Source organism: Passer domesticus, chromosome 7 (assembly GCF_036417665.1).
Source record: "Passer domesticus isolate bPasDom1 chromosome 7, bPasDom1.hap1, whole genome shotgun sequence".
NCBI classification, from domain to species: Eukaryota; Metazoa; Chordata; class Aves; order Passeriformes; family Passeridae; genus Passer; species Passer domesticus.
In genome coordinates, this window is record NC_087480.1 from 31975107 (window position 1) to 32256970 (window position 281864).

At 45.2% G+C, this 281864-nt stretch overlaps 10 protein-coding genes and 3 long non-coding RNA genes across 28 annotated transcripts; 5 read left to right on the plus strand and 8 right to left on the minus strand.

The window, feature by feature from the left end:
• Positions 1-9919: 9919 nt before the first annotated feature.
• On the plus strand, positions 9920-128956 carry LOC135304723 (uncharacterized). 4 transcript variants are annotated; one of them, XR_010365993.1, is made up of 8 exons: positions 9920-9949; positions 10045-10136; positions 11612-11658; positions 17309-17516; positions 77178-77220; positions 111724-111868; positions 116614-117355; positions 120346-122863. It is a non-coding gene; the product is annotated as an uncharacterized LOC135304723 (long non-coding RNA). The 4 variants fall into 4 exon arrangements; XR_010365995.1 differs by lacking the exons at positions 116614-117355; positions 120346-122863 and adding an exon at positions 128599-128956; XR_010365996.1 differs by lacking the exons at positions 17309-17516; positions 77178-77220; positions 111724-111868; positions 116614-117355; positions 120346-122863 and adding an exon at positions 14727-15414.
• Positions 29501-32023, minus strand: LOC135304193 (uncharacterized). The gene is made up of 3 exons (XR_010365621.1): positions 31919-32023; positions 30337-30515; positions 29501-29656 (listed from the first exon to the last, which is right to left on the minus strand). It is a non-coding gene; the product is annotated as an uncharacterized LOC135304193 (long non-coding RNA).
• Positions 35839-49544, minus strand: RGS13 (regulator of G protein signaling 13). The gene is given in 6 exon segments (XM_064426377.1): positions 35839-36009; positions 37995-38161; positions 39345-39406; positions 41892-41960; positions 42325-42363; positions 49438-49544. Coding segments are annotated over 6 exon segments (615 nt in total).
• On the minus strand, positions 52943-56540 carry RGS1 (regulator of G protein signaling 1). The gene is made up of 5 exons (XM_064426360.1): positions 56305-56540; positions 55849-55932; positions 55147-55208; positions 54429-54592; positions 52943-53773 (listed from the first exon to the last, which is right to left on the minus strand). The coding sequence occupies exons 1-5, from the start codon at positions 56406-56408 to the stop codon at positions 53588-53590; spliced, it is 600 nt and encodes a 199-aa protein (XP_064282430.1). The 5' UTR covers positions 56409-56540; the 3' UTR covers positions 52943-53587.
• On the minus strand, positions 88009-98007 carry RGS21 (regulator of G protein signaling 21). Of its 2 annotated transcripts, none has more exons than XM_064427441.1 (7): positions 95808-98007; positions 94957-95064; positions 93316-93564; positions 92373-92455; positions 90885-90946; positions 89520-89686; positions 88009-88577 (listed from the first exon to the last, which is right to left on the minus strand). In XM_064427441.1, exons 4-7 carry the CDS (start codon positions 92381-92383, stop codon positions 88374-88376), a joined length of 444 nt encoding a protein of 147 aa, XP_064283511.1. In that variant the 5' UTR covers positions 92384-92455; positions 93316-93564; positions 94957-95064; positions 95808-98007; the 3' UTR covers positions 88009-88373. The 2 variants fall into 2 exon arrangements, with proteins under 2 accessions (XP_064283511.1, XP_064283510.1); XM_064427440.1 differs by having other exon boundaries at positions 90885-90961; positions 95808-98004.
• RGS18 (regulator of G protein signaling 18) lies at positions 99229-109099 on the minus strand. 4 transcript variants are annotated; one of them, XM_064427429.1, is made up of 5 exons: positions 108766-109099; positions 107979-108080; positions 104920-104981; positions 103752-103918; positions 99229-101431 (listed from the first exon to the last, which is right to left on the minus strand). In XM_064427429.1, exons 1-5 carry the CDS (start codon positions 108882-108884, stop codon positions 101177-101179), a joined length of 705 nt encoding a protein of 234 aa, XP_064283499.1. In that variant the 5' UTR covers positions 108885-109099; the 3' UTR covers positions 99229-101176. The 4 variants fall into 4 exon arrangements, with proteins under 4 accessions (XP_064283499.1, XP_064283498.1, XP_064283501.1 ...); XM_064427428.1 differs by having other exon boundaries at positions 104920-104984; XM_064427431.1 differs by lacking the exon at positions 107979-108080.
• Positions 128957-134877: 5921 nt separating the features above from the next.
• LOC135304725 (uncharacterized) lies at positions 134878-135857 on the plus strand. Its single transcript, XR_010366000.1, has 2 exons — positions 134878-135347; positions 135633-135857. It is a non-coding gene; the product is annotated as an uncharacterized LOC135304725 (long non-coding RNA).
• Positions 135858-143216: 7359 nt separating this feature from the next.
• On the plus strand, positions 143217-151172 carry RGS4 (regulator of G protein signaling 4). 6 transcript variants are annotated; one of them, XM_064427435.1, is made up of 6 exons: positions 143217-143320; positions 143816-144040; positions 146764-146868; positions 147858-147919; positions 148645-148811; positions 149330-151172. In XM_064427435.1, exons 3-6 carry the CDS (start codon positions 146774-146776, stop codon positions 149579-149581), a joined length of 576 nt encoding a protein of 191 aa, XP_064283505.1. In that variant the 5' UTR covers positions 143217-143320; positions 143816-144040; positions 146764-146773; the 3' UTR covers positions 149582-151172. The 6 variants fall into 6 exon arrangements, with proteins under 6 accessions (XP_064283505.1, XP_064283503.1, XP_064283506.1 ...); XM_064427433.1 differs by lacking the exon at positions 143217-143320 and adding an exon at positions 143584-143714; XM_064427436.1 differs by lacking the exon at positions 143217-143320 and adding an exon at positions 143668-143703.
• A 723-nt stretch (positions 151173-151895) lies between these two features.
• On the minus strand, positions 151896-164004 carry LOC135304719 (regulator of G-protein signaling 5). Its single transcript, XM_064427439.1, has 5 exons — positions 163848-164004; positions 158749-158859; positions 156470-156531; positions 156173-156339; positions 151896-155712 (listed from the first exon to the last, which is right to left on the minus strand). Exons 1-5 carry the CDS (start codon positions 163889-163891, stop codon positions 155551-155553), a joined length of 546 nt encoding a protein of 181 aa, XP_064283509.1. The 5' UTR covers positions 163892-164004; the 3' UTR covers positions 151896-155550.
• Positions 164005-168107: 4103 nt separating this feature from the next.
• HTATIP2 (HIV-1 Tat interactive protein 2) lies at positions 168108-170812 on the minus strand. Its single transcript, XM_064427432.1, has 5 exons — positions 170588-170812; positions 170245-170352; positions 170012-170149; positions 169185-169246; positions 168108-168606 (listed from the first exon to the last, which is right to left on the minus strand). Exons 1-5 carry the CDS (start codon positions 170750-170752, stop codon positions 168381-168383), a joined length of 699 nt encoding a protein of 232 aa, XP_064283502.1. The 5' UTR covers positions 170753-170812; the 3' UTR covers positions 168108-168380.
• Positions 170813-177724: 6912 nt separating this feature from the next.
• On the plus strand, positions 177725-186754 carry LOC135304714 (P-selectin-like). The gene is made up of 14 exons (XM_064427424.1): positions 177725-177818; positions 178280-178367; positions 180607-180996; positions 181094-181201; positions 181309-181491; positions 183467-183652; positions 183785-183970; positions 184107-184292; positions 184428-184613; positions 184741-184926; positions 185097-185282; positions 185429-185548; positions 185936-185966; positions 186166-186754. Exons 1-14 carry the CDS (start codon positions 177726-177728, stop codon positions 186218-186220), a joined length of 2184 nt encoding a protein of 727 aa, XP_064283494.1. The 5' UTR covers position 177725; the 3' UTR covers positions 186221-186754.
• Positions 186755-187308: 554 nt separating this feature from the next.
• On the plus strand, positions 187309-262210 carry ATF6 (activating transcription factor 6). Of its 3 annotated transcripts, none has more exons than XM_064427426.1 (16): positions 187311-187453; positions 187583-187647; positions 189300-189387; positions 189707-189801; positions 190279-190408; positions 190653-190859; positions 193342-193562; positions 198879-199064; positions 199459-199550; positions 210770-210913; positions 212664-212783; positions 214113-214215; positions 215612-215676; positions 219670-219781; positions 244277-244361; positions 260065-262210. In XM_064427426.1, exons 1-16 carry the CDS (start codon positions 187384-187386, stop codon positions 260271-260273), a joined length of 1992 nt encoding a protein of 663 aa, XP_064283496.1. In that variant the 5' UTR covers positions 187311-187383; the 3' UTR covers positions 260274-262210. The 3 variants fall into 3 exon arrangements, with proteins under 3 accessions (XP_064283497.1, XP_064283496.1, XP_064283495.1); XM_064427425.1 differs by having other exon boundaries at positions 187312-187453; positions 219667-219781; XM_064427427.1 differs by lacking the exons at positions 244277-244361; positions 260065-262210 and adding an exon at positions 221547-224414 and having other exon boundaries at positions 187309-187453; positions 219670-219874.
• Positions 262211-262578: 368 nt separating this feature from the next.
• Positions 262579-276354, minus strand: OLFML2B (olfactomedin like 2B). Of its 2 annotated transcripts, none has more exons than XM_064427423.1 (8): positions 276113-276354; positions 274795-275058; positions 271360-271467; positions 268269-268439; positions 266412-266640; positions 265020-265505; positions 264398-264574; positions 262579-264111 (listed from the first exon to the last, which is right to left on the minus strand). In XM_064427423.1, the coding sequence occupies exons 1-8, from the start codon at positions 276254-276256 to the stop codon at positions 263510-263512; spliced, it is 2181 nt and encodes a 726-aa protein (XP_064283493.1). In that variant the 5' UTR covers positions 276257-276354; the 3' UTR covers positions 262579-263509. The 2 variants fall into 2 exon arrangements, with proteins under 2 accessions (XP_064283493.1, XP_064283492.1); XM_064427422.1 differs by having other exon boundaries at positions 266403-266640.
• Positions 276355-281864: the final 5510 nt, after the last annotated feature.

Consider the following 281864-nt stretch of genomic DNA (forward strand, 5'->3'; position numbering starts at 1 on the left):
TGGGGATGCTCTAAAACCCCTATTGTAATAGGTGTGAATGCAGAACCACTGTGAGGGGAACAGAGCAAGAAAACAGTTGGATTTTTGCTTTCCCTACCTGCTGACTTCACCACCACTGGAGACTGAGTGCAGGGCTAGAGAAGACAGTTCTCTGCCCCACTGTGGCATTTTCTGTGCCCTTATAAATTTTATTTATTGCTCAGACCACCATAAAATTAGGGCTTAAAAAAGCATTTACCCTTGAAAACTATACAAGTAAGGAACTTGAATGTGTGCAAGATTTTGCTAGACTCAGACCCTATACTTTATTTGGTTAAATAGGACCATGAACATTAACACAGCTGTGTAAATAATCACGTCCAGTTAGTCCTGTCAGCTGAGCCAAAAAGAGAGATTTTAAGTGCCAAGGACTTTGAGCCAGGGTAAAATTAGAAAGAGATGTTCTAAGTATGTTTAGAAGATGAGGCATAGATAAAATCAGATAAGCAAAATTATTTAGTATCCTGTCACTTGTAAAATGTTTATCAGTTAAAAATAAAGGAGGTGAGAAAAATAAGTTAATCTTTTACAAGAAACAAAACCACATCTAATGGATGGCTTAGGAGCCTGTGTTTAATAAGCAGCAGGGGATGATTACAAACAGTCCACAGTGGCTGCTGACAGACATCCTGTTTTTTGGCAGTCTGTGTACAGCCCACCCAGAGATGCTACCTGCAGAGGTAGAAAATCTCAGTGTGTTGTCTTAGCTGGAGGTAATTAGCTGGAAGATGGGTAGAAAAACATGAATGACTCAGATGGATACTGGAGCTGTTTGCAGGTGTTCCAGCTGATTGATTTTCTGGTAGAAAAGGCTGATTCTTTCAAAGGATAACATCTCACTAGGATATGTAATCTTAATGTATTTTGTGCTGTGCCCAGACTGTTCCTCCACTTTGGCAGGCTCTCTGGCAGTCACCAGGCAGGGGGTACAGAGGTGAGCTCTTCCCAACTTCCTCTGCTGGATTTTCAGTGGCTCCTGGCTGGTCTTGCAGCCAGTGACCATATCTGTCCTTCCAGCCACATCAGCTGACTCTGTTGGCTGTCCAAGTCTACCATTGCAGATAATATTTTTTCATATGTTTGAAATATTTTGCAGGCTGCATAGAAAATATTCCAGGCAGCTGTATTAATATACAAAGAGCCTGGAGGCAAGAGAAGCCCTTAGAGAAAATACAGCAGATTTTTTTTTTTCTCCTGCAAGAAAAATGTCACTAGGTTCTTGTTTATTGATTTGGACATCAAGAGTGATTTTCAGTGTTTTTCTGAAATATTGCCATCTGACCTTGGATTATTGCTGCCCTTAGCAGTGCACTAATATCTAATGGCATATGCTAAGCTTCACCCTTACTTTGTTTATGAAACAGGACTTGTGGCACAAAGGATGCTGAGGAAGGTGCCTATGCAAAAAATCTATTAGTGAGTTTCATAGCTTATGGCATATCAAATCCAATGATTCTTGCTACTTGTGGGGAGACAGGGGCAGAAAAGAGAAAAGAAAAAGCATCAGCAACTGTCTGAGAAGGGGAAAAAGCACTGCCATGCCACCTCAGGTGGGAAGGAGCTGACAGCAGGGCAAACAGGGACTTGCCAGCAAGGCACCTTGCAATACCAGGCTGCTGCATTTCCTCTTTGCCAAATCTGCTCTTCTCTTTCAATACCTCATTTTTTATCAAACGCTCCTCTTAAAAAACCATGGGAAAGTGCCTAAAGGCACATCATAAGTTTGGATGATTTTGAGTATTTTCTGAACCTAAAATGTCACTTTAGCTGAGTGTTTTACTGCTTTTGCAACCATGAGTATCACTGGAATGACAGGACAGGAACAAATAACCGTGTGTTCTTCACTGGGAAACGGTTCCTTATTTCAGTTATAACATTTGTAACTTTTTTGGCTCTGAGGTATACAGGTTCTCCATCAGAGAGATTTATTTTGTGCTTGGTAATTTATATATTTGTGACATGGATGTCAAAATTTTGCAACGTATGAGGCAATGAAAATGTCGAGCTCAGCAAGTCATATTCCGGGAAAAAGATTGGAAGAAAAGTTGGCCGTGGACTTGCCATTCCTGGAAGGCAAGATTTTACCTCAAGGAGAAACAAAGAAGTCACTTATGTTTGTTTATCACAGTGTAAGGACTAATTTACTTTGAGGGTGTAAAGTTTGGATTCATCTTTGTCTTTTCCATATGAAAACTACTGTCCTAATAAGGAAGGAAGAAGAAAAATGGGGCAATTGCTTGACAATTAAATGTTGCAAAAGAGAAAAAAAATATGTTTACAGAACCATGTTTCTATTATGGGATGGAACAACCATTCGTGACTTCAAACATGAGCCATTTCATCCTCTATAACTCCCAGATGTTCCTGCTGGAAGAGGCCAGCTCAGTCTTACTCCCTGTGCATCTGAAAAAGAGATGTGGAGTGCCGGGGTTACACCAGACAGCTAAACACACCAAATGGTGATTTGTTTCTGCAGGGGGTGGTCTTGCTTCTCTGGGTCTGACCTTCATGTAGCCTCTGGGTGATCCAGCTGGCTACTCCAGTGCCAAACTAGTGCTCTTGTCCCTTTCCCAGTCACTGCATCTGACCTGAGAGGAATAATGAGAAGAAGGTTCAAGGTAAAGCTGCTGTCAGTGCATCTTTATGTCCTGCACTGCCTTTGCTGGATGAAAATATACCCTAAGAAATGTAGAGATTGCTCCTGTGCAAATTCCTTGCCTGGAGTTTGGGACACCTACAAATTATATTCTGAGGGGCAGAATATAATTTAGAAGGAAAAATAGGTATTTTGTTGATCAAGTAACTTCTCCTTTTTGGTGATAATCCTTGCAATAAGAATGAAGCCAGTTTTCAGAAGCATGTTTTGTAACAATGAAAAAAAGAATTGGGTTGAAAGATTGGAAGTGGTCCCATGGCACAATGTTTCATCTGCATCTGGAATCATGACTTTTCCCTTTGTTTTCCTTGGGACTCTGTAATTATTAAAAGATAAAAGAACAACATTGCATCTGGATTAAGGAAAGCATTTAAAAAAAACTTCTCTGCCCTGTGAAACACTTCCTTTGCAGCCTGAACTGATGGACACTGGAGAAGCTGGTTATTATTTCTTTCCTTTGCAAGCAGAAAACATCAGTCTTTCCATATTTCTGATCAGCAAATTTCACCATGGATACAGATGACATAAAATACTCTTTTTTCTTTTCATTATGTGCACCATTAAAATATACTTGGCACAGTTCGGAGTACTTGCGAGATGGCCAGGTTTTAACCTTCAAATAAAAATATGCCTGTGTTTCTGATTTATTTGTCCTATTTATTGACTTTTTTTTTTCCAAGATAACAAACTAGCTCTTGGGAATATAGCATGTCAGAAGTGCTGTGGCAGGAATCCCAGTGCAGTGCAGCCTATAGAGATGTTCCAAGAGCAGCTGTCAGCCTCAACAGCTGCTGTCAGCAGCTGAGCAGAGGGCTCAGCACAGGCAGGGGACAGCACTGCTTAGATGGGTCCTGGCTGGCCAGCAAAGCTGCCAGAGCAGGTGGTAGTGGTGACCTCAGCAGCATTTTGTTAACAGATGGAGCTGGGGATGGGGGCGGTAAATATTATTGAAGGACTTGGCATGGCCCAAAGTCTCGGCTAACAGGGTCCAATATTAAAGGAATGTTTTTGTATGCGTGTTATATGGGCTGAGCACTACAGATGGGATTGCAGGTACATTTCAGAAAGCAGGACCTTCAACAGCACATCCCATCTCTGGTGCAGGGTTTGAGCTTGTCGTGGGTCCTGGTGTGGTCAGGCTGCAGTGGCAGTGGCTTTCTATTTAGTGCTGATTTATTATAATGTCTATCATATACAGGGCACAGCAAGTTTTATGGGGGGGGGGGGGGGCGCTTGTTAAAAATAAAAACAATCCACTTGTGCAGTGAAGATTTCAGTTCTGAAGCTCTCACACTCCTGCAGTTTCTGGGAAGGAACAAGAGAGGCACAAGCTCCAGGAGGCATGTACATGTTACATTTTTAGAAGATACTTTGGAGAACATTAGTATTATTTTGATCGCATGTTCTTGCCATCTTATTGCAAAAACTCCATACGTTCTTGGTGATTTCTTATGGGTAGCTCCTCACAGTACTGACTCCTTCCTCACAGCACAGCCAAAAAAATCCGTCTGACTTCCTAAACAGCAAACCTACTCTTTTACAATACCCACCCTTATTGGATCTTGCTGTAGCCTATTAAGGGCAGGCCTGTTCCTAATTCTGTAACTCCTTAGGGGTGAAATTACCTTTATCTCTATTCTCCTACATTCCATCCATCCACAGTATGAATTCCAAAATCAGAAAGAGATAAGGAGTCTCACTGCAGGAAGATGATAAAATAATCCAATCTCATAATTAAAAAGAAAACAAACTTCCCAGTATGATATTTAAAGGCTCTTAGGGCTGCTTGAATTAAATGTTCCTGTCTCTTGCCATGCAGTATCAAAAGGATCAACTACAGGTAGATTTAAAATAGCAGAAAAAGGAAGGCAGTCAGAGCTCCTTTTCAAGCAAAGTTTCTTCTTGCAAGTTTGATGGGAAAGAAGCAAGAAATAATAACAAGGGTGTTGTTTTAACTCCTTTTCTCCAAATTTATTCTAAGAATGACCTGAAAGATATTCCTTCTCTAACCAGGCAATGAGGGTGCTCTTATGTATCTCCAGGCTCACTCTAACAATGTGAGAATTGCTACAACTGGTATAAGATCAACTCCTTGTCTGGGGTTTGTTTTTGTTTTTAATTAGAAATTCCTCATTAGAAGAACAACTTGACACCAAATTCGATACCAAATATTTTGTGGAAGTGCCAGCTTTGTTGTAAGAATATGATTGGTCCTCTAGAATCATTGCTCCCTAATGTTAATAGGGCAGCAAGTGCCTCAGAAGGTATCAACAGGTATCTGCAGATATTCATGCAGGAAAGTTTTCAGTGCCTGCAAGAGTGTAAAGAGCACTGTATAATCTGGTTTCTACTAACTATGTATTTTAGCTTGGCTTTGGTGGTATAAATGGAGTTTTGGTTGGTTTGCTGTAAATGGATGTCATAGGGATGCTGAAAATTCAAAAATGCACTGTTTCTGTCATGTGTCATTTTCTTCTCATTGTGTAGGATCGCTAACCGTCAAACCTATTATGCTGTACAGCTTTGCTGCTTAGAGTTATTACATATTAGTGGCAAAGTTGCTTAAGGAATCCAGGAGGGCCTTCTCCTAACAGGAGGCAACCTCAAGGACCAGATTTCCAGTTCTTAGGACAATATAACTGTTGTTTTATTTCCAAAACATTTGTCTTCCATTTCACCTATGATTGTGTGGTACTTCTAGCAGACATTCTGTCCTGAATCTCAGCTCTTCTTGTAACCAGGCAGAAGAGGCTTTATAAAACTCTCTTCCCATGAGATGTTTTTTGAATAACAGCCCTCTGATACTGGAGTAAAGTTGAAGAATAAAAACATTTTATTTAGTTTATTTTTGGATAGTCATTTAAGATGGGAAGGTAATACACTTTTGTGCAAAATCATGGCATTGACCAGAAGATTTAAAATGCTCCCACTTTACATCTGTATAGTTTGTCTGTAAAAAGGGGAAGCAAAAGAAAAATTATGCGGAGTCATTGGCTTGTTTTCTTCATGTGACTCTAGGCTCGGTGTCAGAGACATTTTCCTTTCTGAAACCCAAGGAAGGCTTTTTGGACATGAAGAGCATCATGGTGACTGTTTGGAGAGAAGAAAATTATTTTGTATAAGTTCAGAAAATTAAGAAGTGCCAGGCAGGCAAGAGAAGAGGACACACTTGGACTGCAAAAAATCCAAAAAGCCAAACACCACCCCAGCCAGCAATAAGCCAGATTTGAAGAACTGACCCTCAAGGAAAGAAATTTTTAAAAAGCCAAACAAAAAACCCTAACAAGACTTCCAAAAACCTACACAAATATAAACCCCCCCCCCCAAAAAAAAGCCAAACAAACAAACAAACAAAAAAAACCCCAACAAACAAACAAACAAAAACCAACAACAAGAAAAAAACAAACTAAACCCAAAACCCCCAAAAACAACAAAGGAAAGGACAGGATGGTTTGCAGGCAGGAGTTGCTCTTCTGTTCTGGAGGAGGGTGGAAAGGGTGGGTGTGATAGAAGTTATTCTTCTGTCTTCATGAGAGTAAACATTCACAATTTAGCATTGTCTAGGGGGAGAACTGCTTGTACACCTAGTGACAAATAAAAGCATATTTAAAGATAATAATAAGCAAGATGGGCCTTGTTATTTTGCAAGAACAGCCTCTTAGGCATGACCCCACCACACTGGCTGGGGATTTAAAGCTGTTTCAAAACTTCTACTGTCCAGAGGCCCAGAGGCAGCAGCTCCCAACCTGGAGGAGCAATTCCCCTGCTGGAGTGTCTTCAGGGAGGTTGTCTTATCTGCCAATATTTATAAAAATTTCCTTACTCCCTCTGGATTGAATATAGAGCCCTCATTAATAATCATTGCCATAGAGATACTGAGCTACAAAATGCAACCTGTTCACAGATATTGTTGATGACTGTAAGGAACTAATTCCAGGAAGACCATATTGTTACAGCCCTCTCCTTGTTGTCTAATTGCAGTCCCATTACCCTGTAGCCAGAAAAGCAATTTGCTTAGTCTTTTAACTCTCAGAGAATGAGTCAGAGGACTTGTTTAACCCATAAAATATAACAACTTTTTCCTGTTTGTGATTTCCTGGCTTTATCTTGGTAATAATGGTGTAAACATTGGCCATTATTTCCAGGTAAACTTCTCTGATAAATGTTATATTGCATAAAAGTAATATTTTTCATTATTAACCAAAATGTTTATTTAATCCTCAGTTCATATGGATAAGACTAGAAATCTTACACAGAAGGATGCATTCGAGGTCTGAGTGACATCCTCTAGCATGTGTGACTAGCTGTACTAGCAAACTCATGACAAAAACATGGAACTGTTGCAGTCCTGTCAAAGTCTGTGAAAAAAAGTCCTTAAAATGCAGCTGAAGAGCAGAGACCTCATTGTCTGGATGAATACAGCTCCTGCTTTCAGCTGTCTGCAGAGATGAGAACTCATCTGCCAGCACCTGAGACCCTACCAAGATGTGCACCATATCAGGTCAAGATAAACTAAAATTGCTGGCTTAGGCTGTGAGGTTTTAGCAGTTGTTTCATCACCAGCTACATAATCCCTGCAGCAGGAAAGAAAAGCTGTAAGAATAAGTTAGGTAGCAGGACACAAAATGGTCCTTCTTCTAATAGGGGAAAGATAAAATTTGGAGGTAATTTATTTTGAGAACATAACTGCAAGACATCAGAATGGTAGCAGCAAAATGTAAGTGATAGAAAAAGGAAGAGAGACATTGAAGAGATCGGGAAGGATGCTGATTAAAATGTGGGTTGCAGAGTGCCATAACTTCTTGTTTTCAAGTGTGTGCATGTTTCGAGTGGAATAGGAAATGGGAGGCTGGTTTTGGAGTAGTGAAATTGGGAAGCAGATCCTTTGAGGATGAATTGGTTAGTTTTATAATTCCCGTGCTTACAGCCAGGGTTTGCTGCAGGGTTTTGAGCTGTACATATAAAAGGAGGGCTGCAGGGCTTATGTAGCAATGTATCTGAACAACTTAGACCACAGGGTGCACAAGCCATTTCGCTTGTAAATGTTCTTATCAGAATTTTCTCAGGGCTCTCTGGAATTCAGCAAAGTTACTAAGACATAAACTGTGCTAAAGTGAGAAAGAAGAAGCTAAGAAACTGAAATCCAAGATCACCAGAAGGAGATAACAGAGCTGTGAGCCACCTGGACTGTAACCAATCACATATTCTGAGAAGTGCATACAGAATGAGTAGACAAGCAAAGACACTAATAAGACCTGTGTGATCAGTGTGTGCAGAGAGTTAGAATGCATAAATAAGTCCATAATGTAGACAATAAACAGCTTCTGCTTAATCATATTGGTTAGTCCTGATTTCCCACAGACTTAGTGTGTTCTTGCAAAAGAATTTCTTTTTTCTCCACGGAAACATTTTCCATTCTTTTTGTGAGATAAAAGGGAACTTAAGGAGTAGGGGCAGTATTTGTGGATTGCACAATATACTATAAATGCTACAAATACAGAAGACTGGACTAAATGAAAGATAAACACAAGAAAGTATACGAAATTCTGTTTGTCCATCTCCATTGAGTTCAGACTGTAGGTGAGAGAGTTCCTTTGTCTAGGACACTCTTGAGCTGAGCAGAAATTGCAATAAATCTGAAAAAGCTGCAGTACAAACTGAATGTACTGAACTACAAAATTTATTAAAGTTAGTGTTATCTCGTGTTCTCTTGTAAGTTCAGACTGTTTCTTAGCCTGATGCCAGAATTTAGTCAACAAGGCGTATTTTAGAGACAAATTTGATTTGGAAAGAAAATATTTTCATGGGCATCAGATGCACTTTTTGTTCCATCCCCTTTCTTAAACTGATACTGGGGATGTCCTACTATTACTGGAAATTAATACACCATTTTTAGACAAAACTATATTACTATTTGGCAAGACATACTGTAGCAGTCACGTGTGATGTGAAAATCTCAGCATCTCCTTAAAATCACTTTATTACCAGCCAGTATTGACTCAACCATGTGCACACTTGTCAGTTAACTGCTAAACTCCAGTTTTTTGGCAAAGGACTGCTCCCACTGAAATGATTTCTTATGCTTCCTTAGGAGTTTAGTTATCTGTTGTTAGCTTGGCAAAATTTATATTTCACTCTGCCTCCCTAAAAGCTTCCAACTTTGTGTATGAGTATGCAAGGAAATGGCTGGAATTCAGGAAAGAGCAGGGTGACCAAATATCTAATTAAAACCTCGTGCAGTTGAGATTCCTGCCTCTAAACCAAAACTCGTTGGAGCTAATCAAATATGGGTCATACAACTATAAACACAGACAAGAATCTAGCTTTTGGCAGCCAGTTTTTGGAGAAGTTTGGCACAGTTTTCTTGAAGTGAAGTGTATAAGCCATTGCTATTTGATGGATTCTCTAGGCAGGAATGGTAATGGCTGTCATGTGATGAAATTTGTATAAAGAAAATAAGGACAGGCTCAGATCATCACATTTTAATCTCCTGCCCTGTATTGTCTCTGAACTGAGAAGGAATTTGGCCAGGGCTTTCCACCAGTCCATCTTTGCTGAAAAATTGTGCTGAATTAAATGGCGGGCTCTGTAACAGTTTTCTACTTTCGCTGATAGTGATTACAAATCAGTAGAGAAGTGACTACAAGTCATTGGAATAGCAACCTACAGGTTACTTCAAATTGCTCAGCTGCTTTACAAGAAGAGCAGAAAGCTGTTTTCCTGGAGAGAGAGACTGCAAGCAGCAAGTTCTCCTTTAGTTAGTGGTCCCTACTGGAAGGGCTGGTTCAGCTTTCTCTAGTATTCCAAGTACATTGTTATGTCAAAGGGTCTTGCAAACCCAAGTCTAACACCGTGTTTTCTTGACACACCAAGGATATGTACTTGTAAACGAAATGCAGTTCTTCAAACTAGACAAAAATCTGTATTGGAGAACACCATAGACAGAAAATACTAAGAAAAATATGCCATAATTTTTTGGGCATGTACTGACATTCAAAAGTAGCTGTAGAGGTAGTTTGAGTAAGGGTAATTTGGAACACGTAGCAGTTCCTGCCCCACAGCAAGTGGGGTTAGACGGCTCATTTAGCAGCTACTGCTTCTCACAGTCTTCAGTCCCCATTGGTTTTGGGCTGTCCTAAACAGCAAACAGGTGGTTTGATAGCTGCTAATTGAGAAATTAACTGCTGTAATATAAAGATGCTGAAATTACAGGAGGCTTTGTGTGGTGGATGTATTTGGAAAAGAAGAAAATTTGTAAGTTTTAAGGTTTATTCAAGCCATTGGTATAAAATCAGCAGAGTGTTTTAAAATTTGAAAGCTATGCTGAATTACTTTTCTAATTCACTAAGAGGACATTTGATCAAATCATCTGAGCAGCTGAGCCTAGAGCATTCCTACAGGAAGCTCCTCCAGTACAGAAGGTTGGGTATAAAACCTGCAGGTGAGTTCCATGGAATTCTAGTGCCATGGCTTTAAGTAAATATGTTGAGTAGTAAAATACAATTCAAGTAAATAGCTAAAGTAGGTGATCAATTAAATAATCATTCAGAAATTCCCTACAGTGTGGCCTTGAACCTCTTCAGGGAGAAGAAAAAACAGAACCTGATTTTTGTTTCCTACATCCCAGGTGGATGTCAGATCCCTCAACCCTGAGGGAAGCTGTACTTACAACATAGCTTGTGAACCCAGTTCAGCCCATTGGAGGTTCAGAGCAAAGTCTAGGGAGCACTGAGGTGACATTGGTGTGGGTGTTTCCATGCCTGGAAAAGTAGCACTGGTGGTAGGCAGAAACCACCTGGCTCTGCCAATATGCTGAGCTACTGGCAAAGGGCCTTTCACAAACCCCTTGGGTTCAGCGGGTCTGGGCCTGCTGCAGGGCCATGAGTCTGTCTTTAATTGTTGCTTTAGAACTTGTACATCTTCTAGCACAGACAAGAACTCGTGCCTGCTTTGGTAATGAGCTAGTCAAGCTTATTTCTGCTTGCAAAGTACTCTAAGGTTCAATACTTAAGGCTCAGTACAATCTGTAGGCTCAATAGAAGGCTAAAGGTATTCCAGCCAGAGCATGCAAAAGATATCTCTTATCAGTTCTGTTTCCTTTCTGCATCTTTATTCTCTTTTAGTAAAGCTTTAATTGTAATGCTTCCCGTAACCACTGAGAAATTAACTTGGTGGGCAGGGGTATGGATTTGAGCTACTACCAGGGAGACAGGAGGCACTCACTGCTCAGTAACTTAAAGACATTTAATAAGTTAATTAATTAGCTAATTGAGCTCTGGTGGGTTTACAAAGCTGATGTTTTGAGTCTGGTTAGCAGCATCTTCCAGCACTACACAGACCTGTTTTAAACTTGACTTTGTGCTGTTTCTGGGGAAACAGCTTTTAGCCAAGTTGTACATGTGTTGTCTTCTGCTGTGTGCCCTGCACCCAAGGATGTTCAGCAGATCTGAGCCCAGACCTGCTCTGGAAGCTCCCAGAAGTGCCCCTTTGCTCCTTGGCTCCTAGTGAGCTGCAATGCCTGCTTACCTGTGGAAGGCCTTATGTTCCGAAGCTGTTTACCTGAACCCTGTCAAAACCAGAAATAACAGAAAACAAAGCCAGGGGAAATGTTGGTTCTTCACTTTCATCATCTAATATGCTTTCAAAATCCAATCCAGAATCTCTAAGGGTCTCACTTAAGAGCTGCAGCGTTTTGGTTGCATCATAGTCTACATGCAATGATGCCTAACATAAAATGCAACACCTGCTTTAGACTGAATTAGGGATGGTTTTGCTACAAATACCACTAAATTAATCACAAGGCATTGGGAATGTTATGTCACTGTGTGAGCTGTTATTTCTGCAACTACTTTGCATAGTAGGAGCATCTGCCTTTGGGAAGAATGCCTTTAATATTCTTGTTTCTTATATTTTCAGCTCTGCTTTCCAGGCTTGATTGTCTTCAAATTTACGCATCACAACAGGTAAGTCAGGTTTTCCACTGAAATAAGTCACATTTATCCAAAAAGTGCACCACCTGACAATGTGAGCAAGCCATGTTATGTGTTCTTTATTTCTGTCTTCCTTTGTGTTTAGTGTTTGCATTTTGTAGCCATAAAGAAGGAGAGGGGAGAAGGAAAAGAGAGCAGGTTACACCCCATATTTTCTTACATAAAAATTGGGGTTTGAATGACTTTAAAAATCCTTCTACAGATTATATGGCTAAAAAAAAATTGGGATATGCTATTTAGAAGTATGAGGGCCTTTAGTTGTGAAAAATCACCAATGAAAGTGCTGAAATTTTTTTTCACTACATTTTTTCTTGAAGAAAATTAATGTTGGAACACATTTCTGTACTTTAATCTGAAACATTATATTGCAAGGAATTATCAAAAAGGGATGTAGACTAAATGTTTTTTGATACTGGAAATGTACACAGAAGGAGTTTGTGGTTTTATGTCACAGAAACCTAGCTGGGCTTAATCAATTACCCCTTCTCATTAACCTTCCTTGAGGGAATTTGGCGCTTGTTTCATTAGTTAAGGTTGTGCATAGTTCTTGTTTTTGGTATATTGCTGCTATGTTGCAGAACATATCTGTAAAGAAAAACAGGGCAAAAAAGTAAGTGCCACAGAGGATTAATGTCATGGTCATAAATCTGCAAGCAAATTAGAATTTGTTCTGAACTGTTTTGCACTTCTGGCATTGGCAGAAAAGCAATGTTGGTAAGCTGGAGCAGGTTTTGTGTTTGTGAGATTTTTTTGTGTTACATCTGGCAAGATCTCTGTGGCCTGCAGTTGGTAAGCTTAGCTTGTCAGGACCAGATTACTGAGAAGCCAATTGCTGGATTTACTCTCCTTCTGGAGACTAGGCTTGGTATTCCCATCCTGTTCTCTATGTGTGCATTTGTGTGAAAGTTCTCTCATAAACTGCCTTTAATTTCTTTGTTTACACCATAAAACCAAAGTATCCTTAATCTGCCAGGAGTCTGGAAGGATTTAGATCAGTAGTGGCTGTTAGTACCCTCTCCTGGGTCAAGGTGGCTAAAACCTATTTATCTCTTAATTATGTCTTTCTGAATGGCGTGTCACCCTTTCAAACAAATATTCCTTTTCTAAAATATCTTCAAATATATTTTTTAAGTTTTTCTTTTCAGAAGCTAGAAGGAAAACATGGTTTTAAATGTAACAAAATCAACTGATTGTAGGGGAAAACCCCAACTCTCATCTTACTTCAATTTTACTGTGGTTTTGGTGTCTTAATCCAACACACATTGTAGTTTGGGCAGAAGTAGCCAAGGCCCATTCTTTCCCAGCTCCTGCTCCTCCTGGGCTATTTCTCAGCAGGAAGGTGAGGTGGATGCCTCTGATTCAGGGGGCTTTGGCTGCCTTATGGCCATGAGCTGCAGCTGGGCTGCTGGGATCTTTCACAGGGGAAAATAAGCAAAAATTTACACAGCAGAGTTTTTCCTGAGGATGCAATGCTGGTGCGGAGTGGGGTGTAATTTTTACATAATTACTCCTGCATTATTTTGCATCTTATTGCAGAAGCCATCAGCCTCTTGTTCCTTTCCCTAGTAAGAGGTTTTCTGTATGTCCAAGCATGCTGGGTTTCACCAGGTAGCAAGTGCTCTTTCTCCTGCAGTCCAGGCTTCAGGGGAGGCAAAAAAAAAAAGCCAAACGGAAAACCTGAGAGGGATCACATGGATGGTGTTCTGAAGAAACCACTGAATAAATGTTTATGACAGAGTTCTCTAAATGTGCAGTGCTTTTCCAAGTACCCCAGGAGGAAGCATGCCTCATTGACTGGGGACATTCATGGCTCTATTGAAATATGGGAGAATGAATAAACAATACTTTATTTAAACAAACAAAACAAGAAAAACGCAAAACCCACCTCCTGGGAACTAGGAAGCAATGGTGTTTGCTTTGATCCTTTATTTGCACAGTGGGTAGACATTTTAATCTCTCTTATTCCAATTACAGTGGCAAGTACATGTTGCCCATTTCACTTTTGTTGTTGGGTTTTCTGTTCCAAGTATTGTAATTCATGTAGGATTGCCTGGAAATGCAAAGTTTGTTATTGATTTAACTCACTTTGCTCTCAGTTGCTTTTGGGTAAGGGCTTTGGCCCATATCTGGTAGAAGGGACGCAACAGGCTTGTGGTGTTCTGTGCATGATGAGGAGATAACTGACGTAATCTTTACATCTCATCTAAAGCCTCTGAGGATTCTTGTGGTTCAGTATCCCTGATATTAAACTTGTGAGGATGGATTTATTTCAATTACACCTGTAATTTGTGCTTCTAAATGAGCGTGATGATTCCATGTAGTAATGGTGCTCTTTTTTCCCCCCACTTTGGGGAGACTCAATGATCTAAGGATTTGAAGCTTGACATAAAGGAGTTGAAGCTTAGCATGAGACTGTTCACCAGATCCACATGATAAGTAATGGAACAACTTACTCATATAAAATGGCAAATATCACTTGGAGATATGTGGCAGTTAAAGATGTACCTGATGAACCTCAGCTTTCTTGCCTTTCCTTCCCTCCTAACCCTGCTAATAAGCAATATCAGTAAGTTTGGTTTCCTGTGTTGTTCTGATTTTCTGGCATAAACATATCCACAAACCATATCCACGGCAACATTCCTATGGCTGTCTTCATTACTTTCTTGCATTCTCATCCGAAATGAAAGTCTTTGCTTAGCTGAGGCCTTCAGTTGCCCTGGCTACAGGCATTTTGTATATTAATGCTTTCTCCTTATCAGAAGCTGTTGGTAACTTTCTTTTGAAAGAAGAAAATGGCAATTTCACTAGTCTTGGTTTTGATAAAAATCAGTGGTATCTGAGCTGCTGCTGGTGTAGATTTCTTAGCTCTTGTGGTGAAATTTGTTTTTCAGAATTGAAAGCAAAATACTTTTAAAGCTTGTTGCCTGGACACTGAGGTGACTTGAATCTCCAAAGTCCTCCATTTGTTTTTCAGAGGTCTGTCTAAAACAACAAATTCCTGGCTGTCTCAGCTCCCTTCTGTTCATAACCAAATTTAACAGGGGCTTTTTCTTCCACACAACAGCTGAGTGTGAAACCGTAATTTCACCAAGGTTTTGTTGGGATCTGGAAGCTCCCAACAAAGCTGTGTATTGTGAGGATTTAAGACATCAACCTCTGGCTTTGAATGAGCACAGGATGGACTGGTGGCTTGTTATTTCAAATGACTGGCTCCTGGAAACACAAGTGGGCATCCAAAACTGATGGATGTCATTCCCAGTTTGTACTCAACCTCAATTAATACTGTTTCAGTATTTTTAAATGCTTTCTTAATGAAATTTGGCTGTTAGTGATTGCACCTGGAGATCACCTGGAGAGCTCGTGCTTGCAGGAGAAAATTTTCTGCCACTGACTAAGGAGGGGCTTGACAGCTGGCCTGCAAGCAAAGCTGAGTTAATAGAAGAAATAAAAATTGATGATTTTCGAGTGTATCCATAGCAAGGAAGATGACAAGGCTGCCAGCATGGAAACAGATTAAAAAGATACATGAATATTTTTATAAGCTAGGCTACGTGCATAAGTAGATGTGTATACATGCCTTATTAAATTTCTGTAAAACTTTTGCCAATTGTATTGATGTAAATTGCTTTGCACCAATGAATATAATATGTTATTGTAATGTAGTTAATTATTTAAGATCATGCTTTGTTGAAAACATATAAGCTGGAGAACACACAGAATAAAAACCTTTTCTTCTTAGACTCTGATCATGTGTGTATGTATCATGTCTGACCCAACGGTGACACTGACAAGGGGCTCACCATGGATGAAAGGGGGGGTGTTTCCATCAGTCTGGAGGTTGGGAGGGGCTGGAGGAAACTGCTGGGGAATTTTTGAGGGCCTTCCACAGGTGAGACCTGGAAGCTATGCACCTGAAATTAAGCACAGCCACTGCCAGCATCCTGAGCAACATGCATTTTATCTGATTTTTAAAAAGCTGATTATTTTTGAGGGGGCTACAGAAAAACTCTGCTTTGTAAATGCTAACTCGTTTGTCTGCTGCTAATAATCCTGGATCTGCCTTGGATTACTGCGTAACAGACCATAACTTTGGAGCCAGTGTATCATAACAAATTAATCAAGGCATCTGCTTTGTAATAGTCACACTTTCTTTCTTGGATTGATGAGCCAGCACTATACAATTTCAATTTGCTTGAGGATATGTTGCCATTTAGTACTTTGATAACTTGCTAAGAGTTAGGTGACTGAGTTTTCCAGCATCATTAACATGTGAAACTCTGAATTCCTTGGTTTTGTTCCTTTGAACTGTTACTCCATGTCACCGGCACACTGAGTCAGCCGATACACTGCAGCTATTTGGTAATATTCCTGGAATATGGTATAAAACAGTTTATTCTGAGAAGTTACTAACATGACATATTCTCACTCTGCAGTCCTACTTCTCTTACTTATTACAGCTTGTTCCAGCTGGCACCAGAGGCCACATGCTTTTTGCTCTTTTTTTTCCCTGGGAAGTTTTGGTGAAATGTGTCAATTCTCCAATCTGTGGTACCAGCACATCTGTCAAGAGGTGCTGTCAAGAGCCCCTGCACAGTTTCATGAGGAGAACCTGCTCTGTTCAGACATCTGCATGAGGAAAGGGATCTTTGATGACAAATGGAGCAAAGGCTTCTCAAAAATGGCATGCACTAGAACCAGGGATGAAATTGAGATTTACAAGACTGTGGGCACATTAGAAGAAAAGTGAAACATTTCAAATACAGAAAAGGAGACATCAATAGGGAATGCTTTTTGTTTTACATACCATATTTTGGCTCAGTTTTTTATCCTGTTCCTGCTTCCTGTGAGCAATGCAAGAGTAATTGACTATGTGAAAAGTTATGGAATGGGAATTCCTTGGATGAAAATTGTTATGTGGCAACAACTCTTGCCAAATTAGACCCCTGAGTTTTATATAACCTCTAAAGGGATGTTTAAATGCCTCTCTTTAAATAATAACCAGCATGTTGTGGCAGTGAAAGGCATTATTTTAGGATCAGCTAGTTCTAAGCCTGTGTGCTTTCTGGAAGACATGGAACCTCTAGGAAGGAAAGGATTACTTCTGAAAATACCTCCACGGCTGCTATCAGGACAGAAAAGTGCTTCCAGGCTCCTCGCCAAGCCCTGGGGCTGCATCTCTCCTTTTAGAGTATGTTTTGTTAACGCTAGGGAGACGGTGTGCTGTTGTATGTGTTGTCTCTTCTAACTGGAATAAGAGAAGTGACCTTTCAAAGGATAATTAATTGCATTTTCCTTCCTATTTTGTTTGTTAGTTTCCTACTGAACCTAAGCTGTAAGTGCAGATATCTGCTAGCTCTGTAAAACTGTACCTTCATCTACTCAAGGCAGCAAATTACAAATTTAAAAGCTATATCTATTGATAATAAATGAAGGGCTGAGTGGAAAGTTACTTTTCTGAAATACCTAGGTATCATGCACTTGTGGAGAAATTCTGAGTAATAAACAAACTTATAATTGCAGAATTTCTGTACCCAGTATATCATCAGGCAATAGCAAAATCTGAGGGCTCATTTTCAGGTCATTTTGATATGGATATTTTTTTCTTTCTTGTTTATTCTGGCAGCAATTGATGGAACTGGGGAGAGACCAGGAATTCAGGTTCCATTCCAGGAACTAAAATACGCTTTCCCACATGACGATGGAGCAAGCTGGTTTTTGTAGCGGGTAATTGGAGCACTTAGAAGAGCAGGCAGCCAGTGGTGTGAGTGCTCAGAGGAGCTGGGAATTCTCAGAGGAGCTCTGGTGCTACTGTTTGCAGGAGCAGTGACCAGGTGAGAAGGGCTGGAATAAGTGGGTAAGAAACACTTACCCAGTTATTGTAAGTGTGGAGCTTCATGGGGGAGGAAATGGGCACAATTGCCATGCAAGAAATAACTGGAAGAAAAATCCACAGAATATTCAGCTGACAAGTGATCCAAATGGAAATTATAATGGTCATGGAAAGAAGGGCCTAAACATTTAGGGAACTTGCATGGGAATTTTGAAAAGTTTGCTTCCAAGTTTCTCCCTTCAGATATGGGCCCTAAATTGTGTTAATATGCTCATCAACTGCTCATATGCAGTTTGGGGTGTTATTTCTTTTTGGTGCTGCCATTTTCTGTATGATGAAATAAATGGGCAGGAGATCTTTCTCCTTTTTAATGCCTTTATTAAGAAGAATCAGCTCAGGTGGGGAGAAATCGACGGGTTGCGCCCTCGCCGCCGCTGCTCCCAGGCGTGGCACGAAGGAGGAGGATGATGCAGTTTTGTCCGCTGGTCTGCAGGCAGAGCTGGGGACTCTGTCCTCACGGGAGAGTCATTGAGTCCTTGGTTTGTTTGTTTAAAAACCCGGGGGGTCTATTTAATCAGTTTCTTTTCAGGTTAGGGTGAGAAAATAAAAAGGTCCAAGCAGGTACGGGACTATGCTCCCATCCTTAGACGTCACTTAAGTCACTTGTTGGCTCGTGATTTTAGGGGTTTTTCTTGTAAAAACTGTAAAACTGTAAAAACCAGGGTGTACTGCATTTCTTATTTGCATACTGGCTCCGATGTCACTCCTATTTTCTTTACCTCGGAGGGGTCTGTCCTGGTGTCTTTTTTTTTTGGTAAGTGGCCAGCATCAGGGAAACAATCAGTTAATCACCAGCCATTAACAGGTATTCGAAGAGCTTTTCTTTGGCAGCACACCTAAAGAAGTCTGACCGGTTTGACTTGCTTTTTTTTAACTCTGAAACTAAGAAAAAAATACAATTTTCTATTCATAACATATGACTTCTCAATTTCTTCAGAGTCAAGGATATGTATCAATACTTCATGGAGGAGTAGAATTTCAGTCTGTGCCGTGTAGACACAACACTACTCCGACTCTTACAGAGTTTCCTCCATGTTTGAACTGAAAAGTTTTTCCCTTTTGCACATATATATCTGTATTAACACATTTATTTATGAGTAATAGCTGGCAAGTTTCCAGCATGTAGAAGTGTCTGAAGAAACCTTTTACAGAGCTACATTTCCTACAGTGGTGGGAAGGCAGAGATAAGCTGCACTTCTGATAACAGCAGCTTTTCAAGGAATTACTAAAAGAATTCAAGTGACATCTTTGCATTTATTTGTCTTAGAACTGAGGGAGGTCTTTGATTGGCTGCTAAGCATTCTGCAATTTGTACCCATTAGGGCTTTGGCAATGTCAGCTGTGAGCTATGTCACCTTCCTCTTGCTGAACAAACTCACTACTATCTTCTCAAAGGGAAAGTAAACACAACTTACATTCCAAACAGGTTAGTCTGGCTGCCTTATATGGATTAAACTGTGACAAAACCAAGGACAAGCTGAGCTTTTGGCAGCATTACAGTCTAAGTGGGAATGAGGAAAAAAAAGAAATTGGCTTATAAGAGTTTTAGGAGTCCAATATCAATTAGTGGAAATAATTCCTCTAAGGAAGTTGTAGAGGTTTAACAGATTTTAGGTCTTCAATGAGAGTCTATGATCAAGTCTAAGAATAAGACTTGGATGATTGCTTGGAGAGTATTTCCAAACATTATTGGCTTGGTTCATTAACTGAGCCCTGCACAGTCCACCAACTTCAATTAAAAGCAGAGACATCAAACATACCTATAATATTTGAAGACATCTGCCATGCAGAATGAAATAAATGGGCAGGAGATCTTTCTCCTTTTTAATGCCTTTATTAAGAAGAATCAGCTCAGGTGGGAAGAAATCGACGGGTTGCGCCCTCGCCGCCGCTGCTCCCAGGCGTGGCACGAAGCAGGAGGACGATGCAGTTTTGTCCGCTGGTCTGCAGACAGAACTGGGGACTCTGTCCTCACGGGAGAGTCGTTGAGTCCTTGGTTTGTTGGTTTAGAAACCCGGGGGGTCTCTTTAATCAGTTTCTTTTCAAGTTAGAGTGAGAAATAAAAAGGTTTAAGCAGGTACGGGACAATGCTCCCATCCTTAGACGTCACTTTAAGTCACTTATGGCTCGTGATTTTAGGGGTTTTTCTTATAAAAACTGTAAAACTGTAACAATCCAGGGTGTACTGCGTTTCTCATTTGCATGTTGTTTCTGGTGTCACTGTTCATCTCTTTACCCTGGAGGGTTTCCCTTGGTATCTTCTTGGCATGCAGCCAGCATCAGGGAAACAATCAGTTAATCACCCACCATCAACGAGTAATTAAGGGCTTTTCTTCGCAGGGAACCTAAAGAAGTCTGACTCGGTCTGGCTTGGTTTTTTTAACTCTGAAACTTAAAAAAAATTACAACTTTCTATTCATAACAGTTCCCCCCTATTTTTCTTTGATCAAGCTTAAGCTTGCATCAACTTATAATTTTTGGCTCATTAACATAGAATTTCCTATATTTTTTTGTATTGATCATACATTTCTTCAGCACTTGGGTGATCATATTTACTAAGCTTCATTACCTTTTTTGGTTTTTTCAGGTTAATTCTTTTAGAGATCCTTAGGTTATTCTGTACAGCAGATGTCACTATTTTTGTTAAACATGGAAATAAGAACAGACTAACAAGTGTACTCACAGTGAAGGTTATAGTTTTCCAACTTTTTTTGAAAATCCATAGATTATCCCACCAACTGGAATCAAGTGTAGGAGTCTTTTGATTTTGTAAATATGCTAGTTCTTTTATTTCGTTTAAAGTATTTCTAATGACTGCCACAATTAATTTGATTTGATAAACTACTGTTTTGGTTTGGTTGAGTTGGTCACTAATATGATTAAGAGCCAATGCGGTCTGATTAGATATTACTTCCAATTCTGATTGTAGTTTCAAAATTTTGTTTAACATATATTGTTCCTTCAGTTTTGTTTTTCTCAAATCTTCATATATAGGAACTCTTAAACTTGATCCAGATTCTTTGTGTATTATAAAGACAGTTTGTTTTATAATTCTAATGATGCCACCACTAGACCAGCCTCTTGGCAATTCAGTGGATGTTGTGGTACCATTGACCCAAAACAGGTGTTTAGGGGTTTCCTGAAAGAGATTAATTTTTGTCGTGCCCTCCCAATATTTAGAAATACTTTTTCCTTTTACCAGATTTTCCAGGTTTGCTTCAGTAGCATCACGTTCAAAGCACCACCAGGTTTCTCCTACAGGGTGCTCTCCCAGGAGTGGCTGCCTAAAGGTGGCAGTGTTCCGGGTCATCCAATATATTTTCTTATTCTCTTGATAAAAGATCAATTGGGAGAGGTTAACACAATTGTTGTGGACTCTCAGCAAGGAGCTTACTTCTTTCTCATAGAAAGGTTGGTAGTACTCATTGCACAGCTCTCCTGGGCTCTCCAGAGCACCACCAGCAATCAGAGCCAGCACTACTACCCTTCCCAAGAGTCCGGTATGGGTCATCTTGCACAGCCTGCCCACCCGGCCTTGCCTCTTGAGGATTTTACTGAAAAGAAGTCTCCAAGTTCTTTAGAGTCTCTTGCTCCTCTGGTTAAACCTCTCTTGATCTGTCCCTGCTAATTTGGTCCCTCCTAGGGGAGCACTCTGGAGAAGATTAACCTGGGGTCTTTGGTACCAAGTTGGGACGACTTAACCAGAATTACTTATTAACAATTTTTAACTTTTACAAATTTCTTAAAACACTTCAAGACATGTTATGATTCTAAACCTTTTTCTTATGCAGTTTATCAGTCTTTTTGAATGTCAATTTTAAGTCATTTGGTCCTTTTATAATAGTATACTCAGCTGAATTAACTCCTGATGCAGTTGAATTTTGTCCTGAGTTAGAGTGTGAGGGTGGTGTAGAATCTGGTCCAATACCAGAAGGAGACACTGACGAATCTTGTCCAATGCCCGGGGGTGAGAGTGGTGTGGAATCTGGTCCAATACCAGACACTGAAGAATTTTGTCCAATGCTCGGGGGTGGGACTGGTCCTTTAATTCTCGTAATGTGAGTCCAACCTTTTTTTCTCTGGTTCGCACGGCCGAATTAGTGATGAGGAGTACCTGAAAGGGGCCTTCAAATTTCTCCTTCCAGGTAGTCTCCTGTGCTATAGAATTATATAGAATGACAGTCCAAAAATCATTTTATAAAGTGAAATCCTTATATCAGACCGGGGTCTTGTCCTGATGCGCAAGAGCGCTAGGGGTAAACACTTTAGCCAATTAATTTTTGAGAATTTTGTTCATTTGTTCCACTCTCCCAGAACTCTGGGGGTGCCACCGAGTATGCAATCTCCATTTTATTCCCAAAACTTCAATTATAATTTGCAATGTTTGGGCCACAAAATTTGGACCTCAGTCTGAGTCTAAGGTATTCACTATTTCATTCTGGTTCACTTTTTGGCAAGTTAAACACTTTTTTATAATTGTTTTTGCTAGACCATATACACTTATGCACAGGTTATTTCTTAGGAAATAATCACATAGTCCTTGGACTCCCCAGTGGGTTAGTTTCTGTAGTTCTGTTAGCACTATCCCAGCAAGTGCTTTGTTTAGCAACACCCGTCCGTCAGATATTAACCACTCCCCCATATCCCTTGATGTAACTTTAAATTTCACAAAATATGAGTTCTTTTTTTCTTTTTCCCTACTCGGGTGTGGTTTCTGCTTAAAAAAAACCTTTTACCAGATCCTCTGGTCTTAAAGCTGCTTCCTTTGCTATCTTGATAAGCTAGCAAAGGTTTCACAACTTTAGGCTAAACAGTCTTGGGGGGGGGGGTCCAGTTGCTCCACAGTAATAGCAGCAGCTTTCACTCAAAGGGACTCGAGGCCTCTCCATGCCTCCTGTCCCTGACAGTACTGGCCTATCCTTGCCTGCTCCTGGTGGTGGACCCCCCCACTCTTTTGTGGCCTTGTAGTGTAGGAAAGAGTTGTTTGCTCCCACACTTTCTCTGGCTATAGCAAGCATGATCTTAGCTTTGGCCTTTGCTTTTTCTTCTTCTCTATTTTCTCGGGCCGTCAGATAGTTACTCAGCTGCTGACACATCCACTTGTCTTTCGTCCCACACCATGGCCATCCTCCTTGCACTTCTAATTCTGGCCACACTTCTGAACAGTAATGTATCATCTTAACTTTATCTAATCTTTCTGTGCCTTCTATAAAGTCCCATTTCTCTAATAGCTCACCTAGGGGACTGTGGGGAGGTATATTCTTCAATCTTTGGCCACTTTTCTTACTACCACACCCTCCCATTATTTTCTGCCTCTAAACAAATCACAAGGTGTCTTTTTCTCTAAAGGAAATATATCTTATTTAAGAAGTCTCGACCTCCTGCCAAAACTCCAATTTCACTGACCCTTTTCGTCAGGACTTTGTTAAGACCTTGGCTTTCTTGCCAAGACTCAACAAACAACCAAAATACAAAAAAACATCCTCGAGGTCTTGACCTCTGAGGTTCGCCTGACCTCCTTCGTCAGGACTTAGAGAGACCTTGGCCTTCCCTTGCCAAGGCTCAAACAGTCAAACCTCGAAACCCTGGCTTCTGAGGCGCCCTTTGTCTGGGCCAAACTGCCTGATACCCTAACTTCTTTCGTTAGGACCTGTATCGGGGCCTTTGGGGTGCGTGCCACTCACACAGCTATTTCCTCCGCACGCCCGGAGGGGTGCGTGCCACTCACACAGCTATTTCCTCCGCACGCCCGGAGGGGGGTCCTGTGGGGTGCGTGCCACTCACACAGTTATTTCCTCCGCACGCCCGGAGGGGGGTCCTCTTTACCCCTTTGGAGGCGCCTCAATCACCAGTTCCACTCGCTTCCCCCTGTTCCCGGCCGGCCCCCTCGCGGGGGTGCGGAACCGCGGTACTGAGGGGTCCTCACTCGCTTCGAGGGGCCGAGCTGCCGGCTCTCGTCTCACTCACACACACTCGCTCGCCTCCCTCTCCCGCCGCCGGATATTCTCACCTATCCGACGCTGCTCCGTGTCACTGTCCCAAGCCGATCTTCTCTGGTCCTGATAGCCAGCTGTCCTGCAGGTCCAGGGTGGGCGGCCGTCCCAGTCCTGGTGTCCTCTTCAGGCGTGGCTATCCCGGATGAGTCCCCCAAGCTGAAATAAATGGGCAGGAGATCTTTCTCCTTTTTAATGCCTTTATTAAGAAGAATCAGCTCAGGTGGGAAGAAATCGACGGGTTGCGCCCTCGCCGCCGCTGCTCCCAGGCGTGGCACGAAGCAGGAGGACGATGCAGTTTTGTCCGCTGGTCTGCAGACAGAACTGGGGACTCTGTCCTCACGGGAGAGTCGTTGAGTCCTTGGTTTGTTGGTTTAGAAACCCGGGGGGTCTCTTTAATCAGTTTCTTTTCAAGTTAGAGTGAGAAATAAAAAGGTTTAAGCAGGTACGGGACAATGCTCCCATCCTTAGACGTCACTTTAAGTCACTTATGGCTCGTGATTTTAGGGGTTTTTCTTATAAAAACTGTAAAACTGTAACAATCCAGGGTGCACTGCGTTTCTCATTTGCATGTTGTTTCTGGTGTCACTGTTCATCTCTTTACCCTGGAGGGTTTCCCTTGGTATCTTCTTGGCATGCAGCCAGCATCAGGGAAACAATCAGTTAATCACCCACCATCAACGAGTAATTAAGGGCTTTTCTTCGCAGGGAACCTAAAGAAGTCTGACTCGGTCTGGCTTGGTTTTTTTAACTCTGAAACTTAAAAAAAATTACAACTTTCTATTCATAACACAGAATATTATGTAGTTGTAACAAAATGCAAACCATTCCCTATGCTTTTCTTGCTTAACATAAATATTTGTGTGGTTGCTGTATAAGACATGTGTAAATATTAAGCATATTAAAAGTCAATCTAACAATGCCTAACAGCTCTTATTCATGCTTTGAAGACTGACAGTTAATTGTCAATTATTTAGGCAGCAGTTGTACCATCTTAGCATGCTGAGGCCTTCTTATGTGCTACATACTTGAAATAACACATAAAGCTGCACTGATCTTCATGAAATTTGAACATTGTCTAAAATATCAGATTTTTCTCCAGGCAGGTAAAAGTAGCTTTGAAAAAGAAAAAAAAAAAAAAAAAAGGGCAAAATATTGACTACTTGTGTTGAGAATCTAGAGAGGCATGCAGAGCAACAAAACAGTGTAAATCAGCTTGAATTAGCCGGACTATTCAGGACTTTTTTTTCCTGAAGACGGATGATTCTAATGGTGGGGAGCAGAAAAACCAAACCAAAAGACAAAAACCTTCCCCTAAGTCCTTGAGAATGTACTGGTGGATGGAGAAGTTGATGCAGTAAGAATTTGAAAGGTAAAGGAAGTGTGTGGGCTTGCTGGTTTTCTTTTTGGTTTTGCTTTGATTTTTTTTTGGTCTGAAATAAATGGGCAGGAGATCTTTCTCCTTTTTAATGCCTTTATTAAGAAGAATCAGCTCAGGTGGGAAGAAATCGACGGGTTGCGCCCTCGCCGCCGCTGCTCCCAGGCGTGGCACGAAGCAGGAGGATGATGCAGTTTTGTCCGCTGGTCTGCAGACAGAACTGGGGACTCTGTCCTCACGGGAGAGTCGTTGAGTCCTTGGTTTGTTGGTTTAGAAACCCGGGGGGTCTCTTTAATCAGTTTCTTTTCAGGTTAGGGTGAGAAATAAAAAGATTCAAGCAGGTACGGGACAATGCTCCCATCCTTAGACGTCACTTTAAGTCACTTATTGGCTCGTGATTTTAGGGGTTTTTCTTATAAAAACTGTAAAACTGTAACAATCCAGGGTGTACTGCGTTTCTTATTTGCATGTTGTTTCTGGTGTCACTGCCCATCTCTTTACCCTGGAGGGTTTCCCTTGGTATCTTCTTGGCATGCAGCCAGCATCAGGGAAACAATCAGTTAATCACCTGCCATTAACAGGTATTTGAAAAGCTTTCCTTCGGCAGCGAAACTAAAGGAGGCTGACTCGGTCTGGCTTGGTTTTTTTAACTCTGAAACTTAAAAAAAATACAACTTTCTATTCATAACAGGTCCACGGACAGTACCTATTATACATTCCCACTCCAGACACAGTTCTGGGAATGCTTTGACATCGTCTTCATTAGATGGAATTGTTTTCTTGCTTTATTATGTTTATATTACTCACAGGAGGAGGCAAAATGGTTACAGCAGCTGGTTGTGCAGGTGTGGTCTGCTTGTAAAGATACAGCTATACTTGAAGTAGAACTTCTCCTATGGAAGATGCTGGATTTGAGGACTAAATTGGGAGTTGTAATTAAGCAAAGAATGTTACATATCTTTAAATGTGGTCTTCAACAAGGAATGAGAGGAGAAACAAGAAAATTGAGTTGAAACAAGTACAGAAGCAGATAATGGTTTAAGAAACAAATAAGTGTTTATCTAAGCTAACTACACCAAAAAGGCTGTGATTTTTGTCAATGCTCTTGTTGAAGTTACTCGATTCGGGAGTCCAGTTGGGATTTTTGTGTGTGTGAAATTAGCCACATGTTCCCTGGGAACTGCTGTGACAACTGTAGTCCTGCTTTAAGCTGGGTAATGACTTTCTTTCTGGGAGCTGGTGAGGCCTTCCAAGTGCCTTTGGAGTGTTTGGGGGTGTTCAAACAGATCTCTGACAGTAGTGTTACTTTTAAAATCATGAATTAGAAAGGGAGGGAAGGGAAGCACAAGACCCACAACTCTGTGACAGAAATAATGAGCTATGTCCATTTGTTGGCTTTCCCTTCTCTCTGGGCAGTTAGGGCTCAACAGCAATGATTACAATGGCTTCTAACTGGATTTAATATTAAAGCAATTGAGAGACATAATTGGTCCTTTTGCAGGTTGCAATCCATGCAGCTTTGCAGAGGCTGGAAAAAAAAGTGTGGAAGGAAATAACTTGCCTGTTTCCTGACCTCTTCCCTAAATGCTGTTCTCTTTGTGAAGCTACCTTTGAAATCTCGCTTCTGTATCACAGGGAAATTCTTCTTTTGCTCCACCACTCCGTGTCCAGGCACAACTTCTTGTCCATGCCCTTCCCTGATCTGTATGGATCAGCACCAGTGCAGGACTGATACAAGAATAAGATATAGATGTGCATGAATCATAAAATTGCTACAATATATGAAAACACCTAAGACAAGGCTCTGCTCTGCCTGTGCAGGCAGGTTTGCTTTGTACATCCATCAACAGAGGTGTTCGGCCAAGAAAAAGAAACAAGAATTGTGCTTCAAACACATAAAAATAGCAACAGTGGAAAACAGACCAAAAGCAATTTTACTTCATTGAAAACCAAAGGAATGCTGAGTTTCTACAATGGTATTTTCCATTGGATTAAAATTGCCCCCTTTACAGCATTGGTTGTAAATACTGTTTTCATTGCTTCTGTGATATTATGGAACATCTGGACTAAAGGTGATCATTCTTGGATATTACTAGTGCAGTGTGTGCTGGTGCATTTGCAGGAATGGACTGTGCGCAAGCTGGGAGGGAGAAGCAAACTTATATCCTCCACCCGCATGTGGTAGTTTCTAAATTGTTTGAGAAAGTTTTGTGTTAGGCTAAATGGGAAGCCAGGTATTTTTATAGTTTTGTTTCTCTGCTTTCTTATTTTTGGTCTTGCAGGAGTGGTGTCCTAATTAAAACATTCTGCCTTCTGAAGCCTGTTGAACATATGTCAATTGCGTTTTTAAATGAAAAAAAGGTCAAATAAAATGGAATGAGGAAAGTCTGTTGGAAACTTTAAAGTTCTGCTTTATGTTAAGATGTTTGGTACAGTTTGCATCTCTAAATGCCTCTATATAATTAAATGCTTAACTGTTTTGTGGGTTTTTAAGCTGTACATATTAAAAATAATTTTCTAGTATAAAAATACAGAATTATGCACTCTTACTGAAATAGAATTTGTAATTTAAGATGGCTTGATGTGGTAATGTAGATGTTCTGTCTTTAGATGGAAATCTTAGAACAATCTGTCATAATAAAGAGCTGAAGTTTATTTATGTGTCCTAATTGTTAACCTTGTTTCTTTGAACATTAACAATTACCATTAATGTCATGTGAGTAACCTCTCAAGCTTTCCTGTAGCTGATGGATTCACTAAGTACCAGACTTTGGTTGCCCTTTCTTGTGGGTGCAGTGTTTGTCTGGTTGGTTGTAGCAGGTAAAGAGCCCCAGACTGCTGGGGTAGCTTTTCCATTTCCACTGCCTTGTGAGTGCTGATGGCAACTCATCCAGGTGTCCTGAATCTCCTGGGATATCTGGAGGGGCTCAAGTGTTTATTGTGCCTTGGGGTGTCTAAAGGTGTGGCCCTGGCCAAAAAGGAAGGCGGAGGGGAGAAGGTCAGGTTGGGGTGAGCTGGCCCTCACCCTGACTCCTTTCTCCTGTTTATCTGAGGCAATGTTCCCCTAAGAAACCTGAAATGCCCCTGTGTCTCATTGCTTCTTACCTCTTTCAACTCTTCTACGTGTTTTTGGGTGGTTTGTGGGTTTTTTTTTTTTGTTTGTCTGTTTGTTTGTTTGGGTTTTTTTGTTTTTGTGGGGGTTTTTTTTTGGGTTTTTTTTTTGTTGTTGTTGTTGTTTTTTGGTTTTTTTTAAGAAGCATGTACTAATGCCCTGAGGCTTTACATGAGGACTACCAGAATTAACATAATGTAAATACATGACAGTCAGGTCCTCTCTGTCCAGAAATCCTTTCAAGTTACATCACTGCTAAAGCCTGAGAGCCTCAGAATCCTGAGTACTTTAATCAAAGCAGCTGCTCAGCAATGGTTGTAAACTTGTGCTAGTGGGGTCAGGTAGCTCTTGGCACTGGAAATTATCTTTCTTCTACTTATACAAAGTGCAGGTGGAGTAGATTAATACCTTCCTACAAGTGTGGGTGAGCTCCAGCTGGCTAGCTTCACTTGCAAACCACTGGATGCTGGGTAGAAAAGCTCTTTTTATAGCCAAAATGGCTGGCAGACCTAGTGCAGGTAGGAAAATTGGAAGAATTCTTTCAAGATCTGTGAAAGAACTACTATCTGGATCATTTAGACAATGAGCTTCATGCACCACTGCACAATAATCAGTAATTCCAGGCTAAGCTGCTAAAGGCAAAGTTATGAGCATAATCTGTTAAACATTTACCTATTGAAACAGATAAAGTCTTTGCTAGAATTCATCTTCACTGTTTGATCTCCTAAAAAACTCCCTGAAAATTTTGCAATGCTGTACTTTGCAAGTTTCTTAGAGAAGCGGGGCTAGACAGAGCATAATTATCTTGGAAACTTTTTTTGCAACTTTCCACTTCTGTAATTGACACTACAGATAGATTTCTCCTGTAGTATTGCATTTTATTTAAATGGTATGCTCTGTCTCACCCCTCCAAAATGTATTGTATATCCCAGGCCTGTGGTCCTGCCCTGAGCCATCATTATCTGTAATCCCATTGGCACAAGTCTGATTCGGCACCCATTTTCATTCTCCCTCTCAAACCGTGCGAGCGAGACCAGTTGCCCTCTTAGCCCTTCTCCTCTCTTAGCCCTTTTTTCTCCCCTCTTGTCCCTCCCCTAGGCTCTTCCTCTCCCCCTCAGTAACCATGCTGTTCCTGGGGATGGAACCCCCAATAAACTCCCATCTAATCAACACCCTCAGAAGCCGTGTGGAGTCTCTTTGCCTGCTGGCTGCTGCCAGTGCACTCACAGCCTAGGGGACCCTCCGGGGACTCCCTGGGGTGCCCCCTCCCACCCCCCAAAATGAACTACAACATTCTCCCACTCTTCCATACTTCTCAATGTAAAATACCTGGTTTAAATGTCAGCAAACTGACATTTAAGTGTACTGCAATTGCAAAGACAATACAGGTTTATCATCCTCTGAGCAATTTTATTCTGCTGAAGGGAAGTAATTGCCATACTGAAGTAGCAGCAACAGAAGTTTCACCAGAGTTGCCCCACTGTAATTTGGTTGGAGGAGCTGTGGAAATGAGGGCTTTGCTGTGCACTGTTTTAGTGGTGCTTTGGGACACATTACCCAGCCTGATTATGAGGAGAATGTGGTGATGTTGGAAGGATCTGTAGGGATAGAATGGAGAGAGATCTTTAGAGTAGCATCAGGTTACTCCTGAGAGAGTATGAGTTCATCCAAAAGAGCTGTGATAGATGTTCATCTGAACCAATGCCATGTGCACAATATAAATCTTGAGTTATTTAAAACAAACATCAAAGCCTTTAAAATCCTGAAATATGTGACTGTTAAATATGCTTTAAAAAAGGATGTAAAAATATAGAAGACAGAAAGGGAAAGAATTTGCAGATATACTGAGATAAATATATAAAGAAAATATGTTCTAGGAAACAAGAGCAGGGTGCCTGCCAGCAGAAACTGTTGCAAAGGTACAGCTAAATTGAAAAACAGTGAGAGTGTGAAGAAGGTAATAAGGAATAAACCAGTAATGTCTGCACTGGTATGTGAACTGAAATGAGATTCCATGTATTACTTATAAAATCCTCTTTCATTATTAAAAAGATCATTTCAGCAACAGACACAATTACGAGTGAAGAAAATATGGGCAATGTTTCACAGGTTAAGTATTTTCTCCCTGACAGGGACACGATAGAAATTTGTGCCAATGGATTTTAGATATATGTATCAAACATGCTATTAAAGGGGGGACCAGGGTTTAATCCTAGAGTGACACCTCGGCTGGCTGACAAGGGTGGAACACGGCATTAACACACGAAGGAAAACTCACACAGGAGCTGCACAGGAGATGGTCGTTCATGGTGGCATCTATCCGAGGATGCCCAGTGATGATGGCCCATGGGGATACACATCTGAGATAACCAGGGCCATCACACCTTCCACCTGAACACAGGATTCTGGGAATCGGAGGAGGAACATTTGTATCTTCTCAGACGAGGTTTTGTGCAGCTTTGAGTGAAGAAAGAAACCAACATGAATATGATGAACTTTGAAAGGAGACAAAAGGACTATGCCGCGGGCAAGAAAAAGTATAAGAACTGTCCCTGCAAAGCAGCAAGTGTGGACGAAGGGGGGTTCGGTGCGATAGAGGCTGGATCTGCATCTACTGAGCCTATATCCTGGGTTCTGCGCTATCATTTTTTATTGGTGGCTGTCAGGACTGTAATACGGTCATGAATAATTTTTTTTGTTTTATTTTTATTACAATTGGGTCAATTTTTATTTTTACTTATAATATCCCTAAGAAGTTTTTTCATTGAGTATGTATAAAATTTCTTTGGCGGGTGGGGGGGTGGGGTGGGGTGGAAATCTCGTTCTTGTTTACTCACCTGTTTGTTTCTGAGGTGATTACTGGAATCAACATTTGCACGTGAGGAGTGTGGGAGGAAAAACTGTTTGCCATGGCTGGTGCTGTGTGATGGATGTTCTAGGGAAGTTTTGACGTAGCACCATGAGACTCGAGAGACAGGCAAGCCAGGACACAGGACAGGGGTAGCAAACTAATTACGTGAGGAGCTGAACGCCCCGTTCCTTCAGGAGCTAGCAGAGGCCGTTTGCACTTGACAAACACCAGGAGTGTCAGCAATCAGAAGTGCAATCTCCAGCCGGGGTTTGGTGTTGTACCTCAGGCCTGGCACCAGCCTGGCAGAGCACGATGTCACCGCTGCGGCAGAGCTGCTGCTCTTGGCAGCTGGGCAGGAAGGCAATGCTCACATCAAGCCTTTGGTACCCTCTTTTAGGGTTTGGCTCCTGTGTTGATTCCCATTGAGAAGTACAGGCTATGGATCTGTGGGGTCCTGCGAGTTACAGGGGGTGGGGTTCTGGAAGAGGAACTGCAGCCTTGTTCCTGGCCTCGTGTAAAGCCTCAGGATTTCCCCCTTATCCTCAGATCTGTGCACCTAATGCAGAAACCCAGACAGAGGACATGGCTGTGGTGAGCTGTAGTTGGGAAGGATGGCTGTAGCACATTGGTGGAGGTTTGTCATGGTTGAAACGCCCTATTTGTGTGATGTCCACAGTGTGGACCTACCCCATTTCCCAATTTTGTGAGGTGCATGTCCTTGCAGTGAGGAGTGGTCCTAATCCCTGCATAGTTGTGTCATATTTTGAGTTGAGCAAAATCTGAGGTACAGGAATGTTGAGATAATTGTCATGACAGTTCTGGAGAGAAAAAGAACTTTATAGATGAACCATTCATTGAAAGGCTGTTGTAAGATGCCAGTGGTAGGTAAAGGCTGGCAAATGTGAAACCTTCAGCTGATAGATTTAAGAAGCAGGCTTGATTCAGTTGTGTAAGCACAGGCCTCTGGTCCTGCGGAGATGCTCTAGGATCCCTTGTGGCATCCACTTACCAGCAGGGCATGGACAGGATGTCCTGTGACCTGTGGCAGATGTCCTGGTCCCAGGAGAAGCCCCACACATCCCAAGGGGCTCAGACACTATGAAGGGTTAGTGCAGCTCAGCCAGGGCGGAATGTGTGCTTGTAACGCTGAGCAGCTGCAGAACGCTTCACAGCATCCCATTCCACGTCACAGCTCTCAGAAGGACATACAGGCATATGAAAGTCAACAGAAAGGCACTGCCTGGGATCCAGAATATTACATGATTGTACTCTTAATAATTTGCATTTCTTTCTGAAGAACCCATTGCATAATTTGGCTGCCAGTGGCAGAGAGCTCATTTTGGGTGTAATGAGAGTTCACAGTTCTTAGAATCTGTGTACATATGATGTGTAGTATCTCAAAGAATGCTGGACTGTATGATTTGCTTCCTCAATACATAGTTTGCTCCTCTTGCATATTTTTAACTTTCTTTGTTTCACCCATTTCTTTTTTTCCTTTTTGATTAAAAAAAGTTAGAATATTTTGTGTATTCTAATCAGACCCTGATTTGGGTCTGCTATTTTGAATTTGAATTTTTTAAGCTTATATTTTCTAAAGCCTTTTTAAAATTTGAGATTTAAGATTTTAATAGCACAGCTTCTTAAAACTACTGACATAAATTAAATGGTTAATTCTACAGAGATGACCACCTCTGTAAGGCTGCATTGTAGGAGACTCTAGGTAAACCTGCACCAGGATGCAGGTTTTTTTTTCCCAAAACCAGCTAGCCATGGGTTCCAGCTAATCAGCAAATGCAACAGAATGTTCTTTTTGAAGGACTTCTTCCATTGCTCTGTTTAGTGAACATTAGATCAAACATTGGTTTCTGAAGGGCCCTGTGATTGCAACAGTACAGTACATTTGGTAATACTTGGAAATGCTGCAGTCATTTCCCTTTCCTGTGAAGATGTAAGTTCCCAAATATCCTCATCTGGCCTGTAATTGGTGATAAACGTCTCTGTTCACAATTTGTTTAGATTGCTTTTCTACTGTACCAAGTTCTGTGTAATGGCTCATTGCTGCACTTAGAGTGAGACTGCCTAACATTCATTTCTTGGGAGTTGAAAGATGGGATATCTAGAGTTAGTATGGAAGTACAAAAATAATGAGGAGAACTTGAGAGAAAAGCCTCTCAACAACTTATTCTCTGAAATCATTGGAATGCACAGTGGAGAGACATTTTATGTTATCATTTACTACCCATCTGTACAAAAAAAAAATAGGCTAGGTTATTTCTAAAGTTTTATTTTAGGTGACTCTAATTATAAGCAGATTTTTACTTTGTTTTATAGACCTGGTCTACAATCTGCATTTTTAATTCTACACTTAATCATCTATACACAAAAAGTTGATATAAAATTTATGGAAATAACAGTATAATGATAGTGTATAAATTTCACAGCTGTTATTAAGAAAGCAGCCAACATAGCCCATATTTACAAAGGAAACTGTCAGCTCTATTGAAAACAAAACCCAGAAAAGCCCTAGATCATCTGTCCAGTATGGGTTGGTTTTTATGATTTTGTTAAGAGAGCCTTCATAGGTCAACAGTTTCCAGGGTTGAATACATTTAATTGCTACAGTGGTTTTATTAAGCTGCATTTTAATTTTGCCAAATTTAATATTTAAAGAATCAGCCCTTTGATTTTTTATTTTTTTTTAATTCTTAAATATATGAGGGAAGAAAGAGAATTCTGCCAGTTCAGCTATTGCCAAGTTTTTTTTATCTTTTTTAACAGTACCTTTGAATGATTAATGTGAACAAATGCCTTTTAGGTTTGTCTACCAGTGGAAAAGTATACCTGAGCTCATTCAAGTGCTGTTAATGAAAATGACAAAAGCAGTGATTTGTTATTGCAGCTGCCATTAGTTACTGTTTTATAAATCATATGACCTGAAGAAATACTGTGTTATTGCCCTGCATCTGGTAACCCAAAAGAAAAGTCAAGCGAGAGAAAGATCTCTAGCAGTTAATAACAAATCTATTTTGGGAAAAGGACCCTCTTTTTTTTCCAACTGGGGAGTGTGGGATAGACATGGGTGAAAGGAAACCAAGCCCCAAACCCCAACATTTTATTTATTTCTAGAAGGAAATATAAAATTAATAAGCCCATCAAGAATAAGGGTTGGTAGACTCATGATCTGTAAAATGCCCACTAAACATTTCATGCCACAAAAACGTTGGTGTGTCCCTCTGTGATTTCCCTCCGTATTTTCCATGGGTAAGTTTTTTCCTCCTTCTGGATAATCTCCTTTCTGCAGGAAGGAAGGGTCTCTCTATCAGCCTAGGACCTGAGCAGCCCTTTGAGTGACTCCTTTGGAAGGCTGTGTGTGCTGAACCTGTTTGGCTATGTAGAGTTGTTATTCTTGGTCACCACAAGGCTCTTCCACTTAGACACACATATCAAGGTCTTCTCAATTTCTAAGTCAAACAGAAATGGGAAGACTTTCCTTAATGTGATCCTTGGTTTATTTATTGTGTGCATTTTGCTGGGGTTTTGTCAGGCTGGCTTTTGTAACCTATTTTCTTCCATGAAGAAATTGCTTTTTTTAAGAGATCCTATAATACTTTTTCTTTGCTGTGGCATCTTGCAGGCCTAATCAAACTGAAGTCCAATACTCCGTACATCCAACAGGAATTAACAGCAGCAAAAGCTATGCTATCCCTAGCTGGATTTCCTGGGGAGTCTTTTCTTGCTGAGTGGTTTTATGAGCTGTATAATCACATATTTGTATGATAATTCCTTTATATAGGGTCACTGCAAAAGGAAAGGATTATCTGTTATAGTAGCACTCCCTTTTCTTACAACACTGAATTCTTTTAAAGCTTTCTGTTCTGGTGGAGGTTATGCTCAGACCTGCTTTGTATTCCGCTATGGACATATACATGAATTCTAGCTTGAGAATTCAATAAAAAATGATGGATGAAAAGAATTTTTGAGGCCTTAGATAACTGATAAGTTAAACATGTCCACTTCCATCACACATTGTCATTGTCACGTTGTCATTAGGGCTCACATATAATTACAATTTACCAATATAACTTCCCACAAAGCCAGACATCATATTGTACATTTGATATTTATTGATCAGCATACTTCTCTGTCATCAATAAATCACCGTACCTCTCTGCAGGAGTAGCTTGTGCTGCTTAGAGTCCAATTTTAATGAGGTTTGAGATTATCAGATTGGTTATTGATGTAAACCAGGGTACTGTAATAATTGATTAACAAATCAACAAGTTGTCTTTGACAGTTTATGGATGAGAGAGACCTGTCTGTGCTGCAGGCTTGCTTGTATCTAATTGTCAGAGAGTCTGAAGGGAAAGTAATGTGTTTGTGTGTCCATACCCAGAAAAACAAGGCAAAATACCAATGCATTTTATCTCTGAAGAAAAACCCAGAAGACGTTGATAATATTTTAGTATACTGTAGATCAAGTGCCTTCATAGCACGTTTTACATGATAATCAGCATAAACTTGACCCTACACCAATTAATACACATGAATACTATACTCCATAGTTTAGACCAACAGCTTTTTACTTTGAAAGACTGTAAGACTAAAACAACAGCAAATGCAGCAATGCAGATGTTTTTTTCTCCTGTAATGCATAGTCAAATAAACATTTATTTCCCAACAGCAAAATGCTTTTAAAAAATATTTTTAGTTTTCCTTAAACCCTAGCTTTTAGGGTTTTATTGAGGGGCGAGGAAAACAAAACAAGGAGTCTTCCCTGGGGAGGGGGAAGATAATGCCTTGTGAATTCTAACATCAACAGAACAGTTTAATAATAATATTCCTCTGCTGCCTGATTTCTCCTGTCTTCTTTAAATCTTGTGTGCCAGAAGAAACCTTTTTACATTTTCAACCATTCTCTTCAATTTCCCATTAGTTTGAAGACTGTTTGAGCTCTTGGTAGAACTGTGATTCAAGAAATCATGGGTGGGAATCTCTTTCCATGTGCCTGTAGAGTATTCTCTGTGTTGCATCAAAGCAGGACTGTGTTGACTCTTGAATATTCCTCATAATTGATTTCCTTGCAGGACTGTCAATGTTCATCTGAAACAAGAATAGGAAAGCCAGTTCAGTTTTGACAACTGTGATTAGTAGAGGCTGAGAGCAGCAGTGAAGGCTGTGTGGCTGGGCCTGTATGCAGAACATGGCAAGGCTCCAAATGTGAGGGAGTTTAGCAGGATGAGTTTGGTTTGCTCACTACTTCTAGGAAGAAGAAAACAGGGACAATTCAGGCAGGAATTGTCCTGTCAACATGGTTTGGATGGAATGGCTGCAGTGGAAGGAGTAGCTGAAAATCGCTGGTATCCAACCCTGCTTTCCTCTGCTAAGAGTTGTTCCTAGAGCTACAATTAGGTTCCAGAAAAACCTGATGAGTCCAAGTGCCTGGAGGTGCACAGTACCAGTGGAAAAAAAATACTAAAAGAGTTATGGCCTGAGAAAAAATCGAGCCTATATATCAACTTTGTTTAGGAAAGGTTTTAGTTCTTGGAGTTTTCCTGCTGCAAGTCATGATTTGTAGCAGACAAACTGAAGCTCTGCAGGTGTGTAACAGCAGAAAGGTCTGGTGGTCAGCAAAAACACCAGATAAAAGGAACTCTGAAAATCCATCAGCTTATGATGAGTTCCATTGGTTGTGTTCAGCTTGACCTTGTCTGTTAGTGTGGAGAGGAGACATCTAAAGATTTGGTTGGTGCTGATGCCTTTCAGAGGTTGAGATCTTCCTCCTCCAGAGGAGTCATTTGAGTGGCCCCTTTTTAAATGCTGCTGTAATTTGAATATAAACTGTGTTTCATATCCTCATGAGCATCTCGTTTTCTAGAGTGGTGCATACTTCTTGTGTTAATAGCATATATCAAGAAAATGGGAAATTGGGCTGTGCTGAAGCTCTAGAAACCAGATGGGCGATAGAAAGATTCAAATACATACTACTTTAGAAAAAATTGCACAGCTTATTTATAACTGTCCTGATTTAAGCCCTTACGTTTGATTAATGAATTTGTGGTTGGCAATACTGACATTTCCCTAAGTGCAAAATGTGTTGCTGAGTTCCCTATAGCTGCACATAGTAAAAAAAAAAAAAAAAAAAAAAAAAATCCTGAGAAAAAAGGACAAGAATGCATTGTTTTTCCAATTGGCATTTAAAACCAACAGAGGGAACTTTAACATTTGCTCAAGATTTGGACTAGAGGGAGAGTGGTTTAGTCATTTAAACCAGCAATTGCTCTCAGCCAACGTTTGGAAATCCAGCTGATTTGGCTTCTCCTCCAGTGCCAGCAGGGAGGCTGCATTTTGAGACTCTATAATAACTTCATTGTTACATATAAACCAGAAAATAATGTAGCATGATTCTTTAGTTATGTCAACCTGCCAGAGGCAGAGGCAGTGGCAGTAAAAGCCAGTGTTGGCTGAGTTTTGCAAGGAGAGTAATAAGCAGGAGTGTTTAAAGGTCATAGAGCATGTTTGGCTGAGCAGGAATGACTTCGTTCTATAGCTATTTGTCAGGGGGAAAAACCCAGATACTTTACATACACATTTATACACATTTGCTGTTTTCCTGAGGGAAAAAAAAAAAAGAAAAAAGAAAGCAATGTGTCTTGGAATCTTTCTTTTCACCCATTTTGCAAAGGGGACAGCACTGGATAGAGGTTTTACTTTGCTCAGTTATATTTACTCTTGCAAAGAGCAGACTGATATATATATATATCAGCAGTGGGATAATCCAAAATATAGTGAAGAGATATCTATGGCGTCTGGATCTGATTTTAAAAAGAAAAAAAAGAAGAGAACAGATCCATGAATTTGGTTCTTAACTGAGTTGTGCATTTGCTTGTGGTTTTGGTGGATGTAGTTGAAAGATTTGCCTACAGATGAGATGTGGATTCAAATATTAAAATTCTGTGTGGAAAAGATTTTGCGGGGAGGATGGATAGAAGTTTTCACTCCCTTTGGTGCAAGAGGAGCTAGGCATTTGCTGTTGGTCTGCTGTGTGGCACTTCAGGCATTTCTATAAAACAGGAGCTTGTAGTCACCTCGTTGGGAGCCTGGGGTTGGATGTAACTTACAAAGAGCTTTCTGGCCATGGAAATCCTTTTCCTCTCTGATTTTGTCTTCTTATAAGATTCACAGGCAAGCCAGAATTCGATGTTTTCATCACTGTGTTCTGTCTGCAAGTAGGTCTTATAGATTATAGGCCCATCTGTAAATATTTCAGAAGCCAAATTTATATTGCCTGTGTACATGCATTACCTTTAGAGTGCTTTGGAGGTAATAGGGACACTTATAAAGTAGTGTTTCAGCCCTACACTTCAAACTTGCATTTTCCTGCACATCCAGGGCTCCCCAGTAAATCTAATCCCACGGTAAATCTAAGGTAGGCAAAGCTTTGCCTATGTTCCCTGAAGAGCTGCAAATCCACCGAGTTTAGAGTATCTGGCTTTTTATGTGAGTCCACATTTCCATTTTGGGTGTCATAAAGCTTTTAAATTAATTAAAATTTAATGAGTAGTGTTTTTAAGTGCAGTGAAGGAGGCATTTTAAGAAGGGCATCATTCTGACTACTGCTGGAAGCTTGAAGTGTTTTATTTAAAGCAAACTTTGTTGCTGTTGCAGCATTCTGGCCTTTCAAATTTCTGAAGATGTTGAGCACAGCCTGCCATCTGGCAGAGGTGGTGATCACGTGTGCCTGCTGCTTCTGCTGTCATTTTGTCTCTTTGAACAGCTTTCTGTTGAGGAGTTTCTCCTTGTGCTGTAACATACTAGGTTGCTTAAGATTTTAATGGCAAAATCTTCTGTTACAAATGCTGTTAGTCTTCTTGTTCTTTGTAATTTTTCTGTAGTTTGAAAATAATGCCAGTCCTCAGGAGTAATTTTTAGAGGTTTGTGCTGTGACTTTTTCATCTCTATTTTAAAAGATGTAATTTAGCAGTGATGTTCTGGACTGATGCCCAGATGAGAAATTTGGGAGAGCTCTGAGCCCTATATGAAGCAGAGGGGGATGGAGTGGGAAAGTTCAGAATTCCTGCTGCATCTACAGTTCTTCCCATCCCTGAATATTGGAGCTGCCTTCCATGGGATTCCCCTGAATAGATATGCCATTATATGGCTCTATGGTGTACTCTTAAGTGGGGATGTGGCAGACATCATGCCTTCATGAGGCGTCTGTAAAGAAATTACCCATGATTGCAGAAATGGCAATTTTGGGAAAGCATTTGCAGCATGCTACGTTTATTTCCAGAGTGATGTGTGCTAGGCATGTCACAAAGTTGCTTTTCATTAGCTGTGTATAAGGCAGCATATATTGTGGAGCATGAGTTTCTGATTTTGCTTTGTTGGAACTTTTCTCAGCAATCCATCTGGGAAACAAACACACAATTACTTACATTTGCTTGTTACCAGATTTTCAAAAAAATGGGACCACTATAGCACTTCCTCCAGAGACACCCTTTAGAAAAAAAGAGGTCATCATTGTAGGATTAGCTGTGGCTCAAAGTATAAAAAACCTGATTACCTTGTTGAAAATCTGTTCCCTAATTTAAATATGAGCTTTATGAATCTTACATTTTAAAAAGCTTTCTTGCATCTTCCAGATCTTGTGCTTATTATGCTGAGACAAATATTTTTCTTGTTGTAACAAGTACAGTTCCATTTCAAGGTGCTCCACGTAATTCCCCTAGAAATGGCATTCACTTATTTAAACTGTGCTTAGGAGAAACACAAGAAAAGTACTTCCTTTCTAGACAGCAACTTCTTTGGAGACAGGAATCATCATAGAATTCAGAAAATATTGATGTTTGTATTTAGTGGCAAAGTCTTTGGGGCACAAGATCTTACTGTAATATTTCAAGGCCATTAACATCAAAGTTGACTTATCACCTGAGAGCTGAATATAAGCTCCAAGAATAAGGTAAATAATGAAAGGTTAATACAATCTTAGCTGGAAGAGACTTCCACCTCTCATCAGTTGTTTACAATGCAGTGTGACACATTATTACTAATCTGCACAGCCCTCGGAAATGGCTAAAGTCAGATTTTACTTTCGTGTTTGCTATTCTTAAACAGTAAGTTCATAAGCTTGTGGGAGTTTCATGCCTGATTCTGGGAAAGAGCATGGAAGTAGTGAGGTGAGAGACTAAACAATTTAAAGAAAAACAAATGTTGGAGGGCAGTATCTCCATTTAAGTGGACGTAGCTCCATTTACACCAACATATTTTCAAGCACTGCAGTTTTAGGACACCAAGGGTGGTAACGTGGAAGAGATGCTTATGCTTATGTTAGTAAAAGAAAGGACAAGGGGATGTATTTCAGTGGGTGCTTCCATTATGCATCAGCCAAATTTGGAGCATGATCCCCTCTCACTGAGTATTTGCTTTTCATAGCAGGCATAATTTTGTCAACAACTGTTTAGTATCACAGGGCTTTTTAAAATTTAAATCAAAATTTGCTTTGATATGAGTGTTGCATGATGCTTTATAGATTTCTGCTGCAGAACAGCCATTACCTGCTCTGTAGCTTTTTTAATTGGTAATGATTTATAATTTATTTATAACTTGATACAATTCCCTCTTTCTCTGAACAAGCACATGACTAGGCAATTATTTTCTCAGTCTTGTGATCAGTCTGGTCAAAGAAATATAGAGTAACAGAAATGCTACCACTATTGAACTGTGGTGTCAGTAACTCTCTAGTAACTCTTGCCACTAAAAGCTATTTTTTTCCTTCCTGTGAGCTATTAGCCTTCTCTCTGTAAAAACTCATGAAGCATGTGGTCATGGGGAGTGAGAATCTCTAGTTCTTTGAATGATTTTTTGTTCTCCTTACAAACTACTTCTGAGTCATATTTGCTCTTCCTGATGGAGATAATTTTCCACGTGACACATAATTTTTCACCTGTCAGCAACAGCACATGTATAGAATGAGTGACAATCTTGTCTGTCTCACTGAACATCATCAGGAGAGCCATCTTATTTCTATTTCTGATTATTTGTCTTTAGCATTAATCTGTGAAGCAGAAAAACCCTGGCTGAAGGGGCAGCTGACACAGAGGAAAACCTTTTAACCTTTTTACTTTCTTTTAACAAGCAGGAAAATATGAAGAGCAGTAAGGGAATAGGTTATGATGATCTGAATTAATGCCCCTTTAGTAGCTGTTGTTCTGATAGTAAATGTCTTGCTACACTGATTTACAACATGATTGAGTTTGCTGAAACAAATATATTACACTGAAAAAAAAAAACCTTCTCCAAAAATAACTAAGGCTTTATAGCTGGGACTCAAAAATTTAAATTGTAGTGTCCTGTGGAAGCTATTTCTCACTTATCATACACCCTCCACCGTGAGTGTCTCCCCTCACCACCATGGTGCAGAAATCCTCATCCTGTAGTTGGAAACACTGTCTGGATTTCTGCTCCTGACTTCAGGGGTCGTCATGTGCTCCTTACTATTGCCATGAGGGATGTGTCTCAATAAATCAGTTCTGTGTCTGATCTGATACCAGCAGAAAACATTTTGGATGGAAGCACTTCACCGCCCCAATGGGACATGTTCCCCAAATTCCTGTCAGTGCTTGGCCCCCACGGAGCCTGGTGGCACCCGAGGACTTGCAGGAGCCACTTGGCCATGTTTCTTATGCACCGCATGAATATTCAGCCTTTGCCAACAGCCTGAATTCTTTTAAAAGATGGACCCAAAATATTTGGGTTTTTAATTCCTCCCAGGTCCAAATCTGGACTTAATCCAGAGGTGAGTTTGGGCCTATACCCGTGTAACATTAAGGGAGCTCCTGGTGGGATATGCCATCATACATCTGTGTGCTGTTGAGGAAGGGGCTTAAGCTTACAATGAAAACCTCCACTGTGAATTTTGAGGGTTTTTTTTCTCCTACTCAGCTGCATGGACTGCAGAACATAAGAATCTTATCCTTACTTACTTAGAACTGATCACATTTTCTTCTGGTCTGAATATCTTGCAAAGCCAGCAAGTATTTGAACTCATTCTCCTAAACATGGAAAATACAAGAGTTTTGAATCTGTTGTGCTGAGCTGCAGCTTTCTTTAAAAACTTACAATTTATACGTATAGCAGTGCAGTCAATTCTAACAGTATTCTTATTTTGTACATCTGATCTTTATCTATGAGTCATTTCTAAAACATTTGAATAAAAAAAAATTGTAAGATATGAGAACTTAAAAAAAAAAAAGGCAAATTACCAGGCAGTCCAGTGGATGTCTCTCAGGGAAGAATAGAAATGTTAATAATTTTCCCTCTTTGCTTCTCCAGTTATGAAAGGAGATTGAAGGTTGACCCTGACCCAAAGCAGAATAAAAATGGAAGTACTTTTTTTCCCTGAATGCTCAGGGTGACCAGGATCAAAGATCAGAGCTCAATGTAAACTGGACGATGCTGAATAAGTTGTTAAGTGTCTGAGATTAACATTTATATTTGTCCAGCAGGTATCTCAAAGTCGATAAAAGTCATATAAAAATTGCCTTTATATAGATATGATATCCATAAGAGAGGGAGTAGTTTATTAGGATGAGGCAGTTGTAAATGTTTGTCTAAAAAAGACAAAATAAAAAAATCTCTTGTGACATGGGATATGTTTAGTGCTTCTCCTTCGGCTTTCAAGCAATGCCAAATGCTGAGTTTACGTTGGACTGTAAGTTTGTGTAGGCCTGCCTGAAATCAAAATAACCTTATTTATTTAAACTTGAAGTTTCTTTCAGATTTGGGGTTGACTGGCACATATTATACCTATGACCAATTTTTTCCTTCCAAATGAAGCACACAGCAAAACACAGGACAAGGTTCTATCTCCCAGCTTTCTGAAGCTGTGAAATGCTTCCTTTGCCATTAGTGTTGTTTTCCTTATTTCCCATGGGTCTATATTCAATTTTATATAAAACAAGGGTCTCGCCCAGTACCTGCAGGGTATTGAAACAACATAACTTTGCCCAGCTGCCACACTGCAACTCCTGCTCATATTCTCTGCAGCCCTGTAGCACTGCCAGTGGCTGCTGCCCGCTTCAGAATTCTCTCAACTCTGTTCTCTGTTAGGTCTCCATGATTTTTGAATTGTTCCACTAGAATTTACTCATCTCACTCTCTGCCGAAAAGCAGCTGTTTAAAACTACACAATATTCCATATTTAAAATGAAATTATGCATTAAATTCTGGTATATGGTCATTATCTACCACCTTATTTTAGGCTATATTGCCCAATGCCCTCTATTTTGGGTGTTTTCATGTTGCAATCATTCATCTTCTATCCACTGAAATGTAAATGAAATGCAGCCGTTGTGGCTTTTTTGAAACCTGGAGAAATTAATGTAGGTTTCTTAGTATTCAGAGATTCTCAAGAAATATTAGATGAAGCAATAATAAGTAATCTAGTTCAGCTACTTCCATCTGAATTCAAAGTGCCAATTACTAATTTTTTCTTCAGGTGACAGCTGCATGAAGTGACTTTTGTGTAAGGATGTTGTGGTGTGTTTTTATTTTCTTTATTTGACATATTTTACTGCTTAATTTGTGGTTTTGAAATCCCTCTGTGTTTTTCCCTGCTCTTGGAGTGGCACAGGTTCCCCATTTTGTATCTTATGTCGCTAAATTTAGACGCATTCCCTCATTGTTACTCAGCTCGGTTAACTGTCAGTTCCTGTTTGTTGCCTGGCCACTCCCTGCCAAGTTGTCAATCCCTCCTGTTCCTACCTTTTTCCCCGAAAACCTCCCTTGCTCCTCCCCTCCTCAGATGTCAATCCTTTCCCAACCCTTCCCTTTCTTCCAGAACCTTCCCTGACAGTTTGGTATCCTTTGAAACCCCATTGGTTTACTTAAGCCTTTTCCCTCCCTTAAGGTCCTCTATTGGCTTACAGATTGTATTTCCCCGCCTCGTGTTTCACCCCCAGTTCTCCCTATTGGTTAAAAATTGTATCCTCCCCCAAGACTGCCCCTGTTTATAAGCTAGTGCCTGAGCACAATTTAGGGTCTTGGGATCTTGGAGTTGGGGCGTGTGCCATGTATTAAAGTCACCACAGCTCCTGCCTTAAGAGCTGTGCTGCTGCTTTTTGTTCATCTGTGCCGAACCTTCGCTGACAGCTGGAATTCTGCAAGGCCTGCCAAGGGGATCTGTTGTGCCCCTGTTGTCCCCATCACTGGAGTGGGGGCTTAGAGCCCCCCTGCCATGACATAAGGAAATGTTACTGTTCTGAGGAGCCATTTTAATGTGAGTTAGAAGCTTTAAACTTGTTGAGAACACACATTTTCCAAGCATGCACGTCCAGAGCTTTGTGGTTCTTCTTTTTAAGTCAGACTCATTTCCTAATACACCAAGTAACAGAGCATGCTGATTTTATCTTTACCAGTGTTGGTTTGGAACGTTTTTCCACTGAGGCATAGTCTATGTTTCATTAGTCTGACACTGTGTGTTTTTGCTGACAATGGTCTTAACCCTAGAACAAGACAGGCGCAGTACAAAAGCTACAGCGTGCCCTAGCTGCACTAGCAGGGTGCTAATTTTGGATCATCAAACTCCCGCAAGAGCAGCCTGTTACCTGTCACCATATCCTATTAGTGCCCTGTCACTTGTTGTAAATGGTACGTGGCATCTTAATTACTGCTTGCAGCTTTGCAGTGCTCACATAACTCGACTTGGATTGTGGAACTCTTCTCACCAAATATTTATGAGCCATAGTATTTTTTCGCTTTGTTTGTTCTAAGATATTATTGCAACAAGGTAACAAGCTCTTTAATGTATAGGAGCTGTGTGTTTCCTGCAGGACTGATAGTCAAACAAAAAGCCACATGGCTACGACTCTTCTGCAGAAGGAATTGCCTGACTAGTGATAAATTAATCTAAGTGCTGGAGTTATTCATGTCTGTAAAACATATAAGCAGTGCTGATCTGGAAGTGACTGTTTCACTGTTTTTGTATTTTATATTGGAGAAATATCAGGAAAACTGACTTGATACATCAAAAAAAATATTTCTTTACCTTTCAAATTACAGTATACATTTTAATTTCTGAGTACCCTTATTCTGTGCCAATGAATCTGTAAACTACCAAATGCCATAGCTTTTAGGGCACAACATAACTTGCATCAGAGAGATACTGCTATGTAAAAGTTCTGATTGCCCATGTAGTGTTCACACAGAATTCACAGAATCACTGGGTTGGAAGAGATTTTCAAGATCATAGAATCCAATCCATGCCCTAACACTTCAACTAAACCCTGGCACCCAGTGCCACATCCAGGCTTTTTTTAAACACATCCAGGAATGGTGACTCCACCACCTCCCTGGGCAGTCATTCCAGAACTTTATAACTCTTTTAGTGAAAAACTTTTTCTTAATATCCAACCTATATTTCCCTTGGTGCCGCTTGAGGCTGTGTCCTCTGGTTCTGTCAGCACTGCCTGGAGAAAGAGACCAACCCCACCTGAGCACAGGCACCTTTCAGGAAGCTGCAGAGAGTGATGAGGTCATCTCTGAGTCTCTTTTGTCCAGGCTGAACACCCCCAGCTCCCTCAGTCATTCCTCATAGGACTTGTGTTCCAAGTCTCTCACTAGCCTCATTGTCTCCTCTGGAGGTGCTCCAGCCTCTCAACATCCTTTCCAAACTGAGGGGCCAGAACTGGACACAGCACTTGAGGTGCAGCCTCACCAGTTATTCAGATCATTTTGCACTGACTATTACACAGTATATTCACTTATATAGGGCTAAAGGTGGGTGTATATCAGAAACATTTCTAACGTTAATGCCTTTGCAATGCTGAGAACTTTACATGCCAATAGAAAAAATGGGTGTTCCCCCACCTATGCTACATTTTCCTGATAATATTTCAAGGTACAAATCTCATATTTACAAAAACTTCTTTTGGATTGTTTCCTTTGATTAAAAAGCTTCATTTAGTAGTTGCATTTGCCAGGGTAGCTTTCCAAATTTCTTGACCTGCTTTTTTGTTTAGTTATTTTCTCTTAGTGTGGGTGGTCTTAGTATCCCCTGTCCATGTCTGTGCTGCTCATAATAGTGCCTGACTCCTCTTTTGTACATATCACAGGCAAACATTGGCTGTGGTTTCCATCAGAAAAAGCTCCTTTGGGCTCCAATGCTCCACTGATAGAGCCTGTTTACACTGAGATTATCTTGACACCTCTACTGATCAGTAGTGACATGAAGCTGTACTTTACTTCATGGAAATCTTGCATATATTGTCCGAGTCCTGTGACTGATGTTTTCCATTCCTTTATCAAGGTTCTTTTTATGAAATGTGCAGTCCATGTTGGAATGAGACAAAGAGCACGAGTACCCTTGCACTGAAACCAACTTTGTTCTTACAGACAGCATTATGACAGCACTCTGGAGTGCTCTGGGATAACCTTTTTCTGCTTGGACCCATCAGTGTCAGGCTTTTGTATGCTCCTATCTGCCCAACCTGCTACTACATGGCATCTGAGGAATGTTAAAACTTTATAAACTTGTATGAGGTCCTCTATAATTTTTCTTACAGCTGTTGCCCAGGTTATGGCTTATTTTTCAGTTGGGACACATCTATGTTTTGCTCGTTCTTCTCTAGCCAAGTGTTTGAAAGGAGCCGTGCAGTGCAGTAGCACTGAAGTTGCTGTTTGTCAGTGGAAGACTGATGTAACTGACAGGATTTACAGTGATGCTAGGGCTTTGAGAGTAAGCACTGGCTCAGTTGCTTGCTGCAAGTTAGTCACAGCAGGGGATCTTTCTGGAGGGCTTTCTGTCCTTCCTGGGGTGGTTGTGACTTGGGATCTCTGGGAATTTGCCGTTGCCTACAAGGCACAGAGTGACCCTGTTGGGAGGGGAAGGTTGGTCATGTCCGTGCTCCCTCTGACAGCCCAGCTCTGTGCTGTGGTATCTTTCAATCTTCTCTCTCTGCTCTAGCTCATCTTTTTTTCCTCTTACAGAGCCTCCCAGGCAGAGCATGAACTGTGTAGGATTGGAACTTAAACTGAGGTTTGAGTCTCCAACAATGCAGTACACTCATTTATTTTATTGCAGCTCACCCTACTGGTATACAGGCTTTGTGTATGAGATGTGCATCCCTTATCCCACAGCACTGGCTCTCCTGGGGAGGAAATGTGTGTGGTGTGCTCACCTCCAGCAGAACTTGTTGACAGGGCAGCATCACACGAGACCTTGGCCTGTGCTTAAGGAAGGGCAAATATCACTGTGATCTCTTTCCTATTGATTGCTATTTCATTAAATCTCATTCTATATTTGTTGCAGCTTTACACAGGATTTTGGGGTATTTTGTTCCATTTCTCTAATGGGAATGGGCACGAGCAAATTAACTTGAGTTGATTGTTCAAATAATCACGACACTGAGATGTTTCAAGTTCGTTCCGTGCCTCCTCATACTTCTAATGCTTCATAGACAGGCAATTATACACTAAAGCATCTGGGGGCCAGAACTTGACATGTTAAAATATGTCTATAAAGAATCTCATTTGTAGAACTCCTTACTCTGGAAAAAGTTACAGAATGAAAATCCCAATTACATTAATAGTCTGTCATTATTTGTACCAGTACTTCAGTATTTGATATACATATATTTGAAAAATCCTTACATGGGCTTATGCACATTGTTTTTCAAGAGCCTAATTATATCTTATTTTTTACTCTAAACTTTATTTGCATTAAAGGAAAGGTCATCTAAAATCTTATTTTAAAATGAACAATAATGATCTATTTTGGGGGTTTTTTCTATCAGCTGATGTTCAGGGGATCACATACAAGATCATATCTTTGTGAAGTTAAATTGTGCAGTGACTTAGAATCAGTAACCAATGACTTTGTGTTCAAACATTTTCTGTATTGCAGGCATTAAAAAGTGCTGTAATACTGCTTAAAATTGAAATAAACTCATCCTGGGGTTTTCTTCCTAAGCTTGTTTTTACTATTAAACTGAAGAAAATACTTCTGCAAACCTCTGGTGCCTTATACAAAGGGGGGTATTCAGGTGCAGGATTTGTTGCAAATTTCATATTTTGTTGTATCCTTGACCATGCTCTAAAGAAAAATTTGAAGCTTAATGGGTTGCAAAAATGATTTAACAATATACTTCTCTGTGTCAGCTCTTTCCACTATGATCTCTTATAGCTTGATACCAGAAAGTAACCCATCTACTTCCCTTTCCAGAATATTTGCAGCCCACAAGAGTGGGTGGTTTAGTTTTTAGCCAGGTGTGCTGCTGCACTGTAAAACTACATGATTTAACCTAAATCCCACCCTTCCTCCTATTGCATGCAAATTCCACTAGATGTCATGAAGGAGAAGGTTTGAACCACCGTGCCCATCAGCCTCCCCCTGGGGAGGGTGAGTGTGGGTGCAAGCTCTGGGTGAGGACACTGCAGTGACACCTTTACAAATGGTCCCTTCTAGCTTGAACGACTCCTGGTGAGATTCTGAGACCTGCAGGTAACTTCTGATGGGGCCTTTTCCCTTTGGATTCCTTGTGCTGCCAGGTGTAGGGCACAGAACAGCCCTAGGATCATGAAGGATGTGCTACACAGGAACCAATTATTGCTTGGTTTATTCAGTGGTTTAGCTGGATGTACTTTTCCAGAAAGAAAATAAGGGAAATGGAGAAGTATCAAAATTGAGAAAATGCTTTCTTGCTATATATTTGAAAATAACCTGATAAAAAGTTAGGCTATGTGTGCAACAAAGCATCCTTTGCTCACAAGGATGCAGGGAACACTGTTCACAGCTTCAGTCTTTACAGTAGGTCAAAACAACCAATATGTTGTCTGCAGATATAGGGATGATGAAGTGATTTTTGTTTCTGGGTTGAAGTTGGCATTGCCTGCTAATAGTCACTGCCTGAGGAATTTTAATAATTTCTATATTCATGGCTTTAGGTTTTATCAGTAAGGCTGGAAAAATCTTACATTGTGACCCATTTCTGTAAACTCTGTTAACCATTGTCCTGCTGAGTGAGAGCAGACTGGAGTCTAGATAGCCCTTCTGGAAACCTGACCTCAGTTGTACTCTGTGATCTTTCTGTTTCTTTTTTTATTCCTAAAAACTGTTGTGTCATTGTGTTAGCCTGATGGTCTGCAGCCATCTCTGTAGGAAAGGAAATCATGCCACAAGATGGACTAGTTTTTACAGGAACTTTCACCCTACCCCTTCAGTCAGGCTTATCAGAGGTGTGCTGTGGTTTGGATACAAAGCACTGTGTGCTGTGAGACACACTTCCACCAAAGCTCAGCAGTGAACAGGGCTTCTTACACCCCCTGCAGGTGTTTCCTTCTTTGGAAGATGCCAGTTCTTCATCTTGTCATAGTTCAGTGTCAAATTATTGATTATAGTGTGGGCCAAGTCAGAATGTTTGACTATGTTAGTCCAGGGCTCCCCTTTCCTCCAGATGTTTGCTCCAGTGCCTGGAGAGTTTCTGGCTGGACTTTGGGCTTTGTTTGAACACTCAGAGTGTGTTCACGCTTTACTTTAGACTGGCATAAGTGACGAGCATGTTGCCAAACTCATGGCTGGTCAAACTCTGTTCAATATTGGGTCTCTTCTCTTTATCTAAAGCGGCCTTCTTGACCTTCATGATTGACAAACCATTTACCACAGTAAATACATTACAGACTTTTTCCATAGGTAGTATGGAAATTGTGGGTTACTGAGTTATTAGTGTTATGCAGAGAGTGTTTATCTTGTTTCATTTTTGAAGTTAGCCTTCTAATAGCAGAAACCTTCTGGCCACAGTGACTTGACAAAATCCCCAAACCTGTTGCGACTCCACTGATGAAGAGTTTGTAGGCAGCTGTTGCGGACACTTCAGTATTTTGGCTGTGCCACAGATTTTGAAGAGAAGCATTGCTAATCTGCTCTGTTTCTTTTTCTCTCTGAACACAAGACTAGAATGGTCCTGAAAGGTTTACATTTCTGCATTTTATGCTGTACTCAAGATATTTTTAAGTCCATTAGTGAAAGGGACCATGTCACTTTCACAGGGCAGGTCACTGAAGTAGTTTATAGGAGTGCTTTAAAGCAGTGTGGTGCTTAGGCTGTGTTGTGCTTGAAGAAACTGAAGGAGAAGTGCTCAGCAGAATGTAAATGTTGATCATCTTTAGGGTCTTTCGAGAGGGTAATTTCTGGGGGTGTTTTGAGAAATGAGGGGGAATGAGTTTCTTTTAAAAATAGGCACATTGGTTCTTGATTTGTTTAAATCTCCTTTTAATGACTAAAACATTTGAGGCTTTATCTACCCAAGCAAAGCCAGGGGATAAACTTAAGTCCCCTCTGACTTTATTTCTGAGCATCCAAGACAATTTTTAATCATCCAATGAATATTAAGCAATAACTTGTTTTTCTGCCTCTGTTTAATGACTGAAGATTTCATTTCAAAAAGCCTCATCTGTAGACATTACACACTCTGATAAGACCAACTCATGTCTATGAAAGGAAGATGAGAGCATCTAATTTTGTCATGTTCTACTATCTATTTTTTCTTTTCACAACCATAAAGAAGGTGACATGTGAAAAGCCTGTTGCTTAGGTGTGGGCTGGGAGGAGTGGCACTGAGGAGTCTATGGTGGTGAATTTGAACTGTTCATCGTGATCTCAGCATTAATTTCCTTCGTGTTTCACTGTTCATAATAATGCAGTGTTTCCCTGAGTGGCATGTTCAATGTGTGGGAGAGATTTATACTATGCTATACCATATTTTTATTTAGGATAATATTAAAAATATCTGTTTTGGTTAATTCAGTCTTCCAAATTGGAGAGTTCAAAGCTAGTCTGCTAACTACACATTCAGGGTCTGCTGGACTCTTGAGTCCTTCCATAAAGAAAACTGAAACAGAGAGAAGTTAATTCACTTCAAAAATGTACCTGAAGATGGCACAGTGATTGATTTTTCCACTGGAACATTAACAAACAATGAAAATGTTTTCTCAGGAGTAAGGTAGAACACTTAAAGAAAAGTCTGAGTCACTACAGTCAAATCTTAAAGCTTTCCATGTACTTCATCCTGTTTTCCTGTGCTGCTGTGCAGCTGATGGCCAGCCTGATTCAACTGTTTCTTTTAGAGACAGTGAACAGAACAGTGAATTTCCATTCTCTCATGGTATATCTTTTCCAAAGAGGGGAAGTGAAATCTAGTTTAAGAAAAAGGCCCAACCCACAGCTGTGAAACCAATGTGTGATGTTGGGGCTGTTCCTGAGCATGAGTGGAGGGAGATGAGTGCACCCACCTTGCACATGAGCCAAGGGTGACAGAAATCTCTGAGTCCTTTGATCTGTGTGTTCTGAGTCATCCACATCCCTCAGACCTTGTTAAAACAACCACTTTGGACAGGCCTGCTACAGCAACAGACACATAATCCCAGGCTTCCAGCATCCCAGAGCCAGGCCTGAATTTCTGCTGTTACTTGCTTGGTGAAATGTGGTCATGTTGTCAGAGGTGCTCAAGTGGGCTGGAATATCTCTGGAGTTAACAATCTGAGCAATTGACCTTTGCTGTTGCTGTTAGGTTTGTATTGCTGATAAGGTGAGAGACTTGAAAATAGCTGAGGTTGTTGGGTTGTGAAGAGTGAAATACTTTCTTTTGAAGAAGAAAAATACCTTTCTGCTCTTTCACTCTACCAAATTATGAAGTAGGGATAGATGCTTGTGGAAGAAAGTCAAAAGTCTGTTCTTCCCTTCTCAGAAACTCTGTTCTACTCTAACTGTGTAATACAGGTTGGTGCAATTGCTATGACAGTCTCCTCTCCTAGCAACAAGCCATTCAAAAATAAATAAAAATCCTACCTATCCATGCTATTAAATATGATTTTAGTCAGAAATTTCATATAGGTATGTTTGGCTAAATCATAGCAAAACTGTGAAACAGTGGGGAGCAGTGGAAGATCGGGGCCATAATAATTTGAGGGATTTACAGTCAAAAGAATAATGTTATTTGAATGCAGTGTCTGTTTAGAGGGTAGCTGATACTTCAGAGTTCTCTTTTATCTTCTGTGAGCTTGAAGTTCTGCAAACAGAGACATTTGGTCCATATAAACTGTGTTAGAGCAAACATGGTGATGTACCTTGTGTGGGAGGCCTTGTTGTTATTCCTACTTCACAGCAATTAGATTTATTCCTAGTGATCCTGAAAAATTAATTCGTGTAAGAGTGGCAACTGGAGACTGGTTTAGTTAATACAGGAGCATCCAAGTTTTGCAGTCAGACTCTCAGGAGCCTGTAATTTAAAAATGATACTGCAAGACTGGGGTCTTTTCTTCTGCATTTATTAGCTTAGAAAGGAAGATGGCATTTCCAATGGCTTCCAGCTATTACAGTAGGTGATGGTGGAGGTTGGCACTTTTCTATGTTCCTTCTAGCTGTTTTGCATATGACACAGATTTTGATTCTCCCTTGGAGGTCCAAAGTCCCCAAGGGTTGGCAATAAGAATATGGTCTGTTCTGGCCAAGAGGTGACGTCTCTGAATTTATAGCTTCTCCCTTTGGTACAGAACAGAGTGGAGCTCACAAAGCTCATGTTATTCTGGAAAAATGCGGAATTTGCATGGGTGAGATAAAATCTTGTGTTGCCAACCATGTGATACCAGTGTCTCATGATGGGAACTCATAAAACCAAGGCATTCTTTGACTTATTTTCATTACAAGCTGTAATGTCACAAGGTCCCCAACACTGGAGTTTTGGGAGTGCTCTTGTTCTTAGGTACATATTTCAACCATAATCACAACTTTTCTTTTTTGGGGGTTGTGAGGACGGGTTTGTGTAAGTCAGTATCACCTGCTGCAGATATCTCAGATTATGATTGTAGAAAATGGGCAAAAAGAAGGAGAAGTGGTGAAGGTAAAATTAGTATTTGAATATAGAGATGAGAAATAGTAGCACAGTGAGACTGAAAGAATTGCGTGTTTCAATATTTCAGTAATCAAAATGGAAAAATCACTTCAAATAAGATGTAAAACCACTATAAATCTTTATTTTTAACCGTATTTTAATGACAAGTTACTTATTATTTTTCAATAAATTAAACAGCAAAGATGCTACATACCTGTCTGTTGAATATCAACTTAATAAAAATACAGCTTATACAAATCTTACATAATTTAAACCATAGAGATTTTAAGACATACCAATTTAGAATATATTTACATAGCACAACAGCATTGTGGAACTCACACCTATTAACACTTCACATATTTTTAAAAGAGATGTCATTGTCTTGGCATTTTCTTGTTATGCCAAAAATTGTCAGTCATCCTCGTTCTTCTTCTGCACTTGATAATCTTTTCCCAATGCTCAGCTCATAAGTCTTGCGCTTCCTAACAATCAGCAGTACTCTGGGATCTAAGACATGGTTCAGTGTTCATAGTGCAGATCAAGCCTTGGTTTCCATGTCCTGCCTTGACTCCGTGGCGTGCGGGAAGAAGGCGTTTTCTCCCTGTGCTGCTCTCACCCTTATGACAGCATCACCAGCTTTTATCCTGCATCCTGTTTCCTGTGAAGCTGTTTGTATCTCTCTCATACCCCTCCTCCCAAGACAGGGATTTTCCTTGGCAAGATCCAACCACTGTGGAGGATCTCTTCACAGGATATTTGATAGAGTCTCCTTGGCTCTTCACGCCTCAGACACTTTATTTTGAAGTGTTGGTTTGCAGCTGGTTCAAAAGGTTCAGGTAGGATTTGGATTTTAAAAATCTTGGATATGAATCTCTTTCCATAAGGATGTACACTGTTTTCTGGGCTTCATCAAAACTTGTGTGAGTTGGGTCTTGAGCCTTTTTGGCTGTTGCTTCCCTCATCTGATAGTCAATATTGATCTGGAATATAAAAAAAATAAATGCGGTTTAAAACTTAACTTTGAATGTAGTCTCTTTTGTATATTTCTTTGTCAATACATGCATTTGCAGCCTTAGAACTCTGACAGCTCAGTGTCAGAACTGTAAGTTCGGGGAAATCAAATACCTGTATCCCAGTTAGGCACAAAATTTGTTGTTCACTATAGAAATGTAGTTTGTTCTGGAGTCAGAATTAATATAGCTCAAATTTGAGGAACAACCTCCAGTTACTAAAAGAAATCCTGTGTTGAATGTCTCCAGTTTAGATATGATCAATATACAGAACTTTAACTTTTCCAGAAGGTCAGCATATTTTAAAAGACAAGAAATGTTCTGTGGTGCTTCCACTCACAAACACAAAGATTCTTCAAAGACTATCAGCAATTCAAACTGGGCTGGCTCAAAGAAGAGCTTCATGTGCTGAGTCCTGCTGAGCTCTGCCGGGGGCTCTCCCAGCACTGGCCTGCTGCCTGTGACTGTTTCTGAGATTTCATAATGTTACTCTGCAGGTAGCTGTGATTCAAGAAGGGACCTGAAAGTGAGTCTGTGTCTTCTTACGCCACTGAGTGAGTGTGTGAGCATCTCAGTGGAGCCATATTCTCCCTTCTAACTCTGCACAGGCTGGCTTTATACGTACCTGCTTGATGGCATCTGACTGAACAAACTCCTCGTAAATCCTCTCTGCTTTGTCATGTAAGTGATCAGACTTGGTTTTCTTGTAATCCTCACAAGCCAGCCAGAACTCAATGTTTTCCTCACTGAACTCTGACTTCAGGAACTCCCGAAAGACACCTTGACCACCTAAAGCCAACACAAATAATTAATCTTTTACGGTATGATGCTTGTGACCAGGGAGGAGAAAATAAATAGCAGGATTTGTATTGAAATCTGATGTAAAATCTTGCCAAAATACACTCTTCTTCCCCTCTTCAATGTGCTACAGATATTCTAATATTAAGGCTGATGGGAGTCTTCCAAATTATGTTCAGTGTTTTTAGATCTAGACTCTGGGTCCTCATCCTATAACAATGGATTCTATTCCTTCCTAAATGGATTGTCTTGGGGTATAAGTGTAGAGAAAATTCCAGATTAAACTGATAATCCAAGGATTGAAGACTGTTTAAAATGAGCTATTTGGGGGTTAATAGCTATACTGAAAATGGAAAAAGACCTCAAAACCCAGTTTGGAAGCCAAGCTGTAGCAGTGTCCAAGTTACACTAGAGCTGCAAAAAACTGAAGTGTACCTGCCCATTGTCTGACTGTATACAATTCTACAGCTTTGCCTGTTTGGTGAGATTAGATAAAACTTTGTTCTCAGAGTAAGAACTAAGTCATATTGAGGTAACAGACTTACTTTGGCTGGCCAAGAGCTTTTCCAAAGATTGTGACCACTGAATGACTTCCTCTGCAGAAAGCCTAAGGTGACAAGAAAAAGAAAAGGCTTTAGGGAAGAAACTATGGGGTTTTGTTTGCATGTCTGAAGGAGACAAAGTTTATAATTTATCATTATATTCCAGGAATATATGCCAGGTATTTTACTAAATTGACAGCTTTGTTATAATCTGAGATCCTGGAGACAGCCCACATCAAGAAAAATAATCAGAGATGGAAAAAATAGGGAACTATGATGTTATCTTGAATTCCATTCCCAGGAAAATAGTCTTTTACTGTAACTATAATAAAATTATTTTGTACCTGTACTTCTGTTTCCATGTTTTTGTAATAAGAATGGTAATACCCTACTCCTCATTTAAGTGAGAAGCATTTTTTCTTGTAAAACTTGAGAGAACAGTTACAATGTCCCTCTGATAAAAATGGATTTAAGAGAAGTGTCTTCTCCCTCACTGTTTGATGCAAACATATCAAATCACTAATTGAAAATCCGTAACTCCATGAGTAGCTTCTAATTACTAATGTTCACCTCTCTCGTATTTTGGAAATTCTACATGATTTTACAATATTTGTTGTTCTAGAAGTAGTTTAGAAATTAAGTAATTTACTATACAGTAATCTAGCTATGATTGTATTTTATGACTTGGAGGGTTTCTGTACTTACATGACATTTCTAGAGCTGGAAGTCTTGATCCCAGATTCAATATGTGGCACCATGCACTTCAAATAACTTTTGAAATCTGCACCACTGAAACAAAGAACAGACATTTTTTAATCCATTAGAATTGCAGTAGCACTTAACTTCTTTTTAAATTTTCTTCAAACTTTCAGAGACAGCCCCATTCTATGACTGAAGTCTGGGAAGTTGCATATCCAAGTAATTTTTTAAAAAAGTCTGAGGGCCCCCCTGTATCCAAATTCTGTTTTGGATTATTTAAAGTAATCAATTCATTGATATGCCTCAGCTCAAGGTTTTTTAAATGATGTTGCAGTCCTGGGCTTTGAACATGTTTTGTGCATTTAGCCTGAACCGCAGCACTAATTCTTAATCTCCAAGATTGGTAGAGTGTTATTTTCACTTCTAATACATTAAGTTTTATACTAAGCTGTATATACTTACAAAGCCTTTTGCTTCTTTTTATGGACTTTGCCTTTTGCAAGCTTGCAATCTTCTTTCCCATTTAATTCAGTCATGTTGTTGTGGGAGAAAAAGAATCCAGGCATTTTCCTTGGCTTAAAGTGAAGCGCCCCTGGCCATGATCATCCTCCAGCCGCGAGTGACAGCTCCCTGCCTCTGCTGCCGCCTTTTATTGACGCAGGCAGCCCTGCGAGCTGGTGTGAGCAGAGCTGTTTATCATACATCTTCATCACAAACTCTGGAAGTTCCCCTTTCAGTGTTCAGTGACGTGAGTCTTTTTCAAGAAAGAAAACAGCAGTGTCTCGTGGTTGAGGTTATACCAGATGGGGCTGAATTGCTTTGGGGTTGTTATGTGTCACTCTGTATGTCTGTTAAAAAAAAAAAAAAAAAAAAAAAAACCACCACCATACCAACAAAACTCTTTAGAACTTTGAATTCTTGTCTCTTTCTGATGGGTGCTTGCAAGTCAGAAGTATTTTTTTGTTTGATCAATACAGCAGCAAATACTGCAGGTTTTTTCTTGACAAAATTCACTTGTTGCATGTCTGTGTCCTGCAATTTCATTCTTGTCAGTTGGTTAGGTGGGCTCAGCTGAAGACAAGGGGAAGGTACTTTAACATACCCCAGTAATAAAGTTCTATATGCAGCAAACTATTTGCAAGTCCCCTGTTGCTCTTCAGACTAGAGCATTACCTTAGACAGGTTTGTTTGGACAAGCTGTGTGAAAATATTAACTTGGTTAAATATTTGCAAGTCAGGTTGTTAGGAAGCACAATGCCATATTTCAGGAATACCTCCCTAATTTTTAGTGACTTGGCATGTATACATATTAATTAGGCTAGAGCTGTTGTTGTAAACAGTGTGAAAATTACAAGCTGTTTGAGGGAGGTGTGAGTTGTTTGTACATACTTAAGCTCCACTGCATAAAAGCAGCCATGGATATAAAGCAAGATAAAGAATTAAGCGTAACTCTCTTATCTGTCCAGGATGGTGATTTAGATGTTGAAATACTTAATCTGGCCCCTGAGCATCCCAATTTCTGCTAGTTTGCTTGAGTTCTTTTTGAATGTGATGTTTCAAAATTGTTGAGCTTTTGGGTTTTTTTTTTTTTTTGTTTTGTTTTTTTTTTTACTAAATAGCGTGATTACTTATGAATAGCTTGTGAAAGATTCATGCAGGGCTGCATATGACGGTGATAACTGCTGACACATCCCCAGCTGGGAGCCTGAGAGCCACCTGCAGACAGATGTGTGAGGACAGACAGTCAGCCTGGGGCTGGTTTTAACCACAGTGGGCTGCCGGTCCACTGAGTGCTGGCAGTGACACAAATGTGTCTGCAGGAAATATTTATCTCCAGGCTACCAGGCAAACACTGCCCTTTGTGCAGGGGCAGAGGTGTTTACTGACTGCTCTTACCCCTCTGAACAGGGCGCAAAAGAAAGGAAGGAAGAGATGTTATCAGTGCTGGATTTGTTTTCATATCTAACCTGCTCGTTTTGACGTTCTGCTCCCCTCAGCGTCTCATCCCGCTCCCTCAGTTAGGAGCTGTCCTCAGTGGGAGGTTCCATTGCTGGCAAGGTCAGAGGGATGATGCATCCAAACCATTCTTAGAGGAGGGCAACTAAAGGGTAAAAAACATCAGGGAAAATAATTTCCCATCTGATCTCCCAGAGCTCTGTAGCCTCCGGCTAAAAGTAGGGCAATGTCATGAACTTACAGCAGCTGGTAATTATAAGTAATCCACCAGTGAATTTCTCTGAGAGTGAGGGTACAGGATGACTTGCTTTTTTGTACCTGTTATCAATGACGGGCTGTTGACAGTTCATTTACAAGATGAGGAATGTCTTTTCTCCATTTAAAATTAAATTACTGTCTTTAACTTTGGGATTTGCTAAACATATCAATGCACGCAACTGGTGTTGAGTCAGACCTTGCTGTCGAAACGAATTCTCATTCTACTGAGTCTCATTGCACTTCACCTTCTTCCAATAAATATTGTCTAATAAAGAAAAAACAGCATCCTTGTCATTTACATCAGGGTAATGCTGCTCTTCCACAGCATTTGAATTGCTTTCTGGGTCATACAATACTTGAATTGCTTTCCAGGTACTTTATTTGGTGGAGGAGGCCAGTGGTAGTATGGGATAACTCTTAGGTGACTTGTTGCTTGCAGAGATACCATACCACTGGACCCCAGGGGAGGTGGTAAGATTTGCTTTGCAGTCTTGATGCTACTGGACTCAAATGCAGTCAAAAGTGAAGTAGGAATAGGTTGAATACTATGAGGAAGTTGTGCCTGCCAAGCAGACAACCTGGAATTAGCTGATGTCCTTATGTTCTGCTGTTCTCATATCCCAAATTCATAGTGCTCTTAACACACTGGGGAGACCTTTCCAATATTCCACATCACTAAACCCCAATCTCTTCATTGCTACTTGGGCTCATTATCCCTGGTCAAATTTGTTTAAAAAAAAAAACAATTAGTGCTGCATGCCTGGTTCACCCTAATCCAGATCTATTTGTAAACTTGTGTAATAATTCATGCAAGAGGGTACATGTAGAAATGTACAAATGTAGAAAGAAGACTTGGAGTTTTGTCTGCTTTGGAGAAAGGATGAACATTTGGCGCATAGAGTCCTAGATTAGGGTCCTAGAAAGTGTAAAGACAATGTAAAGCCCCAATATCCTCCTGTCTTCCAGTAAATGCTGCTCAAACTCTGCATCCATTATCAGACATATCAGTCTGATATAATCATATGATTATCAGTCACTTTTTTCCTATATTGTGGACAAATCCTTTCTTCCTCTGAGTAACTTTGATCTTCTGGCATCCTTTTTTTTCTCAATGGAATATTTCACTGACTCTGGTTCACTCTTTCTATGCAAGCCTACTCATCTTTAAGGTTTTACTTGTAAAGCCCAGTGCAAATTTCCCAATCTCAACAATGGGAAAAACTGTGTACAAGACTTAGGTACGTGTACAACTGAAGTGAGAGGGAAAAGAGGAACTGTAAGATTCATAGGGCTGGCAAGAATATTTTTTTAACTGCTGGAGCAACATTCTACTTCTACAGACCACAGAAAAGCCAGGAAGAGACCTGCATGGAGTTTCCTAAGTGAAAAATTCTTTGCTAACTCTGACTTCGGTTATTGTAAGCGGTTCTGCTTTATGAAAGAGTTGGACTAGGTCCCACAGGTGGATTAGATGTTGACTCCCTACAGTTTTCATGATTCTATTGTCCTGAATACTCAGCCTTTACATTTCTAGTGATGAAAGTGATGCTTATTTGAACTTTAAACTTTAAAAATACGATGCTTCAAACCCATATGCATTCATCTATATTGAATATTGGGTCACTATCCTTCTTTCCTGTAGACAAAAATGTCTGGTGGGATTTAACATGATACCATAAGGAATAGTCATGTTCTGACACAGCAGAAAGCTCTTCACATAACTTCTTCACTCCTAATTTTCTGGATTTCTTTCAGTTTTATCCTGGGATGCTTGGTAACAGACCTGCCTTTTTCATCTCCCACAAACTTAATCTGCAAATATACTTTTCTCTATTTCATGCATGATAGCCAATTGCTGCTTGAAATACTTCCTCACTTAAAAACTCTTCTCTTTTCCTATTATTACAGGAAATTGCAAAAATATTTTAAGCCTTACAGTTTTAGGGTTTATCAGAATAATCCCATTATTTGATACAAAACCTTCTTTGTCTTAAGGTTGGCATTGTCTTAGTTGATTCTGTGCAGTAAAAGGACAGAGGAAAACTTCTTCCAGGAACAGCACCATAACTGGCTGTCACCAGCTGGTGTCTACTCTTTTCCAGATTTCTTCTAGGTTTGTGATGAGTAATTACTCCAATTTTATGTGCTCAGAAGATGCTTAAAAATATTTGCTAATATTCAGCCTCTTTCCATGCATCATTTTCTATTCTTTCTGGAGACCACTTGGTAGAGTTCAAGTGAAAGAATTCTGAGAAAATTTCCAAGGTTACAACACTGGGCAGGTTCGGTTAAAGCAAAGAGGACAAAAAGTTCCATAAACTCCAAGTCCCATTTGCTGGTCAAAATTATTTCTAGCTTCTGCTTCTGACTTCTTCTTTTCTGTTTCTTTTTGGTCACTCTTGTCTGGCCTTACCCTCACTCATTCTCCACTTCAGCCCCACTTTGTTTCTGAGTGTTCTGTTTTGGCTTAGGCAAGTTGTCTTCCATGGGTGGCCAATTTTCAGTTTTGCTGCACTCTTGTTGTTGAGCATAAACTTCCTTGGAGTTAATATGACCACATCTGTGCTGAGCTCGAGTGCCCAGTCAGGCAGTGCTGCCCCACTGCAGAACTCCCCTTGCCCGTCACATAGCTGAGCGTTAGCTTAGCTGTGAAAACAAGTGATTTCTCTGAAATGCGTCTGTCTCTTATGTGACCTAAAGAAATCAACTACTGATAATCCATCTCTCTAGCACTTAAGGGAAATAGAAACTACTTTCTGTGGGAGAGGAAATAGTCTGCATTAGAAAACAAAAGGGTGGTGGGTGCTTTTGAGCTGCAATGATATTATTTTGAAATGTTAACATTTTCTCTCACATTATGTAATCAGTCCATAACAGAGTAATGGTAGCCATCATGAATTATTTTTAGAATTAATTTCTGCTACAAGCAGAAGTTTTCTGGAAAGAAATCCTGAAGCCACCAAGATCAAAATCTTGCTGCTGTTTTTAGTGGACTCATTTTTGATGTTGGACTGATTTGATTGAGAATTGGGTCTTTTTGAAGGCTGTTTGTTTGGGGTTTTTTTGAAGTTAAGAGGTTCCCCATGTTAGCTTTTGTTCCTGATTAATTCAGTGAGTTCTAATCTTGCAGCCAATAAGGCATGAGTGGGGCTGAATGGTATCCAGCTCCTCAAAATACAGAAGTAGTTCTGGATTTGAAAAATAAGTGGACCCTAATGCTAACCTGCATTAAGGAATACCACAAGCTAAACTTTGATTAATGATCCACCACTTGAGAGAGTCTTGTGGCATTGGATCTATGAGAGACCTGACTCTGAAGGACAAGGGACCAGAGCTTTCCTGAAATCTGTTTTTAGCTCCTTCAGTTCCTCACTATATAATGGCAATGCAGGAATGTTCCTGCAAAATTCCAGTTCAGCTCAAAATTACCCCGTCTGTCTCTGAAGTATCTGCAGAATGTTTTTAGGGGACTTCTTTTTGTAGGGTTTCCCCTAGCTTCTGAGAGAACCTTGTGGAGTGTTGGCTTTTTTTTCTGTACCGAGACAGTGAAGAAGAAACCTGGCAGGAGCCAAGTCACTGTGGAGAGCACACAGTTGTGTTTTCCCTGGCTTTTTTATGAATCACATGGGGATTAAAATACAGTCCAGTCCCTCCATCTGTTCTTGTAGGCCTACTGGCCCTGTAAGGAGATGACAACGGGTCTTTGCATTGTCTGTCTCAACCTCTAAATGTCTCCATGGGTGCTGTGTTCTCAGCATTTGTAACTTTAGTTGTGTCCCTGACCTCTCTGACTGCTTCACATGACTGTTGTCACAATTACCTACTGAAAGGCTTTGATTTGAAACTTTGTTGAACAAAATTGTCCTTGTGGTTATTATTTTCTCTATGGCATCTTTGCAAACTTTCATGAATGGACTTTACAGAAAAATATTATCAATATTTTGTGATAAATATTGTTGGCATTAAGGGTTGTGTTGCTGTGTTTATATGACAGTCAGTGCAAGGAGTTAGATGTGTATTTCCTCACCATACTAAAGCACATTTCACTGACATGCATATCCAGTAATTCCCTCTTTTTTATGACCATTTCTTAATTAGACTGTAGCAAGCTTACACAGTTTATCAGAAACCTGATCATTTTCTTTCTGGGGTTTTCTATCTGAAATAAATTAACTGTTGAATTTCTGTGAAATCAGGGGATTTTTGGTTCTCAGCCATACTGGCTAACACCTGGGTGAAGAAAGAAAAAAAAAAGAGAAAAATCTGCAGTACAGTGACTTCTGGGTGCCGAGGGCAATGCTTCCTGTATCTGCTGTTGAGTAGGGCAGGAAGCGTTCGTCGCTCATCATCTGGGAAACGCACACGTTTCTCATTTTCTCCTCATGTTTTCATGAGTCCCACACTGCACTGAACCAGCACTTGTTTCTCATCTGTTATTAAGCAAAACAGCCTGAGAGCAGGGCCTGTGGCACTGGGGTGTGAAGCAGTTTGCTGAGTTTCCACTGTCAGCATGGAAATGTGATATGTGAGCAAAATACAAGCTTAGCTTTCAAAGCTTGATAGTTTCAGTTTCATCTGAGTCTTAATGGAGGAAAATCAGATGCTTTTTCTCTGTGAGATGGTAAAATTCTGTGTCATTCAGTGTTATAGTAACAAACAATTTGATTGAACACAGCAAGCTGAAACTCAAGGTATCAATTTTAAAAATGTTTTTAAGAACTTTTAAATAGTAAAATATTACTTGAAGCTTTTAGTGGAGTTATGCTGATAAAGAATTCTCTGAAGAATTGCACTTTTAAGTGTCTGTTTCATACTTGGTGTTATGAATTTCCTGGTTGAATTTTCACTTCAGTGCCAGCCCAGATATGGCCCTCTCTAACAAAAAAAATACCATCACAAGGCTGCATTCATACAAAGATTGCCTTTTTACTGGAAACCATTCAAGACACAAGGAGGATCTGTCCTGACACTCAGGAGAACAAGCAGATGTATCAGGAGACAATCTTGGCTGAGTAAGGAACTCATGATGGTCTCAGATGTAAAAATAAAAACAAAAAACCAAAAACCAAACAACAACAAAAAAACCCAAAAAACAAAACCCTCAAGCAAACAGACAAACAAAAAAAAGTACAAAAAAACCCCACACAACAAAAATACTCCACCCAACAACAACACCAAAAGCCCCCAAAACAAAAAACACGCCGAACAAAAAAAATCTTATTCAAACACCAACCAAAACACCCAACAGCATACAGGGAGTGTAAGAATGGATATGCTAAATAGAAGGGAATTAGAAGCATTGTCCAGATCATGAATATACAGAAAATCATCTTCCCCTTCAGGGCAGTGGAGCAGGCAGCCTGCAGTGCTGGGCTGTCTCCATGCTTGAAGATTTTCCAGACCAGACTGGTTAAAGCTGTGAGCAATATGATCTAAGCTCATAGCAGATCCTGCTTAAAGCAGGGGTGGGTTGGACTAGATACCTCTTCATTTTGTTCCCAACATGATTTATCCTGAGATTCTATGTATAACTAGTGAATAATGGCTACAATATAGAAGTATAATTCAGTTAGAAGAGAACTACTTGGGAAAGAATGGTAATTGTAGAATTTAATGCAGGTTTCCAGCTTGACTTTTTTGGATGAGAACTGCACACTGGAAGTGTAACATTCAAATCACCATTTCTTCTCTCTCCCTCTGAAAATACTTGCTGGGTATATAGGTGAAATATCAGAAAGTTGCTTCAAGAAATGGGAAAACTGAGGATAGGTATGAGGTCTCAATTTAAACCTATAAAGATTTAAAAGCTACATGTTTTCCATTATGATCTCTGAGAACTAGCTCTTCTTGTGAGGAACCACAAAAGGAAGAGAGTTTAGCTGTATTTCCTGTCATTTACTTTGAATCTCACCTGCTTAATTTCAGTTCTATGGAACTGGAATGTTTGCAACAGAAAGACTTGAATTTCCTTACATTTATTGTATTTGCAGTTTTCTGCTATGTCACAGGGACAGACCCCATCCATCCTACTGGTGAACCTCCCTCCCTTCCACACATGACTTGCACCTGACACTCCCTGAAACACTGGGACATCTGCAAGTGCTCAAGCTCAGGCTGGGCAGAGCTCTGAGGTACCTGGTCCAGTTGAGCTGGACCAGGTGGCCTTTCAAGGCCCCTTCCACTCCAAACCACTTTAGGATTTTATGCAATGCCTGCGCTGGACTGGTGAGCTGCTGGCACCTCCATGCATTTGGGGACATTGCAGCAGCTAGCTTACAGTTCCTGGGAAGAATGGGGACAAAGGATTGTTATTAAAATGCAAGTCTACTGTAGCTCTTTGAAAACAGAACTCCTCCTGGATCATACACCATTTAGTTAAAGACAGTTATTAGTAAGAAACAAATGTTTGTTTGTGTTTGTCAAACAAACATGTGGCAAGACAAATGTTCCTGAATGTATTTACCCATGTCACTAGTGCCTGTGCTTGACACCTGTGTTCAAGAATGAGTGAATGCTTAACTATTAAAAGCCTTTAGTGTCTGAGTTTTATTGAGAACAGCCTGATCCTTCACACACCTTCTCCTGGCAGGGTTTTACTCTGCTCTAATTTACATCTAAATTGCAGGACATGGGCCCTTGTAATTTAGAACTACTGCTCAGTTCCTTGTTAAATATCTATCTGGAAGCCCACAGACCTTGGCTGACAAGAGTACTTGTCATATACTCAGAATGGATTTTCCTAATATGTGTCATTCTGAAAAACCAAACTCCCATGTTCCACCAGTTCCTCACCTGTGGTGAAAACTCCTTATTTCAGCCTTGTTTCTCTGACCTTCACAGACAATTAAAACTGCCATTCCTGCAGTGTGGGCTGCCTGGTTTGGAATTCCCCGCCAACTGTATTCATGTATACATGTCAGTAAACCAGGTAAGCTTTGATAGATGCGACCACTTCCCTTTAATTTTGAAATGAATTTGAAGACTAACACAAAAAAATTCAGTGTTCAAAGCAAGATAATCAAATTGGGAGGGAAGGTTTCATATGAGCAGCAGGAAACAGAACCCACTGAGTTTCATGACAATAATAGTTCTGAGTTACTCTGAAAGAGTCATCAGACACTGATGTACGTGTTCTAACCTCAAGCTGTGGGGCCTGGAAACCACAGGCTAACAAACCTTTAGAGAGATACCTGTTCTGCTGGCTGGCACTGCACAGGCAAGTGCTGAGAGGAAGCAAAAAAAAAAAAAAAAGACTTCTAAAAATGCTTTTCTTTTTTTAAGAATGTAGATACTTGTAAAAACATGTGTGGAGATTGATACATTTATATAGAACTTAACATTATCTTCACTACCCCTTTAAACGTAATATTGGTTTTTCTCTTTCCACATGTGATATATAACTCCAGAACTCTTGCACCAGATCTGATGAATAAATACCTGTTAGGAAGTATCTGTAGATATTTACATGTGTTTTATCAATATTAAAAGCCACTTTGTAACATCCAAGTCACAAAGTTTCCTCTCAAACACAGTTTATTCTTGGTTTTCATTTAAACCATGTCATGTTTTACACTCAAGCCCTGCATTGGAGCACCTTGTGTTCAGTGACAGACAGAAGACCAAAACCTGTTGGTGTTAGAAAATAAAACACAATAAAATTATTATTGTTCTGTGTAGAAACACAGGTGTAATTTTCTTGGAATTGTTTGGAGTTTGATTGCACCCTTCAGTTTACCATGAACTTACATAATGTAGAAATAGCCACAGCAAGTGAAGGAAAGGGAAGGTAACTTAGGTCTTCTGGTGTCACGTTCTCATTTTCACATGCGTGTTAATGCTTTTGGAGTCCTAATGCTCGCTGTGTTTGCTTGGGATTTTTTTAAACTGCTATTTACTTGTAATGAAAAATCAAGTTGGGTAATGATGCAGTTTGAATTAAAGTCAGGGAGCTGGACTGATTACTGCCAAATTTCCTCCTTAACTGTGATGGTAAGAGACACTTCCCTCAGCTTGGAAGCTCTTTCTAGTTGTTACTTCTTTCCTCTTGCTGCTGTTATTCAAACAGAGGAAACTCAAATTTACATTGTGGTGTTTTTTTGTTCCGTTGAACTTTGTGTGGGAAAGATGTGTTCTAGACTTTTTTTAATATACAGGTTGGGATCTATGACCAAAATAAGTAAAGACAATGGTAAGAAATAAGAAAGCTCCATTCTGAGCTGAATAATACTGCACTTGCCCTAGGACACAGATAAATAGAGGAAAATTAATTATGACTTTTATATTTCTTCTATCCATACAAAATGGGCTTTGCCTTCTTTGTTTGTGTTCTTCTAGTGAATTGGCATGCCCTGCCACTTATTTCTCATGTAATAATCAGTTATGAATTATTAGCTTATTTCCAATGGGAAAAATTTTCCTATGGTAATGTTTTTGTTTGGTTACATTTTGCTTAGAATCTTGCGTGTGGCAGCTTCCCCCTCACATAAACAAATATTGCTGCTTGGAAAATGACAAAATAAGGCTGTTTTATGACTACTGGGCAGGGGTGAAATGTATAAATGACACGGGGCCGCTCTAACTTTGGCCCTCTACGAGAGTATGAGCAGAATACACTAAACAGAAAGCTATAATGAACCTTGATGAGCATTTAAAACATCATTTCTGTGTTCTTATGGCTTATGCAAATAACCCTGTAAAGTCAGGTCCTAATAAAAGAGAGACCTGACAACACTAACTTGCGTCATTTGAAACTCAGAATACTGTTTGCATATTGTTCTCTTTTTATAACTTGCTTTGTCTGCTATTATAGTAAGATTTGTATTTTATAAGCCAACCTCTTTTTGACTCCTCTTACATTCATTGAATAACCAGGACCACTTTCACTTGTCATCTGGTTTAGTCTCTCTGTGGGTTGCTATGGAGCATTCCAAATATTAGGGAACTGCGGAACTGCATAGCCCAAGGCTCCATGTGGTTTCCAGTCACAGAGCAAAACAACTGGAAAGTTATGATCCCTGAACCCAAGAGCCTAAAACTGGCCCAAGGCCTCAGAGCACTACAACACATGGATTACGTATTTTATGAAGCTTATGCTTTACGATGGAATGAGGATGCTGTACCTGACCTGCCTGTTGACAGGCTCAGGTCTAGACCAAACATGTTTTCAGACCATTCTGCTATTTCTGCAAATGTAATTTCTGTGAATTTTGATTTCTTGCTTTCAGTGGCTCGTACTGACACGTGTTTCCTTTTTGCTTAACTTGTGCTATGCCTTGGACTCACAAAGAAGTAGGGATTTCTTGCCTGATTTCCCAGTACTGTATATGATGCTTGCATTTTCAAGGAAAAAAGTGAGGGCTGAAGCATAATTGCCTAAAACCTCTATGTTTTTATGTATCTCCTTGGACTTGTAGTTTATCTGGATTCTTGTCCCCTTAGACCATCAACTTTTGCTTTTCATTCTCTTCTTTCTATGAAACATCTCTTCAGTGCCTGAAACTATTCAGATCAGCCTCTCTCTCTGGCATCTAAATGTCAAGATGATGACAGTGGTCAGAAAGGCAGTGGGGGAGGTAGGGCTGAGAGGGACTGAAACAATGGAGATGATGAAAAAGAAAAAAAGCAAAGGATTGAAAGACTGAGAGGGCACTTTTCCCATACAATCTGCTACTGTGCTGTGGAATGACTCCCAGCCCTCTACTTTCACAGGGCAGTAATGAAAAAAAGCTCTCACATTGATTTTTCTCCCTAAATTTGATAGTAGAGTTCAGCTTGAAGCTTCATGTTCTGTGAAAATAGCAATGAAAGCTCAGTGCTGTCCCAAATGCAAAACTTTCCAAGGATGTGTGAAGTGAGGTTTTAGAATATATAAAAAACCTCTCAGTTTTAAACTCCTCAGTCTCCTGAGCAGGGCAGTGGGATCTCATTCCCATGCCCTGACTCCAGGAGTGGTGCAGAAACCCCAGCCTGCAGAAAGCTGTTTGTTCCAGAATTCATGCCAGAGCTTTAAGGCACTCCTCTTGTGCAGAAACATCTGGAGCAGCTGTGGCCACCAGAGCATCCGAGTTGCTCTCCCCAGGGCTTGGCAAAAGGAAACCACTTCAGAATGAGTGGTTTTCCTCTGTCTGGGCAATGTTTATCAGCCTTTTTCAAAGGTAGCTGATTTCGTTGCTACAATGGCTGACAAGGTGTTGTAGGGAGGGCATACCTGAGGTTTAGGACAAACCCAGTGCCAGGATTCTTTGGAATAAACTTGAAAATCTGTCACATACACACAGCACCTGTCTAGCAGTGTCACATCCCCCTTCTTTGCTTCCTTCCACATAAATGAGTCTGCCTGCCTCTGGTAGGGTCTCTGCTGAGTATTCACTTATTGCAGAATATATTGCAGAGGCAGATGAGGAAGATTTTTGCAGCATTCACAGAACTGTAGGATGCTCTGTAAGTTCAAACAAGTGACTGTTGTGAGCTTACCCTGACAGTGAAAAGAACTGATCTTATTTCAAAGGCAGATAAAAGGATCTGTAAGAAATCTGTGATACTGCTGGAGTGGCATTAGGAAGTTTATTTATCATTCTTAGTAGACAGACCTGGACTTTTTTGGTGTATTTAATTAAAAACAATACTTGAGTTGTACCTGTATTAATGAGAAAACTTTCTCAACTTAATTTGAGATAAATTTTCTGGTTCATTATCAAATCTCCAGCTCAGTAATTCCATAATCACTGTTAAACCTGGCTAATGGTGTTTTTTCTCTTAAACACGAACAATTTGGAATAATACCATGCAAGCATTCTTATTTTAACATCCTGTCCAGCCTGTTTGCCAAGGGTGTAATTTATCTACACAGAGTTCTTGTTAGTTGTTGGCTATTTATATAGAGTTATATTCTCCATATTAGAGATTTTTATTTATTTTAATTTTGCTGAAGTTTTACTCAAAAAAATTTTAAAATCCCAACACTAACAAAATTACAGCCAACAAGTTTGGACACTCTGTTCTGGGGTATATTGATCCTAAGTCCCAACTTGTATACCACTCTACATTTGCAATGTAAAATGTGCTTTGTATATTCTTGGCACAACTGTTGACTGTAACACAGGACACGCCAGGTGCTACTGATACAGGTTTTTAAAAAAAAAAAAGCAAACAAACTAAAAATGGTAGATGATGCTATATTCTTTGGGCCTTGGGCCTGCAAAAGTTGAACCCATGCGTTTTTTGATTGTAATCTCTTCAAAGTTTTGTGAAGAGCAAGTGTCCAAAAGTGGAGCTTCTTACGCAACCTGCCTTGTGAACCTGCCTGAATATCAAAGCACATTAAAGACATTTGTAGTTGGTGGCAAAGCAGCCTTGTGCAGACATGAGGGAAGAAAGCAGGCCAGCTTGCTCCCTCAAAATAATTAAAGGATTGGAAAATTGTGTATTTTGAATTCAAATCCATTTTGTCTGGTTTTATTTGTAAGCTAGGGTTTCCTGCTATCTGCTGGCCCCAGTTTCCCTGCCAGAGAACAGACTGCATGTGTGACGCTGCAGAATGACATTGGCAGATATGAAACCTAGAGCTCCAGAGGGGCTGAATCAGTAAACTGGTCACACATCAGCATTATTTACTGATACAGCAGTGAGAACAGGACATGACACAGAAGAGAACAGGATGGAATAGATCAACTGTTGGGTACAAAAATAGCTGAGAAGTGGTGTTGAAGTGATTAGAAGATAGAGTGTGGGGGTTTCGGTGTTAGAGCATATGTGTAAAACAAATGCAGTTTCTCACCACCAGAAAGGGGTGATCTGCTTAAACAAGTTTCATTGCAGCAGTACCAGAGGTCACATAGTTCTGGGCTGAAACTTGAGTAAGCTGGGTCTAATTCCTGTGCCTGTCATGGATTTCCTGTATGAGTTAGAGCAAAAGTTGCCCTTGCTGGGTTCTCATCAGTCACTGGGGCAGGGTGTCTGGAAAGTCTGGGCAGCACTGGCAAGTGTGACCCAGCACCTGGGGCAGCCCTGTGCTCTCCTGAAGTGCTGAGTGAAGATCCTGTGCTGCATGAGGGGTGTCAGGTGTCAATACACCACTGTGTGGGCCACAGAATGGAGTTTTTGATCTTTCTTTGACACCTGTAAAATCAGGGAAGGAGTGGTTGCTTCTTGTTCCATTTAATTTCTGTCCTCCCTAATGAGTTTATAAAATAAGTTTTCCAGGGGCTATAGAAGATATAAAGGGACTGTGTGAACTGAATATTCCAGTAGTCTTTTTCTGAGAATTCACAAAAATAATTCAGTCTCTCAAGTAATAGCAGAGAGGAAAAAAAACCCAAACAACAACCAGCCAATGCTGTCATTGTTAGTAGAGGTTTAAAAAATAGAATAGCGATGTTATATTGAGGAAAAATTAAATTTAGTGTAGCAGGGTGTAAGCATGGATTGCCACTTTATTCACCTACAGGGGAGGAGGTTTTAATCTCTTCAACAATTATCAATTTTTATTGGTGGCATAAAAAGGAACCAATTTTTTCTCTAACTTAGTGGGTAACAATTTGCCATCCTTGGCCAATACAGAGAGAGGTTTGGTCCTGTTTCCATACACCTTAGACACTGGAGAACTCCTTTTACAAGCACGGAATGTTTCTCCTGTGAGCCATGAAGGAACTTGTCTTCTCACCTTGTGTCTGGGAACAGAGGCACAGCCCTAGATCCTGTACACACTGTAAGGAAGGCAAAACCTGGCATCATTTGCATACAGGAATGAAAAGCTAGAAAGTGCTTACACCTGTACCAGCTATCCATAAGCTAAGGGGCAAGAATAGAAGTTCGAGGGAAAGGATTTGTGTGGGATTTAGCAGCTGTGCTACAGGTAGTAGAACAATACAGATCCAACAAAAAAACTTGTTAAGGAGAAAATTTAAATGAACCTTGGCATAGTTTAATGTAAGCGAAGACCAGTTTTGAGTTTTACTATCAGCATATTTGGATGTCTGCATTTCACACAACCCCCAGGCTCTGATCTAGTTTTGTTTGGGATATAGATGTCTAGCTAGAACAGGAATGCTGAGCTTAAAAGGCTGTTGATTCAACTTAATGTGGATCTGAAGTGAATGAATAAGTTTTGTGAGGTTGCCAAAGGTACTTGGCCTGGGTTTGATTGGATTTTTTGAAGACTTTTAGGCAGCCTTAGACAGACAGACCCTGCATCACTGCTCACTATTCACTCCTGTACCTTGATTTTTGGGAATACCTTTTAAAGTATGTTTTCTGTCTTTGCTTTATTGCTCCTTAGATAATTAAAAACACAAAAGTACTATTTTTCATTTCCTCCTTTCTAACTTACAACATGGCTTTAGCTGTTGCTTTCCTTAATTTACACCCTCTCCTGCCTTATTCAAGAGGTGAATGTGGGGGCCTGTGCTTCCTCCATGCTGTTGCCGTGTCCCATCAGTAAAGCAGAACATCAGAGAGCTCCTGGAGCTCTTCTTCCTGCAGAGCTTTTTTTATAAATCTTACCACGAGGTTACAAGGATTGAGCGCAATGAGTAAGAGCAGTCCCAGGCTGATTAGTCAGCCTTTTAAAATGAAAGCAGACAGCTTCCACCCAGCCCCATTTCAGGGGACAGGAAAAAGGAAACTGGGGACCAGAAGTCTGAGGCAGTGCGTTGGAGGCACCGTCCCACAGAAGCACACACTGCTGCCAGACGGAGCCCAGCCCGCTCTTACGCACCGTCGTCCCCTCATATGGCCAAACCAGGGTTTACTCATCCAAACCATTTATTTATCTAACTGAATGCATCAAATAAATTCATTTGTTTATTAAAACAATATTTATAAACCACTCCCCTTTACATGAATAAAGTGACAGCACATGTCCACACCAATAGACCTTCACAAGACCAAAAGGTGCAATCTTTTCTTCAATTACACTGTAAGTCATTTTCCAAAGGGGAAAAAAAATTATTAGATTTATTAATAGTGTGGTGGACTGTAGTTCATGCTAGATACTAAACCAATAAGACTGTATATTTTCAGTATGTGTAATTCATTTTTTAATGACTGACTTTAACAAATATTACAGCAGTTAATCCTGAGAAAAAAGGGTTCTAAGCTGTCTTAAAGGCCTGGTCAAATGAATTTCTACCTCACTTATTCTAGTGTTTGGATCTGAGGATGAAGTAGATGTTAAGCCTGACACTGAAGGAAAGATCTGTAATATATTTAAATGACATTTCTTTAAAATGCATCAATTATGGTATTATGACTGTGAGCCCAAGCTCAATCATGTAATTGTGATTCATGAACACAAAAGACAATTTATCAAAGAAAGAAGGACTGATCAATTTTTGATTTAAACTTCTGTGATTCCAATGTATGTGACATTTAGTTGTGCTGTGTGATGTGACTTGTGTCTGTTTGGACTGTTGAGAGGGTGAGGAGGATTGGGTTTATTTGGTTTGGTTATTTTTACCTGACTGATATTTGCCAAAAAAAAATCATTAAGTCCCCCTAATACCACTCAATGTGGGAAAAAAAAAGTTTTGGAAAGTGAAGCATTTTAATAAAAATAGTTAATGAAAAGCCAAAGAAAATCTGTAGATTTTCTTTGTAGGATTAAGTGGATTTTACACCTATCACAAAATGAAGCAAGTATTTGCCACTGCCCCATAAGAGCTTCCATCTAAAGAGACCCATCTAATTCCACCTACACTTTTTTTCTGGGAAAAGTAGCATCTTTTGGAGAATACTATAAAAGGAAATATTTTAGACTGATCAATACTTTTTGAGTGTTCACACAAATCAGTAATTTCAAGAAAAAGATAATTCGACCAAAACACTGCAGTATCAGTTCTTGGACTTTGCAAGCTAATGCCTCCCTCCTAAGTTTCTTATGTCTCCCTCCCTAAAGAAGTATGGAAAGGTTTAAAAAATACATATTCACCATGTCACAGAGGCCTTGGAATTTCTCTTCACTGTCTGTAATGTTTGCCATGCACCAAACCCCAGGGAAGGGAATAAAGCATTTCCTGTGGGCAGACTTGCAGAAGTACCTGTGAAACATCTACCTCTAGTAATACCAATGGCTGAGAAAAGAGAAAAGGTGCTCAGCACACTAAACTGATGCAGGTTTTAGTCTTGTAAATATGTGTAGACACAATCAGGTTTATTACATTTTGCCTCGGACAAGATTACATAAAAGTTTAAAGGAAATGTTAGTCATTACTGCTATTTGTGGCTTGGGGTTTTTAAATTAGACACTACGGGGACAAGACTGTCCTGGTTCAGAGAACTATGACTCCAATTGCAAGTGAACTTGTAAAATTTACATGCATTTATAGGCATTCCCTTCCATTTTAAATGCACCATAACCTGGTCATCTTTCTGGACTTTTATATTAATGCTGTAGTTTAATTTCACACTTCTGATAATAAGGGCAAGATAAAATGAAGTCTCTAAGAAATAAAACCCCCTGGTTCGGTGTCTGTAGTTGTTCAGCCCTCAGACCTTCAACTGACTTCACTGGGATCTGCAAAAATGCTCCTGAGGAGTGCTCCCTAACCAAGGCCATTAATCACTGGATGATTTTCATGTTCTTACAAATCCTGCTGACAATGAAACAATACAGCTGCCAGAAGCTTAAGACTGTTTCTGGCTGTTAATAGCAACCATTGCATATCATAGAATGAATGTCCAACAGCCAGGGTGTTCTGTGTTCTCTCTTTCTGAGCATTATTTGTTTAATTTTGGTACATTCAACTTTCATGAAGAAAGAGTTACTGAGAAGAAAACAGAGGACAGGCATAATGCTGCAATTTAATGTACCTTGTGAATAGCAATGAACCAGCAACTGATCCTGCTGGTGCTGAAGTCCATGTGAGGAGCTCTGAGGTTCATGAGATTTATAGTAGACTCTACAGTGAGACTAGATGTCAGATCACAGAAGTGTTGAGAAGATTAAAGGGCTAAAAAATACCTACAAAATAAATTCATATAGTAGATTCAAAGGTTTTTAGAACCCTAAAAGACCTAGATGACCTAGTTTGACATGCTGCAAAATAAAAGATGTACAACTCTGTTCAGTAAAACATTCTTTAGAATGCTGTCTAGTTTGGACTTAAAGATTAGTACCAGTCTACTGTATCTTAACATGGTCTTGTCATTAAACAGTATCTCATTCTAGTTTGAACTGGTCTTGTTTTTGTATTTCTATTATAGGCTATGATCATGTTGTTTGTTGATCTGTTCCATGACAAATTAAATTGATTTAATTGCTTTGTTTCTTTATTGGTAAGGAGATTACTGGGCCCCAAATCTGGTTCTTTTTGTAAGCCTCTTAAATTTGGAAGTGATGGTTTTAACACATGGAGATCAAAACTAGGGATGGGATGGTATTTATGTCCCACTATATATATATATATATATATATATATATGCAAGGGTGTTAATGCCTCACTGTATGAATAATCAAAGTACAAAAATGAACTCCATAATTACATTTGGAGTGCATATGTATATGCTGTATTGCATTTGGGAATGGTCTCATTCATTTTTCCATATTTTTACAGAGTAGTTCATGTTTTTGGGAAATATTTTTAACAAAGTTAAAATGTCGTATTGAGAGTGTTTCAGAAAGGATAGTCCTTATTTTCCAGGGTTGAAAAGAAGAGCCCTTGATTTCCCTTAGTCTTTTAAAGAAGAAATCTCTTGTCCTGATTTTTAAAGATACAATAGTAGAGGTTTTTGTTAATTTGTGATGGGACACTACATAAATGTTATCATTCCTTAGTGATGTGTCATTCCTGAAGTGTCATTAAGTCTTGTAGAATATGAAGTCATGAAAAAGGAGAGCTATGATCAAAAATTACTGCATAAATTTCAAAATTTCTTCCTCATCCCAAGAGCCAGAGAATGTGAGGCAGCTGCCTAAATATAGGTACATACTGTCACTGCAGGTGCCCTAAAATTTTGAAGGTATGGGGTTGTCAGCTGTGACATTGAACTTGCAGTTTCTGCCCTTCTGAAATAGCAACTAAGGGCAAGTAGGAACTCATTCAGAATGTAAAATAGCACTAAATAGCTTTAGTAAATAAAAAATAATTCTCCTCCTGGGTACTTTTGGTGAATTAAAATAGGATGTTGTGTTTCTAATCCAAGATTGAGCCTTGTGATCTGTACTCCAGGTGTTTACTGTTGTTATCCCACAGTTCTGGCTGAATTTGAGCCTGGCACTGAAGGCAAACAGGATTAAGAACTGAGGCTTTCAGTATCCAGATGATGTAATAGCTGTGCTAAGTGGATGGCTCAGTCATTTCTCAAGAAGTTTTTGATCCTGAAGCACATTATGTACACTCTTGACTTGTTCTCTTTGGAAGCCTTTGCCTAAGGATATCTAACCACTGACCAGTCTCTTCTTCCAGAGCAGAGAAGCAAATCAGTCTTTCTGCATGTATAAAGCCTTGCTGTCCTCTGCTGGTAACTAATACAAACCTTTAAGTTTTTGAAAAAAACCTTTAGGCTTGTCTGAGTCCACTTTTCAGCAAACTACTGTTTGTTGTGTCCCTTTAAACCTTGGTACATTTGGTGTTTGTTTTATTTTTGTGCCTGTGCTGGAGTGACTTGGGTCAATGAGGCCCCAGTGTGTCTCTGACTCCCCTGCTACTCTTGCCTTGCCAGAGGTCTGCAGGCAGCAGGGAGAGAAGGTGTGAAAGAGAAGTGTTGTGGGTGCAAGGAACGGAATCTTATGTAAGGGTGAGGTGGTGGGTGGAAGCAGGGTGAGACTTTGTTGTGCTAAGAATAGAAGACACCAATTTCCATAGAGAAAAGAGGTTGCTCTGGCCTCTGGGTTCTCACATCAGCTTGTTAAAAAGGGTGTTGCAAATGCTGTAATTAGGTATTTACTCCTAGACTGGGAAGGAGATGTTTTTGAGCAGCAAAGGGGATTGTGCCCCTGCCTGGGCCAGGATGGGCAGGTGAGGAGTGGCAAGGAGGAGAACACTCCAGGATGACTCAGGCCTGCAGAACAGCTGGGCACGTTGGCAGAAACTTTCCATGCAAGTCACCACCTTCTTTCTGGTTTTTTGAGATGGCTCTTAAACCCTACAGTTGTGGAAATATCACAAGTATACATCTATAGATAGATGGAGAGGCTCAAGTGTGGGCCAGAGTGCTATCTCCATCACCCTCCCCCAAGGCAGACAAACCAAAAAAAGCACATGAGGCCACAAGTCCACCCCCAGGCTGAGTAACATTCAGCCCCTGTGGGCAGAGACAGGCGTGGGATCACATCACCAGGAGGACCTCAAAAACCAAAGTGCTCCACATCAAGGAAAGACGCAAGAGGGGGCAATGGGAAGTTGGGGGACAAAGAGTTTGGTGTAAAAAAAACCCAAGCCGGAAATGAAAGTGTGTTCACAGAGGAACCCACACCAGTCAGACAGGCACCCGTTAGTCACAAGATAAGCAGTAGCTGGAGAGAGGGAGACTTGAGATAGCTGTCCTGGGCTCTGTTGCACCTCCACACACCCCAGCTTAACTTGTTATCACTGGTTATTTCAAAAAGAGGGAGGAAATATTGCAGTCATGAAGAAAATAATTTTTATTCTTGTTCTTTCCTCTCCAACCTTATCCTGAAAAAATCTCATGACAGCTGTTTTGTAACATATATTTTTAAATTTTTTTTAAGAAGTCTGGGGGCTCACTCATTTTTCCATCAAAAGGCTTTTGTTGAAAAATCCTGGCCTTGACATACAGGAACAAAAATTTTTTCAGACTGTTCATTTGTATTCCAGGGTCTGAACTTATCAGGGTCTTGCTGACGAATGAGCTACAAATAAGTTCAGACCAAAAAATATTCTCTATACAGCAATATCTGATGGAAACCTTCTCCAGCCCTGCATCCCTGTCACCTTTCTATGCCCCACTTTGCAGATGGTTTGTGCATAGTGTTTTACAGCTTCCTTATGCAACCTACTGAGACAGTATTCAGCCCAGTCTGTAGCATGGAAAAAAAAAACCACAAAAAACAAAAAAAAAAAAACAAAAACAAAAACAAAAACAAAAAAAACAAAAAAAAAAAAAAAAAAAAAAAACAACCCAAAAATGCTGTGTTTTCTCAAAATGTTCTCTCTCTTCCTCAGGCTTTTTCAGTGAGGACTTGACTTTCTGCTCAGCAGCTGGGAGGTGAGCACATGTTTAAACACTTTCTGAATTGGCCTTCTTTCCTGAGGAAAGGACATGTGACGTGGTCTGTTGCAAGCACAGAGTGATAAATGTGTGTAGAGGTTAAAGAAACTGTTTAAGAAACCTTCCTTTAATTAGCTCCATATATCTTCTCTTTCTGCTGCCTCTCTTGCCATGAGTTATGAGTTATTTAATGTAGCATCAGGGCACAGTCTTATAGCTCCCATAAATGATGGATATTTGGGGAGATTATTTGACAGATCACAATCAACATTGCCTTATAGAGTAGGCAGGAGAGTTTGGAAAAGACGAGTCCCAGGTACATGAGTGCCTGCTTAGTGGAAAAGAGTTTTACTGTTGTAACAGGCTGGGACACTGGTAACATGGTGGTGTGAGCCTTCAAAGGGCAGCTTTTAAAAGTGAGAGAAATAGTCAAAAAGTACACATCTGATGGTTCTGGCAGGAGCCAGTATCCATCTGGGTGCTTCAGGAGAAAGGAGGTTTACTCCTCTAACAGCCACCTCGGCACTCTTTTGTGATCTCTTTAAATCTAAGGCAGAGAGGTAACACAGGCATAGGGTTGGAGAGATTAGAAAGTGTGACAGGAAGGTACCTACACAGAGAATGTTCTTGAAAGGATGTAAGAGCTTTTGTTCACTTCTTCTCTTGCTTTGTATTTTATGCTGTACCCAAACCCATAACCATTTTGTATTTTCATATTTCATTGCTAACCTTAATCAATAGCTGCAATGCACAATCCCAGTGCTTCTCCCTTGGGAGTTCAGCTGGGAATGGAAAAGCAGGATGCTGGAGAACCAGCCCTAGCAGAGACAAAAGCTTTTGCTTCAAATTTGGTCATTCATGCCTGATTTCTGTGCCAGTTTTAGGGGGTTTTTTACACTAAACTTGTGCTTACTGTTGCGAATGAAACAGAAGCACACCTGAGTTTAAGCTGGGATGTGGCAAGCTGCTTCATATTTGGAACATTAATTTGAAAAGACACAGAGCTTCCTTGTACACATAATAAACAACTTGTGAACTCCTGTTTTCAAACACAAGAAGTTCTCCTTCCTGCTCTGTGTTTTCAAATCCGTCAAAGCTGTAAGAGATTAATTTGTCCCTAAGCTTCAATACCCTGACACAGCCTTCAACCAAAGCACAAAGTGTAAACAGATGGTTCATCTTGTTTAAGGGAAGAAATCTCATTTCCTGCAGTGATGTGTAAAAGAAGGCTGAAGATGGCTGTGGTAGGGGCAACCCAAAAGGTCCTGGAAACAGTATTGTTTGATACACTTTGGAGTCTCTAAAAAGATGCAAAAGCAGGAGGGTACAGATCAGCTAATTAGCTGCTGGCTTAGCCAGGCCAGCTAAAATAAATGCTTTTTCAGTCTGGTGCCTCCAGTTCGCTTAGCAGTATCTGGATTTCTGTGTTTTGCTTTCCAAAAATCATATTTACCATGGAAGCTCAGTTACACATCTGTTCACCTCCCATAGCTTTCCATGCCCTCCTCTAATCTTCATCATGAGAGCAGAAGCTGCTGCCTTGCTTGTGTCCTCCCTTTGTACCTCGTACTGGCTTCTTTCTCCTTGCAAATCTGTGAGACTATGGGGGCAACATGGGCTACTCTGTTGATTGCCTCTTGTGTTGCTGATATCTGCAGGCTCTCAGCATCTTCCTGAGTTGTCAGTCCTACCTGACAGACAAGCCTGGTGTCTTCTCCCACCGTGGTGCCTCAGAAAGAGGTTCTATGTCTATATAAATGATTTTAAGTCGTGTTGGAACATTGATAGCCAGCATTCACTGGAATATATTTAAAATTTGCTTCAAATGTCAGGTGTTCTAATTAATAGGAGGATACAGATGGTTCAGAACATAGCTCAAAACTCTAATGAGACCAAATGCTAGCTGTTCTAATTTAATTTTAAAATGTCATTCAGTCTTGATACCAACAGAGCTATCTGTAAAACTGCCACAAGGTGGTACCACAGTATTTTATAATATTTTGACATTTTTGTATTAAAACAACTATTTTCTTAGTAGAGGTGCAATGTAGAAGAAATGAGGATGCAAAAAGATGCTTTTTTCCTTTTAAGATAATGCCCCTTTAGTGCTGCAGAGGGGCTCTCTGCAGAACTTGCCACTGCAGCAGCACCAGCAGTTGGGTCTGTCTGTCAGCACCAATTTGACCAGGCACCAATGTTTGTAATGTGCTCTCCTGGCATAATTATGCAAGATGGATTGTTTAGGTGTTGAAATTTAAGCAGATTAATGTTTTCCTGACAATGATATCTGTCTAAATAAGTAAATTAAATTTAATGTCTGTCCTGATTTTTCCCCTTCCTTCTCCCACATGTTAGCCACTCTGAGGTTCTCCAGTTTTTCAGTTAAGGACAGCTGTGCCTGGATTGAGCAAAGACATTCCCCTGAAAATGCCAGGATGTTTAAGTGCCAAGGGAGCAAGAAACCTGAATAATTCTGCTGTCTGGGAATTAAGCACCAGCTTGGTGTCCATGTCAGGTGGGGTCAGTGTCCACCTGGAGTACAGGCAAAATGGAATTGTTTAGTGGTGGAAGTCCAGCAGCTGTGCCAGTGAGGATTACTCCTCTGGTCCATATCGGAGTATCGAGTCTCATGGGAATTCTTTCCCTTGGAACCAACACTAACAATCTTTCCAAAGCTTCAGAATGTATTGTGTAGCTGTGAGCCCATTCCTCCAGTCCCTTGAATCACCTTCCATGGTGCAAGACACACCCTGTCCTTTGGTTTTAAGCTACTTTAAATTTCATGCTTCACATCTCCTTGACTGAGACACTGTATTTATGCACCTGTCTTTAATGTTTCTTCATAAATCAAACCTCTATAGCCCTACTTACCCAGTCACTGACTTCCTACATCTCTCAGATAACTGAGGTGCCTCTGATTTAAAAATGCCAATGTATGAAAATTTTAGATAGCAATAGTTCTCTGCCTGTTGCATGCTGATAGGATTTTGAAAAATAAATGAGCCCTAAATAGTTCCAGACTGCAGCCTTTTAACATGTATTGAATTCTGAGACTCTGTGTGGGTCTGTATGTGCAGATCCAACTGAACTGCTTTTGATCCTTGAAGAGAAGCTCAGTGGGTTGTTCTTAATGCAAGGCCATGTCCCTCTAATTAGATTTTTGGACTCTGTGGTCTCATTGAAACCTAAAGGGGCATTGCATAGACATTATCTATGGCCTCAGATTGATGGCTTTGGTGGGAGTTACAAACACGTGAATAAAAAGCACAAGCAAGGCACACAATGTTTTTCAAGAACATTGCTATGAGCTATCACCTGCCCAAGGGGCTGCATTCCAACTCTGTGAGCTATCACTCTGCCCAAGGGGCTGCATTCCAAGCTCTTTCCTCAGTTATATTGGCTTAACATTTATAATGCATTATAAAGCATTTATATTTCTCTGTCATTATCCTGCTGCTGCTGTGCAGCTTCTCTGCAATTACATTGTACCCACCTCCCTTTTTAATGCCAGTGGATTCAATTTGCATATGAATTTCCCTCGCTTTTATATAACTGAAGAATTTATGATATCTCTAGTGGGCTGTAATTCCTTTTGTCATTTCTCTTTTGTTTGTATGGTCTGCCAACAAAAGATCAATCCCTCATTTAGTTTTAAATACACAATTTTTAAAAAATGGGTAATAATACAAAATAATATTGAAATGCATTACAAAAATAAGACATGAGATACAATTTTCTTGTACAATAAAAACAGACAATTTTGTAGCACAGACTGCAATGTTTTGTAACACTTTGTGAACACTTTTCCTCTGTAAACACTTTGGTGAGAAACAGCCCTTTGGAAATTAAAGATCATCAGACAATTCCTATGCATAAAACCCTGCTTATACAGAGGATAGCAAAGTGTGAATTAATTCATATTTTCACCCATTCTAAAAGGAAACAAACCAAACTTCTCCCTTTAAGAAAGAAGCAAAAGGGTTTATTTTTGTAATTATTAAATCCATAGATACCATTGCCCTGTAAAATTAATTTTTAGGTTATAAAGTAATAATGGTGGTAGGCATGGTTTTTTATTAATTTGCTTCACAGAAACCTGGGGAGATTTTTATGAGCTTTTTTTAGAACCAGAATCTTCCATTTGTGCCCTCCTTTACCATTCATCTAATTCTAATTTCAGTCCAATATACAGACTTATTCCCTCACCATGCATGGCAAACAAATCCCGGTGTTAGTCCTGACAAAAATGGGAGAACAATCTTGGAGGATTACCATTAACAGGCGACTGCAACCAGCAAGGATATTTTTAAAACATCAAATTGTTTGCTATTTAAAATTTATGCCAAAATGCAATATTTCTATGAAAACCAATGTCTTTGTGACGAACAGCATTGTCACTGCAGAGGGATCCACATAAAGTGTGAGAAAATCTGGAAAAAAGGATAAATATCAGGAAGTGTAAAGTATGATCCAAGTACAGTTTGTTCTGGTAATTCCTGTCTCAGAAGATATCATTTCCACTACTGAGTCACTATCAACAGTGAAAAACATTTGGGGCTGTAAAAGGTGTCAGCATTAATGAGTCTGTCTAGTTTGGAATATGTTGTACTTGCCATTTGACATGAAAAGATATCATTTCACAAAAACCCCATTTTATGTCATTTATCAAGCCACAATTTTCATTTTATTCCCCTAAAAAGCTCAGCTGTGGCAAGAAATTCAATAAGTACAAGAGCTTTTTGCTAGTGCCATTTTATCCCATGACAACAGGCAAAATGACTGCACGGAGATCAAAATCCAGTCCATTTGTTCTGGAAATTAAATTCTAATCAATTTGAAGCTATTCCCATCATGCAGTTGCTGATGACACTTCAAGACAAAGTAGCACTGTGCAAATTCAAAATGGGCTTGAAGAGAGATCAGTCCCTTCATGAGAATCCTGGGTAAGAGACCAGGAAAAAAAGTGCAGCACTTAGGAAAATGCTGGCATTATGAGCAGCAGTGTCCTAATTCCAGGTAAAATACCATGGGCTGACACCTCCTCATTCATGTGATGTCACTTTACAGTGTCAAGAGCATTTCTCAGGTTCTCTGTTGTCCGCCCATTCAGCCTGCATTTGCCTATGCATCTTTTCTCTTGAATATAATGTTTTACATAACAAACGAGTTCAGCCTTTCAAAGGAGCTTCCCCTGTTCCGTGAAGTGAAGAATGAGCTTTCTTGAGTTTGTGATATTTACACTTCTTCGTGTTCTTTCTATTTTATATAATCAATTTAGAAGTAAATGCCCCTGCAACCCTGGGTATTTCCCAAGGTTGATGGTGGAAATATCCATAAGCAGATGAGAATAACTATTAATAACATTGTTTATGAGTAGTGGGGGCTTAAAGACCAAGGCTTCTGTAGCCTGTAGTTAATGTAGTACAGGTATTCTATATTTTAGAGGGATAGAACATAATGTGTTTTAAGAAAAGTCTTTTTGCTGCTGGAATTTGGTTAAGAATTGAAAGGTAAATCCACTGTAGCTCAGCCTTGGGGTGATTAACCAGTGTGGGAGACTGGGCTGGGAATTCTCCCTGTATCCTGTCTTGCTGTATTCCCCATGCAGTTGGAGTCATGGAGGGGTTTCTACAACACATTTTTTCGTCCAAAATACCAAATAATTTAACTTCATTATTTCTTCTACTCTCTCCATGAAAACATGACATTTAGAAGCACAGCATATTTGAAATTATTGAAGAAACAATTTATTTATGGATTGCCTTCCTCCTCTTCTTCCCTGGTTTATGAGCCCGTAAGTTGTAACCACTGTATTAGGAAAAAAAATGTTTTCCCTACAGTTTTTACTGAGTACTTGCTTTTGTTTGTCTTTCCAGGACTGTTATGCATAGTAGGGAAACTATTCATAGAAGTAAAAATAACCTCCATGCAAACCTAAATGGAAACAGATACGGATTGAGAGACAAATCCAGCTCTACTCATTTTATATGCAAATAACCTAACCCATGCAATACAGGAGAAAAAATTAAAAGGCAATGTCTCTTTTAGTACAGAGAAATTATGACATTGCAGCTAGAAACCATAGCAACAATATTAAAAAAAGTAAAGTAGGGAAGCATTTGATCTAGTATTGACTCATGTTTCTTACTAAAGATCAAAGCATCCAGAGCCTTCTTTGAAATATGTAATAATACATTGAGTCTAATTCCCAGGGCCTAATATTATAGAAGTTGAAAATCTGGGGAAAAAGAGAAAAGAAACTTTGCTGGGAGGTGGTTTTTTCTCAAAATGAACAGCTTAAGAATACCTAAAGTAGAGCTTTTAGTGATAATTTTAGTGTCACTTATCAGTTTGCCAAAACACTTTCTGTTACTAAATAAGTATTTCAAATAAAATTCAAAATTACCATATCAAACAATTACTGTTCCTAGGCAGCACACTATTTACTGAATGAAGGTGAATATGCATGAGAATCTCTTTTTCATGACTCAATTTCATTTTGTCTTAATGAGCACAGGCTGCTTCTTGAGTTGCATGAGACCTTTAATTGATGTCAACAACTGTGACAACACCTCATGGTTTTCTCCCCACTTCACTTTTCAGTAAACCAAAAGGCAGAAAACATGCTTCAATTTCAGATCCATAATGTGCTTTAAAATTCCACCAGCACTGCAGAGTGTAATTATCCTCCAGAAATAAAGATATTACAGTGATTTCATTAATTTAATTCCCCTGCCTTACCTTTTCAGGAGTCAAATTACAAATGGTAGGTTTCCTTTTCTAAGACATAGCAGTAAAGTCTAGATGTAGCACCTGCTCTCCCCAAAATCCAGGGAGTTTTTTAATCAAAAATGGTTAATTTTGGCACGCAGTCTTCAGAATTCCTGGAACTTTTATATACCTAGTTCAGGCTGGATTTTATTGTCTTGTGTCGGATCTAACCTCCACAAAGGTGAGGAGGAGCTCTTCCCCTGGCTCATGGGCATCATTCACAAGATTTCTCACAAGATTCCCACAAGCCATGATGCCCCTGGCTCATGGGCATCATTCACAAGATTTCTCACAAGCATCTCTAAAGGTGTGTGGTGTAGACAGAAGATAAAAAACAGGAAGTCACTCGCCAACTTTGACATGCACATGTAGGGAAGTTGTCAAATGGAACGTTTTGTAACTGCTGCTCACTGGACTGGTTTGGCCACACCGGTGTCATTAGTGTTTGGATAAATTGCAGCAGTTGCTGAAGCTGTTTCTGCCTCTTTCTGTGTCTGGGGCTCATTTCAAAAGATGTATCCTTCAGAAGAGCTGGACCGGGTTGAGAATCAGCTGCAGACATGTCACCCAGAGAGAGCTTTATATACAGAAATTAAGGGCAGTGCGAGAAGGGCACTGTTTTCCTGGTGGAGAGCTCAGGGAGGAAGAGGATGAGCAGGATGTGGGTGAGCGGTGGGGGCAGGGCCCTGGGCTCTGACATCAATCCAAACTCCTCAGGAGAGCCTTGCACTGAAAATGGCTCACTGAAAATCCTTCTCACAGGTTAGGTGCATTCTTAGGGTGATGATTGTCCTGCTTAGCAGCAGACCACTGCTCCAGGAATTCCACCTCCTGATCTTTTTCGTTTGGATCAAGATCCAAACAAAAGCCTAAGAGGCTCTTGTGCAAAGCCCGTAATTTTGTGTGTCTGTTCAAATACGCTTTTGCGTTACAGTGTTTGTAGAGAATTTTCTGGCAAAAAAGGAAATACTGAGTTTTCATCTCCAACATTTACAGAAATGTGCTGAATTTAACAAACCTTTGACAAGACATACCAAAGAGTGTTACATAATCCTGTCTGCAGCTGAAAATATACCTGCCTGCCTTTACTTTGTAGTCCTGAGCTTCAGAACAATCCTGATATCCATCCTGTGTTGAGGACTAATTTGCATTTATTGTCTTGATGCACATGCCTATTATTTTTCTATGCATATTTTATAAATATAAAATATATTATTAGAATGAAAACATAGACTATATGCCTTTAAAATTAAACCTGGAATGGTCCTGTCATGATGTAAGCATGATGGATGTGGTGGGATCACTGAGTCTACATAGTGTTGGAGCTTTAGGATTGGTACTGCATGAAGAAATTGGGATTTTTTTGATTTTTTTTTTAATATGTGGTATTCACTTTGCATTTTTTACTCTCGTGTATATTTGGTAGGATTTTTTGGTAAATCCTCCTTTTTGTGCTGACCAAGATTGAGTCTTTTTGACAAAGTTCAATCTAAATCCTCTAAATCACACTTCTGTTCTTGGCCTTTCTTAAGTCAAATTATCAGAGCTTGTATGCTAAGCTGTGACCTTTTTTTGGTGATGTAGGAGTGTGAAGCAGCAGTTTTAAACCTAGGAAATAAAGAGAAATAAAGACTACTGCCTCCCATCTTTCACAGCTGGGTGTTTTCAAACACTTTCTGAAATAGATCTTTTATAATGCTTAAATGATAAGTTGCATTACAAAAGTTTTCAGAAATTTTTTGCTAAAATCCAAACCATTTCAATATGCTGTTGATGCTTCTGAGAAATTGCGTATGATATAGGCAGATAGTGCTCTGAGTTTGAAAAATTACTTGTGAATGGAAATCAAATTGCCTTTAGATATATATGAATTTATAGTGATAATTTTTTTTAATTCTCCAAGTTTCATCTCATGTTTAGCATCTGAAATAGATTAATAAAAATGTTGTGAGGCTTGATCAACAGCAAAAGTTTAATTAACTTTGTGAATTACAAATACCAAAGTTTCCATTAAGAAGTTGTGAAAGAATTAGTACTGTTAATTCACCCGTGAGTCAGGGATATACCCCCTAGAAGTGCCATTCCTGTACATTTCTTGTAAAAACCAAATTCTAAATTAATTATAAAACTAATTCTAAATTAATTGAAAATTTGTTAAAATCATTCATGGTTCCTCACAGTGTAATTATTAAAATTAATATCATATGTGAAAATGTCAAGAACTATCACCTCTTTTGACAATAATGCTGCTGTTGATAACAGAGGATCAGCCAGACATTGTGTGGACATCATGCTTTGTGATACTGTTTTCATGCAGTTATCAGAATAATAGCACACGTTATTTTTATCATGTTTTACTATTTTATATATGCTTGTAACTTCTCCTTAAGCTGTGTTTTCAAACGGCCAGGAGCTGGAGCCCACTGGCAGCCATCATTCTGACACATCCTATCTCGTGCTGGGGTAGAGCCAGAAGGGGCACAGAGAGAATTGTGAGATTTCATTACCACCCATTTGTTTTCAAGCACTTTTTTATCCTCATGTCCCAAAAGATTGGTAGCACAGAAGTGTTGGGTTTCTACTGGCTTGACCTTGACCTACTATGGAAAGTGCTGTGATCTCAGCTCTTCCTTTCTGTGGGAATTTTCTGTTCTGAAAACCTGGATGAGGTTTGTAGGAAGGGAAGATGACTTGCTACACTTTTGAGTAAATGCCATAATTTGGGCCCTCCTGGCTGTGACTCCAGGCAGCAGAAACGGCCCCGAGACTGCAGCGCAGGCAGGAGGGGCGATTGTCCCCAGAAATGTCACTGCGAGACCAGAGGCAGCGGTGGCACGGCCAGAGGAGCCCACATCCTCCTCGCAGCTTAACCTCAGCCTTCCTATTCATTTCTCCACTAACCACTGGTGCTGGGGAAGAAAGAAAAGAGAAAAAGAAATGCAGACAGCAAAAATTAACTAGGTGATAGACTAGAAGTTGGGTATCAAAGAATAGATATTTTTCACCCCTGCCTGCTTAAGATGTGGCAGGATTTTAACCTCAGTTCATAACCTGAGGAGTGGATTCAGGCTTTCAGGCTACTTAATATCCTTTATGGTCTAAATTACTTGGTTCCTTAATGTAGTTTGATAAAGTGGGATATTTTACATAGAGGATGTGGTAGTGTGTAGAAGGTATGAGCAGAGCTCCAAACAGGACAGAATTCCTGGAGATTTATAGCACCTCAAAAGCATCTAAGTAAAATTAAAGATATTTTTCTTCTTGAAAACTCCTATTGCTGTCTCTTGTATTTAGAATTTTTTCCATAGCAAAGATTATTTCTTTATTCTTTCTTCAATACCATGACACAACTCCTCCTTTCTTCTAAATATGTGCAATAAATCCTCCAAGAGCAGTGAATTTGATCAGTGTGTGCATCTGTAAACACCTGAAGATTGCAGGTTCCAATCATATCGTGCTGGTTTGAAAGATAACACCATGACTAAATCCTGATTTACATGTTTACTTTACAGCCTAAAACTCTTTCTTATGCCTACTTTTCTGCTTTTCTGTATTTTATTGAAATGAAATTACTAAGTGAATTTCATTGGTAGCAATTAATGAAATTATTGCTTTGTGAGTATGTGGGGGGACAGTACCACCAATATATTTGGAAAAGCAAAGAAAATTAATTAATTGAAAATATACAAAGTAAGATTAATCAGTTGTGGTTTTCTTCCCAAATGCCCGTGCAATTAATAAAAGAGACTTTTCAACTAAAAATTAAATTAACACAAAAAAACTTGAAGACCTTCTTATTGAAGACAGCTGTATTATGAAACATTAATTTGCTCTGAATGCCAAGAACATTTATTATAAAGCAGCTGCCTATTTATTAAATATTATCATAGTGTGTTATCGACCATATTTCTAGGTCTCATGTTTTGAATTAGCATAAAACAAGTTTAAAAGAGGATTTAAAATTTTTTGCAAGCTACAGATAAGGTGACAAATGGAGGAGTAAATGTATTTAAGTCTCCTGAAAGGGATTTATTTAGGAGGTTGTACTTCTAAAGAGGAATCAACAGCAAACAAGAAAACCAAAGCATTACGCTTTAAAATCTCACATCTCTTTGAAAAATGAAGCAAACACTGGGAAAAAAACAACAATGGCAAACTTTTTTATTAGGAAGGTAGCTCAAGTGTCTAGCATATTCCATCCTGCTTCTTGACTATTTTTCTACTGTTATTAGAAAGCATCACGTGCAATTTTTACTTAAAAACAAGCTGGCACAGGTGATTCTTGAAAGTGGCTTCTGCAATCACTTTAATAATGAATATTATCTGTACAGAATTGCAATGGGAGGCATTATCAATTCCTAAAGCCTCAGTGTTTTTCCTCACAGAAACGGGAGCCATCTCTTCTGATTTCTGTCCTGGTGCTTCTTCACCAGTTCCTTGTACACTTCTGACCTCAGAAACCTGGGAAAAGAGTCCTTTGCCATGAGACAGTAGACTGAGCTCTGAGCAGCATCAAAGCAGCTGAGGGTGGGCTCAGAGATGTTCTGGGAGATGTCATTTTTGGTATGGAAGTCAATATTAATCTGTAGAAAGAAAGGAGCATGAAAGTGGTGTCAGTTTGCTTGGAAAGCTGAGGTCTGTTTGTGTCCAGGACACAAGCTGCATTTGAATTTTCTCCCAAATAACCCAATTGATGCAAATAAACAGGGACTTCATCCCTTCCTTTTCCAGCAGACTGAATTGTTAATTTTATTTGGCTCTTAAAAAGATGGCATTGCTGAAAAAAAGAAGATAAAAACTTGCTTTTCCTTCTCATCTTTCTGCCAAACCAAATCCTGTGAAGTACTGATTACCAAAGGTAAATTAAAAGTAAAGGTGCTCAGCATCATTTTAGACTTTGTCCCTATGTGTTTTCTAAGGATTTTTGGTTTTAACAGTAACAAGATGTATTTTAATCATATGTAACACATGGGAACATCTTGCTAGCAAAGGCAAAAACTTCAGTGTAAATGTTTAAAGTGCAGAAAGTGAATAATGATTATTAAGCAATTTGTTCTTTCGCAGTAAGCCTTTTTGAAATAATTATAAAATTTAATTCTGTGATGGAAATTTTTGCATTCTCATCATGTCAAAAATACCTACACAAAAGAACAAATGCAATCATAAACCTACTAATGTTCTGGTACATTGAATACAGAAGAGATGGTGCTTAATGCATTACAAAAAATTATTAGAGAAAACAAATTATATTGAGCATAAAGTTCCTTAAAATTTCTGGCAGAAATTTCAGAAGATGATGTAAACTTATTCCCAGTGTGAAGAATGTAAAGAATGTGAAGTGTAAACCATAACATCTTTGCTTCACAGAGTTGCACAAGGTGCTTACCTGGTAAATAATGGACATTTAAATGGGAGTTACAGCCAGTCTGAATTGTATTTTCGGTCATTCTTTGAAGTCTGGGTCTGAACTTTCCACTTCATCCCTATCCTCAGTACCCAAAGCACACACAGAACAGACTCTTTACCTCCTTTGGAGCATCAGCTTGTATGAAGTCAGAATAAATCTTCTGGGCTTTCAAGGCAATCTTGGTGGAGGATTTGGTTTTCTTGAAGTCCTCGCAGGCCAGCCAGAACTCCACATTCTCCTCACTGAACTCGGATTTCAAAAATGTCCGAAAAGCTGCCAGGCCCTCTGGGGAAAATGCATCAGATAGTGGGTGGAGGAAAATTGAAAGGCCAGTGCTATTTGTGTGTGTGTGTATTTATATATTTACAGTATGTGTGTAGTGTAACCTATGTATCTGTCACTCTTTTACATGTCAGCTAGCAGTCAGGTTTGAGAAGCTGCTGCAGGGGAAATAAATAGGAGATTAAATTATGGTGCTGATAAGGGGACTACTAAAAGAGTTTTTCAGTGAGTTGCCAGCCAAAGATTGCTCTCAACAGCTGCCATCTGTGGTTTGGTCTCTTTAGCACTGGTACATTTGTTAAAAGGGGATCCTAGAGGTTTTGGTCTTCAAAAGGATTTGTAGTGACTGGGAAATCAGATTTGAGGCTGACTCCTGGGCTGAGAAGCAAATAGAAATGTAGGTCACACTGTGCTAGTGTGCTTCCCCCACAGCTGAGGTTCCCTGCCCAAATGGGGCTTCTATGTCCTTGCAAGGAAAGATGAATACCTGGATAAAAGAGGGACTCCTTGTTACTTTTTTGTTCCTCTTTCTTTTTCTTTTTCACTTTGAAGGGGAAAAAATGAAACAAATAAAGGTTTGTTTGGAATAAATTATTTTAAAATTAATCCAAATCACAAGCTCTGAGTAAAGAAAGCTGGCAGTACCCAAATTTAGTTGTGTTAGTCAAGTTAATGCTCTCCAGGAACAGTGTGGAGGCATCCCAGGGTCCAGGCAATGATATTACTGCTGGGAAATGGGGGAGGGGCAAGGACATTTCCAAGTTGCTTGTGGTTTGTGGTGTCAGGTCTGTAGAAATGGCACTTCTAGGAGAAATTACTTTAGATATGTCATTTTTTGTTTGACTGGAAGTCACTGCACAACACGCATATTTCTCAGGAATACCTCAGAAAACCTTTGTGGTTTTTGTGTAAAAAATTATGAAAAATGAAACCACTGCAAGGGGAATTTAGCAATTACTTTAATAAAAACTATTTTATAGGATTTCTGCCTGCCCTTGAGCACTGGACAGAAGGTATATTGTGTTTGCAGCTTGGACAAACCTCTCAGGACAGCAGCTCCCCCACCTCCAGCCGCAGCTCTGGTCAGTTCAGTGCATGTGGGGAGCTGAACTGGAGAGCAGTGTGAAAACCTGGCAAAAATGTTTGGTAATTGGGATGACAACTGTTTTAAAAACACGAATGTTTTCCCATCGCTTCTTACCTTTATTGGATAGTACTGTATCCACAGACTCAGACCAGGCCATGCTTTCCCCAGCATTTGACCTGTGGAAACAACATCTACCCTTGAAAATAGCATTGTGGTCTCTGCCCTGTGCAGCCCGGGGTGGCTGAGAGCCTACGGTGTGGCTGGCTGCTTGGGAGAGGGGCTCAGCCACTCCTCCTACCCTACACACAGCAAAACAGGGATATTGGAACTGCTGACTTGATTATTCATCCTGGAAATACTTGTAATGCTTGCAGCTGCTGAAGCTCTAATAAAGCACAGGAGAGGTAGGAATGTTCTAGAGAGTATACTGAATTTCTTCTCAAGTTCAAAAGGAGTAGGCATTAATTTATACAGCACTTTTTGTTTGTAATGACAGGAATTATCTAAATGTTAGCAAGCTAACACTAATAGGAAATATGGGCCTTATATGAGCTTCTCAGTGGCATAAATAATTCATAGTAAATTCATAGTTCTGGCTCTTCCCCTACAACTTGCTGTAGGCTTCTGCTAGGCATGAGGGCAAACACTTTGTTCTGTATAAAATATTGCCAGCTTTCTTAAAGCAAAGAAACAAATAAACCCCACCAAAACAAACAAACAAAAAAAACCAACTCCGCATTAAAAAAAAAAAAATCACAAGTACTCTCAAGTTCTGTAAAAAACATTTGATGTTCCTAAGGGGGCTCTGAGAGCTCAGCTATCAAAACCCTGCTCTCTGAATTACAGAGGCTGGTTTGAGAGCTGTGTTCCACAGCCATTTCTCAGCATCACCACTAATGATATTTTCTAATTGCAAATTTATAAAGAGATCATATAACAGTGTCACGATATTATGTGGCTGTAGTTATAATTATTACAAGGGATGGTGGCAGTGACACCTTAAACAATCAAACTTTTTTGTAGCTCTCCATTTACTTGTATCCAGAGTGCTTAAAAAATTGTATTTAAGCAAGAAAAAAATTGTGCATATTTGTAAGTATATATAAAGACATACATGAGGGAAGCTGGAGTGCAAATATAGTAAGTCTGTGAAAATACAAATGAAAACTAAACATAGCATTATGTTGTACTTTGTGAGACATCATGTGATGATGGCATTAATCAGCAGAGAATTTGTTTTACCAACAATAAGAAACTTTTATCAAATATATGACAAATTTTCAGGATCTTTATTAAATGTTTACTAGCCTTCTTGTCAAGCAAAAAAGCAAAACGAAAGACCAGGATAAACCAGACAGTTTTGCTTCTTGTTCCTATAGGTAATATTCGTTGTTTTAATATTTACTCACCACTCAGAATGATCTCACTAACCATGTGGAATTTACTTGAATGGGAATGGAAAGCAGAATTGACAACAAGGAATCAGAATAGTCATATCCCCTTCAAAGGGGGAAGGAAAATAAAGCTGTACAGATTATTCAAACTTGGTCATCCCATCATGTAAATCTTCTACCATTAAAATAGCCATAAACAGCAACTCACTTCACTGGCATTTTTTGTTCCACTGTTTGTCTGTCTGACTGTCTCAGGGAAGGCAGAGTTTCTTTTTCTGACTGATCTTCAAGCTGAAGGTACAGCAGGAACAATACAGTTAGCATGTGAATAATCAAACAGGACAATACACACTGACAAAAATGTTCTCAACATTTTCTTTTAAATTATTTCTTCCAGAAACGTGGCCTATTTTTAAGCAGTGCCACTCTCACCTAATAGTTGCCATAATACAAAAGGACTGGGGGCAATGGCAACACATTCCTGCCCAGGGTCATGGGTGGTGGAGCAAGTCCAGAGAAGGGCAGCAGGTGGTGAAGGGGCTGGAGCACAGGTCTGATAAGGAGCACTGAGGGAGCTGGGGTGTTTAGCCTGGAGAAAAGCCCCAGAGAGGACCTTATTGCTCCCTAAAACTGGCTGAGAAGGGATTGTAGCCAGCTGCTGGTCTGTGTAATTTGTCTCTTGCTCTTGATAATTATTCATTCATCCCCAGCTCTTTGCTTCCCCTGTACAACCCTTGCTGTCCCTCACTCTCCTTGAACAAGCAGGCTTACTGATTGATCTCTTGCCTCCCTCCAAATCTTGTCCTGAGGCCAAATCCTTTACTCAGATTACTCAGACTCCTGGTTCTCAATGTCCCCACCTGGCATAAACTTTCAGTGGTTCAGAAACTGGGATCCCAGCTGTCCCAACTTGCAGGTTTAGGGATTTTTGTCTTCTCAGTTAAAATATTTTACACCTGGTAGAGCAGTCTTAGGAGTTTCAGTCCCATTTGATTTTCCTCTGTGGTACGGTCATGAGCAAAGCTGCCTCCTGCCTGCCTGAGAATATCTTTCTTATTTTAGCCATGTCCATCTTCCAAGAAAGAAAAACCCAAGCACCACATGCCATGTTTCGCCCTTAGCAATGTTAGGATGTTATTCCTTATCCTTACCTTTTGTAGATCTGTAAAAGAAGTTTCGGGCCAATCTATTTGATGAACTTCACACGGGACAAAAAACCAGTGAATCTGGTCAATTGTGCTCCAGAAAGATGAAATCAGATGGAAACAGATATGGAGAGGTGCATTACTGGGACGAGCAGGAGAATTGAACTGTCGTGCAGGAGAAGAATGAAAGACCAGTTTGTCTCTAAGACGAAAGCAGAGAGGAGCTATGATTGCCCTCTGAATACAGAAAGATAACTGGGTGAGAAAAAAAAAAAAATTAGCATAATGGTTATATTGACAAAATAATAAATGTATAGAAGCAGCCAGTGAACAAATTCAGACTGAAAACCAGAATAAGGCTTCACAAACTGTTGCTCTTTGCAGTTTTCCAGCAGAATTTTTTGCCCTCTCTATTCTTCTGTACTTTGAAGATAGAGCTTCATGTATTTATGAGATTATTTGAAATTGTTGTCTTCATTAATAGAACACTAGAAATTATGACCTAAGATGCCCTTTTAGTCCCACATATTACTAAAAAATATTCTTGGCAGCAAAATTCTAATACTTTCTGTAATTCCTTAGCTTTGCATCTGCTTGCTTCTAAACATTGTAGCAGAAGAACAGAAATACTAATTATCATCCTGGTTTTCTGACATAATTTTTATTTTGCTTAATTGGTCATTTTTTCTTATTTAGAGAACAACTTGTGTGCCAGAGAGGACCAAAAGCCTTTTAGTGCATTGTGCTCATGAGACTAACTTCAGCATCTTACAGCTGGGAAGAAAACTTTCAGCATCTGCATTGACATCAAATTCTTTGTGCCGGATTCAGTCCCAGGTTTGAGCTTTGGCAAAAAGAAATAAACATCATACAAAATGCAACCGATATTTATTTGTGGAGCTTCTGGTTGGGCAGAAGTAAACAGCTACAATTTGAATTTTTTTAACAGCGGCATGACAGAAAAGTCAGTCCAGTTGTGAGGACAGAGGTGACACTAAATTAAGCAACTCATAATTTATGGCTGGCTCTGTTAATTTCTCAGTGTTTATCCTGTGTCTAATCCCAGTAGTTCTTCTATTTATCCACCTTAGAACTGTGACCATAAATTGATTTATTTTGCTTTTCTAAAAGAGGTTTATAATTGTTATATCATAGTTCCATTAATTCCTGTGAAACTATGAGAGGGAAGGTTGAGGAGCTGTGCCTATTTTTTCTTAAAATCATCAAATGATATACATTAATTTCAAAACGAAATTCCACATAGTGCCACACACATATTTCTAAAATTTCTACCTGATAGCCTGTTATCTGAATGAAGCAGACATGAACATCTCTTCAAGATTTTTCAGGACTGATGGATATTTTTTAAGTCAGTCTTACCAGCCACAGAACTATGCCAAAACCCAGGAATATTCTAGCACACAAAATAAATGGATGGATGCAGTCAAATTGCTTTTGCATTTTATGGAGTACTGCTCACAATCCACAAAACCACAAAGAAGCTGGGAGGGACTCTTATCACTGTACAACATTCTGAGCCGTCAGTGACTGCTCAGCCTATGCAAGCTGAAAATATTTCAGGTATGCAGCAGGTTAATAGAATTGTTGTGATATTTGTACTGGGGCAATGAAAAGAAGTTCACTAACCAAAGTTAGGCACAGCCACTTCTTCCCATAGAAACTAGCTGGTTGTATTTCTCTGTACTTCCTCTGCTTGGAACTTAATTGTTTCTGGAAGGAAACTCTGATATTTCACTGAAATGTCATAGAAGAAAAAGTGATCTTAGTATTAAAACAAATGTATCAGCTGCTTGTGCAAGTGTGTTGGCTATCATAATAACAGCATCAAGTAAACAAAATGAAATAAGAACATGTAGTAGAGATGGGCTGGAAATTGCACATAGAATTCGTGCTAAACTTTTTGTGAATCTGGACCCAGCTGAAACACACAGTTATAGCTTCAGTTCAGTCCTAGCTGGGACTGGACTTCCAGAATCGCTCAGGCCCTTATTTGCTCAGCTAATTGCAGGGTATTTTTCTCTTTATCTGTCAGGCCTGTGGCTTAACCTTCCAGTAACTCTGAGGACTGGCCTATGGATTTGTGAATCCTCTGCCTTTGATGACATGGGAGCTGAAACTTAGAAAAGGGAATGTGGATCTGACTGAACGTTCCCAACTTTGCCACTACTACTTGCCAAGAAACCCATATTTATTAAATATTTAAATCTCCAGAACTTTTAGGCTCACAGCTTGACTTTTACTGATGCTCACCTTTTGTTCTTTAACTGTCTTTAGGCATTAGTTTCACTGAATTACCTTCTTTCATGAAAAGCTATTGGCTGTTGGGCCATAAGACCTGTCATTTTTTGTTCATCTGACCTGGATACTAATCACAATAAACAGTCTAAAGCAATGCTACATATTCAAACCATTGCTTTATCAACATAAGTAATCATTTCCATTTACACATGTTCCTTAAAGAGCTGCCTTGTACTCACCTGAGCACAAAGTGAGAAAAGCTCACACTCTCCAATGGATGTGCTGGTGTTTCCCAGCAGGTCAGTGTGTTAATGCTCCTCAGCGCTTGGCCTCTGTTAATTCTATTCCATTCCATGCAGAGATTTGCTTGGGTATTGCTGGTTTGTACAAAGTAATCTCAGCAGAAAAAAAATATTAATGTTCTGCTGCCCCAAGCAGTCGAAGCCCACGGGGACTTGGGTGCATCCCTTATGTTGGGAGAAGCCACCTTGATCCAAGCACTGCTGACATCCTAAGAACATGGAAATGCCTGTCCCACGGGGATGCAAATACACCTTAATCACAACACTATGTAAATGCCCACCTTCCCACAGCCCTGCACAGCATAGGCAATTCACAAAATAATTTATATTTTTCCATGTGAATAACTCTGTGTGCCTTCAGTATGCTACAGAATTGTTTTGCATAAGAAAATGAGCTGTTATTTTCCACCCAAGCAAACTATGCCCTTCAGGTGAAATGTTTTGATTTCAAGAACAAGCTGTCAAAATATTTTACAGTGCTCTGGGCTCCTCATATTCAGGATTTTTAAGTGCTATACAATCACAAACCTCCATTGGAAAAGAATTGGAAACAATTCTCAAAAAATGTGCAACCAGGAAAAACTGGAATAGCATTAGCTGCAGAAATTTAAAATGAGGCCACTCAGCTGTGAAGAAACAAGAGTGTCTTCCTTATGAGCAAATTTTATGGTGAAGAAATGAGAGTTCAGAGTTGTCCTTTTTTTAGGCTTCAGCCTTATGTTCTGTCCTGCTTGAAAGCTCTCAAATGGCTGTGGTAGGATTCTGTTTCTTGCTAGTTAATTTTAGTTACCCTTCATGGAGAAGGCAATGGTAGAGGCTAGACTGTAAATCTGGGAATCCAAATAATTTCCTGTAAAGTAGAAGGGAGAATTAGGAGGAGGTTACACAAACAGATTATATTTAGGAAATGAGAGAGAAAAGCTTTGGTATGAACCAGAGGGAGCTTTTATGAGACCAGCCCTAAGTGATAAGAGCCCAACAAATGGAAGATAGCAACACATTAACAAGGAGAAAAGTAAAATTGGAAGCAAGCTTCGGTGTTGGATAGAGGAAATACATTTTTATCTTTGGCACAGAGCCACACAGGAGCTTAAAGGGCATTTGATTGAGGCATTTGACTAAAATGCAAAGAACAGAGTGGGATCTGGGATAGGCAGCTGAGCAAGGAGTAAGTTCATGAGCATATGAATCACTGATGAGAGGAAGATGATTTTCTGCTTTTTTTTTCTCGGCTGAGGTCTTTGGCAGCATGTGTGGAAAGAGAGGGAGCTGCATTCAAAGCAGTGCCTGTTTAAGGCAAGCTGAGCAGCTGGGGACAAAAGGAGAGGAAGATGATCTGCTGTTTGTGAGTAACTTAAAAGTTGTAACATGTAAAAGCATGTAAGAGCCGTGTTACTGATTGCCTGCTTCACTGGAAGATGGAAATCAACATTCTTCTGTGAGATTATTTATCTTAGATTTCATTCTTGTTTCCTGTCAATTGAAAAATCAGTTAAGTTGTCTTTTGTTAAATAAAAAATCCACAACTGGAAGAAAATATTTGGTCCCATGTATTTCCACCTCCCTCAAATTAAACAACAGCACCTTCAGCCAATTTAAAGCATCTAATTAGACTGAAGTGTTGAAACAGGAGGAAAACCTTGGTGCCACACAAGCCAGCAGATTGTTTCCCTCATGCTTTGTGTCTTGAGACTTCATCTATGTAAGGAGTAAAGTGCAGTGTTTGGGTAGAGTAAATTATTGTGTTGACAGGAAGAATATTTTGGGAACTCTTGCTGAATCCAGAATGTCATATATAAATATAAAAAGCTGCTACATAAAACAATAATAGTACTTGCTCAACAGGCTTTGTATATGTATTATTTGCATTACGGTGGCTCAGTGAGAAGATTTACATAACTGTGGCACGGATTCTGCCAAAACTAGAGAAGCCTGACTGTGTTCTCTGCTACTACCCTAAGATTTGTGCTGTAAATCCATCTGGGCAGGGTCAGCCCTGAGTCGGATCAATCCTGGAACAGCATTACAGACTTATGCTAAATCCATGCCTACTTCATCTTCGACTGCAGCACAGCACTAAATAGTAGATGCTCATTTTCCCTCACTAAAAGGACCCTCTTCTAGAAAAAAAAAACCATTGCAGGATAATTATGTCATTTTGGTTTATCTTTGTGTACTTTGCCTTCCTTTCTCTGAGTTTATCTTGACTTTCTTTTTACAGTAGTTCCCATGGCACTAGTTTGCTGTAAATTCAGCTAGGGTTCATAATTATCTCTGGAAAACACACACACATAAATAGCTACCAGGAATATCTTATTTGTTTGTTTTCATTATGAAACTCATAAGAGGCACTAGCACTGTCAGTACCACAGAGTGATGGGTTTGAGGAAGGCCTCCCTGGACATAAGCAAAATTTTCCATGTGTCTGTGAAATGAAATAAAGGGCACCTGCTGACTTTTATTTATTATTGCGACCCTTCTGAATAGCAGCTGGGATTTTGCTAACAAGAAAAAGTCTTACTCGGGGTACTTTATTTGTAATTTGGTTGGATTTTGGAACAGTATTAAATATATGTATTTTTTTCAGTTCTTTCCTTCATGGCAATCCATCCAAGATATGTATTCTCTGCTGATATGAAGGCACATAATCACACCAGGGCAGAATTTAGCACAGAATTTATGTCTGTGTGGCAACAAACCCAGTGCCAACATTTGGGTGGGGCTGTTCTCAAATCTGCTCCCTTCCTCCAACACAGATCCTCGTACACGGCACAGGAACATGCATATTTTAAATATCTGAGAACTGGCATTCAGACATGGTTGGTGATACTGGAGACTCCCTCATCACAGAATCCCCAAGGCTGGAAGAGATCTTCAAGATCTAATCCAACCATTGAGCTTCCCCAACCACAGCCACCCCTAAGCCGTAGCCCCAAGCACCACAGCCAGAGGCCTCTTGAATTCTTCCAGAGACTGTGACCCCACTGCCTCCCTGGGCAGCTCATTCCAATGCCTGACCATTCTTTCAGTGGAAAAAACCCTTTGCCCAAGTCCTGGCTGCTTTCGCTGTCAGAAAGAGCCTGTGCCTGCTGTTTTGAGATCAGGGGAGGGTGATGAATAAACCATCACAGATCATCATCACAAATGTGTTTCCTCTCTGTTCCCCAGGTAAAGGTAAGAGCTTGGAGATGGCTCCTGGGTCACTGTGTCTCAGCAGCATTTCCACAGGAGTTTGGATCTCTGTGCACAGTAACAATTTGATTAATGTGGCAGTGATTACAGCTAGAGTTGAACCCTAGGTGAAGTCTTCCCATCTTCCTCATCCATGTACTGATGATAAATCGAATCCTGACAACTCTTTAAGCAGATCATATTTATTGGAAGTTAATAAAGCAGACAGGGAAACCTGCAGATCCAGCAGTTCATATACACTCCAAATTAACAATGAACACAAAGTCCCATCCTCAGGAACTGCACCTCTTCTCCTTCACCTCTTACAGAAAGGGGAGGGAAAGGGAGAAAGCTTCAATTCCACAATAAACAACGCCAATATATATACAAGTCGTAGTCACAGATAAATCCTGCAGCCCCTTCCTAAACTGAACCGATGTCTAAGATTTCAAGAACTGCCCCAAGCTTCAAGGTATGTCTGCATCAACTATGAAAGAAAAGGACAGAATGACTGTGTATTCTGACTATAAAAAATATGTCTCTCTTTGATATTAAAGAAATAAAAAAGAAGATTTTTCCTTCCTCTTCTCTAACCTACAGAGAGGATATTAATGATCAGTGGAACTGACAGTTGCCCTGCCTGAGTCCAAGAGCTGTTAATTTTCAGATACAGTTTCAAAACAAAAGGCAGAAAAAATTAGAATACAGTTTAGTAATAAAGCTGGTATTTATAAATAAAAGTAGAAATATTTTATATTTATATGCATAGACATCACCTGGTATTTAAGGATACACATTGTGTCAAAATAGCATTCTTGTCCCTTAGCTGCTGCTCATTTAGTTGCAAAAAATTAGAATACATGTATTTGATGCCAAAGCTAATATATACATCATAACTTAAAAATAGACAACAGACATGTGGAATAAGAAAAATGTACCCCCAAAAATTAAATAGGTATTTTTACGTTCCTCTTAAAATAGGCAATGGCTACATTTTAATTATGGATTTAATTATGCCATTTCTTTAGTTAAAATTCATGTAACTTTGCATTATACCTAATAATGTTCCTGTGTGTTTTACAGTATGAGAAAATACCATAAATTCTCTGTGCTTAGTGTAGGAAATACTGCAAAAACATAAATGTGTGCAAAGACTGGATACAGAGATTCTAACTGTGATGAAACTCTGGCCTAAATGGTACAGGCCCAGGATACATATTGGGTAATATCAAATGGCATTATATGGGACATTTTTAAGCAGGAAAATAAAATTTTTCTGCCAAATCTGATCACAGCCTTTGCCTGAGTTAAAAAAAAAAATCCTATATGAAAACTCCACATGCTATGACTTGCCAATACGTCACCTAGTTTTCTATGAAAGTGAGATTCTGCTCCAGAACTCTGACCTGGTGTAAGTGAATTTTCTTTTGCTTCACCACAGGGCTGAGCTGGGCTGTCACTGCACAGTGACACAGGGGCTGAGCAGGGCTGAGCGGGGCTGTCACCGCACAGTGACACCGGGGCTGAGCAGGGCTGAGCTGGGCTGTCACTGCACAGTGACACAGGGGCTGAGCAAGGCTGAGCTGGGCTGTCACCGCACAGTGACACCGGGGCTGAGCAGGGCTGAGCTGGGCTGTCACCGCACGGTGACACAGGGGCTGAGCAGCGCTGAGCTGGGCTGTCACCGCACAGTGACACAGGGGCTGAGCAGGGCTGAGCTGGGCTGTCACTGCACAGTGACACAGGGGCTGAGCAAGGCTGAGCTGGGCTGTCACCGCACAGTGACACCGGGGCTGAGCAGGGCTGAGCTGGGCTATCAGAACACAGGGTGACACAGGGGCTGAGCAGGGCTGAGCTGGGCTGTCACTGCACGGTGACACAGGGGCTGAGCAGGGCTGAGCTGGGCTGTCACCGCACAGTGACACCGGGGCTGAGCAGGGCTGAGCTGGGCTATCAGAACACAGGGTGACACAGGGGCTGAGCAGGGCTGAGCTGGGCTGTCACCGCACGGTGACACAGGGGCTGAGCAGGGCTGAGCTGGGCTGTCACTGCACGGTGACACCAGGGCTGAGCAGGGCTGAGCTGGGCTGTCACCACACGGTGACACAGGGGCTGAGCAGGGCTGAGCTGGGCTGTCACCACACGGTGAGGTCCGGCCGCACACCCTTGAAGTCGCTGACGGTGAAGGAGCGGGAGCGGCGGCGGAGCGGGGCGCGGGCCGCGGGCCGGGCCTGCAGCAGGCCCAGGTAGGGAGCGGAGCGCAGGAAGCGCGGGTAGCTGTCCTGCTCCATCAGCCGGTACACCGTGCTCTGCGCCGCGTCGAAGGTGCTGCGCAGGGGCTGCCCCATGCTCTGGCTTGTGACTTCCTTGGTGTGAAAGTCGAGATTCACCTGGAGGACGAGGAAAAGGGTATTTGTTTAACGTACATTCATGCATATCCAGTGTTATTATCTACAGCACCAATACTGTACGCTGGAAAAAGACTTTTCTGATAAGAATGAAGCCTTAAATTTGAGCTTTCATATTTTCCAGATTCTGTACTGCATTAGTTTGTAACTCTGAACTTCATATAAAGTGTTAGCAAGGTCTCTCCACAGCTCAGTCACACAAACCAATCCTTTTCCAGCCCCAGAGCCAAGGACACCGCTGCAGCTTCAGGCAAACAACAGGGAATGGAGGAGGGCAGACTGGGAGGGTGGGACTGCATCACCTGAGCTGTAACTGGACAATGAACCCCAATATGGAAATGGACCAAAACTTATAAAAGTGTGAAAACTCGTGACTCATCGTCCATCTTGGGTAGCCATGGCTCTTGTACTGCCCAAGGTGCATCCTGTGAAGGCCTTTTAATAAATCCCTACTTTATTCCTTTCTTCCTTCTCTACTTCTGCCCAGCCTCTGTTCTAGCAGGCATCAGGAGGACCTTGAATCCCCCATACAACAGGATATTAACACCACAGAATTGGTGTGTTCGCCTTCAGTGGTGGCTTTCAGAAAGTCTCCACAAATGTGTCATTGGTACCATGGAAAACTGGGGAAACAGAAGAAAAACTCTGATATTTGACTAAAAGTAACTTTCTAACAGTGATCGCTGTACAGTCACAGCTTCCCAGCTTTGCAATACTAGACTATTACAGATCTCCCCTGCTCATGTGGGATTAAAGTAGAACTTGTTCTAATGAGATGATATTAGGGAATAGTTAAAATTTCTGGTTTCTGTGTAGTTTGTGTAGTAGGAAGGTGATAAAATTCTTAAAATTCTAATTTTTTTTTTGTTTTGTTTTGTTTAAACTTAAATGGGTCTCAAGGCCTTACATTGGGAAAGCATATAAAAATGACTATTTACTCCATGTGCTGCTGCATTCACCCTGGGAAATATTTAATAGTATAAGAATTTTAATGAAGTGACAGGCACTGGTTCAAGCACGTTATTTTGAAAAATAAGGTAGAATATATAAAAAAATTGTTGACTCAATCAAAAAGTGACTTCTATAATGTTTTTCTTTTCCTCCCTGAGAGGCACCTATCATTTCCATACAACTAGTTGGAACAAATAGTCTAGATCTAAGAGCTGGAGGGCAATTAGTGATCAGAGAAGGGTCCACTCATCCAAAATTTTATGATCCCATCAAACTGTAGGCTTAGAAATTTGTGTGTAAAAGAGTTTTGGTGGACAAGAAGTCAGAGGAGATGTGCAAGCTCCAGAGCTGTGTGGTCTCAGCTGAACCCAAGGGAGGAAGTCACACCAAAGCCAAGTGTCCAAGGTGAACCACAGCACCCACCCTGCCTGCACCAAACTCAAGCATGGCAGAGAAAGAAATTGTTATGTTACTATGATTTCCTGCCCTGTCCTCTCCTCAGCCTTCTCCTGCTCAACTCTTTGCTTTAATCAGTCTCAAGCATTGACAGTGTCAGCACTTGTTACCAGTCCAGGGCTGCTTCTCCCCAAAGGCACACAGCAGGTAAAGGAATGGAAAGGGACATAAGTCCTTAAAAGTAGGTATTTCCTAGGAAAAGCAGATATTAATCTTAATGCTATCTATGAGAATTGCAGGTGGAAACTGCACTGCTTTCCAATCCTCTCACTAAAATGAGAACTACACTTTTTTCACCCTCTTTACAAGGAAGCAGAAGTTAGTGTTTAACTTCTGCTATTCTGGCAAATAAAAAAATGCAGGTATTGGCAAGTGACATATTTGATCTGCTCAAATGTGATAGAATTACAGGAAACTGTAAGTCAAAAAGACTTATTCAAGAGGCTGCTTGTGATTTCACTAAAAAGTTTATGATCTCCCAACCTGTTCATCTTCTTTTTAGGGCAGGCAAAAAATTATTTCTTTTGTTCATTTATGAACCCTTTCTAACACACTTCAGAAAAATGAAAAAGTTGGAAATATGAAAACTTTTTTCATTCTTAGGATATTAAAACAAAGCCTTAGTGTTCATGAGGACTGTCATATCAACATCATTTTGTGCTGACAGTAACACCAGGGATATACCACTGAAGGTGGAGGAGTGGAAAAGGGAGAGGGAGTCAATCAAGACAAGTCCATGCTCCTTCCAGAGTTTTGACTTTTAGGAAAGTCTTCTTATATCAGGGGACTGCAGGATTAGCTCTTGAAGCTTCTTCTGGGCATGCACTTCTTAAAAGAAAGTTTCACCAGATGCAGTTGTGTCAATCAAGCACTGTGTATAATGAGGAAGGTCTACCTCTTTTGGAGCATCTTTCTGTATGAATGTTTCAAAAATGGTCTTGGCTTTTGGCAGAAGTTCATGTGCATTTTTGCTTTTCTTGTAATCCTCGCAGGCTATCCAGAACTCGATGTTCTCCTCACTGAACTCAGTTTTCAGAAACTTTGTGAAGGCATCCAGCCCAGCTGCAAAAGGGAAAGTTGAATTGCATTAAAAAATATATCCTTATCAGACAGTTACTCTTTCAAAGAGTCTGTGCATGGTAGTAAAATATGTTTTTCTCCCTTGGAATAATACCACATTACAGATAATTATCCTAGAATACATAAATGCTTTAAAATAAGTGCAGTTTCTCCATTATGATCCTGCAACTTTCCTTACAGAATTCTCAGCATCAGTAAAAAAATGCTACCAAGATCTCATAAATTTAGAAAAAAACATTAAGCAAAACATGTGGGAGTATGTGGAAGTGGTGGAGTTTATTCCAGCTGAATATCAATACAGGTTGATCAAAAGACTATTTGAATCTTTGCTCATAAGTAAACTACTCTTCAGCAGCAATTTAAAATTCATGGCTTTCAGCATCTCTATAATTTGCTTTATCCTGCTGTTATTATGCTGAGGATATTTTCTTTGCCAAGCATGCTTCATCTGTGGAAGTAATGCAATTGTGTGGATATGAACTGTTCAAGGAACAGATTTGAAGAGCCCAGTGTCCAGCACTGTAGCTGAAACATACGTGTGGCCCTCCAAAATGAAGGCAGGAACATATGTGCATTTGATAATGATGGGAGCAGCAGGGCCTCTCAAATGATGGCCAGCTTGGATCCAATCACTGTCTTAGAAACAGACTGTCAGGACTGACAAAGTCTTTTCTTAAGTACAGGGAGCATATGCAGTCAGGAATATTTGAGCAATATAAGGGGCTCTTTTCTGTCTGCTATATTACTTTGTTCAATAAAACACCAAGTACAAAAATGATTTTAAACTATTTTCACAAATTGACACCAAGCTATAGCTGAAGAAGACAAGAGAGCAGGAAACACATGCTGCCATAAATGATCCATCATACCTAGTTTAGGTAACTGGCATGTCTATTCAAGGGCATAACTGGATTTTATAATTTTCCATCTTTTACCATCAATTTTCCATCCAACAGTCTGCATGGAGAGAAAAAACTACTGACCTTTCTCAGAAAGCAGTTTGTCAAAAGACTCTCCCCATTTCACTGCTTCTTCAGGAGACACACTGCTTAAGAAACAGAAAGAAATTTTGAAGAATTGTTCATACTGTGCATTAAAGAAGCTGTGTAACACACATTAACTGTCACCATTGTGGCTCAGGACTGTTCCACAAAGGTTTTGATTAGATCACCTCACTAAGTGAGATCATTCTCTTAGGGGCTTCAGGAACATTTGCTTTAACTCACTCTTGACATTTTTTCCTGCAGTTATACTTCTCTTTTTATAAAAACATAGAGCAGTGGCTTTTTGTTGTGGTATTTCTGTTGTCCTACTAATTTTTAAGGGAATTGAGACCATGTAGCATGGTAAAACTCATAAGGGAAGTAGGTCTTTTCAGCTGTTTAAACTAGAGACAGTCATGCAGAGAGGTAGTTTTGAATATATTCACTCTGAGGCTGTTACCACAGTCTGCTTTTAATGAAATATGCAGAATTCTGTAGCCTGAAGATAAAACTGTAGCAATATGGTTTAGGTGTCAGTCTTACAGGGCAATAGCACGTGTAGTCTGGTTTGTTTACCACAAACATTTCAAATGCCATGCTATTCTGAGACACTGTGCCTCATTTATAAAACTCCTCATGTTCTTCATCAAGTATGTCAAGTTTCACTTCAATTTTGAAAAATCTGCCCTAGAAAACAGCAAAGAAAGGCGGAAAAACCACCAGTTTTTATCAGTTGCTTTGTGGATGTGAATGTTTAGAACCATTTTCATTCCAGGACAAATCACAGGACACTGAAAGTATCAGTAAGTGACAGGTCTGGGATTGGTTGATCAGATTAACTTCTTATAGACCAAAGGTTTCTGGAATATGATCCCACTTCCTCATCAAGACTTGCTGTTCTGTTTCCTGATTTACACAGTTTGGGCTCCCTTGGCAGGGAGGAGGCACATAAAGTTTAGATGAAAGGAAATTCCAATCTCTTTGGTAAGGAATTTAAGCCTATAATGAGGCGTTTTGTTTTGTTTTTTTTAAATTTTGATAGGTGTCCCATGTTTCATAGCCGAAGTAATTTCTTGCAGGAATGAAAATTTTAACTAAGGAGAAGAAAGCAGTTTGTGAGGAGAGGTACAAAGGCTGGAGAAATGAAATTCAGGAAAGCAGGGGGATTCTGGATTCAGGTAAAATGAGACCTCACTCCCTTATAGCGTTCATTAGTTATGAGAATTACAGAAAGTACAGTGAACTCTGTCAAATGCAGGTTCCTGTACCTACAGAAATTATTTTGGTCATAGTGAAAGATAAAGTCTTATGACTTCAGACCACATACTCAGTTCGCAAAGGCATGAAGTGCTGGAGAGGGTCTTTGCTGGGTTTGGAAACTCCTACTGTGAGTTGCTTCTTTTCCTTCAGCATCTGCAACAGCCCAGGAGCCTCACAGACCCCCAAGACCTGAGTGCAGCAGTGAGCTTGTGTAATAATAGACAGAAACCAAGACTTGTTCATCTTTGCCACTTTCTAAATATGAAAAGAAAATAATTTAAACTAACGGTTAGACATTTCAACTAAAAGTGAACTATTCAATGAACAGATTAATTAACTTTTCTGCTATCACTGCAATTTCCACCTGCAGTGTTTCATTAAAATCTCTTTCTACTTATTTTAGTAACTGTGTGGAAAATGGAAATCATAAAACCTAAGTAAATCACTTAATAAATTTCAAACTATTATCTCACTTTATTATTTGAAAAAGAGTAAATTTGGTTGGTTGTTTTTTTGTATTTTTTGACAAACATAATTGTCACTTTAATCCAAATATAAGACCAACAAAAATCTACAAGTTTCTCTTCCATACAAGAACAGTCAAATCTCTGTTAGTAAGACACCAGCTGAGAGTAACGTGGTAAAAGACAGCTGGCTGAATGAGGAAATGATGTTAAAAGGGAGAAATTCTTCAGAGAATTGTTACTGCTCTGAAAGTGCTGTCTGGCAGTTTGTAAGAATGCAGTGAATGGCTGTACTTTGTATTAAATACCTGGGGTATATGAGCCACCCAGTGCTGTCTGCCTCTGCTTTCTCTTTACAGATGCACTCTTAGAATGGTTTTACATGTCTGCAACCAGGGTATCTCAAAGCATGAGCAACAAACACAGCCTGGTTACTCAGGTGCACCGCTGGGAGTGTTTAGATACCCCCTCCCCAGCCACTTTTCTATGGGTTCTAGAAGCAGAGTTTGGGTCCTTAGATGACCTCTACCATGTGCTCATTAATTAGCACATTAATGGTTTGTAGAAGCAGCTGTGGTCAAAGCAGGCAGCTTGGTTCGCAAAGTGGGGACTGCTGGAACAAGGGAAAAGGCCATGGTAAGCACTGAAGTGTTCTGGAGTGATCTGTGGTGGAAGGAAAGGGCCGATACATATTTTAGGCCACAGTGTTGTAGAATTCTACATATTCCTTCTTCTCAGTCAGGACCTACAAATGCAATTCTTAATACAGCAGTGAGATCTTGGTACTCCATTGAAGTGAGGAATTAAACTCTTGTGGAAGTCAATAAACCCAAGATTGTACCCTGCATCTTTATGGTAAATACTAGGAACAATACTACCAGAGTGTATGAATTTTGGAGACAAGAGTATTCAACCAATTACTGCAGTTACTAAGGAACTCTGCATTCACTATTTAACACAGCTATGGCATTTGTACATCACAGAAGTCTTTGGAAAACCTGCTTTGCCAGGAACTGTATGATTTTCCTGCCAGCTGCATTTCTGAGTGGATTATTGCTCTGTACAATCAGTGGACTCGTACCAAGGCTGCTGGCACAAGGTTTAAACCTCTCTCTAAGTGTATGGGCACCAAGTGGTGTGAAAACATTGCTGATTACCTTGATGCATACCAGGTAATTCTGTAGTGTTTGCATGCTTGGGTTATACTGATAAATTTTCAAAGGGTTGCTCTGCCCAGTCTGAATGCACACACATGGGTACAGGAGACGTCCTGAGTCACACAGGTGCTTCTTGTGGAGGGAATCCCCAACCAACCCAGTCTTTTACAAAGTTTACCTTGCTGCTTTTGTCAAGTTTCCAGGTTTGCCAAGGTGATCACTTTCATGGAATTCAGGTTTCTGCAGGAGCAGGCTCAGCCTATTTCTCTTCTGCTTAGCTCTATGACAGAATTGGAGTAGCTTTTCAAGAACCATTGTAGAAAGTTGGTTTTTCCCTCTCAAGCATTCTCTGCTTCTGCATTATACAGCTCCCTATTTTCACTTACAGTAATGTTGGTGTTACTTCTCCTACATATATTATTCACATTAATGTTTTTTTTTCCTTCATAGCTTAGCACATATTTTACACTGGCAAAGAAAAATATAAATCCTTTAATTTTCAGCATTCTTTTAGTTTATTTTAAAGAAGAGGGGCCAAACTTCCCATTAGAAAATGTAAACAATTGGCTCAGCGTCTTCTACTTTTAATGTTTCACAAAGAAAAAAGGAACTATTGCTTCCTGTCATTTGAAATTTTTGAAAAAAGCTTTCCCGGATGATATTCAGGCTTTAGAGAAGCATTTCTCAGAACTTCTTGCAACCTCTTTTTCTTAGTATTTTTAGATCATTAATTTGGTTTGTTTCTTGTCCTCAAATAAAACGATAGTTCTTTGAGATAACTCTTCTAAAAAGAGTTAATATTTTACACATATTTTACACCATTTCTAGGATTGCAGTTCATGAGATCTCATATATATGTCAAAAATGAAATTAGCTGTGCCCTAAATTCACCCCCACAAACTATGCTAGAAGAATCCTCCATGTAAACAGAACACGCAGAGGGTCGGCGTGACCTCAACACTTACCCAGGCTTGCTTGCTTTGTGTGGCTCTTCCTTAATTGCTGATTTTGTGACTTTGTAATAGGGTTTATCCTTTGAAGCAGAAATGTTGAGTTGGGGGAATAAAAGAAGTGGGTTCTCCATCTTCCTCTAGAGAAGCTTCCGGCAAGGTTCCCTTTGCTCATTCGCCCCCGGTGCGTGCTGGCTCGGGCTCTCACATGCTGCAGCAGCCTGGACTGCCCTGGCCAGCCCCAGCCCTGTGTCCAGAGGAGGTGGTGGCAGGAGGTGGCTCTGCACTGGCCACGGTCTGCAGCTGTGCCCACGCTGGGCTCTAAGGACAGCTCTGGTTGTGCCCTCGTCCCTTGGGGAAGTGACACTGCAGCTCCACAGGGCTCACGCTGCAAACCACAGCCCAGAGCTGCGGCTGCTCCGCGCAGCTCAGCTCCTGCTCGGGATAGGGTGGCACCAGCCCGTGCTCCCAAACATCGTACATGCCCATGGCTCCTAAAGTTAACCTTACTGACATTGATGTCACATGAAATGACATACAGCCTTCTCTTCAGCCCCCAGAGGCACTCCATCCGCCCTTAAGCTGCTCTGTGCAGCCTCAGTGCCATGTGCTGCACACAGCTTCATCCACAGCACCCTGACTTCAAACTCAGAGTTTCTCAGCATGTCCTTCGAGCTTTGGCTGATCAATCATTTTGCAAGCAGATATTTTAATTTTTGCACCATTCTTCAGAAATTACAACCACCCACTTCTAATTTCCAGTTTGTCCACTAAATGCTCTCGCTTTTACTTCTTTGTCTCTGGATTTATTTTTACTTGCAATCTCCCACACAAGATAGACAGTCTTTAGTTCAGAAAAAAAAAAAAAGTGTTTTTTTTTAAATTTTAATTGGTTACTAAATAACCCAAAACTTCTCATTTCAGTTTGCATAAGGTAAAAATTTATTAATCTTTGAGGTTTATCAGCACAGATTATCTCTTCACATACAAGTCTGATGTCAGTTAAGTTTCTTGGGTTTAAGTTCAGTTTCTGTTGGAAGTGTCATAGGAACAATACATCTAATAAAGAAACATCTTCAGTGTTAGCTGAATGAGGCACTGGAAAGGTTAAAATTACTGCAGTAATTAATTTATTAAGCATTCAATAGTTCTCATGTTTTTAATGGCAGTATCTCATTTTGATTTCTCAGGTAGGACACTGAGCTTTGAGAAGACATGACCTCATTACTTCCCATAATTTTGTTGTGTTTTACTTACACGGGTACTTCTGGTGAGAGTTCCACTGTGGCCTTTTTCTTGTGGAGCTGAGGAGGATGGGAATGGGAGATACTAATATTCAAAAGAAATTTTAAAAACCCAACTCTGCTAGGAATCCAAATTTGTGAAGCATTAAAAGAAGAATAAGATATAATCTATCATGATTTTTTTTTAAGAGTTAACTGAAAAACTCTCATATGCTACATGTGTGATACAAATTTTAAAATCAGACTGAATGGGAAACAGTGCAAACTGCCTTTTGTAACCCAAGGGACTTTAGGAAGCAGAATTACAGTTTAAACCTAATTTTCAATTTCAGAGAAGGCTTATGCATCATATCATGCATATTTTAAAATGGCTTTAACCGCAGCTGTGTTTAATAATTTATTCTGCCTTTTACAGATAAGTAAATAAATATAGACTGCATGACTTTATTTCACTTTTCTGCAATAGTGGTGGTCACATGAGCTTTTTTTACCTGTTATGTCTGTAAAATACTGTCCGTGCTCATCTGCCATAATTTTGTTACCTGCTGATTTCAGCTCCCAGAAAATATTTGTAATTTTAGCCTCCACATTCCATCTAAGCTGATTTAAGAAAGATTTGGAGCATGGAATATAATTCAGAGGTGAATTATGAGGGGCCACTGTGCCAGGCAGCTTCTAGATGGGGATGAGTGGCTGTGTCCCTCTTTCAGCACCCACCAGCCGTGGTCTGAAGGGCCTGTCCCACTCACTCTTCAATGACCCTAAATGGGTTTTACGCCTTAGATGATTGAATTATTCCTGTACTACACAGCAAGCAATTGTGTCAGTCCTGACTGCAGCAGTGTGCTGTACACCTCCTGAGAATTCACTTGGAAATCTGAAGGAGTGTGGAGAGGGGTGGAATAATCACATACAATCTTTCCCCCATTCACCCACCTTTTTCCCCCATTAATAGAAAGCTTATACTAAATCTAGGCCATGAAGTAGCCAAATTGCCTCCAAGTCAGTCTCTGTTTTGTCAGCACTGCTGCTGGTGCTAATGAGCATCCCTGTTTTGAATTGTAAGCTACAGTAATTATAGTAACAGTATTAATGACCCTGTAAATGCTTCTGGGCCATTTTGGCTGCTGCAAGATGACGATACAGGAAAATGAATAAGTTATTTTAAAACCAGATAAAGCAGACACAGAATATTATGTTGATGACATGACTAGAGATCTAGAAAGCTCCAAAAAAAATTTGTGATGAGAACTAAATGTCCTGTTTCCCAACCATTTCTCTAACCACTGAAAAATGTTGGGAAGGAGGCTACTGATTTTTAAGCCCTCAAATCAAGATTCTCTCTGAAATGTGAGAACAATATTGAGTTAATGTTCTATTACTTGCAGAAATACATTTTTCAACGGTTAGATGAATATTACATGTATTTTCATAACAAACTCCATGTGACATAAAAGTCACATGGAGTTTGTTATGAAAATTGTATAGAGAATAAAGTGCAGGATGATGAGGTGATGTCCTGATCTTTGGGCCTTCCTGTTCTTTGGCTGAAAAGTGTCTGCACTGGTTTCTGTTTGTGTTTGAGAAGGTCCTGTCACAGCTGATGATCAGGTCATGCTTGATTTGTATACACACAGTAGCTGTCCTCCATGAAAGAAATATTGACTGCCAGTGTTAGCAATAAGGCCATGGTATTGTACACTGAGAATGTCATGTTTTCTTTTTACAGGGAGTCTCTGAGAGATTCAGGCTTTCAGTCCAGCTGAAGAGAAGTGCAGCCCTGACTGAACAGTTCAGCTCAGCACAAAGGGAAATCCTCCTTTGTCAGTAATCCCACAGCATCTCTCTCCAAAGCTGTTTTCCTTACTTCCCAGGTAAATGCAAACTTTGCTTCCTCCATTTCCATTCTCATGTTCTGGCACTGCCCGGGCTTCTCCACGGCCAAGCTCCAGCACTGTTCTTATTCAAATCCAGTCTTACCAGTATGGCTTTTGTTGGGTTAGGTTTCTGCTGAAGGGAAGCAATATTTATGAGAATAAAAACAAAACACCTAAACCAATAGTATTTTTACTGTTTTTTCTTACTGGAAAGAATAAGCATGGAAAGAATCTTCACTGAAGAGCATGGGCTGAAAACATGAATTTCCATGTAAAGACATTTGAAGACTTGAAAATTAAAATTGTCTGTTTTGAACTAATTTGGTTTTAATTAATAATTCTGCTCTTCAGTCACTTCTGACCAATTTATCACTCCTCAATATTTTTGTTGTTTATTCCTATTTGGAAACAATAATTGTATGTAAAATTTAATAATAATATGATCCAAGTCATGGTTGATTTTTTATCTCTTCCCCATGAAGCAAATCCAGAAGGAAGAGAGTTCTATTGGAAATGTAGAGGATCTTGCTGTCTGCTAATTCAGGGAATTTGTTTAGTGGTGCCCTTAAAAGATGCATCCCAGGGGAGGGGGTTGTTGTGTGGGGTTCTTCAGTTACATAAGGAGAATCATTGCAACGCCTGCACACAGCTCGTGTTGAAAAACGTGGTTTTCTCCTTTGTTACTGCTGCTTAAAAGGAAGGAAACGAAATTGCATTGTTTCAGATATGAAGCACTGGCAACAGGAACATAACATTTTGCATTTGGGGTCTGCTAGCCAGGCATTGCTAAAGGATTTTTTAAGCCATCCCTGATGAAAACTCAAGAGTGGCACAGGCTTGGGAGTCTTTGTAGCTTCATCAGAACTTCTGCCGGGGAAAGTGTTTACATCCGTGCTAAACTGAATTAATTTATTTGGTCGTTTGAAAGATCAGAATAAGAAAGTGAGTCTGCAAAGTTCTCAGCTGTATTCATTTCCTGCCTGGCCCGCGGTTCCCGGCCGGCACCTCTGATTAGTGCTGTTTACAAGTGACATGCATCACTGTCACCATTAATCTTCAGGCAGTCGTTTCCTCGGCTGAGCCCTGCGGTGTTTGCAGCCAGCTCTGACATCAGTGCTCATTAGACAATGGCGTGTTAATGACCAGCTTCCGGAAAGACTCACCTTTCACACTCACAGGCCTCTTTTAAAAGTTTTTTTCGTTGTGCTATTCACTGGAAATGCTGAAGGCAGGAATGTTCTCTAAATGCTGCCCAAAATATCCTTCCTACTGCCGTTCTGCACTACTGGATTTATTTCTGTCTTACAGAAACCCAGAAGGACTCCTCACATGACAACCTGGTCTTGGGGGTTTTTTAAAGTATTTTTTTTTAAAGACAATGGAGCAAACCCATGGCAATGGAGCAAACAGTCGCAAGTATTGGGCTGAGAATTTTCTGGTCCTTCTGGGAAAGATGTGGGACTGTTGTTTGGTCATGCACAAGAGGGCTGTGACTCCTAGTCCACTGACTATTAACCGTAATATCAAACTCCCTACAGAACACAAGGGAATAAATTCTGTGTTGCATCAGGACTGAGTCTACTATCACTGAACTACTGGGTGGTTTAAGCAGAGCCAACACGTTTAATGCTGGGTATGTCCTTACTCTGCTTTTCCAGTCAGAGTATCAGGAACATCTCAGGACCCTGCAGCCTAGGCTGAGTTACCAGAGCAGGCATTGTCAAACCTCCACAGCTATTCTGCAATATCTTTTTTCAGCTTATATGTTATTCTATTTTATTGTTACTTCTTCCTGATAACACTTTGTTCTTGTGTCCTGAATTTAGCTGAGGCAAATAGTCCAATGGTTTACAAAGGGGTATGGTGGATTTCCCACCAGAGCAGTAAAAAATTGGTACCCAAAAAACTTGAAAATATATAGCTAAATTTCCATGTGAATATGTAAATATATTATCTTCAAAGTCTGTCAAAAGAAGACAGCATCTGAAGATATAAAAGCTACATGTCAGTCTGATCTTTCTGTTCAGTAATTACCCAAGGACGTTCATCATTAAAATTAGGTAAAAATAATAATGTTACATCACATTTCAGTGCAATCTTCAGAATGACTGAGGAATTTTCCAGGAAGGTTCAACTGATTTTTGAGGATTGAAAAAAAGCTGTATTCAAAAATGTAAGCTGGGACAGCTTTATTTCCTAGACTATGGAAGTTTTGCTGTTGTAGTTTTCTTTTCCTCCTCCCAAACTTAGAAATCTAATGAGGAGTTTGGCTTTGAGGCAGGGACACTCCTTGTCAGCCTTTACCAGTCAGTCATAATCTCTCTTTTTGCTAATATCAGAATTTCCAACAAAAGCCTTCTGTCACCAGGCATCAGGGTACCAGCTTTCCCAAAACTGCTATCCAATTTTTTCAGATTTGCAGGAACCCTCAAGAAAACTTGCTGGTTACCTAACACAGTGAGAGGCTGAGGGCTATGAATCCTAGAGAACCTTCAGGGAAGCTTCAGGCATAGCAGAGACAAGGTCTAGTAAAGTCCTTGTATGAATGTTTAATTCCAGTCAGTCGTGCAAGAAATCTTATCTGATTCGTTTGCAGTGTTGTGTTGGAGCCTGTGTGATCTGGCAAAGATCTGAGGCATTTTGGGACCCAGCAGATGTGAGCAGCAACAGCAGAAACAATTGAACCCATCCTTCATTCTGCTAGGCAGCAGGATGGATTTTATGAATTCCACACTGTCATCCTGTGCTGTTATTACCATGACAAAAGACCTTGCCATTTGGGCACTATCCATTCCTCAAATTTTTCAGGCTTTTAGCCTGAGTCATGGCATGCTTCATGATTATTGTGGGTTTGATGATACACTTCTTAGCTTTTGCACGAGTTGTCCTTGATGACCTCTGGTTTTCACACCAGATTTTCATCAGGCCCAATCTGCTGCTCCTGTCTTTCTCCTCTGTGTTTTTCTGCCACAGCTAGAATAACTGGAATCACAAAAATAAGTTTTGCAAAGCTTGCCAAAAATGCTTCCTCAAAACAGAGGAAGCATGATATTTGCAGTTATAGTATGCACACTAGGAAGGGAGCTATTCTAGTCTCTCTGTTGAGTGAAAACAGATGATAATTTATTAGCTTCTGCTGTCAATTTGATAAATATGAATCTTTAATAAATTTGATATTGCTGTGGTCGCCAAATCTAATATAAATGTTGCACTTCATCTGTTGCTGATCAGCCTAGATTGCCTGAGGACAGACCATTGATCTGAAATGTGTCCTTGTGGCATGTATAAAACAATTTCCATTCCAGTTTGCAGTGACCACAAGCCATTTTTTGCAATTCCTAGGGAAGGTCTGCAGATCAGGAGATCCTTTGCTTTACTTGATCCACAAGCACCTTTCAAATCCTAATTTAGAGATTTTCACTGAGGCTAAGTTTGGGGGTTTTTTCAACCCAGAATGATCTCCAAGTTTAAAACGTTTGCTTTCTGATTATCAAATTCCAGTCTCATCCTGACACTGTAGATACATGTTGCCCAGAGGATGGGTATATGGGCACCCAGCCCTTCCAGCACCAAAATAAGGCACCTCAGCTGGTGGCTAACTGTAGCCACGGCTGTCCCGGTGCTCCATCTGTTGGAAAAGTTCTGACATGTCCTTTCTCCCTCTCAAGGACGTGAACACCTCTGCCTGGGAGTCAACATCCCATCCTCCAGTCAAACCCAAAAGAGCAGAGTGCTGTGTCCCTCTGCTGCTGGTACCTTCCATCCTCCCCAGCTCAAAGGCTGGTGAGGGGGACTTGGTTCAGCAGCAATGAACAGAGCAGCCTTTATTAAGGACTAAGAAATAATCAGTGCAATAGTCTGACCTTTTGGAAATATTCTTCCCAGGTGATTCCCTGGTGAAAGGAGTCAGTTGTTTGAGGTTTTCCAGGGAACACAGAGCCTGATTTCCAGCAGAGGGCACAGGCTGAGGGACAGCCGTGGAGAGTGTGGCACTACAGCTCCTCCCGGCCCTCCTAGGCTCCTCTCTTTCATTAGCACGCTCTCTCTCTTCTCTAGATGTAGTTTAGCCACAGCTTGCCTCGGGTTTCACCCGAGGCTCAGAGCTTTCTGTGAGCAGGGTCAGACCTGCAGACAGCAGAAGGAGCAGCTTTGGTACCCCCATGTGTCCATCCCACACCTCCAGCAGATCCCTGCTGAGTCACACAGAATCACAGAATCAATTTGGTTGGAAAAGACCTCTGAGATCAGTGAGTCCAAGCTCTGGCCCAACAACACCTTGTCACCCAGACCATGGCACTGAGGGCCGTGTCCAGTCCTTAAACACCTCCAGGGGCGGTGACTCCACCACCTCCCAGGGCAGCCCCTTCCAGAGTCTAATCATCTTTCCTGTGAAGAAATTCTTCCTCCCCTGGCACAGCTTAAAACTTTGGTCCTATCACAAGTAGCCTGGGAGGAGAGGCTGGACCCCACCCGGCTCTAACCTCATTTCAGACTTCCCTTGTATCTGCAGTTTCACACCAGCTCATCCCAGACGTGTGCCATGATGTGAAGATCCTTGTCAGCTGCCAGACCTATCAATGACAAATCTTCTTTGGTGTTGATGGCACAGGCACTGTTTATTTCTGTTTCTGTTACTTTTGTGGCAGGGCTGTGCAGACGTGGCCAAAGACACAACTGTTCTCTTGATGTTTGCACCTGTAGTCATTATTGTTATGAATAGAAAGTTGTATTTTTTTTTTAAGTTTCAGAGTTAAAAAAACCAAGCCAGACCGAGTCGGACTCCTTTAGTTTCGCTGCAGAAGAAAAGCCCTTAATCACCAGTGAATGGCGGGTGATTAACTGATTGTTTCCCTGATGCTAGCTGTATGCCAAGGAGATACCAAAGGAAACCCTCCAGGGTAAAGAGATGGGCAGTGACACCAGAAACAACATGCAAATAAGAAACGCAGTGCACCCTGGATTGTTACAGTTTTACAGTTTTTATAAGAAAAACCCCTAAAATCACGAGCCATAAGTGACTTAAAGTGACGTCTAAGGATGGGAGCATTGTCCCGTACCTGCTTAAACCTTTTTATTTCTCACTCTAACCTGAAAAGAAACTGATTAAAGAGACCCCCCGGGTTTCTAAACCAACAAACCAAGGACTCAACGACTCTCCCGTGAGGACAGAGTCCCCAGTTCTGTCTGCAGACCAGCGGACAAAACTGCATCATCCTCCTGCTTCGTGCCACGCCTGGGAGCAGCGGCGGCGAGGGCGCAACCTGTCGATTTCTTCCCACCTGAGCTGATTCTTCTTAATAAAGGCATTAAAAAGGAGAAAGATCTCCTGCCCATTTATTTCAGCTTGGGGACTCATCCGGGATAGCCACGCCTGAAGAGGACACCAGGACTGGGACGGCCGCCCACCCTGGACCTGCAGGACAGCTGGCTATCAGGACCAGAGAAGATCGGCTTGGGACAGTGACACGGAGCAGCGTTGGATAGGTGAGAATATCCGGCGGCGGGAGAGGGAGGCGAGCGAGTGTGTGTGCGTGAGACGAGGGCCGGCAGCTCGGCCCCTCGAAGCGAGTGAGGACCCCTCAGTACCGCGGTTCCGCACCCCCGCGAGGGGGCCGGCCGGGAACAGGGGGAAGCGAGTGGAACTGGTGATTGAGGTGCCTCCAAAGGGGTAAACAGGACCCCCCTCCGGGCGTGCGGAGGAAATAGCTGTGTGAGTGGCACGCACCCCAAAGGCTCTGATACAGATCCTAACGAAGGAAGTTAGGATTTAGGATATCAGGCAGTTTGGCCCAGACAAAGGGCGCCTCAGAAGCCAGGGTTTCGATGGTTTGACTGTTTGAGCCTTGGCAAGGGAAGGCCAAGGTCTCTCTAAGTCCTGACGAAGGAGGTCAGGCGAACCTCAGAGGTCAAGACCTCGAGGATGTTTTTTTGTATTTTGGTTGTTTGTTGAGTCTTGGCAAGAAAGCCAAGGTCTTAACAAAGTCCTGACGAAAAGGGTCAGTGAAATTGGAGTTTTGGCAGGAGGTCGAGACTTCTTAAATAAGATATATTTCCTTTAGAGAAAAAGACATCTTGTGATTTGGCAGAAAATAATGGGAGGGTGCGGTAGTAAGAAAAGTGGCCAAAGATTAAAGAATATACCTCCCCACAGTCCCCTAGGTGAACTATTAGAGAAATGGGACTTTATAGAAAGTACAGAAGGATTAGATAAAGTTAAGATGATTCATTACTGTTCAGAAGTGTGGCCAGAATTAGAAGTGCAAGGAGGATGGCCATGGTGTGGGACGAAAGACAAGTGGATGTGTCAACAGCTGAGTAACTATCTGACGGCTAGAGAAAATACTGATGCTGAGGAATTATTATATGTAGCTTGTTGGTTGAATGCTATACAGAAAGAAGGAGTGCAAATTTGTAAAGTGCAGAGCAAGAAAGAAGGGAATGAAAGAGGAGATGCTAGAATTAAGGAAATTGGTAAAAGGTGGGACCCCCTAGACTACTTGCCTCCTGATGCCCCTCTACCTTATAACCCTCTCCTTTGAGCACCTCAAATAGCAGATCCAGTTCTTCTCCCAGCTGCCATGGGGGCCATTCCCTCACCACCCCCTTCGACTCCTTCAGCTGCTTCTGCACCACCACTAATACCTACTCCACCTGCTGCATTCTCCACCCCTTCTCCAGCTCCACCTAACATGCACCCAAGCTCTTCTCCCCCTCCTACGGCAGTCCCTCCACCTCCTCCTAACTGTGACATAAATACCTCCTTATCTAATAACCCCTTATCACCAGGTATAGCCGTTGACTTACAGCAGGTCCAAGTTAATGCTAATACCCCTCAAGTGAACAATCTTGTGTCTGAAGATGGGCCATACTGTAGTACCCGATCCAGGACCTCCAAGGCAGAGAGACTTTTTCCCCTTAGAGAAGTTCCTATGGGAGGAGTAGCAGGAGGTGTTAGTTTTGTAAATGCTCCTCTAACTGCTTCTGACGTGAGAGGATTCAAGAAGGAGTTAGGGAATTTAGTTGAAGACCCCGTGGGCATTGCTAACCAAGTGGATCAGTTTTTAGGTCCAAATTTCTACACTTGGGGAGAGATGAATTCCATTCTAAATATATTATTTTCCCCAGAAGAGTCCCGAATGATTAGGGCCGCAAGCATAAGAGTTTGGGAAAAAGATAACTGTCCAGGGCCCCAAGTGCCATCAGGAGAAGAAAAATTGCCACTAGTGGATCCCAATTGGAATCCTAACCAGGAGGAAGGGAGGAAGGCCATGATGGAGTACAGGTCTTTGATAATTCGGGGGATCAGAGAATCAATTCCCAAAGGAACTAATACAAAACTGGCATTTGAAGGTATACAGGAGAAAGATGAAACTCCTACCGCTTGGCTTAATCGCCTGAGGCGGAACTTTCAATTGTATTCTAGAACAGACCTGGACACTAGCGAAGGTGAAATGCTACTAAAAGTCCATTTTGTTACTAAATCTTGGCCTGATATACGAAGAAAATTGGAAAATATTGAGGATTGGCAAGAAAAAGATATTAATGAGTTATTGAGGGAAGCATTGAAAGTGTATTTAAGGAGGGAAGAAGAAAAAGCAATAGCCAAAGCTAAGATCATGGTTGCTATAGCCAGAGAAAGTGTGGGAGCAAACAACCCTTTCCTGCAGTCCAAGGCTACAAAAGAGTGGGGGGGTCCACCACCAGGAGCAGGCAAGGATACGGCAGTACTGTCAGGGACAGGAGGCATGGAGAGGCCTCGAGTCCCTTTGAGTGAAAGCTGCTGTTATTACTGTGGAGCAACTGGACCCCCCGCCCAAGACTGTTTAGCCTAAAGTTGTGAAACCTTTGCTAGCTTATCAAGATAGCAAAGGAAGCAGCTTTAAGACCAGAGGATCTGGTAAAAGGTTTTTTTTAAGCAGAAACCACACCCGAGTAGGGAAAAAGAAAAAAACTCATATTTTGTGAAATTTAAAGTTACATCAAGGGATATGGGGGAGTGGTTAATATCTGAGAGACGAGTGTTGCTAAACAAAGCACTTGCTGGGATAGTGCTAACAGAACTACAGAAACTAACCCACTGGGGAGTCCAAGGACTATGTGATTATTTCCTAAGAAATAACCTGTACATAAGCGGATATGATCTAACAAAAACAATTATAAAAGAGTGTTTAACTTGCCAAAAAGGTGAACCAGAATGAAATAGTGAATACCTTAGACTCAGACTGAGGTCCAAATTTGTGGCCCAAACATTGCAAATTATAATTGAAGCTTCAGGAATAAAGTGGAGATTGCATACTCTGTGGCACCCCCAGAGTTCTGGGAGGGTGGAACAAATAAACAAAATTCTCAAAAATGAATTGGCTAAAGTGTTTACCCCTAGCGCTCTTGCGCATCAGGACAAGACCCCGGTCTGATATAAGGATTTCACCTTATAAAATTATTTTCGGATTGCCATTCTTGTTAACACCCTATAGCACAGGAGACTACCTGGAACGAGAAATTTGAAGGCCCCTTTCAGGTACTCCTCATTGCTAATTCGGCCGTGCGAACCAGAGAAAAAGGTTGGACTCACATTACGAGAATTAAAGGACCAGTCCCACCCCCGAGCATTGGACAAAATTCTTCAGTGTCTGGTATTGGACCAGATTCCACACCACTCTCACCCCCGAGCATTGGACAAGATTCGTCAGTGTCTCCCTCTGGTATTGGACCAGATTCTACACCACCCTCACACTCTAACTCAGGACAAGATTCAACTGCATCAGGAGTTAATTCAGCTGAGTATACTATTATAAAAGGACCAAATGACTTAAAATTGACATTCAAAAAGACTGATAAACTGCGTAAGAAAAAAGTTTAGAATCATAACATGTCTTGAAGTGTTTTAAGAAATTTGTAAAAGTTAAAAATTGTTAATAAGTAATTCTGGTTAAGTCGTCCTAACTTAGTACCAAAGACCCCAGGTTAATCTTCTCCAGAGTGCTCCCCTAGGAGGGACCAAATTAGCAGGGACAGATCAAGAGAGGTTTAACCAGAGGAGCAAGAGACTCTAAAGAACTTGGAGACTTCTTCTCAGCAAAATCCTCAAGAGGCAAGGCCGGGTGGGCAGGCTGTGCAAGATGACCCATACCGGACTCTTGGGAAGGGTAGGAGTGCTGGCTCTGATTGCTGGTGGTGCTCTGGAGAGCCCAGGAGAGCTGTGCAATGAGTACTGCCAACCTTTCTATGAGAAAGAAGTAAGCTCCTTGCTGAGAGTCCACAACAATTGTGTTAACCTCTCCCAATTGATCTTTTATCAAGAGAATAAGAAAATATATTGGATGACCCGGAACACCGCCACCTTTAGGCAGCCACTCCTGGGAGAGCACCCTGTAGGAGAAACCTGGTGGTGCTTTGAACGTGATGCTACTGAAGCAAACCTGGTAAATCTGGTAAAAGGAAAAAGTATTTCTAAATATTGGGAGGGCACGACAAAAATTAATATCTTTCAGGAAACCCCTAAACACCTGTTTTGGGTCAATGGTACCACAACATCCACTGAATTGCCAAGAAGCTGGTCTAGTGGTGGCATCATTAGAATTATAAAACAAACTGTCTTTATAATACACAAAGAATCTGGATCAAGTTTAAGAGTTCCTATATATGAGGATTTGAGAAAAACAAAACTGAAGGAACAATATATGTTAAACAAAATTTTGAAACTACAATCAGAATTAGAAGTAATATCTAATCAGACCGCATTGGCTCTTAATCATATTAATGACCAACTCAACCAAACCAAAACAGTAGTTTATCAAATCAAATTAATTGTGGCAGTCATTAGAAATACTTTAAACGAAATAAAAGAACTAGCATATTTACAAAATCAAAAGACTCCTACACTTGATTCCAGTTGGTGGGATAATCTATGGATTTTCAAAAAAAGTTGGAAAACTATAACCTTCACTGTGGGTACACTTGTTAGTCTGTTCTTATTTCCATGTTTAACAAAAATAGTGACATCTGCTGTACAGAATAACCTCAGAATCTCTAAAGAAATTAACCTGAAAAAACCAAAAAAGGTAATGAAGCTTAGTAAATATGATCACCCAAGTGCTGAGGAAATGTATGATCAATACAAAAAATATAGGAAATTCTATGTTAATGAACCAAAAATTATAAGCTGATGCAAGCTTAAGCTTGATCAAAGAAAAATAGGGGGGAACTGTTATGAATAGAAAGTTGTATTTTTTTTTTAAGTTTCAGAGTTAAAAAAACCAAGCCAGACCGAGTCGGACTCCTTTAGTTTCGCTGCAGAAGAAAAGCCCTTAATCACCAGTGAATGGCGGGTGATTAACTGATTGTTTCCCTGATGCTAGCTGTATGCCAAGGAGATACCAAGGGAAACCCTCCAGGGTAAAGAGATGGGCAGTGACACCAGAAACAACATGCAAATAAGAAACGCAGTGCACCCTGGATTGTTACAGTTTTACAGTTTTTATAAGAAAAACCCCTAAAATCACGAGCCATAAGTGACTTAAAGTGACGTCTAAGGATGGGAGCATTGTCCCGTACCTGCTTAAACCTTTTTATTTCTCACTCTAACCTGAAAAGAAACTGATTAAAGAGACCCCCCGGGTTTCTAAACCAACAAACCAAGGACTCAACGACTCTCCCGTGAGGACAGAGTCCCCAGTTCTGTCTGCAGACCAGCGGACAAAACTGCATCATCCTCCTGCTTCGTGCCACGCCTGGGAGCAGCGGCGGCGAGGGCGCAACCCGTCGATTTCTTCCCACCTGAGCTGATTCTTCTTAATAAAGGCATTAAAAAGGAGAAAGATCTCCTGCCCATTTATTTCAATTATGACAGCTGAGTGCATGCAGGAACTCACGTCATCTCAACTGTAAAAAAACAGGTGGGCTGGGACCTGGGGTCCTTTTATGGCTTCTGAAGGATCATTTGGCACTGCTTTGCCCCAGTGCTTGCCATGCTGCACTCATTTAGCTGGTGTGATGGTTATCTAAGCAGAGCTGAAAACAAAGGACCCCAGCAAGCCCTAAGGGCAGAGCCAGAGCAGATACTTCAAAGCAAAATCCCGGGCTTGTGCCTAGGACATGTGAGGGAAAGCCTCCTGTGCACAAGTGAGCCTCTCTGAAGTCTCACTCCAGCTGCTGCAAAACGTGCTCCTCTTCAGGTGCCTTATTTATCTGCACTTTCTGCTTATCATCACTTGAGGGCAGTTAAGCTCATGACAGGTCTTGCTCTAGCCAAGTGTGATTTGATCAAATGTTAGCATTTTAGCTGTTAAAGTAAAACGCAGCAAAGCCAAGGAAAAAGTCATTGCTTTGGGGCTGACGGTGTCCAGATTGTGCCAGGGAAACTGTAGCTGTTAATCACCATCTTCCTGGGTGGGAGAGGATGCTCTCCTTTTGCTTGAATACACCCTGCTTCAGTAGATTGGCTGGTGCCCCTAAGATCAAAAATACTACTTGTGAGATTATCCTGCAGCATTTCTTGACACAGTCTGGCCTGGCAGGGCTAGAATTCTTGGACAGAATTTGCTAGCAAACCATGTTAGTCATAAGAAAAAAAAATTGTCGTCCAGTGACCAGTGTCCATCTCTCAGCGTGTAACTGCACATGAATGCCACAACAGTGACAGGAGGCTGAGTAAGTCCAGCCAAAATCAGTTTCTTGGAGAGGATAGAAATTTCCTGTCTCTCATTCTTGGTCTGAGTGACTCAGTGGCTCTGTATGGACACTGTGCAGGGTGTGTTCTGGCACATGAGAAATAATCACCACCAGAACTCCCAAAGAGAGGGGCACAGGGTCCAAGAGGGAAGGCCAAGATGTGTGTAGGGCCATGAGCCTTCAAATCCCACGAGGTGTGTGGTGAAAACCAGCTTGCACCAAAGTGATGCTCAGTGGTGTTTATCTACCCTACAGCAGGCACACAGCTGACTGCTGCCTCCTTGCTGCCCTTCTGGCAGCCCTAGTAGTCCCTGTGCCATCCCTTCACCTTCCATATGACACTATTGTAATTTTTCTCCTGAGTTTTTCCTCTCCCTGCATTAGCAGCTGTGAGCTTTGGCAACAGAGGTGTGGGTGATGGACGCACACAGCTCCTGACCCTGGCCTTAGTGATAAACACTGGGATAAAATATAAGATAAAATACAAGGTAAAATACAAGTGTGATCTGAACTGATACTGAAAGAATAAGCAATATTCCTGTGGCCCTACAAAGCTTTGAGTAGGCTAATTAGCCGGGATGATGGCATGGCTAATTGGACAAGGCTGGGTGTGGTGCTGGTACAGCTGTTTTGCTCGTATATACAGGGAGGAAGCCTTCTTGATTGAACTTGAACTGCCTGTGGATCCTTCCTAACATTCCTGATTGAAGTTTCCTTTTGGTGGGACCAGGTGGCACCTGATCTATAGAAAGGATATAGGATGTCCTATCTCTCCTTGCTCTTTGTGAGTGTTGGACCAGATGGGTTTTGACTCCCTTCCAGACCTCATTTACTCTGTCAGGAAGACTTGAGAGTCCTCCTGAAAACAAACAAGCCAACAAATTGCCCCAGCAAACCAGAAAATCATAGACCAACACAAACCCCACCTGGATGTTTGCCTCAACCTAGCACAGGAACTGAGGAGCTGTACCTTGGGCTCTCTACCAGTTTGCTCTGGGATACATGTTCCAGGGGCTGCAGCTGCCTGGTTTGGCAGGGAACGTGCATGGCTCTGGCTGAACCAGGTGCTACAGATGCTGCTGCTGTGCCTGAGTAATGGCCAGAGGCTTGTGTTCCAAGGAGCAGCTGTTAAAGAGATATCAGGGGACCATTTAGCTGAAGTTACAGCAGAATCAAACAATAAATCCTCTGCCCGATCAGCTGTGTTGCTGCAGGCAGGGCTGTGCTGTGCAGGCCAGCAGTGGGCAGTCGAAGTCCATCCCAGTGCCCACCCAGTGTTCACCCCACACCCGGGGGTGGGGGGCCTGGAGGGGTGTCCCCCACAGTCCTCAGGAGAAAGCAGGAGTTTTGTCTTGTGTCAGATTTCCCCTCGGTCTTTGCACTGCCCTTAGCACCTGAGAGGAGTCTGCTGGCCAGGCAGGAGCTGGGAAGGTTTCAGTGTGAGGAGGAAGGTAAAGCAGCTTTGCTTTGTTTTCTGAAATGAGTGAGGTGATTTCTTCCCTCCATGTCCCAGTCCCAGGCTCTTGTATTTTTCATACTTCATTAAAAGTGTTTGTAATCATATGAGTGACTTCAGAGGTCAATTAAGCCTTCATTTGGAGGCTGCTCTGGGTGCTGGAAGCCCTCCATTAGGCTGGGCTTCTGCCAGGGAAAAAACACTACATAGTCTTTAACAACTGTACCAGCTCTGATCTGCTTAATGTTGATTTTCCTATTAAGTTCAGCTAATACTTTTCTAATTGTGTGAGCTGGGCCTGAAGCCAGGCCTGGTGACTTTTGCCAGCTGCTTTCAAGGCTGAATCAGAGATGAGCAGAACCCTCCCAAACACTTCGCTGCACACGTGCTCAGCCCCGTCTGAACAGCGGCTGCTCTCCCCAAAAGTGACTCAGGCTCTGCTTTGTGCCCCAGGTGCTGTTTCCCAGGGCAAGCCCCATCGAGCCAGGAGATGCGGATGCCAGGGAGCATACTCAGCAGAGCACCAGGAGCCTGGCACTGCATGGAACTTGCCCAGGAGGTGCCAGAAGGGATGCCATGGGCTCAAAGGCCAGCCCACATCTCTGCCTGTTGATTAGCCACAAAGCAGGAATTATTGTGTGTGCTTTCTGAGGCAGGTTATACACTACAACCTGCACAAGAGGGGATATTTGCAAATAGAAGGACATTCACAGCTCTTCCACAATGTGGAAGTCAGGATGCTGGCGTGTTGGTGCGGTAGGAGACTTCAGTCAAGGAGCTCAGAGATGTCACTCACCTGCTGTGAATCTGCTGCTCATGAGAGGGTGGTATGACAAACCTTCCAACCCAAACCATTGCTTGATTCTATGAAATTTAGGCAGATGCATAAACTCATTGCTGGCCAGCAAGGAACCTAAGCACATCTGATTTTATTTAATAATTGAATTGCTTTCTTTAATTAAAAATGACAAGGCAATTAAATAATTTCATTTAAAAAATCTTATTTCATTTCAATTAGCTCTGATTAATGGCTATTCCTTCGAATCAAAATATCAATATGATAGAAAACACTAGTTTGGAATTTTTCATTTCAGGAACATTACTGTCTTTTAACTTTAAAACCCTTGCAGCTCTAATACAATTATCATGTGCCAGTCAAGTTTTAATGCCTTATTACATCTTAACACTGACAAATACAAGAGACTCTGAGCTTGTGTTTGGAGCTGATTTGCTTCTACAAAGTCCCTTGTCTGAAGCCCCTGTGGACTGCAGCCAGCCACTCCCAGGGAGCCTGGGCTGTGTGACCAGGTGCTGGCCAGGGCCCTGGGGTGACAGCAGGCCACCAGAGTTCACTGACAGCCACAGGATTCCCACGTGCTTTGACTCTGCAGATCTTCTGGAGCATTTGTTTTTCAAGGATTTATTTCTCTACTAAGGCAGGATTAAGAATTACATGTTTGAATTAGGAAATAAGGTCTGGAAGCCAAAACTATTTCTTTTCTTGACCATAAAAATTAAAATTTAAAAAGCAGCCATATGACAGGTTCAAAACCCAATTCATCGTGGAATTTCTGGCAGCAAAACATGGCTTCTGTGTAAGGTGTTTGGTACACAGGGAGGGAAGTTTAGAGAGCTTGTAATTCACTGCAACACAGCACTAGACGTCCAAGGAAGTCATAATTGTAAATGGTTTCCTGGTAGCAGAAAGAAGCAGGAGGGAGCCAGGCTGTTTCAGAGCAAAGTTGAAAACACTAATTGATTTTTACTCACTGGGAAAGAAGATGTGGCATGACAAATGGCTTTGTGGTTTGAATCATTAAGGACCGAGGAGAGAGTTGCTGGCTAATGGGGCTGTACTGGGCAGAAATGGCCATGTTGGGCAATTTGCAAGGTGTGCTCCTAAAGCATAGGAGGAGTCATCAGGACCCTGGCTGGCATGCCGTGGTGTGCTAGGGGGAAGAGGGGCTGGAAAGGATCAGAGAGGAACTGGCCAGCATCTGCTGCTTGCTATGACCTCTGGGCAGAGCAGGGCTCCTCATGGGAGGACAGAGATGGCTCTGCCCATCTGGGAGCAGACTCAGGGTGCAGGGCAGTGTATCAGAGCCCCTGAGAGCGCTGACAGGCCTTAGGTGCCCCAACCAGCCCCACCTGGGCTCCCACCCACACCCTCTGTGCATGGACCAGGGGCTCCATTTAAACTCAGCTCTCAAGCTCTGTTGTAGGCTTGTCTGTCTCCAACGCCATCTCCTGCTAGGCCTCTCTAAATGTTCTGATCCATCCCAGGGCTGTGGATGGCCACTGGTTGGTCCCTGTGAAAGCTGCTTTGCTCAGGTGCTGTGGGATGGTGCCTCAGTGAGGACACAGCCAATGCTGGGGTCATCCTCAGCTCCTGCCTTGTCTCCCTTTGGGCAGCATCTCCCCTGCTGCCACCTCCTTACATAGCATGTTTTGCAGCACATCCTCCTGAGAAGGTCACTGGAAGTCTGCTGAGCAGCAGAGGGGGTCACCAGACAAGCTCTGGGAGGAAAGGACTGCTATGTCTTTGGCCTGTCACCTGGAGGAGAGGTGCCTTCTCCCTAGAGCAAACACATTTCTTTGCTGAAATAATAGGGTATGGGTCTGGTGCTCCTTATTTCACATATCATATACACATCAGGGTTTATTCTGGCTCTTGGAAGAAGTGAGCTCAGAAATAATCCAAGGGTCAGTTTTCTAACATTAGGCTGGAATTGTCTTTATTTACTTCTACAGACCTGGCCAAAGCTCAAGGCACTCTAATGCTATGTATTCTTCAGTAAACACAATTAACTGGAAACTCAGAAACACTGATATCATCTTTTCCCTTGTGACTGGTCACTGTGAACTGCTGTCTCCAGCCAGAAATTCAACTTCCTTTTCCCCCAAGGTCAGAGAGTAGGTGGAAATCCATTTAGCTTAAAAAAAAAATAAATTAAAATTAACCATTTTGATGACGCAGCTTAGCTTGGTTAATGGCAGTGGTCAAAGGGTAACAAAGCTTGGGAAGAATGGGAAGGTCAGGATTGTACAGAGACAGTGGGTCCCTCCTATTCAGCAAGAGATGGGTTTTTGTCCCTGAGGCATCCAGGTGGGATCATTAGGATCAGGACATGCCATGCCCCCAACATTCAGCCACAAATCTCCACCAACCTGGAGATCAAAGCTGAATTTTAAAGTCCTGTTTTACCATCTCCCCAAAAACCCTCTCTGAAAGAATGCAGAAAGGCCCTCTAGAGCTTCACCAAGCTCCAAGGCAGAGGCAGATAAATTATATTTTTAATGGGAGCTCTTTGATGTGGTGTTAAAAGCCCTTCTCCAGATGATCCAGCCTAGTACTTCATGATCTTACAGCTGGAAAAATCTTGTCTGCTGCCTAATCTAATCCTTATTTGGTGTAATTGAGGGCAAATATTTCTTGTCCTTACCCAGCATGGACACACTAACAGTTTATCATCTTCCGCTCCATAACTGCAGCCTTTTATGGCTGTGATGTTTAGGTACTTCATGTATCGTTACCCTGCGTTCCTTCGGTCTGCCCACTTCTAGATTGAACAAACTCTCATTCTTCCATCTTACCTTTTAGGTCTGCACTCTGGGCTCTTTACAGTCAGTCTGCAGCCTCCTTGAAGAGCAATATCCATCTTGCAACCTCTTACCAAATGTCTGAAGGAGTCAGAGTCCTGTGATTATCCCACATGTAGGTGTGTAAGGTATTTGTAACAGAAATACTAAGGTTGAAGTGAAGCCTGAATTGTAGTGTGTGTAAAGAATGGACAAAAAGCAACAGGGTGAGGATCAAATGAATGACCTGTACTGGTAAGGTAGAGCACTGCTCCCAGAACTGGGTTTGTAGGGTGCCATTCCTGGTTGTAAAACTGAAGAATGTGTTTATGGCATGACCAAAAGACCTGCAGTCTGGTCAGATCACAGCACAGACCAGGCATCACAAGATCCCAGGTCTCACCAAGAGAATGGCAATTCACACACCACTGCATTTCCTGATGGGCCACCAGGAAAGCAAATGTGTCCAGACTAGGAGAAGCAGATAAGCCTCAAATCTGAAGAGTTTAGCCTGTGCTGTTGGTGGCAGGAAGGGCAGTGTGTACAGTTTAAGGCTCCATTTCTGCACACTGTCCTGTGCTCTTGGCGCATGGTCCCAGCCTGGTAGCCTTTTACCTCCTGGGAAAAAAATTTGTCTGCTTAGCTGTGTAGTTGATTGAAAGCTTCTGTGTCTCATCCGTTCATCCTGTACTGACCTCCAGCAGCCTGTCTGTGTGCATGGCACACTCTGCTCTCCCTCCCCTCACTCCCTGTGCAGGATTGCTCATGTTCTAAATCTCCATGCTTTTCCTCATTTCAGTCTGTAGTTAAACTCTTGCTAAGCTCTTACATGCTAGGTTCACCACTGCTCTTCCATGGCTGCATATTTGGGGATTCTGGACTGATTGAAAAGGGTGAGAGTGTCTCCAGACAAGCCCTGGAGGTTTGATCAGATGTACTTGCTGCTAAACAAAGTATTTGCTTCACTGAATTGCAAACCCTGGATAGTTAGGCCAGTTATGTCCATCAGTGGAGGCTGGTTGAGATAGTCATGTTTCTATACCAGTACTGAAACAGGTTAACTGAAAACACATTAGCAGCTGCAGAACACAGAATAGCTGGATAAAAATATGATGGAGTTTTGGCTTGGAATAATTTCCCTGTCCTTATATAATAATTCCTGATTTTGTGCTCCAGGTCTGTTACTGTTTTGTTGTGATACTGTGAAAACAGAGTTCAAGATAAAGAATTTTCGTAAAGTTTATTAAGGGATAAAATAGACAAAAGTCCAGTGCTGGGGTGCTCCTGGTGGACAGCCAAAGAACATGCCATCACCTGAGGTACATGCATATTCATGTGTTTCATATATTATTCAAGCATTCTTATAAACTTTCTGATGTTTTGGGAATTTCTTTGTTTGGGTTCTTCACATTCTGGCTTATCACCATAACATCCTGTGTGTCAGGTCAATATATTTTATTTCTTCTTCTGTGTCTCCATCCTGCTGTTTTATATCCTCTGATAATATTTTTGTATGTCCTCCTTAAATTTAACATGGTATTCTTTAATTGTCCTCTGGTGCTTTGGTTTGTATCACAGTTATCTTATTACTTGCAGGATTCAGTCAACAGAAAGGAGAACATGATCACTTTACACCATTTGTTTGGTTACATAGAGGTATTTTAACACCTAGTGTACAGCTAAGGTCTATACTAAAGTATATTCACCCGACTACTATTTCTATAAACTGTGCATTACATACTTAAACTTATAGATTTTGTTATACTGACAAACAGCTAAATAAAGGTGACATGATATTATATCTGAATACTTACAATGCAAATGCAAAAAATAATATCTATAAACATGAAAGCCAATATCATATTGCATTCCTCTTTTTTTTAAACAATACTGAGCAGGCATTTGACTGAATTATTTGCTGCAAGATAGTTGGTCTAGGGCTGAGGGAAGAATATCATGCCCTCTTATGAACAACTCTAGGCAATATATGAGAGGGAAATTGCAATGGAGGAAGAAAAATCCTGCTTTTAGAGCTGCCCCCATTTCCCTTCCCTTATGTACTGCATATTACCTTGAGTGACTCAGACAGAACAGACAAGCAGGATTTTAGAGGTAATTTCTTCAAAATTTGAGTCTACTTTGGTCTCTGCTGCTGACAGAGTCCATCCTGCCTTCTGTACTGCCCTGTTGGGGTTTAGACCAAGTATGCATATACTGGAGAATTTAAAAAGCACAGTAGGGTCAGCCTCTGTTATCCAGGAGCTATAAGTAAAGGCAATCCACAGCTGGATGTAGGAAAATGGAAAAATACAGCAGCAAACCCACTCTTGTCAGCACCAGATTTCAAGCAGCAAAGCAATTGTGAGAAGCTCAGCAAGATCACAGTGATGTACCTTGGACACGAGCGTACACAATGTGGGTATCGTCTGTTGTCAGCTCCTGTTCCCTCCTAGTATGAGCATGGTGGGAAATGCTTTTTGAGGACCATCCCTGGGGAGTTGGCACCAGGCTGAAGATGCTGCAGTGGGATATGCTGGCTCTAGGACAGTGGATTCTTGAATGGGAGCAGTCTGAGCCTTCATGAGAAATGCCTTGAGCCATGCCTTCAGGGGTTAGGGCACTTCTTCAGCAGGTCGTGCCCTTGGCCACATCCCTGTGACTTTAACGTTGTGTGATGGGGATACAGCTGGCAAGACAGCGGGCCTCTGTGCCTCCTGCTGCCTTCCTGCACACCTCATGGAGCAGTCTGCTCTGAGAGGTGCTCATTAACCCTCAGAGAGAAAAGTCCTGTTTGAGCACAGTTTTTGCTCGGTACAGAAAGTATCCCAGTGCTCACTGGGAAGCTGCAGCAGAACAGCTCACAGACCAGGGAAACATGCTCAGGGTGGTGCCTTCAGACTGCTGTAGCACAAGGATCTGAGCACAAGTGATTAGCAGGGAAACCAGGCAGCTTCGGAGCTTGTTTTGATTTCTGCTGCATCCTTCCAGTCTAACACACTTAGCACACATCAGGGAGCAGGGCAAGGAGACGCTCTGTTCTCATATCTTGTGAATTCAATCAGTTGCATAATATGAAACACAAGCAGCAGGAACGTGATCAAGTGCAGAGAAGGGACACATCAAGCACTTTATTGCGGCTGTGGGAGGGGTGAGCCAGGCCTCTCTCTACCCAATTTATCTTTTCCAAACTGCCTTTGTGCCTGTTTTGCATCAGCTGCCTGTCACTCTAAATACAGCTCGGATTTCAAGGTAGCTTCCCTGGAGCCCTTGTCTACGAGAACAGGAGGGGTAAGCACCCCCTGAAGCCCCCGGAGCGATTCAGAGAGTTTAGATGAGCCACTTCCTCTACATGATACTCGCAGCGGGGCAGGGATTGCTCAGCGGCAGTGCAGGGCTGTGCAGAGTGTGGGGGGAGCCAGGAGCCAGCACGTGTGTGAGGCAGGTGAGAGACAGCACCAGGGCAGGGGTCACCGTATTCAAAGGGCTCCTACGAAGGGAGGGAAATTACCTTTTTTCTTAAGATAAGGCTTAAACTTTTTTTCCGTGTATGTGTCCTCCTGCAGCCAGGAGTAATTTTTTGCACCATGTGAAGGAGTGTGCACCAGGGATCGGGGTATCACGGCAGCCTGAGCTCTTGACTGTTTCCACTCTTGAGCCTTCTGCTTGTCTCTCATCAACAAGTTCTTAAAGATTTTACAGATCCGCAGTGCTTATTCAGAGATGGCGCTGCAGATGCACAAGCCCACATCAGAAGGGACAGACCCTCTGCACGTGGCAGAAACTGCAGCACCCTGAGGGCGAGCCTGAAAAAAGACAGGGAGAGTTGCCGACTTAAAAGACAGTTGTTGATGCCGACTTAGAAAATTACAGATGCCCATTCTGTTTTGTGCCAGTGAAAGGTTTGATGTGATGGTTTACCAGATGCTCTGCATGCCTGCTGGCAGCTCAGCCTCATAGATTTTGGTTGAAGGAAACAGGGTTAAAAGATGGAGAGCAGCAAGGTATGTTGAAGAAAGAGAGGGCAAAAAGAAATCACTTCCAGGCATCTGCCACTGTCACAAGCAATTTGCCTCTTTGCCTAATAAACAGCAACAGCAGTTGCTGTTCAAAGCATGTCTGAAAGCTATGGGAGTATATAAGGACCGTGAGGGGCTTCTGGGTTTTCTTGCTCCATTTTGAAGTTCATCTCTCATCCTTGTTATATTAGCGCTATTTTTAGCTGCTCCTGCTCCGAATATAAGTGATTCTCTATGATGCATCTCAAGCACAAGATGACAGTAAAGATGGTTGGGTGTTGCTGAGCTGAAGAATCATTCTGGAGCTATGTGACACAGCTCTCTTAGAGATCCTACTGCACTGTCCCAAAGCACTGGAGTGCTGCTTTCAGCTCACTGTGACCTCCCTTGCAGGTCAGCAAGGCCACTCAGCACATGCAGATGCTCCCTCCAGGGACAGATGAATGTCCCTGGAGATCCTTGGCTGCTGGACAGTGTTCCCAAGGATTGTTTTGTCCAGATGCTGTGGGATGTGTCCCCCTCCTTCCCATGGCTCATCTCAGGGCCTCTCCTCACAGAGTTTCCTGCCCCTTGTGTACATCACTGGCTATTCTTTCCCTTTCCAGCTCTCATGACCCCAGCCTTTCCTTTCCCAGGCAGTGTGTCTCCATCCCATTTCTCAGCCTGCCCCCCCCCCCCCCCTCACAGGCACCATAAGATGCTGGTGCTCACATAACAGGGAGAAATACAGCTGGTGCCTGGTGGCAGCACAAGGGCAGGACACAGCCCATGGAGCAGAGGTGAATGCACAGGGCAGCATGGCCATGGTGTGCAGCTGTCCCCGTGATATGGGGAGAGGACAAGCAATGCCCAGGAAGGATTTCCTGGCTGATGGGATGTTGGGCATATTTTGCTTGTTGTCTAGTGCTCAGTGTAATAACCCAGGGCCTGTGTCTGGCAATCCTTTCCAGGTGGGACCAGTCCATTAGGGAAATTAAACTGAGTGGCAATCTCATGTTAGATTTCCGTGGGTGAGGTTTAGCTGGACTGACTGGGACTGCAGCGTTATTTCACAAAATGGGGAAATACAATTTCTCACAAACTGCAATTTCTTATGATGAACAAATAAGATAAACACTCTGTTCTTATGGAGTATAAAACTCTTTGTGCATGATTTATACCATGACAATACTGAGCATTGCTGCTCCTTTCAGTGTGATGCATATCTTTACAGCTGACTTGTCTCTCCAGTGATCAGAGACACGTCCTGGAGCTGAACATACTTGATCTGAGGAAGTCCAGGTCCATAATGTCCCTTTGTGGCTCCGTTTATAAGGTTGTCAAATGTAGTATCTCCTTTGATTTTTTGCATTACATCCTTAGAACCACAAGTCCTTTGTGGATGACCATTTAGGATTGCTGCAGTAAGTGTTGGTCAGATTCCTGGATGATCCAAGTGATCCTGTGTTAGATAAGCCAGTTATGGATACACTGGAGGCTTGATTCAAAACATGTGTAGAAGGCCATATTTTTTCCTCAAAACCTATTTCTAGCTGAAACACCAAAGCATGAATGTGCCTTAGGATAGCAGCTTACTGGAAGCTCATCTGCTGAGCCAGTAATTGCAGTCTTTAGCATCCAGCCTGCATCTGGAGTACCAGAAAGACTGGTTTCATAAGAGATGCTAAAATCTCAGGCACTTGCATCCTGCTGAGAAGTTCAGAAGGATAAAATATAACAGCATGAAACAGTTGTTTCCTTTTTTTTGAAAAAGCAGAAGTTTCTGAGTGATAAGGCATTGGATGTTGTCCCTCTGAGCTTCAGCTGCTGGGCACAGCCATGTGCCATATATTTTGCTCACAGATCTTTCTCTATCTTTTTAAAAAAATCTTTCTCTGTGGCACAGTGCAACTCAGGTCTGCCCGGATTTTCAGCATTCCTGCAACATATATTTTAAATAGCAAGATATCCTGACAAAACAGGACTCAGCAAGCAGTGTCTGTTTTCCAGAAGCCTCTGCATATCTGTTATACAGGGTATGCAGTCCCATGCAACCGGTCTCTGCAGCAATTCACATTTGCTCGCTGTAGTAATTCCACATTTTTTGCTACACTGGATGTTTGCCACTTGCAATTTAATTTGTCCGAGCCACTTCCAATACAGAGGTTAAGAAACTTCAGGCAAGAATCAACGTTTCCTCTTCTCCTCTCCTCAGTTTGTGAGGTTTGAACTAGTTGCACATCAGGCCCCTGAGCCGACTGATCTATTGGATATCTGGCACCTTTTAGAATTGTCCCTCAGGATGGGGCCCGCATGAAGACCTTTTACTTCTTCTCAAGTCATTGTATGCAGCACGCTGGCATCACGCAGTGCCTTTGAAAAGGTGCTCTCTGCTGCAGCTGCTTGTCCTTGCTTTTGTGTTTCTTTAGCCTGAAATCGTGATTCTTGCCACCCCATTCACAGGCTTGTAAGATGTTTCCTTTTAAATAACAGGCATACCCTTGAGACAGGCACTGACAGATGCTTGCTGCTTCCAAGCTCCCTTTTGTGAGCTGCCTTAGAGAACTCAACAACTAAACTGTGACCGGGGCAGCAAGCAACGTGCTTGTGACACAGAGCCATGACCTCACTGACAAAACGTCCCTCGGGCTTTTCACGAGCCAATAAAGCTCTAGCTTTTGTTCCCTGGCATGGGCCTTGTAGTATGGCACCTCTAATCTCGCTAAGCTGCCACTGCAAAGATAAGAGGGAAGGGAGCAAGAAAGGTCCTTTTGAGGTTAAGAGAGTAGATCCCGCTACGTCTGCAGTGATGAAAGATTTCGTTTTGTAGCTTGTAACTTCTCATCCTGCAGTGCTTGTCTAGGCAGAAAATAGCTCATTCACATTGAAGGGTTGGGCTTTTTAAAGCTGGAGAACAGGAGCCGCTGCACAGATGGGTTGCTAGGGTGCAGAAAGCACAAGAAGTGGTTTTGTTGCACACTGTACATAAAGACATCTTAATTTCTGATGCATCAACTCCCTTCCTGCCTCCCTTGATGCCTCTTCCTACTCTATACCTTAGGGTTAAGCAATGGGCTCAGGAATGAGGTGTGTGCCAACCACTGACTGTGAGCAAGGAGAGATTGATGGGCCCCACAGGGTCACTCTGGGCAGTCCCACCACCACCCATCACAGCTCCTGGCTGAAGGGGATTTCCCAGTAAGCCTCAAGCAGTCAGTGCAAACAGCTCGTGAAGAGCAGGAAGGAACACAGGACTGTGCATTTAAATAAACAGCAGCTCAGCGTCCTTTGTAAAGACAGCGAGTGTCTCCCTGCCTGGGGCTACACAGCCCTGGGAGTGATCCACACAAGTCTCGGATCAGCTAAGTGCAACTGGCTTGCAGTAGGATTCTTGGAGTAATAGACCAAAGAGCTCTCAGGACAAAGAGTGGTTCTTTTCCATTCATTTAAAAATAAAACAGTACTGGAATTGGAAAGCCATGCTTTCTGATTTTCCCCACAGCATTTTCCTGGAGAAGCTGGAAGCCTGGGGCTTGGACTGGTGCACTTTTCACTGGGTTAAGGACTGGATGGCAAGGCCCAGAGAGCAGTGGTGACTGGAGTTACATCCAGCTGGTGGTCAGTCAGCAGTGCAGTTCCCCAGAGCTCACTGTTGGGCCCAGTCCTGTTTAATATCTTTATCTGTGATGTGGAAGAGGTGATCGAGTGCACCCCCAGCAAGTTCACAGACACCAAGCTGAGTGGGAGTGTTGCTCTGCTGCAGGGCAGGAAGTGTCTGCAGAGGGATCTGGACAGGCTGGATCCATCAGCCAAGGCCAGCTGTATATGGCTCAACAAGGCCTGGTGCTGGGTCCTGCCTTTGGGTCACAGCAATCCCAGGAAATGCTCCAGCCTGGGGCAGAGTGTCTGGGACACTGCTGAGCAGAAAAAGACCTGGAGGTGCTGGTCAAGAATGGGTGAATATGAGCCAGCTGTGCCCAGGCAGGCAAGAAGGCCAAGGGCATCCTGGCCTGGATCAAGAATAGTGTGGCAGTAGGACTAGGGAAGGGATTGTTCCCTCTGTACTGGGCACTGGTGAAGCCGCACCTCAAGTGCTGTTTCCAGTTCTGGGCCCTTCGCTACAAGAAAGACACTGAGGTGCTAGAGTAGGTCCAGAGAAGGTGCCGAAGGCTCTGGAGAGTACAAGTCCTGTGAGGAGCAGCTGAGGGAGCTGTGAGTGTTTAGCCTGGAGAAAAGGAGGCTCAGGGGTGACCTTATCACTCGCTATAACTGCCTGAAAAGAGATTGGAACCAGGTGGGCTTTGGTCTCCTCTCCCAGGCAGCTAGTGACAGGATGAGAGGAAATGGTCTCAAGCTCCACCAGGGGAAGTTCAGTCTGGACATCAGGGAGAATTTCTTCACTGAAAGGGTGGTTAAGGATCAAAATGAGCTACCCAGGGAAGTGGTGAAGTCACCATCATTGGACGTGGCACTCAGCGCTATGGCTTAGTTGGGGTGGAGGTGCTTGGTGAAAGGTTGGACTTGCTGATCTTGGAGGTGTTTTCCAACCTTAACGATTCTTCATGATTAGTCCTCATAATTAAAGTGGTTCCCTAGGAAGGGGTGAGCTGTCCAATCACATAGTTGTTAACCTGTTGATGAGTTCAGGAGCACTATTAATACAGACAATAGGGGGCACACTGGAAAAGGTGGTGATGTCATTGATACCAGCTGACGTGATCTAATGGAAAAATAGATCTTTTCTAATGAGCTTAATAGTTTTTTCATGAGGAAGCTATGGTGGTGAAATAGATTCATAAGTGAATATGACGTGCTATCAATATTTGGCTTAAAGTGTCATAAAATCCATACTAAATGCATTACAAGTGGCTAAATGAGACATTTTGAAGTGATTTTTGTATGAGAAAGCATCAGTGAACAGCCATATGTTGACTGGTTTGTGGTGCAGTGTTATTCAAACTGTCTTAGTGATTAGCAGGAAATGTTTAAGGACCTGTTAATCAAAATGGATGAGGAGACAGAGATTCGGAAAATTGGAAGGCAAGTTACTCAAATAATAGATTTTCCTGTGGTCTGATGGCCATGAGAAAAGAACAATAGCCAGTCCAGGGAAAAAAAAAAAAAAGAAAAAAAAAAAAAACACGACAAAAAAACCCCAACCAACCAATCAACCAAAACACAAAAACCCCCCACCAAAAAACCATGATATGTAGCGGTTCGTTTGAGGGGGCTCTCCAGGGAGTCCTGGAGGGTCCCCTAAGCTGAGTGTTGGCTGGCAGCAGCAGGCAGGCAAGGAGACTCCACACGGCTTCTGAGGGTGCTGATTAGATGAGGGTTTACGGGGGGTCCCATCCCCAGGAGCAGCATGGTTACTGAGGGGAAAAGGGGGGAAGGGGGAGGGAGGGGGAGAGAGGGAGAACCTAGGGAGAAAAGGGACCATGAGAGAATCTGGTCTCCTTCGCACAGCTTAACAGGGAGATTCAAAGTGGGCATGGAATAAGACTTGGGCCAGTGGGATTACAGATACACGAAACTCCAGGGGAGGATCACAGGCTTGGAATAAACTGTACATTTTCGAGGGGTGAGACAGAGTATACCATTTAACTAAAATATAACACCACATTTCACCCTTTTTTTGTTATAAAGGAAAGATAAAGAGAAATATAACAATTAACAATTTAAAAAATGAAGCAGTAATTACACAGTTTCACAGCATAAAAATAAATACAATTGCAGTGAGGATTATGTTCTAAACAGTCCATTTGACTTGATGCTTGCTTTTGGTGGTAGGCAGCAAAAATAAAATGAGCATTTAATTGTAATAAACAGCTTATGTGGGTCCATATTGCAGATCTTAAGCAAATTTTAAGCATGGGTGAGTGCTTAAAGGGCTTCAGCCTTTGGCACTAAGCTCATATGAGAATTTTGGGATTGGCCTTTTCAGCGTGACTGGCCCAATGGTGTCTAACCTTTTCCCACTGGCTTTTCGGACCACCACAGCCCCCAGTTTTAGGCTGAGGTGCCAACTTCTGCTCCCCCTCTCAGGGACAGAGAATCACCTGGAGCCCCCTGGACTCCAGGCAGGTTTACGGCCTCAGATTCTCACCCTTGGATCTGAGCTTTACCACAACTTTCACCTTCCAACCGGTTTAACCCAGAAGACCCCTGGTTTTAGGTCGTTAAAAGAAAAGGAAAAAAAAAAAAAGAAATTTGGCTTCAGCTGCTACCTCTACTCAGGGAGCATTCACCACAAAACCCGTCAAAATACTCTCCCAGACACCAGTTTAGGTTATCAGTCACCCTCAGAACCTACTGAGGACAGCATAAACCCAACAGCGATTTTGATTCAGGAGTCTAATACTGTCTGAACTGTTGCTATTAAAGAAACAATCAAAAACTGCTTCTTGTTGGATCTGTCCTTGTGACCTGACAGGGCCCCGCTTTCTAAAACTGAAAACAGGACAATCTGCAATATGAACACACATTTAAACTAGAAAAGCATAATTGGAAAAACTACTTCATGGGGACAGGAGCGAAACAGAGAGAGGACAGGTATTGGATAAGAATGATGAAAGGTTTGAGGGTTTTAGGATAATGTTCTAGCTGATGAGCTCTTTTCATCTAGAACGAGTGGATAGGGATTGGGAATTGGGGAGGTTACGGGGACCCAGGGACTCTGTGGAAGAAAAACCTTTTTGGGGTGCCCTGAGCCTGCAAGTGGTTTGCTCCGGTGATCTACCCAAAATAAGGAAAAAAGGGGTATGGATTGCAGAGAAGGATATTATCCTGCTCTTGGAGTAACAGGGGAAGGAGATCATAAAGTAGAATTTTCAATTCAGTGAAATACTGAGGCTTAGCCATGTGGCTGCTGTGCCGGGTTTAGCAGGATGGGGTGGACTGCCGGGGGTTTGTTAAGGGGAGGGCGGGTTAGGGATGGAGTTAGGGAGAAGGAGCAGTGAGGGGAGATAGTAAGACCGAGGAAGGGGGTCACAGAACTAACGAAAGCAGGAGAACAGACTCTGCAGTTTTGGGGGATGCGGAGCTCGGGCAAAGCTGAAAACTGCTTCTAGCTCGTCTGGTGGCTCCCCCGCAGAAACTGGTGGGCTTGGGTTCCTTCTTTCGCCACTGCTGTGGTCCAGGGCATCGGCTGCTGGGGTTTGGCCATCCGCATGGCCCCGCTCTGTGGGGTCCCCTCTCCCTCCACCTCCGGGCAGGGGGCAGCGGCTCCCAGCTCCTGTCATACAAAAACAACACACTTCATTAGCAAATCCAAACCAGGAGAGGGAAAAAACCCATCCATTTGGGCTGAATAAAATTCTTCCTTTGATACAAGTTGAAATATTTTTTTCTGGGTCGTAACAGGACAAGTAGGAAGCCCAAACCTTGGGGTTGAAGCAAATAAAAATATAACTCCCACCACTCCCTCAGAATGATTAGGAAATTCCAAGCCCATAGAAATGACAAGAGGCCACTGATGCTGTTGTACGTGCACGTATAAGTAGAAAACAACTGAGAAGCATGGGGAAATTGTCTGGATTGCGTATTTGGTTGTATGAACTGCATGAAGCTGGAGCTAAGGGAGGTTCCAAATGAACGTGCTAACGTCTGCAGAGCATAATTTCAGAGTAGAGCAGGCTCATCAAGAAACTATGACAGCATACTAAAGCTGCTTTCCCTTGAAGAGTTCCAATTTGCCTCGTGCATGCAGAGCAGAAAGGGGACTGGGTCAGCCTGGAGGTACATCCATGTGCTCCAGAAATTGTCCATGTGAGCGGCAAATGACCCATATCGCAGAAGGGTGACTCATCCCTCCTGCCAGGGCTGAGCTGGGAGGAGATGGCCACTCCTCAGGCTGCCTCCCGGGGCTGGCCATGAGAGCCAGGGCCGTGGTCACGTGTGGAGTCACACAGTGCATTGCAGAGCCATGGGAAAGGCCAATTCCCTCAGACTGCTGTGGGACACTGTTTCTGGGAATCCCAGCGCTAGCTGGGGGACCCTCTGGGGATGAGTGTGGCCTCTCCATGTGTCTCTTAGGGAGGTCAGGCTGCAGTCAGTGCCCTGGGATAGGAAATGTGGCTGCATGCAGCGTCAGGCTCAGACACAGCTGAGTTCATCCATCCAAGCTCAGATCCCAATGGTCTTTCCAGGGTTCTCTGCTCCCAGCTCATTATCTCTAATTCGCTCAAGCCACATGTCTGTGTGGGTAAGATGCAGCCCTCAGTGCTGGAAGGAAATCTTCCCTGCTAACAGGTGTACAGGTCCCCTCCCCACAGCAGGGCTCAGCTCTGGGCCCACTCGCCTGGGCAGAAATGTCCCCAAAGTGGCTACATGTGGAGGGCTTCTGCAGCCTGGGGGCTTGGGGACCAGGGCCACCCTTGTTGATGCTTCTCAGCTGTGTGGGAGCTGCTCCAGTTCCTCACCAGTACTGTCTGCCAGACATGTATTGGATGTGGATGGCCATGGGAAAAATGTGCTGTGCCCTGCCCAGTGTCCCCTGTGCACAGCTGGGCATTTGCTCGCCCCTTCCCAAGGTGCCTGGCTGGCTCTGTGGGCGATGGCAGGGGAGCAGGAGTGGCTCACAGCCCCCGTGAGGCAGGCTGGGGAAGGCAGCTGTGGCAGGAGCGCCCCGGCCCAGCAGCACATCCTCGCAGCCCCGTGGCACACCCTCCCTGCTCCCAGTGACACAAAGCAGCAGCATCTTCCCGGTGCACTCCCATCCCACGGCAGCTGCTCTGGGGTGGGAAGGGATGGGACTGGGGCGGGAGGGCAACAGCCTCAGGGGCAGCTCAACTCCGGACAATGACCACAGCGGCAAGGAAGCAGCGTCGCTCCTCGTGCTCCCTGCCTTCTCCCACGGGCTGCCTCTGGAGCCAGGGACACATCCCACACGCACTCGTGTGCGGGGCTGAGCACACGTGTGTGACGTTCTTCCCTGGCAGTGGGGGAGGGAAAGCTCCCATTCGGAGCTGTCTCCAGCTGCTCGAGATGCAGCAGGGATGAAGTGTGGGGGCAAGGGATGCCATGGTGCGTTCCACAGACATTTGCAATTGTGCAGGCTCCTGAGAGCCCCTGGGTGCCTCCAAAGCACTGCACAGCACAGGGATGGCCCAGCCCCACCCCCAGCCCTGCACCCAAGCCGATCCTCACTGCTGAGTTCTCCATGAGCAGGTGAAGCAAGCCAGGGATTACGTGCCAGGCATAAAACATGGCGTGAGCTGCTGCTTCACTAGCTGGCAGGGAGGAGGAGGAGGAGGGGAGTTTGCTGTTGAGCACAGCACAGTCTGTACCCTGGGAGAAGAGGCCTGCCTGTGATGGTGGGAGATGGAAGGGATACTTTGGATTGGAGACCAGCTGGGGTAGCTGAGAGGATATTAAACTGCAAGAGCTGGGAAACACAGCTTAGAGGAGAAACAGTGCACAAGCCCAAACTCCTTTCATGGGGTCCATGCAGAGCCAGTCAGTGTTAATGAACTGGAAAAAGGGAAATTTCAGCTACAGCATTTCTAGGAGTCTCCAAGCCCAGTCCAGGGAGGATGGTTTTAATTTTAAAGCCCTTTAGGCTGGCTGTTGTGATGGCAGTGCTGGAAATTCCTGATTACAGCCTGCTCACACAGAATTTGGGGAATGCAGAAGGTGACCTGATGTTGACAGCACCAGCATGTGAGTGTCATTACAGCCATGCACCAAATGTGCTTGCAATCCACAGAGAAGTGTGACATTCCTAAATCTGGTTGTACAACATTTTGCAAACAAACTGCACAATTTTTGTGTTATGCATAGAAGTTCCTTTCCGTAGCAAGCAGCCTTTGTGACCTGCCTGAGCCAGAGCTCCAACCTTGCCAGAGAGAGGGGCAAGATTAGAGCTTGTAAACACCTTGATTGTGTCAGCCAGATGAGCTCTTGAATTGTTTGAATGTCAGTAACATTGCACAAGTTTGATAGTGAAATTAAATTAAATAGATATTTTGTAAATAATTAGTTAAGTTTTTTTTCTGTTGGCCATATTCTGCCGTTCGACTTCTCCCCAGACAGAAGACACCACAGAGCTTAGGCACCAATTCTGCCAGTGCTCAGTTGCTTCTTACAGATCCACCCAAGCACTGTCAAGTCACCAACACTATAAAAGGACGAGGGCATTCACTCAGGTAAAGTTTTACACTGGCCTGAGTTGGAGCTGATTTTTAGTCCAAACAGTGCAGGACTCGAAGGCTCATTGCCTCAAGTTTGGGAGCAGGACAGTACAAAAGCATTTTACAGTTAATTAGAGGATTGTCTTTCAGCACAATTAATGATCTGAGAGAATGCAGAGGCAGGTAAACTCTTTGGGGATTTGGACTCGATGCTGCTGGCTGTAGACTCTAGAGACACAGAAGGGAAAGGTTCATCCTGCAACTTCTGCAGATCGTGAGCAGAGCACTGAAAGGTTTCTGGGAGAGGGGATGCAGCAGTGGATAGTGTGGGCATGCAGCCTGCTGCTAATCGGAAGCTCCTTTATTTCACAGTGGGAGCAGGACTTAAAATGCAGCAGCCCATATGCACCTCCGTCTGCCCAAAGCCTTCCCCTCTTTGATAAGGATGGTACAGGCTGTGCTGAGCTGAAACTCGATAAATATCAGCCAACTCTCTCTCTCCCTAGAGGGGCAGGGAGAGAGATGCCTTTTGCACCACCCAAGGGCTGAGGACAAGTAGCTGAAGTCATTCTGTTCTTGGAACTACAGCAGAGCCAGGGCTGTACAGGCACCACAACAGGTGTTTCGTGGGTTCATTCTTTAGCATAAAGTACCCTCAGAACTGCTTCAAAGACTTCTCTGGGCAGGCACAGTTAAGCCTTTTACTTTAATTGACCATCTTTCTTTGGTAATACCAGAGTCCCCGGGTCTGGCTTTTGATTTTGCAAATGCAAATGGAGAAGGTGTTGCAGTGACACCCACATCTAAGGCAGATGTGCTGCCAGTCTCCTAAATTTCTTTTTTCCACGCATGTACTTGAGCTGTCCTCAAATTTATGTGCTGAGACATGCACATTTGATATTCCAATAGTGCCTTGCACCCCCCCAGGCTTTTGTTGCAGCCTCACCAAAAATATATATTCACATGACTCTGGAATAAAACAGGAAAGTCTCATCTGCCTGGGTAGTTCCCTGGTGAATTTACATTCTTCTTTTCTTAAGAGCTTTATTTTCTGCATTCATTTGGATTATGGTAACCTTTTCTGTTTAAAATTCTTATCCCTTTCTTGATCCAGGTTACTTTAAATAGAAGAGGAAAGGAAATTAACAGAGGAACCAGTAAAGCTCATCTCACTTCTCAGAACTGATTCTCTGACCTTTTTTATTACCTGTGTCCCCCCGCAAAAATCTGCTTTTCATCTGCACCATTCCAACTTCCTGCAATAGAGGAAATCCCCGAAGCTTTTTGAGCCTTTTTCAAAGATTCCACCTCTGCAGTCAGACACCGAGCTTCGTTTCTGGTAAGGTTTTCAATCTCTCTCACCCCTTTGTCTGGGTTTTATACGTCACCCTCTTCCTCCTGGGTGGGCAGAAAGGGGACGGGTGCTGCTGCTGCGCTGACTCCTGACTGGGTCACCCAGCGCTGCTGGGCTGTCGGGCAAGGCTATAAAACAGAGGCGAGGCAGCGCAGCAGCCTCGCACACCGGACCGAGCCCGCAGCCGCGCAGGACTCGTGCGCAGCCTCTGCCGCCTCCTGCCTGGTTGTTTTTCCTGGAATACCGATCCGACCTCGGGAGCAAGATGTGCAAGGGACTCGCTGCGCTGCCAGCCACTTGCTTAAAAAGGTACTGTTTATTTCTGAGCATCTGGTAATGGTCTTGTTAGCCCGGAGACACGCTGATGCATTGCGCTTTGTGTCCGAGGCAGGAGGAAGGATTTGGCTCTGATTATTTTGCAAGATTAGATACAAATGACTGCTTAGAGGCTTTTGTGTTTTTTTCAGCTAGAAGCAGAACTGCAGAAAGGTTTTGTACGGAGCTGGGGGAACTCTAAAGCCTTCCTTCCCATCATTCCCATCATCAAAACCAGCAGCTTTTAGCATTGCGATATTTTGATATTCCTGTCAGCTGCTTCTGCTGCAGTCTTTGCACCCCTTTTCTCCTTTAGCTCCTCTCTACTAAATTTTCTTGATTCTTTTGAGGGGAAAGCAAAACAGACAGGATATAAATTAAGGATTATCCCCTGAAATGCATTTCAAATGCAGAATTGCAGCCTGGCAGGACCAGAGACCCGTGTGCCAGCAGGCAGGGATGCAGGGCATGGTGGATGCGGCACCAGCTGGTGCAGGATCAGCCTGAGTTCCCTGGGTGAAGGTGAGGCGCCAGGTTAGGCTGTACCCCAGTGCACGGCACTGTGGGGCTGGTGTGGGGCTCGTCACACCCCTGCCATGTAGTGCCAATCAGGATGGGCTGAACTGCAGCCCTGCAGGACCTGGCTGCACCATGGTCTGAGGGATCAGCCGGACAGAGCCTGCACAGCCCCAGATGTGCTCTCGGCAGCATGGTCTGCCCTATAGCCCAGCATGAGGGGTCTGTGGGCTGGCATGAGCCCTGCCTGAGGGGTATTACTCCCTTTGAGGTGCTCTGGAGTCTGGAGACGCTCAGGAGGGAGGCACAATGCTCCCTTCTCATCCAGCCCATCCAAACTCTGCTGGTGCAGTGCTACCTTTCTGCCCACCCGTCCTTCAGCAGCACTCCCGAGGCTGCTTCCTGGCAGCTGTGCAGTGGCTTGGGAAAATGCGAGCACAGACTCAACTGGCTCCTATCTGAGAATAAAGCTTCCTGCTCATGGTTGGATTTAAAAACAGGTGCTGAAAATACAAAGAAAAAGTGTTGACACTTCCAATTTGCAGGAATATTTGATGAGGATAAAAAAAAAAAATTAAAAAAATTGAAAAATGCAAGGAAAAAATAGTTCACATCTTTTAAACACGTCTGTCCAGGATTCCCAGCAAAATCCCTCCCTTCCAGAAAGCTGTGTGACTGGCTGCAAGCAGCAGTGTCTTGTTTCCTCCTGCTGCCACCCTCCTGCAGACCTGAGCAGTCTCCTTCTCCTGGGCAAGGAGCATGACAGCACTAGGCAGCCCGAGCCTGGCAGCACAGGGTCCCCATGGGTGCCTGGACAGAGCCTGGGTGTTGGTGTTGGCCACAGGCACCCTGCTCTAAAGCAGCTATGAGCTCCCTTTGCTCTCTCCAAGTGCTGGAGCTGTTAAGAAAACATTTCTGAGGCAAGTAGTGAGATCAGGTATGGCCAGGACCCCTGACAGGGCACTGGAGCAGAGAGCAGTGCTAGGGGGCTGAGCAGTTACCGGGAGCTCAGCCCTGTAGCACAGCCTCTTGCTCTTTTCCAGGCTCAGATACGAGGAGGAGGAGAAGAATTTCCTGCTTTACACTATCACTGCACCTTGGGGCAGGCCAGGGCTTGCACCCCTGAGCAAGCAGGCATGGTTTACCCACCCCTCATTCTTAAACTGGAAGGAAACCCAGAGAGGTGCCAAGGCCAGTATCAGCTGCGTATCTAGAAGCTGCTGTGAAGAAAGGATTGTCCTGAGCTGGAAGGAATTAAGGATGAATCTTCAGAGGAGCTTGCTTTAGAGCGAGGGAGTAGCTTGCAGCCAGTGTGGGCTGGTTGTGGTGGAGCTCTTGGCTCATCCCCTGACCTCAACCCACAGTCTTGCTCCAAGCCATTAATTTCCTCCCTTCCCTCTGCGTCATGGGCTTGGTGGGGTGGCCTGCATGGCCCTGCTGTTCCTGTGGCCAGCTGATGAGGTGGGGAAATGGCAGGGGATGCAGGAAGGGATTAGTAAGGAGTTACCACACATTGGCAGCTGGGCAAATTGGCTCCAGGAGAGGTGACACACACAGCATGGTGATGCTTTTCTATCACAATATTTTTACTGTAAACAATGGAAAACAGCAGCTTCTCCCCCTTTGCCACCTGCTTCCAGGGTGATGACCTTCTTAGCAGATGTGGTTGAACATGAAAAATTACTTCTTTGGCATTGGTTTGTTTGTCTAGAATGCAAAATGTGCATTATGCAATGAGTGGAAAATCAGCACTGGAGTCCCTGTCAGTGACCTGCATTTGTGTCACTGAGTAATGCTGGAGAAGCCTGTGCAGTGAGGAGGCTGCAGAGGGAGTGCAAAGCATTGTGTTCATCTCCTCCTTGATTTTTTTCTTTCAGTGCCAAAGACATGAAGCACCGTCTGGGCTTCTTGCTGCAGAAGTCAGATTCCTGTGACTACAGCTCTTCCCAGGGCAAGAAGGAGAAGTTATCTTCAAGCCAGAGGTAAGAGCAGGTGCTGTCACTTAGTTAATCCCAGACTGGCTGCAATGTTGTTTATTCCTTCACCGAGCTGGACTCCATTAGTGTTTCTGCTGCTGCTTCCCAATTCTTCCTGAACACCTGTGCTTGAATCTAGTGTAGCAAGAGCCCTCAGGTGTTGATAGTCCTGTTAGCTGACTATCAACACCTGAGGCCTTCAATTTCCATGAAGAATGCTGAACTATAGGTCCCTTCTGCCACCACTTCCATGATTCAAGATGAATGAGCACAGGGGAGGATGTGTACAGTGTCTGGCACAGGGGAATGACTCCATTCCAGACCCAGTGCAACTGGACACATTGCACAATCAGTGTGCCATGCCTCTTTGGGCTGGATTTGTGAAATGGTCCACACAGCTGCACAGAGGTGTAGGCACACAAACCAGCCAGCAGCCTATCAGGGCTGCCCAGTCTGCAAGGAGACAGTGTTCTCTTCAAAGAGGGCTCCAAGAGCCAAGGTTTGCTACTGGAACAGATGAACCCTAGGGTGTTCTAGTGTGGTAGAGGGAATGAATGCAGGATGTGCTCCCCATGTGCTTCTAGTTCCCACGTTCCTTTCTTCCACATAGCTACTGTTCCCCTTACAGGTTAAAGGAACCAGCCCTTTGCAGTTCACTGATATGACCTGTAAGAGTGATTCCAGGTCTGTGCTCCAGCAGGAGATGCAGTCAGGCACAAAATAAATATGAATTCCATAGCAATTTTTTCCAGAAAAATTCATTTCTAGCCCCTGTCTGGTGATGAGGATTGCAAACCAAAATTTCTGTAGGTTAGATCTGGGATCTCTGGGGCTATCTGTAAAACAAGCTCATATTTCATTCTCAGTCTCATGTGAATGCTCTTACAACAATCAGGGAAAAAGATTTTTCTAGTGATGTTGAGAAACAACCCAAATTTGTCCTTCCTATTCTCTCTTTAACTCAGTCCTGTGTTTCTCTCTTTGTCACTTCTTAGGCTTAGCCAAGAGGAAGTCAGAAAATGGGCAGACTCTTTGGAAAATTTGATCCATCATGACAGTAAGTGAAGAGGGCTCTTATGCTTCCTGCAGAGCATGTGTGCTCTGAGCAGTCCTGGGAGGGGACACAGGACATTATGTTATTGTCTCTTAGGGGCACACAGGAGCTCCTTTGGCCATGCAGACCTCTGGGAGGGATGGGAAAGGGACCTCTTGCCCAGATCCAAAGACAAGGGTCAATCCCAACACATCATGAGTGTGGTTTTGGCCTATTGCTGAGCTGTCTGTTTTGTAAGCAGCTGGTTTAGCCCTTGTGCAAGAGGAGGGACACACAGTTAGTGGTGGGTTAAACAAGAACCAAAAGGTGGAGATATTATTTGCAGCTGAACCCATGGGAGACTTTGTCTTCCCATCAGTTGTGGGCTATACAGATGTCCTTGAGGTTTCCTTCACATTGTTCCCATGGTCTGAGGCTCTGTGGAGCATGCTGACTGTTTCCTCGAGGCCTCCTGGGAACACACAAGTTGCTTGTGTTCCCCTAGGAGGGACACTGAAGGTCACAGTGGGGGAACAGGCAGCTGGGGCCCCACATGTGACATCCCCATGGAACTTTTCTGCATTCCAGCCTCCCCAGCATGCACGAGCTCCCCACTGCCAGCCCCAGGGCAGCTCCTCATTCAGCTCTGGGAAAGAGAACCCACAATCACTGTTGCTGGGATTCAGGGGTGCCACTGTTCGGGGACCAACACTCTTGCCTGACCTGGTTTTCCTCTGAATAATCCATAGGAGGACTGGCTGCTTTCCGTGCTTTTCTCAAATCTGAGTACAGTGAGGAAAACATCGAGTTCTGGGTCAGTTGTGAGGAGTACAAGAAAACCAAGTCACCAGCCAAGCTCAGCCCCAAGGCCAGGAAGATCTATGATGAGTTCATCTCAGTGCAGGCCACAAAAGAGGTACGTGCACTGAACATTTCTTGGGCAAAGGCACCACCCTAAATTCTGAACCAGCAGTGCAGCCCAGCAGAGGTCAATAGTTTCACAAGAGATGAAGGCTTCTGCTTCTCTGCCAGTTAGCAAGGACCTGGTGGGTTTTTAATTGATTTTATATTAAACTTGGATAGAGAGAAAGTGTGTGTAGTTACAACCACATGGCCATTCCATGGGCACACTGAAATGGGAGAAGCCCAAGAGGACCATGATTCCCAACGTTTCAGCTGCTTCCATGCAGTTTAAGTTTCCTGGCTAGCTGCATCCCAGAGGGATATGTGTCAGTCTCCCCTGACAGCTCTTCTGGTCGCAGAGATGCATTGGTACCCAGCTGCACAGATTCTGCTGAGGCTAGAGGGTGTCAAATAGTAATTTTGGACAACTGCTCAGCAAGCACACATGGTAGAGAGACACTTGGGTTTTCCCTTTCCTATGCCCCCTCTGGGACAGGTTCTATTTACACTGTCCCTTTGGCCCTTTGACAGGTGAACTTGGATTCATGCACACGGGAGAAGACGAGCCACAACATGCTGGAGCCTACACTGTCCTGCTTTGATGAGGCTCAGAGAAAAATATTCACCCTCATGGAAAAGGATTCTTACCGTCGCTTCCTCAAGTCCCCTTACTATCTGGACTTGGTCAGCCCACCTGGTGCTGGCTGTGGGCCCGAAAACTGCAAAAGAAACCACACTCACAGCTTAGACTGCAACTCCAACATCATCTCTCAGTGTGCCTGAACCTGCAGCAAGGCAGGAGTGGGCTGGGCTCTTGCAGAATATATGGCAGCAAAAGCATTCATTGGCATGAAGCAACAGAGCTGTCTTCAGTAGCTGTCTAATGTTCCAGTTGTATCCCATGTCATGCAGCAGCCAGCATTTGTAACCCAATCCAGGCTCAGTGTGTGTAGCAAACCCTCCTCTGATGGGTCAGTGTAGGAGCGCTGGGGTGTGTGTCTGGCAGGAGCTGGGGGCAGTCTCTGCGTGTGCCAGGGTGAGCCCAGCAGGGTGCTGGGGAGCTCGGTCAGCCCTGGCTCTGCCCACGGAGGGACCAGACTGTCGAGGTCACCGTGCGACACCCAGTGAGGTGCAGGGCAGAGAGGAAGCCAAAGGAAGTGCTGGGGACTGCGATCTCCCCTTTCTAATCTGCAAAGGTTTAGGTGAAAAGGGCTGGCTCTGGTTCTTAGCTGTTCATAACTCACAAATGTCCAGGCTGTCAGGAGTGTTTGCTCAGAGCTCAGGCTGTGCTGCATTGCAGTATCAGGCACAGGAAGAGCTCCTACTCTTTCTTGAAGAGAGACCAAAACTTTTCGTACAGCCTCCCTCAATCATCACAGCCACAGTCACAGAGAAGCTCAGCCTCCTTTGGTCATCATGGGAAGCTCTTCCCTCTGGCTGCTGCTCCCTCTGTAGCACCCCATTTTTGCTGGCCAAGGATCTTCCCTAGGGCTGTGCAGAGCTGTCACTTTGGGGGAGGCTCATTATTTCCTATGTTATTAATTGTGACCTTCATGCTCCCAGGTTAAATAGTCCAGCAGAGCAGAACAGAAACATGTTCCTTCTCTCCCAGACAGGTGTGTATTCCTGACACTGGGAGTGCCATTTCAGGTTTGCCTGTCCTGGCTTGTAAGAAGCAGATTGTGAGGGAATAGGACCACCATATCTGAGGAGGAAAGGCCCTGCTTGGGAGTATTTGAAAATGTTGGAGTTTTTAAAGGTGTTATTTGTGTATTCAGTAGTAGCATGGCACACTTTTCCTGAAGATGGTAGGAGGAATGTGTCTATCTCATTACTGCTCCGGGGCTTTGCTAGAAGGCAGCTGACTTTTTAATTGCTGTGGTGAGATACAGCCTTTGCTGTGGGCTTTGGCACACACCCGCAGTGGGAAGCACAGGAGGCAGCTGCAGGATGGCTGCTGTGAGCTGCAGCACCAGGTGTCTCACTGTCCCCGGCCTTGGTCTCTCCTTCATTAGGTATTGCTGCTCTGGCCACTGTGTACCCTGTGCTCTGCATCCCAGTCCAGACAGCAGCTCTCACACTGGGGTTTTGGCATGGCAGGAGGAGGCTGTGGCTCTCCAGGCCCATAGAGAAACTTCTTTTTTAACATGTGCTTTATTTTGTATTTATTCAATGTAATAACACCTATCACCCTGCATGCTCAGCTAGGAGATGGAGAGGCTTGCTAAAGCGCTGAACATAGCCAAGCATGTGGCTATGTTTTATTTTCCCCTGGTACTGGGAGCTCTTGGTAACTATTGCAAAAACTGTATCAATATTTAAATAATGATGAATGCAGTCTAAATAAAAATGTTTGTGTTAGTCCCTTCTAAAATGCTATTATGTGAACAAAAGAAAATGCACAGAGGTCCAATTCATTGGACAAGGTTGCTCTAAAAAGTTATAAGTGGCTTCACTCAGAGATTGTTTTAAGTCACAGAAAGATGAAACAGCAGATGAAGTAATAACAATTATATTCTTCAGACACCTTCAGCACCATGAGCCTGGGGAATTCGGGGTTTTTATGGGTCTATGCCTTGCCTGACCATCAGCTCAGCATGGGGATTAGCCGTCCTCAGCAAGAGTCTGGGGTGAGTGTGAGGTCCCCCTTGACAGCATTGGAGCAGGGAACATCAAGAAGCCCTTCCCTGATGCAGATGCTTTGCAACCCTGAGCAGACAGAATACATTTTATCTCAAAGCTGAGCCTGTCCCTGGGCCATGCCCTGTGGGTGCAGAGAGCAGGGCTGGCGCTGGCTCAGCCCCAGCCCCTGGGGCACTGCAGCTGCTGGAGCCTGAGCTGATCCTGGGAGCGAAAGCCTGAGTCAGCATGGGACATGGGGTGCCTGTGCTGCACCGACCTGGGGGTGTTTCTTCTCGATCAGCACTCCCTGGGGTCATTCCCTTTCCAGTCACTGAGAAACCACTACATCATTGCAGCAGAAGCTTCCAGAGGCTTTCGGTCTTGTCAGGGCTTTTGGGCACAAGTTTTGCGGGTGCTCTGTAGTGGGTAATAAAGTGCTGCACCTTCAGAACAAAGAGACAAAATGAACAGCCCATTGAGACAGTAGCAGAAATACATGTTTATGTGTGGATTACTGAGTGGTACATGAATATGGGTTAACACAACTCCTCAGTGCACACTGGAGAGCTCCAGACTGAAAACCTGCCGCTCATGGGTGGGAGGAGCTGATGCGCCCTCCTGCCTTTGCTCCAGCCCTTGGGCACAGTGTTTAGCACCCTCCAGGGAGTGACCAAGGCCTGAGGGGAGCCTGGAAGAGCTCTGGGACACTTTCAGCCACTGGGCTTTGGTAGTGCCCAAGTCTGGGACTGGGCAGTCCTGGTGGTGCCCAGCCTCAGCACGCAGGGCAACAGCTGGGTGGTTCACCCTGTGGTTGATGAGGTGCAAGGTTCAGGGTTGCTGAAGTCACCCAGGGTTGCTGAAAACACATCAAACCATCTTCTGGTGTTTCTCTGGAATATGCAGCTGCAGGGAGCCATTTTCCATGTGCCTGTGGCAGGGAGTGGGTGCCAGGGTGGCGTGGAGGCAGTGCCTGGTGCCCCACGCCCCTGGCTGCAGCGTGGGGTTGCCTTGCTCCACGGCAGAGATGGGGGTCCCTTGGGGGCACAAGACCTGCCTCCTGCACCAGCCCAGGTGCCAGGTGCCCATGCCAGAGGCCATGGGCACAGGGTGATCCTGAAGGATGCACCTTTGTGTTCGCTCAGCTGGATGGCCAAGGTTTCCCTCAAGAGGGTCTGGAACAATGCAAAACCCATGCACGCTCCTCTCTGTGATGGATCCCAAGCACCACATCCAGAAACTTTGCTTTTTGGCTCTCTGACTCTCAGGGGGTCAAGATGCCCACGTTACAAATATATATGTGTGTGTATGTGTATATATGAATACAGGAATAATGTTGTGTTTATATACTGCTATATATGCCAAGTGTCACAAGAGCTAGAGTGATAAAATACCTTAAGTATCTCCTACCTGAAATATGATGGTTGGCATCAGCCCAATAGCAAATACCTCTGGGCTGGTGAAAAGCTGGGCCATGGGATTGGTACAAGTGTTGCCACCTTTCTGGGCAAGTCTGCTCAAGTAATTAGCCAAATGGCCCTTCTACACAAACACAACTTCCCTAGAGCTCCAAAACACTTCAGTGACCACATTTCTGCCCACCCAGTAGATCACGGGCAGCCGCCAGCGTAGACTTCTAGCATTTTAACAGAAATTGAGCCAGGGAGGGGTTGCCAGCAGAGCTGCCACATTTCTCCTGAATCCTGCCTGCAGCTTTCATTTCAGCACATACATACCCAGACACCTTCTCCCTGCCCCATGTGTCACTGATGCAGCAGTGACGTCCCAGGGTTTGATGGTGCATAGCAAGAGCCTCCAGCAGCATCCCGACCTTGTGGCAGTGGTGGTGGTGGCATTTAACTGTGAAACATGTGAGCGAATATGGAAATAGCTGCCAAAGGATTAAGCAGAAATTAAAGATCCAGGTCTTCCTGCAGGGAAGCCTGTTAGGTTTTGCATTTCTGAGTCACGCTGTAAATGAGGAATTTTAACATGCTGAACCCACTTGTATTGATACCAGTTCATGGAGACTTTGGGAGGGTGCAGGGAGCATGTGCAGGCAGAGGTGGGGGGAGCACCCTGCAGCAGAGGGGCTGCCCAAGGCCCCCATCCTACACCTAGCCCTGCTTCTGCCTCCCCCTTGCTGCCCACCTGAACGATGGACACTGCTGGGGGGTCCTGTGCTCTTTTGATGGGACCCTCCTGCTGCTCATGGGCTCCTTTGGCCTCTTTAGGGCCACCCAAGCCACCCTCTGCATTCACCCCAGGGGAATGCCTGTAAGCATCGACCCTGCTGCTCCAGCACCGACTTTCCCAGGCCTTTTGCTCCAGAGCTTAAAAAAAGAGTCACATTTGTGACCGCCTCCATCCTTTCCCTGCCTCCCCACTCCTGCCTGGAAAGAACAGCCCATTTCCTGCAGCTTGGGATGTATTTTTCTTCATTGCCATAGTGACAACTTGTAAATATTTGGGGCTGGTGGGGTTTTGATCAGATTTTGAAAGTCTTGAACAGGCTGGCAAATCCATTGTTTATGTTACTTCATTTTGCATAGAGTCCCATGACTTGCAGTGAGGCAGAGCAGCCCAGGATGCCTGTGAACAGCAGGGCCATGGATGTTTTGCTGGCACCTGCCAGGTTGCTGGCTGAAGCAGCTCTTTGCAAGCCATGACCCTGTGGATGATGCACAAGGAAACCAACACAGGGATGAACCACCCAGGCCCCATGGAGCAGGGGTTTATCACATTTCCCTCAAGGCTGAAATGAGACCCTGTGGGCTGCTTTTCATATATGCCCTTGCCCCATCCTCAGGTGTGGTTTATTCTGTTAGCAGAGGGCTGGCTTTGAATCATTAGAAAGCAGCAAGTCCTTTTTAGAAACAGCCTATGGAAACACATGGCCTGGTCAGATAGGAGGACACAGGAGAGAGAGATTCAGGCTACACAAACTCAGCAGGGCGAGAACACTCTGTTCTAGAAGCCAGGGGGTTATTTTTCATGTTTCCAATGATGGGTTTGTTTTGGTTTGGATTTTTCAAAGTGGATCTGAACAGTTGGGATTTCAGCTTTCTTTTCCCCCATCATGTCTTCCCTTCCTCCTGTGCTAGACGCTGGGTTTGTGCAGAAGCATTGCTTTGGTGTGCCTACTGCAGAGAGAAGCAACTGAAACAGGAGAGCCCTGTGGCAGCCCCCGGAGCTGCATCCCAGCACACCATGAGGGCTGTGCACTGAGATGTGGCACAGGATGTGCCCTGGCAGCTCAGGGCGCCGTGCAAAGGCTGGAGTGAGCAGGAGCTCTGGGTTGCTAAGCAGTCCCAGTGTTTTGGACCAACAGGTCTCATTTTATCCTCTTGTTTTGGAATTAGAAAGAAGCAAACAGGCTGACTCCGAGTGGAGCTGCTGGGGAAGCGGTGCCACAGGCTCGCTCTGCTCACCCCTGGTGCCAGCCAGGCACACGCTGCGGCACCTGCTCCTGCCGTACAGCAGTCCCTGCCATCCTTGTCACAGTGCCATCCTTGCTGTACGTGTCAGTGTCACTGGTGTCCCTGCTGTGCCCCCAGCCCTGGCCTGCTGTCACTGTGCCTGCTGATTGGCTGCTTTTGGAAGGAAGGTGATGCAAATCGGGCAGTGGATGTGTCCCATGACACCTTGACCAGGGAGGGGAGCACCTGCAGAGCACCAGTGCAGTCTCAGCAGCACCCTGAGAAGTTGGGAGAAAGGAGCCAGCCTGGGCCAAACCAGCAATATGGGCAACACTGAGAAAAATTGTCATGTTCTAAGGAGTCACAAGAAGGCAAAGTCAGGACCTCTGAGCCTCCAGCTAATGCCAAGCTCTGCGGCACCAGGGATGTGTCAGCTGGCCACATGGCTCCTGGTCACTGCAGAGCTGGAGCTGCTCCCTCACCCTTTTGGGTCCCAACTCCAGAGAGTTTCTGCAAATTGGTCTTTTGTGGGAGAGGAAAGAGATGGTAAGAGAGGAAACACCAGGACATTGGATAGTCCAAAGCATGGGGGGAGGTGCTTAGCAACACCTCAGGGTGCTCTAGGTGGTATCGAGAAAGCAAAGCGGCTGCAGGAGAAGGGGCAGGTGTTTAGACAGAAGCAGTGGGGGTGCCTCGCACAGCCCTGCTGCACTGCTACTTGATTAACTCATGATAAAACTCCGACCGCACAAATCTGGGCAGGGAGTCTTTTTCCATCAGGGCAAAGATCCTCTTCTGGGCCATGTCAAAGCTGGTTGGTGATGGCTCCACCAGGTTCTTCATGGTCACAGCCTTGGTGAAGTGGTCGATGTTCACCTGTCATGAAAGTGTAAGAGGGATGGGCACCTGCCTTTGGAGGGCTGAGTGATGGTCTCCCCTTGCCTGCTCTGTCCCACCAACAATCATGCAAAGGGCGAGGGAAGAGACTGAAGCAGATTAATTTCTCTGGTAGAATTATTGGTGGCAAAGCTGTCAGAATGAGCTCTGTTCTGCTGCAAAGCTAACTTGGGGAGGAAGATTACTGTACGTTGTCATCCCTTATGATTGATGTCATGCCTCTGTGGGGAAGGGGGAGACAGGCATGTGTTGGGGGTATCCAACAGAGGCTGAGCATGCAAACAGGGGCTCCAGGGTTGTGAAGGATGGGAGTGCAGCATCCAAGACCCTCATCCATGGCATGAGGTGCCCTGCAGCCATCGCTGTCCTTCGGGGTAGAGACTGACAGGGCTGCAGCCTCATCCCTCCCAGTACCATCTCCTGCCCCATGGCCACTGACCTCTTTGGGTGCCTCAGTCTGGATGAACTCCTCATAGATCTTTTTGGCCTTCTCTGCCATCTTCACAGGAGACTTGGTTTTCTTGTAGTCCTCGCAGGCCACCCAGAACTCGGCGTTCTCCTCGCTGAACTCGGAGCGCAGGAAGCTGCGGAAGCTGGCGAGCCCATCTGGGGGGGCAAGGGGGAGGTGAGCCCCTGCTTGAGCACTGGCAGTGCAAGGGGGGCCAAATCCTCACTGAGCACCCCAGGGGACATGGAAAGAGGGGAGGTGACCAACCACAGGGGGATGTTAACTTACAGGGGTTTTGCAGGAGCTTCTCCAAGGAATCACGCCACTGCAGAGCCTCTTCCAGAGAGGGCCTGAGGAGAGTAAAGAAAGCCCAGGTGGTCCATGGTTACCCCACAGCCCCTATCTGGGCTCCAGGTTTTTCAATAATTCCTTTTAAAACGGGGAGGAATGGAGTAACAAGTTGCAGAGACTTTCAGAGCGGAGGCAGTGGTCTGGGGATAGAATGGGGATGCTGCTGCATCACAGCACAGGGGAGGATGATAGCCGAGTGCAGGGAGGGTGAGGATGGCGTGGGGAAGGCGAATTCCCCCGTGCTTGGGCAGAGCTGTGGCCGAGGGCTGCAGAGCGAGTCCTACCTGCAGCCACCTGGAGCCTCCTGCCCCAGCGCCCACACACAGGAGGGCAGCGCAGGGGCTCTGCGGGCGGCTGGGAAGCATCCCTGCGTTTTCCTGCTGGGGTGAGGGAAGATGCTCCCCGCTGGCCGCAGGGGCTGGGTCATAGCCGGGGTCAGGGCCCTCGGCTCCCACGGCCTGCCCGCCCCGTTCCCACGCCCTGCGGCGGGCCGGGTCGCTGGCCTCGGCGCCCTTCCCACTGGAAACCTCCACTGTTTTCCATCTCCACCGTTTTTCCTCTTTTTTTTTCTTTAATATATTTTTCAATGCGATGTTTGCAGTGAGACTGAATGGTTTTGTGGGTGGTTTTGTTGTTGTTGTTGTTTGTGGTTTTTTGTTGTTTTACTCAAGCCTGGAGGAGTTTGACCAAGCTGCCCTGGGCTCCCAGATCCTTCCCTGCATCCCTGCCAGCGTTAGCTGGAGGGCAAGAGAAGCCCCCTGCTTGGCACTGAGTGCTGGGCTGGCTGTGGACCTTCTCCACTCCTTGAAGGCAGTGCTGCACTCACTTGTTTTGCTGCTGCAGGGGCCACACATGGGGGCTGAAACCCCTTGTCTGAGCAGAGCATCCCTGGGAGCAGGGAGGGAGAGTGGGCAGAACAGCCCATCCTGGTCCTGGGGCCCCTGGAGCTTCATGGTCCTGGGTGCCCAGTGGTGGGGCTGGGGAAATACATGTGCTGATGCCCGGTCATGTCACGCTGTCCAGGTGGCTCCAGCAGGGAGAGAAGAGTGGCAGAAATACCAGGCTTGCTCAGGGTAGGTACCAGCCCTCACTTGTCACCAAACCATCAGCAGTAGGCACCGTGACAGGGGGTTCTTATCCTTCACTTTCTGGATCTTGAACAAACACAGTTTGCACTTCTGTCAAGGATCAAAGCTATCCCTGCCCCCATGTCCCTGTCAGGTGACTTCTCACCCCACTGAGGAGGAGCATCACTGCAGCAACCTAACGCAATCCAGATTTCCTGGAAACCACCAAATTCACTTTCCCATTATCTGAATGTCCCTGGGATGATATTAACTGCGAGTGAGATGCTGACAGGTGAGTGATGCCAGGGCTACACAGCGATGCAGTGTAGGAGAAAACAGCTCCTCTAGAGAGTGGGGAGTGGAGATGTTCTCTGGCTTTCTGTGGGGGTGGCTAATGGAGATAAATGTGTCTCTGTCACAGAGGCATCTGGGGCACAGCAGCGATGGAGTGAGAACCACAAAATCCACCGGGCTCTGCCAGCCCTCCTTGGCACAGGCAGCTCTCATCGGGGAGTGCCGTGTCAGGCAGGCACCATGCTGGCAAACGTCCCCCTGCATATTACCCCCTGCACCCTGGATTGGCAGGCAAAACAATTAATGTTTCATGTGCTTTAAATAATGTTGATAAACCAGTATTATACACCAGCTTGGTGCTGGGGAGCAATGGTCAAGCCAAAGACCATAGGGTGAGGAGGGCCTGTCACCATGAAGCTGGCCCGAGCCAGACATCATGCCATGAGATTGTGCACCCAGCTCAGGGACACGCTGCCACCCCAAAGCCGGGTGGCTGCAAAGGCTGGCACCTCTGGGTTGAGGCAGGTGACTCAGAGAAGTCCAAGTGCCATATGCCTCTGGGAAAACCTTTATCGAATAACATGAAATCTCACCAAAAGTAAATTGAGCTTCCATGGGAAATCTAGTTTCCACAGAGCTGTATTGCCTGACATGTCTCATGCTGCCCTGACATAACTTCCTGAGCCTGCACCTAGTAGGCAGGTCATGAGGAGTGTGCCACAAACTACCTGCCATGGAGACCCTACTGTGCCAGCCCTCAGCGGGGCTCAGCTCCTCTGCCTCCCAAAAGGGCTTGTATCTACCCCGGTGACTGGGCACATGTACCGCTGCAGCCCAGCCCAGTGCAGTACTCACTTCTGGGCCTTGGGTGGCTTCTCTGGCTTCTCGGGGTAGGGGATGATGAAGTCAATGGTTGAGTCAGGCTTCTGGAGCAGTGTGCCCAGCTTTGTCTTGATCTCCTTGGCCCTGCAGCAGAGGAGGAACAGACACAGGTCAGGCAAAGGAACAGTGGGACACTCACAGTCCCTGCCCTGCACCCACTCTCTAATTAATTCCAGATGAACAAATGGACCCTAATGCTGTAAATGCTGTGTCTGTCTGCGGCATTTCTAAACAGGCGCTGCACATTAGCGGCAGCTCTTGATCTTGATCTCCTCCCTCTGTCCCCATCTGTGGCCAGGATAATTGTATCACCAGGGCTGTCAGGCTGCCCTGGGGCTGAATTAGGGGCGTGTGTGCAGCACTCAGTCTCTATAGAGATGAGCTTGAAGAAGGGCTGGTGAGGAGGCGAAGGAGCTGCCTTTGGAGCAGAGGCTGTGCGGGTACTGTGCTGGAGGGTTCCTGCGCCATGGTGCCATCCCATGCTGTGCCACCAGCCCCACCCTGCTGACAGCACTCAGAGCCCTTTTACAGATATATAGCATGTTTGTCAGTAATACATAAGCCTTATATCTGCAGTGGGAAGGGTCCTGTAAACAGGCACCTCCTGGGTGCTGCCTTCTCTGGGCAGAGAGGGAAAAAAGGTTTCAGGAGCTGAAGACTGCCAAAGGCTGACTGCCACTTCCCGTTGCACCAAGGCCATGCTCCAGACCTGCATTTGGAGGATGCAGAGATAAGAGGGGGTCCTGGGGCTTGGCAGCAGGCCCAGCTGTCTCCCAAATTGTTCCCTTTCATGCAACACAAGTAGTAATTAGGTCCTGAGCATCTAAAACTGCTAAGGAGGCTCCCCCGCAACCCCGCTGCAGCTCAGGGATGGCAGCAAGAGCAAGCTGAGCTTTTGCAGGGAACACTCAGGTGTGCTGTGTGAGGCTGAAGAAATAAAGGGGTGAAAACAGACAGACACACAGACACACCCTAATCCCCATCTTTGCAGGGCAGGGCTTTTCCCTGGCACAGCAACATTTGGTGGCTTCCAGGTTATCTTGCTGACACAGGAGGTGAAGGAGAGGGGACAGACTGCTCCTCACAGGCTGACTGGGCTGAGCTTTCAGCATGGCTGGCTAAGCTGGACAGCAGCTCCCTGTCTTCAGGACTCCCTGCAATTTTCCTCTCTGCTGTTTATTTTCACAAGCCCTCTGTGGAAGATCACTCCATTGCTATGTCTGCTATTTCATTTCAATTCCTTTGATTTTTTCCCTCCTTGTAAAACTCTCTCTCTGTGTTTTGGTTTCCACCCACCAGTCCCAATGGGTGACATTTGGAGACCCGGCACAGGGCTGTCTGCTCTGCTCTGCTCCCTGTCTCCCATTTCTGCTGCAGAAACCTGCCTCTGAGCAGCCACCCTTGCATGCAGGTGGGCAGCAGGACCAGGCAGAGAGAGCAGCCCTGCCTGGGGCTGCAGGGACCGCCCGCAGCGGGTGTGCAGCACAGGGCAGCACACCCAGAAACACAGCTGTTCTCATGGACAGGGTCAGCAGCTACAGGGACAGTTTCCATTGCTAGTGCTTCTGAGAAAACCTGAACCTTGGAAAGCTCAGGACCTCAGGAAAAAGGTTACAAGGTCACCATGCTCCCACATGGAGTGTGTGGGACAGGGATGCAGCCCTTCATCCTGCTGTAAGTAAATAGGTGAAATGCAGACAGGTGCTCTGAGCCAGAGCTGGTTCTTGATGTCCTGGGGCCAGCTCTCCGGCAAGCCTCAGCTGCCCCTTGGCACCTGCTGGCCAGTGCTGCTATACTGGGACTACCTGGCGTAGCCCTGACCCATGGGGATGGCACAGCTGTAGGGACAGTGAGCAGGTGAAGTGGGCAGCCCCCTTAACACCAAAGCAGTGGGTGGGTGCAGAGGGAGCCACAGAACAGCTGAGGGGACAGGATGGCCTCTCCCTTGGCTCTCCTTTCCCAACATCTGCACTTGTGGCCACAGGTTTCTGTGGGAAGGGGACACATGAGCTCAGGGAGCATCTCTCAGGAGGAGCTGAGCAGAAATGCTGGGTGCCACCTTGTCCCTCTCCCAGTGTTCGAGAGGGATGAGTCAGGATGTTGCCACGATCAAGCCCCTGCCAGTGCCAGGTGCTGTGCAGCAGGGACAGTCCCTTCCAAGCAACTGGACTACGTGTCACATCATGGGCGGTTCATCCAGCAGGAGCAGGGGGGAAGAGCAAGGGGCCGGGGGCTACCCACCTTGGAAGCAAGGACAGTGGATACCAGGTGTTCCTGAGCAGGCAGAGATCCCTCTGCCTGCTGTGCTGTGCGTGCTGCTAGCAGGGGATCGAAAGTCAGACTTAGCCCATGATGACCCAAGGAAGAGAGGAGCGGGACTCTGCTGCTGTCAGAGCAGCACCTGGGGACTCCATGCCCTGGTGCGGATGAGGCCAACACCTACACGAGGTCTGGATGCAATTGATGGTGGCTTCACACAAGTGCTCAGACCTGACTCAAAACCTTGCTCTCTGATTCCCATCCTCTGGCAGTGACCTATGGCCAAGAGCTGTCATGCTCCAGAGGCACTGAGGCCCTCAGCAGTCCCATCCTGCTCCATCCCGTGGTGTTGCCAAGGGTCCCCCAGCAGCTGCTGAACCCCCTGGAGCCCTGCAGGTGTGGGGACAGCAGCAAGAGCCTCCCCCCTGCACCAGAGCAATTCCCTGGCAGTGGGACCTTCATGACATCTGCAGAGACAGCAGAGATAGGGAAGGTTGTTAAAAGGAAGTAAGGAAGTACAGGAGCGGGCTGAAAGCCTGTGGCTGAGGGAGGGAAGGGCTATTTAAAGACACCATCCTGGCGTCCTCCAGCAGATGGATTACAAGCTATCAAGGAAGGCTTCAGAGAAGGCTAAACAGCAGAGGAAAAAAGCAGCTATAAACAAAAAAGGCATCTTTAAAAAAAAACAACCAAACCCCGGCCAAGTGAGAAAAAGCAAGAGGACTGTAAATGGTGGAAGGTCAACTGTGAGAACATATGGGAGCAAGCCAAGAAAAAGTCTGAGAAATAGCTTCCAAGAAGCATTAATAGAAAATATGGGCTCTGTCAAACATATCAAGAACAAGAAGGGCTGCTGGGGAGGGCCAGGAGAGACTCCAGCTTTAAAAGCAAAACAAAAATAGAAGCTCAAAGGAGCTGAAAGCTAAAGGTGATGCTGTGCCTGAGGGCAGGAAGGTGCCAGAGGAAATGCCCCTTCACATGCAAAAGCCTCCGGAGGGGATTTGAGGAGCCATAAAGCTGCAAGAGTGGTGCTGCATGGGCATGTCAGTGGCAGCTGTGTCAGACCCATGGTGGACACATGGACAAATATGGTCTATTGGAGAGGAGTCAAGGCTCTTCTGGCAGTAGGAAGAGATTCCTTTCAACCTATCATCCCTCTCTGAAGAGGCCAGAAAACACGTGCTGTGGGGAGAGCCGGGGGAGCAGCTCCTTGGATGGGCAGGGCACCTTGGATGGGCTCTGCAGACCCCAGGCAGCGGCAGGGGAAGGTCAGGCCATGGATGCCAGTGTGGGAAAGGTAGCACACACCTGTGGGGATGGTGCTGGGGGAGCGTGGGCCGGGAGCGTGCCGTTCAACAGGCACTGGGGGAGGGTCAGTGGCCGAGCAGGCGATATCGTAGTCCCGTGTGTGGCACTTGGGGACGAGCTGTGAGTAGCTGCAGGAGGGTCTCGTGCCACAGCAGTGGAGCAGCTGGAAAGCCTCAATACAATGGAGACTGCACAGGAGACAAATGCAGTTCTGACTCTGCGTGTCAAAGTGTGAATGAGGCCTTCAAGAGTGAGGATTTGAGGGCATAGTAGATGAAAACATCAGCATAGCAGGAGTGGGAGAAAATCTTTATTAAGAAAATTTACTGTTAAAAAGCGTCAGAAGAGCGGCAACAAGGGTGATAACAGAGCAGAAACATGTGGATCACCCACATGAAACTGGAAGAGTGCTCTTGGCTGCCCATGGCACAGGAGACTGCAGCAGAGCAGGAAGGTCAGCATGGATTCATGAGCATTGCAGAAAGACAGGTTTCCAACAACAAAATCATCCCAGACCTGTACTCCTGTTTGTGTCTGTGGTGAGAATTTGCCTTTTGGGCAAGCAGCATCAGCCCCCAGTGGCGCAGTTTCAGCTGGAACTTCTCTGGAGCTCCCCTCAGGGCAGTGAATTTCCCACTGTCAGTCTCATCCAAAAACCAGTGCTAAGGCATTTGCAGGTGTGAGGGAACCCTCACTGAGGGATTCACTTGAGTCTATTCCTAAGTTTCCCCCTTAGGTGAAGCACTGAGTGCCCTGATGCTGCAGTGAGACCTCAGGTGCTTTGCACCTCTGCTTCTCACTGGACACCCTCCAAAGCCGTGGGAGCAGAGGAGAGGACAGGTTCCAGTCAGCATGGAAATGGCCAGGGGCTGGAGACTGCCTGAGCTCCCAAGGGTTTGAGAGGAGCCTCTGCCACCATCAGGGGCAGGTTTTGCGGTGAGAACCAGGGTGGATAGGGATGAAGATAAGGATGGGTGCCACAAGGGGGGCAGAGCTGGTGCTCTGTACAGGGGTGAGCCTTGTGAGAGGGGCCAGGTCTGGCTATTCCATGTGTGAGCGATACGCAGGCAATTAGAAGAAGATTGTGAGGCACTTCGGAGACAGGGCTGTTTCCACCTCTGAAAAGCAAAACCTCTGTCCTGATTTTTTTCCTCCTCTTCTCCACGTGTTTTGCGGAAATTAAGATCTGAGGATGAAGCACTCCTGCCCAGAACGGTGGAGGGCTGGGTTTGGAGCAGCCCAAAATCACCCAGCAGAATGAGCCCCAGGGCAGAGCGGGGAGTTCAGACCGAATCAGCACTCATCCTGCCAAGGATCTCAGCCACTTGCAGCACCCACTAGACCACCCCCAGCAAGCTTCCCTTCCCTCCCCGTTCAGAGCTGGATAATGCCAGTCCCCATGAGAGATGCCCATCACGGGGGTGTGCTGCAGGAAGAGCCCCTGTGCCCCCAGAGCCCTGCGGGGAGCCAGCCCCTGGCATCCCGCACATCCCGGCCGCTCTCACCTCTCCAAGCACGTGTGGGGCAGCGCTGCTAATCCTTTGCACATCTTGGCAGGCTGTAGTTCCCTCGGCCGTGAGAAGAGTGTGAGTGATGGCCAGAGCGGGCAGCAGAGGCTCTGTCTGCAGCCCAGCTGCCTCCCTCGTTCCTATATAGCGCCGGAGCTGGAGCCCCGCCAGCCCCGTATCCAATGCCGGCCGGCCTGCTGCAGCTGGCCCCAGCCCCGGCGGCTTCTGGGCTTTGTTTTCTTCTCTCTAAGCTCACACAGGGGGAAGAAAAATGTGGATTTGCTGGGGTGAGATCAGGTAATCCAATTGGAAGGGCCAAGCTGATGTTTAGGGGGCTTCAGGAAGCCCACAGCATTTCTTTGAATGATGCTCCAGGTCAGTATTTAGAAGAGCCAGGTAGAAATGCGTCATTCAAGTGAGATTTTTCCAGTGAAAAATTGAACTTTCAGAAGAATAAAAGTGCTTATGAGAAGTCTTGCTGTTGCTTTCAAGGCCATGGCTAATGTCAATATATCCACTGGGTCAACAGTGGTGGTGGCTATCAGTGACTATTGTTTCAAACCTTAGCTCCTGGGTGACTATGAAAATGTGCCTCTCTGTGTTTTGTTTAACACTGGGAGCTGGAAATAGGGACTTTGCTCCCAACCTGGCTGTCCACACCCAGGTGCACTAACAACCATCATTTCCCTGGGTAAAACCCAGGGTTGCATTTAAACTCAGCTCTTGGTCCCCTTTCCCTTATGTTGTGTCAGAGATGTGCTTGCCTGCCTCTGGCTTCTGGCTGGATTTTGGGCCTGTTGTGGGATTATGCAGCAACACACTGCCTATGTTCAGGCATCTGAGTACAGTAAGTGAAAACTGGAAGTCTGCTGGAAACTGCCTCCCTGGAGAGCTTGGGCTGGCTTTGTACTGGTTTGTAGTGGAAATTGAATGAAAAAAGCAAAGCTGACAATTTCAGAGAATGAGATGAGATGCTCAGATAATAGTGGCTTGGGCTGATTAGAACCCGCAAGATGTACTCAGGCCAGGGGTCAGAGCCAGGGTGTGGTGGGCTGCCCTTTCCTCCGCTGGCATGGAGGTGCCCACCAGCCTCCCTCGTGTCTCACAGAGTGGGGAAGGGAAGAGCAGCACCAACAGAGGACAGAGGTCCTTTACTCTTGCAGGCTGTTCTCATTCTGCCCTGTTCCCAGAGGACTCAGGAGGAGCTTGGAGGTGCCTCACCCCAACCAGGAGTAGCACAAGGCTCACTGGCCCCATCTCCCAGCAGCTGGGGTGCAGCCCCTGCTCCCTGGAGGAACATAGCCTTGCAAACTGCACCTTTGCTGGGCTGTGCCAGTGCCCTTGGGGCCAGAGAGTTCATCAGAGCCACGCATTTGCTAGCAGGGATGTCACCAGGATGTCACTGAGTGCCACTCAGAGGCTGCTTTGAAGCGTGGTGCTGTTTGCAGGAGGCTTTGCCGGCTGCTCAGGCAGCCCCTGGCTCGGAGGGAAGGCAGTGACAGCATGGGTCGGACAAAAGGGACTGGCGGTTCCCACAGCTCAGGGCTGGCAGGGACAGTGGGGCTGTGGCACCTCCTGGGAAACGCCCACTGCTGAGCCCTTGGGAACGCAGCGACCCTTTCATCATGAATCGTCTGTAATAAAGCCACCGTGGGAATCCCAGGAGAATGTGGGTCTGTGGGACCAGGTGGTTTGTGTTCACGCTGTCCTCTGTCCTCCTGCAGCCTCTGAGCACCCTCCCTGCTCTGCTCTCCCCCAGCTGCAGCCGGGGCTGCGCGCCCTTGGAACGCCGAGAGCCTCGCCAGGCGTGCCAAGGACTCCATCCCTGCTCCAGCTCGGCTCCACCTCTGCAGAGGAACATGGAGCTTTCCCCAGTGAGACCCCCTGGAGGGACTGGGTCTCTTCCCTACAGACTTCAGTCTCCTTCACCTCCTTCAGCCCTAGGCGGGCAAATCCCCTCTGCTGTAATTCAGTGACCAATGGTCTAAAATCTCTTCCAAAGCTCTGGGGTGGGGGTTTAAGGAGTGCACAGAGCAAACTGGGCAACTGAGGTCCAAAGTGTGTGAGGAAGCTCCATGTGGGAGGGTGATAAGGAAGCTATACTGTGTGTTAGGATTGCAGCTGTGCATTTTAACACAGATTTATCTGAAACACTGAAAAAGAAACTGTTATCACTGAGTAGAAACAAGGGTTACCCAGAAATGGCTTGTTTTCCACAGACCTTTGTCCAGCAAGAAATGTTTGTTTTGTGTGTTTCAAGGCTTTGGAGTGCTAAGAAAATATTTCCAATAAGAAACTACACAGACCTTCCTCATCTTCTCATGACAGCTTAATTTCTTTAAGAGCCCTTCTGGGAGAGCTTTTTGGAGATCTCAGTGCACTCTGAGGAGCAGACTGTCTTGTGTACACAATGGCTGGTTTCCTCCAAAAGGGCTCCAAGCTTGTGCCTTGCAACTGCCCCCTCAAAAGCCACTTGGAATCTCCCATTACACCAAATTCCTTGGCCCTGTTATTTCCAGACTTTATTATCCTTTCTAGCAACGTGCCTTTTATAGAAGGCAGCCTAGCTGCTCTGCTGTTTCCTGGTTCCCACTGGAACTTTTTAAGAACTAGCATCATATTTAACAATGTTGACCTTTTGGTAAAGGGATCGCTGCAATTCTCACCCAGGAGAGTATTTGGCCATTCATCTGAGTGCTCCTTCTGGCAGGCTTTTAACCATGTGTTCTAAAAATGGTGTTTAAAAACTATTTTTTTCTCCTGCATGCTTTGGGACAGTCATGCACATGTGTGTCCCCTAAGGAATGATGGTAGTGTGAGCTCTCTAACAGCAAAGGGCAATGCAAGTAACTCAGTGAGGCTTTCTGTGATGGCTCATTCCTTCCTATAGAGCCTGATCACATCCTGTCCTTGAGCCTCCCTGGAGAACTTTCTGCTTCTCACATAGTCATAATTCATGTTTATGCCTTTAGGATGCTTTCTCACATCTTCTCTGGCTTGCTTTTCACCTGTAACTTTCCAGAGCTTGAATTATTTTTTTTTATTCTCTCATCTCAATTTTCACTTCTTTTAAGGTCTTACCACTTCAGGTGTTCATTTCCACTCCCTTGTATAAGCACATACCCTTTTAAATAAAATCTCTTTGAGCGTTGAGTGCACCATGCCTGTGTAACCCAGTGTTGCAGGTGACCAGACTTTGTGCTCCTCGTATTTGCGTGATGCTGACCAGCCTACCTCTCATTTCCCTTTGTGCATTAAATACTATTCTAAAGGTGTTGTTTTGCTCTAACTGGGACAGCCTTATCAGTAGCTGTGGCTCTGTGGCCCCTTTGAACTGAGCCCCTCACATGTCTGAGGAGTTGTCTAGGTGCAGGCCTACATCATCTCACTGCCTCCACCAACTTTCTGAGGCCCAAGCCAACGATGGAAATGCTTGTGTAGAAGGAGGAGATGAGATCTAGGCTCCTTCTGTTTGCCACATCCAAGTCACTGACACAGGAGCCATGGGTGAGGTCAGAGAGAATCCTGGAAAGCAGTGTTACCCGGAGCACTGGGACCCGGGCCAGCGGGGAACTTGGGAGTCACGTATGTTCTGCATCCCATGTGGGGAGCCACCGAGTTCCTCGACCCCGAGCATGAGGCCTGAGAACAGCCGGGGCCGCGCCTGGGACACTGCCCTGCTCCTCGTGCCTGCTCCACGCCCACAGAAGGAACCTGCTCCCCTTCTGGCACCTGGGCAGGAGCAAGCCCCCTATAAGGTGTGCACAGGGCTGACCTGAACTTTTGCACATCCAGAGCTTTCCTGGGAAAACGGGGCTGGACTCAGGCTCATTTGTGCTTGCAAGGAAAGCCCAGAGGGATGGGCATTTGCAAGTATTTGCATAGTGTTTTTGTGACTCCAGGTACCAAGTGGCAGGCCAGGTGTGAATAGCAGTGTCCCTAGAGCTCTGCACCCTGAGCAGATGAGGCCAGGAGTGTCTGCACAGGCCTGCCACAGGCAGAGCCACCACTCCCGGCGCCTCAGCAGCTGCTGCTGAGCATCCAGCAGCTCTGCTATCCAAGCAGCACTGGTGCCACCATGTGCTCTGCAAGTGCAGCCTCCATACAGGCAGCTGTGCCTTGTCTCTGCTTTCCTGAGCCTGTCACCTGCCTGTGAGCATTCCCTGATGTGACATGATCTGAGCACATGAGGCTGAGGCTGGGTTATTGGTGTGTGGGTGACAGACATTATTTCAACACAAAGCCAGCACAACCAGATCAGTCACAGGGTTTTATTCAAGGCCTGGATTACATCATCTTTACCCGTATTCATATTATGGATCCAGGCAGCAGAGCACATTGTTTATCCTCACCCAGCAGCCAGCATTTTTGATCCCTTGACAGAATGAGCCAAAGTGCAAAGAAGTGGATGTACCTCTGGCTCCACACTAGCCATGCAAGCACCCCACACCTCTCCCATGCATGTGCTCATCCTCAGCCCAGAGAGCATCTGAAGCACGAACCAAGCTCCTGCCTGCCATCCCTTCTGCTCTATGTGCCCTGCTGTGGCATTGCATTTCCCAGCTCATGGATGGCCCTGTTCTCCAGCACCTTTACCTTCCCCTCTCCTGGCTGCAGCACGCAGGCCACCATAGCCCTGGCTACCATTTCCACAGGCACTGAGTAAGCAGTGGGGAACAGCCGAGCCACAGCACCCAAGAACTGCTGGGCTATCCACTCCATGGGCCGGGACTCCTGGCGCTTGCACAGCAGCACCCTGCAGAGCAAGGAGGTGAGGTGGGTCAGTATGAAACAATACAGGGTGAAAGCTAGAGACTGAGTTCTCCAGCTGCACCAGGGCCCAGACAAGCTCCCTGAACTGACGTGGGCTTTGGCAGGGTCATGGAACGTGACAGAGCTGAGCCCTTGGACACTAAACTCCTTTCCCCACTGTGCTGACAAAAGCAGAATTCCAGTTCTCCTAGGTGGCAAGAGCACAGTACACCTGAAAGGACACAGGTGAGTGTTCCCTCTGCATAAGGTCAAGGTCCATCTGGAGCTAAGCTCTGACCTATGTGCCTCAACCTGTGTTTTTAAGCCCAAGGCTCCTGTCCTTGCATGGCACATGGCACTAGCATTGGGATGGGCCATAGGAAACTGCAGAGCTTGCTCCCTGCAGCGCTGGGAAGCAGTCTGCTCATCCATGAGCTGCATTTGCAGCTGCTGGCATTCTCCACTTCTATCCCAAGCCCTGCCCTAACGTGTCCTTCCTCTTCCTCCATCTCCCAGTGAAGCACTTCCCTGCTGCCCTGGTAACCCTCCACCCTGTGCCCTCCCTCCTCCACCACTACTCACGCTGGCCGGAGAATGGTACAGTGATCAAAACCAACAGCCTGGACCAGGTTTTCCACTTCTCCCTGTCAGAACAGCCAGGCAGGATGAAAGGAGACAAGGATGACTGCAAGCACCATCCCTGCCACCCCATGAACAGGCAGGAAAGGGCTGCTGAGCCAAGGGCAGGATGGCACTAATGCCAACGTGAGGCTGGAACAAGCCAGGCAGGGATCAGCTCTCCAGGCCAGGCAGCCGGGGCGAGGGCCCGTGGTGGACACAGATCACAGGTCAGCAGTGCGCCCTTGCAACCATCACACTGAACTGCAACAGGCTGCTCCGGAGAGCATCTGGACTCAGCATCCAGCCTGGGGATGGATCCAGACAGCACAAGACACTGGCAGGCAGCTCGGAGTCCAGCAGGCTTTGGGAGCTGCAGCACACAACATATGGAGAAAAAAGTGTTTGCGATGGGTGTGGCCCTCCCTGGGGAGCCTGCGGGCTTTCCATCGCGGGATAGTTCATGTCTCACCTGGACACAGCCCTGAGCCTCCCCACATAGCCGTGAAGCCATCCCAGCTTAAGGCTGGGGAACTGTTGTCAGGCTGGACAACCCCAGCAGATGTTTCTAGAGTTTTTGGAGGGAGGCAGACGTTGCATGTAGGTGTTGTGCTGCTTTATAAGAAGAGAGTTGCGTAGCTGTCCAGCCAAGCCCTTCCCTTGTCCTGCAGCAGCAGGACTCCCAGAGCCATTTGCATCTCTAAACCTCAGCTCCTGCTTGTTTCCCGAGCATCCCGGTATCCCGTGACTCCTGCACGAGCATCAGAAGCCCACCCCAGCAGCCCCCTCACCTTCACACGGAGGTAGAGGAAGCGGCTCTGTGGGTTTGCCCCCCGGGAGGACTGCAGGACAAAGTGTTTGCAGCCCCCTGCCCGCGCCAGCTCTGCTGCCTGCGCCACGTAGTCCCGATCCACACGGACAAAGCCATCCTGTGGGGGGAAGGAGGGTCGGTGGGGCAGGGAGCGGGCAGGGGAGGGACAAGCGGGACCCCTGCTCGCTGGGGGTCAAGGGGGTCTCCACTCACTGCGCCAGCCTTGGCCCTGGTAGTGCCCAGGCAGCAGAAGCCCACGTCGTGTCCCTGGAAGGCGGCGGCGTGCTCGCCCAGCCGCTCGAAGTCCACCACCGCCTGCTCCTGCGGGGACGCCGAGGGTCAGCGCCGCCGGCCCGGTCCCGCCACCACGGCCAGCCCTGTACCCGGTCCCGCCACCACGGCCAGCCCTGTACCCGGCCCGTCCCTGCCACCACGGCCAGCCCTGTACCCGGTCCCGCCACCACGGCCAGCCCTGTACCCGGCCCGGTCCCGCCACCACGGCTAGCCCTGTACCCGGCCCGCGCACCACGGCCAGCCCTGTACCCGGCCCGCGCACCACGGCCGCCGCCGCCGCCTCGCCCAGGCTCAGCCGGCGCCGCCCGATCAGCGTGACCCGGGCGAAGGCCCGCCGGGCCAGCAGCTCCCGCAGCAGCACCCGGCCAGTCTCCCCGGAGGCGCCCAGCACGAAGCAGCTCCTGCCGCCGCCGCCCGCCGCCGTCATGCCGAGAGCAGCGGGCGGGGCCGGGCCGGGCCGGGAGCGGTTGCGCCGCCGCGCTGCGGCTCCGCGGGCGGGCGCTCCGTGCCCGGGGAGCCGCGGGCGGACGCGACCCGGGGCTGTTGCCGGGGCCAGGGCGGGACTGCTGGGCGGGGGCAGCCCCGGGGACCCCCGCTCAGCCCGGCCGCTGCGCTCAGCGCGCAGGGAAGGTGCTCCTTGGCCTGTCCCCGCCGGATATCCCTGCAGAGCCGAACCCCCCCGAGGATCCCTGTGCCAGACCCGCTCAGGCGGAGGGGATGTGAGCTGGAGGGATGCTTGGAGGGGTCTGTGACCTCTCCGGTGGCTCCTCTCCAAACCCCGCTGGGTTCAGTGCTCGGCAGCTCTGTCCCCTGGGCAGGAGGTGGGTCACTCCCCAGCCTTGCAGTGACTCCAGTGTGAAGCCTTGCAGTGACTCCCTGGTGCCCGAAGAGCAAGAAGATGAAGCCCACTTCCTTAGGAACTCTCGCTGAGCAGGTCCTGGGATGTGCTGGCAAGCACAGACCCCCGCTGAGGACACTGTGCATTGTCCCTCTGACAGGGACGACGCCAATCCTCAGCGGGGCGGTCCCGGTCCCACCGGGACATGGCTCTGGAGCAGGCATGCGGGCACCCCGCGGCTCTGTGCAGCCACTCCCGTGGGCAGCATCAAGGGGCCCCGCGGCACCACAATCCCGTTTGTCCTGATTCCTGGGGAGGGAGGTGCAGAGGCCTGAATGGCTGCTGTCGGGATCAGCCAGGTGGTTTTCCAGCCTGATGTGTCTGTCAAGTGCGCTCCTTGGCCGAGGGCTGAGGATGAATCCCAGGTGCACGTGCCATTTGCGAGGCAGGACGCGCGTCATGACAGTCACCGGGTTAATGGCTGGCATCCCGCTCCACCTGCCAGAGTGCCGCCGGCACCCACGGCCGTGCCCTGCTCATTGGGCTCTGCTCCACAGCCACAGGCAGACCCAGGTGGGTGAATGAGGGGGAGGCTGGAGCATACCAGGGCTCGGGGGTACTGGGACGGGGGCTTGAGAGTAGCAGGGGAACAGTACAGTGCAACAGAAGCACAGGCAGCAAAGTATATGGGGCACATGTGGTGTGTTAGAGAGTATGGTGTGTTCTAGGGTTTCATGGTACAGTGGGGATACCACTGGGAGGGTGGGATCAGGACGCATGGGGTCATGCTCCCACCACTCATGGTGTGCTTCTCCTCCACGGCAGGGCTCGGGGGGGGCCAGCCAGGTGCCAGGGTGCCCGCTCTCCCGGTGGCATGGAGACATGGTCCCGGCGCAGCGCTGCCTTCGACTGCGTGCCCCAGCCGGCAGCCTCCTGCCCTGACTGGATGGCGGAGCTCCCCGACGCCCTGCCCCTCTCCCACCTCTCCATCCCTGGCACCCACGACTCCCTCAGCCTGTTCGGTGGCCGGCGCCTGCGGTGCCAGAGCTGGGGCCTGGAGGCCCAGCTGGCGGCCGGCATCCGCTTCCTGGATGTGCGCTGCAAGCTGTCACGGGGAGAGCTCCGCATCTACCACCTCTGCACCTTCCAGCGGGCCAGCCTGCGCGGCGTCCTGCGCCGCACCCTGCACTTCCTCCGCGCCCACCCCGGCGAGGCCGTGCTGATGCGCATCAAGGAGGAGCTGCCCATCTTCTCCCGGCCCGGCTTCGCTGCCCAGCTGCACCGCTGCCTGCTGGAAGAGGGACAGGGCTGCGTGTGGTGCCGGGAGGAGGTGCCCACGCTGGGCCAGGTGCGCGGGAAGATAGTGGTGCTGGAGGCGCTGGCGCGGGAGGTGCTGGGCATCCCCTACGAGCAGCTGAGCATCAGCGACGCCTGGAACGTGCTCTCACTGGAGCGCAAGTGGGCCCGGGTGCGGCGGCACCTGGAGAAGGCGGCCGGCGGAGACCCCAGCACCATGTACCTCACCTTCTGCTCCGGCAATGGGCTCTTCACCTGCCCAGAGGAGGTGGCCCGCTTTGTGAATCCCCGCTGCTGCCAGCACCTGCGGCGCCGGGGCGGGCAGCCCGTGCGCTGGGGGGTGGTCATTATGGACTTCCCTGGCGCCGGCCTTCTGCGGCTCATCGTGGAGAGCAATGGACAGGGCACAGAGGGCCCCGGCACCCCCACGGCACCGTCCCGGCACCGCCGACAGGACAGACGCCGCAGGCAGCACAGCTCCGCGCGCTGCCCGCGCCGCTGTCCCTCGGGGAGGACACTGCTCCCGGCCCCGCGCCTCCGCCGAAAGGCCTCAGTGCCTGGAGGGCAAAAGCGGGTTTCTAGGACTCGCAGAGCACCGGGAAGCCTTCGTGTGACGATGGTGTGACAGCCGCAGAGGCAGCAGAGGAGGGCCGGAGCCGGAGCCGGGCAGCCCGGGAAGCTGCGCCCTGCCCTGAGAAGCCAGGTACGGTGCCGGGACGGGGCTGGGCCACCTGAGTCCCACAGGCCAGCAGGGGTGGGTGGGAGTAGAACGTCCTGCCTCACATCCTGTCGAGCCAGTGAGTCCTCCCGAGATGCTTCTCTGCAAAATAGTCCTTTTCCTTAAGGGTAAATAAAAATAAAAAGAAGCTAGGAAAGCACTGCCGATGTTGCCTTGCCATTTCCTGTCAGAAAAGTGGAGAAAAGACCTTTTGCCTTTGCTGCTTAGATGTGAAGGAGCTTGTACCCCTCTGCTCATGGATGAAGCACTGTTAAATTGTTGTCAGTGACCATTTTGCTCTTAAAGCAGAGCTGTAAGAGGTCACAGGAGTAAGAATTAATTTCAAAGGTAACAACAAGTGGCTAGGAACATCCTTCCCCTCATTATTTTAGCTTTTGCTTCTTTTTTGCAGGGGCTTTCCCCAGAAGTCAGGACTCTTAGGCAGAGCCAGCTTCAGCAAGGGCCGCCCACCCTGTGCATGGAGCCCTGGATGGCCACAGAGGCAGTGATTCAGATGGAGCTACCCTGTCCCTGGGGTCACGCGCCAAGGGATGCTGCACTGGGCAACATCTTTGTTTGCAACATCTGGGGCAGTACAGACAGGGCACTTTGTAGATCTACAAAAGCAAGGTGGTTGAGGTGTAAAAAAGACTTTAAAACATGTTGTGACAGTGCCTGCCCTACCTGCAGTTAATAAATCACTAATCCAAATAGACAACAAAACCACTCCTTGGAGCAGAAAGGTAACCAAGATCCCAGGGGAGAAATCATCACCCAGGAGAGTGCCTGCTGCATCCCTGGCAGCAGCTGAGCCAGACAGGCTGTGTGCTGAAGCAGGGAGGTGAGAAAGAGGGAGGAACTTTTAAAAGAGGAAAGCTCAGCCCTGGCCTGCCAGAAGGGAAGAATGCCTTCAAAATTGCTTCTTTCTCAGGTGAAACACAGCTGGGCACAGCTGGAGGAGATGCCACAGGATTTCCTGGCCAGAGGAGAGGATGTCTTTTGCTGTGCAGGGGCTAGCCCTGACTCGAGACACGGCTCTTGGTGCTGAGCCTGTTCATCTGCTGCCCAGGGAGAGGAGCAGGCAATAGGACACAGTGGGTGACAGAGGTGACAGGCAGAGGAATCTGGCTCTGGGTTTGCTGTGTGAGACGGGAGAAGGTTGAAATCTCTGCATTAAACCAGATATACTACAAAAGCACTGGTGGTGTCCAGGGTGAGGGTGGCCTGGTTCATTGGCTACCAGTGTCTCCTGTGCCTGGGCTGCCCCCACACCAAGCCAGTGTGGCTGGTACCACTGTCCTGCCAGGAGGATGGGTTCTACTGGGGCAGGGCCAGGTGAGTCGGTGGCTTGTCTCAGCATTCCAGGGATGCACAGTGCCATGGAGAGGCAGGCAGGGCAGAAGCAGAGCAATCACAGTTCCTAGGAGCTGTGGGCTGGGTGGTTTGGCTGTCACTCAGGGCTGCCCCTGGATGTGGCACATCCCTGCAGCTGCACCCCAGCAGTCTGAACCCACCCTGTGCCTCAGCTCGCTGGCAGGCAGAGGTGCTGTCTGGGATTCCCTGGTGGGCAGAGTCACTTGTTTACTCTCTATCACTCAAGCAGTGAGATAATGTTGGTGTTATCTATGCCCCAGGCATCCTGTTTGGCAAACCCTTATCTGTGCCGTGCTCACGTGGCTGCTGCCAGGTGCCAGGGAGCTGGCAGGCAGCACGGGCAGGGGTACCTGTGTGGCAGTGATGCCCAGTGAAAAGGCTCTCCAGCACCAGCTTCGCAGTGAAAGGCAGGAGGCAGAGAACTGTCCTACAGCTGAGGTCAAAGAAACATCTCTGAGAGGGTCTGGATAGGGTGAGCAGGAACGATTTGCCCAAAACTACCCCTGTGTTCCACAGCCGGGGCTGTCCCAGTGCCTCAAGGTCCCTGTGGGTGGGGGGTACGGGGTACTTGCCCCTGAACTTCTGGTCCTGGCTAATCCTGGCAATCATCTCAGTCCCTCCAAGCCAGGGTAGCACCCTTAATGCGTCTCCCTGTGTCCAAACGCTTTGAAATTGTGAGAAAGATTTTATCAGACGGGGCGGGGCAGCAGCCGATAAAAGTGTGGAGGAGAAGGCTCCGGCTGCCGGAGCTGTGCTCTGGCAGACTTGCCCAAGGGCACCCTGCAGCTCAGAGATACCCTTTGGGTCACACACTTCCTGGGGGCCTGTGGCGGAAGGGAATCTCCTGCCCGCGCTCAGGAGATGCCTCTAAAGTCTCAGGCAGAGCCCGTGTGCCCAGGGAGGAGCGGAGGGATGGCAGCAGCGGGGCTGCTCCCAGGCGTGTGTGTCCTCGCCGGTGCCACCCCACAGCCCTGACGGGCGGGATCGGGTACCTCCAGGGGGCTGTTGAGCCCTCCCCGGGACGAGCGGGGCTCCCAGGAAGGTGCCCGCCGTATCGCGGGCAGCAGCCGGGCAGTGCCGGGTGACTCGGTTCCTCTGCGGTTTGCGGAGACATTGCACGAGGAGGGGAACAGGCTGTGCCAGCCTGGCGCCGGAGCCTCTGCCCTAAACAACGCGCGGCCGTGCCCCTTCCCCAGGGCAGAGCCGGCGGCACGGCTCTACGGCACTGAGAGCATCGCCCCGACTGGTGCTCAGCACTGGGGCACAGCAAAGGAGGCACTTCTCCATTCCTGTGCCTGGGTCCAGAGGGACAGGGCGGACGTGACACAGGAAAGTGTCTTTGTACCTGCTCCCTTGAGCCCGTGCTGAGCAAAGCCCTAGCTGGCAGCTTGCCTTGTGTCCTCAGAGGGATGGCTGGGGGTAGGATGCACCATCCTGACACCTGGGAAATCCCCACAGTGCTCAGGCCCTTCCTTGGTGAGCAGAGCAGCAGGAACCCAGCATGAGGATGCCCTGCAGCATCCTGAATCCCTGTCAGGGAAGCCAACCTTGGAAATAACCTGAGATGTGAAAGGGCTCCTGGTGATTAACCAGCTCCCAGCAGAACTGATTCTGGTCTTCTCTCCCTCCTACCATGTGTACCTTTTCCTACTACCTGCAAAGCAAGCCTCCAACATGCCACGTATCCATCCTGCCATGTAGGCATGGGGCACCTGCCTCCACACAGAGATCAAACTTGGTCATGTACTGTCTTTGCAGCAGCAACAGCCTCTGCATCTCAGACACCTTGATTCCATTTTTAAAGCAATACCAACAACTATTTGTAGTTACAAAAATAAAGGTGGGAGTATTTTTTTCTACCACTCTGCCCTACCACATTGGGTTCAAGCAGAAGTGAAACTGGCAGGGGCACAGCCTGCTCTGCCCTGGGGCTGTGTACCCATAAACATCCCTCTGAGTCCCAGAAGTGTCTCACCAGTAGGAAAGGCAGCTCCTGCCCTGCCCAGGTGACCCTCAGCACTTGGCGCTGGTCTCCCCAACAGCTGCCCCTCAGCCTCTCTGCCTGACTGGCTGCTCCTTCCCTTCCCATAACTGACTACTCTTGGCAGAGGAGCTGCTAGAAAGCAAGTGCTCCTGAATTACTGGACATATAGATTCATCAGTTCCATAAAAAGAGACAACTGCATTAAAACATTTTTCAAGGAAGATATCCAGAGACAGGAAACAAGGTTCATTTATATTGGCCAATGATAAAGTAATTGTAGTGGGTTATCGCTCTTGTGGAATGTGTTACTCCTTTTGTCTAGAATGTCCTGGTGGAGCAGCACCAATTTCTTTGGAACTGGAAAATACATGTGACCTTCATGGCTCTCGTTTGGCTTTAGCTGGAAGTGAGCTGAGTAATTTCTGCAGAAAACCTGGCCAAGGCAATTCTACTTATGAGCAGGATAGAGTAAGAAAAGATTTATAATTATTATAATGATCCAAGGGACGGTGGACACAATTAGACATGTTCCTGAAACACTGGTGGAAGTTCCTAAAGGATGTTAGTAAGTCAGGGGGAAGTTCCTCTGGCATATTCCTGGACCTTTCTCATAAAGACTTAAAGGCAAAGACAGAAAAATACATTGTGTAACTGTTTATAAATGGTATATGAAGATTCACAGCCAGAGCAAAATGCCTGCATGTGAGGAGAGCATCTGGCACAGGAGCTGGGAGGTTGTGAGCCACTTTCCCACTCAGCCTACGAGGGACCTCAGAACACCTCAGCCTCCTCTGTCCTCCACCAGTGTAGGTGCTGCCACATGGACACAGTGGGTCACAGAGGTCTCGGTGCTCTAGGCATCAGGGACTGGGGCTGAACATTTTTCAGGGGGCCCTTCTCCTCCTTCTGGGGTGCTCGGGCAAGCCTGGCTTGTTGTGGGTCACCTCCTGGGGCTGTCATGTCCCTATGGCAGTGGGGATGCAGCCAACTCCCATGCCATGGGGCTGCTGCCAAGCTAGGTCCATGAGGACCGTGGCCAGTGCTGACCCCATTGTTTGCCTCCAACCCCGGGCTCAGAGAAGGGTTTCTTGGGGCTGGAGAGCCGTGTGGCGGGGGAGGCGGGGGTGTGGGGCAGGATGTGGGCTGGTAGCGGGGCTGGGATGGGAGGGGAAGAGGCCGGGGGCAGGGAGATGTGCTGCACGCTCAGAGGAAGCGTGAGCAGCACTGCGCACCGAGGGACAGCTGCCACGGGCTGGGCACGGTGCAGCCGCGGCACCAGCATGGTAAGTTCTGCTCCTTTCCTTGGGGATGACTGAGCGTCTGCCTAGACAAGGGAATTAGGGGAGGGCAGGGCTGTGGGCAGGCCCTGACAGGAACCACAGCTGGGGGCTGTGGGACACACGCAGGCTGCCCTGGGGACACCCTGCCCAAGCGAGCCCAGGCTCATGGGACACTGCCAGGCACACAGGGCAAAACGACTGCAGAGGTAGATGCCAGCCCTGGCTGGGCACGAAGGGACTGGGGGGACACAGGACTTAAGATTCCCCAGGAGTGAAGTGCTTCCTCTGAGTGCCTCACTGCAAGGGGCCCTTCCTGCAGCAGAGCTGTACCTGGCTGGGAGCACCGTGTGTGCCTGAGTGCCAGTGCCACAGTGCCCTTGTGTGAGCCAGGGCTGCCTGGCAGCAGTGTGGGTGCACGTGTGAACCCCTTGGGATGTGCATGCTCATGTCTCCCTCTCTGTCAGGGCACTGCTGTGGGACTGCAATCTGCTGGGAGGACATGGACTCTGGGCTCTCCTGGCACCTACCTGGGCATCGCTGCCATCACATGGGGTAAGCCACCCACCACCCACTCAGTAAGCCCAGTGTGACACTGCTGCCAAGGAGTCTGCAGGTCTGAGAAACTGGAGAAATGTAGCATTGTTATTTTGGGGGCTCATCAGCCCATCCCCAGGGCTGGATCCCTCTGGGCTGGGAGGGGGCTGCCTCTGCTTGTGCCAGCTCCCTCCAGGCAGACTGTGTTCCCCCAGGAAGGGCCAGGCCATGACTGAGGTCCCTGCAGGATGCTTGGTTCCCCAAATGCAGCGTGGCAGCTGGTACTGTGAACTGTACTGTGAACTGGGGAAAGGCAGGGGAGCTCTACCCACTGCTACACCCATGCTCGTGCTGGGGAGCTGGGCATGGATGGAGTCACAGCACCCATGGGTGTAACGGTTCATAGCACAGCTGGGGCAGAACCACACAATTACAGCTGCTAATTGACATCAGAAGTATAGAAACTAACTTGGTTTTACTGCCTGTAAGGTATTTCCTTCACATGCTGGCATTGCACAGAGCAAAACCTACTGGTACCTGCTCTGTCCCTGGAAATCCTCTGTGAGCTGAAATATTTTCCTAAGAACCTTAGTGACTGAGCTAAGGAACAGAAATGAGGTAAGTGCAGTGTCAGGAGGAGGCTGAGATTTGGCTGTGAGAGAAAACAAAAAGGCAAAGGCACCTCAGCTGCCGAGGGTGCTGAGCCACCCTGGGAAGAGATATCAGGGCTGCCATGGGAGCCAAGGGGTCAAAACACAGGAAAACAGCACTCTTTTGGGGGCTCGGCACCAGGTGGGGCAGGGAGAGGCTGCATAAGACTGGGGAGATGAGCTGTGCCATAGAGAGGGTGTAACTGGTGGAGCTGGAGGAAAGAGGTAGGAGAGCATGGGGAGGACAGACATGGAGCAGATGTCAAACTTTGGCCCTTCTCAGTTTGGGGATAGGCTGTGTGAGGGTAGCAGGCAGCTGCCTTGAGCCGTGCTCGGGAGCAGCAGGGGCCAGGAGGAGGTTGGTGGGAGCTGTGGACGGGGGAGGCTCCCAGAAGGTGCCCTGAGTTCCTGTCCTGCAGCCCCAAATTCCCAAAGGGTAAAGATGGAACCACACTTCCCCAGCTTCAGTTCTGCTGAACAAAGAGAATAGTTTGCTCTTTCACAAGAAAAACCAGACAAATTATGGGAAATTACTTACAAAAATGTATAACAATGGACCAAAGTACAGCCCTAATTAGACTTTAGAAGACGTGTATTTGCATCTAATCTGCAGATCTTTGCCAGGATCTTTGCACAACTGCAGTGTGATAAAATGCTCCCCTGAGATAGAGTGTAAGCTAGGCTGGTTGTTTGGAGCAGACTTTGATCCTCATCTTGCTTTCTGCACAGATGGAGATATGATATTCCAGCATCACTTCCTGCAGTTGTGGAGATAGCTGCTCCTGGGGAGAATGGAGGAAGCTTCTTTCTGTGGCTAAAACCCTTTGATTGCATAAAGTTGTGGCGTGAAATGCTGTAAATAAGAACAGGGTTTCAGCGAAGTGCCCTTCACTTTTGGGTGTGGGTGCCAGTTACTTTCTGGCTTTGCCCTGCCTGCTGGGTATGACCATAATATGAGCTTGTTTTTGAAAGACCTTGTTTTGCAACACTTAGTTTTACAACACTCTAGACCATCTCTGTCTCAGATGAGCAGGTTGGGGTCCAAATACTTTTGGAGGTGAGGGCATATCTGCTGCTCTGCCTTGCTCCAATCTAGCTCTCAAGTAGTGAGGTAAAGCAAGAAAACTGAAGTATGCACATCTGCACTCAAGGAAGGAACTGTGTTTATGGAACCATCTTGAAGTGTGACTTTCCTCTTTGGGAAGCTCTTGTGGGCAGGGGAACAGGGCCATGGGGCTGAGTTTTCAACCCTTATGCCAGAGGAGGGTTGGCATCTTGGGGCATCTTCTGCCTCCTGTGTTCTGCCTGCCCCATCCCGTGCTGCCCCATCTCAGCCTTTACCCTGTCACCTCCACCTTCCTTATCCCTGTGCCATCCTCTGTCCTCAGCTCCTTCTGCCATGCCTGATCCACCCACATCTCTGTGTACCCATGGAGTTCCATTCTCATCCACACTCATCCCTTCATCTAATCCTTTCACTCAGCCCGTCCCTGGCATCTTTTGGCCGTGATGTCAGGCTTAGCCCACTCTCATGTCCCAAGGGATCCCACCCCTGACCCAGCTCCCATCCTTTCTGCATCAATCCCAGGCCTCATCCTCTTTCACAGGCATGGTGCTGTGGGTGGAGGTGGGTGCCTGGACTTACCACTACAGTGATCAAGGGGACTACACGTGGGAGCAGGCCAGGAATTTCTGCCAGACCTTCTTTACTGACCTGGTGGCAATCCAGAACCAGCAGGAGATCGAGTACCTCAACAAGAGCCTGCCCTACCACGGGCGCTACTACTGGATTGGCATCCGCAAGCTGGATGGCATCTGGACCTGGGTGGGCACTGGGAAGGTGCTGTCCAAGGAGGCAGAGAACTGGGCAGTGGGGGAGCCCAACAACCGCCGCTCCAACCAGGACTGCGTGGAGATCTACATCCAGCGGCCGCAGCAGTCCGGCAAGTGGAATGATGAACCCTGCAACCGGAAGAAGAAGGCGCTGTGCTACCGGGGTGAGCAGGGGGACTGCAGACCAGAGCTGGATTGGGTGGGCTGGGGACCTCGGCAGGGTGCTCAGCAGCTCCTGATGACTGTCCCCTGTGCGTGCAGCCTCCTGCCAGCCCTTCCCGTGCAGCCAGCATGGCGAGTGCGTGGAGACCATTGGGAGCTACTACTGCGAGTGCTACCCCGGCTTCCACGGCCCTGAGTGCGCAGATGGTGAGACATCCATCCCCACCCCTCCCTCCCTCCTGGAGAGTCCAAACCCTGGTGACAAAGCAGTGTTCTGGTGCTCCTGATGGGCTGTGGCACTGTATCTTTCCCAGCTGTGCAGTGTGCCAAGCTGGAGCCCAAGGGAGTGGCCATGAACTGCAGCCATCCCTACGGAGACTTCAGCTACAACTCCACCTGTGAGTTCAGGTGCCACGAGGGGTTTGAGCGGCGAGGGGCGGGCATGCTGCGATGCCTGCCTTCCCAGGAGTGGTCAGCAAACATCCCCACCTGCACAGGTAGGGCCTGGCAGGGGCTGGGGCTCTCAGGGACGCAGCACTGATGCTTCAGGGGAACTAGCCCTGTGTGCCCAATGCTCTTCAGACAAGTGTCACTGTGCCCTTACCTATTGTGGAAGCATCTCCTGGTGCTGCACGTGGAGTGGGATTCCCTGAGGAGGCTGCAATGGGCAGAGCAGCTGTGAGCTGTGAGGCCCTGTTCTGTCTGGCTGTCCCAGTGCCCATGCTTACTGCCCTGAATTGCACTCAGATATCAGCACCCTGTGTGCACCAAATGTGTGGTCAGGATGGTGTCCTGGCTCCTCTGTGGCAGTGTCTCTCTCCCTTAGCCCACCCTGATCTGCCTTGGGAAGGCATTTGGCATCTTGGGAAAGAGAAAAGAGGGGCTGTTGTCCCACAGCCAGGGGAAGGGTGTATCCTGGAAGAGGTGGGCCACCTTGGACAGGAATAAGGACTCATGAAATCAGGTTAGATATAAGCTGGGTGGGAGACAATGTGTCAGGAAACCACAAAGGAGAGAAAGCTGTGGTATGTTATGCTGCAGGGGCAGAGTAAATCTTCCTGTCAGTGGCTTGAGGGTTTGCAGCTAGGCACCAGGCATCCCAGAGAGCTGCCAGGCTTTTTGGGGGGTGCAAGAGCCTTGCTCCACCTTTCCTGTGCTGCTGTGTGGTACAGCTGCAGCCTTGCACAAGGATGGGGTGAGTCGAGCAGACATGGGACACAACTGGGACTGGGAAGGGAGTGGGAAGATCTTTGTGTATATATATTCTTTTTAAAAGAAGCCTGCCTTGAAGTTAGTGGTGCTGCTGCTGCTGCCTGTGCAGGTTGGGCCTGTGGTCCAAGCCAGGACCTTAGGTAGCTGAGACCAGCAAAACTGTCTGCAGTTAAGGGGAACAAGCATGGAGATGTGATGTGACTGTTCTGTAACCGGTATCCCCAGCAGGGGCAAGGGCAGGAGATGGCTCCCAATTTTGCAAAAATCCCCACAGACAAGCTGGGCTGAGCCTGTGTGCTCCAGGCTTTTCAGGCTCCCAGGGGCTTGCTTTCCCAGCTTGTTGTTTTTTTCCTTCTGGCTGTAATATGATTGATTTTTTTGTTTTATTGCAAACAATCAGATGCGTCAGTTGGTGTCCTGTGCTGATAACAAAAGGGTGTTAGCAAGTGTTGCCAGCTGGGCTTACTCCAGAAATGAGCAGAGCAAGGCTGCAAGCAAGGCTGGTGGTGCAGCAAGGACTGTGCAGGGCAAGGCTGCCTGCCCTGCCTCAAACGCTGCCCCATGCCTGCCTGCAGCCATTGTGTGCCCATTGCTGGCTGCCCCCCAAAGGGGCTGGGTCAGCTGCTCCCACCCGCACAGCATGTTCACCAACAGGCATCTCTGGGGACTGGGAAACCAGAATTGCCTGTAAAATAGCTACAAAAGGAAAAGTCCCCCCAGGAAAGTGCTTGGTGTCAGTTTGAAAGCAGAAAATGCAGTGAATGCAGTCTGTCTCAGCTGGGCTGGGTGGTTGTAGTACCCTGCTGGCGCTGACCTTCGGTGCTCCCACAGGCAGCAGAGCCACTCACCCCAGAAAACCTTGGGTATCACTGTGGCATGCAGAAAAACACACCCTGGGAGGCTGGTACACAACCTCTTTAGCCATTGCAGTGCTTTACAGTCCCAAAGCCATCCTCCTGCCACTGTGACAACGACAGAGGCTGGTCTCTGCTCCAGTAAAAGGAGGGAGATGAATGGGACTGCAGCAGCTGTGGTCCTTCCTCGCAGGGGCTTTGGTCCAGGGTAGTGAAAGGGATAAACAGGGCTCTGGCAGAGCAGCAACTGTGTCTCCATGAAGAAATCACTTGTAGGGCAGAAAAATCATTGCACCAACTACAGTGTCCAAGAGATGAGTATGGGTAAGATTTGATTTGGATTCAGCCTGAATTATTAGATTTAATCTCATCTATCCCATCTCTGAGCTCTGCTCTCCCATTGCAGCCGTCACCTGCCCCGTGCTCAGAGCTCCAGACCAGGGAGAGCTGAACTGCTCCCACCTCCATGGGGACTTCACCTTTGGCTCCACATGTGCCTTCTCCTGCCAGAAGGGGTTTGTGCTGATGGGGCCGGAGAGCCGTGAGTGCACAGCCCTGGGGACATGGACAGGGGATGCCCCATGCTGTGAAGGTAGAGCTGCTGCTAGAACTTAGGGTGTCACTGCCTGTGGGGTGACTCTAGGGTTTCCCCAGTCTCTCAGACCAAACAGTTTAGCCTTGTAGTTCCCAGCCTCCTCCTTGAATTGTTTTTATGTCCCTGCAGCCATTGCCTGTCCAGTGCTCGGTGCTCCAGAAAAAGGAAAGCTGAACTGCTCCCACCTCCATGGCAACTTCACCTTTGGCTCCATGTGTGCCTTCTCCTGCCAGAAGGGGTTTGTGCTGATGGGGCCAGAGAGCCGTGAGTGCACAGCCCTGGGGACCTGGACAGGGGATGCCCCACACTGTGAAGGTAGAGCTGCTGCTCAAGGTGTCACAAGCCTTGGGCAGACTCTGGGATGTTTGTTCTCTTTTTAGTTCTCTCATCACAAGAATTCAGCCTCATAGTCCCCAAGCTGCAGCCTGAAGTGTGCTTTTTTGCCCTGCAGCCATTGCCTGTCCAGTGCTCAGTGCACCTGACCAGGGAGAGATGCACTGCTCCCACCTCCATGGCAACTTCACCTATGGATCCATGTGTGCCTTCTCCTGCCAGACAGGATTTGCCTTGGTGGGGCTGCCGAGCTTTGAGTGCACAGCCCTGGGGACCTGGACTGGGGACACACCACACTGTGAAGGTATTGCTGCTGCTCAAGGTGTCACAGGCATCAGGTTCACTCTGGAATGCTCTCCAGTGTCCTGGTCCTTTCATTCCAACACTTTAGCCTTATAGTCCTCAGACTCCTTCTCAAAGTGCTTCTCTACCCCCGCAGCCATCACCTGCCCAGTGCTCAGAGCTCCAGACCAGGGAGAGCTGAACTGCTCCCACCTCCATGGGGACTTCACCTTTGGCTCCACATGTGCCTTCTCCTGCCATAAGGGGTTTGTGCTGATGGGGTCAGACAGTCACAAGTGCACAGCCCTGGGGACATGGACAGGGGATGCCCCACGCTGTGAAGGTAGAGCTACTGCCACAGCTCAGGGTGTCACTATGTGGGGTTACTCTATGATGTGTCCCCTGCCCCTTGTTCCCAACAGTATAGTCTCCCCGGCTCCTTTCTGAGCTGTGCCTCTTTACCCTTGCAGCCATCAAATGCTCAGCACTGACTACCCCCAAGATGGGCCAGGCTGCCTGCTCCCACCTCCATGGGGAATTCACCTTTGGCTCCATGTGTGCCTTCTCCTGCCAGAAGGGGTTTGTGCTGATGGGGCCGGAGAGCCGTGAGTGCACAGCCCTGGGGACCTGGACTGGGGACCCCACACATTGCAAAGGTAAAAATCCTGTAATCTCACACATGTCTGGGAGGGCTCTGTTGTAGCAGAATGCTCTCCTCAGCACCCTGGGCTATGTCAGTTCATCCCCTGGCTTGCCAGCCCACATGTTCCCATCTCGCTGCTATCAGTCCTGTCCTCTTGATGCTCCTGCTGTTCTTTATCTGCAGCCATCAGCTGCCCAGAGCTGTCCCCCCCCAGCAGAGGCCAGCTGAGCTGCTCTCATGTGCACGGGAACTTCACCTACAACTCCACGTGCACTTTTTCCTGTGCGGAGGGGTTTGTTCGGATGGGAGCAGAGATGCTCCGGTGTGAGGCCTCAGGGAACTGGACCAGGGATCCCCCTGTCTGTGCAGGTACAGTGGGACCCCCCCAGCTCCTGTAGCACTGCAGAGCTTCCAGCTTTCCTCCAAGCACGTCTTGAATGTGGTGCAAGGGGACTCCCCAGGGGCTGCGAAGTGACAACAACTTTCTAATGCATGGCTCTGTGGGTTTTTTTCAGAGGATAGTGCCTTCCTAAAGCAAGTCCTGGCTTACAGCAGCGGCACAGCCCTGGCAGTAGCTGGTCTTGTGCTCTCTGGGGGGCTCATTGCCCTTCTTGCGAAGAGGCTCAGTGACAGAGGTACAGAAATGCTTCCTGCAGCCCACCCTAACTTTGGCCAGGGCTCTCAGGCAAGGTGATGAAAGTTCCAGGGGAGGCTGAGGTGATCAGAAGAGTTTAACAGTGTGACTGCCTCCATTTACATGTTTTATTTGCTGAGTTGCTTGGGTCCTTGGCAGCTGGTCCAGCTGAAAATGTCAGCAGCCAGGTTTGGAGGGCAGAGCTAGATAAATACCATCACCCTGAAGAAGGCAGCAAATGCTTGTTAAGGCAGCTCCACTTCATGCCTGTTAAACTCCAGTCAATTCAGATGCTGCTGCTGCAGCTTCTTGTGACCTTCACTAAACAGATCTGGTTATTTCTTTTCTATGTGCTTTATCGCCATGGACATTTCAACACTGTTATCAGAGGAGAAGAAGAAGCTCCTGAAACCCACAAGGTGAGAGCTGTGCTGTGCAGGAGGGTGGCTCTGCCCTGTGATTGTCACAGCCCTATGTCCACCCTGCTGACACCCAGATCTGCCTGTGTGAGGCTGGTTTTCTACAGGAGCATCTCTGGGGCTGACAGGGCTGTGCTAACCCCTGGCCTTCACACACTCCTGCACTCCCCAAAGTGATATCCTTGTGTTTGCCTTCCAGTGACCTGGGAGCACCAGGAACCTTCACCAATGCAGCATATGATGCCAACCTGTGAGGTGAGGGCGGCAAGACCCTCGCAGGACCCTGTTCAAAACTCACCTGGCTGGCCTTCTTCCTGGCTGGGGTGCTCCTGGCTGGGGACTCCCCTTGGGACTGAAGTGGGTAACACCAGCTCCATCTCTCCTGTGCTTCCGGCCTGCCTGAGACTGAAACCCGCCATGTCCCCCAAGACTGCAGGCCCAGCAAGAGCTGCTGCAGGAGCACAGAGGGACTCCATGCCTGTGGTTGTAGCCTGGACCAGAGCTGCCCCTGGACACTGCCGCCACGCTGTGTGTGCAGCATTCCCCTGGGAAGGGGAGCTGCTTCCAGTGCAGGCAGCTGGAGACCCACCAGGGGCCAAGAGCCACATGCTGGGGGCAGCCTGCCACCCAGCCCTTGGACATTCTCCCCCTGGGAATTGGGACGTTCCCCAATAGCTGCTCCACTCATGCTTTCACCAATGAGCTTGTGTCATCGGGGTCTGAATAAACACCTTTGTCTAACTAATGCTGCTTGTGTGTCTGGGGCAGGGGGAAGTTTTCATTAAATAATGTAGTCAACAACTAAGGAAGTGATTCTTCCCCTGGACTTGGCACTGGTGAGGCCACTTCTGGAGTGCTGTGTCTGGTTTGGGGCCCCTCAGTTCAGGAAGGACAATGAAGTGTTGGAGTGTGCCCAGAGAGGCTGGTGAAGGAGCTGGAGCCCAGGTCTGATGAGGAGCGGCCGAGGGAGCTGGGGTTGTTTAGCCTGGTAACCAGGGGTGGTTTGTCCTCCTCTCACACGTTAGTTCTGAGAGGACAAGAGGACACAGCCTTAAGCTGTGCCAGGTTGGACATTGACAGGAATTTCTACACAGAAAGGGTGACTGGACACTGGGAGGGGCTGCCCTGGGAGGTGGTGGAGTCACCGCCCCTGGAGGTGTTTAAGGACTGGACACGGCCCTCAGTGCCATGGTCTGGGTGACAAGGTGCTGCGGGGTCATGGGCTGGACTCGCTGATCTCAGAGCTCTTTCCCAACCCAACTGAAGCTGTGATTCTCTGCGGAGCTCGGAGCGCGTACAGCGACCGTGCGAGCCCGTGCTGCCTCCGCCGCCCGCAGATTGTCCGCCGGCGGCCGCCGTGGCGGGCGGGCCCGGCCCAGCCGGAAGCAGACGTGTGTTTCGGGAGGAACGGGAAGCGATGGCGGCGGCCGAGGCCGAGTGGGAGCCGGCGGGGTTGCTGCCCGCGCCGGGGGGCGGCCTGGACTGGGGTGAGCGCGGCTTCGGGGGGCTGGGGCCGGCACGGCACGGCACGGCACGGCACGGCACGGCACGGCACGGCACGAAGCTCTCCGGCGGGGCCGGGCCGGGCCGGCGCTGAGCCCGTTTTCTCTCCGCAGAGGCTGTGCTGGGCGAGGAGCTGAGCGAGCTGCTGGGCGCCGCGGCCCCGAAGGACGAGCCCGACGTGAGTACCGGGGATGCAGGGGCCGGGTCCGCGCTCTGCCGGCGGTGAGAGCCGGCCCGGCCCGGGAGGCCTCGGAGCAGCCTGGCCGGAGAGCGCGGCCGCCCGGCCCGCGCCCCGCGTCAGCGCTGGAGGCACCGGGGGCTGAAGCGCTGCGGGGCTCGGCTGCGGGGCGGAGGTGCCAGCAGCGAGGCTGGGGTGACGGTGCGGGGTGCCGAGTGGCGTTGTCACTGCCTCGGTGAAGGTGAACCCGCCGGGCAGTGCTGGGGGAGCGCTGGCTCAGGGCTGCCTGAGAGAACGGTGGGTATGTTACACCTGCATCCACCCGGACTCTTCTTTAGCCCTCTGCCTGTTAGATTACTTCTTGGTTTCTTCTTTAATGTAGGATTTTCTCAAAATCCTTTGCTGGCAACCTTCTGCATTAATCCCTGTCGTTTTCACTGCCCACTTGTCCATACTGCTTTTTCTCTCCCGGGGCATTTACCTCGTGGATTCTCCTCTCCATGTTCTTCCCCTGCTCTGCTGGCTGTGTCCCAATCCACCTCCAGCACAAGCCTGGGTTATCATCTCATGTAAACCCCTTGTCCTAAGAGCATTCCTACATGTGCAGAACCAGTCACTGGAGAAAATGTGGGAACAGACTGATTGTACAAGGGAAAGGTATTCCTCGTTAGCAGGTCAGCATTACTTGCTTGGGTGAGGGCTCTAAATGCACAGCTCACATTGTGTTTTTTTGGTCATTCTTCCTTTAAATGTGCTCTGATGAGCTTTCTTTTCGTTCTAATTGCAAGTACCAATATCCATGCAGTTTGCAGGCTTTTTGAGCCTCCCTTCGCAGGGCAAGTTGAGAGTCTAAGGGAAGGTATAATTGCAGTATGGTTTTCAGGAAAGTCTTTGTTGTATATTTGTATGAGCTGGGTAGGTCACGTTTGTATTTTTCATGCAAGTGCTCATAAAGGGCCATATTTGTGTAGGAAACTGAGACTTAGAGATGCACAAGTGGGATAAATGGAGAAAAATGCCAGTTGTTATTTTAAAGGTCATATGATAAATAATATGTATGGAGTGATTTTAGCCTGTTTTGATTTTTGTTGGAAAAGGAAACTGATGTTCTTGGCTTTAGGTGTTGACATCACTGTGTTCAGGTATAGGGAGACCTAACACATACCATTAATCAGGTCTTGGGCAAATCAGTCTTGTGTGTGTTTTCCTGCTGGTAAACTGTCCCTGGTGCTGCTTTTGTTTGTAAAGTGCTTTGAGATGTAATGGTGGAAGAGCATTAAATAAATTTTTCAAGGCAGATGAAGGAAAGGATGGCACCAGGTTCCTAAGACTTGTGTTTTTTGCGAGATGTTCAATGAACTTAGAACTTTTGCTTTGCAAATTACGAAGAAGAGTACAATAATTAGTGATGATCTTAAACTGACCTGCCCCTTCCTACTGGTGTAAGTTTAAAAGAAGCCTTGTTTTATATTTCAGTTGAGAATTTCTCCTTTAAGGACTTTCATCTCTGCATATCTTTAAGGCACCTGAAGTGATTGATAGTTATGCTGTTTGTTTTGTTTTCTGGAGCTGTAAGAATGTGAACATAATGGCTGATGGTGTGAACGTGTCTTTCTTTTTGTCTTTTCTTTTTTTTCTGAATTTCATTTCAGGAAAATGATCTCTATAACTTTCATTTTGATTTGGATTTGATGTCTTGGGACTCAGACCTTTGGAATATTACAGGCCATGCTTATGCAGGTAATTAACCTCCTGTATTTTGCAGCTGTTGCTCTTCCCCTCCTGCCCCACAAGGGTGAGCTCTTAAAACTCATGTGGAACTGTTTGATGCCCTACAGCCTTTTGCTCTGTGATGGGAATTAGGCTGTGTTTCTGTAGGAGATGGGTACAGCTGGCAAGGGCTGCCCTATGAGCCAAGCTGTATAATAGCTTAAATCTCCCTACATTTTCTGCTGTGCCTTGCTTTGGGAATTAAATATCTGGTGTAGGACAGTGTGTTCTTTACTTTTCCCATTGCTACAAACGTGTGCAGTGAAATGTCTTTCCCTGCCTCTTGCAGATGCAAATGTGAAGACAGAACCTTTATCACCAGCCACTTCCAGCTGTTCGGTCCCTTCACCACCGTCTGTGGACTCTCCGGTGCAGAATGTGCCTGTATGCAAACCCCCCCATGTAACACAGCAACAGCTCTGACAAACCAAAAGCCCTGTGATTTTCTCCTCTGACCAAATTCATGGCATAAGAGGAAACAGCTTATTTTCCCAACCCTTGCAAAAACCCATCAGTGGTGTTTTCTTATCTCTTCTCTGTGACCCATTCAAATAAGAACATGTTCAGCTCTCTTTCCTCAGCTATGTTCATTAGCTTTGTTGCCAAACAAAATGTCTTCTAAAGGCTTCTGGGTCAAGCAGTTTGGTCTGTGCCTCCCATTGCTCTGCTGATGGGGACAAGTACTTGTTTTTTTTTTTAGTGGTACTTGGCATTGGCCAGAATTAAATTGCAGAGTAAAACCTTTCTCCTGTTGGCTGCAGCAGCAACACAGATGTGATGAGAAGTAGATATGCTCTGAACTGTTGGTAGATACTGCTCTGAGTTTCTGAAGTGTTAATCTCCTGTGCTTTCTGTCTGCAGGATGATGTGGACTTCAGCTGTAGCTCCCAGATGTCTCCCATCTCTCTCTACAGCAAGAGCTGCAGAAGCCCTGCATCCCCTGAAGGAGATGGAGGGAAGAAGCCTGCTGTGAGCATCTCTTCTCGGTCTGGTATGAGAGAAAAAGTTACTTTTATCCTATAGATAATGTGTGTTGTCTTGCATCCAAATTAATGCTATTAATTAACAGACACTAGATGTCCTATCATTTATGACTTGGATATTTGATCAGATGTGTTTAGTTTCAACAAATATTATAGAGGGATAAAAAAACCCCACATTAAAAGCTACTTCATTATTGCTTGAATTATGTATTTTATGCCTCTTGGTCCAGTTCTGATTCTTTCCTTTTCTAGCAAATAATTCTGTGAGGAGCCTGAAGAAGTGTGGTCAGACAGTGTCCAGGCCTTTGATACAACCCAAACCCCTTTTGCCTGCTGTGCCTGAAGCTCAGGCTAACATTGGAATCCCAGCTAAAACCATCATTATTCAGACTCTTCCCACGCTTGTGCCACTGCCAAAGAATCAGCCAGTTGTTAACATCCAGCCAGCACCTCCTAAAGGTAGGTGAATTGTCTTGACTGGGCCAGGTCATGTTGGTAGCATTGTCTGTTTGGGATGGCTGATAGAATGGAGTTAGGTTTGGTGTGTGAAAGAGGAGGAATAGGAGAAAAAAGGGTTCTACGTGCATTGCTGGAAGAGCTTTAGGTTGAGAAGATGGCCTTACTCCTCTTGTCCTGTCCTTTGAGAAACAGCACTCAAGTGGGCATGGTGTAAAATGGAAGACTGGATTATATAATTCCATTATTTGGAATGGAAGACAGAAGCTGTGCTGAACACTGGCAGCTGTTGACATAAAACTGCTGATTTGGAAGGATCTATAGGGATGCTTTGCTCCGTAGGGATGCTTTACTTTCCTTGCAGTGTCAGGTGGTGCATAAGGGGATTACAGTGCTGTTCTGTCATAACTGAAGAAAGATCCAGTAGAATTAGTTAGGATGCTTGAAGGAATCTGGAAAGCTTGGGGGAAGTGATAGAAGCATTTTTTTTACTCACATGAAACTTCCACAGGATGGAGGGAGCATGGGTTTATGGCTTTTTAATTCACTAAACAGCATTAAATAGAATGTTGTGAAATCTGCTAAAAATTGAGAGCTGTGTCAAAGATTAGAAAAGTTGCTGATGTTGACGAGGAAAGTGACTACCTGCTCCAGGATAATTCTTCATTGCTTCAGTTACCCTGTTACTGATTTTTGAAGTAGCTCGAGCTTTCGTTTCTGGATCCAGAGCATTGTTTCACTCTCCAGCTGGGGCAGGAGGGACACTGCTTACCTTGCAGCACTTGCCAGCTGCAGTTGCTCGTTTCACCAGCTGATGGCCACAGTCCCTTGCAGTTGATTTCACAGACGCTGAGGCACGGAAGGAAAAGGAGACAAATTCTTAAGGGCACATATCTAGAAATTATTGCAGTTGGGACAAATTTGTCTCCATTACTGATTTCTCTTCCATCAGGGGTTCAGCCAAATCTGACGATGCTGACATTTGTTGTAACATGCCTAAGATTGCTAGACTGCGTAAAACACAGGTCAGCACTGTCAACGTGATCTAATTCTTACTCCTTCTGATGGTCCAGCTGATAAAATACCATCTGGAATAAGGAATGCTGGGGATATGGATTTCTTTGGATATAAGTCTAGTACTCTGAAGATCAGCTTCTCCTTTTCCCTGAAGAAAAGTCAGGACAGTAGTTTCTGTGAGACAGTATAGAGGAAATACTTTTGAGAAAGTATGTCCATGCTTTCCTTTATCTGATGGTATGTTTAAAATGTCTCTTGTGGAGTTTCCATAACAAAAACCATAAGCATCTTTTCTCATCCGTCTAAATCCCCTGCATATGACAAGTTGGAAATACCGGTTTGAAATGTGCCATTATCTTCAAAGAAGCATGAGAAATTTTATTTTCACAGCCCCTTTTATAAAAGCTTAAAGGACAAAGCATGGTCTTAGAGCATCATCTCTTTTATACATCAAAAAAAAAAATTGAAATCGTCTCAAATTCATAATTTAAGATCCTTAAACAGGGTCATACTAAGTTATGATGTCTTTGAGATTGTGTCTGCAAAAAAAAAACCAAGGTGGTCTAGTTTTACCCCCTGTGTAAGACCTTGGCACTAGGTAAATTACTTCACTTTTCACCTTCCAGTAGGCTGGATAAGTGCTGTAATCCATTGTTGAGCATTTTGGTTGGAATGCTGAGCTGGAATGTGCTCTTTCTGAAAGCTGGCAAGGTCATCCTGTTACAAAGGATTAGAGAGACATGAATGTGTTTTCAGACAACAAAATATTACTCAAGCACCTGCTTGAGTTAAATGTAGTTGTTGGACTGAAATTTCTTGGAAGTGACTGTTTGTAATTCCCTTTCAAACTCTGTCAAAATTACCTCATTTTTTCTGCCGGCTTTTCTTTAAGCTTGATTCAGTTTGTGTATAAACTTTCTTGCATAAGACAGTTTTCTAAAAAAAAAGGTCTTAGTGTGAATTGAAGCTTCAGTGTAAGTTTTGAAAGCATAACTTGTTTTTTGTTCATCTTCCATCTCTCTGCTAGTTTGAATTGATCTGTGTGGCATGAGTCACTTCTGTGTAGTAAGTTTTCCATTGAATACAGCATAAAGTACTTATGGACAAAAGGGAGAAGAGGATTGAGGTAAGTTGGCTAAATTCGGTGAAAAGGTTGTTGAGAGTGCTTCAAGTATTAGCAATACTGAGTAATGTATATAACAAGTGTTGAATTTTATTAACTTTGAAGAGCTTTTGAGACAGGGCTTGGTTTATTGGATTCCTTTAATGTCTGTAGTTTTGGTTTGCAAGATGGATTAAGAGTCCTGTAAACTTTGGAACAACTTCTTTCCAATCCTGTTCTTTGCAATATACTAATGGATTTGAGATCAGCCGTGCAGGGCAGCAGAGGATAGCAGTATGCCCCTACAAAGTGGTGATGTACAAATCCATTTCATCCATGCTGAGCGCTGCTGTTCTTGTGTTCCAGGTCCATCTGTGGTGCTGCCCCAGCCTGCTGTGGTACAACTCCAGGCTTCTGGGGTGCTTCCTGCTTCCCAACCAGTCATTGCAGTCACTGGAGGGGCCCCAGCACTTCAGAACCACACGGTGAAGGCGCTGTCTCCAGCTGCTGGGAACAGCTCCAGCAGCGGCAAAATCCCGGTGGCAAAGCCCTTGCTCCAAAGCAGCTCCCCAGCCATGGGGCTGGATGTAAGTTCTGACTCTGATAGCTGCTAACCATGGCTTGTGCACCTCTTTCAGTTACTTACATGTGGGACCTAATGGTGCCTTCAGAATCTCAGGAAAACTCTTAATAGGATTTCCAGCTGTAAGCAGGGAATTTAGCAGCTTGGCACAGAACAGGGAGGAACAGCTAAATATCTGCTGGCCTGCCTGGAGTTGCAGACCAGGTGTGCAAGTGTAGTGGCAGAAGACAGTGCTGATTGATATTTTCTGTAACTTGTCTTGTCAAATGCAAACTCTCAGTGGCTGGACCTCTCTTACATACAGGAAGATTGGATAGATCTGATTTTTGATTAGTGCTAAATTACTTTTCTAATCCATATAATAAAAATGTTTCTTTGGAAGCAGATGAATTGGAAATTTCAATGCCTCATTCTCTTTCAATCCCCATTTATCTCTCCAGATTTTACTCATGGTTTTTAGAAGCTTCAGTTACTGACTTCCATATGATCCTAATCTCTTCAGGCTCCCTTTTGATCATTTATTGAATGAATATAAGAGGGTTAAGCTCTCAACAATTACAGTGTGAATAATTCAGTTTTTCCATAGTAGCTCTCAGTAAGCAGCAGGTGTGAACAGTAGCTTTTGAGATATGTGTGGACTTATTTTTCCCCTTCAGCTATGACATCTTAACCAGCTAGCAAGCTGGGTGTTAACTTGGCTTAGCTCCTAGTAATCTGGAGCTGCTTTGATTCATTTTGTTTTCCAAAGAAGATGTGCTTGTGGAAAGGACCAAAGCTTCTTGTTGATGACTTCAAAACTCATTAATTCCCCAGTGTAGTATTCCAAGCATGGTTGTGAGCTGAGGGTCCTATCACATCTCAGTGTAAGGGAGAAAACAGTGGGGAAAACACATGGAATTTTGCTGTATAGGCACCTGCTTATTAGCAGTGCAGGTCACTGTTTCCCAAAAGCAGTGGGAAGCCTCTTCCTTCAGCTTTTTTGGAGGGATGTTGCTGTATAATTTCCTAGTGTCTGGGATTGTCACGCAGGCTTGATGATAACTTTTTCTCACTAATAATATTTGTGTGTGGGCTGTGTTTTATAACGGAAATATTGTGCTACCAGTAGTTTAGCAGCAATAGTACAGTGGAAACTTGATATTCAATGTGCAAGAAGCAAAGGTCTGTAGTAGGCAGAGCAGTTAAATGTATTGCATTTTTTAGTGCTAATTCCCTGTCATGCAGAGTTAACTCAAGAGACCACAAATCAATGACCTGCAGTCACTAGATTTGTGACTCCCGGTACGCAGGGCTAGCATGGTATCTTGCCATTGTCTGAATGTAAGGTTTAATTGACAAAACCCTCTTATTGTCATCATATTCTATATACATATCCATGACATCAGGAGTCAAATGTGTATCTGGGGTGCCAAACAGGTGTTGGTTTGCCAGGGTGGTGGTGTTGGTATTTCCACCCAAAGCCATCTTAGGGAAGCAGTTTTAAACTTGTGAAATGCTGCACGTCTTACCTGTGTTTGTTACAACATGAAAAAAATTGCAGCTGCTCATTGGCACATACTGTGAAAAAGTGCTTTGAGAGGAAACAAATGTTTTGGGATTCAGCTGGGGCCAGCAGGGTTAAAACATCTCCTGATTGCCTTGGACACCATATGTGGCTCAGGGCTGCACAGATTGAGCTGTCATTTGAGCTCTGTAACACATGTGATTGTTTGCTAATCTAAGCAAATGTTGTAGGATAAAAAGAAACACTGCAGGACTTTCTTTTGGGCTTATGTGGGATAAACTATTAGCTTAGCATTCAGACTGCCAGTGGATTACTCTGGGATGGGCTGATGTCAAGCTGTAGGTGTGAGGCCCTGGTGGCACACGTGCAGCCTGCCAGCCATGAGGAAGTGCCAGAATACAGAAAATCTAGAACAGTTTAATTATGTGAAATAACTTCAGCATAAGTGTGGATTTCTGTTTGAAGAATCCTCATTTCTGTGCTGTGCATTGTGTAATATTTGTGTAACAAACTCATTAAGCAAGTTGTGTTCTGTTGAGTTAGACACAAGAAAACCCAGAACTTCCATTAGAACAAAAACACCTTGCATATATCTTGTATTCCTGCAATCAAAGATGCATCTTCAAAGACAGCTTTCATAAGCTGAGGAAGAAGCCAGCTAATGCTATGTTGAATGGTTTGTACTTTCAGTTCTTTGTTAACTTTCCCATCACATGTTCAAAAACTCTTTGGAGTATGAGAGACATTCTTGCTTCTAGAAGTACAGCTTGTGTTGGAAGGGAGGTTAAATTTTGCTCATAATTGAGTTTTCTTCGGAAGTAAATTGAGGTAGCAGTGTTTATTTGTAAAGTGCATGACTCTGGAAAACCTCTGAAGACAGAGGACAATCTGAATCTGTTAGTGCTGTTTGAAGCAAGGGTTTGCAATGAACCTGCCAGTTCTCCATATTTACAGCGTTTTTGTGTGTCTCTGCTAGTGGTGATGTGTTTTCAAAGCTAGGAAGCAGAAGTTGCATCACTGATTACTGATTGTTTTTAAGGCCAGTGTTCTCCCTCTATGGTCTGTGTTTCCTTAGAACCAGGAGTTGTTATCTTGAGTGGAACATCAATACGATACAACTTTAAAAGTTGCAGGCTGCAAAAGAAGTTAGCAGAGGTGTTTGCTACCTTTAACTTGGTTCAGCATTTGTGCAAAGCAATGTTGCTGAAGCAGACTGACATTATAAATTAGTTCCTTTCCCTCCTGATAACCAAAGTGCTCGTGCAGGGGGCATGTTTACCTTGGTGCTAGGCCAGCTGTGTAATGCTGATTACCATACTGCTTCCAGGTTCAGCGTTCCTGTACCACAGCTCTCTCCATTTCCTGCATCACATTTAGGTGGGATTGGGTGTGCAGTTGTGGTATATTCTTTGAGAAAAGCCAGGCAAGACCTGGATGGCTGCCCAAGGAGGACCTTAAACTGTTTAAGGATTGTAAATTAAAACAAAATAACTTAAGGACACAAATACTGGATTGCATTTAAGCAAGGTTTAAAAATTAGTCAAAATGTAGTTGGCGAGGCATATACTGAAGTGCAGGTACTGCAAAGAGTACCTGGAATCAGGGTTAGGGGAGAGCTGCTCTTCCTCACAGCATTTGGACAACTGTGAGTAAAGTAGAGCAATCTGGATAAGTAACACATAAAATGCAGATGGCAGTGTCTGAAACAGTGACAGATGTACGTTAGGATGTATTTAGTGTGGAGACACTACACTGGTGCTCTAACACCTTATTTTCTTCAGGGAAGCACGTAGATTTGCCAGAGGTTCCAGACATAGAATTAAAAGCTGTCCAGTAATGAATAATCCTGAGCAGGTCTGAAAACAAGAATGGATGTAAACAATTTGGTCTTTTCTGAGTTCATGATGCAGAAGGTCTTTTCAAAAAGTGGAATATAACTCCTTGTTTGGAATAGCACAAAACTTGAGCCAAAGCTGCTGCATGAACTCATGCCTTGTTTTTTCATTTCTGAACAGTTTAAGTGATCCTGGCCCCAGACTGGTGTGTTCTGTACACTGCAGTTCTTGGCTAGCCTGAATCTTTTTTTTGGTCCAGTTTTTATATGTCTGCAGAAGCTTTTTTATGTTAAATGTTGTACTTTAAAAATTCAAGACAAAGCTTAGTGTTAATGAAAATATGTTAAAATCTTTTCCTTCTCCACTCCCTGCTAAAGAGAGAAACTGGAGTAAGTACAAACAGCTTCACTTTCACAGACTTGGTTGGTGAAAGCAGACTAGACATATAATAAATGATCTTTATAAAAAGCAGTTAGACCAACATGGAGGCAACCCTGAACTTTAATGCAACATAACATGTTTTCTTCATCTTTGTCACCAAACTGCAGCATCATGAAGAATGGTGTCTTCAAACAGCTTGTGGCCCCTTTCTGTTGAAGATGGTAGTGCCTTAAAACAACATATTGTCTGTGTGCAGGTAGATACAAGGAGAGACTTGAAAAGCTGTGGTTAAGGTTTTTGACATAGCTGGACTCAAAATCTGAGTTAGTTAATGTTACTGTTTTGTGATTATACTATTTCTCTAGAATAATACTTCTGGAATAGTTCTCATCTTTTTTCTTTAATGTTCCTGCTCTGAGATGTACAGATTACACCAGGGCCTGTGCTGGTAGGTACTGAAGAATATTCAGGTCTGTGTAAGATGGATCATTCAGTTATCTGTCAGTGTAATTATCATTGTGGCACATCCAGTTGCAGCTTAAAAATGTGATGGAAGTCTTCTGTTCCTAATGAAAACAGAGTTGCTAATCTGTAAGGGAAAGGAAATCAACAATCTAGTGTCTAAGCTTAGGATTTCAAGTAGTTTTGTATAGTTCTTCAGTATTCATCATTGTTATCCTTGTTGGCAGCAAGATGCTTTCGGTCTGGGTCATCCCACTCAGTGCAAACCACAAAATGAGTAAGTGGTAAAAGATGATGGAGTGTTCTTGCTTGGGAAAAAAAATCAATCATCAGGACTGTTGGAGGGGTTGCTTTGAGCTGTCCCAGTCTGGTCTTGCAGACTGAATGCCTGCTAGTGGTTAGAATGGATTGTGTGCTCTCCTGGAATATGTTTGCTGGTTGAGCTTCATCCCGAAGGAATCCAGTTTGTGTGCTCTTAGAGACTGTTCTGTGATGTGAAGCAAAGCACTTTTAGTGGGACAGTCAGGAAATGTGAACCCAAGCCACACTCCTCATCTGAATTAAGATGTTAGTGAAGATGCACCCAGAGACTGCCTTTAAACTGTCCTGTAAGTGATCTGAGATCAGCAACACTATTCAAAAGCTCAAATATGTGTAACATAGGTGGAGAAGGTACAGAAGCAGGTGTAATCAGTGTGGAAATTACTTCTGTACAGAAGAGACTGAAAAACCCTAGGAATTTTCTGTTAGGAAAGGAGATGACTGATTGTAGCCTGTAAAATGGTGCAGAGAGACGTCAAGGTGAAAGATATTCTTGCTGCCTTGCAGACCTGATGATAGGTATTTTCTGTCTTTGTGATTTGATTGATCAAATCAAACTTGAGTATATGTTTGATGATGTCTGCATATAGAATGTTGAGAATACAGAATAAAACTGAGACAGTTCAGGACTTGTTTTTTTCCTTAGGTGTACCATGATCCTGAGGTGCCTCTGGGCTGACCATTCCAGCTGATTTGAAGCAGAGTATGGGAAGCTATCTGTGCAGACCTTTGACAAAGCAGAGAAGCAGAAATTCTGTGTGGAATGGAGGCAGTTTTAACTTGTGGATTGTTAACAGCCTGTGTATTGTGTGTTCAGGTCAATGTCTTGAGGCGGCAGCAGCGCATGATTAAAAACCGTGAGTCAGCCTTTCAGTCACGCAAGAAAAAGAAGGAATACATGTTGGGACTGGAGGCCAGGCTGGAGGCAGCCCTGCTGGAGAATGAGAAACTCAAGAAAGAAAACAGCACGCTGAAGAGGCAGCTGGATGAAGTGGTATTAGAGGTAAGAGATAGCGAGGAAAGTCTGATTTTGTATGAAAACAGTTGTTCAGGTGGAAGGTGCTACAGCAGAGTTGGGGAAATACTGACTGTGAGACCTTTGAGGGTTTCTAGCCCAGCATCCCAGTCCAAGCATGACTTTCACCAACTTTAGGTCAGGATAGCTGACACATTGTCTGGTAGATTTTCATTCTTTACGTCATGGTGCTTCTGAATATTTCACTGGATAGGAGCTGATCATAGTGTATAAACCAAAGTTTTGTTTTTAAGTAGTTCAGGAATGTATTCACAGAAGCATAAATCTAAAAATCAAGTATAATTTGGTGTACTTGGCTTCTGACATACCCCTGCATATGGTACCCCTCTTCTACTCAGTGTCTTCTGTTTTCTGTGTCTAGAACCAGAAGCTCAAAGTATCATCTCCGAAGAGAAGGACACTGTGTGTGATGGTGATATTGGTCTTTATAATGTTGAATTATGGTCCATTGAGGTAAGCTGCTTAGAAATTCCTCTTTGCCTAGCAAGTTTACTGTCCTGAGATTTTTTTTTAATCATTAATAACAGCCAGTGTTGTGTTTTAAAGCCTTGAGCTTGTAATCTGGAATCTGTCCTTTATTCTCCTCCTGCTTAGGGGAAGATGCATCTGTATAATGGTTCCTCTTTTGGAATCCTTCTGGCACTAAGGGCTGGATCTTTTACATCTCATTTCTCCTGGTTTGGCATTTTTTTAATTCAGTGCCAGCATACAGCAGTTTGTCTGCTCCATTTATACCTGCAGAGATTAAGAACTGCATTTAGAATCCTTTTAGGAAAAAAAGTCAGACTGGGAGAGCTTATCTGCTTGCTCATACCTGTGCTAACTTCAGTAGCTATGACTTGAAGCTGCTTTAGTACTCGAAATACTCAGGAAATCCTGCTGTACATTCCATGCCTTGCAGTCCTCACCCTTAAGATGTGTCCAGCTGCAATCTCCCTCATTACAGAGTATGCCCTTGTCTCTCAGGTCTGGTGAAGAAGTTGTTCCTTCTCCTTGATTAGTTGAAGTGGTAATCAGAAACCTCTCTTGTTTGAACTGTTATGAGTAGGGCATAGAAGCCAGAGGGCAGCAGGAAAAGCTACATCACTTGGCAGACACTTTATAAAAAAATCTGTGGAAGAAAGGAGAATAAAAAGAAATACTTCTTGCACATACCTGTCTATTTAACTTGGCTTTGGAACATAAAGATCTTTTAGATTGAGCTGTTCACTTTTTCAAAAAGGCATACTATTTCAGTAGGATCCCAGTCAGCAGTGTCTGCATTTGTTCTCAGAATCCCAGTCAAACTAAAGGAATGGGATAAATATGGAGGAAGACTTTGTTTCTGACTGTGATAAATTTTTAGAAAGTGATGTTTGCATTTTTAGTATTATAAAAATTGCTAAAGCTGAAATGACTTCTGAAGTATTTGCACTTACTGCAGATACTCTTTATATCAGGAAGTGAAATACAGCTGATAATTTTGCTTTGATATGGATGAGGTTAATTTAGACCATTTCTTGGTGCATTTAGGAATTGTATTGTGATTTTTGACTATCAGGCAGAAAAATAATCTTCCAGATACTAAGGGATTGATTTGTACATTGCATCTGCATTTGAAGCATTACTGCTTACTTGAGAGAGACCCTGGTTGAGAATTACTAGAACCAGTCATCTTTCTGAAGCTGGGGGAAATGTACTTGTGTCTGCATTGCAGTGAGATGATGGAATGCATGAAACTCTTGGTAGTGATGAAAGGCTTGGGAACACAGAGAGATGGGTGAAAAATCTTTTACCACAGTGCTCTCAAGTTTTGTGGCATCTTCCTTACGCCTAGGAATGAGCAAGGTGTTGATAGCAAGGCACTGCTGTCAGAATGGGCTGGAAGGTCGTGTAGTGTTCATGTCTTTGCAGCACTCAGTAACTATAGGAATGTGACAGGGTTAACTTCCTGACAGGTTTGATGCTTAATAAAGTAGATAAAGCAAGAAGAAATCCTTGGATGTCTGACTGTTCCTGGCCAGTACAGTAGCTGAGCATCCCAGTGTAACTGCTGTGCCTGAACCAGGTGGTTTGCATCAGCACTGGATTTAGGCAATGAAAAGAAATGTAATTGCAAAATTGCAAGGAATTACTCTTCCTTTTTTTTTTTTTTTTTTTTTTTTGTCCTCCCTAGCAGAAGAAATGCTCACACTGCAATTAAAATCCTAGGCTGTATCAAGGTGGTGTGAATGTTTGATTGTGCAATACTCTTTTAGAAGACCCAGAATGTGGGATATGCAGACCATTTCTTTAGATTTCACTCCTCCCATTCACATTTTATTCCTTTTATAAAGATGTCACTGAATGGCAGCTCCATGAACATGACAGGATTTCTGTTCTGCTTAGTCCTTAACAACAGAAGCTTCCAATATATGTCCTTTTTTTCTTACAGAAATAAGTAATTTTTTCTGATAATATCCATGCTACCTTATAGTTCAGCAAAAACATTTTTCCCCACTTAGCTAACTGTGGAATCCCTAATTTCCATGCAGTGGTTAGCTGGAGGTAAATATGTTCTGAAACCTTGTGTTGCCATTTTTGATACGTAGGAAGTCATTTCACTTGCACACCTGAATGGAGGTGTGCCAGCATTTGGGCTCAGGATGTTTTGATCCAAGCATACTAGCAGTGAATATTTTGTTACTTAAAACCAATGAACCATTACAAAGAGAGTGTGACATCCAAAAAAGCAAAACCATGAGAAATTCACCCCCTAAAATCAGTAGTAGACTTTGAAATTCCCATAGCTGATCTTATTGCAAGATGCTTGTTAGGTTCTTGTGGGAAGTGGTGGGAGTTTTTGGAGACTAGAGGTAAAACAAAAGGGCAGATGTATAGGTTACCTCTTTCTGTCTAATCAGGGAAAGCAGAGAAACAGTTGGATTGTTTAGGGTTGGGGTTGTGAGGCTGAGGAACAGACAGTCCTGCAAAGCCTCCATAGCCTGCAGTGGGTCAGTGAAGGTGCAGTGTTTGGGCACTCAGCATCCCACAGAACAGAATCTGGATGGGTGGCTGTTTGGTTTTCTTCTTCATTAGTGGATGTGTGTTGCACTAACAAAGACTAACATATAATTTTTTTAATCGGTCTTAAGTCTTGTTGCCTGTGTGTGTGGTGAGATGTTTGTAATATTTCATGGAGGACTCTGAGACTGCTGTTCAGCTGTTTTAAGATTATGGAAAGCAGTCCAGGATGTGACAGCCCTTGGCAAATGAGTTTAGCAGATAAAATTATTCTGCTGACACAGATATTCATGCTGACAGATAGCGTGGGGGTAGTCTGTAATGCTGAACTTGGGAATTTGGGGGTGAAAGTCTGGTAGGGAATTTGGCCCGTTGACACAAGAAGTCTGTTTGAAAATACTGGAGGGAGAGTTCTGCCCGATCTGCTTAATTACTGACAAGCCTTTCAGAACATCCTTCAGTCTTTGACACAGCACCATGGTATCTCTAAGAAAAGAATGCAAGTCTTATTATATAGAAATTGAATGCCAGTGCAATTTGAGGATGTGAAAGAGGCTTGTATGGAGTTAGTGATCACTCAGCATTAGGTAGTTCTTTAGGTTTGTTGTTGCTTTGTATTGAAAACTGAAGCTTTCAGTTATGAAAAGCAGAACTAATTTAGCAGGAATTCTATTAGTGTTTCTCTTTTATCTGTTTGTTTTATACTAGAAGAGAGGCGCCCAGGAATTTCCCATCTGTGTGTCAGTAAACTATTCTGTAATCTTCGTGAGTTATTTGGATTTGGATTCAAGACATATAAAAACTTCCTTTTATTATTATTTAAGAGTGATTGGTGAGGTGTGTGGAGGGAAAAGGGTACATTTTGGTTCAGTTCATTGCTGAGATCACCCCCTTGCCCCAGCCTTGTATTTCATGAGGTGCAAGGCAGGAACTGGCAACCAGCAGCATTTGCCCAAAGGCTGTGAGCACACAGGCCTTGGCACAGAGCAGGGCTGGGAGCTGGAACCAGGGCATCTGGAGCCAGGTGTCCTGGGAGCCAGGCTCTCCTGCCTCCATATGGGCTTTCTGTGGAGCTGGTGTTGGTCCCGCTCCCAGCTGGCATCGCGTACCTGAGACATGACTGGCTGCTGGCATTGACCAACATCTAATTAGCTGTGCTGGTTTTTTAGCACTTACAACATCAAATCTGGTCATTTTCAAATTATTGCAGTTCCTATATGCCTTTTTCTCCTCCTTTCATTTCCACATTTGTGTTGGACTGTGCCTTAGAGTAAACAGATCTGAAAATGTGTTAAACAAGCACAAACAAGGCTGAAACAAATGGCAACCAAGCACATGTTCTAGTCTAAACAATCCATGTATTTATTTTGGGAATATTTTTATTTTGATTCTCTTCCCTGTTCTCATTTCAATATAAATTATCTTGTATGTTTGTTTTGGTTTTTTTTTAAAGCAAGTCCTACATGTGATAGTAAAATAATTGCAGGAAAATAACCCAAGTCACATGTAAAAAGCAGGGAGAGGAGAACAATCACAGAAGATGCAAAAGATAAATTTTCTGCATTTGCTATTGGGACCATAGCCGCAAAGCATGTAAGCTGGTGGCTGTAGCATTATCTTTTTGGCTATAAGAAGTGTTCACCTAGTTATTTCTTTCCCCATAATCAGTTTGCATAAGCTTACATGGTGGTTGTCACCTAGCAGCAGTCTTAGAGCATTTATTAAGATGTCAGCCAGCCAGAATGTGTCCTAACTACCACTTTAGCTATGTAGTGGACAGAAAACAAAAATACAGACTTGGAGGGAGAAAAGGTATGTTTGCAAAGAGATGGGAACAGGAGGTCTGAGAGCATGGTGTGATACTGTTTTTTCTAGTATTATTATTAATTTAGTGTTTTCTTACAAGTTGGCCACCTCTGTATGGCTGGAATTCCTTTCAAACTGGAAGACAGACTTGGGGACATGCAGAAGGCTGTATTTGTGGTGGAGGATGACTGAGGTGGTGATTGATGTTCAGCTGCTGCTTCAAAACCTCTTGTGTCCCACTGACCTCAAGCAGCTGCAGTAGAGTGGCTGGCCTTTAGCAGATATTTCATTGCAGCTCCTCTCCAGGGTGTCCTCATGGATCTTCCTCTACTTTCCAGGACTATCCTGGAAAGGGAATATCTATAAAAAATTTAGATCCACTGAGCAGTTGCAAATAAAGACACTGGCCTGGCTGGCTGCAAAGTGATTTGTCTGCTGTTGTCATAGACTACAGCAAAAGAAGCAATGACTTTTGATTTCTGAAAGACTTAGGGGTGTGTCTGATTTCTTAAATTAGTAGCACAAACAGGGAAAAAAAAAAAACCGCAAATGCTAGGATTAATAATCTTTTACTGAAAATGAGGAAATTGCCCAAGAATTGTTCAGCTTGCAAGCTACCATGACCTTCTGTTCGTGAGGATAAAGTAATGAAAACACAAGTCTCTTACAGCAGTACCCAGATTAGCATTCCACCTAGTGTGCAGTGTGCTAGTCAGCACTACTGGGGTCTGCTGACCTTTTGGGGCATGAAGAATTTGGGCTGCTGACAGCACCATCCAATGAGCACACCTGTATTGGTATTACTGTGGTCTACTGCCCTTTCCCAAGCTGAGCAATCTTGAGCTGGTGTGTGGGAGAGCAGGATTATTCCGGTGCTTGGTGCATTCAGCAGTGTTTTTGTGCGAATTTGCTTTGTTTGAGACTTTATACTGGACTCCTTGATTAAAGAAACAGACCTGTTGTATGGTCAGCAGGAGCATAGGGATACCTCAGTGATGGGTTGCTGGAAAGTTAGATGAATAGTGCCAGCAGGGAGCATTTTCTGTGTGGGCAAAGGAGCTGATCTTGTTTTCATACCATCACATGCAGCAAGTGTTGTTGTTGCTGCAGAGGTGTGGGAGCTGTGTGTTTGTGCTGGGGTCTGTGAGTGCAGATCCCACCCACAGCTGCCCCGCCAAGATCCTGGTGTGGTCTGAAGTCACCTCTGTGCTGCCCTGGCAGGTGGCCCCAAGAAGAACATGGCATGTTCAAAAACTTCCCAAATATCCTTTTGAGTATCATGTGCTGAGTAGGCTAAAGCCATGTGTCTGGCACCTGCCCAACATGAAGGGCAGTGACCAACAGCTCAAACAGCATTCTTTTGGCCTTACATTAGTTTGTTTCCTTAGCAGTTCTTCCTGGACTCTGTGTGTGCTCCTTCCTGCCCCCATTCCAGAGCAAATGGGGCAGGTTGGTTGGAACCACCGATGGCTTGCAGGAGGAGTGGAACTCCCAAACTCACAGTGACTGCTTGAAGCATCTCTAAGAGGTGTTCTGAGAGCAGAGAGCTGCAGATCACAGGCTGTACTTCAGGGTCAGTTTCTTTTCCTCAGTTCATCCACTCCTGGGCTTTTTTTGCACTTGGTGAAGGATAGAAAAAGATTGGTTTTCTGATTTTTGCAAGCCTCTATAGCCTCCCATATGTCTTCAGGAGGCTGATAGGCTTAAACCTGATGTATAGTAAACCTACATAAAAATGATGACAGTCAAATGCCTATTAATTTCTTACTCACTAGTAGAGAGGAACTGGTGAAATGTGAAGAAAAAACTGTGAGTTGAGTGCAAGAGGCATGAAACAGTGCCATGTTAGCCAGACCCATGGCTTCTGCCTACCAAGGAAAGATGAAGCCCTCTGGGTGTTTGAGCAGAAACAGCAGAAGCATCGGAAGACATTTGAGGCTCTTAACACTTGTACTACAAGAAACTTAATATAATGTTTGTGACATTGAAAGAACATGTTTCAGTGCTGAGCTGAGTGTACATTTGTGTTGGAGATGGCCCAAAGATATAAAACTGCTTCTGCAGCACACTTTTGGTCTTGTGTTGTAGTTTCTCCTTGAAGACAGAGGGAGAAATCGAGAGAAAAAGGACAGGCTGAGTGAATTGGACATGGGTCTAGGTTCCAGACCTTTCAATGCCTCCCTTGATAGGTTGATGCTTGAATAAAATTGGATACCTTTGGTTTTCTTACAGACTACAACTCTGAGAACAGGAAGGGATTCCTTTCTCTGTCCTCTATTGATCACAGCCACAAGCTTTGGCAATAAAGGCCAGATCATGATACAGAGTTTTCCAAGCAAGAAAAAAAAAAAGTGCTCTGGGTGTCAATATTTGTTTTCTTCCTTTCTTTTTCAGAGGCTTTATTAAAAATAAATTGCTATTTAAAGCATGCAAAACACAACAAAAATATTCAAAAACTCCATTTTGGGTCGCTTTCCTTCTCTTCCACTGCAGAGGAAGAAGGCTGGGCTGCTCTTTCCAGCCCAGCACTCAGAGAGGGCAGCTGTGGAGCAGCCCTCGGGAGAAGGCAGAGCCTTGCTGTCAACAGATGGTGCACTCATCCGGACTAGAAACGAGAAATACTTTCCAGAGAGTGTCTGGCACTATGGCAGCCTTGTCTGGAATCACTTAGGAAGAGGACAAGGTCTTTGGTTGGTGTCTCCTTGCAATGTCAACTTTAGCTTGTTGGAAACTTCCCAGCTCATACTCAGAGTTCTGTCCCCAGAAAACTCTTTGCTATGATACCATTATTGGCTTTCGTCTACAAATTACTGTACAACTTAAATGTCAGTATTCAAAACTTGAAGTTTGAAGCACAGGATTTGTTCAGCCAGAAGCACAAATGAAATTTCATTTGGGCTCCTGGCAAGACTTGCTTTCACATTTATCAAACTGACATTCAAACCAAAGAAGTAAAAATACAGCTAAAATATCAGGTGCCATTGAATGCCTTGAGAAACCATGGCAGGAGTGCTGCTTTTCTTTCCCTCTTATAATCAAATTTATCTAGATGTCGTAACAAACATCTGCATGAAGTATTTAGTGGTTCTTTCTTTTTTCACTTGGATCTGGTTTTGCATGTGAAACAAGCCGAGAGCTCAGCTAGCTTGGACAGAGTGTTAGTGGCTTATGAAAACCCTTTCATGCTCACTGTATCTGAGATGTCCAAATGCAGGCTCTAAAGCCTTGCTAGGCACCCCAGGTGTGTGAGTGAGCCAAACAGGAAAGATTCCAACTTCTAAAAGATTGTCTTGCCCAGTAAAACCCATTCTTAGCTTCAGTCTTTTTTTATTGTAATGTGGGGCAGTAACTCAGTTCCTGCAATGAGCAGGACTTGCACAGGGCAAGTATGCCAAAGTGCTCTTTCTTTTCCAGCTTCTCATCTTGTAGCTCAGCAGGATGAAAAAACTGTCAGTGCTTTTGCTATCTGTCATATTAAACCAGTTCTTAAAACCAACTGTTGATATCTTAGTTGAAAATACTGTTTTTCTGAATCTTTTCTTCCCTCTGAATGGGATCTTCTACCTTTCTTTTTCACGTTTTCTGTTCTCTTCTGCCTGATGCTTTCAAATGCCCAATATTTACTTCCTCTTCAGTGTCATGGTGCTGGGATCTGTTCTGTAGACCCTTGCTGTTGCTGCTTGTATAGTTGCTCTTCTGCTTGGCACTTGTGAAGCTCAGCATTCTTGAGGTCAGCAGATGTTTCCAGATGCAGCTCTGCAGGACAGGTCCATCATCATCCCAGCTGCTTGAAGGGATTCCTTGCTCCTAAGTCATGCTTTTCCCCACATATTAGTTTGAGATGTCAAAGGAGGAATATTTCTGATACCCTCAGACCCTCAGGTACACCCACGTGGCACGGAAAGGCCTTGCAGAAGCTGGAGGACATGGACCTCCAGCTTGCATGTCCTGTCCTATTTGTTTCCTGAAGATGGAGCCCTACTTATAGACAAGCTTCACTAGCGTTCCCTCTGGGGAGAAGGGGAGAGGAAGAAATGATACAACAAAACATCTTCTGTTCAGATGGGGGAAAAACTAACAAAACTTCCTAAGTAATTACAAGGTGGAAGTGGGGCAGGATTTCAATTTGTGGGGCTTTTCCTTATCCAGAACTAAAGTTATTTTGGTTCTGAGTCATTGCCACAAACCAGAAGAGCAACAAAGGGGATTTTTTTTTCAGACATATCTGAGACATTGAGAAGGAACAGTCATATGCAGTGTCCTAGAAAAAGAAAGGGAAAGGGGGAGTGCAAAAGTGGCCCATATAGCAGAAATTGCTGCTAGCTCTGCTTCAAAAGAAAAATAACAATCCTGATAAAGGAAAGGGCATTGGAAAAAATACCCTGATATCATGTCTTGTTCTCAAGTTTCTGTTCACATTGTCAGAAGTGGGCACCATGGTTTATGCTTGTAAGGATGGCAGAACATACTCTGTTCACCTCCTTCTTTGTCTTTTGTTTTGAAGGTATCTTCTTTCAGGTTGAAACATCCCATGCTCAGCTGATGAAAAGATACGGACATTTTGTGCTTGAGAAGAAGGAAAATAAACATTTCCTCTCTTCTAGAGCTGATGCAGTAAATGTGGTGCGTGTGGTTTAGAATGGGTGTGTAGCTAAAAGAACTAAATCACAGAAAGGAGGATTAGCTGTGCTTGTGGAGCAGTGTGTGTCTTTATCTTTGGTTTGGATTTGTCTCTGTTGTTCAGAGTTCAGGGTGAACTGCAGTAGGAATGAATTGTATGTGACACTTCACCTTGCAAAGCTGGAACATGAAATAACAAGAATTGCTTTTGCAGAATGAGACAAATAGGAAGGAAGAAGCATGAAAAAAAAACCAGTTTGTTGCAGTTCTTCTGCTAGTTTTTTTCTCAGCTTTAACTAACTAATTACATGGACAGTTTCTCTGGTTCTGTGTGTCATTTTGAATGGGAAAGGAGAGAAGTAGGATAGGCTAAAACACCAGATCCAGGAGGTCCAGCAGCACACTGGATGGCACATACTCTTCAGGCTGTGGACAAGGAATTTGCACAAGAGTTAACAACTGTCAGATCTTCTGAGGGTTATTCTTGGTCTAATGAATAAAGTACCATGTACTTCTGGCTGTCATGACTCCAGATTAAGTACAGTAAGGGCATTTCACAGGTGAGCGGCTTCCAGCAGGAATGTGAGACATCCATTTAAGCATCACCCTTAGTTTTGAGCTCTGGTTCTTGGGCTTGAGATGCTGCCAGTTGCACTGATGCTTTTGTTGGCAGAGAAGAGATGTGATCTCATAAAACTTAGTAGGTAGTGGGGATTGGTTCTGTAAAATGGGATAGACCTGGTGTTGCCTGATAGGAGGTTATGAATAAACGATTCCGCTTTCTGCGCAGTAGAAGCAATGACACATGTGGATACCAATGTACACAGGCAGTAAGGAAACTCTGCCCATTGGCACAAGTGAAAGCAGAGCCTGTAGCATTTCTGCTGCCCTCATTCCATGCTGCTGCCTAGAAACCTGGAAGGGAGGAAGGAATCAAAGCAACATCAGGATCATTAGGATTGTCTTGACTCCTCTGGTTCAGAACATGACACAGTTGCTCACAGGGTTACTGCTAATAGGAGTCCAAAAGAGTTGGCAAAAAAGAGGGACACCTAGGTGTCGTAGGTTAAGAAGGGAGTTTTTCAAACCATAACACTAGGCAATTCTGTCTGCCTTCTGCTTATTTGTGGAGTATTTAATCTGCCCTCCTTGCTAGGTTTTGCCTCTATTTGTATTTGTTGCCTGTTGCACTGTGATGCCATGTAAAACCAGGAAATACTCACCTGCAGAGATAATGCTCTGCTGGACAGGAGGGGTGGGGCATGAGTCAAAATACACTCTGTGAAGTGTTACCAGCATGAATGGTAGAGATCTCAATGCAGCGTGCTGCACTGCATTTTTATGTTTTCACTCTGTTGCTGCTGGTGATGCTCTGCTGTTGGCAGCTGAGAAGGTTAGGATTAGGGTTTGTAAACATGCATATTTCAGGAAGCAACCATGTTATGAAAGAGGAAAGCCAGCCTCTGGAGAGGAGAAATGGAAGTATTGCTTCTGTGCTTTGACAGTTCTCCCTTGTAGCTCATCCTTCTGAAGATGCAGGTGTGGTACAGCAGTTACCTGCTCCCATGTGCAGTGCTGCTCCCTCTCTGCATGGAGAGCAGCACAGACACTCCTGGCTGGGTGAGCAGCCTTTAGGCCAGGATCCTTCAGTCCATGCCAGCACACCCCAGATCAGGGTGTCTGGCACCATGGCCTACTGCCCATGGGGCTGTTGGCCCTGCCAGTTGTTCTAAATCCAAGTAGAATTGAACATATTTAGGTTTGTGTGCAGTCCTGGTAGATGTCTGGCATAACATTCCAGGCTTGCAGCTGCACGAAATTTGATATCTAAGTTTTCTTTACATGTTGTGTTCATATAAACTATGTAGATTGTACTTTGAGGCTGATGAAAGTTGAAGTTGAGGCGTACTTTGATTTGATTGTAGATAATTTTCTTATCCCTGTAGCCCTGGGTTACAAACAGAGTGTTCTTAGTTTCAGCAGGTGAAGCTTGTGTGAGGGAATTTGAAAACTAGAGCATCAGAATCCTTCAAACAATTAAAGCTGAAAAAGAGAACAGAAACATTTTTCTGTTCAAAGAAACTGCTTTGAACAATGTTATAATGACACATCAGTTTTTTACAGTGGATATGACATGAACTGTATCCTTTAATGTAACAGCAGCCAGAAACATCTCCCCCTGAGTGTTTAATGCCTTACAGAAAAGTGCCTTGCAGACCTCTCATGTGTATGGTACATTTTGCTATGTTTATTGTGTTTTCCAGTGTATTTGAAAAGGATCCCAATGGAGTCGATTCCACTGTGAGTTCTAACCACCGAACCAGAAATCTTCTGGAGTTCTCAGCTCACCAGGAGTCCAGCACAGCTCAGAAGATACCTGAGGGCATTTTTTCTGAGAAGAGTAACAAGTGAGATAAAAATCTTTTACATCTTTTGGGTGGCAGAGGGCACTGGTGCTTTTAGGCCTCACTGCCTTGCTCACCTTTTGTCCGGTGCTCTTGCTGCTTTTACAGAGTACCTGAGTTCTAAACACAGTGTTTTGAAAGCTTCTCAGTTTGCTTTTTAAATGTATATGATGTTTTATCTCCCAGAGTACTCAATATGTAGAGCTTCAGAAGTATACATGTGGCCGTGCTGCACGGTGTTAGGGAAAAGAGCTTATCCACAAGTGCTTGTCACCAAGACTTTCAGGACCTTCTTCAATTCAGCTGTTTGCTTTTTTCCTATGATCTATATTTTAGCTTGCATAGTTGTGATAGCTGTCATGTTGTCTATCTCTTCTTACTTATCAAGCTGGAGTACTTATTTTATTAGTTGCTCAAGAGAAGACTGGGGAAGTTAATGAGTAAGAACATACTCTGCACTTAGCAGTGTCTTTTTCATTTTAAAAAGTCCATCTGAATCCATCCCTGTACTTATCCATTATTTAATTAAATACTGCCTTTCAGGCTTCCTAGATCCCCAGCATGCAGTGCATAAGTGAACATATAATTGCCTCCAGATTGAAGTCTGGCTAATACAGCTCATGTTTTCCCGTTACAAGGTCTGTCCTATTAGACTGCCCCTTTCCAGCGGAGTGTTTTGGCTGGTTGAACAAAGCCAGACACAGATGTGCAGAAAGCCCTAATGTATTTTGCCATGCAAAAAGAAGGCAATAAATCAAGAGCATTTTAAGGCTGTAGCCATGGTGAGGGCTTTGTATCCTACGTGCTGTGTTTCAGACCATGACCTGTGGGACAGAAGAGTAGAGTGTTGTAGGAGCATGTGCTTGTGCCTGTACCTCCTTTTCTTTCACTGTTTCACCCTGGGTTTGGCAAGCTGTGAGCTCTTTGCTGCATATTCTTTATCAGTCCTAGATGCAGTGGAGAGGAGAAGCAGACATGTAGTTGGAGAGAGAGCTGGGAAAGGGAGGGGACTGTGAATAAGGCTTTCATAAGCTCTTATACCTGATTTTTCAGAAAGAAGTTGAGTTTCAGGAGCTACAAGTCTGTCAAAATCAAGAGGACTAAAGCTGTTATATTGAAAACCTGTCAAGAGAGAAACCTACATTAGGTATTTGGTGATAAATAGTTAACCCCTCAGGAATTGCTGAGAGTGTTATGAATTTTTGTACTGAGAAATGCATGCTCCTTTTCTCTTTTTATCAAAACTAAGCTAGTTTCTGAAGACAGAGATGCAAATCCTCTCCACTCAGTTATAATATAGTTTGTGGCTGCTCATTTGTTATATAGGTTATGGTCTTTCTATCTGCACGGTTTTAGTGGATAATAAATTTAGTATTTCTGTAGCAAGTCTTGCACAGCTCTGGAATGAAAAAGAAAGTTGTGTCTGCAGAGATCACATAGTTTGCATACTGTGTGGAATATTTTACAGACTACATATTCTATCAATATCTGGCCTTCTTGGGAAGAGATCCAACATCTGCTAATGCTCATCTGTCTGCCCTGCATTGAGAGCTGTCAGCCCCCTTTGAGGGATTGACTAAGAATATTGGATGTTTGATAGGAATTGTTACTCACCTGTTTCAGAGGTCTCACGGGAGCAGCTGTAACACTCATGGCTCTGCTGGTGATAGTGCTCATTCTCTGGCTTTGGTCAAAGGGTCATGAAAAAGTTTTTTAAGGGATTTCTTGTTGTGCTTTTGTTGATTTTTCCCAGGTATGACCATTCTGTATCTGATAACAAAGCACTAATGATAGTCTCAGAAGAACCACTGTTATATATTTCACCACCACCACCCCCCTGCCGGCCTCTGATCAACAGGACAGAGTCGCTGAGGTGAGAAGACAACCTGTTGTGAGCATTTACAGTTTTTTGGGGTTGATATATCAACTCTGTGTTGGCTGAGTGCTGCTGGACAGCTGTGGATGATGCTGTTGTCCACTCATGGTGTTTATCCAGTATGTGACCAGTGTCTCCTAAGTGCCTGCATTTTCCAATGCCTGCTGTCATAAGGACAGATTCACTTGGAGCTTTGTAATCTTTCCATTATTTTAGCAGTGATTTTCACCACTCTCTTTTCACACTGATCATTTGCAATAACCAAATAACAATTTTTTGATTGTCTGGGGGGTTTTCATGACTTGAAAGAGAAATCATTTCATATGTGGAAGCGTTAATGATATGGAAATCAAGTCCAGCTAAAAGCCTTTTCCAACTGAGTTGTATAAGAGATGGTCTTCCATTCTTCAGCTTCTGATAGAAGCAGGCTGAACCTGACGTTGCAGATGTTTTTTGTTCACTGTTAGAAAACACCTAGCTCCACTCTTTCTGTAGATATGAGTCACTAACCTTATCTCCATACTCTTTGTCCATTCTTTCTATCAGATTTATTGGCCAAAATTTATCCTTAATCAATAATTTGTCTTGAATTGATCAACTTTTGATTTTAAATTTCAGTAGTCCTTCCAGTAATTTCAAAATTACTGTTTGTTGGGCAAAAAAAAGGACCGTATCTATTTTATGTGGGAACACCCAGGAATCTAATACTTTATAGAATAATCTTAAAATTGTATTTTCTTCCTGTGGTATTAAAAACAAGTTATCATAAGGTGAAATAATAGTAATCTTCAGTGTCTATGATGCCTTGTAGTGGCTACCTAGAACAGAGGCTAGAGAAGAGAGTAAAAGCAGGTATTTATTAAAGGCCTTCAACAGGGTACACTTTGGGCAGTCGAAGCCCACCCAGGGGCTACACCCAGAAATGGATGACAGGTCATGGGCTTTCATACTTTTGTAAGTTTAGTCCATTTGCATATTGGGGGTTAATCTTCCAATTACAGCTTCAGGTAATGAAGTAATTTACGCCAAGTTTGCTCCCCCACAACTCACTTTTCGTTTACATTTCTCAGGGCCTGAGGCAGTGAAGTGTCCTTTATTCCCAGGCCTAGAGAGGAATTGTTGTGTCTGACCAAAGTGTGAAGACAGTAGCTAACACTCTGTATGGAGTTTAGAGCTATACACGAAAGAACTGCAGGATTACAAATATATGAAAAATAGAAAAGCTAAAATCCTAAGGCATCATCTGCATAGCAGCTAAAGTGTTGTGCAACACTAAACTGTTGTGCCGGTGTTGTTTGCAGTCTGTCTGATGCTGTGCTTTCCTAGGCTGACCCACGAGCTGAGAGGATGGGTGCACAGGCACGAGGTGGAGCGCACGCGGTCCCGGCGGCTGAGCAACAGCCAGCAGCAGCGAGCACGAGTCCCGCAGGTGCGCCATCAAAAAACCATTCCATGGAACACTCCCTCGCTTGCATGCACTTGGCATTATAGACAAAAGTGGCCATCGTGCCTGTAATTAGGGCAGCCACACATCCCATTTTAAATTGCTGTGTTTGGTTGATTATTGCATTGTTGGATTTGTTCTTCCATTCCTGCTCTTGGATTCAGGGTTTTGAAATTTTTTAGCAGCCATCAAAATATGTTCAGCATTTTCTAAAATTAAATTAATCATTATCCTTTTTATAGCTTCTCTGTAAGGACAAGCAATTGCTTAATGGAGAGAAATACAACCTGTAGCACATTCATCTGCCTCACTGTTAAGGGCGATAACTGATTTGTTTTGTTGAAATATTTCTATTGTTTAAATTTTGCTAGAAGGATTTTTTTTAACAACTACATAATTATGAGACTTGTGCTCATATTTCCCATTTTTTAAAATCCTCTTTATCTAGATGACATACTTATATCAAGGCTAAAATTAAGACAATTAATTTTCAAAGTATTTAAATTGATTAGTCATAGTAATGTTGCAGCAGGCAGTTGTCCAGAGTGCCGTGAGCTTCCTGAAGAAGTGTCTTGAAAAAGACACCTGGGGGCACAGGCATGTTTGTGCTCACCCCGAGTGATTTCAGCTCTTCTGTGATCCGGGTGATGCAGAAGGAGAGGCGGGGGTCTTCATGTGGGGTTCCAAGGAGAGCTTTTTCCTCAAAGGAATCTAGGAACAAAGAGCCACTGAAGTAGGGAAAACAGGAGTTTATCTAGGGGTCTGAGGGGCAGGACAGAACACCAGGGCCAATGGGATGAGGGCACAGGGGTGGAGCAAGGGGAAGGGCCAGTAGGGTAGAAGAAATCAACATACAGTCACAGAGGGCTCTGGGGGCAATTTTCTTGCTCTCTGTTACCACAAGGGTTGTAGCTCAGGGGTGGGTTGGTCCTCTGGGGGAGTGTGGAAAGCTTTCTCTTTGCTGGTTCTCCAGCACCCACATACTAACAGCTTTAAAGGAATTGAGCATTGCAGTGTCAGAAAGACTGCAGTTTTCTAGAGAAGAAGTGTTGTGTATTAAACTTAAGATATTTCTCACTGGTGTCCAGAGCAGAATAGTACAATATTTAGAAATGCTGTCTGTGGTGCCAGGCTCTCTTTCTTGTCTCTAAATGTTGACTTCAAATTTCGCTGTATTAAAATCTTGCTGGTTTTGTTGTTCCAGCTTGATTGATGACTATTTCAGTTTCTCATGTTTCAGTGGGAAAATGCACATTTCTGGTGCGGGGCACTGATTGACCTCTGCCCCCCATTCTGTGTGTTATATTTAATGTAGTGGCAAACCACTGAATTGTTTATTGGTTTCACTTTGTGTCATCTTTTCTTTTTTCCCCTTTTTCAGAGCTCCCTCAGTGACAAAGCAGATTCCCAGCTAATGGCCATGCCTTACACAGACACCAGTCTCAGGTAAGGCAGAACAGCTCTTTTGTTACTGCTTTCTACTTTTTCATCGGCAGTTGGTAAAGAATGCCCATTTTCATCTTCTCAGGGTTCTTGAGCCAAATACAGCCACCTTTCTTGGTCTGATTCTGTCTCTTAACAAATAACTGCTTCTGATTATTTATGTTACACTTGAAGCAACCCCTGTATCACAGCTGCACTCTAGGGCTTTTCTAGCTATTTCAAGAATTTCAAGAAAATCCTTGCTTTGCTCTCCAGGATCCCTTTCTAAACAGATTTGAATATTTAGGGAAAAAACAGGGGGAACTGACTTTGGACTTTGAGAACAGCATTATTTTATAAGAAGATTTCAAAGAGCCATGAGTCTGGTAAGGGAAAGGTTTATCTCATTATCTTCAGGAGTAGAGCTATTATAGCTAGTACCAAATTATTATGATGAACTTAAAGTACCATTGTATCTCATTTGCATTCTTTATCTCCATCTGCTGACTTTTCTCTGGTGATTATTGGAGCATGTTAATGTATGGTTTCCTGGTGTCCCCTGCCCACCCCTCCTCATAACTATCCTGTCCCTCTTCCCTGGGGGCAGGAAGTACTGGACAGAAAAGATTTAGGAAACAAAGTTTCTCTCTCCTGATCTCTGTGTGAAACTGTTATGGAGGCTGTCTGCTTTGAAGTGCCAAAGAGAAGTGTTAGAGTAGAATGGAGCATGGAGGGGACTTTTTGGTGAGAACACCATCTGAAATGGTGCTGTGTGAAGTAAGACAGCTGTGGCCTGATTGCATTGCTGTTTTGAAAGCAGGATCAGCCTGGGAGAAAAGAGCAAGCTGCAGGCAAATGTTATGGAAAACAGGCTGTCAAATTTTGATACATCTTGACTTACAAGAAAAAAAATAGAAAAAGCTTTTTGAGCTCTACAGTCAGATGAAGGATAGCTGTTTCAACTGAGCACTGATGAACGAGCCTTGTGCCATAAGGCAGTTTAATATACATGTTTGCATTGCTCTTGAAAAAAAATTATCTGGATTATTGGAAACAGTGTGAAACATCATGCATCTGTTGTGCTCCGAAGGAAGTGAGATTTTTTGGTTTTTTTTTTTCAGATTAAGGATGTTTATATGAACAGGACCAGTGAGTCATGGCAGCTGCATGCTGAGACTGTCCTGGAACTGCTAAGAACATATAACAGATTTCCAGTTCCTCTTGGAGCCACCAGCTGTTAGGTGCTCCATGAAATCCTAGAATCACAGTGTAGTTTAGGTTATGAAGGACCTCTGGAGATCTCTAGTCCAACGTCCTACTCAAAGTAGGCTTAACTTCAGCTTTACTGAATGCCTCTGTTAGAAGAGATGGTCTCCATCTCCGTTGTAATCTCCATCAGGAAGCTGAAGATTGAAAAGAATTTCAGGGAAGTCAAATCAGTGGAGGAGATAAATTTAAGATGATTTCAAAGAAAATCATCAACACCCCTCATCTCTTTAGAGTCTGTGTAGCTTTCTTCAGAAGTGATTTTGTTGAAGGCTTATGTAAGAGTCTTTCTTAAGGCTTCAGGTATCAAAATGAGACTCTGCAGTTATTTTCCTAAGTTTTTGCACTATTGAGATTGTGGCTCTTGATGCATAAAGCACTGTGTCCTGCCTCATTTCTTCCCAAAACAAGCCTGTGTGTAACATCCCAGCACTCTGTGATGCAGTGTCCTTCAGAGTTTTAAAAGAAAAGTTCTATTTATCTCCCAATAAATGGCCAGGTTCAGCACTGTTGTTTGGGATACACAATTTAATAAGGTGCTTTCTTGTAATATGCAAGGGTGTTACTAAAACAACTGATAGTTTTGCACCTGGTTTTGGGTCTGGAGTTAAAAGAAAGAGAAGAGGGTCTCCCTCTCTTTCATGGAGCGGTCCATTGCAGTTATCAGCAGATGCAATGTCCTGCCTTGCAGTGTGTCACAGCATACACCACAGCATGTGCTGCATTTGAGGCGGCCATGATACACAGAGTATCAGCATATAATTTCAGAAAGCTTCAACCCTTACAGAGTAACACCATACCACATCAGAAGGCTTCAGGTGTCTGCCCATACAGAGTGACATCATATCACTTCAGAAGGCTGCAAGCATCTGCCCCTCTTGTTCTTTAGCTCAACCCTTTATACCCCTCATTGTTCATGCATTGTACCTGCGTGCCCTCTGTTCCCTTCTGTGATTGGTCAGTACACCTGGGCACTCCATGTCTCATTGCTTTCAATACTGTTCACTTGCTTTTCACAGTTTTAGCCCATTAGGGATGAGGCTTAGCCACAGCCCCATTCCCAGATACCACAAACTGTGTACCTACAATAATCTGCTGATATTGCTCACGTTCAGTGTGTTACACAACCAGGAGAGCTTTGGAAAGGTCCTGTGGTTTCCAAGTGCTTTGGGCAGTTTTGTCCTGTAGCTGGTTTTCAGGTCTTGTGTCTCATGGAGTGTGAGCGAGCACACAACTCAGTGTGCCCCATGTCAGTTCTCAGGATGTGTTGTATGAGCAGTGCTGTGCCTTTCATCACAGCCCAGGTCCAGTGCTGGTGCCTTTCATCACAGCCCAGGTCCAGTGCTGGTGCCTTTCATCACAGCCCAGCTCCAGTGCTCCATCTCAGATGTGGTGCCTTTTATCACAGCCCAGCTCCAGTGCTCCATCTCAGGAGGGACTTGCTGGACCCGTGTATTTTTGTGGATGAGTAGTCAAGCTCAAATTAGCTCCAGTCTTTGTTTCCTGTGTGTGAAGGACGAGAGCTGGTTCCTCTCATGCATAGTTCTGCAGAAAGGGATGTGTAGAGTAGAGCTGCCTGCTCCTGATCCCCCAGGACTTGCCCCCCCAGTCCTATGAAAAGGCAGCTGGTCTGGCATCTGCAGTCTTCTGCATGCAACTGGACTCAGTTAGCAGTGGAAGAGAAGATGGTGACAGCCTGCTATTACTGCTACTTGAGGAAATCTCTTGACGATAGATTTGTGCCTTGTTATATTTTATAAACATACTAAAATAATCTAAATTAGCCTCCCTAGTTCAAAACCTGGGTCAGCAGATGACAACCTGGGAGGGGAGGGGTGCCCGGTCAGTGTCTTGCTGCAAACACACAGTGTTCTATTAAAGTGTAGGAAATGAGAATGACAGGTTGAAGGTCCAGCTAATGGTTCCCCTGAGTACAGCTTTCCAGTGTGATTAAAATAAGATCTTTTGGAATGGGATTGGAGAAGTATAAATGATAGCAGTATATGCTAGGAATTTCTCACCTTTCCAAGATCAACAGTGGTTAAGTACCATGATTGTAGGACTTGCCAGTGTTTTGGCTTCAAATGTTTTAGAGCATCTTTTCCTTGTGTCTCATGTGTGTAAGATGAGAACCATGGAAAAGATAAACCAGAATTATGTGGATATCTTATTTTTGCTCCTCTGTCTAAATTGAAATCAAGAGCAAACCTTGGAGTTGACCAGGGGAAAAATCTCTGAGTTAACCAGAGGACATGGCAGAAAAAAAAGAAGAGAAATGTGGGTGAGAAAGAAGGTGAATTTATTATTTGACAGTAAATTAAAAGCTCTGTTTATGCTTAACTTTGTACTTCTTTCCATTTCAGTGGTTTGGATTCTTAGCAGTAAAAGAAAATTATCTCATTACTAAATAGTTTGATATTTTATTTCAGAATGACATTTTATCCTTAAATTTTTCAGACACTTTGCTTGAAACTTTTTTTTCCCGATGAGCTAGCAAACAGGCTTTTGCTGGCCCCAGAAGCTTGAACAAAAACAAATCTGGAAAACTTTGCCACAATAAGACCTTTGAAGCATCATGAACTTTCAGAAAGTACTGAGTAGTTTCATTGTCTACACCTGTGTTGTGTGTTCCTCAAGCTTCTCTCAGTGGATGAAGAGCTGCAGTTCCTTTAAAAAGCGGGTCTTCAAAGTCTCACTAAAATTAACTGTTTTGTCTGAAATAATTACCTTTTCCCTTCTTTATTTCAGCAGGAACTCAGGGAATGAGCTGCAAGTGTATTATGCCTCTCCAAGGAGCTACCAAGACTTCTTTGAAGCAATTCACCGAAGGGAAGATACGTTCTATGTGGTGTCATTCCGCAGAGTAAGTGCAGCAGGGGCTGGTACTGGCCTTTTATGCTGGTACCTAAGACTGTTTCTAGCAGAGATGCCAAAGATGATTTAGTCAAGATTGAAGGTAAATTTGTTTCTTCTGAAATTATGCTTCTCTGTGCCCTTTACAAGTAACATGGCCAGATCGTGGTCTTTGCAAAACGTGCCCATCACATTGGGAATGGAAAGAATGTTGCAGGAAACATTGTAGTGCCAGGGCAAGACAGCCCAAAATTGCATGAACCCTGTGGATAAACACACATTAGAGCTACTTAATAGGGGTACAAACCTTCTGTGCTTCTGGGTATAGGAACAAATATATCCTCCGCTTAACTTATTATTGTTAGCACAGTACAGTTTCTATCTTCCTCTATAACTCTTGCATTTGCAGTTTTATGTGTCACATATTGCAGCTGTACAGGACTGTGTGCAGGGCCACAATTTTTCTGCTGTTTTGTGACTTTTAAATTGACACAGATGAGCAGATCTGCTATCTGTGCTGAGATACAGCAGAGGCTTGTGCTGCAGCTTTGTCAGGCACAGCCTCACATCTGCAGCACAGTTAGTGGTGGTAAAAGCTGTCATAAAATGGAATTTCAGGTGTCTGATGGTACTTTCTTCACTGCAAATCTGACTGGTGTCGAAGCCAGGACAGCTGCAGCAGTGAGAAGCTGGTTGGGATCTGGTGATGGAAATGATCAAAGCAGACAGTGGTTGAAACACCAGCCTGGAGTTGGAGGAATTTCTTCCCTCTCTATTGCAGAGGTCTTGATAAATCATTAGATATGTCTATAATGCACTTTTCGCTGACCCTGGGCCTTGCTGAGTCTCCTGCCCTGCCATTTTGCAGTTGGGGTATTAGATGAGAATTGTTCTGTGCATTTTCACACCCAGCTGTGATCCTCCCAGGACTCTGCAAAGCTCCGTTTGTTTCCCCTTCATAGGAGTGTCCCTAGAGAGGGCCCAAGGTAGTGGGGCACCAGTAGTGGCCACGACAGCAGCTCACCCAGCTAAAACCAGCTCTGTTTAAGAGCACACAGATCAGCACACCTAGTTTAAGCATTTCCTGTGTTGTCATAACTACCAATGCCATAGGTACGTAGGTAATACAGCCCTGTTCCACCTGGTACACAGCAAGTTTCTTAATTTGTGAGATGCAGGTCTGTAGAAAAGGGTCAGGCAAAATAAAAATAGCAGTGCTCTTCTTAGTATTAAGGTTTTATGCTGAGTAGAAATATCTTCCAGTCTTGGGATTACTGGGTTGTGTCACAAGGCTGGAATTTTGTTATTAAATACTTGGCATGTTCTGCTGTTCTTTCAGCTAGCAGCACAAATATAGCCAGGACCAGGCTCCACATATCCTGAGAATGAGGAGAAGGGAGCAGAGAATAAAAGTTTTCCTGGAAACTCTGAACACAAAGCAGAGTAGTGTTTGTAGAGTTCTGCACTTGAGGCCATTGCTCCAGCCCACCTGAATGCATGTACGTGTCCATAGGTCCTGTTTACACTGCTGGGTTAATGACCTGGAAGTTGTCAGCTCTCATTTCAAGTCACAGAGTTGTCCTTGGAAACAGTGTGCCTTGTGCCACAGAATCCCTACAGTTTGCTCTGCTCTCTTGCAGGGAGAGGTGCAGGGGCCTTTTAAATGCATCTAGAAGTTCATTTGGTTGCAAAACTTTTGGTATTTCTGTTTTATGAATGAAGTGTCCTCAAATAGAAGGCAGTTTCATGCATTACCTCATTTCTTGTTTTAACAGGGCAAACCTGATCTAGCAGCAAGCTCTGTCCCGAGGCACTTTTCAATGACTTGCTTAGATTCTTTTGTGAGTGCAGAAGAAAGGACTCCTGCACAGCCAGAGGGGTGCCATCAGCAGGGCCCCAGCCTAGGAGGTGCCCTTTCACCTCCTCCTGGGGCTTGCTGACTTCATTTTCTCTGGACTACAGCTCCCTTTTCCCTACTGACTAGGAGCTGTGAGGGGACTGATTCCTCCCCAGTGCTGTCCCACACTTCACTTGTGTTGCGTGCACTTGTCCGAGTGAGGAGCCAAGGCCTAGAGATGAAATGTTTTGTTCTCCTCTCTCACTGTTTCCCGTGCAGACACTCCCACATACTTAATATGCTGTTACAGCCCTGTAACATAAAAAACAGAGCAAGAATCATGTAGTTAAAATGTTGCAGGGAATGGGTACTTCTGGTTGTAATGCTCCAAGTAGAAAGTAGGACTGTGGATCTCAGGAGTTCCCTTCCACCTGATGTCCCTGGATGCTCTGTCCCCAATTCCTGCTCTGCAGCCTCATAAACCCCAGCATTTCTCCTGGATGCATGTGATAAAATGGAACATTTTTTGTGTGTTCTCACTTGCACTGCAGGAGCTGTGCCCCCGAGTTCCTTGAATTTTCTAGAAAATGGGATTTGCTAGAGCTGCCCCTACATGGTAGGACTCAGCCAAGACTTCTGGAAGTGCAGAGATGGAAAGCAAAGCTCTTGCACACTGCATGTTCTTCTGGGGATGCTTGCTACCTGTAAGACTGAGATTCCCATGATCTAATAAATTTTATTTTCTCTCCTTGTCTTGGAAGGCTTGCAGGTCCGCATATTTACAGTTGAAGTTTACATATTTTTTTTTTTCCTTTTTAAGGAGGAGAGAGGAAAATAAAGTAGCATTTGGATCAGCTGAGTCCATAGAAGAAGCAGGGCTTTTGCTCTGCGTCTAAAGAAATTAATTTGTTGCTATTATCAGGGGAATCTGTAATGTCATTTCAAACAAGAAGAGTCTGCTGCTCTGCCCACCCCCTTGATTTCTGCTCTGTAATGTCTGTGATACAGGTCTGCTTGATGTGTCCTAAAAGCCCAGTGGAGTGTGGGTACAAAACCCCAGCTGGTGGATCTGAGGTGCTCTGTCAGCAGTGAAGAGACACCTGGCTGCCTCTGTGTGAGCCTGGCACCCCCACAGCTCTCTATCAAAGCTCACATCTGGTTTGCCACAGAGTGCTCAGGCCTTGCAGTTGTTTCTAGAATTACCTGAATAGCTAGTTAATTTGAAAAGTAATTTAGTAAATCATTGGAGAAAACAAATCCCATCCAATTTACTTTGGCCTCTAAATGCTGCTTCAGATCATTCCACCCTTGTGTGGTTAGGATCACAGTCCTCACAACTTGGAGTGATTAAGCAGTAAATTTCTCCATCCTGGAAGGTTCACTCAGTGATGACATCTCTGCAGGCTTATTTAAGGACAGTGACATTTTTTAGGGTAAGAATGTAATTACTGTTCTTAAGGAAAACACAGTTTAAAGTTTAATTCACTTGGGAAATTCAGAGGACTTCTGGCATTTCCTCTCACTACTTTCTCTATTTCAAAGCCGAAATGTCTCCTAATATCAAAGTTTGCCACTTGCATTTATTGCAGTGCATATAGAGTATCTTACAGTAGAATGCAGTAAAAAGTAGATATTAAATGGTTTATGTTTCTTAGAGCAAGAGTGATGCTGGCCCTATGGGCATCAATGGCAAAGCCTTTACCAACTTCTGTAAGAGCAGGAATTTGCTTTATAAATTTCTGCTATAAACCATAGAGCTTCAGGGAAACCTTGTATTATGAAAGTACATTTCCGGTCCCATAAGCAAACATCTGCAGTAAGCATTTAACAGCTTTTCAAGTTCTGCAAACAAATTTTTGGTGAAATTATTTAAGCCAAATTTCAATCAGAACTTTTGTTCTTTCCTTGTTTGCTAGGAATAAAAATGTCTAGGTTGTGATGTGCTTCTGCTGGTAATAAGCCTGTGCTGTGCTAATTGTATTTGAGATTATATAATTGTATTTGGGATGATCTGTTACTTTCAGGAAGCAAAATATTATAAAGCCTGGCTTTGGCATGCTTGTGCAGCAGCAGTTTGCTGTTCTGCACACACTGCTGGCAACAATAATTTGAATGTATCAGAGAGCATGAGGCAGGTTCCAATTCACTGTACTCCTGATGCCATCGACATCCTGCAGGGAAAACTGCTTTAGAAGAAGTTGGCTTCAGATGGTGTTTCACAGCCAGAACTTCAGTCCTAGCATATATTTTCCTCCTACTTTGTTGCACTTGACAGTGGGTGGTTTTTACTGAGCAGGGAGTTTTCTGCTGTTGACTTTTTTTGCAGATTTCTGCAGACTGGGATGTGTAATTTGGTGTTTCATTCACATGAATTGATTAGACCCACATAGTCCTGCTGCCACAAAGATAGAGCAGCCATTCTGTATGTTTGAGTTCTGTGGATTTGCAACTGCTGTCAGTTAACATGCAGATTTTTGAAAGATTTTACAAACTGCCCTTTTTCCTGTGGAGCCTTTGTAGCTGTTCAGAGGAAAAAGGTTACTTTATCCCAGAACTGAAGGATTTTTAGATCTTGTCCTATATTTTATAAATATGCTGAGAATAATATATGGTAAAAGAACTGAGGCTTAGGGCATAGTATCCATGATAAAATTGTCTGTTCTTTTCAAAGCAGAGGTCATCCTTTAGCTTGTCTTCTCTGTGAAGCTGATTCTTGCCTCTCCTCTGGGAGAATTTGAGGAAGCAAACAGTATGTGTGATTGTGCTTCAGTATGCCCTGAAATTCAGTGAGACAGCCTCTGTCAAACTACAGCTGTATTTGACTTTGAAAATCCATTATGAAAACCTCCTGTTTCCATCTAAGTGTCGATAGTGAAAATTAAGTCTTGCCTGTTGTATTCTTTGTTACAATTCCCTCTTTTCTGGCCAGACTTAGGATTCGTTCTGTGTCAGGGAATTTTCTCCTTCCAAATCCCCAGTGTCCATATGAAAACAATGAAGCAAGCTTTCTTTCTGGTGTTTCTTGAACTGTCTTCCTTACCGATACGGAATATTTCAGGTAGGTGGGGTGGAGGTAGAGGTGACTTTCAAAGGGATGGAGAGGTGGTGGGGAGAAGGTTTCTCTGTGCTCTTTCTGTTACTCAGCTGGGGAAGATGTTGCTTTTGGTAACATCTTAGAGCTTAGTCTAAAATCCTCCAGAAAGAAATCTAATAATCTAAAATGGAGTCTAAAATTTTATGTTGGTCTACAGAACACAAATGGCCTCACCTCTGTCCTGGGATTCTCAAAACATTTGTGTATGCGAACAACACAGCTGCAAGTTAGGTAAAAGGACACTCAAAAGAAGTTCATTTAAGTTTGCAACTAAAGGCCAGCAGTTCTTTAAGAAGTTGTCTTGGTTTGAAAAGACAGGAGCCTGTGAAGGAAGGCAAAAGCCTCCTGTGAAATGGAAAAGGTAAACCCCCTCCCTCCGAATTATCACAACTTCAGAATTAAAAAGGGCTCTCAGGCAAAGATATGGGAACGGGAATAACAGTTCTTTACTAGGAAGGAAAAAAAACCTAAATAACAATGTAATTTAGCACAAGCAAAGAAACCACTGGCAGAGTGAGAAAAACCTGACACCCTGAGAAGTCAGGGTGCTGATAGCAGTCCAGCCAGATGGTGGCTGCTCCTCCTGGAGCGGCGATCTGCAGAAGGGTGTAGATCCTTTCTGAAAATGTGGCGAAGGAGCAGCTGGGCCTTGGTTCCTGATTCCTCTGAGAAATCCAGGGAAGAAGGCTGTCTGTGGTCTCAGAAATGCTTGTTTTATGGTGGCAGGGATGCTTGGCTCCTCCCTCTGGGTGGAGCATCTCCCAATGGGATGATGTAACTAATCTTACCAGCCACAGTGAGTAATTCAATAGCCCATCAGCAGGAGATTATCTTCCTGGCAGTGTCATTGTTCTTGAAAGAGATAAGAAAAACTGCCCAACCCCAACAGATGGCAAAAAAGAATACATGCCTATTTTACAGGCCAGGACACCATATAGCCCATTAGCAGGAGATTATCTTCCTGGCAGTGTCAATCCTAAACTGCCCAACCCCCAACAGATGGCAAAATAGAATACATGCCTACTTTACAAGCCAGGACAGAAGTGTATCTGTCAACACGTTCTCCTATTTTCCAGAAAACCTGACTATGTCATCATTTGTCACTGAGGACATCCTTTGGGGGGCAAAGTAGCAAAGAGCTGTGTGTGCGCTGTGGAGAACAATCAGCCTGAGAGGAGGGGGAGAAGGAGCAGGCAGTGACACATCCCAGATGTGTGGGGGTGGAAGCCAGAGAGGAGCAGCCACGAGTGCCAGCTGCAGTAAAACATCTCCTGCAGCCTCCTGGCTCAACCAGGGGCAAACGGGGTAGGAGGGACCAGAGCAGCATTGCAGAATGGTGTTTCTGAGAAGGGGAGTAATGCCTGTCCCAGCAAGTGGGGTTTTGTTTCCTTTGTTCTGTTCTTAGCTCCTGCTTGGAGAGCTGCTCCTACTTGGGAATCTATTCCAAGGCATTTTGGAAGCAAAGTCTTAGTTGCTCTGATTTTTATCTCCTTGGGTCCCTTTGAACCCCACTGTCCTCCAAATAAAGTCGAGAATTGATGTGGTGTTGAGGACAGATGTATAAGCAGAGGCAGGAAAGTCAACTCGAATGTGTCTGGCATGAAGCAAAAGCTCCTGTTGGATTTTGTGTGTATAGTCTTGATTCGTTTGTCTTCTCCATGGTAGCTGGAACTTCATGAATCATATTAGTGCCATCACCGAATTTCTTTACACATCCCAGATCTAACTAATACTTTGTTATTTTTAAACTAGTATTTGGAAGGACAACATACACTGCAGATAATTATAGTGAAAATAAAACATGCTGGAAGAAATGTCTCCAGAATCCCAAAGCGGTTGCAGGGGGATGTGACCAGTAATAGCATACATGTATTTAAAATGTGCTGCATGCTTGAGAGGCAGAGAGCTGTGGGCAAGAAGGAAAGGAAGATTGTTGGGTTTGGAAAACCTCTGTAAAAGACCCACTGCTTATGAAATTGGTGTGGACATTGGCTAGAGAAGTATAATTGGGAAGCGTGGGAGGAAGATGTGATTATACAGTGGGAATTGTCTCAGTAAAGGAATGATAGCAGTATCTCACTTAATGAGAGTACAGAACAGCACTAATAAGAGTACAGAACAGACAATAGCTACCAACAAAGGGAACAGGAGCACAAGTTTATCCACAGACAATTAATTAGTGTTCAGTCACAGCAGGTGGTAAAAATATGGAGCTCTGCAGCTGTTTTCGTCCTTCAGGAAATAACCCAAGTTCAATACTACATTAATAATACTTATGCCAGATAATAGTACGTCTTTCTTTAGTTGATAGCGTGGTATTCATTGAAGAAAATTTTACTCAAATTATTCTGAACAGTTCCCCAGAAAGGAATGATGGGCTCTTGCTTATGCTCTGTAGCAGTATTTTATTATGGGATTGATGCTGACCAAGCCCTAACTGTAGAGAGACATAAATGATACCTTCACCTGTGGAACTGCAGTAGCCAGTAAGACACTGACTTGAATCTGGTAGGAATGAAATGCTTGGAAAAATTCTTAATACTTTGTTGCCTTGAATGACAGCACATGCAGAGAGCACCTCAAAGTGCCCACGCTTGCTTTCTTAGTTGGACTTCACACTTTCACATCTTCAGACTAATGATATTTTTCTGTTCATTTTCTGTTTTTATATCTGGCACTCTAGGGTCTGTATAAAAGTAAGGCATAATAGAGATGGGTTTGGTTTCATTAGTGTCCTACCTTTTAGCAAATATTAATCATTACGGTATTACATTTGAGACCATTATTTAAAATATTAGGCACACATTTAGAGTTAATTCTGGTCAGATGAAGTTATTTGCTTCCAGTTGGAATTAATCCTTTTGCCAGATTTTTAGCTGGACAGCACACAAAGCTTATTTTATGAAGTAAGAGCCCAGGTGCTGTTATGAGTGTGTGCAGATTATCATCACATCCCACTGGACCGAAGAGAACTCTTGCAGCTTCCAGGTTTTATTTTTAAATAGCTGACACTCCTAGGACAAGAAGTGTGGTAGAATTCACTGTACATTTTTATCTTTAAGCTGGCTTTGAAACTGCTTGAAAATGGAACATAAAACTTGTTTTCATCTTCCGAGTTCTCCTAGTTGTTTGTGGTCTATCTGCTGGAATGGTGATAGATGTGAGAAGAGATTGTTTTGCCTCTTGCCTGGCACAGCTTGCTCCTCACCCTGCAGTTGGATAAACTCCAGTTTTGCCAGCACATTTAATAGAGACTGTCAAGCTTTGAGTTAGTGACTGAGAATTCAGAATGCCATGGGCTAAGCTAAGAGATCCTTCACACTGGAAACTACTATTCAGGAAATCCTCTTTGTGTTTTGATTGCAAACATTAAAATGTGCCTGTGAATAATTCTGGCACTTGAAAGTGTTTTTCATGGAGAGAAGGCAAAGCTGTGCAGGAGGCACATGTGCACAGCTCGAGCAGTGTGTTGCAGCATGAGGATGCTGTGGAGGAGTGGCCTGCCTGCTAAATGCCATGGGCCACTGCCCTTGGAGCTGCTTGGCAAAGGGCCACCAAGTATTGCACAAGTGAGTGTTATTGTTCCTTGGTTTCGTGACTATCCAAAACAAGGTTGAAAGTGTCAGCGGTCTCAAAGAGGGTTATATCCAGTGTGAAGAAAGTGGTCTGAGCTGTGCTCAGAGAAGTCGTGCTGTGTGGGGAGGTGCACAGGCCTTCCTCTCAGGATCTGAGTCCTGCCAGGCTCCTGTGTGTTAAACAATGCTCTCCTCTGAGACTCTAGGAGTGCACATTTCCAAGCTGTTCCTCAGCGTGGAGATTCTTAGGTTGAGTCACTTGTTAGCATCTCAGAAGCCCTTGTTTAATCTCCTTTCTAGGAAATCAGCATCGAGCTCTTCTCTCTTAAGAACAGTCCTGAGCACTCAGACCTGCAGTTTTTCATCAGGAGCTCAGTAGGTGATCAGTGGGCAGGTGACTCCTGGAAAAGGTGGCTGAAAAGAAACCAGTCTGCTGTCTCAGTTGATCTGGGACCAGCATCTCCAGAAGGGCATCTCCTTAACATAGAGGAAAAAACACTGTGGGTTTCTCTTTCCTTTTGCTGGTCCATATGTTTGGCATTTGCTAACCAGCTGTAAGCCTTAACTCTCCAGCAGGCAGCAGAGGTGCTGCATAGAATCCAGGCATGAAGTTTCCTTTCTTTCTTCCCACTCAGCTTCCGAAGTGCCAACATAGCAAAACATGTACAAAAATGAAACTAGACATAAACATGCTGTCATTTTTAGAAAAGCAACAGATGCAGCAGTTTGCTTGGTGTAGAATTTTGGCAAAATCAGGTAATTGCAGCTCTAAGAGAATAAAAGAAAGCTTAAAGAACTACATTTACACAACCAGAAGGAAACTTTAGGTTAAGGCTAAACACAGGTGTGGTACTACAGATGCTGAAAAAAGGGTGTGAAGCCAGCTGGATGAATGGCAATGTTGTGACAAGGTATTTCCATTTCAGGGTAGAGTTGGTTGGTGTTGGCTTGGTATGGCAGTGCAGGAGGTGGGTGTTGCCCCCAGCATGGCACTTGTCAAAGGGATGTAAGAAATGCTTGTAAAAAGCATGTCTGTCCCTAAGTCTCATTGTCATGCACTCATGTGCCTGTAAAGAGTGCAGGATAGACCAGAGAGAAGAACCTGATGTCCTGATGTTCTCGAATAATGACCATTTAATTCCCTGCAGCACGCCATCCCTCCTCTGCTCTCCTGGCAGTTCTAACCAGCACTGTCCAGCAGAGTAGAACCTCTTCACATGAATCTAAACTGATACCATTATGACTTAGTCTCTCCAAATCTTGATGGTTGACTTGAGAATTTACCTGTTTGCTTATAAAAGTCACTTCCAGTACCTTAATTCTCCTAAGATACAGGCATCTTAGAACAAGACTAGTGTGCACTGAAAGACAAAAACCTGTACCTCAGCTGTGGCACCTTCTGTCCAGTTCTGTTACAAGTCACCTCCAGCTGCTTGCAGTGCTTTTTTTGATTGAAAATGTCCTGACAAAGCCTTGGTGCAGCTGCCTGGGCTTGGAACTAGGAAGTTATAGTGTTGAATCGGGCCCATCAGAGGATGTGTTACTGTGCTCCTGGTCTGGGTTTCCTTCCCAGTAATGGCATGTGCAGTTGTTACAGGGCTGTGTGTGCTCTTGGTGTGCTTACAAACAGATCTGTGTGGGATCAGAGGGATGGGGGGAAATGATCTGCAGTCTGGGGACTGCCTGGAGTTTCCATTGCCTTTGTGTGCATCAGGCGTAGCTCTGCAGGGCCACAAGAGGTTCAGAGGGCAGGAGGGAATGGAAGTGAAAGGGGGCACATCCAGCAGCAGGAAGTGGCCTCAGGCTCTTGCTCTGCTGTAGACCTGCACATTAAGAGCCTGATACGGTATTTTTGTTCATGAGTTTAGGTAATGAAGAGAGTAGTGACTACACATATTAAACTGGTTAATGGCAAGCTGAGTAGCCCTTCAGCTGGAAGAAAAAATTTGGATTGGTGCCTTCAGGGTGCTCAGTACCTCTGATGTTTTGCAGAAGTCATGATGAGTCCAAGATGTTCAGTTGTTTTGTGTAGAATTAAAGCCAGTACAGTAGTAAGAAAAGAGGGGAGGGTTCATATGGAAGCATAATTTAGGTGGTTATAAAAGTGCCCATGCAATTGATGCTATCCATGTAGGGAAGTAAATTATCTTGCCATAGTATTTGTACCCTCAGTGTCTGGGAGGACACTGATGTCTGTACTCATCTAAAACCTTTCAGGCATCATGCCTCACATTTTTATTCTGTGGTTAGATTCTGGTAGAGATTTCTTTGACCTGAAAATCCCCTATATTTTGAAATAAAAAAGCTGGAAACTCCAGTGGCTTGGTGAAATGTTGTCAGTGGGGCATTTCATTTTTAAAACCCACATTTATGAAAAGAGAGCTTCTGTGGTTCTCTGATATGATTGCATCATACTTTTCAGGATGTTTGTAGAAAATGTGGAAATTAACTCAAGACTTCTTCTTCCACTAGCAAAATGTACCTAATTAGAACAGTTGAAGGCAAAAGCCTTTACTGTAGTTCTAGATGCTGCTGGCACGTGTCAAGTGAGAGGTGCAATGATAAAGGCTTAGGTTTGCCTAATTTGCAGTGTTCCTTTCATATTTCTGTTTTTCTTTCTTAATTTCTTTGCATCTGACTTTCTTTCTTAAATAATTTCACAGATTGCTGTTGCTACTTTATGAACTATCAGGTGCCACAAATTCTCAAGCACCACTCAAGCCTCCTTCTCTGCTAAATGGAGGCAGAAAAGCTCTTCTCAAAAGCTCTTCTCTCTTCCCACCTATCCCAAACACCTACCATTGCATGGACTGGATTTCCTTCCAGGGGTGCCTTTTCTTCTGTAGGTTTTAAAAGGAGCCCAGGCAACTCTGTGAGACAGCTAAAGCTGGAAAAAATTAATCTCACCCTGAGTGGGGAGATGAAAGGCTTTTATTTGCTTGAGCTATTATGTTCTAAATGTGGTGGAGAGCTGGCACGTTGTGATAGAAGAAAACATATTACTCTGCAGGAAGAGAGACAGGCCCAGCCTGAAAGAGATAGCCTGATGTCTTCTGAGTGGCATGCAAGCAAACATCTCCACGTTTTTATCTTCCCAAAGCTGACCTTTCCCTCTCTTTTATCTAATCTGGTGCCTGTGATCTTGCTAATTCAGTTGCTGTGGCAGACAAGCAGTTACTCACATGCAGTCAGGAGATGGACAAGGAGTGTGATGCTCATGCACCAGTTTACACCTCTGTTTATCCATTCTCAGGCTTCAGAGCAGGATCCAAGTAAACTGTTGTCATGCAATAAAGCTTTTTTTGTGGAAACTGCTGTTTTGTACCAGATGTACAATGGATAAGTGCAGGTGGCTTGTGTGGTGGCTTGTACAGCACTGTGGTATTCTTACACTGTTCAAAACTGGATGATTTTTTTTCTTCCCTAGCTACATGAGCAGATCCCAGGACTTTCTAAGGGTAAAGACCAGTGAGTCATTCACATGGTTTATCAGCACCAGAAAGAAGGGTTCCTGTTGTCCATGCCAGTCCTTGGCTGTGAGTACTCAGGTCTCTCTTTGGGCAATTTTATTTTATTATCTTGGTGGGAAAACAGCCTGAGGAGTTCAGGGCACTTTCAGGAGAGTCTGACAATTGCCAGAGGCTGGCAGGGAAGGAGAAGGGACCCTCCTGTTTTAGGTGGTCATGGGGATCAGATTGCTCAGACTATTCCCAGCCATTCTGAAGGGCACTTCAGGTAGCTCAGGGGTGATTGACAAAGAATCCTCAATGTCAGGCATCCTTTTTGCTTCCCAGTATGAGTTAGTCATGTACCTTATATATGCTTTTAAGACCATTTTCCATCACATTATTTTCTTGTTTTGGTTTGAGGGGTTCTTTTTAGGGGAAAATGCTGGGGTGTTTTTATAGTACTTTTTCACTTATAAAATGATCTCTGTTTCTAAAAACTGATTTATGCCTTCCTCAGCAAGACTAGAAATTCAAACAGAGCAGATTTTTGGCAAAAAGTCTGGACTCAGAATTGAGATTTAGAAGTGAAACCTGGAAGTGAAACACAAATGTGAAAACAAGGAAGCTCATTGGGCTGGGCTAAATACAAACCAATGGCCAAAAAAAAAGAAAGGGAGCTTCATCTTCATACTGTCTTAACTGAGCTTACTAACAGAGGCAATAACTTCTTTAACATTATTATATTGAATATCTCTTTAATTAGAAGAAGCTATTAATAGTTGATGAATCCTTAGCCATACAGATGGCCTGGGATCTGCAGAATGAGAAACATCTTTCCAACAAGCAGCTGTAATGTAATACACATTGCACAGCTTAAAATGCTGCCATCAAATTTGGATTCAGCCCACTGCATCCTGATATTAAATAAAACCTTGTTGTCTGTGCACCAGCATTTTGAGGAAAACAGAAGGCAGCTTGGCTTTGGAGCCCCAGCCATGGCCTGAGTGTGCCAGACCACTGTCCAACCGTGGCAGCCCGGGAACTCTACCTGTCCCTGCTGCCAGGATGTGCAGAGACCCACCCAGCTCTGAGCTGAAGTCATTGCAGAGCTCTGGGTAAAGCTGAGGGGTTCAGGCAAAAATGCAACCAACTGGTGACTGAGAAGAGTGTTTGTTTCTGTGTTATCTGCGTGTGTTTCTTTCCTTATGTCCCGTGTTGCTCTGTTCTTGGGGGTTTGGCAGTGGCATTTGCATTGGGGGTGATTATATTTATAAAAAGGTATTCTTTTATTCAGCTTTGGCATGATTTGCAAGGAAGGAGAAACCACTTTCAGCAGTGAAATCAGAGGACCCAGTTCTTTAGGTTCCACAGAAAGGTGCCTTCAAAGCTGCTTTACCCAGCAGGTACTGACAATGCAAATGAGACCTGTGTTTTTAAAACCAGGCAGTTTAGTCAAAGTACTGCCTCTGTTTATAAAACAGCTTTCTGCCTGTGACCATCATCATGGTGACCTAAAACATCATTTCTTGCTGCTGCTTGGGAGGTGATTACCTCCATCTCATTGGAGTTAACTTCATAGAGGTTTAGAGTGAGATTCAGGTACCCTGAGCATATGAGGCTGAAGGATGGGGGGAGGAGGAGATCCCTAGAAATTTAACTCATGGTCAGTTGCTTTTTCCAAGAATTTGAGGGACAGCAAACACTTCTAACCCAGACTTTCCAGTCCTCTGATGTATTTCTGTGTAATTGATGCAACTTCCACAATTAGGAAAGATTTGTTGCTAATTTCCTGTACATCTGCTGTGCTCCCAGAAGCAGCATCTCTCTGGCTGCAGATGTGAATCAAGCTGCCACCGTCTGCTCTTGGGCAGAACCATGGGTTAACCCCATCCAGTAAATAAGAACCATGCAGCCACTTGTTCATGCCCTGTCTCCCCACCAGTGGGGAGGAGAACTGGAGGGAAAAAAGTACACCTTGTAAAATAAAAACAGTTTAATAGTTAAAATAAAATAAATATTATTAAAAGAGTGATAATAATTATAATTAAAAATGGTAATAATTATAATTTAAAATGAAAAGGGGAGAGAGGAGAGGAGCAAATGATGCACAGTATAGTTGCTCACCACCTGCTGACTGATGCCCAGCCTGTCCCAAGAAGCAATCCTGGCCAGTTCTCCCCAGTTTGTGTACTGCACACAACATTGTGTGGTATGGGATATGCCTTTGTCCACTTTGGACAAAATTTGGGTCAGCTGTCCAGGCTCCCAGTAGTGCACCTGCTCACTGGCAGAGCATGGGAGAGCCAGAAGTCCTTGATTTGGGGTAAACTCTCAGCAACAGCCAAAAAATTTGTGTGTTATTAACATAAATTTAAAAGGGGCACTGTGCCAGCTGCTAAGAAGAAAAATAAGTCTCTCCTAGTTGAAACCAGGACAGGCACTCAAGGGCAAGCAGCAGCAAGCTGGGGCTGTCCCAGCAGGGACTCAGCACCCTGAGTTTGGCTCCCAGTGGGTTTGATCTGAGTTTAATTTAGACTTATTTTATTCTCTCTTGTCATTAGCCTTGCTTTCAATTTGTTTGTTTACCCCTCCAAATGAACATATTTCCAGCAAGTTGACAACAATCACAGATCAGTGGATGGATCAGGAAAGGGAGAAAGTCACAATGACTTGTGAGATGTAAGCTGCAGTTGTCATTTTGTTCCCTCAAACCAGATCTGAATCCAGTACCTGATATCTGGTTGCAAAGGACATGTATGCTCTCTCTGCAGACAGTAAAACATATTTTAAGGTAAATCCCAGTTGTTCAACTCAAGAATGTGTGTGCTCAGATTTTGGGCTAATGAACAGCTGGGTCCTGTTGTGCCAAATGTGCCTATTGTGCACACTTTTTAGAATAATTAACAGGTTCTGTGAAATAAAGTTTTGCAGTCTAGTAGTGTTTTTACCTGAAGCTTTAACTGTATATTCACCTGTAGACCAGCAATATATATAATTTTTCTTTGCGTGGGAATGTATTTGGATCCACTTAATAAAAGTTGCCCTTCAGATTGAATCCTGCATCTTGTGTCCGAATTCTGACTGTCTCAGCTTGCTTAGCTGAGCTGTCCAAGATGCTGAGTCTGCTGCATTGACAACTGCAGGTGCTCTGCTTCTTGCCTTGCAGCTGTCTTGCATGGTGTGGAGCTCGAATGGGAGGTTTAAATTCCTTCTGGTGCTGCAGAAGGCAGGAAGACAGTAATATCAGATTAGAGCTGGCTCTTGTGCCATGTGTGTGTAGGACTGAACACACTGTGATCAAATTAATTGCCTTGATTTTAAAAAAAATTGAAGTCTTGACTCTACTTAGCAGTTGTTTCTGATTAGCATTTTAAAGTTCTCTTAAATCCCCAGCTGCCTGCATGTGTGGGCATTTTTCACTATAAGAAAGCATCCTTTCTCCTGCCTTGAAATGAAATTGTTCTGCCAGAAGAGTGTTCAGTCACAGGCTGCATGACCTTTCCTGGGCTTGTTAGCTATTCCTGAATGTTTCTCATGTGTATTTAACCCTGATTGATGTCTTTGATATCTTTGTAACCTTGATCACTGTCAAAATCTTTCTCATACAGTCTTTTCATGAGGGGTCAGCGAGTCAGGGAAAAGGCAAGGTAGAAGTATGATCTTGACAGACATGAAAATTTGAGCCCAGGTCCTTATGGATCCTGGAAATGCTGCTTAGAAGAGCCCTCTGGTCCAGCCTCCTGTGTGGAAGAAGGCTGTTGCTGACAGTGAGTTGGATGTGGCATTGTCGAGTGGGCTCTGAAGAGCTCTCAGGATGATCTCACCACAAAGTGAGATCAAAGTGTTGTAGTAGTTCACTGTTCTTTGAAGTCAGAGGGAAGAGAAAGCAGAGGACAGCTGTATTAGCAAATGGATTAGCAGTGTTACGTTGAGCCAGCATTTGGAGAAAGCCTGGCATCAATTTCTTTTTAGCCATGCAGCTTCTGTTTCATGGGAATGTGATCTGAAGAGATCACACTCCCCTCTAAGGAGTGTGCCCATGGAACTGCACCATTTTTGTGCACTGGCTACCTCTGTGATTGTGTGGCTGGGCTGCAAAAGGCAGAAGAGCAGAAGAACCGTGTTTGTGGATAGGAGCATTCTCCTCTACAGTTGGGGTTGTGTGTGCTTTTTGGGGCAGTCTCCAGCAGAGCAGCAATTCTGGGAATCCAGGATTTGTCTTCTGTAGAAGACCTGAGGTCATGCTGACAAGTATAGAAACTTTCAGTTAATGTTTTTTGCGAGAAGCAAAGAATCTGGATTATATCCTTTTTGATTTTATGGGACTGGATTCACATGCCCTATCTAAATTACATGTTTTTGCAATTACAGATTGCAGTTGCAAAACTAATAGCCTGCAGATGCTATGCAAAAGCAGAGCTCTGCTGCAGTGAATTATAGAAGGAGGGGTATTTCTTTTTATGGGTAATAGTAATAAAACAATTAATTCCTTTTTTGGGTCCTACAACTTTGTAAAATGTGCAAAGACAATTGACAGACTCAGCTAGGAGTTACAGATGAACTGCATTTCTGTGCTTCTGTAGCCCCTGGGAAGGACAGAAAATGGCAGAGAAACAATTTTCAAATAATTTGAAGCAAACATTTGTAATTTTATGATGCTAGTTAGATTGAGAGAGCCTTTAGAAGAAAACCTGATCCTTATCAAACATAATGGAGGACCTTTTCTACCAGTACAAGCTGGGATTCTTTTTTCCTCACTGAGGCACAGAACCAAGTCAGCTAGACATACATTTTTTCAGCTTGTTTTGAAACCCAGATAATTTCCACAAATAACACACACACAAATTACCAAAGCATTTTCAAGAATGCTTTAGAACCTTCCTATATGATTTTAACCAAAACTGTTCACTTAGATGTAGAATTCTGTCTCTCACATCCTCTTACTTTGCCTTTAGGAATTTTTTTTTAATCTGCTGCCAAACCAAAATTACATCATAGCAAATGCATGCATTGTTCTTTACTTTTGGCCCTGCACAGCAGTTCTGCAGGCAAGTTTAACTGGCAGGATTTCTGTCCAGTCTCTGTCCTGTGCCCTCCACAGTCACATGGCCTTTTTCCTTCCTATTCAAATCAAAAAGGACAAAACTACAAGGAAAAATACATTTATCAGAGAATTAAAGTCCAAATGGGGTTTCTTCACCTCGTTCTCCTTTGCAGTTGGACTGGCATTGGTGTGCCCTATTCAAGCTACTGCAAACTATGATTTCCTGGGGCATTCCCTATCCACAGGGCAAGGATGATGGTATGTTGTGCCTCTTATTTTGGATGTCTTGCAAGTCAAAAATGATACTGAAATAACTTGGATAGAAATGAGGCAGGTTCATCTTGGGTAATTCCAGAATGAGGGATTGCAGAGGAACAGGAAGCATGAGAGAAGCTGGTAATTTTGCTGCTCTGGTGTCACTTTAACAGCGTGAAGATAGATGTTTCAGTAGGTTGATGAGCTTGTCTTTGGAAGCACACTGATGTTCCACTTCCTGGAGGGACACCTGGTGCCTTCCCAGAGGCCCACTGGGTAGAGTCTATAGGTACCTGATTACCAGCATATTTCAGTGTTATTTTAAGGCATAATTCCCCCTCTTTAGCCTTGTATGTTGAACAGAGGATTATAAACCATGAAAATAGAAAAACTGAACAGTATGTCAATATTTTTCACCTTTCTATTCACCTGCTTTGCAGCTGCCTTTTGTGCATCTCTGCAATGCTTTGCATGTTTTTGAGCCCAGCAGGTCTCTATTATCCTTAGTAGTCTCCATTACCTTTCTGGTTCTTAATCCAGGAGAGATCCTTTGCTACTGGTTCTCCTTTACATGGGGAAAACTCTCCAAAGCTGAGCCCTGCTCATGGATGAACTGCCTTTGAACGGAACAGGGGAAACTCCTCCGAAGGAGGTTTGTGACAGAGTGAATTTTCCATTCCTCTGAGGTCTCTGGGATTTTCACAAGGCTCTCTGACTCACAGTGAGGTGCTTTCCAGGTAGTTTGCTTTTGGAGTCCAGCCCATATCACATCTGGCAGTAGCACAATTTACAATAAAAGGCACTAAAGACTTCTTCATTAAAAGGTCTCTCATGTGGGAGCTAAACTGGATAGCAACTCCTTCTTCTGCAGGACAGTGACTAGAAGTTGTTCCAAAGTGCAGTTAGGTTTTATGTATGAAAATTTGTCTGGGAATGGCAGAAAGGTGTAATCTTACACTAGAGGACATTTTTTTGACTGTGGGTTTGAGCTATTTCTGGTAAAACACTTAAATAAAAATCATATCTCATCACTTCATTCCATCACTGTGTACAAAGAAGAGACTGTAAAAACCACCTGTGCACAGAAATACAGGGATTGAAACAGCACTGGGGTGAAAAGGAGCAATTCTGGCAAAAATGAAAGCAGAAACACACTATACATTCCCACTACTACTTTTGTTCTGGGACAATCTTCTCCCCATCCCTTAAAACCTAGAAAAGTAGTTAGATGCTATGATTAGGGGTTGAATGCTCAATTACAAACTCTCTTCTTTAAATGTGCTGCAGACTCAAACTGTGTTAAAGTGTCCTGGCGGACACCAAGGTTAACATAGGTAGAACTGGTACAACTTCAAATTAAGTTAAATGGCATTGTTAAACTCAAAGTGGTAAAGATGCTCTCAGGATGGGCTGCCAAGGGCTGCTGCAGAGAGTCTGATACCTTGTGAACTTGGATTTCTAAGGTCTGCCTTTAAAAAAACCCTCAGAAACCAACCAAACTAAAAACTCAACAGATCAACTTTAAAAACAAGCCAGCTTTACTAAGTTTCTGGTATGATGAGCAGGAGTGGTGGCTATGAGTCACAGTTTGTGCAGAGGTTTTAATTTGTTTCCTCTCTTTTTTTTTTCCTATTCTCAAAAACATGCCTGTGCTTTTCAGCTATAAGGGTCAGAAATGTTTCCAGAGGCACCCTGCCCTCTCCATTTCTGCCCAGTTTAATGTCCACTGATGGTGAAGGCAGTGTTTCAGGAACTTCTGGCATTTTCAGATGGACCAGTGCTGCATCCAGTGTGGTGTAACCTCGGCACCGTATGGCTGCCATCCCCCAAATGAATCAATAATGAAATTACACAGCCATTTCCCCTACAAATTTGTAAGCTTTCATGCACGTCCTTTTTGAAATGCCAGAGGAAACCAGAAATGCCAAGGCCTGACTCCCATTTACATCCTGCTTGGTGCTTTGCACTGTTGGGAGCTGCTGGGATAGATGAGGATCAGCCTCTTGGCTCTGAGTGCACGTTGGTGAGTTCTCTTCCCTAGGGAACAGCCTCCATTCGTGTTCAGAGAGCTGCTGACATCCAGCCCTGGATTCCTGAGAATGAAATTCTCCGGTTCCATTTCTTGGCCAGGAGTTGTGTGCCAAAGGCTAGGATGCTGCTCAGGGCCAGGTCAGTGGCCTGTGTAGGAGTACAGGACAGACACATCTCATCTCTGGTAACAGCAAAAAGCTGGTAACAATGATCCTGAAATTTTTAAAAAGTGTGAAGTCTGTGGGGAAAAAAGCTTGCTCAGGGGCTCTGTCAACCCAGGGGTTTAAGAAGTAGTTCCTTGGAGTATTTGTACTATGAATCAGTCTCTGAAGTGGCATGCAGTATTTTGGGGCTGGTAGAGCATATTTTTGTTGCACTTTGTATTGTCTAAAGCATACCTGTAAAGAAGGTCCAGTGTCGTGTCAGACTCTAAATCCCTGAAGATGTTCAGAAAAAACAGTGCATGGATTTGAGGCACAATTTTTGTATGATCAAAAAAACACTTGTTTTCTATCTGCTTCATCTTGAGATCACTCACTGGGTGTGGTCAGATAGTGAGCAGATAAGGTTTTAAAATGTCAGGAGGTGTTGAAAACTGCCAGAAGTTGTGCCATTAAAGAAAAACAGCCCCTCCGTGGGATGTGGGGAGCTCCTCTGATGCCTTGTGAAGGCTGGCCTAGAGCAGAGGCTAGACAGAGCTAAAGAATAAAGTAGGGATTTATTGAAAGGCCTCAATGGATCCACCTTGGGCAGCACAAGAGCCCAGCAAGGTGAACCCAAAATGGTCACAAAAATGGATGACTGGTTGTGAGGTCTCTCACTTTATAAGTTCTGGTCCATTAGCATATTGATGTTAATTGTCCAGTTACAGCTTTAGGTTATGAAGCCCCATCCTTCTTGTTTTTCTCTCTTCAGCCCACATTGTTTGTCCTCTTGGGCCTGAGATTTGGGTCATTGTCCTTGGTCCCAAGCTAGGGAAGGAATTGTTTTGTCTAGCTGCTCTGTGAAGAGAGGAATCTCAGAGCTACACACTAAAGCAGTACGGAATATGAAAAATATAAAAGCTAAAATCTAAGGCTCAGCGCGGGTCAGCAGCGGCTGTAATGTGGTCCTGCAACCACAGCGGGAAGATTCAGGCTGGAAGAGGTTGAGGCACACAATTCCCTGGGAGACTTCTTAGTCATAAACAGAGATGAAAAAAAGCCCAGCTCCAGTGCTTGTTTGCTGTAAGAAGCCTTGGGAAGCTGCTGGATGGAATGACAGAGTGCCCTTTGGCACGCCTGGCTCCCTTTGCCTCCTTTGCTCTGGCAACTGCCTTTGTTGCAACATTCTAGCACAGAGCAGGTCTCCAAGACCATGGTAAAGATCAAATCTCCTCATCAAGGCAAATTACCAGAGTAGCGCATTAAAGTTTTCCTTTGGTATTTTAATCCAGTCTCCTTGGAGCTTTTATTGCTGCAAAGCAACAAATGTCGCTTGTTTTTGCAAAAGGTTATCCTTGGTTTGTCAGAGATGAAGCTCTTAATGAAGAGCAGGGCTCCCTGGGACATCTTGACAAAGTCTTTGTGGGAAGTCGGGCGGGGGCTGTGTTCCTGGAGCCTTGGCTCCCGCATGGATCACAGCTGCACTTTGCAGGGTACATGCTCCCAGCCACCCCGAGGGGTCCGAGGCTCGGCAGCAGCATCACCAGCAGTGTTCACACAGGCAGATGTGCTAAATGTGCTCTAACAAAGCACATCTCAATCTAGTGTCCTTAATTAAGACCTCAGAAAAGCCTTTTGAAAAATACTTATCCATACCTAAGCGCAACAGCTAAGAAGGTAAGAAAAATCTGGGGGAATTGATTTGACAGAGAGAAGCCCCTGGGACAGGAGGAAAGACAGCTCCTGCTGAGAGTGCAGCGCCTTGCAGGGCTGGAAATCAGCTCCTTTGTGTCCCCTGTCACGTGAGCTTCCCTGAAATGCTTGCACCTCTCCTCCAAACATTCCCTGGAATATTTTTCTCTGCCGTGGGCATACTGCGAGGATTAATTCCTATGTGTTTCTGTCACACAATGAAGCAGGAATGGAGGAGGTGCAGGACTGCTCCCTGGGAGGTGCTGTGGCTGATGGGATATGCATTGCAAAAGCCAAAACAAGCACTATTGCCAGTTCTGTTAATTTAAAAGCCAAGAGCCCAGCTTAGAAGTGGTGATAGTTTAAGAAACAAAATTAAATCAAAAAGACCCATGCCTAGAATTGTTTTCGTCTGTTTAATGAAACCTCATGGTATGCAGTGATGATGTTTTGTTTACATCCTTAAAACTATGAGAGTTTAAACCAATTTTTTAACCTAAAAATGAGAATGAAAGCTAAAACGTCTCCATATTTTCATGCGTCTAGCTAGGAGGGATTTTGGGTACCAAACCACATGTCATGAGGCTGGAGCTGCAGGAGCAGCAGGACTTTTGGTATATTGTAGCACAGTGGGACAGGATTTCCATTGCCATTTGGCTATCGGGTTAGAGATACATGAGGCTCTAAAGCTTTATCCCTGCTGGAGCCCTGATAACACTGATCTGATACACAAGAAACCTCAGAATCCTTATTGCAGTCCCACGTGTTGTTGAGACTTATTAAATTAAGGTAACGTGTTCGTGGCTGGATTTTTAGTATCTGTGTCTGTATCTATCTGTCCATCTCATCTGGCTTCAGTATCACAGAACTGCAGAGATGATCAAAACCAAAATGAGAATGCTGAAGCAAGGATCTCATTTGAAGTATTCTTTCCAGGCTGATATTTTTCCAGTCATTCTGCCAGCAGTCTCAGGTCTGCTTTGTCTATTTAAACTGTCGTCTAAGTGCAGTTCCTGCTCCAAGCCAAAGCCATCTGTTGTTGGGTAATAGTTCTGATTTATTCTGCCTCTGGTTGACACTCATGCTCCTGAGCCAGATGCTGACTTGCAAAATTTGTTTTTATTAATTTTCAGTTTTATACCATGTGTTAATATCACAAACAGTATTTTAATTTAGGTTTGGGTTTGGTTTTTTTTTTTTGTCTACTGTTTAAAATTAGGGATGAGTGATAGTGTCACAGCCCCCTCTGGGGTGCAATTCAGCATCCTTCAGAATGGCACAAGACATTTTAGAAATGCATTCAAACAGTGCTTCTAAATGTCTGAGATCTGCCAAATCACTGATCTGTACGCTCATTTCTGTGGCATAGAATTAATTATGTTTTGCTTTCAAATAAAAGGTTTGGACTACTTGAAGACTTTTGGGCTTGAGAATATTGCTATTGCTAACTGTGGTCAGAATATCTGACATTCTACAGCATACCCTTCGACTTCAGTGAAGAATGAGGGTAGTTAGGTAACTTTTCAAGTTTGCACTGATTGTCACAATGCATATGAAAGATAAAGGTGATTAGAGAGATTGATAAATTTCACCAGTTCCAGATTTATAAAATGTCTCTTCATAGATGGGCAGCTTCCAGACAATGTGTGCATCTTGCACATTAGCTCCTGGTGGCAATCTGTGTTTAGAGCTTTTTGTTTTTCTCCAGAGTTGGTGTTGAATCACTGGGAGGTTGTGCAGCAACTCCAAAGCATGTTTGAATGCAACTGTAAAATCCTTGTGGTATCTCTTAATACAATTTATATATACAGTAAATAAAGGTGCCATTATAAGGCAGCATAGATTAATGCACTTCTTCAGGCAGGTTAGCAAAAAGCAATTGCTACTTGTAATGACTCTCAGGTGATCTTCTGTGCAGTACTTGTGGTTTGGTAGGTAGTGATGGACTCTCAGAAGCATTGAAAAAGGAAAAAAAAAAACTAACATATAAGCATTTTTTAAGGTCTGCTAAAAATAGTCATCAAGTTGTGGCAAGGGCATTGTTACAAAATGTAATTTAATGGACATCTTATCTTAGGCCTGTTCCTTTGGGAATGTTGGATTTCAAGAAGAGTTTTCATGTAAGGTCATTGTCTTAGTGAATGTTGTCTTAATCTTAAGCGGTTCAAAAGTGAAATGGGAATTACATGTGTGATCTGAGAATTATACCAGAGTGGTTTTGTAATTTTGGTTACCAAGATGTTTTTTGCAGACATTTATTTAAGTAATGTTTTCTTCTCATTTTGTGTGTTATTTGGTGTTCTGGGGGAGGGAAATTTTTTGATGGGAAAAAAAGAGAAAGAAAGTGATATTACTGCAGTGTATCTACAGAATACCTTGACATATTTAGCACCTAACTTTGTGTGTAACTCAGTTCCCCAGATCTTACATACAACACTGTAGTGTTTGTATTTTAAAATGGCAAAATTACAGTTACCCTGACATGAATAAATTAATGTATCCTGAAGGAAGTCTAATTCAGTTTGCCAAAAAGATAACATTGCCCAAAAGTATGAGATGTTTGTATGGGAAAAGCATGGGAAAGCATGAAAGAAAAGCATCAAACTGGCTTAATAATATGGGAGACGCCTGGATCAGAGCTTTTAAGTTCCATTGATAAGAGAAGAACCATATTTTTCTAGGCTGCAAGTTGAGCAGCTTGAGTTCAGCAACAGCAAAAGAACTCTGAAGAAAGGCTGTGTTCTCCTTGCAGGCCAGGTCTGTATCCAGAGCAGGTCTGTTTCCTGCAGATGCAGCTTCCACTGTCACAGCCAGGGCACTTACTGCTGCCTTACAGCAGTGCCCAGGAGAGATCAGATACCAAGGCACATCTTCACCATCCAACTTCCCTGGAGGGTGTTGTCAGCAGAGCTTGTGTTTCACACCCCAGCCCTGCTCTGAGCAGTGCAGTCCTGCTGCACAAGACATGTGGTGTAGAGCTTCACAGAGACAGCAAGACGGCTTACATAGAAAGTAAACAGCTGTGCAAGTAAAAGCTTCAATTCAGCAAGGTCCTTAAACATATGTTTAAATATCATTGAAGTCAAGTTAAATTACTTTAATCATATACATAAGCACTCTGTTGAATGAGGGCTTAATAGTAGTTTCCATCTCTTTCCACATGATCAAGGCTTTTTCATATTCTGCTGCATGCAATAGGGATTTCTTCTTGGTTACACAGCATGAGCAATTGCTGTGACTTTTGGAAGACTCCCTTAACAATATGAATTTTCTGAGCTATTGTAAACAGTTCAGTGTGGAATGCCAGTAAGAGAGAGTGGAAAGGCATTTTCCCAGCTCTCTGCTTTGAGAGTAGATTTAACACATCTTTTCTGCTGTTTTCTAGGACCACCTGCTACTGCCAGCCACCACACATAATAAGACCAGGAGACCAAAAATGTCTATAGTGCTGCCAGCTGTAAACATCAATGGTAAGTGCAAAAGAAGAAAGGGAACGATAAGGGAACCGTTTCAGAACAGTTTCAGAGATGTGACTGACTCGTACATGAAAAGCAAACTTAGGCCAAATGTCTTTCATTATAGCTTTGCAAAAGAAGTTAAACTGATCATTACTGGGGTTTAGTTGCCAGGGTCCCCGTTGGAGCTGGAGTGCTGGCAGATCTCCCATGCTTGGTCACCCAGACTGTGAGGAGAGGTGGGGATTTGGCCAGCAGTTGTGCATTCTGGCTCCTTCAAGGACGGGGAGGGTGCCATCCAGTCCTGGTGATTTGTACCCAGCTGATTAAGGGTTACATGAATGGGATTTAACCTCTCTAACTTGGTGGCTCACAGAGCCCATGGAGGCTGTCCTCATCTTCTCATTTGGGTTCCTCCTATGCGTGCTTAGCAGGGGAAATTCCTTGGCCTTGCTGGTTTGTTAGGATACTGACTGCCTTCCCTGGCCCTCCTCAGCTGTTTACCATGCTGTTATACAACACTCAGTGTGAGTGGGACCTCTCAGCACTGCCTGGTCAGGATTAATAATCATCATGTTACCATGCTGCAGGACAGCAGAGAAAACAGCTTTGCACTGGGGCACGGGCTCATTAGAGCACAGAAATGTTCTGGGTCAGCGTTTCAGTCCCACATGAGAGACAGGACATGACCTGCACAAATATATCAATTCAGATGGTGAGGAATTGCCAGGTTGGGACACAGGGTCACTGCCACATGCATCAAATGGATTGAGAACCCTGGAGCAGTGTAAACTTTACTTTTTGAACAACTGTGCACATAATGCTTTTTTAAAACATCTGTGTTTTACAGTACATGTGAATCATAAACCCAAATGTTATTGTAAAATCCCAGCATGCTGAAAACATTATCTGATGATGCGAATTTCCATAAACTAAGAAAAAAAGAATCAGTTCAGGCTTTCAGCATTTTGATAATTGCACTTTCCCATGCAGTGCAGCCGAGTGTGATAATCTGTACAGCTGTCCTAGGGGAATTTTTATTAGATGTATCAGAATTATTTTTGGCATTTATCTGCCTGAACCTCACTTTTTATGTCTGTTACAAAAATCCTTTTCTGGCTGACCTCAATTATCACATGCAAGTGGGCACTTTATCACTGAAGTACAAACACTATTTCTAAATTACAAATTATTTCTTCTTAACATTTTACTGAGTCCTGTTCTTACTTGAAATAACTTTTCTTTTGCTGGAGTAAATATAATTTGGAAAATATGCATCAGAATACAGTGACAAATCTTATCCATAAATAATGAAACATTGTGAAATTATATTTTCATCAGTTCTTCGAGATTTTTTCTTTGGAACATCAGCATAATCCAGGAAATAAAAAAAAATGTCCAGGGATTTGGGCAGAGATGTCGAAACAGATGAGACACAAGAATAGCATTAAGTAAACAACGGCATCAAACATGGATTCCTCTGTGGCACCCAGAGGTGGGGGAAAAGTTACAAGATACACAAGAGCCAGTAGGTAACTTGGCTTAATTTTCAGTTTGACTATTGATAACCATAGGAAATTATTCCCTAAAATGTTGTGACTGAAGAAGAATCCATTTCTGTCCTTTGAGAAAATTGCTTCTGCACCCTATTCTGCCTCTTTGTGGACTGGAGATGATCTGCACAAGCATCTGGGAGTTAGCTGACAACAAAGCTTTCCTCCCAGCTGTCTTAAGCCCACCTTAATTCTTTGTGCACCTGCAGAGAGTTGGCTGCTGGAAAAGGACAAGTCTCCTTTGGAGAAATTGGCAAAACTTTCAGTGTAAGAGCTTGTCCCCTCTTTCCTTGTGCCTGAGCCAGATCTCTGTGCAAGAAGGGAAACCTTTTCTACTGCCACTTCCTTGCCCTTCCTTTTTACTGCCACAGCCCTGGCAGAGGAGATGACAGGAATACAAGTGAAGAGGTCTTTGTTTTGAATTTTTTTCAGAACTTCATCACTTGCTTCTGCAGGGTCTTTTACTGTGCACTGAAGTTTACCCATAACGCTGTTTCCAAAGATGAAATACTTGACAAGGGCAGTTGAGAACCAACCCTTTGAACTACTTGGACAGTCTTTTCTCAGCAGACAGTCACCCTTTTCTGGTCACACTCAGATTGTTTTGGTGCCTTCTGAGGCCCACTAGAGACTGCCTTTAGCTGGCCTGAGCCATCCCCACCGCTGGCTGTGGGGACAGAGAACAGGTATGGACAATGAGTATGGAGTGGAATGCATTGTCCACTGCTGTCCTACATGGCTCTGCATGGGTGATCCAGCAGTTTTCACAAGTGTACAAAGCAGAGTCAAGGCTACAGCCTGAAGAGTTTTTCTGGGAGGAAGGTGGCAGTCCTTGTGCTGCGAGGTAGTGCAAGTGTCAACAGACAATCTTGTAATTGATGTGCACATGCATGTGTGTGCAGTCAATGAGATCGAAGTTTAAAAGGAGATCTTGTACAAGGCAATAGCAGTATGTTATTAATTTTCCAGATAAAAATTTGCTTTCAAGTATTTCAAGTATTCAGTTGCTCTATGCTGGAAAAGAGTAAAAACAGCCATTACCTTGTAACTTGCCATGTGCTTTTTCTCACGGTCAGCCTGAATCACCCATGCCCCTCAGAGAGCATTAGGGTAGAACCAGATCCTCACTGTGCAGGTGCACAGAAACATATTTGCCTATTTGAATATGTTTAATATGTTAAAATGTGTTAAATATGTGTAAGTTTAATTTTTTTAAGTATGGGAACTTGTTACATATTGTTACATGTTAGTCCTCCACCTCCTACTCCCCATTCCTTCTTCCTCCCTGGTCATAGCTCCTTTCCAAGCTTGCTGGGCCGTGCCCCAGTTCACAATCAATGCTTGCTGGCAGCTCTTCCTTCTCTGCCTCCCCAGATGCTCTGGCAGTCCTTTCCCCTTGTGGCATGTCCCTTCTGGCTGCTGTCCCATGGTACAGCTCTGCCCTCGGCCCCTGCAGGCAGCCAGGCCCAATTCTGACCTGCCTCTGCCCCATGTAAAAGCACCAGCATTTGTGACCACATGCAATACTCACAGAAAATCTGTGTGATGGTACCTAAGGGCCTCAGCATTGGTAAACCTGGAAGGAAAAATGCAGAACTGGGGAGTCCTAGTCCCACTCTATGTGGTTTTGGAGGCACCATTGGTGTGCCTTCCCGAGAAGTTATTCCAAGAAGAAACATCTTGCAGTTTCTCATGGGAATGAAAACAAACTGCAATCTACAGTTTAACTCAGGCTTTTGTTTTCAAGCAAGTCATGTTTGTTATGCTGGATTGCAGCTATTACTTTAGAAATCTAACTATGCACTTGAGACCAGTTAAGTCTCCAGTAGGTTTCATTCCTAAATTTGCTTTTATTTTAATTCAGAATGTTGTTGGCTCATTACACCAATTCCAAATTGACATATAGGCGGTGCCTTTCTTGAAGTTTAAGTGAAACCATCTGCCATTAGCCCTCTATTTATTTAACTGCAGCGGGTTGCAGCATGGATCTTTGGATCCAAGTAACCTATAGAGAACAGCAAAGCTGAACCACTCTCCCCACCCTGAGCACAAGCCTTCTGTGTCTGCAGCATGCCTGCAGCCCAGCCCAGCAGGGCTGCTGCTCTGTGCAGCACACAGGAGTGAGGACAGGCAGTGCCAGAGAGCCAGTTCAATGTTTGGCCCACGAAGCCCCTTTCAGGAATGCAATTCTCCCTGGGGTTAGGTGGGGGACTCTCACAGCATGGACTTGCTCTTGGTAGGAGCAGCTCCAAGTGTCTGTACAGGTGTGTACTCACCAGTGGCCTTAGCAGCAACACAGAGGCCAAAAAGGCTTTTTTCTTCTTAGGATCCCTGTGCAAAAGTGTCCTATATGTGAAAGTCTTTCCATCATTCACTTTCTTTAAGATGGTTGTTGGTGTCTGTGCTCTAGGCCAAAACAAAAGTGAGAGACCTGATGAGAAAGCCCCTGGTGAAATCTAAGGCTCATTTTCTTGGAATTAGCAACCATGACAGAGAGTTTTGAATTTTTTATAAATACTCTGGATAGGTCCTTAGTCTGATGGAGCCCAGTCAGGCTTGTCTTCAGTCTGTCTTTGAGACAGCTGTTTGTGTGACCCTCGATAACCTGACCCTCCTTAACCTTCTTAAGGAGCCCTCTTCTCCTGAGGGTTGCTTTTTGTCATGAAATCCAACAGCAAAATAATCTCCCAAAGGCAGAAATGGAATGGAGTGCTGACTTCAGCAGAGTCCATGTGCTCTGTTGTGCTGGCCAATTTCTGATTCCTGAGTAGTTCCATCACCTTTCCTTCTTGCCATCCATCATCATACTGATGTAACAGACTTCAAAAGTGCTCTGAAATAATATACGTTCTAATTAAAAAGGTGGAAAACAGATCTAATGGTAAGGCTTTTTGATCAAAACTGGGGTGATTTCTGCCATCAAGCAGCATGATTATTTGCATGCAGCTACAAAGAACCTCCCTTCAGCTGACAGCCATGTGCAAGCAAGTCACAGATGTCCTAGGCTGGTAGCAAACCGTCTGTGGAAAATCTGTAAGGCTAACAGAACCCACACAGGCTGAGGAGGAAAATGAAAACAAAAGCTCCTTGGGAAGTGACAATGGTCTGTAAGTTCCCATGTCTTAGGGTTGAATAAATAAAGTCTTCAACTTCCTCTGCCTTTCAGGGTCAAGCAAACAAAAGATACTGTTTCCTTTTTTCAGAGCAAGAAACAGAATTCACAGTCATTGAGGAAGGTCTAAAACAACACTTATCTGACTTAACAGCAGCTGCCTTGCCTGAAGGTTACTGCTCGACATTTTGGGAAGCCTTTTTCTTGCTTTGGATAGTTCCAGAGCAGTTTCCAGGAGGGTGATGGTCCGTGCTATCCATAGCTGTTGTCCCTCATTGTTCTCCCTGTGCCTAAAAGCCAAGTCATGGTACCCATGGCTCCCTCTCACAGCTGCTGTCCTTGGCACGAGGCTGGGAAGCTCATGCCCTCTGCTAGGTATAGAGGACACATCTCTTGGCTGCACAAGCATGAGCTATAGAGATACCTCCCTCAGTGTTTCTGCTTTTATCTGCATTTAAAAGAAGGTGCTGAGAACTCAGTGCAGCCTTACAAGCTGTAGTGTGTGACCAGAAGGCTCTGGAGTTGTGTACGTGGGATTAGAACCTAGATGTGAGATGAAAGAAGGGTGACTGCTAAGGTTTTTTGGGAAAGTCACTGGGAGTCCGTCAAGTTCTCTAAAACAGGGTGTAGGGAAATACATCTAAGAATGTCTCCAATGCTGTCATTCCAGTCATTTTGAAACTGCCATTCTTTTGCTTCTTGAGCTGCCAGTTGAGGAATAAAAGTTGTTTGGTGAAGTCTGAGGAGGTGAGTCAGAGTTGTGATTAGACCTCACTGCAGCAGCTGATTCCTGAGCCTGGGCTGGGGCAGAGGGAGAGCCTGCAGTGTCCTGTGTGCAGCCATGGGCCAGCACCATTACTGTGGTTCTCCTGTAACTAGGAGGATTTGCCAATGTCAGAGATGTACTTCTGCTCCTGTGCTCGTGTAAAGCTGTACTACAGAGGTCAGGATCAAAATGATGGCAGAACATTGTTTAACAAGGAATTTTAACAACAGATTTTAGTAAGATGCTGCCATTCACATTTCTGTTCTCAAAGTAGCAGTGCAGTTTGTCGAAACAAAATATTCCCTCAAACTTTCCTGCATTTCTTTAAGTCAGAATTGATCATTGCCTAGATTAAATCCTAAATAGAAGTTTTCAGCTGCTTTTGTTACCTTTGAAAGACTTTGCTCTCCCCAGCCATGTTTGTTAATATGTTGTCTTTTACAGAAAGGAGGGGATTAAATTATTCAAAAAAGTAAGAAATAAATCATTCAAGAATCTGTGCGCAAAAGTAATGGAATCTGTGTCACTTGAGTTCATGTTTGTTTATTTAGACAGGAAACGAACAAGAAATGAAATCATGAAGGCTTATTCCCTAATGACTTTTCATAACGAGCTGTTTACCTAAATTACTAAATGAGTAATCTATTTTTATGCATTCAAAAGAACAGGAAGGTTATTTCAGAGGATCTTCAGTGCCTTTTGGCCCTTAATTAATACAGAAAAGAGTATCTCAGGGGTTTTGCTAGAGCAGGCCAAGCCCCAGCATGCCTGGTGCTCCCTGTGCAGACAGGGTAGCTGCTGCAGATGGCATTTGGCTGGGAACACACCATTCACCAAGGGGGCAGAGAATTAGTCATAAATTAATTGGACTTCATACTAAGTATTTCCAATGCCAGTGTCGAGTTATTGCAGCAGATTTTTTTTTTCCATAGGAATGACACACTTCTGTAAAATTCACAAAGTATAATTAAAAAGAAGCCATTGCCATAGGCTGGCAGCACAAATGCCAGTGTGGAATTGCAGAGTTGGTTTGAACTGAGCACGTGTGTGTCTCCTGGATGTTTGTTAGCCCTGCATGCTGGTGCTGCTGTGGACATGTGCTCTCCTGAGGTTCCCTGTGCTGAGAGCTGTGCTGCAAAGCAGAGGGAACTTTCACCCCGGTCTGTGAGGTTACTGTTGCCATCCTGGCTATGTTGTGCTGTGTGCAGCATGCTGTAATTCTAACCTCTAGCCCAGCCAATCTGCCTTAATATATCTTCAAATGTTGTAAATTCAAGATTATATAATTCCTCTTGGTGTGAAATTATAGGTGGCAAACAGTTTTATGTTTGTGATACATAAGCCAACTCTGCTAATTCTTTATTTCTGCAGTGATCTGAAGCATAATTATCCATAATGAGCTCACCCTGTAAAAACACGAAAAGCTGCAACAGAGCTGGTAGAGGAGATTCACATTTATGAGTTCTGACTTGAGAAGATCACTGGAGTAAACCTAGAGACGGGTGAAAACAGCAGTCTGAGAGGGCCTGTTGGAGTGTTTGGGTTAGTCTCTAAAGAGACTCCTAACAGCAGGGCTGGGAAGCTTTTCCCTGCTCCTCAGATCCTGGGTCTGTCCTCCAGGCTGCGCTTCCCTCACCTCTTCATACAGCCCACCTCACCCCTGGTGCTTCCTGCTGGGCTTCCTGGGCATCTTCTGGCCTTGGAAAGTATTTGAAAAGCACATCCTGAGTTCCTGAAGGACATTTTTGCTCATTCCCCACTTTATTAAGTAAATCATCTCCCTCCATCCTGTCTGAGTCTGTAGCAGCTCCAGAGGAGCAGGCTGTGCCATATCCCCGTCTAGCACAAACACCTTCTGGGTGAATGTGGATGAAGAAATGACTGCCAGCCCCAGCTACGCCTCTCTATGGAAAAGGAGGCACCCCTGTACCAGAGTAGGACTTGCACATGAAAGCTGTAAATCTCCTGTTGCTGTAGCTGGGAGGCAGAAGTGTTTGCAGGGGCCATCTCTCGTTATTGCACGCTGCGCTCAGACAGGCTCTGCAGTGCTTCCATCGCTGACTGACACATGTTGGGTCACAGAAGCTCGTGTGCAGGAGAGTGCTTGCCCCACACAGACAGAAGATGGTGTAAAAAATACACTCCTACAAGCAAGAGCTGATTGCTGTATCTAAATAAATGAGGTAACTTTATGTACCCAAGTTAGACAGGTGGAAAGTTCAGCTCACTCTTTGGATACCGTCCAAGCTATAAAGACATTTCAACTGTAAGGGAATACAAGCTCTCACCAGCCTTCAGTTTTAAATCAGTGACACACTTCAACACCAGGATACAAGGGATACTGGGTAATAGGCAAGGTCCATGTCAATACAAACAATGTGTTGCCTCTTGAAAATAAACATTAAGTCTAGTAGTTAAATTAATTTTATCAGTAAGTGCCTGCAACTTGAAATGCCACAGTTCAAAGGTAAGGGCTAAATAAAACAGGAAAACATTAAAGGAAAAACTAGTGGGGTTAAAATGCTGGTAAATGAAGATTGATTAAAGATTAAAATCTCACTGCAAAAATCTTTAAAAGAAGACTAAAAAATACTACGGGCTTAAGTTAAGTAACATGTTAAAGTCAATCCATAGAAGTCCATAAAAGTAAGAAGATATCTTTTAAACAATGGACATTGTAGCCAAATGAGGGAATAGGGGGGGAAAAAAGAGGATAATTTCTGGCAGACTAAATATCAAACCATAAAAAGTTAAGCCAGGAAAAGATACTGAGCAACAGCATGCCTGAGGCATAAAAGAAATAGTAAAAATATTTTTGAGAGGAAGCCTGCCAGGGAATCTCTAGTGCCTGTGGAGGACCAAGGCGTAAAGGAGTACTTAAAGTGGAAGTCAGCACTGCAGAAGGAAGGAGTAAAGTATTCTTGTGCTGGTATTAACAATTGAGGCTGTATAAATATCAGGCAGGTGACAAATAAGGCAAACTTTTAAAAAATGGCTTCAACTGAAGTCTCAGTTTTGCACCAGTTGGCAGAATCTGTGAGAGTTGAGTGTGTCCTGGCACATGCAACAGATTGGGAAGAGAGCACAGCTCCTGCAGAGGAAAGCCCTACCTTAGTGCTCCATTGGAGGCCCCAGAGGGAGAGTGAGTGAGGATAAGGGTGGTCCCTTCAGCACAGCAACATACTGGATGTTCTTGGAAAAAGATGGTTCTTTGAGACTGCTGAAAGGAAGCAAGCTTTTGTGAGACAAGAGGGAAGGCTCACTCACAGATTAGCGTCTCTCTAAAAGGTGGAAACAGACTGTCCCATTTGCAGTGAAGGGGTTGTTACCAGTAGGTTCATACACAGGTCTGTGCTGGGAAGATGTCCTGGCTCCCAGTCCCTCCTGCACTCAGAGGGAGCAGTGCCCTGGTCCTAGGACAAGCCCTCCAGCCCTAGTTCTTGAAAGAAGCCTTTACTGGAATGCCTTTCTAGGCTACTCTCCTATGTGCAGTTTTATGTCTTGTAAAGTTGGTAGGTCTGGATTTGCAGGCAGTGTGGGAAGTTTGTTTATCCTTTTAGTGCCTCCCAAGTGGGCATGGGATGGTTCTGACTAAGAGCATTGCTCTTCCTCTAGCCTCTTTCCTTCACTCCCAAGAGTTTTCTGTGCAGCAGAGCTCCTTACCCTTGTCTTTGTTTTCTCTTTGGGTTTTTACCTCTTGTCATTAGCATTGTCACAGATGGTTAAATTTTAAATAGGGCCATCCTGCAGCAATGCTACCCTGCCAACAACACACGTATACACAGCCAGAGCTGTCAAAAAAGTCTCTGTTTTTCCAAGAAATACTCCATCTGAGGGAGTTTTAAATCAAGTGCCTGCGAGGGTCAACACTGGTGAGTCTGGTCTTCTCTTGCTGAGGTGACCATTGGCACCTTCTCCAAAACAAGAGCAATCACACCAAGTCCACACTGGGCCATCTCCTCAGTAGCTCTTGTTCTTTCTCTTAGAGGGAAGTGATGCAGCATGAAAGAAGATTGAAAAGGGAGGTGGGCAATCCAGTGGGACATGGTCCCTGGGAAGAGCCAACTTTCCTTCCCCCTCCCCGAGACCTCCCAGTCTAGAGCAGGTTCTGCAAAGCACCAACTGGCACAGATTGGCCACTGACTGCGTTGCTCCCAGGTGCTGCTGGCCTCTTCCAGAAGCCACACAGTGGTGTAAGCTAAGGGCAGGTGATTCTCCTCACCCATAGCCAGTGCCAGGCTCTCTGGTGGCTCCATTATTTGCTTCAGAGGCCACTGAGAGCTTGTTTCCTCTGGTTTTCTAGCTTACCTCTCATGCCTGTGCATATCTCCCTTGGATCATCCCTGACACCACTGCTCCAATGGATCAGGCATGAAGAGAGACCCTGTCTCCTGCTGTCAGAGTGAGTTTGGTAGTGTGGCTCCAGAGTTTCTGTACTCCTAGAGATGCTGGGCTCACAGTTGGAGAAGTGGTAGGAGACCTGGAGACTGAAATGCCAGGATCTCACTTAGTCTGTGCCCGGGACTGAGGACAGCTGAGTTCACAGAGGTGAGACCACTGCAACTGCTCTGTTTAGAAGTAGTTCCAAGTGGGAATTTGCTTTTAAAAAGGGAAGTTATTTGACTATAACTTTCTCCTTTGCCTCAAAGAATCCTGTCCTACAATCCAATCTGCAAATGTTTTAGCAATGCTGCTGCGTTGTTGCAGTGAGTGTATTTTTAGTCTGTAGCACTGCTTCATTTATATACTTATTTGGTAGTGTATACCAACCCTTCAGATGGAAACATTGTCCAGATGTGCAGGGTAGGACAGTCAGGGCTTCTCAACGGAGATGAGATGGAAGATTGCTGCAGTGGCAATGTGGAGAGAGCCCTGTGAGTTATGTGTGGGGACAGCTGCAGCCCTTCAGCAGGCCAGTGCAGCAGAGCACAGCTGGTGCCTTCAACTCCTGAAGCTCATGCCTTCTGAGCCCTGCTACCCTAAACATAAGCTCTGGATTGGGCCAGGGCAGGTTACAATAAAAACTATTTGGATAATTAGGTGCTAAATCATTCCTAAAGCTACACTTTATCATTGTCAGCTTGGCGCAGCTTGCTCAAAGCACCCAGGTGCTGGAACACGTTAGTGGCTCTTTGAATGCTGCCCTGGTTTCTGCTGCTGTGAGAGATGGGCCTGCAGAAGGGGCTCCAAGTGTAGATTAGTGTTGACACAGACTGAAAACTTTCTCTTTAGAAGGAATTGTGGAAAGTACAGAGTGTGAGTGGCTGTTCAGCAAAGATGGCTTTGATAGGGTTGGTGGGTTTGGATCACCTTGCACAGGGGTGATTCACTGGCTCCTATTTTGACATCAGTTAAACTGGTTCCATGGATAGCAAAAACCTTCTGCTCCCCACCCCCGCAGGGAGGGGATGATTCTCCTGCCTTATTGACAAAGAAGGGTAGTTAAAGTAAGGATGGCGTGAGTGATTGCCCTCCCTGTACCTTAGCAGGAGTAAGGGTAGTCCAGATCTGTGTGGCTGACAGCACCTTAAATGTGTAGTCAGTGAGCACAGCAGATACAGAGCCAGGCAGGTTCTGACCATTTTAAAGTCACCTACTCAGAAAGCAGCAGTAGGTACGTGGGTTATCTGCTTCAAAGGCAGCTGGGGCCTTAGAAAAGGGCCTGAGGTCTGAGGAGCTCACTGAATGATAAGAGTATTGGTCCCACTGAGTTTTTTTTTGGTAATACGCTGTGATATTACCCAGAGTAAAGTAATACTCATTGTTCTGGTAGAATAAGGCTCTATAAATGTACGTATGGCATGAGCGCACCTTCAGAAAGCTGTAAAGCTTTTCCATGGTGTTTGAAACAGTCCAGCAAGCTCAGGTGGCCTTTCAGGGGAGCTCTGTTTCAGTTTCTCTGCAGATACCAGTTTCCACAACGAACATGTGTTACAGCAGAGCTTTTTGGGGAAGATGTAAGTAGGAAAGGATAAATTATCAGAATTACATCTTTAAGAAAGATGTGTCCATAGGGCCAAACAGCCTGATGACAGATGTAAAGTTGAAGTCTGTGGAGACAGCTGACTTTGTTCTTACTAACTGCAGAACAAAAGTTTCATTGCCTGCCTTTCAAGCCCTCTGCCTGTCTTCTCCCTTTCTACTTCTCCCATAGAAGTAGGTGCTCAGTCTCACAGACATTGGAACAGCCAACTGATTGATAGATGTCAGTGCTGCTGAGGCAAGAAGGAGGATTTTGTTTTTATGGTCTCTATACAGTTTTAAAAATCTAGTGCTTCAAATAGGAAGACAATCTTCTATCATCCTCAGTAATTTGTAGCAGTAGTTGATGCCCTCAGCCCTATTTGGTTTTGGTTTGGACTGCAGACTTCAGCTTTCATCTGTTGTATCTTGCAACATGATTGTTTTCTGAGGGAGAGCAGCACTGGGAATTAGGTTTCTGTTCCCTAGACCAAGCTCAGCCTGCTTTGGTACAGCCTGCAAGAGCCAGCAAGGCTCTTTGGGAAAGTGCAGTCAGAGCTGCAATGCTTGGCACAATTACCTTTGCTATTATTGAAATAGTCAGTCATCTGAAGCATGGCTTTTAAACCTGTTAACAAATAATTAACTCCAGCACAGGCTCTTGGCCCAGCAAGGACAGCTTCTTAAGCCTGAGTCTGCGCTGTGTGAAAAACCGTATGTTCTGAACTTCAAAGAGGAGCAATAAATCTATTTATAAATCCAGACACCTCTACAGGAGATCCATTCCTGTGTTTTCATTTACGTAATCCCACAGAACATCAGTCATAAGTAATTCAGTGCAGTAAAGATCACTCTGTGTCAGTGTTGCTCCGGGCCCTTGGGCAGCCCTGTGTAATGCATGCTGGCAGTGCTGACCTTGCAGCCAGCACCTGAGCAGCAGGCAGCAGCCTGGGGCTGTCAGTTCTGCTTCACAGACACCCTGCTACCTGTGCCTCGCTGGGAGGGTGGTGGCTGTGTGCTCAGGCAGGGCGGTGCACGCTGGCCTGAGCACTGGTTACATGCTGACCCCTCCAGGGATCAGCCACAGGCAGCTGCTGAGCTCAGTGCTGGGCACAGCCCCTCTGGAAACCCACTCTGCCCCTCTGGTGCCTCCAGATGTTGGTACTGCATGGGAGGGGAAGGAGAGAAAGCCTGACAAGGAGTGATCTGACACAGGAATCAGATCAGACCATGGAGTCCAGTGGAGAGCCCACAACTTGAGGTGCTGTGTTTGGGGAAGGTGCTGACCACAGCTGTGGTCAGGAGCAGGGACTTGCAGCTCACAGAGAGGCAGGGCCAGAGGCACCAGGAGCGAATGCAGGTGTCTGTGGAGCTCTGGTACCCAAGGGCTTGATGGGCAGCTGCTCCTCCAGCCTTTCCTTTAAAACTCTTCATCATGGAGATTGTCTCATCTCCCCAGGGTACTTTCATGCAGGGCTTGTATTTCATTATCATTAGAAAATTGGTCAAAGTTAAATATGTTTCTCTTGTAGTGGAGCTGTTGTTTCTAATCCTGTCATTCTGCTGGCTTATCCACAGTGATCCTCTGCAGTCCTCAAGGTTTTTCTGTAGTACTTCTGCCCAGCCCCATTTTTATTCATGTTTTCCAGCTCTGGCTGTGGTGAAAATGCATTCTGAAGATTTTGGACAGCTTCTCTCTTTTATCAAAACTGCAGTCTCATCCAATCTAGACACTCCAAAGTTGTTGGAATCTCTCCAGTTTAGCATATTCCAGAAATCTTCTAAGTATGCTGTCTATTGCTCATCCAGCTCATGAAGCAGTTTAATGGCATCGAGCTCAGGATGGAGCCGTGTGCAATCATTTTTTGCAATGGCAGTGAGCTAGTCTTCCCAAACAGGGGCTTGTGCCAGCTGTGCTCAGGTCACGTTTGCCTGTTGTTTTGCTGACACCATCACATGGGTGTTCACAGAGCACCAGCCCCACCCTGGGCTGGGGTGGGCTGGGTGTCCCGGGGCTGCCACCACTTTCAGACCCCTCCTTAGAATGAAGCTTGTCCAGGTGCCTGGCAGCAGCACCAAGCAGTAACTGCTGTCTTTGAGGAACATCCTGCTTCCTCTTCTGTGTCGGTTTGGAGTTAATGGTAATGAGAAAGGCTGCTGGAAATGCCTGGGCATTGAGCCGTTCCCACTGCTGCCCTCACCCCTCTGAGATCAAAGCCTTTGCAGAGGTTTTCTGCAGCAGTTCAGTGCCTTTACCCCAAAAAGGGAAAGAATCAGATGCCAACTTCAAACCTGACTTTCACCTGGGCTAACTCACAGGCCGAGGGCATGATTTGGGTACTTTTTGTGAATGTCTGTGTGGGAGGTGTGCATTTCCTGTGTGCCTGCTGGCCAGAGAAGCTCATCATGAGTGTGATTCCTCCCAGCTCTTGCCGCTGTGGTTGACTCAGACATAGACCCTCCTGCCATGGGGTAGCAGAACTGTGGCTTACTTAATCCTGGCACACTTTGTTGGGAGGGAGCTGTGTCAGCACAAGAGGACCAGGATCCCAGCTGGCCAGAATGGGCTGGGCTGGTTCCCCAGTGCCACCCACACAGCACAGCTCCCTGCCTTGCCTGGGCAGCCCTTGGGATTGCTGTTCTCCTCTGTCTTGTGCAGTGCCCAGAACTTAATGATAGCCCTCTGTGCTGGCTGTGACTAGGCAGGGAAGGTCACTGCACTACCAAGATGTTTTCCTGGCCCTGGCCACCATCCCATCCCACCTCACCCACTTGTGGCTTTGGAGCACTGTTTCTCACATATCTGGGGTTCCATCAACTGCAGCATGAGAGCTGAGGAACTGTTTCCAGCTTGCTGTGTCACAGGGAGCCCATATGTGCCCATTTGCTGACTCCAGGCTCTGAGCCCTTCAGCTTCTCCTTGTGCCCCTCGGCTCCCGTTTCCAGTCCCCTCTCCTGAGTGGCACCAGCAGCCCAGGCCCCGCTGCTGACTGGTCCTGAGCCTGTGGGTGGGAGCCAAGAGCACCTCCAAAGGCAGAGAGAAGGGGTGACTTGGAGGGATGGCCTCTGAAAGGGTCCCAGCTAAGGACACAGCATCTTATATCATAGCAGGGCTTTATCAGCAGTGCAGCATCCAGGAGGGGTGAGGTGCTTGTTGGGGGTTTGGGTCAATGGCACAGAGATTTGCACAGCTGCTTGTGGCCTCAGTCTCTTGGTGGCACATACAGAGCTTTTACCATTTCATTCCTTGCAGGTGCAAGCTTTGATTTCCCTTGCAGGCTCTCAGCCCACTTAGCAAGGGTCTGCTCCTGCCTTTCATTACTATACCAGACACAGCTGATCTAATGGCTTCTACAGGTGCTGTGGGGTACAAGAGGGTCTGGCCATGGTCTTCAGCTGTCATCCAGAGTCAGAGTTAATCCAGGAAAACAGTAAAAATTAGTAATGTATATTGCATTCCTCCAGTCCATACGCTTTCCATTAGGTGATCTTCCATCCTCCTGAGCACAGAAAGGAAACCCTGCCAGTGGCAGTCTTCTGGCTCTGAAAGGATTGGTCTTGCCTGGAAATCCGATCTCAGATCTTGCATTCCTGGGCACACTGTCTATGCAGGGAATAGTCTCCCACCTTTAAATCCAGGCAGCAGATGCTAGCCATGTGCACAGCCTGTAAGCCCAGCAGCTCCTGTGGCAGCAGATGTCATGGGCTGGGGGCCACACTGGGGTCCCAAGTGCTGGTCAAGGTCATCCTGTGTCCAGGGCTCTGTCAGGGGAGTGGCCTTGCCCAGTGTCACCACATCACTCAAGTACACCAGTCAGGTCAGGATGGGAATGAGGCACAGTTAATTCTTTTTAGAGATCACATTTTAGGGTTTTTTTGTTAATAAACTGGTGAAGAAATTCCTCAAGATCCCCAGTGTCAAGAGGGTTACAGAAAGTGAAACATTCAGCTTTCTTAAATAAACCTTATTTTCAATCACACCCATACTTTAGTGGCTCAAGAGCAACAGTTCTGTAATGAATGTTACACAGTGCAAACTCCGTCAGTAATGATGTGCAGATGAAGAAGGGGAAATAAAAGACATTAATTTCTAGGTGTGACTGCACATGCTAAGCGTGGTCTAGGCTCTTTGAGGTGTCACGAGCAGTCTGGGGCTCTGCTGTGTGAGATGGAGCTCTATGTGTGCAGCTGCAGAAAGGGAGTTCCCTCACTGCAGCTCCTGCTCCAGACAAAAAACGGTCCATAAAGCTCTGCTTTTAGTGCTCTTGGATCCCTAGCTTGCAGAGCTGACTCTGACCTAGTTTTTTTTTATCCTTACTTTTGCAGAGAATGTGATCAATGGGCAGGACTACGAGGTGATGATGCAGATTGACTGCGAAGTGATGGACACTAGGATCCTCCACATCAAAAGTTCCTCTGTCCCTCCATACCTCAGAGAGCAGCGCAGAAATCACACCGACACCTTCTACAGCTCGTCCCCCTCTGTCCCAGAGATGCCCCATGCCCTGAGGGCCATTGTCAAATCCCTGCAGTAGCTCAGCACACAGGGGAGCACCGGCATGCAGCAGGTCCTGCCACCAGCCTGAGTCCCTTCCCTGGCAGCTCCTGGGACTCCTGGCACGTGGGCACAGCAGGGACAGCCCCCTTTAGCCCATTCCTGTGCCTGACCTTACCCAATGGCTGCATCCTGCCCGGGGATAATGCAGCTCAGCTGGCTCCTCGCCAGGGACAGTCCTGGGGGCCCCACACAACATGGGGGATATGGGCCATCCCTGCTACTGATGCGCTGTCCAGAATTGTAGGTTGTTTTTCATTTCTGTCCCTGTTAGGCTGCCAGAGGTGGGCTGATGAGCCAGAGACAAGGCAGCAGACACCCACACTTGGCATGGGGCCGCTCCCCCTGCAGTGTGCTTGGGCAGCAGGAGGAAGTCCAGCTCCCAGCTTCAGGCCTGACCAGACAGCCCCACTCCTCATCGTTCCCTCCCAAATCCTGCCTGTGCAGCCTCCCTCTGCAGAAAGCCCTAGGATGCAGCAGTGTGGTGCAGCAGCCCAGCCCAGACCCTCAAGAGGGTGCTAGGGCCCCACACTCACCACTAATGCACTACAAGCAGAACAACCCCACTGCCCTGGGGCTAGGCTGCCGGACGAGGCACTGCCCCCCCCACGCCTGCCTGGCTCTCCAGGATCCTGCTGCTGCCTTCCCCAGCACATGTGGCTGCACGGCTGAAGGCTTGGCCCAAAGGAAGTGATTTCATGCAGCAGATGCATTTGTAAAGTTTGGTTTTTTTTAGTTTTGGGATTTTTTTTCTTCCTGGTTTTTGTTTGCGTGGGTTTTTTGTGTGTGCTGTTTAATAATACTTTTCACTGCTAACAACTGCCCGTGGATCAGCACTGGCCTTGCTGGGGCAGAGGGGAGGCTTCAGTTCCATGGAACAGAGCCCCAGCACCTTCTCCTGAAGCCACACATGCGTCACACACACTCAGCACCACACACCCCTCTCTGCCTCACCAGCACAGAGAGCCACTCGCCGGGCAGCGGGGGAGCATTCCATCTGCCCCAAACACTGGCTGCAGTGATCTGCTGCCATTCCAGAGTGAGGCTCTGTTCACTGCTCCTGTGTTTGTCAGCCGAGCCCCAGGCCGGAGCTGGGCCCAGGAGCTCCAGCACACTGTGCTCAGCTGGGATGAGCTGCCAGCAGAGCATCAGCCTTGCGTAATGACTTCAGCATGTTGTTACATTATTTTTTCTCCCCTGTGCAGTTTGCAAAGAAGATCATGAGCTTCAGTTTGTCAGCCAGCTACCTTTCCTTCATGGTTTGAGCACTAACTGGCTCACATGGAGTTTTGAATTATTAGTTATTATTATATTATATTATTCATGTATGTGTCTGGCTGTTAGGAAATACAGGTTGATCCCACAGCAAGACAAACAGCTCCAGGGGCAGTGAGGAGGAGGATGAGGAGCAGTGCACCCCTGTGCAGTATGTGCCTTGCAGCACCTTGGAGGAGCTGTGTCCTTTGCCACGTCCCCAGCACAGGAGGCCCCGTCCTCGCGGAGCTGGGCTTGGCCGGGCTTTGGCTGTGCTGCTCTCACCAGTTCATTTTCCTGGCCTGGCCCCACCTGACTGTGGGCCAGCTCACAACTCACAATAGTCAGAAATAAAAACCCCAGCGGTGCCCCAGCCAGAGGCACACGGCTCCCCCACAGCCATGGGTAGGGGCTGCTGGCTGCTCTGGGGGCATTTGCTGCCAGGGAGCCGGGGAGGGTCCTGGGGTGGTGGCTGGGCTTGCACAACCCTGGGAAGGGCTGCTGCTGGGGGCTGGGGGCTCAGGACTGCTGCGGCACCACATCCTCCTCAGGCAGCACCCCTGGCCTCTGGTGGTAGAGAGCATCTCTTATCCTGTGTAATTCTGTTCCCTGTGTCCCTACTACTGAAGGCAGTAAAATCCTTCTTTTATTTATTACTAATAACTTCATTATTGTACTTATTAATATTTCCTTAGGCAAACTACTGGAACACCTGCCCTGGTCTGCCATCTCTTGGGCTGCAGTGTGGCTCTGCTTGGCACAGTGCTACCCTGTCCCTCTCCTGCAGCTGGAGAGCAGGTACCCTACACAAGCTGCTCACCCAGAGCCTGCCAGAGAAGCCCATGAGGGCTGGACCGGGCATGTCACCCTGCCCCAGTGCCAGTCCCAAGCAGCCTAAAGCCCTCTGGAGTTTGTCCCCATCTGCTGTGTAAACTGGCTCTCCCCAAACCAACCAAAACCCACCCAAAACACCCCTGTGCATTTTCATGCACCCAGAGGGTGAACCAGAGCCAAAGAAAGCCCCAAAGAGCTGCGAAGGTACTGGATCCTTTATTACTGACAGCAGGTAAATACAAGATGCTGATGGGCAGGAGGGCAAGGGCTGTGCCTCTCTGAGGTGATCCTGAAGGTCCAGGACCAGGGCTGGCATGGGCATGAGGAATGGAGGAGGAGGAGTGGCACAGCGAGGGCTCTGCCAGCCCCTGCCCAGGCAGCCCAGCGCCTAGCTGAGCAGAGCCTTCACCCAGCAAATGCCAAGGGGGACTATTTGGGTTACAAAATGAACAAACAAAAGCCATCTACAAGTATTTACAGCACACCCCTCCTGCCACCAACTCCCTCCAGGCATGAGTCAGGGCTCGGGGGTGCACCCAGCCCCCCAGAGCAGCCTGCAGAGAGCAAAGCCCAGCTGGAGGGGACAGTCCTCGACATAAGTACCAGCACCAGAGGCTGCTGGAGCTGTGCTCGCAGCCCCATTGTACAGCAGGATCTCCAAGGGGCCTGCTGGCCGTCAGCTGGGAAGATGGTCCTGAGAGACGGGACATTCCCATGGGACATGCAGGTCCTCCACCAGGACAGGCAGGCAGCAGCATCCCACTGGGACCTGGTGCGTGCAACTTTGCACTGGGTCAGGGTGTCTTGCTTATCATCTCTAGCTAAAAACATCCTCAGGAGGATGGTGTCTGGACCACCTCTTCTTCCCTGGGTAGGAGAGCCGGGCCTGCCCTTCCAAAGGAGGAGCTCCTTCCCCTGGGAAGGAAAATCAGAAGCAAGGATACAGCAAAGACAAAGGGGGTGCTTCTGGCCTGGGGATTGATCTACAATCCACCATAAAAAAACAGCTTGAAACAAAACCCATCATTTACTCTTCAATTTGTACAAAATAACAATAATAACAATTAAAATAATAATAAAAGGTGCTGGTGGCCCCTGGCTTGCAGTGCCCCACTGTGGTGGGGGGTCTCAGTAGGCAAAGATGACGTGGTAGGTGACTTGGTGGCCATTGTCCCAGGCGTAGAGCAGGCGGTCCTTGGGGTTATAGTCTATCTGCGTGGTGTAGGCGTACTCGTTCTCAAAGAGCAGCCTGGGGATGATCTGTGTGTTGGTGTGCGTGTCAAAGGCATAGGAGATATTGGCATTCCTCTTGTTGTAGCTGTCGACCGCATACAGGACCCCACAGATGACGAAGCAGTTCCCGTAGAAGTTCTTGCGCAGCCCCGTCCGCCACGTGGTCTCCTTCTGAGTGCTGAGGTCGGCCGCGTTCAGCTTGCTCAGCACGATCACCTCCTGGTTGAAGCCCTCATAGCTGATGGCTGGGTAGATGATCCACAGGCCGTTCTCGTCCACGGCAAAGTCCACGTCAGAGTGGCCTCGCCACCGCCACGGGGTGGACTCCTCGTAGGCCACGTCGTGCAGCATGGCCCAGGCGGCCACATAGCGCTGCTTCAGGTCGTACTTGATGATGTTGCGCGTGAAGGCCCGGTTGTAGTAGAAGGAACCGTTGTAGACAACGTGCCCTGTCCCAATCCAGCTGTACGGGAGCTTGTAGGAGTTGCTCCAGCGACCTGCAGGGCAGACACACCTGGCTGCTGAGACCTCCCTTTGCCGTGGGGTGAGTGGCCATGCCAGCAGCACCCTCTGCCCACAGCTCTGCCTGCACTCCCTCCCTGGCCACCAGCCAGATCCTGAGCTGTTCCATGCTCTGTGCCCCAGACACCGGGTGCCAGCACCCAAAAGTGGAAGGTCCCCAGGCAGATCATCCCCCCATGATGCAGCATCCCCAGGAAAGAGGATGTTGCTCAGATCAGCTGAGTGGTGGCTAGCATGGTATCAGAGATGGTGCAAACTCACCTTGCTTGAAATTGTCAAGGTTCCTGAACTCCACCAGGGTGTTTCCATAGTAGTAATTGGTGACATAGATCCGCTCCTCCTGGGCCAGGGGGTCCTTCATCCAGGCTCCCTCGTTACGCCCGTAGGTGTTCTGGGTGGTGGGCCCCGAGATGGTGGACAGCGTGTCCTTGCAGCGCCCTGCGTGGGCAGGGAAGGGCTTGTGAGGCCAGAGGCAGGGTGGCCATGCTCTCCCTGAAGGCGTCACCCCCCTCCAAGCCCCTTGCTCACCCAGCAGGTACCCCCTGCCACCTTGGCTCTGGTGAAGCTTTGTGAGGCCCAGCAGGACTGGCCAGACCCTACAAACATGTCCCCACAGCCTCAGCCATGTCCCTGCTCCAGCTCAGACTGCTGACTGTCACAGGTCCCATCTCTTTTTGCTTTGCCCAGCCCAACCCCTAAAGGTGGGAGGAAACTACAGTAGGTTCCAGAGTTAATAATTAAACTTGGCACCCTAGTGAAGTGCTGTCCAGCTGCCATCTCCATGACATCTCCCACCTGTGATCAAATCCAGGTGTTCTGTGCTTTGCAGGACGCACTGTGGGTATGAGCCAGCTGGATGGGTGCAGCACCTGCAGGCACTCACCAATGATGTTCCTGATGTCCTCCTCCTCCAGGCCCTCCTTTGGGGTGGCAGGGATGGCAGGGCTGACCGGTGTCGCAGGGGTGTTTGCCTGGACCCAAGCTCCTGGGCTGTGCTCCATGTCACTCCAGCCTCCAGCGGGGGTGGCCACGAGCACATTCTCTGTGGCTGTGGCCACCACCGTGCTGGCCATGCCTGCCGGTGGCTGTGGGGTCCCCTCCTCCGCCAGCCCTGCCGGGGCAGTCACGGACTCCGGGGTGGGGATCAGCCAGCTCACGGCGGTGGGGTCTGGCGTGGCAGGGGACAGCGGCACCACGGATGCTGCAGCAGTGCCAGCAGCTGGCAGGGTGGTGGGAGCTACACCAGGGGTGGGCGGCCACCCCACTGGGGAGGGCTTTCTCATGGGCTCGCCTGCCCTGCTGCTGGGCCTCAGGAGCTGGTCCTCTATCAGCAGGTCCACCGTGTTGTCCCCGCTGAACAGCTCGTCCGCTGCCAAACACAGGCACAGGTGTCAGCCCTGCAGCCAGGGGAGCCAGGCCCCTCCCGCCGCCTCGCTGGCCCCTGCTGCAGGCTGGCTGGTCCTAAATCCACCTGCATTCCCTCTCCATTCCCCTCAGAGAATTGCAGAGAACTGCCCCTGTCAGGAGGGGCCCCATCAAGTGACATCCACCCCCTCAGGCCAGGCAGAGCGGGAGGTGACGGAGATCAATTCTGCCCTGACATCTCCCAGAGACTGGACAGGATGGAGACCAGCTGCATTCCAAACCAGATCCCACTCACCTAACCCAGGATGCCAAAGCAGTAGCCTCAGCCAGGGCACGGGGATCACTGGGATTCCCCAGCCAGCACAGGCACCCTTTGCCCCTCCTCATCTCCAGGAGCTCACAAACCCCCAGAGGCAGGCTGGATGTCCTTGCTGCTGAGCCAGTCTGCACAGCGAGGGCACTCATCCTTCTGCCCTGCCCGTGCTGACCGCTCCGCTGGTCTGTGAGGGCTCATCCCCTGCTCCCAGCATGGCCAGGGCCGTGAGCCCTGAACTGCCTTCCACCACAGCAAACACTGCGCAAACCTCCCGGGATGCCATGGGGCAGGTGGATTTGAAACACAGGCATATTTAATAAACCTCCGTTTACTTCTGGAAAGGTATGTGATGCTGGGTGTTTTGAACCAAAGCAGTGAGCTATTTCCTCAGCTGCCATGGATTTTCCATGGAATAACAATGCTACATTGCCCCGCATACTCAGCTCAAAGGCTGCACAGCGGTGAGGTACCAGCTGTCCCACCTCCCCCTGCTGCTCACACACACTTTGCCCCCACACTGCAGGGGATGAGGCACTGGCTTTGCTGCGGGATGCAGCCACCATCCCACCAACCATGTCTGCATACCCAACTCACGTTGCTCCTCGATGTCGTTCTCTGACTCGGTGGACTGGGCTTTGTAGTAGGTGACCCCTCGGACAATGGTGGGCTTGGAAGGAGGCCGGCTCCTCACCCGCAGCTGCCTCTGCAAGAGCTGCTCAGGCTTCTTGTCCTCCAGAGAGAGGCGCAGCTCTGGGAGGGATTCCACAGAGTTGATCTGCTGGGAGATGGTTTCATCCTTCAGGAATCTTTCTTCATATCTTCCCTGGAAGAGACACAGGAGGTTGTTACCAGATGGCTGGAAATGCCACGTTTTGGTGAAAGGGCAGGTCAGGCTGCACAGCCCCATGCTGCGCAGGAGGATTTGAGCTCCCTAGTTCCTCAGGGTCTCTCTCAGTCCATTCTGCCATGGGAAACCCTTCAGGACACAGCAGGGTGGCAGACCAGCGCTGCTCCTGCATATCTATGGTGCCACCTTGCAGTTCTGCGACTCAGAGCTCTATAAGGCACACGCTGTGGGATGCAGGGCAGACAGGAGAAGTAGGGTCACTCCCTGGAATGCCAGGGGCTGGTTCCAGCAGCTGATGGGCAGAGTGTGCAATGTGCACTGAGCTTTCACAGGGCAGAGAGGCTGAAGGCACCTTCTCAGCAGGAGCGGGAACCTCGGAACCTCGCAAGGCAGGGACCAGGAACCCCCCAGGGCAGAGACCAGCTGCCACAGCTCAGCTCTGAAGGATTTCATCTCATTAAAGAAAATCGAAAAGCCAGCCTGAGGGTTGAAGCGGTGCCCATTTGGCTGACAAGATGGGCCCTGCTGCAATTAGCAGCGAGAAAAGGGGAATATTGGGAAATGAGGTCACTCGGGGTAATAAAAGCCTCACGCTCTGCTCCCCTGCCTGGCTGGGGCTGGCTCCTCTCCAGCAGGCAGCAGCTGCTCAGCTCATGGCATGGGGAGCGGGGCTGGGAGCATGGCCGGACACCCCTGCCTGAGCACAGCTCTCCCTGGGGCACAGCACAGTTGGTGTCATTTCCCTACCTGCTGACACACAGTGCATGTGTGGGAGCCCACCCCGGTCCCCAGGGACTTGGGGAGCCCATCCCCACACAGGATCTGCAGAGCAGGGCTGGAAGGCAAGCGCAGGCTCTTGCCATCCTTTGGAGCTGAGCACCCCTGCTTGAGCTGGAAATTATGAACTAATTGTTCCCCCCACTGCCGGACACCTCCTACTGCCCTGCAGAGGGACACTGGGGTGAGGGCAGTATGCTCCAGGAGCTGCCCAGCAGGGATCAGAGGAGCGGGGCCATCCTAGATAGTACCACTGAATCAGCAACAACTTCAGGACACCCTGGACAGACCTTTTCCCAAAACACCCCGCTCACATCTCTCTGGGGCTGCACAGAAACTGCTGCCCCAGGCAAAGGATGTCCCCATGCTGGGCAGACCCATGGGGACCCCCACAGTGTGGTGCTGGATGCCAGAACCAGGGGGATGCCCAAACCCCTGCCCGGAGCCCACCAGGCTCAGGGCTGGTGGTGGAGGGGTAATTGCTTGGCTGGGAGGGAGGGGAGGCAGGCGACAGGCTGTCCCTCCACCGAGCCCCAAGCCCTGCTAATCAAAGGCTCTGCTTCCCAGCGCTTCCCAGCCAGCCCCGCAATGACATCACGTTTTCCAAGCAGCTCAGCCACCGCTGACCTCGAAAACCAACAGCCCCGTGGGAAGGGGGGAGGCCGAGGGAGCAAGCTCCCTCTGCTTCCACCTACATCCGTCCCAGCAGCAGCCGGGCTGTGCCGAGACACACGGCTTGGAGTCGGAGGTGCATAAACGGGGTCACTCCAGTGAGGAGAAAATCAGCCCGGGGCAGCGTGAGCAGCAGCAGTGACACTGAGCTGTACCTCTGAGTGAGCGTAGGCAGCCTCAGCGTCCCGCTGCAGAGAGCCCTCGATGTCAGCCAGGCTGTTGGGGAGGAGCCTAGAGCAGTTCTCCCTGCCAGGGGCATCCTGCAGACCCTCCTCCCCGCTGGCTCCTGCCCGCTGGCCTTCCTGCGATAAGTTCCTGGACATGCCCTGGGAAAGCAAGAGAGCACACTTCAACGACAAGGAATGTTCTGTGGCCCCCAAACCACAGCTCTGGAGCTCTGTGCTGCTATCCTGGGCTCACAGCTGGGGATTCTCCACTTCAGCTGCTAAGAAGATGCCCATGACCCCAGTGGGATCGAGGAACCCCATCCCTGGGGTACATATCCACTCTTTGCTGCAGGTTCCCATGGAGTGGGAGAGTGGCCTTGAGGCTCTTCAACCCCCACCCTCAGCCACATTCACCAGCTCCCAGAAGGAAGAGGAAAAGACAAGCTGAAACACCTTAAAGTCAGCCTGGTGTCCTTTGCCTGTGGCAGCAAGTTCATCTTGCATTTATTAATCTCACTTTCCTGCCCTGGCCACACACTGCCTGCACTCAGGGACTGCTGTTCCCCAGCACCCTCTGCTCCCACAGAATCTGAGAATCTGGGGACAGAACAAGAGCCAGTGACTGTCAGAGAGCTGTCCTGTGACAGGGACAGAGCTGGGGCTGGTTGCAACTCACCCAGCAGGCAAAACCCTTCACCCTTCTCAGTCCCTCAGCCACAGGCACACCCCGTGCCCAAGGGATTGTTGCAGTCTGCTCATCACTCCGTGGGCTTCTACACCTCAAACAGTCACTGCTTTGGATGGGTGGCACATCAGTCAAAACACTTTAGCACAGGCACTGGGGGTGGTTACCCTGATCATTCATTTTCAATCTGTTCCGTCATTAATTTATCGTAAAACCCACCGTGACCTCCATCTGTGACCTCAAAATTGCCAGCTGATGTGACAGCTGCAAGCTGCAAACACAGCAGAGGAGCTGCCTCACTAGAGAAGGCACTCCATGGACCAGGAATTGGGGGTTCCTTCCTTTTACTGACACCATTGGTCTAAAACACCTTGTTGTACTGCAAAGAACTCATGAAACCTTCCAACCTCTGCAAAAACAGAGGGGTTAACCCCCAGCACCCTGCATAGGCATCTGAATTCCCAGTCTTTACCCAAGAATCATGAGTCACAGATTTACCAGGACACTTTGAGGCCGAGTCCAATGACACAGGGACTCTCCAGCAAGCATTTTGCTGCAGTAAGCAGAGGAGCAGGGGATCTCATGATGCTCTCCCGGGAGCAGCACAGGAGCAGCTCTCAACACCATCCTCCTTTGGAGAGAATGACTGATTCCAACAGCCTTGTGCCCTTACCACTTCTCCTCTGTAATGTTTGGCTTATGACCTGCTTAGGGATAAAATCTGCCTCCCCTGGAGAGGAGAGGCAGCACCAAAGCCTGGCCTGTGATGCTGCTGAGGCTGCTCAGCTGCTGCACAGGGGAGCAGCTGCCAAAAGCACACCCGCCTGGGAGGGGGATGCTCTGAAGCCATGCCAGGCTTCAGTTCAGCATCTCAGCTGTCCATGCTGTCAGAGTCCACGGCTGACGCAGGACGTGATCCTCCTCCACATCCTCTCAACAGGAATTCTTGTGCTAAGCCAGCAGCAGGAGGCATTTCACACCTGCTGCCTGCATCAGCTCGGCGCTGCCCCAAGCACTGAGCAATCTCCTTCTAACCAAGGCCTCTCTTGCCTTTCTCCATCCTGTCCAAGTGCCTGCAGGCAGCTTCAGCTGCTTTTACATGATCCTGCAGCCTCACTTCTGGGAAATTAGAGGCTCCTGTTAATTCCTTGCTCCTACACCTCTACAGCTTCACCCCAGACCAAACTCCTTCAGCTCTACGGAGCTTTCTGCCATCTGCCTCTCTGTGACAGGCTGTGAGCAGAGTGACCAGGCTGCAAAGGTCACCCCACGTGCCCTACGTGCCACCAGCACTGCTGGCTCTAAACTCCCCTGCAGAAACTAGCTGGTAGGTAGGGTCACTTTGGTACTGGAGCAGAGTGCAGCGATAACCCCACCTGAAACAATCCCTTGGCAAACCCAAGTAATGAAGAACACACTAAACCACAGGAAGAGGGTGGGATTGCAAAGGCCAACATTGGTGCTTTGTTATTTTCAGACCTCAAAACCCCTTTTGGGTCAATCTCCATGCTTGGAAACTCAAAGCCCCCCAGACAAGCGTGTTCCCCTCAGCAGTCTCCTTCCTGACCCCAGGATGGAGCACGCTGTGCCTTCCCGAAACACTTTGCAAGTGGAATTTTGGCTTTATAAATCATTGCCTCTCAGCTCCTGGCTGCAGACGAACAGGACTGCTCCACTCTGACAAGAATGTAGAATTACTGTCCCAGATACGGACCACGGGAGAAAACTCCAGTATTTAATCTGGCAACCTGTTCCTACATAGCCGAGCACAGCTTAAACTGCAAACCTTACGCTGTGCTAGCCAAAGAAATATTAAACTGTATGGAAGTGAAAATTATTTCACTGGAAGTCTGCTCTAAAATTAAGTGGAAGGTTGAGGGTTCTGCTCTGTTTTAACACAGGCCAAGACGTAACTTGGTCCTTCAGGAATGTGAGCTCCTTGGCTCCCCACAGTCCTGCTGAGTGTACCCCTGCACCAGCCTTGAACCTCTCGCCCCCACATCAAACAGCACAAAAGCTCCTGGTTGAGAGCAACCATCACACCAGCACGCAAGTAAAACTGAGAAGAGGAAAAACTTAACAGCAGGGCCTTCTGACCCAAAGGAGATGCTGCTCTTGCTGAGGCCACAGCTGGGATCCAACTCCCAGTCTAAGCCCTGAGGGACTGCGAGAGCTGGAGAGGGTCAGGCAAGGCTGATGGGGTGGGGATGCACTGAGCACTGCCTGTGATCCAGACTGGTTCAGATCCAAGTCTGGTCTGGTTTAGTTTAAGCCAAATAGTTAATTAACATTTCTTCCCAAGCAATGTGGCTCAGAATGCACCAAAGGTAGCAGGAACTTGGTTGGAGGCCAGTCCCACCGAGGGCAAGGACATTGAAGGAGAGCAGGACTCACCTCCTCGAGCTTCTCCACCCGACCCACCAGCTTGGTCGTGACTGAGTGCAGCTTCAGAAGGTCTAAGCCATAAAAGGCACTTTCCAGCATCTCAACGATGGAGGAGAGCTGCAAGGCAAGGGGAGAACAGTCAGGCAGCAGCACTTGCTGTAACATACACCCATGTAGCTTCTTCAGCTGAAAAGTCAAGTGCACTCCATCTGAGTGCAAGAATTTGGATTAAAAAGCAAGTTTTTCCTTACACAGCCCTGCTGCACTGCTGCCCTGGTCAGAACACGGCATGCAAAGTGACACTTGCTACCTCCACAGAGCCTCAGGGCTTCAGGAGCACATTTTGGGTGCTGGGGATTAGTAGCAGAGCAAGGTAACATGCTGCTCTCTTTGCCAGCTTTAGGCAGGCTCTCCCACAAGCCCAAAGGCTTAACTACTCCACCAGTGATATGACTGCCAGAAAAAAAGGCAACAAGAAAAAGGCAGCTCAGTTTGAGGTCAGACTCTGAGTTTGTGCCATCCTGTGCTCTTTTTCCTGGAACAAGAAGAAACTTGTTAAAAAGTTTTAAAATACTCTCAAATTACAAGAGCGAAGAAATAGAAATTCGGTGCCAGCCTGGCAACAGTTGCCTTTCTGAAGAGCAATTTGATCAGAGGGATGCTGCTCTCTCCTGCAGCCACCCATTTCACAGACACCCTGCATTTAAGTCACCCCTGTGCCTGTGTCCTGCCCAGCATCAGCCCTTGGTCAGCCCTGGGGATCTGGACAGCAGAGCCCTTGTTCTGCATTCTGTCCAGTTTCTGGTGCTGCGCCTCAGAGGACAGTGCTAAGCATGGCACGGCTAGTGGGAAGGGCTCCTGGGCCACCTCCCCCTGGTCCCACGTGTCCCCATGTGCCCCCACATGTCCAGTGTGGTGCTGTAGACTCTATAACCCCAATGGCTGAGCAGGATTTTCAGTGCATAGGAATTACTACAGAGCAGTGACATTTTCTCCCAGCAGCTACAAACTGGTCAGCAGAGCTTCATAAACATGGGAGAATCACAGGCAGCACTGCTGGCAGCACTTGGAGTTTCCACCCCAGCCTCTGCAGCCTCCCTGTGGAGCTGACAGCAAAGGAAAGATTTTTTTGGGCCAGATAAAATGACAGCATTAAGAGACAAGAGCTGTTTTATGGCTGTGCATCCACTTTCCACTGAGAGCTGGATGGAGACGACCGATACAATGCACACTGCCTGCCAGACAGCCACTGGAGACAACCACTTTCCCTCCAGGCTGGAGAATTTCCATCAATGCACAAAGGTTGCAGACTGCATTAACCTCCTTCCAAAGGATCCTGAGCACAGCCTCCTTGCACTGACTCTGCACCAAGACCCCCAAAACTCACACTGTGCCTGCAGGCAGCATGCTGCCATTTCACAAAAATAGATCTGAGATAAAGCTACTCCCTGCCAACACCACGCTGACCTTCCCCCAAAGACCACACTGATGTTCCTATCAACTCACTGTTTCCCTCCTTTCACCCACTGTGGACTTTGGCTCCACAAATTCCCACTGGACCTTACTAAAGGCACAGATGCGACTGAAACCTTCAGCTGGGAAGCCCAGTGCAGGCATTCCACTGAGTTTGCTGGTCCTGGGCTGTGTTCCTGCTGCCTGGATTTCTCTCTCTTTCTCACCATTCCCTCAGGGACTCATCCTGCAGCCCACCCAAGGGAGGGACCTTCCCACGGCTCTCCCACACATGCAGTACACAGGGCTGGATCAGATCATAAGAAAGTCCGATAAAACACAACATACAAATGACCCTGTGCCCTTCCTGCTGCTGGACCAGGCAAGAGCAATACTTGTTAGACCAGCAAAGAGAGTAAAACCCTTTGGGGCTCCTCAGAGCTGTGGTGTTCACTCACTGATGAGTTGTGGGAGCTGCTCCTCATGAGCAGCTTAAGAACTGGAGTTGTATCCTCTCCTTCTTCCCAGCCTCTCCTGCAAGAAAGGGCTGTTCCCAGTGATCCTGACCCCAGGAGGGGCTCTATGCTTGGTGGGAAGGCAATCCCGTTGCCCAGCTCCCGGGATGGTGCCTGGCAGCACAAAAAACCCCGTGTGTGTGCGTTTGGACAAACCTTGTGCAACCGCCTGGCCGCCAGCCCTTGCAAAGCGAGCGGGGGAGCCGGGGCCAGTTCCTAGAGGACAGCCTTTCACACCACAGCTGGCTGCGAGCTGCTCCCCGATGGGAAGTGCAGCCAGAGCCAAGGGACAGCCAAGCAGCTCTGCTCCTCCTGGAGGAGATTGGGAGGGAGCTGGGAGCTGCTGGTGCAGGAGCTCTGCCTGCTTCCCAGCAAGGGACCACAGGGGTGGCTCTGTCGCCTCGGGAGTGTCCCCTCCCCTAACCACAGAGAGCTCACGACTTTCATCTAAGGCCACGTGGGACCTCCTGGCTTTTCCCCAGACGAGGGACCACCAAACAACTCCAGACTGGGACTCCTCCTCCCCTGGAATGATGGATTGTCTGCCTGTGCCTATTTATCTTCCCTAGCTGCAGGGGAGCTTGGACAAGAAGTTGCTAACTGTCTGCAGTCGGACAAGATGAAACACATCCTCAAGCTCCAAATTAATTAGAACTAGCCCATCGTGGTGGCCTCAATGGCAGCTGCCCCACAGCACCTTGCACGCCACCCCCCTTCCCACCTGAGAGCGATTTTGGGGCACCAGTGCCACCAGCACTCAACCTGCCACACCAGGGACTCACCAGGACTGGACCAAGCCAGTGGCTTGTTCTGCTGCCCTACACTGGAAGCAAACTGGAAAACCCAGCAGGGTCTGCTGCCAGCTGCTACACCAGCAAAAGGAAGCACCCAGTAAAAGTCAGGAGTTCTTAGAACAAACACTGTCACTTTTGGAAAAAAGGTATATATTACTAGAGAGATAATACTAAATAGTAGAGAAGTGTCAGCATTTAAAACAACAAATCCATCCTGCCATCAGCCAGCTGTGCATCACACCCTCATGCTGACACATCAGCAGCTTTCGGCCCATGGAAGCCAAATCAGCTTTTTTGCGTGGGTCCTTGGGAGTCCCTGTCTGCAACAGAAAAAAGACCTGGCAGCTGCTGAGCGGAGCAGAGCTGTCCTCCAGGGATATTTGGAGCTGGACAGAGGGCAGGGAGCAGCCCAGTTCCTACTGGGCTCTCAGCACAGAAAGCCACGATGGATCCCAGGCAGCACAGGATGAATCAAATGAATCATCCATTGCAGCTGCTCAACTCAATCCCTTATGCTGAACTTGATTTCCATATCAAACATGCAGATATAAATATAACAAGGAGATGGTTTAAGAAAAAAGGTCACGAAATAGAGGGTTTTTCAGAAAAAGCTCAGGAAAAAAAAAAGGCTTCATAAGATGACCTTGTCCCCAGGGAGTCAGGAGCTGAAGCTGCTCTCCTACCTTCAGGTCACTGCTTTCTGCCTCCCGCAGCTTCTTCAGCCTGAAGTCGCCCTCGCAAGGGTTGAGAGCTGAGGGGGGGGCCACGCACGCACACTTGCAGCTGGGTCCTGACGTGATGGTTTCCACCGTGTAAAAATCCTCCGCTCTGAAGGCGCCCTCGTTAATCCTCTGGCAGGCACCACGGCCCAGCGGTCTGACCACACATTTGCAGCGGCAGTCGGAGCCTTCGGACACCGCCTTCACCTTGTCGTAGTCACCTAGCAGCTGAGCACAGGTCACCAGCAGTGAGCAAACCTCCCCTCCTCTGTCTGCACGCCCAGGGACAAGCACGGCCTAGAGCTCAAGGTGCAAACAAGGACACTCTGGATACCCTGAGTCTCAAGGAAACTGGCCAGCTCCTCCAGAATCTGTCAAGCCAAGGAGGTTTCTAGAGAGCGCAGAGCTGATCACTACCTACAAGAGGAATAAAACCTGGCTTCTTCCAACAGGGTACTTTTTATTGCATTGTGTGCAGAACACCACTTTGAATTTTAAATACAAGAATTTTTAATTTTCTGCTTTCTTTTAATGCTCTGTGTGCAAAAGACCCAATAAGCCACCTGCTACCCAGAGCAAGACTGTTTTACACAGCACAACAGGGCAAGGGTACATTGGAAGAGTGTCTGAAAGCCACCCTATAAGCAGCGTAACCTGGTGGTGAAGCAGTACTTCTGATTAGCCCTATACAATGCCAGGAATTTCCTTTACGGAGATTTGCAGACAGCGCTTCTGGAAGCCCAAGCACAAAAATAACTTTGGCGGTACATTTGCAATAGTCTCTGCGTTAGCCATTTCCGAGGGCAGATAATAACACACTGCCTGATCAGCCAAATCTAACAGAAACCTCCACCACATCCCACTGGCAGGGAAAGAGCCCGGATCCCTCCCCTCAGCACACAAAGAGGCCCCACCAATTCTCCTCTCAAGGAGTTTCCTTTTTCTGAGTCCCCCTGGAGAAATGATAGGATGGAGTCTGTGTAGTGCTCCCTGATGGGCTTCAGCGATTTCACTGTGCCCCCCGTGCTGAACTTCCTCCAGTGCACAGCATCACTGAGCTCCACCGAGAACGTACACGCAGCATCACCCAGGATGTGCGCAGCATCACCCAGCACCCCCACAGCGTACGCCCAGCATCACTGAGTGTGCACAGTATCACCCAGCGCTGCCGACGAGTCCACACTCGGGAGGACCCGGCTCTGTCGAGCGCCCGCAGCGCGCAGCGCCAGGCAGCGCCCGCGGGGTGCGCGCAGCCCGGCCCGCAGCGCCGGCCCCGCGGTACCTGCGAGAGGATGTTCTCCTGGTTGTCCGCCTCGTCCTGCAGCGGCTCGGCGGAGGGCCCGGCCGTGCCGGCGGGGTGCGTCCCTGCCCGGCAGCCGGCGCCCAGCGCGGCCAGGCAGAGCAGCAGCGGCAGCGGCCGAGCCATGGGCGGGCGTGCAGGGGCCGGGGCCGGGGCCGGGGCCGGCGGAGCCGCCGCTGCTCGCTCAGGTGCGGAGCGGCGGGGCGGGCGGGGCCGGCCCGGGCTCCCGCCCCGCTCCTCCTGCTTCCCTCCTCCCGCTCCTCCCTCCGCTCCTCCCTCCGCTCCCCTCGCGGTCCTTTCCCCTTCGGCGGCGGAACGAGTCCCCGGCGGCGCTTCCCACCTGCGGCGGGGGCTCCCCGCAGCCCCAGCCGGCTGCTCGGGCTCCGCGGGACGCTCGGAGCAGGCTGCGGGGAGCCCCGGCACGCGGGGCTGCTGTGGGGAGCCGCCTCACACCTCCCCAAAGGGCCTGTGCTGCCGGTCGGCACCCGGCGAACCTGAGCATCCCATCCCTGCCGTGTGCCAGGGAGCTGGGGCAGGTGGAGAGTCGTCCTTACGGCCTGTCTGGCTCCTTTTCCACCTCCAGGAACAGGCTGGCTCTCGCCCTCCATCCTTTGTGTGGCAGGGAAGTGGTCCCACTGGCATGGCACGGCACGGCACACCGCGGCTCTCAGTCGCACTGCCCACACTGGGGTCACACAAACAGCGTGTTCCAAGAAAGGCTCCCAGTCATGAGTGCAGACCTCTGTGTGCTCACTGAAATTCAGGCTGATGCCGTCAGGAAGCGGCCGTGCTCTGGCAGTCCTGTATCCTTGTGCACCTCCTGCCAAACGGAAATGTTCTGGACACGCTGTTCCCAGGGAATGCACAGGCACAGCATCTTGCACTGCAGAGGGGTCTGTGCTGCCCTGATGATGGCTGGGCCTCAGCAGCACTGAGGGGAACATGAGGTGCCCTTATAACACACCAGCGCAGGCCAGCACCATCTCCCAGCTATGGAACAGACCCACATTTCCTCCAAACATGCCCACAGGTCACAGGCAGAAGTCACATGCACAGCGAGTGGCACAAGAGGCCACGTAAGCTCTTGCTGAAGCAAGGCTGTGCACAAGCCAAGCACCCCTGTCCCTAATGCACACGTGTCCCAAAACCACCCCAGATCTGGTGCCTGCAGCTTGGGAGACTCCAGCTCCTCCACCCCTCTCTCCCACGGTAGCTCCGCAGGGATGGAGCTGCCAGACAAAAGAAAACATCCCGTGTGAGAGAGGAAGCGGCTGTGGCACAGGGGATGGCGGACGATGCTGACCTCAGGATTCGTGTGGGATGGCACTGTGCCTCCTTTTCCTCTGGCCTCCCTGGGAAGGGAAGCCTGCGGAGCAGGGGCAGGGCCGTGCCGCAGGGCTGAGCAGAGCAGAGCAGGAGGGGAAGCAACCAGGGAGGCTGGGAGGAGAAGGACGGTCAATCTTTGGCAGCTGGTGAGCAGTGGGAGGCAAAGGCACCTCTAAAAGCCTCCCCCGACCAGCCTCTCTCAAGGATAATATGTCCCTTGAGCACAGGCTCCTTCACCTCTGTTTCCGTGGCTCAGTTTCCCTGAGGACAGCTGCCCCATCTGTCGGCACAGGCTGTCCTGAGGCTGCCAGCCCAGCGCTTCGGGAGCCCCCAGCCCGTGCCCAGCTGGCCCAGAGCACCAGAGCCCCGTGCAGTCGTGGCACTGCCAGGGCTGGCAGTGAGACCAGCCCGGAGAGCTGCCACAGCTAACAGCACCTAAAACTGTGGAGGCCTTTTCCTTTGAAAGCTTTCACTTTCAAAGGCTAGAAAAACATAAGGAAAACAAATCAATCATGGTATTTCAAAACTAAAAGGAAGGATTTCATATATTACTGACATACCTTGCCAATTTCTTTTCTTTCTAAGGGGAAGAAAGCATTTCTGGTGGTATTTAGTTTGTGTTAAAGATGGGTTTAATCCTGCCCTTTGGAGGCAAGGAGAGAAACTGACAGGCACTTTGGGTTCAGAGCAGCCATCTCTAGAGTCTGAATATTCCTCCTTCAAGAAAAGGAGGCCCCTGCCAGGCTGTGTGCCCTCCTGCCGCACAGGAGGCAAATACACAGAGTGGGGAGGACAGCAGAGCAGGAATATGTGGTTCTGGCATTGGGTCTTGCTGATGGAGACTGGCCCAAACTTTGATGAGAGCAGAAGGCCCCAGTATCTCCATACCTTACCCCATTCCATGTTGTTGGGCTCGAGCAAAGCCAGGGCTGCCCAAGGATGCAGGTAGACAGTGCTCTTCAAAGTGCAACAAGAACAAACACCACCAGGTCTGGGTAAAAAGGAATTTAACAGCCTCAAGACAGGCAACGAGCGTGTCTGTGCCTGAAGCTGTGAGTGCAAAACCGTGTCCCCTGAAAGCACGTCCTTGGTGCCTCAGCTCTCTGTGCTTGTCTGGGCCCCTGCGAGGGCAGTGCCCTGCGAGGGGGCCCTGCACCAGGGGGGCTGCGGGTCGGGCCAGGCCGGGGCTGTGGCGGTGGGTCCGGCATGCAGGGACCGCTCCTTGTCATGCCGGGGCGTGCTGAGATCGGCAGGACAGACGGACGGCACAGGCGGCACATCCTGCCCTTTGGGGACACCTGAGGCTGCCGGGGGCTGCGGACGGGGGCTGCGGACGGGTGCCCGGGGCTGGGCCCCGCGGGATGCCCGGGCTGGGCCCCGCGGGATGCCCGGGGCTGGACCCCGCGGGATGCCCGGGGCTCGGCCGGTCCGTGCCCGCCGGTCCCGCTGGCGGGGCCGCAGCTCCCCCGCGCGGCATCGCCCGGCCCGGACACGGGCGCTCGGAGCTGCGGCTCCTCTCAGCTCCTCGCTATTCAAACGCTTCCTGCCGGGGCCAGAGAGCCGTGCTGGCCTGCCCGTGACCCGCCGAGCCTCCTCCAGGCGGCACAAGCCCCAGCGCGCCCAGCCTTTCCTCTCAGGAGAGATGCTCCCGTGTCTTCTCCATGGCAGTGACTCCCACTGGAAGGTCTCCAGGGTCTCTCCTGCTGCCGGCCAGCCCCACACTGCATGCAAGCACTCCAGGTGTGACCCATGCAGCCTGAGTAGAGGGGAAGGATCCTCCCTGTGCCTGCTATCAGCCCTCAGCTAATGCACCCAGCCACCATCCACCTTCTTCCCTCCCAGGGTGTGTTCCTGGCTCCTGCCCAGCCTGTTTCCTGCCAGCCCCCTCAGGGCTTTCTCTGCCAAGCTCCTTTCCAGCTGGGTGGCCCAGCACATAGTGGTGTGGGGGCTGCTCCTGTCCCTAGTGGGACTCTGCCCTTCCCTGTGCTGAGCTGCAGGAGGTCCCTGTCACCCCATTTTCCCCAGCCTGTCTCTGCAGGGCAGACCAAGCCTCCGGCTTGCCAGGCACTCCTGTCAGTCCAAAAGAGCACATGTCAGATAACTTAGGGTCAAAACCTGAAAGATCCCTAGCATCACATGGATGGGACACATCATCTTCCTTCTTATCTGGCCCAGAGGTAAGCAAGGTGAGCTACAGGCTGTGGTTGATCCTTGCATGCTCCTGGTGTGTGCTGGAGCTCTTTGCAGAGTCTGTGGTCTCAACTCTTTTGGTTCCATGGCCAGCACCACATCCTGCTGAGAGAGACCAGAGCCTCAGGAGGCAGGTGGTGTTTGTATTCCCACGCTGGATTCTGCGCGGCAGTGTGCCCACCAGAGGGCACAGACAGAGAGAGGCTGGTGGAATGTGTCCCCACGTTCCTGGGCTCCACAGCGCCGTGCCAGCTGCCAGCAGCAGCCAGGGCTCCTGAAGGCAACGCTTCTGGAGCTGCCAGGGAGATAGGTGAGTGTGCGAAGTGAGAGGTGGACACAGCAGCTGCCACTCACCTGACACAACTTGTGGTTGGGATGGCAGGAGGCCACACAGCCTGGCAAGGGCCACAGCAATCAGTGGCAGCGCCTCATGCAACAGCTCCACCACACAGGCTTGCCACAGGCACCCAGGGTGAGGGAAGCTCCCTCCTACGTCCATCCGCTGAAGGAGGAAATCCATCCCATGGAGTGAATTAGCCAGGCAGGAAAACTCGTGACATGGTCCTGAGCTGCACAGCAATTTGAGAGGTTTCCCTACTGACCTCAGCAGTGAGATTTTTGTTTACGTCTGTGAGTCAAATGATACCGGGGTGAGCAGGCACGTGCTCCGGAAACCATTCCAGGGATGTCCACGGGAGCACGAGGCACAACTGCCCCGAGCCTGACCCTTCAGCATTCCTCTGCCAGAGCACCTGTGCAGGGACAGGAGGCCTGTCCAAGCCACAACAACAAATGTATTTGAAAATATGGAATGAATGAATGAGCTCAGCTCCTCAGCTCCTAAAAGCAATTATAACAGAGCTTTCCAAGAACGGTTTTTGAAACCAGGAGCTGGCCAGGTGAGTGGCACTGCATCAGGTGGGTTAGCTGGCTGGGATGAGCCCCAGGCTTCCTAGACAGGTCTGTTCCATCTGTAAGAGCTTATGAGAGCAGTTTAAGGCTGGATTCAGGAGAACTTGCACTAAGCTGAGCTGCAAAGGCACTGATTACAAAGCTCAGGACGGATTACTGCAGTGTGAGGAAAGTGGGACCTCATACAAGTTCTGCCTTATAATGATATTATGCTGAAATTCCTGGCTTCCTGTTCCCATTCACCAAACAGTGGCAGATGCTGGGGCCTGACATTTTCCCACCAGTGTCAAAGACTTTTGGGATTCACCTGGGCTTTCCTACACATCAAGGCATTCTGTCCCATGCTGGCACTGGTACCTACAGAGCACCATGGAAACCCCTGCTCCATGGCTATCCCATGCATGGCACAGCCAGGAAAAGAGCTCTGGCTATTAGTCCTAGTTTGAAGGGAAGAGCACAGAAGATGCCAAAGGAATCCAGTAGGTAAATATAAGGGTGTGTCCATACAGCTGACCCCTAACTCATAGCCAGCACCTTCAGGGATGCAGCTGTTCCATCCAGCCTCCCTGAGATGTCAGCTGATTGTACCCATCCCCACTTCACACTGTAATTAACCCTGGCCCCTGTGATCGAGGCAAGGTTTTGCCTTGCTGTGTTTCAAAATACAAATCTCCTTGAGCACACGATTCCCATTCCATCAGGCACGTGCCCTCTCTGCCGCGTGGGGCTGTGCAAGACAGTCCCTGGGTTTTGAGGCCACTTAACCAACATCAGTGCCCTGCCTCACAGCACTCTTCCAGCACACCCACACACTGCCAGGCTGCTCCATCAGCACTCGGACACGCGGGCATTCTTGGCTTCTGGGCCATTTGGGAAGGATCAGCATGTCCTCCTGCCCCTCTCTGTCTGCACGTCCCACGCTTCAGCAGGAGGCTGTGACAGGAAGGGTGTGCAGAGGATTCACCACTGGCAAGTGCCATGCCCAGGCACTGCACGTGTGTGCCCTCGCTGCCCTTGGCACGGCGGCTGCACCAGCACCATCTGCACATTGCACAGCTGGCACTGGCACCCGACACACAACCAGTAGCACCTGATTTACCAACAAGCCCTGATTTACCATGCTGCTGCAGAAGGACAGCAATCTCTCCACACAGCCCTGACTGGAGCACCCTGCCCTGCCCACACGCCTTCCCCCTCCCCTGGAACCCCTCCACATTCCCCTGTCTCCTTGCTGGCCTCAGAGCAGCCCTGCCAAGACAGGGCAGGGGACAAGAAGTGCCCTCAAGGGGAAGCAGGGGCTCGTGGC

Excerpts from the sequence above, each read along its gene's own strand:
- RGS4 (XM_064427437.1), top strand. The coding sequence starts at position 144,321 with ATGTGCAAGGGACTCGCTGCGCTGCCAGCCACTTGCTTAAAAAG. Across the intron at positions 146,869-147,857 it reads AAGTTATCTTCAAGCCAGAG|GCTTAGCCAAGAGGAAGTCA; the intron begins GTAAGAGCAGGT and ends GTCACTTCTTAG. Across the intron at positions 148,812-149,329 it reads CAGTGCAGGCCACAAAAGAG|GTGAACTTGGATTCATGCAC; the intron begins GTACGTGCACTG and ends GCCCTTTGACAG.
- LOC135304714 (XM_064427424.1), top strand. The coding sequence starts at position 177,726 with ATGTGCTGCACGCTCAGAGGAAGCGTGAGCAGCACTGCGCACCGAGGG. Across the intron at positions 177,819-178,279 it reads GCAGCCGCGGCACCAGCATG|GGCACTGCTGTGGGACTGCA; the intron begins GTAAGTTCTGCT and ends CCTCTCTGTCAG. Across the intron at positions 184,293-184,427 it reads GGACACACCACACTGTGAAG|CCATCACCTGCCCAGTGCTC; the intron begins GTATTGCTGCTG and ends CTACCCCCGCAG.
- OLFML2B (XM_064427422.1), bottom strand. The coding sequence starts at position 276,256 with ATGGCTCGGCCGCTGCCGCTGCTGCTCTGCCTGGCCGCGCTGGGCGCC. Across the intron at positions 275,059-276,112 it reads AGGAGAACATCCTCTCGCAG|CTGCTAGGTGACTACGACAA; the intron begins GTACCGCGGGGC and ends ACCTGTGCTCAG. Across the intron at positions 271,468-274,794 it reads CAGAAAGCAGTGACCTGAAG|CTCTCCTCCATCGTTGAGAT; the intron begins GTAGGAGAGCAG and ends CTTGCCTTGCAG.
- RGS1 (XM_064426360.1), bottom strand. The coding sequence starts at position 56,408 with ATGCCTGGATTCTTTTTCTCCCACAACAACATGACTGAATTAAATGGG. Across the intron at positions 55,933-56,304 it reads AAAAAGAAGCAAAAGGCTTT|TGGTGCAGATTTCAAAAGTT; the intron begins GTAAGTATATAC and ends TCTTTGTTTCAG. Across the intron at positions 53,774-54,428 it reads AGTCAGATGCCATCAAGCAG|ATCAATATTGACTATCAGAT; the intron begins GTACGTATAAAG and ends TTTATATTCCAG.
- ATF6 (XM_064427425.1), top strand. The coding sequence starts at position 187,384 with ATGGCGGCGGCCGAGGCCGAGTGGGAGCCGGCGGGGTTGCTGCCCGCG. Across the intron at positions 212,784-214,112 it reads AACAGGACAGAGTCGCTGAG|GCTGACCCACGAGCTGAGAG; the intron begins GTGAGAAGACAA and ends GTGCTTTCCTAG. Across the intron at positions 219,782-244,276 it reads ATGTGGTGTCATTCCGCAGA|GACCACCTGCTACTGCCAGC; the intron begins GTAAGTGCAGCA and ends GCTGTTTTCTAG.
- LOC135304719 (XM_064427439.1), bottom strand. The coding sequence starts at position 163,891 with ATGTGCAAAGGATTAGCAGCGCTGCCCCACACGTGCTTGGAGAG. Across the intron at positions 158,860-163,847 it reads CCCCACACGTGCTTGGAGAG|GGCCAAGGAGATCAAGACAA; the intron begins GTGAGAGCGGCC and ends CCTCTGCTGCAG. Across the intron at positions 156,532-158,748 it reads AAGCCACCCAAGGCCCAGAA|GCCCTCTCTGGAAGAGGCTC; the intron begins GTGAGTACTGCA and ends TACTCTCCTCAG.
- RGS18 (XM_064427428.1), bottom strand. The coding sequence starts at position 108,884 with ATGGAGAACCCACTTCTTTTATTCCCCCAACTCAACATTTCTGCTTCA. Across the intron at positions 104,985-107,978 it reads AACTTGACAAAAGCAGCAAG|CAGTGTGTCTCCTGAAGAAG; the intron begins GTAAACTTTGTA and ends CTGTTTCTTAAG. Across the intron at positions 103,919-104,919 it reads CAAACTGCTTTCTGAGAAAG|CTGGGCTGGATGCCTTCACA; the intron begins GTCAGTAGTTTT and ends TCCCTTTTGCAG.
- RGS21 (XM_064427440.1), bottom strand. Across the intron at positions 89,687-90,884 it reads TACAGTACTATCCAATAAAG|AGGGCCTGGCAGCTTTTCGG; the intron begins GTAAGAAGCGAT and ends CATTTTCCCCAG. Across the intron at positions 88,578-89,519 it reads AAGCTGATGCTCCAAAGGAG|ATTAATATTGACTTCCATAC; the intron begins GTAAAGAGTCTG and ends TTCTTTCTACAG.
- HTATIP2 (XM_064427432.1), bottom strand. The coding sequence starts at position 170,752 with ATGACGGCGGCGGGCGGCGGCGGCAGGAGCTGCTTCGTGCTGGGCGCC. Across the intron at positions 170,150-170,244 it reads CCAGGGCCAAGGCTGGCGCA|GATGGCTTTGTCCGTGTGGA; the intron begins GTGAGTGGAGAC and ends TTCCCCCCACAG. Across the intron at positions 168,607-169,184 it reads TGTACCATTCTCCGGCCAGC|GGTGCTGCTGTGCAAGCGCC; the intron begins GTGAGTAGTGGT and ends CTTGCTCTGCAG.